This window comes from Lepisosteus platostomus, chromosome 3 (genome assembly GCF_059453375.1).
Source record: "Lepisosteus platostomus isolate fLepPlt1 chromosome 3, fLepPlt1.hap1, whole genome shotgun sequence".
NCBI lineage: Eukaryota > Metazoa > Chordata > Actinopteri > Semionotiformes > Lepisosteidae > Lepisosteus > Lepisosteus platostomus.
The window spans coordinates 79,656,651-79,945,008 of NC_142613.1; the positions used below are offsets into that span (position 1 = coordinate 79,656,651).

Sequence of the window (288,358 nt, forward strand, 5' to 3'; positions counted from 1 at the left end):
AGGAGGAATGGGCCAGAATTCCTCATAACTGCTGGGAGAGGCTGATGAATGATTAAAGGAAACATTTAGCTGCAGTCTCTTCTGCTCCTGGGGGAGCCGCCACTGAGTCTGCTGGCTTGCATGCTTTGACACTCATGGATAGTGAATGTTGCATCATTTGAGGATAAATACTGGGAGAGTATCATGTTTTGTGTCATTTGTTTCATCGGATTAATTGTATATATTATTAGGATTTAGATTTAAAACTAATGACATTTTTGGTTTCTATGTGAAATATATAAATCCTAAGGCATTCTCAAACTTTATTTAGCACTGTATAGTACAGTATATACACAACTTTCTCTAGAAATTCAAAACAAGAAATGAAAAGAAAGAAGTAGATAGGATAGAAAATGGAAAACCCGTGATTGCAAAAGTATCGTACTTTTGTTGTGACTAAATCAAATTAATTTATGTGCACTAAAGTAACTTAAAAAGCCACACAGTTAGTTTAGTGTCTGTGTTGAGTAACTATGGTTATACAATTTCACAATAAATACATCAGTCTCTTTAAGGATCTTCAGTCAAGTAGTGAATTTCAAGCAAAGATTGAACCACGAAGACCAAGGAGATTTCAATACAACTAAGGGATAAAGTTGTATTAAGACACAGATCAGGAAAGGGTATAAAACACTTCATGTTTTAATATCTGTTGGAGCATGAAGAAGCAGATTATTCAGATGTGAGAGGGCACCCTAGAGATGTTCTAGATCAGGCTGTTCTCTCGGCTAAGCTGCTTGGCAAGGAGGGAATTGGTCAGTGGCTGAGATGGGAGAACATTTCAAGGAGTCAAGAATATCTCAGGAAATCCACATAGGAGACTTGTGTAGACATAAAAAACAATCCTGCATGGAGTTTACAACTAAGCACCTACTATATATGATACTTCACACATGTGACGTACAGTTTTGTTGTCAGACAAAACAAAACTGCTTCTGCCCTAAAATCACCTTTCAATAGGACACTGATCCAAAGCATACATTGAGTCCTGTTGAGACAAAAACCTGAACACAACTGCTCTTAAGAGATCCTCATATACCTTGAGAGAGAGCTTCAGCAAACCTGAAGAGCAGGCAGAAATTGCACCAAGCCAGTAGCACAAATGGAAAAGAATTACAATAATAATTGCTATAATTATATAGCACTTTTCTGTACACTCCACTCAAAGCGCTTTACAGGTAATGGGGACTCCCCTCCACCACCACCAGTGTGCAGCCCCACCTGGATGATGCGACAGCAGCCATAGTGCGCCAGAACACTCACCACACATCAGCTCTCAGTGGGGAGGAGAGCAGAGTGATAAAGCCAGTTCAGAGATGGGGATTATTAGGAGGCCATGACTGGTAAAGGTCAGAGGAAAATTTGGTCAGGACACTGAAGTGACACCCCTACTTTTTTCGAGAAATGCCCTGGGATTTTTAAGGACCACAGAGAGTCAGGACCTCGGATTTATGTCTCATCCCAAAGACAGCACCTATTTTACAGTATAATGTCACCATCACTATACTGGGGCATTAGGACCCACATAGACCACAGGGTGAGTGCCCCCTACTGACCCCACTAACACCTCTTCCAGCAGGAACCTTAGTTTTTCCCAGGAGGTCTCCCATCCAGGTACTGACCAGGCCCACGCCTGCAGGGCTTCAGTATGACAGGTGTGAGCTGCAGGGTAACATGGTTACTGGCATTAATACCCCAAATTCATAAAAGACTTGAGGCAGTGAATTACCAAAGCTATTTCCCTAAAATCTTGGGTTAATGGGTTTGAATACTTATGCAATCATCATATTTCATTTTTTCTCTTTAGTTCTTGCTTGCAGTTACTGTAACCTAGTTCACCCTCAGAAACGTTAGCTGCCATGTGTTGAACAAAATATTAAGATAAAAAATGCATCATGTTATAATTTCACGAAATGGGACACCACAGCAAGGGCGTGAACACTGCAAGACAGTGTAACTAATAAAACCTAACTGAAGATATTACATAGAACAAAATTACAGGATGGATGGATTGAGCCTGCTGTAAAGCAGTTCACCACAAGATGGCAGTGCAGCACCAAATAAACCAAATGAGCTAAAGTAGAGGCAGCAATGAGCGGTGTTTCTATGATGCATTAAAGCTATCGTGGCTGTGTGCATTCATTATTATGTATAATTAAGCAGTAATTTAGTAAAGAAAAGACATACAAATGGCAGAAAACTATTGGTTATATCAAATTACTGTTAAGGGATTGTTTAAAGTTTGTATTAGTTTCGTAATTGAAAGTCCATAATAAAGTTATTGCCAAGACAGCAAATTAACTATATGCCATCTACATCCATTATCCTAATGGACTGTGCCTTCTGTCTGATGGAGCACATTCTTTTATCCACTAGTCATGTCACATGTGCCGGCCTGCTGTCAAATATCGTTAGAGAAAACAACACTACTAACACGGAACATACTGCATAATGTGTCACATGAAACTTGTTTACTCCAATACCAGCTCATATTTCAGTGACATACGGACATACTGTACATGACATACATCTTCCCCAACTCAAAACAAATGTTCTTCTGCAGCGAAGCATGAATAATATTGTAACGCATTAATTTTTAATGTATCCATAAATTCAGTTGTGTTATCATTTGACTTTTCGAGCAGATTCAGCATTTTTGTGAAGAGCCTTGAAACCCCACCGGCGGGTCACTCCGGAGACTGTTGCCTCAGTATGTAGCGAAGCATCAAGACCCTAGGAAGGACAGGCGGCACTATTGTGCGATTTCGTATGTTTCACATCACTGTCGTTTCCTTTAGTTTACACGGGGCGGGACCCTTTTATTTCTACTAATGCTGAGCTATAACAGGAACAAAGAAATGTCTGAGTCTGTTTTCTGTAGATTATGTTTATGCTGAAATGTAATTTTAACGCATTCCATCGTTTAGTTCTCAGATTCTTTCAGAGAATCCCTGCCAAGACGAGATGACCCTCTACTCACAGGAAAAATCACTCCCGTCTCCCAGATTTGAAGTTGTTTTTCACGATTAGTCCAGTAGATGGCGCACGAATGACCATTGTTTCTGAAACGCTGGAGGACCTACTTTAAATAATATCAATTCACATCTGTCGCATACCCAAGCATTATTTTGGTATTATGTTTGACTAACACACTGGTTTTAAAAAGCTCTTGGGTGACAGTCTAAATCCATAAAGGTCTATTTTAAGCAAAAATCTTAAAAAAAACTGAACAACTGCTAGTAATTATGGATCACACATCTGCGTAGGACTCGCGGCTCAGAAAGAGTGAGCTACTTCATTCATTTAAAAAACATTTCATTCTGTGCTTCACATCAGACTGTGTGGATTACATGCAGTGGATTTTTAGAACTGTTCTCTGCTCAGATGAGAGTCTCCGTCTCCAGGGGCAGACAAAGGGACTGACAGAGCTGAGTGGCGTGGAAACAGTCCAGTCCACCTGCTCCAGTTCCAGAGCTTCTCTTTGTCCGTGCAGTCGGGCTCTCTGTGCAGGGGGAAATAAGGATACCCATTTTCCAGTGTCAGCAGTAACACTGGTTTGGTGGCACAGAGGTCTTCATGTGACCATATGACAGAGTACAAGGTATCCCTATACAATTGTGCTTTATTGCTGTACATTTCCAACCTTGCAAACAGCTTTCGTGAGCAATCAGATTGGCACAGAATCCTAGCACCAGAAATAAAAACAGAAGCTTCATTGAGGATAGTAGTTTCAAAAGATATTTGCTGGAAAATGATGCATCAACATGTTTGTATTTCTGTACATTTGTGTTTTCACACACAGTGGTTGAAAGTATGTCAGGAAACTGTCATCCCACTGCGAGGTCGGTGCAGGAGAGGGGCGATTTGGGTCACATCATCAGCTGGGCTGAAGGGGCCACTCATGTCTTGCTTGGTGGCTCTGTAAAGCAGAAGAGACATCTGACATGGTCACACTTGCACCAGGTGGGCTAATAGGCCATTCTTAAATCTTAACTCGAATCTTTTATCATCTCTGTTGGCTTGTGGGTCATGAACAGCTGTTCAAAAGTGCATATTCCTTTATCACTGAGGGGCGCTGAGAAGAATGCTGCAATGCTGAGGAATGCTGTGACCCCTCCTCTGTTTTAAGGTCATGGAAATTGCCTGGTGTCTGGGTGGTGACAGGCCCTGCTGAGAAACAGACAGTCACAGCACCAGGGATTCCCCGCCAAGCATCTAACTGCTGTTGTTCTGAAGATCCTGATGGGCACAGAACTGGCCGTAGGGTGTTGGAATACACTGACCCACAGTGGGTCCCTGACCCACAGTTCAATTCCCTGGTCAATGTCAGGCGACCAGTAAAGAGTACAGCAGCCCGGTCTTGACTTGACAACACTCAGGTGACTCAGCCATGTTGATTCCCAGGCTGACAGCACACAAGGCACTACCGTACAGTTCCCCCCCTGTGGTCTGCAAGCGTGTATATAACCTGTTCTCAAGTGCTTCAAATAATCAGAAGACAATTAAACACACAAAGAATCATTCAGTCTGACTTCCATGTGAGAGTGACACAAACTGAGAGAAGACTCATGGGGAGAAATTAGCCCCTTCGGTGATTAATTATTAAGAAGAGTACTTAAAGAAGGCTCGCTGAGAAAGATATAGCTTACAGTAAGTGTAGGTTAGAGAAAGAGAAACAAATCAATATAATCTGTACAGAAGGACAAATCCATCAGAAAAAGGAATGTAGAATGGTGAAAGAGGGCTCCACTACACAAAAGCTTTGCCTTGGGGCTAAAACCTTAATGAGAAGGAAAACCTCACTGTTTAGGTATGAGATATGTGTTGTGAAAGAGGTGGCTCACTGGGAGCTGTGAGGTTTAATAGATGGAGAACATATAACAGAAAGAAAGAGAAGGTGTGGAGAAGAGACATCTAGCCAGCTCTCATTGCAGCCAGCACTCCAGAACCCACAGACCTGACAGAGAGACAAAACAATCTTTTAGGTGTCCAGCTCTGAAGCTGTATCACCGTACTGTATATGCCTTGCCAAGGGCTGTAGCAGGGGGAGGGTAGGCAGGACAGATATACCCCGCAGGCCAAGAGTGAACTGTACAACACCATTGAGATGTCCAAGATCTGGAGCATGAACCGAAGACAGCAGGACACTCTAAGCAACTTACCCAGATGGGTGGCCAACTAGAATAATTTTAACATCCCTTCATGTAAATCCTACAATTTTAATAACATATGCCAACATTTCTCCTTGCCACTTTGTATTGCTTCCACAGATTGGTCACAGACAGAGATCTAAAAATGTTGCAGAAATGCTATTGGGCAAGTCTGAGTCCAACAAGGAATGTAGTGCTGGCTGAAGGTTGAATTAAATACTGCATAGATGTTCATTATACTGCAATGCTGAATAATTCATTGAGAAATACAATCCTATTAATGTAAACACGCTGATATTATCACATTCATTTCTAGCTGAAAGAAAATGTGTGGGCAAAGAAGCTAATTGATCTATAATTTAAATCTGTTTTTTATTTAAACACCGAGTCTGCTCCTTGTTCTGTGCAGCTCTCAATAAAACATTATTCAAAAAACTCTTTGACCACAAATATTAAACACAACAATCAATAAAAAATTAGACTTGGACCTCTCAATAACAGCATGTTTGTTCAAAAATATATATTGTTTAATATCCCAAAGATAGCAAAATGCAATACGAAAAATAAAACTAAAAATAATAATGCCTACAACTCTTCCGTCTCCCACGGGCCAGTGGATCCAAGCGTAGAGGGCTCTTTAGAAATGGGACAGTCCAGGATCCTCTGGTGCCAGGAGAAGGAATGCAGAGACCAAATCGCCAACCGAGTCCGACCAGTCAGCGTGATCTGTCTCCGCCACTGTGAGGGTCTCAGATGAGACTGATTGCGCAGGAGAAGCAGGAGCAGGGGGGAAACAGAATTGAACAACCTCTAGACACTCCTAAAATACAGTCTCACCCATACAGAGTATGCACAGAGGAACAGAAGCTGTGATAATAAGAAACTATCAGGTGTCAAATGAACGCAAGGAAATTTAAGTGGATCATTTATGGAGACACAATTTGTATCATTCCAGCTATTGTCCCAAGAAATGGCCACATTCGGAATATTGAAGATTTGATTCTAAATAGTAGAGTAACTGCTGCTAAGGGTTTATGATGCCTGTAATAGACCTAAACAGAGGAAGGCAGTGCCTAATCTCTTTGTATTACCCTGGGTTCCAAACAGGCTCCAGTGTTCCAAAGATTAAATCAGGTCTTTTTAATATGCTGTCAGCTCCTCCAAACAATTAAATATCTGCCATTTGTTCACCATAAACTAGCAAATGATCTCTTTATATTTGACTTTTTATGGTTATGATGTGTTTTGTGCTCCAGTAAACAAGATGACAGGAATCATAGGATGGAACAGTTCTGCTCTGTACTGGCTATTGCTCTTCAGCCGCTGTGTTGCAGTGTGAAAGGGGGGATGTCACGGCGCTGTGCACTGAGAGGCTAGAGAGAGAGATGTGTAAACCGCTAATCTTGTACCTGTTTTAGCACGCGTTCCTGTGTGTTACACTGCTCTCTGATATACCCTTACTGACGCGGATGCTGGGTTTTTAATTTCTCCCACCACCTCCTGTTTCGTCCCTGGCTGGTGAGTCACCCGTTCCCCAGGGTCACTGATTGGATCCGTTAGAAAACCATGCTCTCGCTCTTGAGTGGAAGACACTAGTGACGCTGGCAAAGGGCTCCTATTTTCTCTAGGAATCGCAGGCCGGTGCCTCTCCCACACAGTCAGTCCGGCTGCACTATGGAAGGATGTCACAGCTGCTCTTCCGGCAGGCTTTGCTTCCGACAGTGTGGGCGGCTGTCGTATGAGACGTTTTCGCAGGACGCAGCAGCTCCACAGGAACGAGCACTCCCATGTGCGGGTGAACACCTTCAAAATGTTTGGGGATTTCAGATCTGCAAAATACTTTTTTCTTGAACCTGGCAATTAAACTCTAAATACAGTCAGAGGTGCTGCTAAATGGCGTTGCTACAGTTAGTGCAACACACGAGCTTGCTGTCATGGACACACTGAGGGCTGCCTCGCAGAACCACAGCCATGCTGTGGGAGTTGTGATTTATCAGGGCACGACCTGACTGTCCTAATCACAGTTAGAGATGCAGAATCTGTAATTGGATGAGCCATTTTGCTCCACAATGTCACCCTTCTCCTGCCTCTGCCCCAAAACAGTCTCAGCAGCCGTAGTCACTAAGTCACAGTTTTTAGAAGTGTGCAGGGCATCTTAATGATATGAGCTCCCCTGCTTCTGAATACTCGGGCCAAGGTGTCTGTGTTCATCCATTAAACACTAAAAAACATCCATTAAACCATTAAACACAAAAAAAACATTTTTTTCAGCCTTACCTCTGTTTGTTCCTCTGCTGACCTTACTGAGTATGACAGTGTTGAAATTGACGTCCTGGGCACACTGAAGCCCCAGGTCCCGCCCAGCATTTCTATTCCATATTACAGATGGGTCCAATCTGGATCACTGGGCGGGACTTCTCACTGCTGACCAACTCCACGATCTGTCAGACAGTGGACAAATGGAAACATTCCAGACCATAGTTATTGTACCCAGGATCATCCTGCCAGAGTCATCCTGCCAAGATCTTCCAAAGAGCAGCCTGGAAAGTCACAAAGAGCCGCAGCATAATATCTATGGAACCTCAGGCCTCTCTGTAGCTCATGTCAGTGCTCATGCCTCAGCCCTCAGAAAAGACCGTCATGGCAATAGTGGTAGTGGGAGGATAGCCAAGAAAAAAACATTGCTATATAAAAAGATTATTACCTCCTATCTCATGTTTGCCAGAAAGCAGCTGGAGGATGTGCAAGACTACTGGAAAAATGTTCTCGGGACAGATGGATCAAAACTTGAGCTCTTTGGATAAAATGAGAAACATTTTGTGTAGCAGAACAAACCTCTGCCTTCCAACAGAAGAACCACATCCCAGTCGTCAAATTTTCAGGTGGGAGTGTCATGGATTGGTGCTGCGTTGTGCCGCAGAACCCAGAAAACTTTCCCTCAATGATGAAACTGAATTCAGCAATTCAATGTACGAGCACATTTTGGAGGAGAACGTCAGGCCATCCATTTGTCAGCTGACAGTGAGCCAGAAGTGGATGAAGCAAGACAAGCAGATCTACAGAGTTCTGCATTTTAGATTGACAAAGCCAAAGTCTAAACCTAAAGTGAACTGCTAATGCAAGAAAACCTTACATTGTCACGGAATAAGTTCTATAAGGAAGAATGGACCAAAACTAAAGTTAATGCAAGAGACTGATAAAAAGTTACAGGAAGCATTAAGTTGAAGTCATTGACACTCAAGTGATCCAACCCAATACTGAAATTGAGTGTTCGCATACATTGTCATCTTTTGTTAAACCTTTCATGAAGCGTTAATTATGTATTAGGGCTAAAGGATAGAACCTAGGGGCTTTGCAAACCTTTTCTCTGTGCCATTATTTGCCAGGGATAGAATAGGGTTGAAAAGTGTGTTGTTTGTGCCTCTCAAGATGTGTAAGAAGACCTCATCAGCTCCATTATAGTAAACTGTCTGTCGGCTTGAGGGAGCCACTGGTGGCTGTTCAACCTCCGACGATCATGTTCCATTTTCAAACTTTGAAGACGAGTTGTTCTGTGGGACAAGACAGCCTGCTCCACCCCCACTTGCCTGGTTATCACAACTCGGGAAGGAACTTGACTTCTGCAGTGAAATCTATGGCTTTCCCACCATCAGCAATACTTTTTGGCCAAACACATTCCACACTCCACATTGCCTTGAGTCATTCCAGTGGGCTCTGTCTCTCCAAGGTTGTCATCGTTTTTGTGGATAGGCTCTTTATCCACTGGAAACTGCCTCAATGCATCACCACTAGCAATAGGCTTGAGTTAAAGTTCAGCATTTTCCTCAACCACAAGGGCATTAGGATGTTTGCAGTGTATATTTCCATCCACAGGCCAATAAGGGTGTTCTTCTGTGGTCTGAAAGTTACCTCATTCTGAGTTAGAATGTGCACTTGCACTTACTAACCAGCCAGATACAACTTCAATGTCAACAAAAGCTTGAATTTCATAGTTATTCTCCCCATGGCAGCCTTTATTTAAAAGCATCTCTAAAATATGTACACCCCCTTACTAGAGCTGAAATCTGCTTTATTTGCACCACTCAGGCTCAATGCCATTGTGACAGCCTGTCTGTATGACAAAACACTCGGTTTAGCAGCCCAATCCCAGATCATTCTCACTCTCTTTCGCTCCTTCGCATTAGCATCCTGCTTGTGAAGTCAGCTGTTACACAAATCATGCTATTCTCCATTAACTGCAGCTGGTCAGAATATATTTCAATTAGCTAATAAGGGAGAATGATAACCATTTGCACATAACCTTCATGATTTGTTTTACTCTATCACATCGTTTTTAAATATAACTCTACCCTATAGGGGTTTATTAAAAAGCGTTTTCCAGGACTAAAGTAGTCTTGATCACTGATCACCAGCTTGCACATGCCACAACACAGGGTTCTAAAATTGTCAACAGTGAGCCTTTGCTTGTTGGCAGCTGACGCAACCTCATTTCCTCCCTGTCAAACTTAGCGCAGCGTGAACTGGAAGGCTAGTACACCACTCGATGTATAATGTATGACACACACACAGCGATCCAGCTTTGCAAACCTTTGACTGAATTAATCTTTCATTAAAGCAATACAACAATGCTGTGTGTTTGGAATTAAATACCATACAAAGCTGGAAGATGATAGCTCATAAAATCATAATTATAATTTAAGATTCTGCACTTTGCAATTATATTAAAATATGAATATAACAGAACTTTCCTAAAATAAACTTTGACAAGACTGAAATTACTGTATGCTTCCAACATCAGCTTCACAAAGTGTGTGACTGATTTCAGTGCCATCAAACAATAATGACAAACTCCTAATAGAAGTTAGAAATTGTTTTGTTACTCTTGACTCTTATCATTTGAAACGTATGGAAAAAACAAACGGTTTAAGAACGTTGCTTTACTTCTCTGATGCTGAAATACTGACACATGTTCTCCCATCATCCAGATTAAACTACTATAATGGAGCCTACAGCCTTTCTGACACTGCAAAGACCAGATTCCAGACAGTGGGTCACTGAGCCTTCCCACGTGTGACAAGGTCCATTAGACTAAATCTGTTATTAGGAGTCAACAGAAACCTGTACTATATACAGTCTAATTAATACACCAGATAGGTAAACCTTACAAACACCCACTGCACGCTAAATATGTGTGTATCTAACATATAATTAGCACATACTGTACGCCATCTGCTAAGAAACTTTTACTTTACTAATTATTAATTATTTTATATTCAATGTAACGGCTGAATGAAAACAAACACATTTGCTGAAAAGAAAAAAGGAAAGAAATCCCAGATAATGTTTTTTATCTAAGGAGTCATGGCTACATACAATATGTGTGATTTCCTGTAACTATATGAACACATCATATACAGTAAATACAGTAAAGGAGAATGTCTGTCTCTGGCTTTTTCAGGGTCCTTTATGCACTGTACAATGTACCCCTTGGTCTATTTCACTGCTGTCAGCCTTGCCCTCCTTGATTAATTCAGCACTGCGCTATTCAGTGAATCAAATAATATGGTACTCTCCTTGAATCAGTAACTCCATACCTCAAAGGATAATGTACTCTAAATCCTAAATATGGGTTAGGACTTTCATTAAGAGTATGTATGCAATCTTTCAAAAAAGAACACACCTAGGTGCGTGACTCTTGACTGTCAGGCTGTACAAGTTGCTTGTCAATTTACAACTTAGAAACATCCTAGAGAACACTCTAGTTCTTTATGTGTATAATTTACAGTAAGTACCAAATGTCGGTTCAGAGTCAATTGTCTTTTTAAGATTTTTCAAAGTGATTTTAAAATCTCCTAGATTTTATGCAGCACACTGCTGGCAATATCCCTGGGTGTGGAGAAGTCCTTCTCTGTATGACAATCATGGTGTGTGCAACATTGATTCCTATATTAGGTAGAAAATCAGTTGATAAAATTCCTACTTATTTCAGCAGGTTTTCCTTGTGTCAGAAACACTGATAAAAATCAAAATTTTACTTTTTAGTATGAGTTTATATTTTAATGTAAATGTCTGATATTTACTTACTGTGAATGTCTATGTGTAAAGTTATTAATCTGTCCACCTTATAGAGCTTCTAATAAATCTCCACTTGAACTGCTGAACAGAACAGAGTTCTAATTCCACCTCACAAATTGCCCTGTTCATGTGCCCTAAATGGGTTAAAAAGCTGTCAATGACTGCTGTCTTTGTCAATATAGAGTATATCTGAGGCAGAATCATTGACATTGTTGTTATATTTTCTGTTCATCATATATCCGTATTCAGGGTAACTTAGACTGCTATATCTATTCATATATAGGACATTTACATTTGGCAAGTAAAAGGAGCAATTGTGCAAGGATATCAAGAATAATAAGCAGGCTAGCACAAACTGGAGGCGACGTGCACTTACTATTCTAGGCAAAGTGTAGTCGTATGAATCATAACTGGATCCAGATAGAGTGGAGTCAAAACTCACATTACAGCAGGCTGATGGTATATTTTCCGTGTTTAGCGTAAGGGCAATAAACAAATGACACAGAGATAAACACATGGTCACAATGCTGTGTAAGTTTGACTGAAGAAGGTAACTGAGGTAAGAGAGGCTACAGGTGCTGGTCTGAAAGAACCTTGGGCAGGTGCAGAGAAGGGTCCAGGGTCCGAGCATTTAGTCTCCAGAGCTGAGGGGGTACAGCAAGCCTGGCAGGAGGAGTGGAGAGGGCAAGAGTGGGAGCAGGGAGTTACAAGATTCAGGGTGGGAGAGTCTGGACTACAAGCTGTGTGCAATAGTTGGAACGGAAGGGGCTAAAACTGCAACTGCTGAATAGAAACAGCAGGAGCTTGTCAGCAAAAAGCCTAGGAGCGAGATGAGTCAAGAGCAGCACCAAGGTTTGTGTCAGAATCGACAGAACCAGAGGAAGGTGCGAAGAGGAGGAAGTAACAGAAGAGAAGAAAAGGAGATCAGAATCCTGGGTATGAGATGTTCGGAGTGCATCCAAGAGGAGACGGGGAAAACATCTGCATATTAGAGGAAATGAAAGAAAGCTTTGAGCATCTTCAGCATATATACGAGACGAGACCCGTCTGTCCTTTCGATACTGGCGCATGTGTAGAGAGAGGACCTTATGGGACCCAAGATGGACCCTATGGGAGGCATTAGTGGAGATAGAGTAAAGAGCAGAGATTGAACCTTCCCAATGTCTACTATCAGCTTGACCAAAGAAGAGCCAGAGAATGGCACAAAGCAGAGGTCTGCAAGTGCTGACAGTAACCCAGAGTGTAAAGGGTGGCAGATTCAGACAGGACAGGGAGGCGGTTTGAGAGAAGAGTCCGGTTTCAGCTAAGGGTGCTGAGCGTGAGAGAGACTGGAGCGCCAAGCAGCAGGTGCTCTCAGAGGAAAGTTGAAAGCTTCTTCTCAATGGTCTTGGAGAGAAAGGAAGGAAGAGAGAGTTCAAAAGAGATGAGGGATCGAGGGTGGGTTTTTTTCAAAGAAGGGTTTAGTGTAGGCCTCTTTAAAGACAGAAGGAAAACCAGCTGAGAGTAAGTAGGATTTGAAATGGAGAGGAAATGTAAAAAAGAAGTGAGGGGAAACGGACAGGAAGAGGTCAATGGGAAAGGGGCCTGTGGCGATGTCAGACTGCAAGGAATTTCCTTGCATTTCTTTGATCTTCATGAAGTAACATCAAATCATAATCATATAGAAACGATAAGTTATGAACAGATTTATTTAAAAACACCACCTATGTTCTCAGAGATCACAATGACTGAAAAACAACCTAAACATAACTGGAGTGCACTGTAAAGGTTGTGTCACAAAACACCTACAGTATTTGCAGCTGTTAATCCTTTTAATAATGTAAATTTAGATAAGAAGATTTTGCATTGTCTTTTGACAAGGATAAAAAAATTATATTTAAACTAATAGATCAAGCTTTTTGTCCCTGTCACATCTGTACAGTCTGTACATCATTTCTGTACAGAATATATCTGTACAGAAAGTACTCTTTGAGTTGCCATCATTTTTATAGCTGGTGAGAAGGGATTTATTTTTCTGTTTGCTCTGTGAATAATTCCACTGCATACAGAGAGATCCCTTGTATTTGTGAAAATCGATGAGTATTGCTTTTTTTCCAAAGAGATTATCCAAAATGAGACAATCTCCTGACGTGTCCTCTTGTACATAATAAATCTTCTAAAATGGATGAATCTATGTTGAACTGTAATGCTATGACGCACTTGGAGTTTAGTATACATTGGACGTAATCCTAATGCCTTTTCCTGGTAGAATACATTATGTGTGCATTTAGTAACATTTAGTCATTTCAAACTTTTTTTTTACTCTAAGCTGCTTATTTTGTATTTTCCTATAAGTCACTTACAATGCAAACTATACACGCTCAGGCATGATTCCAGCTGACATGTCTCCAATGTTAGAGCTGAGACCACATATTTATTTCCACATTGAGCAGCACTAAAATACAAAAGAGAAGAAATCAGGTGACCAGCGCAATGGGATTGTAGCACAGGGTTACTCAGGGTGGCTGCTTTCCTCCATACTCGTTTTAGGGCTTTAATGACCTACAGTATGTCAGGAACAGTCACAAAGTGTTAAGTGACGCAGCAAAAGGAAATTTTTAGCAGTTCATTTTGTGAAGAGCTGTAATTTTACTGTTTCAGATAACAGGTTTCTAAAATGAAATAGCAAATATCGCAGATTGGTATGTGTTATGTGGAAAATATAGCACGAGAGCATTTGCAATGCAAGAATGTCTATAAGGTAAGATCACTTTATTGGCCATATACAATTTCTTGCATTAAGAATTTGTCTTTTCACATACCCCAGCTTGCTCTCCTTGAGACACACAGACAGGGAGAGAAGTTGGGGGTCAGAGTGCAGGATCAGCCATTTATACAGCACCCCTGGAGCAGTTGGGGTTAAGGGCCTTGCTCAGGGGCCCAACAGAGTAAGATTCCTCTGCCAGCTGCAGGATATGAACCGGCAACCTTCCAGCCACAGGCGCAGATCCTTAGTCACAGAGCCACCTATGCAGCCTGGATCCCACTTATACCAACAAACATGACAGATATGCTATGTGCAATGTAGTAATGATGAAGGGGATGGTGCTTGTTGACAAAATACGGATTCGCTTTCATCCGATTTCCACAGTAGGTGCTAGTATTGCTCATTTTCCCTACCACCAAATAACATTCACTGTGAAGCCCTCAGTACTCAAAATAAATTCCCTACCTCAGTTCAAAACCATATTTTCTACCTTGTCAGACACCACCAAACAAGGGACAAGCAGAGGACAATTTCATGCTGAAATTCTAACTACAGTATATTGCAACCTAACAAGCCTTATGCCTCATCAGACATCAAAACAAGGAGCACTGTTTTACAAAATCAAGCATTGGAATATCTGTTGGAAGTGTTTTTTCCTGCACTGTGGGGTGCTTTCTCACTTGACCTAGGCACTGTGCAACTTTCATCTCTTCTATCCTTTATAAGAATCACTATGTGGTTGAGACTGTGAAACATTAAGGGGCCCCATGATTGCTGTAACCAACACAGGTTCAAACAAATCTGCATCTTTATACCAAAACAGGTTCCAGTCACCTTGTATTGTATTGGACAATATGCATGATGTACATTAGAAACCATTAAATTCAGGCATTATACCCCTCTGGACGATTTAAATTATTGGCCATGTATACTAAACTAAGGCTCTTTTCCAAAAGTTCCTCAAGTGTACTGTACCATATTCTCCTGTTCAACTCTGTTTTATCATGTTACTTTTAACCCTTCACCAGTCTCTCTGGGGAGGAGAAAGGAAGTATTTTCTTTTCACCCTCTTGGTACATTGTCAACGCGGTTTGGAAAAAAAATAAATGGATTGTGAAAGATGGAATTCTTCTGAAGACGCACATTGAGCATTCTGTCATCGTGGTTAGCATGCCCACAGGCACAACCCCCTTTGTTTATAGGGAACTCAGGAACTTCTGCAGGAATAACATCACGTCTAAAGACATGAGCTCAAGAACGGTTAACGTTTAGTAATATTTCACTTATAACTGTCAAATGTCTCTTCTCCAGCTGCTGTGCTTTCAGCAGCTTTATGGTCAAAAGGAAAATACAATCAGATAAAACCCACACTTAACATATGGCTCAGATACTCCAAGCTATGAGGAGAATTTAAAACATTTTCTAACTTGGGTATTAAGTACCAGAGGATGCATCTCCTCACAAGTGTCAAAGGACACTAAGAGCTCAGAACAGCACTGAACTAGAGAGAAAGTAACAAGAGTGTACTTGTACCCGAGTGCAGGTATGGACTGTGATGGACTGGCATCCTGTCCAGGATCTCCTACCTGGTTCCTTTTGCTTGCTGAGATAGGCTCTGGCTCCCTCAAGACCACGCACTGGATAAAGCAATTGGAAAATGGATGGTAAATTAAGGTACGTCTTTAGATTGTTAAGATATTAGTTAATCTTAGCAGATCTGTACTTTTGTTCAAAAATTTGCCTTTTAGCTTCATGAGGGCCCAAATGGTGATATTGACAATAAATATCTGAGAGCGAGTCAGGATTAGATTTAATTGTTAACCTTGATCATAAGAAAGGTTACAAAGGAGAGAAGCACATTTGATACATCTATCTCATCTGTTTGTCAATTTGAACAATGTTGTGCTCTTTTATGAACATACTGTAGATAGCACACTTACCTGTAGCAGGAACTAGCCAATTCTTCTGATAACTTGTTTCTGATTCTGTCTAGTCTAGGTTGAAACATTATTAAATGCTATTTAAACCAACTTCTTATTCTCTCTAAAAAATCTAGGATTTATACTCAAAAGTCTTAAAATAATCCTAGAGACTTGGAAAACCACCATCGTGGCTCAAATCCAAGCCATGGTGTGGCCTTGAGCCAAGATGGCTGTTGCATAATTGGAAACAAGTGTAAAACTACCATCCTGGCCTAAGCCTGGAACACGGTGTAGCTTTGAGCCAAGATGGCTTCGGAGCAGTTGAAAACAAGTGTACAACTAGGCACACCTAAGATGAATGGGTATGGGGCATTCAGTGTGATAGCAATTACACAGGAGGAAATGGAGCTACTGTATCAGGATAGGGTCCTCGTGAAGCAGTCATACTTCCAATAATAATTAAATAGCTCATAAGAAAGTTTCACTTTGCCTTTTCACTCAAGCAGGAGAGGTACAGTGTATCAAAGTAATGCTGCAGTGCTGCCAGTGTTTGGTATGGAAACTACTGCACATAAAATGGGATCAACAGGAAGACAGCCAGAGCCATGTGAACTCTGGAGAGTGCAGCTGGCTAGTTTGCTCTGTGAGTCAGCACTAGCTGCCTGGTAGCTTGAGGAGATGCAGCAAAGGATGTTATAATAATAATAAACTTTATTTTATATAGCACCTTTAAAGGTGGCTTCTCAAAGTGCTTTACAGAATGAGAACAACAATAAATAAAAAGAATACACAAGATAAAACATTTACAATACAGAGAGGAGACCGTGGTTGGTGGTACTAGGAAAAGCAGAGGGGTGAAGAATGGAACCAGTTAAGTAAAGGCTCTTCTTAAGAAGAAGGTTTTGAGTCTGGATATGAAGGAGTTTAGAGAAGGTGACTCTCTGATATCCTTGGGCAGAGAGTTCCAGAGATTGGGGGCATAACAGGAGAAGGCCCTATCACCTGTAGAGTGTAGATGGTCTTGGGGGACACTTAGGAGATCAGAATTAGAAGAGCGAAGGTTGCGAGGTGGGGAGTAGGGCGATAATAGTTCAGACAGGTACTGAGGTGCCAAGCCATGCAGAACCTTACAGGTGAGCATGAGGATTTTAAAGTCCACACAGAATTCGACAGGAAGCCAGTGCAAGGACTCCAGGATAGGAGTAATGTGAGCACTGGCACTAGACCTGGTCAGGATCCCGGCTGCTGAATTTTTGACATATTGCAGTTTGTTCAAAGTAGATTTAGATACCCCAGCGAGAAGAGCATTACAGTAGTCAATTCGAGAGAACACAAATGTGTTGATCAGCTTTTCAGCTACAGTTAGTGATAGAATACGGCATAGTCTAGTGATATTTTTTAGGTGAAAAAAAGACGTTTTGACAGTATGCTGCACACGTGGGTCAAATGTTACGCCAGAATCGAATATCACCCCCAGGTTTTTCAATTTAGACTGAAGCTCAAGTACAGAGCCATCTACAGATAGGGTTACAGGATTGGCTTTACGAAGTTGATGGGGGGTGCCAATAAGCATGACTTTAGTCTTGTCACAGTTAAGATGACGAAAATTTTTAGTCATCCAAGTTTTTATGTCAGAGATGCAATTAGATAGAATAGAGACAGCCACATCAGTGTCAGGTGTGGAATGGATTTGAGTGTCATCAGCGTAGAAATGATAGCTGAGGCCATGTGATCTTAAAAGCTGACCAAGCTGACCATGTTGTACAGAAAAGCACCAGAGGTGCTGGAGAGTTGGACTATGTGGCTGTTCATTCCCAGGCCTAGTGGCAAAGTGGAGTGTCTCTCTGAATCAGGGAACAGCTGATCTTTCTGCTTTGGGATCATTTATGAACATTACTGGGTTACATACTGAATATACCACAAGTGTATCACTATTAACAACTAGGAAGAGAAGAGGGTCTAAGTCAAGTCCCTGGGGTACTCAACTAATAAATTCATGCAAATTTGAACCATTAAATCATATACAGTATACTGTATGTATATACAGTACATACTTTGTTTTCTATCAATCAACTTCTCAATCCAAATGCATGTGTTTTTTGAGTGCATCATTCCTATGAATTAAGAACTAATCAAAGAGGAACTTTTTAGTAAAACGAGCAATAAAACCTAATAGGTTATGTTTATTATTTGTTCATTCTAATAACTCAAGTTAAATCTACAAGAATTACCAATTCATTAAACAAACGCTTCTCTTTTCTTTCATAAATGATGGAGCCTTCTGTTTTGAGTTTTTATTTGCAGGATTTCTGTTTGAGGCATACTGTGTATGTGAGTTTGTTTTAAGCTAATAAAAGGGATTGAACTTGTGAAAAATATCAGCCTTGTACAGTATAGAGTGAGAGTGAATCCAGGAAGCAGTAAAAAAAATCTAAGCAAGCTAGTAGATCAATAAAATGCATGAATTAGCACTACTGTAATTAATTACTTACAGTGTTACACAAGACTGGAAAAAGGTTCTTTTGACACCTTTAATGTTTAACACATTTTCTCCTTTGTTCAACACATTAGCTTTTCAGTATAATTACACAATAGTGTGTGTATATTCAGAATAACATAAAGGAATTAGCGAAGGCTGGCTAATTCCATGATGAAAAGTGTAAAGAAATACAAAACATGTAACGCTACAGCTGTGAAGCCTCCTTCAGGTGTGTTTGAAGAAGGTTCAACAGCCAAAATGTTTTTTGTTTTTATTTTTCAGCATGAAATTAAACTCTACTTCCACTTTTGCTGTTTCAACACTGACACAACTCTCATCTTTAAACACTGCATCATGGCTCTCAAACTCAGTTCCTGTAGGACTTAGTCGTTCAAGTAGGTAGGTTTGTCTGCATGCATAGGCTGCAGAGGAACAGGTAACGGGTTTATTCCATGCTGAAAAGAGAAGAAACTGAGCAGACAGTGAAGATTAAATAGCACAGGAGAACAAAAGCTGGAAAAGTGGAGGAGGAGGGAGAGGGGAGAGGCAGAGAGGCCACTCAGGAAGTGCAAAGTGGAGAGGGGTGGAGAAAGGTGTGAAATCCAAACCTGCATGAGAATAGAGGAGATTACACGAAAATAGATCTGTCATTGAGAGAAGGGGGAAGGTGTGAACCCAGTTTCAGGAGGAGTTTCGTTTCTGTTGTCTTTCTGCTGTGGGAGTTGAGAAACCCTTCTTTGAGAACAGAGACAGAGAGATCAGTGTGATTGTGGCCGTAATGTAATGTCTGCTGGTTTTTGTTCTAACCAGTTCAGTATCAGTGTTGTACTCAGCTGTTAGTTGACTGGCTGAAGCCTGTCTGTTACTCTGCAGTGGTGTCAGCCTCCGTCGGCCCCTTTCATCAACAGTGTTTCTGACCCCAGGACCGCTGCTGGCTGGGGTATCTGGGTAGTGGCCCATTCTCAAAGCACCTGTGACCCTGTTGTGTGTGAAATCCCCAGCAGGGCTGCTGCCTGATACACTTGTGCCGGCGTGTCTGGTGCCCACTACCATGTGCATTCAAAGTCACTTAAATCTTTTGTCTTTCCTATTCTCCCTCTGAATCACTCACATGAGCTGTAGGTACCCGTCTGCCTGCTTTAAACTGCACTGTCTGCACATATGATACGTCTCTCACTGAGCAGTCATTTACATGGGACGTGGGACATAGCGCATAAACTGGCCACTCGGCCACACTGGCCACACTGTTTTCTAATGAAATTATATATGTTAGATAGCTTTATCAACCCCATTTCCTTTGTCATCAAACCCCCTTACACTGACAACTTCTGCCTCAATAAGAATTATTTCAACACTGACATATATAGTTCTCAGCAACTCTTCAAAAGAGCTTTATACAGTATATTAACAAAAGGATTATATACAGGAAGAAAATACAGAAGAGATAGCCTCAGTCATAGCATGCTGTGGTGCATGGCAATTTAAATCTCTCAATCTCTTCACGGCAAACCCCTGCACTCATTGCTAAGAGTCACCTGACTCATGAAACAGATGTGTAATTTCCCCTAATCCTCTCCTGGGATCATTCACTTATCAACAACAACAGCAATATTGAAGGGTTTAACCACAGCAATAGTCAGAAAATAGCAGCTATTAAAAATAAAAACCTTATTTATGCATGCATTTATACATTCAGCAATGATGTGTGCCAAAATGTCAGAAGTATTTTTCCTTACCCATCGCTGACAACTCAGTGATTTAAAAAGCTCCTGTTCCAGAGATTCGTGTTTCCAGTCTGTCTTATTCTATTGCCTGAAGTATAAGGCAAACATTTTAATAACTAATTATATCTAAAACTGAAGGACAAAATCATCCGGCTGAGTTTCTCTTCAGGCATCAAGAGCCTCTCTGAGCCAGACACTGGCAAGCAGTGCAGACAGTTTCTCATGGGGGACAATCCCAAAGGCCATGTGTGAGACAGTCCTGCCCAAATAAGTCCTGACGTGAACTGTCAGAAATTAACGTACAGTATTGTCAATAACACAAATAATTGGTCCAACAGCTTTATTCACAAAACCTCACATCGCCAGATTCAGCTGTGGGTATCTGAATTCAATTCAATTCAACTTTACTGTCATATATTCTTATTCTTACACAGGTGCATAGTATAATGAAAAGTGTTTCTCATTAGTCACTCAGGTGCAGTATATAAATAGGACAGAAGATAAGACAATAGACAGTAACACAATAGCAATAACAGTAACGTGTAATAACATAACATAAATAACTTGTAATCAAGTAATCAAAACTGTGCAAAATTCCGCAAACAGAGAAAATATAACAGGACAAAAACAGTGCAAGGTAATTCTTGGAACAGTGCAAAAATAGTATGGTTAAAAATTGTATGGTTAATTAATAAATATTAAATATTACGACCGGTACAGTTTTACTGGGCTATCGAGGGGACAATACAATTTCTGCTTACATGTGTGTGGTGGTGTAGGAGTACAGTCATTGTGGGTACAGGAAGACGTTAGGAGAGATCATGGTGGGAGGGAGTGGGGGCGTCACCAACTTGACAGCTCTGGGGAAGAAGCTATTTTGGAGTCTAGTTGTGTGCGACTGGAGTGACCGGAACCTTCTGCCAGATGGTAGGGGAACAATCAAGTTATGACTGGGGTGAGTGGGGTCAGACATAATTTTGGTGGCTTTTTTCAGACTCCCGGTGTTGTATATTTCCTGGATGGATGGTTAGGCACTGCCGATGATGTGTTGGGCAGTTTTGACAACCCGCTGTAGTGCCTTGTGGTCGGATGCGGTGCAGTTGCCGTACCAGACTGTGATGCAGCTGGTCAGTATGCACTCCACCGTACATCTGTAGAAGCTGGTGAGGATCTGTGGATGCAGGTGTATTTTCTTCAGCCTTCTCAGCCGCTGTTGTGCCTTCTTGATGAGACTGGAGGTGTTCAGTGTCCATGTCAGGTCCTTAGAGATGAGAACACCTAGGAATTTGAAGTTATTCACCGTCTCCACCACAGACCCTTCAATGTAGATGGGGGAGGGGACTTTTCCTTGTCTCCTGAAGTCAACATTCAGCTCTTTCGTTTTGCTGATGTTGAGACATAGGTTGTTGGTTCGGCACCAGTCTGCAAGTTGTTTTATCTCCTCCCTGTAGGCAGTCTCATCATTGTCAGTGATCAGGCCCACGACTGTGGTATCGTCAGCATACTTGTTGATGGTTTTTGTGCTGAACTTGGCAGTACAGTCGTGGGTGAACAGGGAGTAAAGCAGTGGGCTGAGCACACAGCCTTGAGGGGCCCCGGTGTTAAGAGTGAGTGCGTTGGAGGTGAGGTTGCCAATCCTGACAGTCTGGGGTCTGCTGGTGAGGAAGTCTAGGATCCAGCTGCAGAGGGTTGTATCTAAACCTAGAGCCCTGAGTTTGGTAGAAAGTTTTATGGGTATGATGGTGTTAAATGCTGAGCTAAAGTCAATGAACCGCATTCTTGTATAGGTGTTCCTTTTATCCAGGTGGGTTAGTGTGGTGTGTAAAGCTATAGAGATTGCATCCTCTGTGGAGCGGTTTGTGCGATAGGCAAAATGGAGAGGATCAAGTGTTTTCGGAATGCTGGGTTTAATGTGTGGAATAAGTAGTATTTCAAAGCACTTCATTATGATGGAGGTGAGTGCAATAGGGTGGTATTCGTTCAGGCATGTGGGTGCTGATTTTTTTGGTAATGGCACGATGATGGTCATCTTGAAGCAGCTAGGTACAGTGGCCTTGGCCAAGGGCAGGTTGAAGATGTCAGTACAGACATCAGCTCTCTGCCAGGCACATGTTCTGAGTACCAGGCCAGGGATACCATTAGTTCCAGCAGCTTTTCGTGTGTTCACTCTTCTTAGTGATTTCCACACATCTAGCTTCGATAGTGTGGGGGGTGGGGTGGCAGGGGAGTCAGTGGTCCAGGTGGTTGGTTCAGGGTTTTGAGCTTTGAAGCGTGCGTAGAAGGTGTTAAGCTCGTTTGGAAGACAGACAGCTCTTTTGTTTAGCTTCTTTATACTTGTATAACTGGACAACTAAAGTGTGGATTTGCAAGTAATGTGAAAAGAAAATCACAGTGGTTTCAAACAGCTTGTTAATTCTAAAGCTTGTCTTGTGCTTTTTTATATTAAAAGGTCAAAGAGCCTTTCAAAAGTAATAAAAGGGAAATAAACATTCAGAATCATGTAAAATAAACCTAAGAAACGTCTGAGGCTGATAAATGAAACAACAAACACATATATATGTAACAGACAGAACGTTTTCCAAAACCAGTAAGAGAAGTAGCTTACTGACGGGTATGAAAGCAATGCCCCAGTCGCGACTTGAACCCGCGACCTTCCAATCCCACACCGCTGCCCACGGGGGCAGATCTTTCCGAAATGCCCTGTGTGATCCGCACGGCTCCCGGCAGCAGGGCCACCTGGCGGCAGAAGCGCAGCCCCGCCGGGGTCCAGCTGCGCCGCAGGTGCATCAGCTCAGCCTGCCGGGCGCCCGCCTCCACGGCAGGGGGGGGCCGACCGGAACTGACGTCACCGACAGCCCTGTAAACTGTTGGAGTGAACCATGGCAACAGAGTCTGGAGCAGCGCAGAGCCGGCCAGCCTGACACTCGGCAGCGGAGCAGCCTCGCAGGTCTGGGGGACTTTTCCTGTGCGGACCGGGGCTCAGGCAGCCACCTTGCAGGCAGAAAGCTCGCCCTAGTGCCCTGGAGGGGCGCCAGAAGGAAACCCCTGCTGCTGTGGAGCAGGCGCTGTCAGCCGGCGGGTGGTCCGCGGTTCACTCGGGCGCTTCGGCGCTGTCAGAGGCTGCGATGCTCACACTCAGGCTGTGAGTCAACGCTGAGAAAAACAAAAGGGGGACCACGATGATTGCAGAGCCGGGTGACGGTAAAAGCAATTTTGGGGTCTAGATTAAAGGGGTTAAGTGCTGTTCCCTAGCCATTGGAAAGCCATTCCTGTCTTTTAAAAAAAAAACCGAAGCAGAACGGTTACCCCTTCGTGCACATGGCACGGTTGCGTCGCCTCCTCGGCGAGCTCTAGCTGCGCGCCCGGCTTTAGACACTACAGCCCCGCTCCCCTGGCCGGAGCTGGGCGGCTGTGACAAGTGCTCGGCCAGCGCATCTGGAGCGGCGTGAAGATGGCGACGGGAGCGAGCTGGCAGCAGTACTACAGCAACGCTGGCAACCCGTCCGGCGCCGGGAAATACAGCCCTGCACCTGCGGCGAGCATGGCTTATCAGTCGGGATTAACCCTGGAATATACCCAAGACCTCCACCTGAAAATGAGCAAGAAAATAGCACAGCTGACAAAGGTAGGGCTCGTGTTTGCTGCAGGCGGACACCCAGGTGTGTTTTGTATGTAGGCTGCATGTTCGTAGAGAGACGTGCCGGGCGCCCGCCGCGCAGGCACTGACCGCTGCTGTCCGCAGGTGAGGCGCCCCGGCCGGGTTTATTCGTGTCCGCCGTGGGAAATCAGACCATCTCCGGCACTCTTGCGCTCCCCGTCTTTATCGCACTGGAAAGAAAAGCCGGAGCGTGGAAGGGTGACAGATCTGGAAGTTGATTTGAATACACTGCTCATCTCCGAGCGTGCCGTCCGGGATTTGTGGCTTTTCTTTCTCTTTTTCCAAAATGTGTCCGGTTTCATTCCTTCTGCAATATCGGGTTGCGCACTGCGACCTTGTGCACCTTGGCTCTCACCCGGTCACCTGGGGGGGCTCCACACGGACGAGTGACCGCCGTGTCCTGCGTGTCCGAGCGCCGAGGCTCGGCGGTCACTCGTGTCCGCAGCTGCCCGGTGCGCTCTGACCTCTGATCTCAGTTCACTGGACCTCCCGAGGCGGGGACCGCGGACACGCTGTGCGCCCTGGAACCCGCAATTTGTCGCGTTTCTCCTGTGAAAATGTACGGAATTCACAGAAACAGTATTTTTAAAAAATATATTATTTGCTGTTGTTGTAAGGTAGCAGTGCATCGTAAATTAAAAACCAGATGCTGGTCTAAATACTCTGACAAACTCTTCTTATCCGCCGGTTTAACTGAGAGAGTGCCGGCTGTAGGAGTGTTCTTGTGTAATGTGCTGTAACTTACCTAAATAGTTTCACCTTCAGACCCGTTAGTATTCCCTGTTGTGAGACGTTTGTCGAAAGCGAACATGCAGTAGTTAAATACGTCGCCGTCATCTAGGTTATGCAACTAATTAATGACATAAATGTTTTGTTCTGTTTGTAACGTTCTGCAGACGCTGAAGGCAATCGCTTGCGTCTTTACTCACAGAAACGGGAGCGCGGTGCTTGTGTTTCGCAGAGAGGGAATTGCACCAGGTACAAAGTGAAAGTTGTGGAGGAAGTGGTCAGCGTGTTGTAGATCATAGTTATTGTAGCAGGACAAGAATAAATCCATTGTAACATTCGGTCTACTGTGGTTAAGTGTTGTCAAATCATGGAAACGTTGAGTCAGGTTCATTTAACCAGCTCACTCCAGTCATGAGTGTCTTCAGACGAAGTGGGCTACTGTATAGCTCTACAATCTCAGCTACAAAGCTCATATGTGCCCAGGCTCTACTGAATTGTCAGGGCTGTGTGGAACAGGGAAACAGTATTTGATGGTGTAGCCCTCTCAGGCTGAATGTGAAGGTCTTACAGTGCTTCCCTCCTGTTGTTTTTCCTGTATACAGCAGTTTGTATCTCCCTCAGCGAGGGGGAAGAGTTGATACTGCAGCTGAGCTCGTGTAAATGATTCTAAGACCAGTAGCAGCCATGGCACCCAGGTTCAATCACCTCTCATGACTGTGAAATTTCTGGTGTTTTCTTGCTATTGGAAAAAGTGAAATGTAATAATTTGTATAATGAGGCACTTTAATTGCATCAGGTGTATCTCTCACAACCTGTCCTGTCTGGTTGTCTGACAATTAAGTGATTCTGGCAGACTAAGTGCTTTTTATTACCATTGTTACAGTATATACTGTACAGTGCATGAATAGGACCTCTGATTGTTTCTATGTCTCAAATACCATGTATATGCAATATTGTATTCGCCCACTCAGGGACGTTGATCATGTATCTGTAAAAGGTTTGATGTCCTGGTACATTGCATGGAGGACCAGATGAAGTTAAGGACTTGAGGGATCGATGTGGTGTGTCTGCTTATTCATAAGGTGTCCCTTTGTGTATTGCAGTATCAGTGAGATTTCATTAACAACTTCTTTAGTTTTAGTTTAAATGGAAAGAATATGGGTGTGAAGGTACTGCAACTGTGTGTAGAGCACCATTGTGGCAGGACAGCAGCCTGTACCAGCTGTAAAAATGAAACTAAATACTGCAGATACAGTATGTACATGTTTGTAGTGACATTTCATAGTAATAAATTGGTCATGACTGGTAACCTGTGATTTATTTTGCCTTTAATCTTTGTATCTTTGTAACACATCAAATATGGTATAGATAAATATACAGTATCGTATCTGACAAATTTAATAAATATGTCATAAATAGTACAATATATTATAATACATATAATATCATTTGTTTTATATGTTTTATACTCACATATTCAGTGCTGTGTTAATTTCCTTGGAAATGTAGCGTATTTTTTTATTTTGTGCTTCATTCAGTTTTAATATTGGAATATTTTCAAATGATTGACTAAACTGCAAACGGCAACAACAATGAAGGTTCACGACCGATGAGTTAGCTGAGTACTCAGGTTGATCCTACTAGATTCTGATGAACCTGCTGCTGAAAGCTGTGAACCCATTTTTGTACCTGAAATGAGGACAACGACACAAACATGACAACTCTGTTCTGTTGTGTCTGTGCTACGTAAGCTGTGCTAGACAAAGTGATCATCTGTAAATGGGCCACGGTTCACTGACTGTGCTGGTTCTGCAGGACATTTTTTTGTTTTCTGAGGTCTCCATTGGAAATCAGCATAGTTGACCCCCAGGTCTGTAAGAGCCAACTTTAGGAATACATGAATTAGTGATCAAGAGGTGATAGCATACAGTACATACTGTATGAGCTTTTCATCTGGATCCAAACCTTTTGAGTCTTTGCATCTTGTGAAAGAACTGGGCCAGTGTGGAGGCTGCTGTATCCAATTAGCAGGAAGTGACAGGCGTTCAGTGTATCGGCTAGCAGATATATGTGCTGAAGATAAGAATAGTACATTGAGTAAACCAATCAAGTGATAACATCCAAATGAAGGTTATCCAGAAGCAGGCCTGTTTGTTGTCTGAGCTGTACAGTTCTTGTGTGATCTATAACTAGAGCAGTAGTGTCCTTATTCAGACACAGGCTAAACTAAGCAAAAAATGAGAATGAACAGAACTAGAATTCTGCCGCTGTAGCTTATTTTAAGGTACATCCACAAGCTCTTTCTGCTGACATTTGAAACTCAAAACAAATATAACGGTGAACTGTCTGACAGCCTGAATTGGGTGTGTGTCATATCTTCTGAAAAGAAGCAATCTCATTTATTAATACTACAGTGTACATGAAATAAGTGGTGTCTCATCGCACTAAGTGATAACAGGTCCTTATTAAGAGCAACACAATCAGTCATTTATTCATCACCAGTGTTCTTTAGTATACCTGTATCTGACACACTCCTCCCACCATCCAAACTGCTGCATCGATACAGTTTCCCTGTAAAATGTCTGTTGCAGTGTGTCAGAATTGAATGTTGCAGCTCTGTATTGTGCTTCTGTTCCTGAGGTCTGTGCCCAGCTTATTTCAATGCCATGCTAACATCTGTGAAGTAATGAATATATACAGAAATATGAAAGAAACGTCACTCATTTACAGTGCCTTGCAAAGGTGGTCAGACCTTTCCTATATTGTGAAATTACAAAATGATGCATGCAGTTTTTTTCAACTTAATATTTTATTCAAAGCCTCGATGCTCAAACTGAAGACATCTAAAAGTAATAATAATAATAATAATTGCTTACACTTATATAGCGCTTTTCTGGACACTCCACTCAAAGCGCTTTACAGGTAATGGGGTCTCCCCTCCACCACCACCAATGTGCAGCATCCACCTGGATGATGCGACGGCAGCCATAGTGCGCCAGAACGCTCACCACACATCAGCTATTAGTGGGGAGGAGAGCAGAGTAATGAAGCCAATTCATAGATGGGGATTATTAGGAGGCCATGATTGGTTAGGGCCAATGGGAAATTTTACCAGGACGTCGGGGTTATACCCCTACTCTTTTCAAGAAACGCCCTGGGATTTTTAATGACCACAGAGAGTCAGGACCTCGGTTTTACGTCTCATCTGAAGGACGGCACCTGTTTACAGTATAGTGTCCCCATCACTATAGTGGGGCATTAGGACCCACGTGGACCACAGGGTGAGCGCCCCCTGCTGGCCCCACTAACACCTCTTCCAGCAGCAACCTTAGTTTTTCCCAGGAGGTCTCCCATCCAGGTACTGACCAGGCTCACACCTGCTTAGCTTCAGTGGGTTGCCAGTTGTGAGTTGCAGGGTGATATGGCTGCTGGCATAAAGGTAAGATAAGTAAATGTCGGCAAAAACTGAAGAGAAAAAACTGAAATCTGTTACCTGCAATAGGACTCAAGTCCGGACTCTGATGGGCCACTCAAGAACAGTCACTTTCTTATTCATGAGCCAGTCCAGTGTAGCTCTGGCTTTGTGCTTTGGATCAGTGTCCTGTTGAAAGGTGATTTTAAGGCTGAAGCAGGTTTTCCTCTAAGATGTGCCAGTGCTTTGTGATGTTTGTTCCCTTCAGTCTTGACAAGCTTCCCAGTCCCTGCTATTAAGAAGAACAAGAACATAATGCTGCCACCCCTTGTCATCAGGGACGGTGTTATCTAGGTGATGCACAGTGTTGGGGTTATGTCAGACATAATGCTTTGCATTGACACCAGAAAGTTCCAATTGTCATGTCTGATAAAAAAAAAAAACTGTTTACCATATGGTTTGTTGCAATCCTCTTGTGCGATTTTTTTATCTTTTTTTCAGTTTCTTACAAGCCCCTTTGTAGAGTTAGTTAATTAATTAATTGCTTATGCTTATATAGCACTTTTCTGGACACTCCAATCAAAGCGCTTTAATGTGCAGCCCCACCAGAACGCTCACCACACACCAGCTCTCAGTGGAGAAGAGAGCAGAGTGATGAAGCCAGTTCAGAGATGGGGATTATTAGGAGGCCATTACTGGTAAAGGTCAGAGGAAAATTTGGTCAGGACACTGGGGTAACACCCCTACTCTTTTCGAGAAACGCCCTGGGATTTTTAACGACCACAGAGAGCTAGGACCTAGGTTTTACGTCTCATCCGAAGGACAGTGCCTATTTTACAGTATAGTGTTCAAGTGACTATACTGGGGCATTAGGACCCACACAGACCACAGAGAGAGCGCCCCCTACTGACCCCACTAACACCTCTTCCAGCAGCAGCCTTAGCTTTCCCAGGAGTCTATCATCCAGGTGCTGGCCAGGCTCACACCTGCTGAGCTTCAGTGGGCTGCCTGTTGTGAGCTTCAGGGTGATATGGTTGCTGGAGTGACTGGAATAATTTTGAGCCCTGGACATTTTTTCCCATCTCAGCCACAGAAGTCTGTAACTCTTTTAAAAAGTCAACCTTGTCTTTACTGAGGCCTCACTTACCAGTTCCTGTCTTCCCTGGCTGCTCAGACTGGAGGGGCAGTCTGATCTAAGCAGTGTCTGAGTGTCTTCTGCTTCTAAATGATTGACATCGCCATGCTTAATGAGATATTAAGGGTTTTTAAAATGCAACCTTATGCCTGAGCTGTTTTGCAATCTCCTAGATTTCATGGTTGAATATTGAATATTTGCATTAAATTCACTACTTGACTGAAGGACCTTACAGAGATATGCGTTTCTGTTTTGAAATCATATGAACCATTGTTACTGAACACAAACAGAAGTCACTCACTTATTTGTGTGGCTTGTTAAGGTAATGTTGTGCACAAAAATCATTTTAGGTTTGCCACAGTAAAGAGTTTGCATGCTTATGCTATCATGACCTTGTTTTTTTCATTCATTCATATTTTTATTGAGATATCTCTTCACTTGTGTGTGTTGCTAGAAAGATCTACAGTCTACAGAGTGATAGAATTTTAGCAAAACAGAGGAATGTAGTCATTAGATGTTTTTTTGAGAAACACAAGATTTCTGTTTCTGAGGGAGGACTTGTATCCTATCCCTCTTCCAGCAGTGGTTCTCAGAGAGCTCTCCCAGCTCCGTGCCTGGAGGAGCAGAGGGCAGGAGGTGCTTTCATAGCAACGAGCTGCACAATAATCTGGCCGTTCCCAACATACTTTGTTGTGTTGCAGTTTTGTTACTTAGTAACTAATTATACACTCTTTTGACAATATTCACTAAAACCTCACTAAAGGTAGACACAAATTTATGTATAGAGCCCTTGCAATCCGTAATACATGAAGAGAACAATAACGCAGTGTAAATAACCTGGTTGCAAGTGACCGTTACTAATTTTTAATTGCATGGTTATATTAGTGGTGCTGGATATTTGTCATTTATGAATATTTGAGTAGCTGGAGCTTGCACTGGGGAAAGCAGACAGAAAAAGGAGGCCTGAAAACATCTTATTAATGTCTATTTCAGTGTTAACTACTGGGTATGCGATGGACTCATAGTGTGATTTGTCCCTTCTAAAGTAAAGTGTTATCCAATGTTCTTCTGAAACATGTGGTATATAAATATTTAATTTGGTGTTTTGGTGGATGCAGTTCCAGTTAATTATTTTTGTTTTATATAACTATGTTTTATGTTACAAACAAGCCCTTTAACTTTGGATTAAAATGTAACTTAATAGAACAGATACACAGAATAATTATTTTATGATTTTGTGCTTTAAACAGGGGTCTCAAAATCATTTTTGCTGCCATTAATACGTTCAAGTTGGTCTGGAAGTACAGGTGTACTGTTTCACTGTTCTAGATCAACATACAGTATTTGCATTAGCAGCACTCTGGGGGAAATTCAACAGGTTTGGTCCCTGTAGTTTCTTGAAATATGAATGCCATTAAGTAATAAGTCTTAAGATCATAATATTTTTGCCATGAAGGAGGAGTGTTAAAAATGAACTGAAAATATCTGTTTTAGTTTTCTTTGTGTCAGTGGAATATTTATATACAGTAGGAAAACACAATGAACTTGACACTATTGAGAACATTAAAATGATTTCTGTAGTATAAACCTGCCTACTTTCACAAGTCCCAGTGATCGAAGTGCATCTAAGATAAGATCACTTTATTGGCCATATACAATTTCTTGCATCAGGAATTTGTCTTTTGGCAGACCCCAGCTTGCTCTCCATGAGACACACAGACAAGGAGAAAAGCTGGGGGTCAGAGCGCAGGGTCAGCCATTTATACAGCCTTGCTCAGGGGCCCAACAGAGTAGACTCCTCCACTGGCCGAGGGATTTTAAACGGCAGCCTTCCAGCCACAGGCGCAGATCCTGAGCCACAGAGCCGTCGCTCCGCCCAAAACGAGCATCTTCCCAGCTGCCACCGCTGCCGAAGCGAACCTTTAGATCTTCAGTCTAATGCTCTCCCAACTGAGCTATGAGCTATCTGTGCCACACATACATCATAAAGGTGATTGGAGTTAATGACCCAGTTAAAGAACTAAAGGTCTGAAAGAATGAAGAATTTCTTTTTTCCTTCTCCCTTTTAGAGGTGGCTATTGGAGGAGGGTATTTTAAAAACCTCAACAGTAATCCTTATAGTTTAGGATACTGAACATAACCATATCTGCTTCACATACATACTTGGTATAAATTGCCCTTGAAATTGTAGATATACAGTATCTGCAAGATAAAAATTTAATGTAATTTTCATTTAATTATTTCTAAAAAATATTGGTCTTCAAGCTTCCAGAGATAAGTGTTTGATTTGATTGGGAGCTAGAATTGTTTTTACTCTTATGATTTAACTTTAAAGGGAATTATATTGTTTTATCAGTTTATATGCATGTATTTTGCTTTGCGGTTACACAAAATTACAACAGCAGCACCATGTAAAAGAAGTTCTAAATATAAAGGTTTTTTGTCACTGGATTCTTGCCTGCTGGCATCTTATATAAATCAGCTTGAACTGCCAAGCTTATATCTTTAAGTGATTAATTTAATAATGTTCCACATGTTAAATTGATATTAGTTATACAGGAAGATAGACTCCTTATTACCACCAAAGCCAAACATTGTCTAACCTCTGAGCAGATGGCACACAGCCTGAGGATACAGAGACATTTATAATCCTTATAATAACTGGGCTGGTAGTCAGAAGTCACTGCTTAAGAAACCACAGGGGCTTTTTGTCTAGTCTACACCTGATGGGCTGCAGTCAGAATGTACCTTCGTAATCACATGTGAGATAACTCTAGTGAAAATGTGAATGATAGCAGTTTTATTTAGAATCTTTTTCTTATTAAGTGCCCTAAAGGAGAGACAGTTTTGCATTTAAAAACAAAGTATTTTGGACATGTACAGTCTTTGGTAAATGTAGTACAAATCAGTATCAGAACATACAGTATGTTTGACCATTATATTGCGTCAAATAGCTTCTGAATCAATGAATTTGCACTTCCAAAGTTGTACAGTAGTAATTCACCTTGAAGCTAACAGTGTTATATCCATCCATCGATTTTCTAACTGCTTCATCCAATTCAGTGTCATGAGGGAGCAGGAGCCTACAGGGCACACACTCACACACTCGCTCCAGGGCCCAGTAACCTGCTGGAGTGTCCTTGGAGGAAACAGAGCACCCAGAGGAAACCCACACGAATATGGGGAGAACATACAAACTCTACGCAGATAACGCCCAAGAACTCAGCACTGCGAGGCAGCAATACTAACAAATTAAAGTAAAATGTCTCCTTATGAGTACATGCTACATCAAGTGTAAACTTCTAAAGCTAAAAACTAGAGCAGGATAAGAGATAAGGATTAGAGCAAATTAAAAAAAATGATTTTAATTCTTTTAGATGAATGCTAATTAACAAGAGAGCTGAATAACATCAGGGACAAAAACATATTGAAATGACTTTAATTTGAAATAAAAGTTTAGAAGTGATAAAAGTCTATAGCATGCAGTTACCAAATTGAAAATAATGACTAAAAATTGAACCTTTTATACTTCTAGCCCAGTGAAGAATCAGTTCAATAAAAGATTCTGATTCAAATTCAGAACATGTGAAGCAATCTTCTGTTTAGTCCACACTAACTGCACAATAAACTTCCAGCATGCATTGACTTTTTGTGTGCAAGTCTCTAATGTGCAAACAGAACAAAGTTTAAATAATGGATTGAAACTCTAAAAAGAAAGTATTTCTGTACCAGGGATCTCCATTCCTGATCCTGGAGAGCCCTGCCCAGTCTTGTAAGTCACCCTGAACCACCTGGTCTTTCAAACACTAGATATGGTACACCTGGACGTTATTGATCAATTCTGCAAGTAATTTGTTCACTTGAGGGAACTCTGGTTCTTCATTGCTTAAGGGAATACTGTTTTTTGTTTCAATTGGTCTCTAAATGACCTAATAAAGAAATCCCCTGTTTAATTGACCAAAGATAAAACCGTCCCAGGTTTTTGGAAATTTGTGATTTAATGGTTACCTATAAAACGTGTTGAATTGGGCCTCTCTAGGATCTACATTGCCTGACATACGCAGTACCATTACTTTGGTTTGCATCAGTATAATAAAGTCGTCTTCTTCTTCTTCTTCTTCTTCTTCTTTTTCACAGCCTTCATCCCAGACTGTCCTGGGGTCAGCTGCTTTGGTTGCTGTTCTCCACTTGTCTCTGTCGAGCACATCTTCCTCACTCACTTCACATACCTCCATATCTTTTCTCACACAATCTATCCATCTCTTTCTAGGCCTGCCTCTTCTTCTGTTACCTTCCACCTCAAAGTCCATTACCCTCTTTGTTACTTCCTCAACGTCCCTCCTCATGATATGTCCATACCACCGTAACCTCGACTCTCACATCTTCTCAACCACATCCACCACCCTACATCGTCTACGGATTTCTTCATTTGTGATCTTATTCTTCATTGAAATCTGTAGAATCCATCTCAACATCCTCATTTCAGTTCTTCTCATCAAGTTCTCTTCCCTCTTCCCAACTGCCAAGCATTCAGCTCCATATAGTAGTACAGGTCTAATCACAGTCTTGTACATTTTGCACTTTAACTTTCTAGGAATTTTCCTGTCACAGATTATTCCAGTTATTTCTCTCCACTTGTTCCATCCAGCTTTCACTCTTTGTTTTACTGCCTCCAGTGTTTCTCCTCCCTTTACCAGTTTTGATCCAAGGTATTTAAAGCCATCAACTTGTTTCAGTTTTCCTCCATTTGTCTCCTCAACATTGGTCATAGTATCTCCTCTTCTCTCCATTACCATTATTTTAGATTTTTCTGCATTCATTTTCAGTCCACCCTTTTCCAGACTCCTCTGCCATTTAAACATTTTCTCCTGTAGTTCTACTTCCGAATCTGCCATCAGTGCCACATCATCAGCAAAGATGAGTTCCCAAGGCACTTTTGTTCTTACCTCCTCTGTCAGTGTGTCAATAATGTTTATGAAAAGGAAAGGACTTAGTGCTGATCCTTGGTGTACTCCAACTGTGATTTCAAACTCTTTTGTCTCTCCCCGTTGTGTTATCATCTTCGTAGTTGCATCTCTATAGGTTGCTTGAACTAACTTCACCATGATCAGTATAATAAAGTGAAGTATTTAAATTTGACATTGTTTCAATATTTTGTGATCCACATTATTTTTCATTGCACATATTCCATACTTCAACCTAGTGTTATTAGTTTTACTGAACTTTATATGATGGAAAAGTAGCAGTTCTAAAAATCCCTTACACTGAACATTAAGCCTGTGCATTCTAGACTTGGAAGTGAAATATTCAGCACTTTTAAAAAAAAAAATGTAACATGACACAAAGGTTTGTACAGTGACTTCTATACGACTCACTAAACTTTGAAATTACCACTTGCTTGTTTTAAGTGTTTTTAAGCTGAAAAGATATACAGTAGGCCTAATTACTCATGTACTGCTACACCAACATTTTTGTGCCCATGTATAACACTGCTGAGATCATTTACGGATCCAGTATAAATATTTAAACTACAATTCCATTTCTATGTAATATTTAAATTTCTGAAGGACCTAGTGCCTTCTGGGTTCTGTTCTTACCTGGGTAGTCAATTAATAAATTGTGTCTAATTGTGTTAGACATTAATATAATTTTTCTTGATTTCCTCTACTTCCACAATCACCCATAAAACACCTTATGTCTAGGTTAGAAGGATGTCAATGAAGATGATTAATATGATCACCTGTCACCTGACAGTGAAGTCAAAATTGCTGTTTTTGCTGTAGAATTAAGCAATTCGGGTTTGAGATCAACAGGGAAAACTCTAGAGGATATGGAATATCATAGACCTGTCATTAGGTTCTCTAATCCGTTTGTTCCTAGCCCTCCCTGCATGCAGTTTGGTGAAAAAGTAAGAACACCCCCTTACACTTAAAGATTTTATAGTTTAACATATTTAGACATTTTTGACCTTGTCCTCACCAAGTTTTAATAGTAAATAAACCTAACCTCATTTGACAAATAACACCCAAAAAATCTACTTTGTCATTTTTTGGCATAATTTAAAAAGTCGTGCGGCGTTCATTATCTTTGTGTGAAAAAGTTGTACACTTTCAGCAGGAAGTCTTTTGTATGATCCGCCTTCTGCCTGTAAAGATTCCTGTGTCTTTTCTGCCTCTTCTAGCTTCACCACCAGCTCTAGAATTTCAAAGGTGATCTGGCTGAGTATAACCTGGGATTTTCATTTGCTTCCCTGCTGCCAATTACTTTGCTGTGTGTCTGTGAATATCTGAGGAAAAGACATCTGAAAAGTGTGCCACTGGGTGAGCTGCTGCTCTGCAACATCCTTTGTAGTTTGAGCAAAATTTATTTTCTGTTTGTCCATTTCTTTACCCAGTCCCAGTTGGAGAATCTCTTTCTAGTTGGAACAAGGTTTTCTTCTCTCTGGCTGGCCTCCAACATGGTCCCAACAGATCCACTCCTCCAGCTCTCTCTTCTCACCGGGGGTTTGTCCCAACCGATTCGCTCCTCCAGCTCTCTCTTCTCACCGGGGGTTTGTCCCAACCGATTCGCTCCTCCAGCTCTCTCTTCTCACTGGGAGTTTGTCTGAACGGGGACTCAATGTTCTGTGCCTGCGTCTTTCTGTCTTTCACTTCCTCCTCTGCCCTCTCTGTACTGGACACTCTGTACTGCAGGTCTGTGAAGGATGTCACCTCTTGTCTTGCCTTTTCAGACTCTTCCTGGAGATTATCACTGGTACTCTTGTCTTTTTTTTCCTCACTTCATCCACGAGCCTCTGCAGTTTGAATTTGGGCTCAAACTGGTTGGATTGTAGTTGGCTGATTTGTCTCTCAGTCAGATTTTATAGTGATGGGGACACTATACTGTAAACAGGCGCCGTCCTTCGGATGAGATGTAAAGCCGAGGTCCTGACTCTCTGTGGTCATTAGAAATCCCAGGGCGCTTCTTGAAAAGAGTAGGGGTGTAACCCCGGCGTCCTGGCCAAAATTCCCATTGGCCCTTACTAATCATGGCCTCCTAATAATCCCCATCTATGAACTGGCTTCCTTACTCTGTTCTCCTCCCCACTGATAGCTGGTGTGTGGGGACCGTTCTGGCGCACTATGGCTGCCGTAGCATCATCCAGGTGGATGCTGCACACTGGTGGTGGTGGAGGGGAGTCCCCATTACCTGTAAAGCGCTTTGAGTGGAGTGTCCAGAAAAGCGCTATATAAGTGTAAGCAGTTATTATTAATTTTTTCAGAATTGGTGTTGTAGATTTCCTGGATGGATGGTAAGGCATTTGTCACGTCCTCTGCAGCCAGAGGGCGCTCATTCTCTGTCCTGTCTCTAGTTTCCTGTGCTTTGCTCTCCTTCTGGTGTCTCTCTCTCTGGGGCTATATATTTCCGGGTCACTTATTCTGCTTTGCTCAGCATTGAAGTTCAGATGTCCTGAGACCCACCTTGTACCAGGTCGCCCCACGTCCGCTGCCTAAGGGCATTGGTTTCTATTCGACTCCTGAACTGCTGAGCCCGGTCTTTTTCCCCGTTCTGCTGCTACGCACATGAGTCTTTTTCCACTCTCCTGCCTCTCCACGGTTTGTCTCTTCCGACACTCGTGACACCATTGCCGAGGATGTGGTGGGCAGTTCTGACCACCCGCTGCAGGGCCTTACAGTAGGATGTGGTGCAGCTGCCATACCAGACTGTGACACAGCTGGTCAGTATGCTCTCCACCGTACATCAGTAGAAGTTGGTGAGGATCTGTGGATGCAGGTGTATTTTCTTCAGCCTTCTCAGGAAGTACAGCCGCTGTTGTGTCTTCTTGATGAGACTGGAAGTGTTGAGTGCCCAGTTCGGCACCAGTCTGCAAGTTGTTTTATCTCCTCCCTGTAGGCACTTTACTTGACAGGAGTGATGTTTTAGGTAAAAGAATGCACTGAAAATAACTAAATAAATGTGTACCCTCAACTCAGCTTTAACTCGCAGTCTTGTTTAAAGGGCAAACATCAAGTTATTTAAATCAAAGCTCATTTAAACATTTTTAATCCAAACTTTACTTCCTACAATGTCTTTACTGCTTTTTCATGAATAGTATGTCAATCAAAAATGAAAAAGTCACCTAAACTATTCAAGTTCTAATAGGCTCAATAAGGTTTTCCATGTCCAGCACGAAATGAATAGGGATTCCAAGAAACACAAATATCCAGGGGTTCTTATTTACTTTTTGCACATTACTAAACCAGAGAAAAGGTGAGCTGTATTCAAACTTTTGATTGATCCTTATGATTTTGTTTATTTTCCTTGAAGAACCTTAGGGACCACCCTTCCAAAAATGTGAAACATTTGATTTCAAATCTCACCACTGGCCAACTAAAAGTGCTATTTTTATCATGTTGTAGACAGTCACCTGCAGATTTTGATAGAATTTGATGACTTCTACAAGATTCAGGCATTTTTTAATGTGTATGTTTCAGAAACTTTGAAAGATGGGTTAAATGACTCGTGTACCATTTTCTGAACTCGGCATACACTACACAGTGGAGTTATCTGGCAGCATCTTAGAGGGCTGAGAAATGGTTCTGGATCATTCCACATTGACTAAACCAATTCCCTTGTCATTTTAATGATACTTAACACATTTGGAGTTAATCGACCAAACTTTAAAAGAGATGCAGTTGGCAGTGTGTAGTGTGTTTTGACGAGAAGATGATGACCCACTGTGGAATGTGCAAATTATTGCAGAAAGTTGTGAATGCAGATCTCAAGAAAATTTGAGTGTTGATGAAGCCTGGCAACTTTCAGTGTGACAGTTCACAAGAGTAGTTTAAATTGCCATATTAGTCAGGAAATTAGTTAATAAAATCCATTAGATAGATAAATAGATTAAGGATTTTCTAACCGATCACCCACAGTGGGTTCTCATACAGCAATACGTTTTCAGATGTATTGTTTTAAATACTGGTGTTCCCCAAGGCTGTGTTACGTCACCTTTACTGTTTTTCATATGAATGAAATGAAAATGCAGGGAACATCTGTTGATCTAATAAAGAATACAGATGATATGGTCCTTGTAGGATCGTTCACTGGGGTTAATAATAATAATAATAATAATAATAATAATAATAATAATAATTAATAATCCTCACGCTTAATTAGCGCTTTTCTGAACACTCCACTCAAAGTGCTTTACAGATAATAGGGACTCTTCTCCACCACCACCGGTGTTTACTTAACAACACATCAGCTAGGAGTGGGGAGGAGAACAGAGTAAAAAAGCCAGTTCAGATATGGGCATTAATAGGAGGCCATGACTGGTGAAGGCCAGGACACCAGGGTTACACCCCTACTCTTGTAGAGAAACGACCTGGAATTTTTAATGGGCATGGTGAGTCAGGACCTTGGTTTTACGTCTCATCCGAACGATGGCACCATTTTACAGTATAGTGCCCCCGTCACAATAATGGGGCATTAGGAGCCACACAGACCACAGGGTGAGCGCCCCCTACTGGCCCCACTAACACCTCTTCCAGCAGCAACTTATGCTTTCCCAGGAGATCTCCTATCTAGGTACTGGCCAGGCTCACTCCTGCTGAGCTTCAGTGGGCTGCCTGTTGTGAGTTGCAGGGTGATATAACTACTGTGTAATGATAGAGAAGAGGTGGAGAATTACTTTGAAAAGATACAGTTATGAAAATTGCAAAAGTGGGGACAATCAAGCATGCTTCATATTAATGTTGGTTACATCAAAGAACTGGCTACTTGTGATAGTGATAGGTTAGATTTACAGCCTTTAAACTTTACAGAGAATACCAAAAGCATTATTAAGAAGGCTGATCCTGCTCTCTGACCCCAAGTTTCTCTCCCTGTCTGTGTGTCTCATGGAGAGCAAGTTGGGGTATGCCAAAAAACAAATTCCTAATATAAGAAATTGTATATGGCCAATAAAGTGATCTCTCTCTCTGATCTCTGTTATATAAAGTTCATTTTCAAATAGGCTACATTTTTGTCAAAAGCCCATCTGTCATTGCTAATACGACATGTAGCTGAAAATACTGCACTTCTCCTGGCCCCTGTGCAATCACTCATAATAAACCTTTGATGTTTAGTGCTGTCTTTGATCTTTGTATGTGTTGTATGTTTTTTTTACTCCTGTAATTTAATTCTTCTGACATTTTAACTCCTTATTCAGAAAACATCATTTAGCTTCTTTGCATTCAACTTTTATTTTTAGTCCATTATAAAACAAATACTGTACTGGTTCAGCTCGTGCATGAAGAGCTGATTATGGTGCAGCTAGAGTCACTGAAACTTTGTTAGAGAGACACAATGTTGATGATACAGGGAAGATGGAAGAGGTGGAGCTGTAGCGCTGCGACAGAAAAGACACTCTGGCTAACAAAGCGAACTCAGATGAATTCTGGGTCTCAGCATATATATATATGGGTTGTACATGCAAAATAATAAGGACAACACTACGTAATACCAAATTCACATAATAATCAGCATAATTCGTAATGAAATCAGGGGTGTAAGTGTAAAGAAAGTGGATACCATGGATGGTAATTTTCCACATATAGATGGGAAATAAAGATCATGGAGATGGTAGTTTGAATACCTAGTAGAGGGAAAGTCTATATAAACTAGTGTTTTGACACACTATGCTACTGTGAGAAAAGCACAGGTCAGAGACCTGTTAGAGAACTGATTATAATATGGCAAACTTTGATGAATATTTTGAAACTGCATAGATATTTGTACAAAAGAAAAGTTTATAATTTTTGGGAAGGCAGACTGTGAAGGAAAGAGTCAGCGGTTAGAGGGGTAGAATAGGACAGGACAGATACCAAATCGGTAGAGAATGAACTCTGAACTCTGTCCAGTTCTGCTTCCAGTGTAAATCAGTCAAAAGTTAGAGAACAGTGAACCAAATGGTTTAATAAAACAAACAGCGAAAGAAAGCACATTATAAAATGATTTCAGAAGAACAGAATCTAGTTAAAGACGAGGAGTTCTCTGTAACCAGTGTCTTGGAGATACAAATGTTAAGAGAGTGAAAGAGAATGACAGATATATTAGATTAGTTTTTAAACAGGTGTTCACAAAGGAAAATAATAAAAAACATGCCTCAGGCTGAGCAAAAACACAGTTCTTATAGTTCCCAGATGACCTTCAACCAGATGTACTTAACAAAGCAAAATATGTTATTCATGGACCAATAGAGAAACCCCTCCGATAGACACTTATGACTCATTCACTTGTAAATTGCTGAAGTAGCACCCATCCATTAAAACACTAACAAAACCAAATCAAGTAATTATAGACCAATTAGTCTTAATTCTATTGCATGTAAGGTTATCAAAATGATAATTAGTACTTAACTACAGGATCATCTGTGCCACAATAGGATTCTAGAGCTGTGGTTCCCAACCCTATACTTGCTGGTTTCCATTCCAGCAGAGCTGTAGATCTCCAGTGCTAACTCACGGCTTTAATTGATCTACTTGCTTGACTTTAGGTTCACCTGTTTCTGCAGTCTGTCCTGGTTTGACAAACACTGTTTAGAAAAGATATGTCATGGAGCCTGTTTCCCAGACCTACCAATATCTTATACCTGCAACCACTGAATCTATGCAGCCCACAGGTTCCTGAGCCATCTACAGCCATTAACCATGCCAGCTACCTTTTGTTGCAACAGAAGCCATTGTACCACATGAAAATACATATCTAGCAGCACAAGGGTACATGGCCTCTCTGCCCTGATCCTTGGGGAACACCCAGGGGGCATCTTGTTTCTCTAACCTAAAGACTGTATCTCCAGCAGAAAGACATTGGCGGAACACGATGAAGACTGGTGAGCTGTTTTAAGGGCCATGTCAGAGCAGAGAAGATCAGAGATCGCTCCTCAGTGGAGTGATTTTACCCATTTTACCTCTCCCAGCCACAGTTTCACTGACCTTTCTACCTGCATCCTTTCTCCTACTCCAGAAAGACCACAGTTTTCTTTCAAGAAAGAAAATTATCCTTAAAGTAGGATCTCACCTTGCAGAGTTTAAATAGAACTCGGTACTAGGCTATTACCTGAGGTAGAGGAGTGCAGGGCCTTACATATAGGCAGCAAAAACATAAAGTAAAAATATACTCTACCTGTGGAATCACTTAGCTTGAATATGCTGTAAAGCAAAAAGAGTGAAGTGTATATGTTGACACATTGGTGTAATCTGGAGAAGCAATAAAAATAATGTAAAGATTTTAGGACATAAATAGTAGTTAAAAGCATATAATTTATATAATTTAGGATGCTGTAAATAGTTTTAATCAACATAATACAAGAATGGTACTGTTGTTTTGGAATCAATCTAGAAATGAAAACCCATAAGGAACATCTTATTTTTTTTAGGCTAAAAGAAAAAGTTTTTTTTTCTCGAAACCTGATTAAAGATCTTAAAATCCTCAAAGATATTGACAACGTTGTTCATTGCTAACTCCATGGGTGTCTTCAAAATTAATAATGAAGCATGAATCAGAGGATAAAACTAAATTAAAGGAAAATGCATTTAAAACCTTAACAACAGGAAGTAAAGGAGAACACACTTATTTAATAATCTTGAATTCATCCATCCATTTCCTAACCTCTTTTTCCAATACTGGGTCACAGGAGAGCCAGAGCCTATCCCAGCAACAGTCAAAAGGGCAGGATACTCTCAGGACAGGACGCCAACCCATCTCAGGGCACGTACAGACAGACGCACACTCACACCAGGCCGAGTTTTCCCAGAAGCCAATTAACCCACCAGCATGTCTCGGGACTGTGGGAGGAAACTGGAGCACCTGGGGGAAACCCACATGAACACAGAGAGAACATACAGACACAGAAAGCACTCAAGGAATAGGAGCCAGAGCTCCAGTGCTTCAAGGCAGCAACGCTATCACTGCGCTGCACTAATTGGTATTTATTATGAACTAATCTGATTTTCATTAAAAAATCACAATATATATTTTAATGAAAGCACAATGTTTCCCAAAAGTCAATGAACCTACCAGAATATCTTTGGACTGTAGGAGGAAACCCTCATGAACATGAAGAGAACATCCAGACTCCATACACACAGCATCCCAAGATTGGAATTGAACCCTGAGCCCCACTAACCACTCCTCCATCATGTTGCTCTTAGTCTTAAATTTAAAAAATATAAATTAAATTTTAGAAATATTCATACTTCATGTCATAAAAAACTAATGAGAAACTTTGATTGGACAGTGTTGTGATACAAATGGCTGAATGTTTACTCAGAGATAACAAGGAGAAGATCTAATAACATCAGAGCTAAAATACAGTGTATATAACGTTATGGTCTACTTAATAGGTTTATCAGTCTTTTATAATTAAATCACACTTACATTCTCAGACACATGTAAATATGCATTTACCATAGTGAACTTAACATCAAACATGTTTTTGGAATAATAGTTCAACTCTATAAAATTATAATGTGAATAAAGATATTTATAGATCTGTTGGCCAAAAGTCCTTAATGAGTTAAACTTCCTGCTGGTAAAATGGAGTTTGCCTGGATTATGGTCCGACTCGGCAAGCTACTTGCTCTATGCTGGGAGTGTCCCGAGAGAGAGGAGAGGGAGAGAAAGTTTTACCATGTGCTGTGGGGTAGCTCTGCCAAAAGTTAGCATCTTGCTGAACTCTGGTCTTTAATGCTCTTTATGAAAGTTGTTAATTGTATTCATCCTTTTGAGTTCGCTACAGCAAAGTGTATATTGCAGTCACACAGAGCGTCTTACTTTCAGATCATCAGACTCTGCTGCTCACAGGCTGTACATTGTTCATGAAGGATGTCGGAAGGACAGGCCTTGGAATGACACGGGGGTCAGCCCAGGCTCAGGGGGTCGGACGATGTTGGTATAGAAACCTATGCCCTCAGGCCACGGACGTGGGGCGACCTGGTGCTAGGCAGGTCTCACGACATCTGTACCCTCAGTGCTGAGCCAGGAGCAGAGCAGACACAGCAAGTAAATAGGCCACACAACAAGACACACCGGAAAGACATGAACAATCACAGGGAACTAGGAACAGGACAGAAGTAGAGCGCCCTCTAGGTGTACAGGGCGTGACAGGAGGAACAGGGCCTTGGGATATTTAACAGCCTTCAGGCGGCTATGGCAGAGACAGAAGTGCTGTGTAAAAAGCTGCCAAGCAAGGCAGCAGGGTCTTGTGCAAAGTGTTCACTTCAGATGCTGCGACGTAAAAGTGAGTAGTTGCAAATGGAAGGGTATAAGATAAGATATTTTTTGCCTGTAAATTTAAAAACATTTTTATTAGAGTCTTAGTAGTCATTTGTATAAGAAGTTCAGGTGGGTAGCTGCATCAGCTTGTGTAGGCTGCAAAGGACCAAGTAATAGGTTTATTCCATGCTGAAAAAAAGAAGAAAGAAAACACGTTTCGGCCGTGGAGCATTCTTCAGGTGGTATTTGTATAAGAAGACCTTTTTCCAATAACTTTTTCTCCTTTGTGTTACAAAATGAATCAGTCAAATCTGTCCAGAAGTGAACCAGAGTATTGCTTTGTAACTATGAACATTACACTCCTGTTATTATAAAGCTTTGTTATTTGTCAAAATATTTCAAAGATAAAATATTCTGTGCAAATTTCACATTTTTGTTTCCTAGAATCTGCTCTGAAAATTAATTGGTTTGGAAATTGTGAAACGTTGATAAAGGTGCATGTTTTAAGTTTCCTTGTTAAATGCATTGGAGCTCATATTTTGATATGAATAAAGGTGATTTCGTTAGAAAAAAAATCAAATTAAACATCCTTAAGGATGTTAAACTAATACCAAACAATAACTAAACTTAATAAACTGAAGAGTCCAAATATACCCATTCAATGAAGTCTAATGAATACTGCTTTAGAAAAGGACAAAGCCATTACAAGCTTTATACTCTCACAAGGAACAGTTAAAATACAGACCTTAAACTGCTTTTGTAAATTAAGGTGGAGGAAAATAATATGGTTTTAAACCATGAGAGACATTTTTACATGTATTCTTGTCATCAAAGTAAAACTTGCTGGAGTGATGGCAGCCCATCAGCTGCTCCTGTATTCTGTCTGCTGAGCTCCGGGAACATGATTCAGAGTGTGCGAGACTGAGCTACAATTATGCCAAATCTGTCAAGTGAGGGAGGAGCGGCAAGCATATCGCAGCCTCCTCCTTACAGCTTTTCTTTCTTTGTAAACCTCTTCGCCATCAGAACTCAGAGCTTACGAATAAATATTCGAAAGTTCTGAAGGGCTTTCTTTGACAGGATTAGGACCTGTCTTTACGATGCAGTTCTCTTATAAAACTTTATTGGTTAGGGCTTCTACAGTCTGTAGCAGAGCGTTCTGGCACAGAGGCAGGGACAGGGTTTTATCTCAAGTTAGTAATAATTTAGATAGTCAGCAACACCCCTAAATTATTTGCATCAGGTATGCCAAACATGTTTAAAATTTGTGGCACTGGAGTTAAGAGTAGTACTGAGTGTATGAAATGGCTTGCATTCAAACCAAATACATGCATTGTTTTTTAATTAAAGATGAGAGGGATATTGTCGTTTGATGGTACTTGAGGGTATTTCTTAAAAGATGCTTCTTTTTTCCATTATTGCACAGACATTTCTTTTGGGATCTTTCTTGAGGCTGCTTTATCTGTAATAATGAGCATTTTTATTTTTGTAATGCAGTTTTTCACACTGATACACAGGCTGTTACAGAATTGTTCGGTCCACTGTTTTGTTTTTGTATTACAATACATTTAGGAAAACATGTGAAATACAAATTAAAAGAAAGCTTTATTTGTGTTTTTTTACCCTAAAAAGCTTGTAAGGATTAGAGAGTGAGAAACCTTCTAAATTCCTTCTAAAGCAAAAGACATTTGAGTATATAATACTTCTCATTTTATGTTGGTAGACCTCAAAACCATGGGCCATAAAAATTAATGCCTTTACCTCCGGTCTTTCAAAATGCTTATTAATCCCACCCATTTAAGGGGGTGTTAATTCTAAAGCATTCACAAAGGAAGTTCCAAACACACCCGGATTATAGTATCACATGTGGAACAATTCATTTGGATGTGAATACTGTAGGTACCATAATGTGAAAGACTTAATGGGGTTGATCAGAATGTAAAAAAAGCATATTTGATGGTTGGCCATCAACTATTTCTTGTTCTCATAATTCTTTTTAATGTATACAATGCATATTTTGTCATATTAATCCATGGTGAATGTTTCATCATGAAGTTTCACTTTATTTAGAACCAGCAAAAAGGAATGATGTGCCCATAAGAACTTGTTTATGTGTTGCTATGTGCTCAAATCTAGTGGGCTCAGACTACTTTGCTTACAGCAAATTTAAACCACATACAAGCGTCCAGCATTAATAAGATACCATGTAATACTCACTGACTGCTTCTGCTGTAGTTACAGGATTATATATAAAAAAAAATCTTCTAATCAGAACACACCTGAAGAAGCTGAAATGTTGTGTTTTCTCTCTTCTCTTTTCAGCATGGAATAAACCTATTACTTGTTTCTTTGCAGACTACGCATGCTGACGCAGCTACCCACCTGAACTATTTCTTCTAATATCTTAATATCATATTAAGCATGGTGCTACTTTTTCTTATGCGTTTCTTTGCCTTTACAATGTATCACTTTATATAGTTATTTAGTTACAAACAAACCTGAGTAAAACTTACAAGAAGATGTGACAGATTACAAATAGCCATTTGCCCCATCTACAGTATCAAAAGTAAATAGCATATTATCTTTAAACGACATTCTGTATCTTTTTAAACTGCCATAAGAACTTTGTTTTTTAAACAAGTGCTTACTGAGATTCAAAGAAAACATATTAGTTGTATTGTACCACCTTCTCACAAGAGATCCATGAATATCCATTTTGCAGCCTTTTATAAGTGTCTTAGAAATAATCATGTTGGTTGCACAGTCGAAAGAACACTTACGAACTGCAGTGGGTTTCATCTTGTGCCCAGTTTCACAGGCCAATGGTCAAAGACTGGTGATGATGTGACTTATTCCTCCTCCTCCGATGACTCCGGTGCATCGGGTCTCGGGTGCTGAGCTGGGAGCTACAGCGGGTCTAATGCTGGCTGCCTCTGCTGGGCCGGGCCACAAGTCCTACAGGGTGAAAAATACTTTTGAGATAAGCACTGGTGTGATGGGTAGGGTATGCATTCTTGACATTGGTGGATCTTACATTTGATCTGAAATAAGCTTTAAATATTGAAACATATGTAAGACAATCTTTGTACAAAGTGTTGATTGCAGTCAATAGCATAATTGCTTATTTTGTAGACTTGATAAAAAATCTGTTCTACATACAGAGATTCAAATAAATGGAAGTACTTCATTTAATGTTACTGATACTAGATTTTAATTTTGTTTACTTGTAGGAATATTTTCTGGTCACATTTAAAGACTTCATAATAATCGCAAAATGAACTTGTCCTTGTTATTTGGGAAAATCTCAAGATCATTACCAATAAAATAAGTACACCCAATTGCTACCCTACTTGTTCTGGGGGAGTTAATGGACTAAAGACCTGGGGATTTCAAGGCAGGATCGTCCCCAGTTCAGTGGCACTGCTGCAGATGGAAAGCTAGAGCAGGGGGTGAAGTTTGCAAATGAGAGTAGAGCTGCCACCTCGCAACCTCTCTCTGAAACTGAAATGAATGTACAAATTCAGCATTTAGCATTAACCTTTATCAAAATGATATTATAGCTTAATTGCTGTGTGGAGATATTATAACAGCCATGAAAATTACAAAAATAAAAAGCATCTTCCCTTTATTTAAAACCATTCTAATTTTAAAGCTGCCATTTACATGGTCTTTATACTACTGCCTGATTAAATCGATAATCAGTTCTTTTTACAGATAACCCCGTTAGGTGTGCTAGTCAGTTTAAAAAGTAATTTTAAAGGATTATGGTTTAAGATGAGTCACTACTTAAACATATGTACTGTATGCCGGTAGCTGCAATGGATCAAATAATATTGAAAATAAAAAGTACTCCAAATACAGTATGTGGGTTTTTTCCACATTCAGTTGTATCATTAGGCCCAACTTGGTTGCATAAATTCATGATGCTAGTGAATTAAGCAGCAATATTAATTAAGTAATGGTTTTGCACTCAATTTAATTTAATTTAAGTTTGTTCACTTTCATGGCAGATTTAAAATCCAATTCTGTATCAAAATTCACAAAGATTATGTGGTCGGGTAACAGTTCCCATGATCTCATCCAGCTATTTCTTGAAAGAAGTGTTGGAATTTGCCAACATGGCTGGATAGCTTGTTGCAGTCTTCCACAACTCTTTGTGTAAAGAAGTGGCTTTAACTGCACTTCTCCTTTGTTTAAATGTTTGTCCTCTGGTTTGTTTGGCTCTTGATTTTAAAGTCCATTGTGTTAATTCTTGTGGAGATGGTGAACACTGGAGTAAGACTAGTAGTCTTCTCAGCTCAAGACTAAAATAATTCAGTTATTTCATCCTATAGGGGGTACAGACACTCTCATAGACACATAAAGCTTTCAACTTTATATCGTACTGTTTTATTTGCTTTTCTATTTCTTCCCCACAATGCCTTACTTTGCTTGGAAAAAGTGTCTTGAATTATGAGTCTTCACCGTCCTGTGCCAGCTCAGAATATTGTTCAAACTTAGAAAAATAGATACAATTTTCAATTTCTGCCTAATACAATAACTCAGCTCACCAGCCAGCAACAAGAGCCTGCTTTGAAAAATGATTCAACTGTAAGCAGCGATGATCACTATACTGTAACCAAATCAGTTGACCCAATTTCTAATATAGTCATTGCCATTTGCTGTAGGCCAGCTGTGCCAAAATACATTATCGACTCTCTAACTTGAGTCAGTGTGATGGAACTAGTCTAATTACTACTGCAAAATCTACTACGTGTTCACCAGATCCCACTCCTGCCAAACCCTTAAAAATGATATGACCTAGAATTGTTTCTGTTATTCTGTCTTTTAATTGTACAGTTGCTCTAATTCATCAGGTATTGTCCCCAAATTGTTAATTTCTGTAGTAGAACCCAGGCCTAAGAAACCTTCTTTAGGTCCTAATTTTCTTAATAAACTCAGAACCATTTCTTATCTTCCCTTTGAGGGAATTAACTAAAAGTTTGTGTTATATCTTGTTGGCTATGTATTTCTTTACTTAAATTTTACTAACTCCGTCTCAGGATGTCTGGTCTCAAAAGATAATATAGCCACACTGTATCCTTACGCATAGCTGGCATAGTTCTCAGGGAAATGACCGAGTGGTCTATTCAGTTACAAGCAGAAGGGTTTGTCACGCAAGCCAGCAGTAAAGAACATATAGATACTGATCAGCTTTCTAGAATGACCATATGTAGCCACAATGCAAGCAGAGATTCATGTGTTAGTGTATCTTGTATCGTTTGTTTCACTGTATAAAAGAGCACTTTAAGCGTTGTCTTTTGAGTCTTGCGTACAAGAGCAAGACTCTCGTACTGTATGCATATGAAATAAAGACAACTTTCAACACACAAACGTTCGGCTGGTGCCCTTTGTTTGGCACAACAATTTCTTATCAAAAGCATTAAAGTGGTAACAATTCAGTTGCCCTCAGTTCTTGCAGCACCCAGTTTGGGAAGAACTTCAGTCAGGATTCTGTGCTGACCACAATACAGAAACAAGCTTATCACATCAGTAAATGAAGTGTGATACTTGTGTGTAATTCTTGTGATACAGGCCTTATCTCCATTCTATAGACTTAAATAAAACAATTGAAAACAAATTATCAGAATTTAATTGAATCCTTTGAAAATGTTGCTAGAAATTAATGTTGGGTTTTGCCATCCATAGACATGGCATAAACTTTAATTGCTATGAAAATTACTGTTTTAAATTCAGATAAAACATAGTACAAACTTGGATACAGCAAAACAATGAGAGAGAAACAAAATGAACAATCAAAAACAATAGTGTCACCTTTGATCCTGATTAGAAATATGGGAGTGTTTTTCTTTCACTGTAGAAATATTGTTGAACCTTCTAATTGGACGTACCGATCAAGGCTGAACTCTGTGATCACGGGTTCAAGCTGTTGTTATGTCAAAGGTCTTCTGTGATTGGGATTCCCGATCGATCAAGCACCACCTGTCGGCTCCCGGCTGCACAGTGCCCCCTGTGGCCACCCTGGTGGTTGCCGGTCTCTATGGATTTCTGCACCTCTACTTTGGGGCTGTGGTGCCTGTAACGTGTGTCAGAGGAGTCCGCCTGCACCTCCTCGTTCTGCTCTCTGTTCGGGGGATATCATCGCTCTACGTGATAATTACTATACACCCGTTGTTCCCAGTGCTGGTCCTGGTGACCCACACACCCGTTGTTCCCAGTGCTGGTCCTGGTGACCCACACACCCGTTGTTCCCAGTGCTGGTCCTGGTGACCCACACACCTGTTGTTCCCAGTGCTGGTCCTGGTGACCCACACACCCGTTGTTCCCAGTGCTGGTCCTGGTGACCCACACACCTGTTGTTCCCAGTGCTGGTCCTTGTGACCCACACACCCGTTGTTCCCAGTGCTGGTCCTGGTGACCCACACACCCGTTGTTCCCAGTGCTGGTCCTTGTGACCCACACACCTGTTGTTCCCAGTGCTGGTCCTGGTGACCCACACACCCGTTGTTCCCAGTGCTGGTCCTGGTGACCCACACACCCGTTGTTCCCAGTGCTGGTCCTGGTGACCCACACACCTGTTGGCTTTCATTCCAGCCCACCATCATCAGATCTTTGAAGCCTTACTTCTTGATCTAAGAAGTTGCTTAAACTGAATATTTGCATTTTGTTTCTAGTGACAATTTGGAGATTTTATTTCACTTAAAAAATACAACAGTTAAAGCTGTTTAAGAGCTGGGAAGAAACAGTTCTAATTAATATTATTAAGCCAATGAGGGTTTTGATTTGTGTAACTCAGGAGAAACTGGGGGTCACCAGAACCAGGAAAAAATCCTGCTGTAATTCCAACATGTGGAAAATAATTGGCTATTCCAAACTGGGTGAATGTAAAAAAAAATAGTGATTCTAAATTTAAGCATATATGTGACACAATTTTGCTAAATTAAGACATTATGCAAACAAAGAATACTGAGAAAGTGATGTGTCCATTTTTTACTGCTACACAACATATTGCAATGCACTTTCATCTGGTCGTGGACTGTGTGTTGTCTAGATTACACCTTGTCCCGAATACCTTTGCAAGGTCCAAATGAATGGTGGACGCGTTGCACCATTATTGTCATCTCTACACTAGCTCTCAATACACAGAAGGACCGATGAATGTGTGCAACTTAAAAAGCCTTCTGAGGACGAGCCCAGTCTGGTTGAGGTGTTTATTGAATCTGTATACTCCAAGTCAGTCTCCGATCTCAGGATGCTGATTATCATACTTTTCAGAATGTTTTTATAGAAATACAGATGATAGATTATCCTGTTCAGGGCAGCTAAATTGTATAATAAACAAACAACCTATGGAAATCAGTAAACCATAAGTCCACCCTATACTGTATTATATGGTATAATGTACTACAGTATACTGTAGCATGTACAGTGTGGTTAAATTAATCAAGCAATCCTCCCTTACTTTACATGATTATTAAAGTACTAATGCTTGTCTTTAAGTTAATTAAAATACAACTGCTAAACTAAAAATAACAACAGTAATCACAATTTATAGTAATCAGTTAAATCAACATGAATTCCTCCTCTGTGTGCAAGGGATGCCTGCACTTTCTCTTTCTGCCTCAGTGATCAGCAACTCCACTGTAATGGGAAGCAAAACTGTCAGTGAGTCTGTAAAGTCATCCCTGTAGTGATATGTATAATGAATGTATATGTACGGATGTTAGTTGGTTCATGCGCATAGGGAAAGGAAGTGTACGTAAGCCATGAAAGTAGGTTACACAACATGGTGTGTAAGTCTATTTCCAGTAAAGTTATTATTCCCTTTCAAATCCTTGTTGATTAATCGAACCCAGAATAATAACAGAACAGTCCCCTGCTTAATTGTAGTATTCTTATTTCAAATAAAATAAAATAGAAGAAAAATAATTAATTAAAGCATAAAAGGATGACATGGTTGTCAAGAGATGTAAAATTCTGATCCAAGGAGTGTACAGTATGTGTAACCCAGCATTACAATCCTTGGAGCCTGTGTCACGTTTTCATTGTGCAAAAATAATCTGAATCCTTCATGCAGTGAAGGGGTTAATTTAAATGCATTTTGTATGCTGGAAATATAGGCCATGCTTTTCTGATTATGCCTGCTTAATAAAGCATGTAAGCTACTGCACCACTCTACAGTATTCCAGCTCATTTAAAACAGCAGCTTACTAAATTCTATTACCTTGTACAGTATTTAAGCATTTTTCTTAAAAATTCATTCTCTTGGTTAGAGTAAGTCAGTTAAATGTCTTTGATTTCTTCACACAAACAGTTGACAAAATATTTAATAACATTGGGAACAACAACAGCTATAATAATAAAACAACCCCTGGAGGCACTTGCTGAAACAAGCTGTATTTAAAATGATATCCAGTTAAAATAAGACCATTTTCAAGCTACATTTTTCCAGCAGGACATGACGCAGGTTTTTGCCACCTGATCTATACCTCCTGTTGGGCTTTTTTTCATCTCGTTGCCACTGCCTGTGAAATCTGGAGGCTGACTGGACGCGTCCTCTCGGTCTCCTGCGGTTGCCTTCGGGGTTGTACCATGGACAAGCTCTGAAACTGTCATGACTTACTGTACATCATCCTTGTTTCTCCGAGGACAGCGCAGTGAGGATAGTGTCAGGTCTGCTGCTTCTCTACGTTCCTCAGGAATCTTGGGATACACAGCATGCTGGACTGTAAGGGTCAGGCTTGTGGACAAGAACAGACCGTTCTCCAATGTTTAGGTAGTGCTGTGTATGGATGATCCAGGGCTGGAATATTCCCTACATTAAAGCTACACATTTAGATGTTTTATACTCAGAAATCATAGCTGACAGTGAAAAGAGATTGTGAATTATAAGAGTGAAAAAAGCCCGTCCATCCATTTTCTAACTGCTTCTTCCAATAGAGCCCAATAAAACTATCCCAGCAAGGAACAGAGCGCAAGACAGGTTAGACCCTGAATGGGACACCAGTCCATCGCAGTAAAAAAAGATCATTCAAATTATTAAATAAAATAAAATTAAGGAACACAATAGTTTAATCAACATTCTATAGTGAAACAATGAGAGTGTCGATATTATGAATTTAAGCTATTTGCATTTTTATTAGAATTTGCTGGTATTTTGCAGAAATACAATAAATCTGTGGAACCTGATGAATTACAGTGAATGATGTGAGCTTTCACAGTGCATGTATGGATAATGAAGCTTCACTGAAAGGTGTTAGATAAGGTGGTATCTAAAAAATGGGTTTCGAGTCATGATATCTACAGAAAATATAGTACAATAAAAACTAACCTATCTGAAGCTGCAGTATCCACTACTATACCGTAGCTGCTGTCTAGTTACCATGGTAACCTGTTTGCCTTTTAATTGTTAAGTTAGTTATGCCAATCAAAGACCAAAGTGCTTGAATTCCCTGATATCTCCACGGCGCTATGCAATTATAGTTCGCCTACATGTTGCTAAACTTAACTTTAAACGATTAATTTTAAAGACACAAACTTCTTATTCTTTCTGATGATTTATTAGCAGCAATGATGTTACAAAAAAAGCTTTAGCACTGATTATTAATAATACAAGCTAAAGTTTAGACCTAATCACTTTAAATAGGAGAGAATACAATACGTTTAGGCCTACTTTATTACAGTTTGATAGCAAACATAAATGGAGAAATACATCAATTCAGAAACATCAAGACACAAGGAGAAATACTAGCTGTCTCCTGAAACAAAAACATGGAGGATTGATTTGCAATCAATTGCTGCTCCTGACACTTTGTACCGCATCTTCCTCTCATCAGTGGGTACCAGACTCCTGATTGCAAAGTAAAGGTTTGGCTGTAACTATTCCGTACAAACTCAGTCATTAATATTTGTTCTTTCAGTGCAATTTCAAAATTTTAACTGTGACGTGGCTCTATTAATCTATTCATCTAAGATCGATAAGGGCTGTGAAAATCTATAAAGACTGATTTACCTAGCACAATAGCACACCTCATTAACAGGATATGTTTTTTTTTTGCATTTGATCATTCTTTCTGAGGTCTAAACTATTTTACCAGATATTTGGATATTGGGAATTTTATGTACAATTTGCAAAACCTTGTGCTTTTGTCTTTTCTAATGAGTATCTTTCAAACTGATTGGACTGAAATAGACTGGTTTCATACTGTATATCAGACTTCTGTTTTCTTTGTTTTACACTCAAGTAATAAAAATATGTTATTAAAAAAGTTAATCACAGTGTACCTATGCGTGTTTGGGGTTTGTGTTAAACTGTGAAAACAGTTGTGCTGTTACTGTACATCCTTAAAAGTGTAAAATCTAGTTTCATTATCTAGTTTATACCTGCATTATCTAATGAGGTAATTAAGACCCACCAGCCTTTTTAAAACTAACCCAAATTTTCCACATACCTGAAGACTGATTTTACCATTTGGTTCGTATAATTACAGTGCCTTGCGAAAGTATTCGGCCCCCTTGAACTTTTCAACCTTTTGCCACATTTCAGGCTTCAAACATAAAGATATAAATTTTTTATTTTATGTGAAGAATCACCAACAAGTGGGACACAATTGTGAAGTGGAACGAAATCTATTGGATTTTTGAAACTTTTTTAACTAATAAAAAAATGAAAAGTGGGGCGTGCAAAATTATTCGGCCCCCTTGCGTTAATACTTTGTAGAGCCACCTTTTGCTGCGATTACAGCTGCAAGTCGCTTGGGGTATGTCTCTATCAGTTTTGCACATCGAGAGACTGAAATTCTTGCCCATTCTTCCTTGCAAAACAGCTCGAGCTCAGTGAGGTTGGATGGAGAGCGTTTGTGAACAGCAGTTTTCAGCTCTTTCCACAGATTCTCGATTGGATTCAGGTCTGGACTTTGACTTGGCCATTCAAACACCTGGATACGTTTATTTGTGAACCATTCCTTTGTAGATTTTGCTGTATGTTTGGGATCATTGTCTTGTTGGAAGATAAATCTCCGTCCCAGTTTCAGGTCTTTTGCAGACTCCAACAGGTTTTCATCCAGAATGGTCCTGTATTTGGCTGCATCCATCTTCCCCTCAATTTTAACCATCTTCCCTGTCCCTGCTGAAGAAAAGCAGGCCCAAACCATGATGCTGCCACCACCATGTTTGACAGTGGGGATGGTGTGTTGAGGGTGATGAGCTGTGTTGCTTTTACGCCAAACATATCGTTTTGCATTGTGGCCAAAAAGTTCGATTTTGGTTTCATCTGACCAGAGCACCTTCTTCCACATGTTTGGGGTGTCTCCCAGGTGGCTTGTGGCAAACTTTAGACGAGACTTTTTATGGATATCTTTGAGAAATGGCTTTCTTCTTGCCACTCTTCCATAAAGGCCAGATTTGTGCAGTGTAAGACTGATTGTTGTCCTATGGACAGACTCTCCCACTTCAGCTGTAGTTCTCTGCAGTTCATCCAGAGTGATCATGGGCCTCTTGGCTGCATCTCTGATCAGTCTTCTCCTTGTCTGAGCTGAAAGTTTAGAGGGACGGCCAGGTCTTGGTAGATTTGCAGTGGTCTGATACTCCTTCCATTTCAAGATGATCGCTTGCACAGTGCTCCTTGGGATGTTTGAAGCTTGGGAAATGTTTTTGTATCCAAATCCGGCTTTAAACTTCTCCACAACAGTATTACGGACCTGCCTGGTGTGTTCCTTGGTCTTCATGATGCTCTCTGCGCTTTCAACAGAACCTTGAGACTATCACAGAGCAAGTGCATTTATACAGAGACTTGATTACACACAGGTGGATTCTATTTATCACCATCAGTCATTTAGGACAACATTGGATCATTCAGAGATCCTCGATGAACTTCTGGAGTGAGTTTGCTGCACTGAAAGTAAAGGGGCCGAATAATTTTGCACGCCCCACTTTTCATTTTTTTATTAGTTAAAAAAGTTTCAAAAATCCAATAGATTTCGTTCCACTTCACAATTGTGTCCCACTTGTTGGTGATTCTTCACATAAAATAAAAAATTTATATCTTTATGTTTGAAGCCTGAAATGTGGCAAAAGGTTGAAAAGTTCAAGGGGGCCGAATACTTTCGCAAGGCACTGTATATATATATTTTAGTTTTATATAGCACCTTTAAAGGTAATCATCTCATGGCACTATATAATACACTAAAAGCACATTTCACAACAAAATTAAATTTACAAAATTGAAAACTAGGGAGAAGTAGACTATAAGATTTTGTATTCCAATGAAATATTTTTTTAAAAATATTTTCTCTCTAAAACTTATAACATCTGGAGCCAATTTGTAGCTTGTGTCTTCACTTCCAATAATAATGTATGTACTCTCCAGCTCCGATCAGCTTGTCTTGCAGTTTCATGCAGTTTCTCCTCCGTAGTTATCTGAAATGGTCACTAACATGAAACCCACCGCCATGTCCCTAGATCAAACCTTCAGTGTCTTGCTGTGTTCAAAGTGTTGCACTTCTATGTACGATTGTCACACACATGTGTGAATCTTTAAATCTTTAAAATCTAGAATTGTTCCCTTTGCCCCTGACCTTGCAGTTATCTTCTTTTTTATAAAGCAGAACGTCGGCTCAATTCTCATTGGCCAATGTCTAATTTACCATGTTTTTCTAGAGCAGGCTGCTGTTCTACATTTACAGACTCACTTATCTGAAAATAAGCTGTATAAGGCATTTCACTCTCAGATCTGATCGATGTATAGTACAGATAGAACTCTTGTTAGGGCTTTTAATGATCTCCTAATGATTGCTGACTCTGATATTTATAAATTCTTTCCTGCTGAACTTCAGTGCTGCCTTTGATGCTGTTGATACCATCTTGCCAAATAGTTTAGAGGGGTTGTTGGTATTACCGGAGCTGCTTCTCTGTCATTCAAAATGTATCTAATGGATAGTTTTCTTTAAGTCAGGAATTGTTCCTCCTCTACAGAGCGAGTTGCATCAGGCATTGCACAAGGCTCAGTAACTGGCTCAGTTCTTTTTTTTACTAACTATTTATTAGTTTGGCTCAGATCCTTCATGTACTGTATAGTATCAATTTTCATTACTATGCTGATGAAAGCCAAATTTATATTTGTATGTAGCCATTAAGCAAGCACTGCCTTCATCATATGTATGTTAAAAAACAAATACAACATTTGTTTGCATCTGAATTCTGACTGAAATCATGCTGATTGTCTTTATAGATCAATTCTGCAGCCCTGGGCTTGACATTAAGAGCTTGAACAGTTTGGCCTATCACCTAATCCATGAACTGTGTGCTCCCTGTACACCTACTCCTTGGTTGTGTTCTCCAGACTCTGGCCTTCTTTCACTTTCTGATATGATGCTCCTAACACTGGGAGACCATGCTGTCTGTTCTGTTGCTCCTCTGGGAGCAGCTTCTAGCACATATTATGTGTCATACTGACGGGTGTATTCAGATTGATAAAACTTTCATTAGATCCCAACTAATTTCATTAAATAGCATTTCTGTTAGACTGAGGTCAGATGAGTGCTATGGCCAGTTAAGCACATGAATCCTGTTGCTCTCAAGAAATGCTGTTGCTGATTTTTTGTCATTTTTTGATAATTTGTTATGGATTATTAAAATCTGAAGTTACTGTACATCTGATTTGTTTTGTATGACCAAATATTGTTTCATCACAGTAGCATGCCTTGGTACAGTACTTTGCAGTTTCCTTCAAACACGCAGTCTCCTAATAATTACAGGAGATCTAGCAGTGCTGTGCACCTTTTTTTTGTCAGACCCGTAACAACATTGGTTGTTGCTTTGGAAACCTTGAATTTTTTAATTGTCAGAAATAGGAAATGTAGGCAAGAGATTGGAGTCTAGATGACATGGGGTGAATCTTGACAGTTCCCTAGTGTCTTAACATCACTGAAGCTAAGCAGGTGTGAGCCTGGTCAGTACCTGGATGGGAGACCTCCTGGAAAAAACTAACTTTTTGCTGGAAGAGGTGTTAGTGGGATCAGTAGGGGGCGCTCACCCTGCAGTCTGTGTAATTCCTAATGCCCCATTATAGTGATGAGGACACTACACAGTAAAAAAGCTGCTGCCCTTTGGATGAGACTTAACCGAGGTCCATGCAGGAAGGTCATGTCCTTATTTTTTATTGGACAGTCTACAGTGTTCAGAAAAAAATGTGAACCTCAAAAATAAATATGGAAATTTCATTGTTTTACCATGATAGCCTTCTTGAATGAAAACCATTCAGATAGTCTACAAATGGAGAAAGTTCAAGACCATAGTTACTCTACTTAGGACTGGTCATCCTACCAAAATCTCTCCAAGAATAAATAGGAAAATCTTCAAGACGTTGCGAAGAACTGCAAAGTAACATCCAAGGAACTGCATGCCACCCCTGCCTTCGTTAATGTGACTGTTAATGACTTAATTATCAGAAAATGACTGAACAGAAATTGTGTTCATGGAAGGAGTACAACCAGAAAACCACTGCCTTCCAGAATAAACATCAAAGCCAATCAGAAAGAGCACATAGATAATTCCCAAGGCTATTGGAACAAAGTTTTCTGCGCAGATGATGCCAAAACTTTGGCCTCAAACACAGCCAAATACAACAGAAGAATCTCATCCCAGTCGTCAAACACCGTGGTGAGAGTGTGGAGTTAGGGAAGTCAGTGTGGAGTTAGGAGATCAGGGGTTGCTTTGCTGCCTCAGGGCCTGGACAGGTTGTCATCATTGATACAATCGTGAATTCTGCAGTATATCAGAAGATTTTAGAGGAGAATGTCTGGGCATCCGTCTGCGACCTGAGTTTGAGCTGAAATTGGGTTTGGAACAAGACACTATCCTAAACATACAAGCATCACGATCACACCCGAAGAAGGCTCCACAGCAGAAACATTGTGTTTCTTTTTTTCTCTTTTTAGCATGGAATAAGCCTTTACTTGTTCCTATACAAGCAGATCATATAGATCTATATGCATGGGTGATTCTGAAGGCAGTTTACATAGATTATTCTATGTGCTTGTCAAAACCAAATGGAATGCATGGATATATAGAAAACTGTCTGCAGTTGTGCTTAAACTTTACAATGCAGTAGTAAGACCTCACTTAGAGTACTGAGTTCATTTTTGGTTGCTATATCATAAAAATAATGTTATAACCTTAGAGAAAGAGGTCAAAGAGGAGGAACAAAGATACTTTTTGGTGTCAGGGATTGTCAGACTATTTAAAGGAGCTAAATCTCTGGAAACTAAAGGGAACCTTTTTAGGAGGAAGGATAGGTGATGCTTTTAACACAAAGAATTACTAGAGGAGGGAAGAGGCTTCCCTGCCATGTTGTTGAGTCCAAAATCCACCAACCACAGCTTTCTACTCTCAGCTTTTTTGTCTCTTCTGGGTAAGAGCAGTTAGCATTGTATTGATTGGAGCTGAGCTGATACAAAAGGGAAATTGCACCGTGGCATTTTGAAGCTCTGAGCAGACATCCTGCTACTTAGCAATTCAGAGTGCTTGCTTTTTGAACTCCTTTGATATCTTGCTTCTTTCAAAATCCTTCAGGTTTTGAACATGAAAAATGTCATGTCAGTTTGGGCTCCCAGTGACGTACATATAGAGAAAATACATTGAACAGCGCAGGGAGCTTCCAGTAATATGTATTGCTTGACCTGTGTCTCAGTGGCAAGATGGATTTTGGTTTCTCATACTGTATTTTACAAATAGACTCTTTTGTGCAAAATGTAGTAACCTTAAGAACAAATACTGAAATGTGAATGAGTGACAGCTCTACATTGTATTCATATCGCACCTCACTGCTACATCTAGATAAGAAGCATGTGACTGAGCTCGCACCACTGATGAGGTCTCGGCTCTTTTTGATCCTTTCCCTTTCTCAGCTTTATCTACTCTAAATGTCTTTAGCAGAGAAATTTATCAACCAAAATTACGTTTTGATGCTTGTATTAATTTTGACTTGTTTCATTTTTTATCGAGTCTCATTAGACTTTAGCGCAGTACAGTGAGGCTTTCTTTGTGTACCGTTCTGTTTTGCACGTTCCACTGTAATTCAAGATTCAGATATATACAGTAGTGGGCTTTGGATCAGTTAGAAGAGAAAGAGCTGCAAGCCTGGGTCACAGTCCTGCTCATTATATTCTTACTCCATGAAATTCTAATCACCATCACAGCTGCTGAGAGTAATTACATTTACCATCTTATTTTTCCAATTCAGTCCAATTTTCCATTAAATGTTCTCAATTCTGAATTGACACTTACATCACCACTAAGCCTGAAATGTCTTCTGTACCGTGACTTTCACATTTTCAAAATTTAAGTAGCATTATTTATTTAATCCAACCTAAGTTAGTTGGGTCATACCTACAAAAAAGAACAGTTGAGGCAACTTAGTTGTCTTACACTTAGAGTTTACTTAGGTGATTGGCAATTACATTTGAAGAGCAGCTGCAGAAATGGATATTGATTAATCAGTGCCTTCGGGAATAAATGAAAGAAATTGATTCCCCTGGCAAGAAAGGAGAGCTCTTCATAAAACCATATATCCAGGATTTATAGGCTGTATTGGTCCCAGCCACAGGAAAAAAATGTTAATGTAGTACGTTTGGCTTGATTGTATGTTTCGAATAGTATGACAGCTAATACATAAAGAAAATTAAACTCCCAGGCATGCATTTTTATATTCTTTGTACAAAAATTTGATATAAATGTATTAATCATTCTACCCTGCTGTAGATAAAGGTAAAGCAATAGCTGTAGGGACCATTTTTTTTACTTAATATTGATATTTAATTACATCTATCCTATAAATTTCCTCAACACTGACAGTATGAAGGATCTTTTGACACCCACAGAATCAGGTAGATAATTTGTTCAATTAAGGAAACTGGTCTGACTTCTGAAAGGCTTGATTAAAACAAACACCTTGAATTAATCGCAGCTAAACTGTTCAACATGTTCAGAAATTGATAATGTAGTTGTTATCGATGAAACCTTTGGACTGGTTCTCTCTAGTAGCATGGTTCAACACGCCTGGTCTACAGCAGAGTTATCTAATCCTGGTTCTGCAGAAAATAAAACATCCCGCAAGAAGCTAACCTTTGGAACACAAGAAAAACCACCAGTGAGAGAAAGCTATTTAGCCCACCTAGACCATTTGGTCGTTAGTCACGAATCGATCCGAGGATCTCATCCAGAATTTTCTTGACCAAAGCTTCAGCCACCTGACTGCACAGGATGTTCTATACTTCCACAAACCTGTGCTTAAAAAGTGCCACTGGTGTCCACGGGCGTGTTTCTCACTGTTGATTTCGATCACGTCCACAGGGTTAACTTCGTGTCTTTGGGCTCTTACCTGGATCAGGTCCCCATGCAGTCTTCTCAAAGCCAGGTCAGGAAGTGTGTCTGGGCTCACTATTGTTTCCAGACTCCACTAGACTGATTCCAGAGCAGAAATATCTGTTTTGGAACATGGTGACCAAAACTATATACAGTATTCTACACATATTCGAGCGTATTGCACAATTTAACAGAACATCCCATGATTTAAATTCTATGCTTTTACTATATAGCCTTCAGGATGCCTTTTGTAATGCTTCCCCACATAGTCTAAGACAGGTGTTCTTAAGTTGGGGCACAGGCATGTCCTTCCTGGGGAGAGAGACAGGCCAGATTGTTTTAAAATTAATTCAGGTAATTTTTGTCAATTATTGCCAAATTAAAAAATATATTTTGGGTAATTTTTCACATATTCTTAATTTTACTGCAAAAATTAAAACACTGGAGCAGGAGATGTACATGATGTGTTGAGATACGAACCGGAGACTTTTCTCGTAAAGTCTGTACCATAGTCACAGCCACTCAGTCAGGCTCATCTGGTTTCTGTCATGTTCCAAGGACTAGAGACACTTCATGTCTTCACCCCCTTGAGCTTTTTTCATGTTTTATTGTGTCAGTGCCTCAGAAATTCATGCATTTAAATAAGACTTTTTCCTCTTATCTGTACACAGTCCACCACACTTGGGAAAACATTTTATATCAATATAGTATAATATATAGTACTGTTGTGATGGGTCTCTACCAGCTTTGCACACCTAGATTTGGCTATATTTGACCATTCTTCTTTACAAACTGTTCTGGCTGTCAAATTCCTTAGGGAGCTTTGATAGACAGCAGTCTTCAAGTCATGCCACAAGTTTTGGATTGGATCACCTTTTTGTTCCTTTGCCACTCCAGTGTATTTTTGCCCGTGTGCTTCGTGTATTTTTCTCCATTCGTTTTCCCTTCTATCCTGACAAGTGCCCAAGTCCCTGCCGATGAAAAGTATAACTTGATGCTGCCCACACCATGCTTCGCAGTAGGGATGGTGTTCTTTGGATGATGTGCTGTGCTGGGATTGAGCTAAATTTCATGCTTTGTGTTTAGGCCAGGAATTTACTTTTTAGTTTTGTCAGTTCACAAAACTTTGTCACATGTTTGTAGTGTCATTTAAATGTTTTAGTGCTGTTTCTTAGTAATGGCTTCCTTCTTGCCATCCTGCCATACAGCCCAGATTTTGTTGAGTGCATTAGACATTGTTGCCACTTGCACATTTTGACCAGTCTAGGCCATAAAAGCCAAGTCTTTCGATCTTGCTGTTGGTCTCTGATCAGTCTCTTTCCTGTTCTGTCATCCCACCTGATTTATGTCTTTCAACTGATTTATGTCCCCGAGGACTTTTGAAAGCTCCTTGGTGCTCATGCTTGAGTTTTTGCTTTGAAACACACTACCCAGCTGAGGGCACCTACAGTGTACAGGAACAGCTGAATTTCTCCTGAAATCATGTGAATCACTACCACTTGACAGAGGTGGAGACCAGTCAACTTGGTGTGTTATTTTGAAGGCAATTGTTTACACCTGAGATAATTTAGGATTGCTATTACAAAGTTATTTACGGTATTTAACCACTTTATTTCAGATTTTATTTTTAATTAATTTTGTCCCCAAAAATCCTGAAATATTTTTTTCACTTGGAAGTTGTGGGATAGGATGTGTAAATAAATGAAAAATCAATTTTAATGCATTAAGGTCCGGGCTATAAAGCACCAAAATGTGAAAAAAATTGAAAGAGATGTAGACTTTCTATGGCTTCTGTATGTAAGAAAACGTATTATTACTGTATATAATATTTGAATTAGTGTTGATTAATTTGCAATAGTGAATGCCATCTACAGTATTTGAGCATAAACAGCTCAATGGAATGTGTCTTTCACGTAATGTGTCTCAGGGAATAACAGCTTCTGAGTTTAGCATTTTGTGTTTCCAACAGTAAGATTGACTGTGAAATTAATTTCAGTGCACAGTGCTGATGAAGAAATTGTGATGAGAATATAGTTTGTATTATGGGTAAATTCAGTAGTTCTTTCAGCTACTTGACACATTCAGTACAGTGTTCTCCAGAGTTCTTATGGTGACAGTGATTTTAATATATCTCCATATCGCCAATGAAATAGGAACAAAAAACATCATATAATAAAATGAGTTAGGGATGGGATAATGTGTCTTGCTATCATAATAGCAATGCACAGGGGAAAGCCATATTTTCAGTCATCTTTAACTCCTCCCCTGGGGCAGCTTTCCCCCCTCACCTGGATACAGCAAGCCACTCTTTCTCGGGAGAGAACCAGGACCTCAGATTTGGAGGTGCTGACCCTCATCTTGACTGTGTGTCACACTCAGCTGCGAACCTGTCCCGAGGGTGCCAGAGATCGCAGTCAGATGAGGCAGAGGGCCAACATCATCCGCAAACAGCAGAGATGCAACCCTCGTGTTCCCAAACTGGATACACTCCAAGACTCGACAAGCCTTGACTTGATATCCTGTCCAGGAAGATGGAAAGAGAGAAACTACGTTGATAAAACACCCATGACCACTGTGAAATATGGCCAGGCTGTCAGTTAAATGTTGAGGTTATTTTTGTATCTATATTGGAATTCTCTCTCCCACTATCTTGGAAACTGTAGACACAAAAAGGTGTAACCAAGACATAAATCCAAATCATGAATGAAATGGTTAACTGCACTTTTTTAATAGCATTTTCACTCTCCAGACCGCAATCCAATCAAATAATTATGTTTTGAACTCAAACAGGCAAAGCCCAAATGGAAAGCAAAGTCTCTGAAAGGCACAGAGCAATTCTTCATAGATAAGAGGTCGAAAATCCCTCCTCAGAAGCACCAGCAACTCACAGGACACTACAGGATGTGTCTGATTTCCCAAAATACAGTAATAACCTCAGGAGGGTGAATAAATATGAGCAGTGTGTTTTTTGGATTTAGATTGCTCATGACAAATGCGACTTTGCTTTGTGAAAAAAAAATAGAATTCCAAATTCTAATAGGATGTGGTATTACATCATACAATATACTGTACAATTTAGAATGGTTTTAAACAATGAGCAATATCCAATCTGTAACTCATTCCTCCATGTGATGCTTTTGGTTTCTAATTTCAATGTAGATATGAATATATTTGGAGGTCACTGTACATTGATATATAAGTTAGAAGGACACCCAGATGATGTTTTTAATATAAACCTGCCCCTGAGGGATTCCAGCTCCACACAAAAGATGAATAGAAATTTTAAAAATGAGCACCTTAGTGTTTGAACTCAGGGAATGCAGTATAAAACAATGAAAGAAAATTTGACAAGAATTCCAAACACGGTGGTCCCTGCAGCAATGTGAGAGACTGATTGATGTGGAAGTGTGAGGCAGGCTGTATTTTCTGCCAAATAATAAAAATACAGTTTCTATTAAATTGATACTCTTTTAGAATTGAACAAAACAATAATAATAAATGTTCAACTGTCAAATTCAGATCAGTTTCATGGGTATTTTAGTATATTTACATTTACACTTTTGGTGACTTTTCTTTTTTATCTTTTTGTCTTAATAAAATAAAAGATCCTATTTTTACAGTATAAATAAATCTGTATGATCTCTTTCCATCTTCAGGTTGCTTTAATGTGTCTTAAGTTAACTCTCCAGATGATAATTTTCCAACACACTTAGTACTTTCTACTGCGTACGTAGGATGCATACATAAAATATTTACCACAGCCATTAGTACTAACATTTACACAGATATACATTATTCAAAAATAGGTAACTGAGCGGAACAACAAACTATTGTATCTGAGAAATTAGAACTGTTTACTATTATTATGACTGAAAGTCACTACAGTGCACTAAAGTCACCACAGCTCTAGTAAACCCTACATTTGCATAATACACATATATCCCATTCAGTCTCCAGCTGTGGTTGACATTAACATAAATACAAGTGCCCTTGTCAGTTGTGTTAAGGTCCTGTGCATGGAGCAAATTCCAGATTGATGAAGAATCTCAAGTGACCCTTGAAATCTGGGGATAAGCATTATAACAAGATAAGATTAAGGGATTTCTTTGCTTTTATTAAGCTCCCTTTTCTTTGGTTGAAGAGTCAAATAAATTAAACTCTACTTTCTCACTGGATGATTTATATAAAGCTCTGGTAGCACATGTAATGTGAGATCTCCCAGGATGGATGGTTTTCCACTAGATTTTGTAAACATTTTTGACATCTCTTATCACTATCCTTATTTAAAATATTATGTCATTTATACAAATACACTCCCTGAACATACTTGTTAAATATAAAAATCCATCCCTTTGCCATTAAGTATCCATTAAGTATGCTAAATCTTAATCTTAAATCTTAAATGGATTTGTAAAGTCTTGGCTAACAGATTTAGATTCGGTGATTCAGAAACAAATTAATTCTGATCAAACTGGCTTCCTCAAAGGAAGAAAGCTTCATACGCTTCAGATGATATTGCGTGCTTAATTCATTTGATCTATCATTCCAAGCAACAGGCCTCCCCTACTGTTGTCATGTTGCTGGATGTGAAGAAGATCTTTGACAGAGTCCGTCGTGCTTTTCTGTTTCAGACACGTGGCGCAATGGGGTTTGGGTCTGGCTTCAAACTCTGTAGAACTCTCCTAAACCCTCAGTTACTGAGGACAGGATATTCAGTCCTTTTACACTCTGCTGTGAAGCCAGACAGGACTGCCCTCTGATGCTATTTGATGTTTTTACTGAACCATTGGCTTTGGCAATCAGACAGTGTGGCTCCATTATCGGTATCACTGTAGGACCTACAGAACATACAGGAAGATTACTGCTGTATGCAGAAGATACTCTGTCTACAGAATACTGAAGTTTCTCTTGCTGCGTCTCTTAGTAACATTTAAGGATAGAAAATGAACTGGTCCAAATCAGAAATTATACTGGTTAGAGTGGAGTTCTCTGGTCAGCTCATTACCATCTCGGTGGTACACTTATGGTTTCAGATACCCAGGTTTAATAATTTCCTCTAATCTGTCTGACTCGGAACATCTCAACTCTGACCTTCTTCTTGATTCCGTAATATCGCTAGAATGAAACAGATTGCCCGTCTCCCTAATGAGTTGTGTTGCTGCAATTAAACGGAGCATACCGTTACATACAGGTATCATACTCATATGATACGATTTCTGTTTCCTATCTTGTCCAGCTCAAAATGGCTTTCCAAACTGGATAGTGATCTGAACAAATTTTACTGGAAAAAAAATGCCCCACGTTAAGTTTTTTTCACCACTACAAAAGAAAAAAACCCAAGGTGGCCTATTAGCCCCAGTTTCCAGTTTTTACTCAGATGGTTTAACCAGAATCAATTGGATCCACCCTCTTGGTCAGAATTAGAGCAGCAGCAGTTTAGGAGCCGGGTTCAACTACAACATCTTCCTTTTCTTGGCAATTCTGCTAAGAAATAATTCAAATTCTATGTATCTAATTTACAATAGACACATGGCTTCAGATCAAGCAAATTTACAATCAAAAGATTTCTTTCTCTTTACTTAATCATATTTGGCACAATCTTGATTTTAGGATTAATAAGAAACCTGTACTGTGTTTCCAAATTTGGAATTCAAAGAGCATTACAAATTTTGTTCAAGTCTTTGACAACAATCAGCTTATTTTGTGTAGGAAATAAGCTCAGTTGTGTTCCCTCACTCAAAAGCAGTTATATCATATACGCAGCTATGTCATATGGTTGCTAATGCAACAATTACTTAATCTTCAGTTTTACCTTATTGTTCAAAGTTGATATATTAATTTGTCAGGAAATGGACACGTCTGAAATATATAGAGCCTTGGCTGCATTAGACACTGCAGTTTACATACAGTACCTTGTGGGAAGTGGGCTTCTGATTTTTCTTCAGACACCTCCTTAGAGTTGTGGTTTTCCATCTGGAACACATTTAAATGCTCAAACATATTCAGTACAAAGTTTTACACTGTATACATTCCACTCAAAGGAAGCTTTTTGCTATGGGACTTGCCAACACTGCGGAGAATTAGTACCTGACAATCACCTTCTGTACATGCTTTCTGGAAGCGCAGTCCTGTTTTTAAATCAGCCCTGTCCTGCATCCTTGACCAGTGCATCCTGTTTGACCCTACATTATGCCTTACTGGGACCTTCGTAAGCTCAAAGTCTCTCAGCGCACTTCCAGATTCTTACTCCTTTCATGTATCATTGCTAATTATTATATGTGTCTGTTGTTAGAGGGAAACTGCTGGGCCCATACAATTTCATTTAATCTAACAGTTTCAAGTGGTGTCTGACTAGCTTGATTGCTGCTTGGACAGGGAGCATTTTAAAACATATCAGGTTCCAAGTCTGAGAACATGTGATGCTTTGGTCTAGATTACATGATAAAAACCCACTGTTTATGTGTTCCCAAACTCTTCAACTTCAACTCCACCTGTGTCCAAGTTAAATGTTTCTTAATACATCTGATGAGTATCTACCCCTGTTTTAATGTCCATCATCAAATGTCCAGTGAAGTTAAGGTAATGAGAGTAAGAAACCTAAGCTGTAGAAGGGAATTTTATTGTGTAACAGAGACCAGGGAAACATTTCAGACTCTTCTAATAAGGGTATTTCTTTCTATTCCCTGTGTATTGCAGCATACTGATGTGCTGTATTCACACGGATGCTCTGCTCTTTGAACAGCCTTTGTAGGCCAACATGATTTGAATCCTCTAAGCCTCTTCAGTGTGCAATCTGCACTTTGTTCATTCTGATTCATTTAGGGACCCAGGAAGTTTAAATGGGGTTAATCTCTTCTGCATTCTTAACTGTACTTTAGTTATGATTTTGACCATCACCCTTGATAACAGAATCTGTGACAGTTCGGTGGGTGCCAACGTTGCCAAGTGAACATTGCTTGGGTTCTTGAAGTTGCATCTTCTAGTGTAAGGCAGAAAACCACAATTTCCTCCTAATGACATCATTCTTTATTCCCAGCATGTGCCAGTTTTCAGGCTACTACCAGATCCAAAAATAAATAAAATCTACACTATAGCTCCACCTCTGGAGCCCCAGTCGCACATACTGTACCAACTCTCAGGCTGCTTAACAGGGTGGCTGGCTAAGCCTTTATTTTCTAACACTTTTATCAATGCCCAAAGTCCACCACAGGTTTTCCCCAGAAAATCTTACTCTCATTCTGGCTTTCTCAAACAGCAGAATAGATTAAAATCCCACCACAGATCCTTCCAACAAAAGACAGGGAGCTGTGCTTGCCATGGCCTGTTACAGTCTGACAAGTAAGCTAATCATGAACAAGAATTAAGCTCATCATCTTTCCCTTTGCCTACTTGGAAAGGTACTGTAGTTACTGCCCAGCAGCAGGGCAGAGAAACTACAAACTTTAACAGCCGGCGTTATAGTGGATAGAGGCTTCTTTAAACTCTCGTTCCAAAATAATCAATCAATAAATGTTCTTCTCAAGAGAATATACTCCATCTGAAAACCTTCCCCACTTTCTGTCGCAAATCAAAGGGTTCACATACTGATTACATGAAGGACTAGGTAATTAAAGCTTTTTGAGTATTTATTGTCTGCCAAAATAAATGAGCATGGTAAAGAAGCATTACGTTATAAAGCCACCAATATAAATAAAATTATATAGTATATTGGTTTTACATATATTTTACAAAACCCTTGTTATAATAATTTTGCATTCTGGATTGCATTTTTGGACAGATCTATGAATATTCATATAAGCCTGTCTGGAGCTCTGCTGTACTGATCTGTTGACTTTACAGTCCTTTCTCTGCCAGTGACTTGCAAGCAATTGCTGTTTGTATAACATTCATTAAACAGGACAAACCATGTCCATAAAGCAGCATGATGAACTAGACACACTATAATACATTTAGCACACTATGCAATAGTGCAGTTTGGAAGTGCATAGCAAACAACAAGGTATATTAAACAAATGGTGAACTGGGTTTATGGAAATTATTGCTTGTATTAAATGACTGATATCAAAATAGCTTATAGATCTTTAATGAGTTTCAATTCATTCCTGTTACATAGTATTGTTATCATCTCTAAATAACTGTTCATATCAAATTTCAGTTTGTGAGACGTTTGCTCAAGAGGTATAAAAATATTTTTCTGACAGTTAATTGTTTTTGAAAAGTCATCTGGATGCTGCAGAACAAGGAGGCTGAGTAACCTGCTCAGAGTAACACAATGACAGAGGCACAGCCAGGACCAGAAGCCTTGATTTCCTTACCTTAACCAGATGACCTGCCTGTACGTTTAGCTTGTAGGTTGTTTATAAAAATACCAAAGATGAGAAAATGTTTGTTTTTGAAGCTTTTGTCTCTTCCTATCTTTTACATTTTTAGTGTGCAGAAATCAATCCTCTCTATTAAATGCCATGAGAAGTCTTTCTCGTTCATAAAAACCCTGATAACGAGTTCACGTTCTCTAGTTGTGTTTGGGAGACTCTACAGTTTATGAGCTCTCCATATGGATGAATGGGAAATAGATTCTCGAAACCACTTTTAAATTCTGCCTTTTTTGTTGCTTTGCAGTTCTCTGCTGTTGCAGTAGGAGCTGTTGTGAATCCCTGGGACAGAATCACAGTCGTTCTTGATGAAAGAAGCAATTGTCTTCCTTATCAGGAGTCAATTTCACATGTAGCTATGAAATGTTTACAGATATCTCAGGCAGTACATCAATTACGTATCATATACAAACCTGTACCAAATACCATATGAGGCAGGTAAACTTGTATCTGTGAGCACAGTCTCCTTTTGAAAGCAGTCGGTATAAATGTTGTGCTGAAGGTTTTTATTTGAATAAATGTCACTGAAAAATAGTCTATCTTTGAATTTGGGCTATATTATTACTGAGCCTAAATAAAATCACATTCTCAGGCTTTATACTACAGACTTTATATGGTTCTGTAAAGTCACTTATAGAAATATTTGAGATCATTTTAAACAAGCTCAATTAAGTACCTCAGTGCTAGAGTTGCTAGGCAACAGAATCTAATTCCATAATGTATTATAGAACTACTTTTCATCCCTTTGAAACCAAGTTAGAAATTCAGAAGACCAAAGCTATTCTGGGATCACACAGGAACGCTGTGGCGTTTCATCCCCGGCAGTACTGTGCCTCTTGTGCACATGGAGCACTTGTTCGTTAATCAGTGTGATTTGTATTCCAGTTTATCCAGTCTTGTTTCCAAAACACAGCAAAACTAAGTCATTATACTTTTTTTCACAGTTCTTGCCCTCAGTATTCATTGTATAAAAATGAAGATTGAACAACCGCAGATTTAGTAATTTCCCTGGTTTCAGTCTACATCTTCTGGGTTGTTGTGTGTAAAATTTAATTGATTTCCAAAAACTATATTTTAGTCTACCGAGAAATACATCAAGTACAGTATATCTTAGTTTCTTTGATTAAGAAAAAGGTTTGTCTAAGGAATTTTCCTACTTTTTAAAAGTGAAACTTCACAAAGACATTTTCAGAATACAAATCAGCCAAGTTGGGATTTACCCAAATAAAGTTATCTTATTTACTGTATGGAGTAAAATAGATTAGGATTAACAAGATAGAATTCTGTCTTAAGCTTGTTAATGTTATTATGGCCATAGAAAAGTAGTAGCATCCTTGCTAACTAATATACAGTGCCTTGCGAAAGTATTCGGCCCCCTTGAACTTTTCAACCTTTTGCCACATTTCAGGCTTCAAACATAAAGATATAAATTTTTTATTTTATGTGAAGAATCACAAACAAGTGGGACACAATTGTGAAGTGGAACGAAATCTATTGGATTTTTGAAACTTTTTTGACTAATAAAAAAATGAAAAGTGGGGCGTGCAAAATTATTCGGCCCCCTTGCGTTAATACTTTGTAGAGCCACCTTTTGCTGCGATTACAGCTGCAAGTCGCTTGGGGTATGTCTCTATCAGTTTTGCACATCGAGAGACTGAAATTCTTGCCCATTCTTCCTTGCAAAACAGCTCGAGCTCAGTGAGGTTGGATGGAGAGCGTTTGTGAACAGCAGTTTTCAGCTCTTTCCACAGATTCTCGATTGGATTCAGGTCTGGACTTTGACTTGGCCATTCAAACACCTGGATACGTTTATTTGTGAACCATTCCTTTGTAGATTTTGCTGTATGTTTGGGATCATTGTCTTGTTGGAAGATAAATCTCCGTCCCAGTTTCAGGTCTTTTGCAGACTCCAACAGGTTTTCATCCAGAATGGTCCTGTATTTGGCTGCATCCATCTTCCCCTCAATTTTAACCATCTTCCCTGTCCCTGCTGAAGAAAAGCAGGCCCAAACCATGATGCTGCCACCACCATGTTTGACAGTGGGGATGGTGTGTTGAGGGTGATGAGCTGTGTTGCTTTTACGCCAAACATATCGTTTTGCATTGTGGCCAAAAAGTTCGATTTTGGTTTCATCTGACCAGAGCACCTTCTTCCACATGTTTGGGGTGTCTCCCAGGTGGCTTGTGGCAAACTTTAGACGAGACTTTTTATGGATATCTTTGAGAAATGGCTTTCTTCTTGCCACTCTTCCATAAAGGCCAGATTTGTGCAGTGTAAGACTGATTGTTGTCCTATGGACAGACTCTCCCACCTCAGCTGTAGTTCTCTGCAGTTCATCCAGAGTGATCATGGGCCTCTTGGCTGCATCTCTGATCAGTCTTCTCCTTGTCTGAGCTGAAAGTTTAGAGGGACGGCCAGGTCTTGGTAGATTTGCAGTGGTCTGATACTCCTTCCATTTCAAGATGATCGCTTGCACAGTGCTCCTTGGGATGTTTGAAGCTTGGGAAATCTTTTTGTATCCAAATCCGGCTTTAAACTTCTCCACAACAGTATTACGGACCTGCCTGGTGTGTTCCTTGGTCTTCATGATGCTCTCTGCGCTTTCAACAGAACCTTGAGACTATCACAGAGCAGGTGCATTTATACAGAGACTTGATTACACACAGGTGGATTCTATTTATCACCATCAGTCATTTAGGACAACATTGGATCATTCAGAGATCCTCGCTGAACTTCTGGAGTGAGTTTGCTGCACTGAAAGTAAAGGGGCCGAATAATTTTGCACGCCCCACTTTTCATTTTTTTATTAGTTAAAAAAGTTTCAAAAATCCAATAGATTTCGTTCCACTTCACAATTGTGTCCCACTTGTTGGTGATTCTTCACATAAAATAAAAAAATTATATCTTTATGTTTGAAGCCTGAAATGTGGCAAAAGGTTGAAAAGTTCAAGGGGGCCGAATACTTTCGCAAGGCACTGTAAGTTTCGAACCAGAGTGTGTGTTATGTGCGTTCGGAAGAGGAAGAGATAGATCATCCTACCATGTGACACTATAAAAACATATTTATGGATAATCAAGTATTAATTTCCCACCTTGGAAAAGTGAACTCTAGAGAACAACCAGATTATGAAAACCTGCCCTTTCCAGAAATAGATTTCTTTTTCTTTTTCCACTATTTAAAACAAAGATAATCCTTGCTTTCATGTAGACCCTTTGCGACATGGGATCTCCAATCCTTACCCCTCGTTTCACTGTAACTAAAAAGATGTTAACACTTTGCATGCCCTCCCTAACCGCTTTAAAAAAGAACAGGAGAAAAAGATTATTGATTTTTTTAAGTGTCAAGGAATCATATCAAGTAAATTGTATTATGTCACTGAGATGATCGATTTTTCTAGTGCACATTTTTAAAAAACACAAAAGCTGTGTTCTTGGGCAGTCTGTTGTTGCTGATTGATTGTACGTGTCCTGTCCTAGAGGCCAAGCTGCACTGCTTGGCTTCTAGGACAGGACAACCAGCAGCATCTGTCTGTCAGGATAGATTTAGAATTAAGCCGCAAGTACCGTGACAATGTTTTTGCACTACTGCAGCATTCTTGGAGCAGTCTAGCTGTCTCAGCAGCAATAAAAGGCATAGGTCAGCTTTATTAGAAGTAAAGTGGAAAATTGTCCAAAAAGAAAAAAAGAAGTTCTTTTAGTCCATGATGAACTGAACCTACTTCCTACTGTATATTCATGAAAATGATGGAAACATATAGAATCTAAGCGCAGTTTTGAGATGACAAAGGACATTCAGGCTAATCAGAATGATTTGGTAAGTAGTCTCAGGCTAATGCATGTATGAATATAGTGCCCTCCCACAGGCGCATGTGTTCAGACAGCCACTCGCCATTTACGCACTCTCGACTGACGCCGTCAGCTCCGGAAAATAATAAGTAACTGAAAAAATGCCGACGAGAGCTAGTTATTGAGTCTACACAGTCATCTTATTTATTTTTATTTGCCGTATTTATACTGTGCGAATTTGACTTTACTCGCTACTCAAAACCCCTAACCTCCCGCGTCAGTTACTACCCAATAATAATGCAGCCACCACCACTAACATCACTGGTAATTACCGATGTAATGGCCATTAACTCCACCATTACATTGGGACATTACCTCCACCGTGCTTCACAGATGGGGCAACAACATTACCTTTCTTTTGCCCCACTTCGACCTTTACCAAAACAATGGAAAAGTTCATCCTGCTTCAGAGCTAAATATAATCTTACTTTTTTGTTCTTGGTGCTGACATTTCACTGTGTAGCCTTTGTAATTCTGCTGTCAGTCTTCTGTGAACTGTGGATTTTGACACATTCACCCTGCACTCTAGAGGTTGTTGGTGATTTAACTGAAAGTTGATTGATGGCCTTCCTTGACAGGTCTGGTAATTTTTCTGTCATTAGCTGTAGTTGTTTTTTTCTTCATCCATTTTGGGTGACTGGTAATTACACCTGTGGTTTATATTCCGAGTTATTGATTCTGGTACATTCTGTTTCTGCACCGTGGGTTTTGACTGAGACTTTCTTTTCCTGCAGCTTCAAAAACAACCGCTTTTGTTTAACAAAAAGTTGCTTATTTTTCCTTTTGATTTTTGACTGTAGATGCCAAACACTGAAGTTAAAGCGAAACAGGTTGGTATTATGTCAACAGCTCTTTCTTGAGTGCCTAATTACCCAACGGCAAATACAGCACTACCTAGAGACACCTGTCAGCAAATTTTCCAATTGTTCCAGGACAGTTTCTCTGTTAAAAAGGTAAAACACTATCATTGTTTTAATTAAACCAAGAGGATAGAAATTAATGTTATGTAAAATAAAATACCTAGGAGATGTGCTTTCCAGTGTTTTCCATGAGGAAATATGAAGCACTGATGGTAAAAATCCCAGTTCAGACATCATTGTCCATTGCTGGGCAACGTAGTTTGACTGGGTGTTGGACATGGCTAACAGGTTTTCACTGGTAGGTAGGTAACAGGCAGCTCAAGCTGAGGGAGTTGACAGAAAACTGAGAGTTTAAATATAAAAAATATTTAGTAAAAATGCTTAGTAAACTCCCCAGTTTCATCTTGTGGGATAACGTTCTGCAGTGAACAGAAGGGTCTTCAGTTATACAGGCCTTATCGTTGTGACCCAAGCTTCATTCTAGAGGTTTAACAGCAAAATGACTGAAAATGTTATGCTGGAATATTTTTCAATGTGATATTGTTGCCATTATTATACTTGTAAGAGATACATCTTGTCCAGGGGATAATTTAATTATAATCTATTCTGTAAAAAATAGTGAAAAGACAAATTGAGATTTAAGCTTTTTTCATAGCCCTTGCCTTTTTTTCTGACAATTTCCTGGAACGGTTCTGTGTAGATAAAATAAATGATAAAAATTGGTTTAAAAAATAAAGATACCATAACAGTGCTGATTTCAATCAATTGCAGGTGCTGTTTTTATGTAATGAATTGCTCTGCATGTTATAAACATAAAGGTCTTGATGGGTTTGTGAAATTTAAGACTAGCCTTGTCAACAGGTTTGTATGAGTGAGGAGGATTGCTGCAGTCCCAAACGTTGTGTCAAGACAGCAACTTGAGGGAAGACAGGGCAATGCTTAGCCTTACCATATGTGGTCATTTGAGATACCTGCTCAGTGTTGGTACAATCATTCTTGGAAAGCAGAGAATGTGGGAAATGTGTTGGAACATCAGGGATGTGATTTTGTATCCCAGAACCTGCTGTGAATCACAGCTGGTGTTCCAATCAACAGCTTCCGCTTGGCATTGATTATCTAAGAAGCTGTAAAGCAGGAGGCTGCACTGAGATAAATCAGCAAACAAGGAAAAACATCTTTAAAAGTATTACGAAATATTTAATGTTTTGAAACAAATGCAGAATATTGGAATTTGTAAAAATAATGATCAGGATAAAATAATAAAATGTTTTTGCAGTGCCTGATTTATAAAGACACTTAATAGTTCATAAGCATTTAGCATCTTTACATGCCTCAATGTGACAAGACCACTACATACTGCTAACATTGACAGTTTCAAGATTCAGTCAATTATAGTACACCGCCCATGGGAGTCTCATGGCTTTTGAGCCTCATTTCACAGTACTGATTGACGAGAAGGGTTTGACTCTCATGACCATCAGTCCTTAACCTCTTATTGAAATTAATTGGACTGAATTTTAACCAAGTGATGCAGAGCCACTTACTGTAGCCTTCAGTTTTGTGATGACGTGAAGATGTTGTTAAAAATAAAAAATGCTAGTGGCCAGATGACAGTTGCTATTTTAACAAATAAACCTTGCAAAGGAAAGAAGGCAATTCAGTCCACATACAGTAGCTATTTTGATTGCTAGTAGCTAATTAGTCAGAGGATCTTATCCAGCCATTTCTTGGAAGACGCAATGGTGACGCCTTTGACTTTTTCCGACTCCCACTATCATTTTTGTAAAGAAATGCCTCCTGTTCTCTGTTAAAAAGCACTTCCCTTTAGCCTCCATCTGTGTCTCCTGGTTTGCATCTGACACTGTTTCCAAAGAAGTCCATAAGGTTAACAGCAGCAGTCAGTCAGGTCTATAATCTCCTGATGCAGACTAAGCGATTCAGATCTTTTGGCCTCTCAGAGTAGGAAGTTCCCTTGGGCTGCAACATGTAAACACATCAGGTTGCTCTTATTTGGATTGATTCAGACTGGCAATGTTTATTTTTTGCAAAGCGGTGACAAAATTGTATAATAATAATTCCTTACACTTTTATAGCGCTTTTCTGTACACACCACTCAAAGCAGTTTACAGGTAATGGGGACTCCCCTCCATCACCAATGTGTAGCACTTACCTGAATTATGCAACAATAGCCATAGTGTGCCAGTACGCTCACTACACACCAGCTCTTAGTGGCTATTGAAGCCAGTTCCAAAGTTGGGATTATTAGGGAGCCATGATTGCTAAAGGCCAGGACGCCGGGGTAACACCCTACTCTTTTCAAGAAACGCCCTGCAATTTTTAATGACCACAGCTAGTAGATCAATTAAAGCTGTGAGTTAGCACTGGAGATCTACAGCTCTGCTGGAATGGAAACCAGCAGGTCTAGGGTTGGGAACCGCAGCCCTAGAATCCTATTGCGGTACAGAAGATACTCTGGGTCTAATTATTGGGGTTTTTTTACCTTGCATGCAATGCAGGTAACATTTCTGATCTGCAATTACTGGATGTAACATTTTTCATGGATGGGTACTACATTGGTGGTTTTCCAGTTACTGGGTATTACCCCTGTCTGGAGTGACTGTTTTGCCCATACTCTATAAACACAATTTTTCATGTCCTCAGGAAGAATAGAATACAAGTAAAATCATAACTTGGAGATGTGTTTATCCTAAATCCTTATAATATTAGTAGATCTCACACATCTTCTGTGGTCATGTTATTTAAGACAAAACTTTCATCAGCTTCAGGCATATTGTCGATTTTATGCTTGGTGAACAGCTGAGTGAAATACTCATTTAATGCATCTGTCATTTCCCTTTCATCGTCTAAATGGTTTACATTAGTATCTTAAAGACACTTTACTGCTCTTGACTGTTATTCTGCTGATATAATGATGACGAAAATCCTTAAAATATAGTAAATAACTAGTTCAGGTGGGTAGCTGCATCAGCATGCGTAGTCTGCAAAGGAACAAGTAATAGGTTTTTCCATGCTGAGAAAAGAAGAAAGAAAACACAAGGTTTCGGCCGTGGAGCCTTCTTCAGGTGTAAGGATATAATGTAATTATATAATATATCATTATAATTCAAATGGATTAAAATAAAGTATACGGTACAATATAAAACAGAGGAAACAGAGGCAGAGAGGGGAGCTCTAGTCGCTCAAGTCGGCGCTGCAGCCAGGAGTACATGGGGGCCGGAAGGAAAGCGACCGTTTGGAGAATCGGGATCTCACAACGATGGGTTCCTGAAGCAGGGGGGGAGTTGCGCTACTCCAGGTAGCTCAATGTCAGAGCGCTGAATTAGCAGCGTCTCAGGCTTAAATGTGGTGATCAACTGGTGAGATGATGTCACTGAGATGATGTAAGTGAGATGTCACTGACTGAAAGGCAGAGGGGCGCACAGACAGGCGGCCTGGCCTGCTCCTCACGGGCCACTCCCAGCCTGCGTGCGACAAACACAGGTTAATGTTTTAGCCTCCTTTGCAATATTGTTTCTCTCTCTTGGCCCTTCTAATATCCTGTTTTATGTTTGCTCACAGTTCATTAAACAATGCCTCCTCAACTGGATACTATTTTTATTGATTTTTGAGAAATTTCTCTTGGAATAAAAGCGTCCTTTGTTTCAAGGAGAAAGTCTTTAAATCATTGCCATTCATTGTCTCCTTTCTGCATGTTTACCTTGTTCCATTCTACATCTCTCAAGTTCTTTCTCACTGCTTGATGCTCTGCTTTCCTGAACTTGTCAACCTTTGTTCTGAACTCTGCCAGTAAGAAAGTGGTCATTCGCCATGTGTGCCATTCCTTTTAGTGAAAGTCCTGAATAACTCCACTTGTTATCATAGTTGTCCAAAGCCAAGGAGACCCAGACCCCCGAGGTGTGGACAGCAAGGGTAACTATCATACCACTAAACCTCCCCCTCAAAGCACAATCTCTCCGTCTTTGTGACGGGGCTTGTCAGTCATGAAATGACACTTTAATCACTCTGTTAATCCTCAGTAAAAACCCAGTCTCCTGTTATCCTGTTGATTTTCTGTTGTTAAAAATTTCAAATAACTGAATGAGACAGCTAGTAGTCTGGAGTGCCACATCCGATGTGAAAGCTGCACATCCGATGTGAAAGCGTAACATGGCGGAGACACATTTTTATCGTTGCCGTCATAAAAGCATTTAATAAAACTGAGAGGCATGCTCACTGTAGATGTAGGCATTTAGTATTAAGAGGAAATGTGCAGCATCTTCCACAGATGACAGTTTTTTTTTTTTTAAATACAGTATGTTGTTCCTAGTTTTTCCCAAAAATATAAAAATGGCATTGGAGTCATTTTTAAAGAATGCAAGATCTGTCAATTTATTGATCTTTCAAATGTAAATTACTGTATGGTATTATTTCTGTTAAGGTGATTTTAACATTGCATTAATCTTTTGGATAATAAAAATAACTGCTGCTTTTTGTGTCAGTTTATTGAAGTACTGAGGATTGAATATTGAAAGCCAGCTGATGTTTATCGCTTCTTTGCTTCACCCTTTGTCCTTTGGTCTGTTTTTGTGCTAAGCCCCACAATCTCAGATTGTGTGCAGTAAATTATATCTAACATCATGTTTTCTTGTTTTCGGACTCTGCATTCCATCTCCAGTGATTGATTACCCTCCTAAATCAAATTTGTGTGTACAGCGGTCTCTGCTTTTGTACAGCCCTCACACAGAAATACAGAGATCAACAAAACAAATACACCTGTGCATGTTTCTGGTTATTTGAATTACGTGGCACCTAAGAATACTGTGAAGAAACACGTATATTATTATGCTGATAATCATCTATTCCTTGCTGAGGCTAATATTTGCATTTGACCTAATTTGTTCTGTCATGATATAACATTGATATCTGTCCTCTGTTTGTATGCTCAGTATGCACTTCATTCTGTGTGCAGCAAGGGAATTAAATTGGAAAGTCAAACATTGACACGTGTGAACAACTTTTTATATGCTTGATTTTAAAGAATTTTTTTAGATTTTAATATTTCTTTTATACTGTATAGGTATAAATATAAAATATAATGAAATACAAATATATATATTTACATATAATAGGGAATTGCTGACTGAGCATTGGTGCCTCACAGAGCTGGGGCCCTGGGCTCAGTCCCTTGGGTCCTCTCTGCATGGAGATTGTATGTTATCTCCATGTTCACATGGGTTTCCTCCCACAGTCCAGGCAGGTGTCAGTGAAGGTTAGCTGGCTCTTGGGGAAATGTGAGTGTGTGTGTTTGTGTCTGTGTGTGTGTGTGCCCTGCGGTGGATATACTCCACCCTGCGCCTGCTGCTTGCCAGGATAGGCTCCAGCTTCTCCATGACCCTGTACTGAGTGAAGAGCTTGGAAAGTGGATGGATGGATGGGATATGGTTGTCCTTCTGCATTCCTATTTTTGAGCAATCGTTTGTCTTTTCTTTTCTGGGTTTCTCTGTTAATGCTGTTACTTGTACAGCCTGGGTGGGATCACAGTTCCATCACGTCAGTCACAGCTTGTTCTGGATTAGCAAGCAGTGCTTTGCCTCTGATGCTTCCAAGTCAGGGCATTACCATTGTGTTCCACAGACGATTGTAAAACATGTAGAATCTGTTTCCAAAACATACAGGGTTCTTCTGAGCCATCATACTACCTTAGAGAGAAGAGAGATGACATTGAAGTTGTAACGGCAGGATACAAAAGCCTCTTGACATTGATTGAAAACTATGTTCTTTTCACAGATCACCTAATTGACTTACATTATACATTAGACAGTATACTGTACATAAGAACACAAGAAAGATTGCAAAAGAGGAGGCCATTTAGTCTCAACCACCTGGCTGGGAAGCCTGTTGTAAATACCCATAATATCTTCTGAAAAGCAGCATTCACTGCATCACTGCAGTACAGAAAATATTGAGGTTATAACCATGCAACTAATACATGTGCTGAAAACTCTGTATAACCCTAATCCTAAACATTTCCATTAATCTAGCAACCCTTCTGTTTTAAATTGGGATGGATTTCTCATTAAAATTTGATATATTGTTGAATGAAATTAGTTTCAAGGCATCTTTGTTGATCTAGGCTCTTAAAACACATTTTGAGTCAAAAGGACTTTGTCCCTATAGGTATATGTATTAACATTCAATAATAAACCATATTAAGTTGTGAGTTGGCAAAAATTGTATTTTTTCATCTTTGAAATAATGACCTTAATCTTCTGTCATATGAATAAAAAAATTAATACATTTAAGAAGGAATATGGTTTGTTGGTATTTAAAAAAAACATCACTGTTCAGCACATAGAAATTAAAATAGACACAATAAACAACAACAAAAAATATGTAGTGTAACCTTTCTAACCCCCACAATTTTGGTTTTAGTTGATCAATCGTAATTAGGTTTTGTACATCAAACAATCAATATACTGTATAAATGCAGTTTAGTTAATTCTAGGTGAAAAATTACTCTTTTCTGAACACTGCCTTTATTAAATGTCTTTTGTTGAGGTATACTGTATATAAAGTACCTACTGCAGAATTTGGTTAAATTTACTAAACTGAGGAAAAAGTAACAGAAGCCAAAATCAGGAAAATATAGTAATGTCAGGCTCACATTCTGGATCATTCATTCAGCTCACATTCTCTGGCCGTTTTTAAAAACAAAGCAACTTTATATTTTTATAGTTCAGGTTGGCTCAGGTGACCTGAAGAAGGCTCCACGGCTGAAATGTTGTGTTTTCTTTCTTCTCTTTTCAGCGTGGAATGAACCTATTACTTGCTCCTTTATATTTTTATTTTGTTTTATTCATAGCTGTCACAGTTGACATCCCCTCCTCCAGAGGGCGCTCTAATTCTCTCTAGATAGTCCTTTTAATTATTACTTCCTGGTGTGTCTAGTCAAGTCCCTTATTCAAGTTTTCTTCCCCACAGCCTTCGGGGCTCAGCTTTGGAGAATGGTTGTCTGATGGCCCACCTACCACCAGGCTTCACAGGGAAGTCTGAGGGCATAGGTCAGTCGTAGTCACCCTGACCTTCTGAGCCTGGGGCCTGGGGCAAAGCCCCGTATTCCTGGCTCTTGTTTCTTCGTGTGTCTGTTCCTGTTCTGTCTCCGGATGGATTTCCCGATAATGGACATATGGACTGTGGACCTCCCTGGATTTGTTGCAATGGTTACCCACCCTCCACGTCTGCACGGACTTCCCCATCATCACTGTGAGCACCAATAAACCGTGTGTGTATTCCTTCAACTCCGTTCCCTATTCCTTTCTGGATTTGCCACCTCGCATAGGGTCTTAAAATACTCTTTCCGTGGGAGCCTCACCCAGGAACTGTTACAATATCAGTTTTTAGCATATTACAAATATAGTAGGACTTTAAAACAATCAAAAAACCACGCATGTCCTCATGTTGGGAATGCACACCTGGTGTATGCACACACACTGAGACGACCGAGAGAGAGAAGCTGTGAATGAACACTATATTACCATACGAAGGAAAGACCTTCATTGCCACAACATTGCAGACGTCATCTGCACCACTTTTCTTCTGCCAGAAGCAACACCTCCAGACCTTGCAGGCCTCTGAAAAGGTCCTCATACATAAATATCTGGGACTGGTGAGTTTTACTGCTGTAGAAACAACATTGTTATGCAATTGCTCTTTAAGCCTTTCTCCAGCTCAGAGTGCAATTTCATTGTAATGTAGATTAATAATGTATAATAATAATAATATCTGCTTGCACTTGCAGTATACATCACTTTCAATCACAAAGGATGTCACAGTGCTTTACATATTGTATGGAAGGAGATGCACTCCACACACCACAGAAACGCAGCAACCGTTTGGGTTGGGCGATGCACCGCAGCCATTATCAGGTGGAGAAGTGCAAAATCACCTATTGGATTAATGGTTGACTGAGATGATTCAGTTTTCCTAAAGAATGAGGTGTTTTCCTCTGTTTTTGTTCCCTTCTGAAGCTCTTTTTCAAAACTTGTGTGGAGGGTTTTAATGGAATTGAAAACCCTGTTTCATGGATACATGTAACATCTTTTAACCACTAATAATTTATGCAGTAGTGCTATTGATTGAGCTGTGCGAACATGATATGATGACAGGCTGCAAAACATTGTTTCTTGCACTCCCTGTGACATGTGGAGAAAAATGACATAACAAGAAGTGTCACAATATCACAACACATGTATGAGAAGAGTCGTGTGCGGCCAGATAGATGGTACAGTAACTTGCAGCGTTTCGAATAAAAAATGGACCCATGTGTGTGATAAAGGCCACACACAGGTTTATTGAGAGAGAGTTTGTGCAAGAAGCTTAAGGAGTGAGGTAGCTGACAGGATAATCAGGAAACAGGACCGGACTGGCAAACAGGAACAGGAACAGGAAGCGGAGCTGCGGAGGGTCGTCAGAGAGCAGGACGCGACACAGATCCCAGAGACACGGAGCTCACAGATCAGGGCACAGCGAGATGGGGGGATGAGAGGGACATCACAGTTTGCATGCAAAATTGTTGTATGTACTGTAGGCTGCTGCATGGAAGACACAGAGAATTAAATATTTAACTAGCCCCCTATAGAGATCACAGCTCAGTAATACAGAAGAAGAACATGCTTGGGGAATAGTACTGCCAGGAACAGCATAACATTGAATGGTATTGAGTGACTTGGGCTTTCGTGGACCATCAGTCCATCTTCACTAGACTCCAGCGGTGCAGCGACTGCTGGGTCACCAAAGCAGGAGCACCGAGATCCTGCCTGCTGGCAAGCAAGGATGTGTAAGATGAATAAGTGCGTTACTGCCCTGCCTTTCTCACACCTGAAAAAGGCTCCACGGCCAAAACGTTGTGTTTTCTTTCTTCTCTGTTCAGCATGGAATAAACCTATTACTGGTTCCTTTGCAGCCTATGCATGCTGATGCAGCTCCCCACCTGAACTGTTTAAGATGAAAGCCTCTTCTGGGTCTTAAATGATAAAGGCAGAATGTGTTGGTCTCAGCAGAATTTAGTCTGTATTACAGTTGTTTTAATGGCAACTGAAATGCAGTGTTGTAATGACAAAGTTTTGAGACCTCTGTTGCACTTGTTGGTGCAGCAACATTGATGTCAAGGGAATCCCTCCTTTTTTCAGCCCAAGAATGACAAAGTTTACTTGAAGCTTTCTACTTCAATCTGGGATCAATATCATACAGCTAATGCATCACTAGATTGAATTGCAATCAAACAGATGTGGGATGATTTTTGTAGTTGTATAAAGCTTTGTGAAATGCTGCCATTTAGTGTTGCTGATCTAATAGCTGCTTTAGAGAAGGAATGGAGAAATATCCCGATGGGCTGTGTGTACCGCCTCTGACAGTCTGTGCCAAGCCGTTTGCGTGCTTGCTTTCGTGGTAATTGTATAAAGTAGCACATTGCTTTATTGCTGAAAATGTTTAATTGCATCACTTGCAATTGCAGTGTGTTTATACACATTGTATTTCTTATCTTCTATGATTAATCGAGGAGCAGCAATACTATTTCTTGTGTTTGACAGTACCTTTAATTTGAGGCAGTTTACATTTTGTTCCCTTCCTAGATCTGTGTTCATCTATTATGTTCAAACTGTATGTATGGGGTATGTTGCCTATCCTCAAGAGGCTCATAGAGTCATTGCTTAACAAGCACATGCATTCTTTCACACACACTGTAGAGACTGTTGAAAGTGGTTGAAAGTGGTGCGGTATTGATGTTTTGCTATGTAAGTACAAAATCCCACACCGGCCTTGAAAAATCTGCCCTCCCTAAAGTTCCGCCTTAATTCAGTTGATGGAGAAAATTCTCTTCCTTCACTTCTCTTTTGTGGAGTGAGGCTGCTGGCTACCCCATATTACACAGGTCAATGCTACACTTCCAATTAATACTGTTCACTTTCAATAGTGTGTCTCCTTCATCCAATGTGGCCAGCAGCCACATCACTCTGCAACTCACAACTGGCAGCCCACTGAAGCTAAGCAGGTGTGAGCCTGGTCAGTACCTGGATGGGAGACCTCCTGGGAAAAACTAAGGTTGCTGCTGGAAGAGGTGTTAGTGGGGCCAGCAGGGGGCGCTCACCCTGCGGTCCATGTGGGTCCTAATGTCCCAGTATAGTGACGGGGACACTATTCTGTAAACAGGCGCCGTCCTTCAGATGAGACGTAAAACCGAGGTCCTGACTGTCTGTAGTCATTAAATATCCCAGGGCGTTTCTCGAAAAGACTAGGGGTGTAACCCCGGCGTCCTGGCCAAATTTCCCATTGGCCCTTACCAATCATGGCCTCCTAATAATCCCCATCTATGAATTGGCTTCATTACTCTGTTCTCCTCCCCACTGATAGCTGATGTGTGGGGAGCGTTCTGGTGCACTATGGCTGCCGTCGCATCATCCAGGTGGGGCTGCACATTGGTGGTGGTGGAGGGGAGTCCCCATTACCTGTAAAGCGCTTTGAGTGGAGTGTCCAGAAAAAGCGCTATATAAGTGTAAGCAATTATTATTATTATTAATTATTGTAGGATTAGTAGAACATTGTGCTACTATGTATACATTACAGTTCATCTCATACATTAGGTTTGATAAGAACCTGGTTCTCTTGTGTCATTTACTGTTTAATTATATAAAATATAAGCTATCGGCAATATAGTGCAACTTTACAAAAAATGTTAAGTCAGGAAGTAATTTTATGTTTCATTTTTCTTTTTTCTTTTATATGTTATATAAATTGAAAATTAAGAACGTTGAACACTTAAGCTGTTTTTCTAACCTGCTTTATAATGTGGCTGTTAAACAGTAAAATCATGTTTATGACCTGTGTTTCTGATGAATTTAGTATGCATCGTTTATTAGCTGAAATTGTATTATATACCCAAGTGAATTTCTTCTCAGTACATTTGCTTTTTAAACCCATATTGGAGACTCAGTACAAGAAGTTAATTCAATATTCAGAGTTTTACATTTTCTACTTCTACTTCTCTCTCTGAAAATCTTGTTGTTACCTGGTCATTCAGCTTTTAAAGAAGCAGTAGCTGCTGTACTTAACTGCAGTTTAAAAATGAAAATACTAAAGTGAGAAAATCTTCAAATGTATATGTCATGTTCTGGAATTCCACTGGATGCAAGGAGAGTCGATTTTTATTTTTTGTTTCACATATAGTATTTAGTATGTCCATCCTTCCATTTTCTAACCACTTTATCCAATAGAGGGTTGCGAGGGAGCCAGAGTCTATCCCAGCAAGCAACAGGCTCAAGGCAGGGTACACCCTGGATGGGATGCCAGTCAATCACAGGGCACAAATAGACACAGACACAAACAGAGACACATGTACTCACACACTCACACCAGGCCCAGTTTTCCCAGAAGCCAGTTAACCCACCAGCATGTCTCGGGACTGTGGGAGGAAACTGGAGCACCTGGAGGAAACCCACATGAACACAGAGAGAACATACAGACACAGAAAGCACTCAAGGAATAGGAGCCAGAGCTCCAGTGCTTCAAGGCAGCAATGCTATCACTGCGCTGCACTAATTGGTATTTATTATGAACTAATCTGATTTTCATTAAAAATTCGCAGTATATATTTACTATATGTTACTGAAGGCATGTACCCTATTGCTCATGTAAACAAATCTGGTTCTTGTCACAATGCTGCATCTTCATTTTTATATTACCTGACTGCTTGGATAATAGAAAAGGAGCATATAGAACCTTTAGCTATCTAGAGAAATAAACGTGTGCTTCATTCTATGGTCTGCTGATCCATAGAAAAAAACAGAATCCTTATTGCGTGCCATAGCCATACTCTCAAATGCATCACCAAATCTCTCATGCTAAGAAAGTTATTCAAGCGCAAGGCAGGGTACACCCTGGACAGGGCGCCAGTCCATCGCAGGGCCAGTGCAAGCCAGTCATACATGGGGACAGTTTGGAGGCCACAGTAAAGGCAGAGGGGGGAAAGTTGGCCCGGACACCGAGATAATTCCCTATTCTTATTGAGAAATGCCCGGGGATCTTTAATGACAACTGAGATTCAGGGCCTCAGTTTAACATCTCATCCGAAAGACGGCGCCCACTGCAGTACTCTGCCCGCCACTATCCCGGGGCATTAAGACCCACACAGACCACAGGGTGAGCGCCCTCCACTGGTCCCACTAGCACCACTTCCAGCAGCAACCATAGCTTCCCAGGAGTCTCCCATCCAGGTACTGACCAGGCTCAACCCTGCTGAGCTTCAGTGGGCTTCCAGTTGAGAGCTGCAGGGTGATATGGCTGCTGGCTCCAGGGGTTGTTGTATTTGCTGAAAATATTGTGAATTAGAGATAAGTTGCCACAAAGAACCATACCTGATGAAAATGTTTTAAAATAATATTTAGACTGGATATCAGATTACACGTGTAGATTTATATCCAGGTGTTGAATTAGCAAAATGTTTTCAAAATTATGATTATATAACAATAGTAAAAAACTAGTGATAAAACAGAATACATACATGAAGAGGCATTCTCGTCTCTCTCCAAGTCTTGGCATTTTGACAAGTCCAGTGGGGAATCCCGCTTCTGCACCTGGAAATGCCAATAATGAATGGAGTTGGCTGGTATCAAATCCAGCAGACATTATAGCCAAAGGAAAATGGAAAGGTGGACAATCAGTAGATGCAGGAAAGGACAGAAGAGTCAATGAATGTGAAAAACCCTCACTTTGGAGACTGGAGCTGCAGTCTGGGGACAAACAATCTTTAGTTCACTTGGAGAGAGAGCATGCATGTTGTAGGCTAGTGCCCGAGCTGCGTGTTGGAATAGGCCAGGAGAATCTCCAGGGATTATTAAACCAGGCAGAAAGAACGCCCTCACATACAGCTACAGTACATTGCAAGTTACCTAGCCCTGCCCACTATTACACGCCAGTATTGTTCTATTGAGTATAATTTCAGATGGGCTCTGGCTGACTTTGAGATTTCAATAATTTCTACTGACATGCCAGGTCTAAGGAAGTTAAAGTAAAGAGATAATATTTTTGTAAAAAGTTATTGAGAAAACTTTGTTTTTTTAAAACATTTGAAATGCATTCCTATAACCATGTGGTTATTGCACTTAATTTCACTAATGTACTGTAGAGTCTGAACCAACTTTATCACCTTACAGATATCCATGTGTTTCTGATTGAAGTGTTTGTTTTCCTTTTTAGTATATATGATTTTACATATGCAAAATAAATCTCTCTAAAGTGTTATATAATAATGCATTTTGTAACATAATTATGCTTAAAATGGAGCTAAACACATGCTGTCTCACATGCTTTCTCTTGTTGTAATCATAATTATTTTTACGAAGTTGTCATGGCTCCTTTGTCCTAGGTGATCTATGCTCTGAACACCAAGAATGACGAGCACGAAGCTGCCATCCAGACACTCAAGGAAGCCCACGAGGAGGAGGTGCAGCAGATCTTGTCAGAGACTCGTGAGAAGATCCTGCAGTACAAGAGCAAAATCAGTGATGAAATGGACCTCAAGCGCCGCATCCAGTCCCTAGAGGAATCCATGGAGCTGCACGAGCGCATGAAGCGCCAGGCCCTGGCCGAGTTCGAGACCTACCGGCAGAGGGTGGAGGACATGCAGCTGTGCACGGAGGCCCAGCACACGCAGAGGGTGGTCACTATGTCCCGGGAAGTGGAGGAGATGCGGCGAAACTTTGAGGAGAAGCTGCGCTCCTTTGCGCAGGTGCAAGCCCAGTTTGAGCAGGAGAAGCGCCAGGCGCTGGAGGATCTGAGGGCGGCCCACCGCCAGGAGATCCAGGAGCTGCTCCGCAGCCACCAGAGCCAGAACGCCAACTACAGCAAAGACCAGGAGAAGCTGAGCCAGCTGCACAAGGCCGAGGTGGATTCCCTGTCTGAACGGGTGGAGGAGCTGAAGCAGGACAAGAAGAGGCTGGTGGAGGAGTACGAGGCCAAGCTGAACAAAGCCCAAGCCTTCTACGAGCGGGAGCTGGATGCCATGAAGAGGACTCAGCAGCTGACAGCTGAGAACCTGCTGGCCTGGAAGAAGACTGAGGCCGAGCTGCGGAAGGAGTTCCACGCGCAGGAAGCTGCTCTTCAGAAGACCTTGGGCAAGCTGCGCGCTGAGCTGCAGAGGGTACAGGAGGAGGCCCGTGAGACGAGAGAGAAATCTCAGAAGCTGCAGAGCTCTCTGAACACAGCTGAGAACAATATTAAGGTATGGCAATCTGTCACTGTGCCCGGCTGTTTTCAATTCTTTGATTTCAATGTCGTAACTGGCTTCACAGCAGGACATAGCCAAGACGTCTCGCAACGAGGAAAACAATACCAGTGTGTTGTGTGTTTTTGTATGTTACTGTATGTCTTAGTGTATTTTTTCTCACTCAAAACGTTTTAAGGAATTGCATACGGAAAATAATTATTTTGGCATAGTTTTATATTTATTAGTTCATTGTTTATATTAATCTGAGAGTAGTTTTCTTTTCACTTTAAAACCTTTAAAACCTTGATTATAATCCCAACCACCTTTTAATTGCTATACCTGTCTTTTTTAAAACTACACCGTGTCCTTACCCAGGATTTAAAGGTATTTTATGTGAATTTAATGTTAATCATTTTGAGATTTGGATGAATTAATTAATATGTTCATTTGGATGAAAATTAATATATAATCCTTCATTTAACTCTTCTTAGATGTTAATACAGGTTTGTGCACAAAACCCCAGAATTAGATTTGAAATTAGAATTTTACAAATGAGGTTCATGATAATTTAATATTTTTATCTCAAACATTGGTTACTATTGTATTCAGTAGTCCATTTTGAAAATGTTATACCATAATTAAAAAATGGTCCTGAAATATCTATGTTATTGTAAGTCAGAAATATAGAAGTCAGTGACATAGTGAAGGCTTTAATGGATATCACGTAACTAAATATGATTTACAAGAATTAAATGAAGCTTCAAAGAAAAACAAAACAATAAAGTTATTCTCAGATATGAACAAATGAACACATCTTGAGTGAGCTGGTGTCTGAACAGAGCTGATGTCTAACAGATTGTTATTAGGATGGAAGCTGGTTCTCATTTCCTCTTTTATAGTTGGGTCTGGTCGTGCACTCATTTGCTATCTCTCTGCTTTGGGTTTTGATGTTATAGACCCTAATGGGGTCTTCAACAGACAATCTTCTTAATCTCCCGTAACCTCTTACATAGTCCTCCAGCACTGAGCTCCACCTGGGCAATGCAGGGAGGATTCCAAAAGAGTAGTAGTAAAAATGTGAAATTATATATAATATAAGATGATTTATAGGCCTAGAAAACAGAATAAATCTTTATATATGTCTCTATTACTACTAAAACATATTTTTGCAATATAAATAAACTAAGTATATAGAGGACTATACTATAGATCTAGATCTTGACTAGTTTCTGTTGGTTTCTTCACTATGAAATCTCTCCTCTGCAATAACCTACAGATACTGTATATTTATTATGAAGAAGTAGCCTATCTACTTTTCCATTGCTCATAAATAACATTAATATATCTCTCTTTGTTGAAGAGGAACTGCATATCTGAACTGCAATGATACACATTTTTTAACAACAGTCAGAAATCTGTCTGGCAATAACATGCCTTCTGCGTTGCATGGATTGCACTTACTCATTAAAATGCTTGACAGCTTACCTTCTTTCCATATTTTGACCTGCTGTGTGCTGAAAGTTAGATCATCAATTAGTCATTTAAATTTTAAATGTAAAAATTTAAAATCTTCTGCATGGCAATAATTAAACATAATGGTTTGTAGTAGTGATGACTCAGGAACACTACTAATGCATCAGAATATGGCAGACAAAAGGTTCATATGCCTTTGATTATCCTTTGGAAGAAAAATGGGCAGAACTACCTCCTCTTATTTGACATCTTATTCTTCTTTCTGAAGACAGAAATATTATCAACATTCACTGAAGTTTTAATGTTCAGACTCCAACACGCTTGCATTAAAGCTTGAAGAACTGCTCTTTATTTTGGTGAAAGATGAACTTTCAGTACAGTACATGTGGATGCACTATTTCAGGATCTCCAGAAACAACTTGAAGAGGTCACACAGGATGCAGAGATTCTGATGATCAGACAGAAGGAGACCGAGTGTGAGCTGGAGGCCACTCGTGACCGCGTGCAGCAGCAGGCCACCGAGATTCTCCTGAAAGCCAGTAGGAACCTTATTCTTCTGTTGCTTCATCATCAGTACTATTAGTACTATTGCTATTATTGTAGTTGTTTTTGTTGTTCTTGTTTCTCTGATAATAATAAGCCCAAGAAGAACGCTTACTAGGATTCATAGTGTGAGTATAAGCAGCGGGAGGGTTTACATGCAGTCCGCATGTGGAGGCAAGATTTCCACTGCTGCAAGAGCACAAAAGATACAGTGCAAGTGTGTACAGTATGCTTATTATTCATTATTCACTGGGGAATAATGCAGACAAAGTCCATTGTTTCTTATGTTTTATTCCTATTTACTTTTTTGTTAAATAGAATAAGTGTTAGAATAGAACTATTTTAGTAGGGTCGCCATCTAAAATACCACAATAGTGCAGTACATATCTTTCATGGGAACTGAAAAAAGACATTGTGGCTTTCATTGTGCACATTTTCATTCTCTTCTCTCTGTGTCCTGCTGTGGCAGTCTGAGTGGTGCAGACGGCCCAGCCTCCAAGCCGCCATATTACCTGGCTGAACCACTGTATGGCACAGCTGGGTACAGCTGCCAGCTCTTTCATGCCTTGTCACCCCTGATGAAGAATAAACCCTCAGGCAGGGACTGGCGCTTGGCCTTGCTGCACACCTGCCTCGTGGAAGGACATGTGTCTTCAGTTGTGTGGAAGTGAAAATAAAATAATAGAAGTAAAGGTTATTCACAACATCCAGCAGTGGCAGTGTGAATGTTACACATACTGGAAATAGGCCAGAGTTTGCGAATTTTGTTTAAAATAGTTTTAAAGAAAATAATACTAGATAGATAAATAATAATAGAGTGGTCTGTTTTCACTTGACTTTCACGTTGATAGAAAATTAAAATTAATGATTGCTGAAAAACTCATCAATATAAAAATCCAAGGAAACTGAAGCACACCAGTACATACAGTATTAATGAAGCACAGTTTGCATGTCTAGTAACATGTTAAAAGGCAGGCCAAGTTTGCCAGATCTGATTTTCACTGATGCCTAACATCAATACTTATATAAGAGTTCAATGAAACTCTAAGAGCACATGAGCTTGTACACAGTAGTGTAGATGTTTATATTTATACAGCCAGCAGCCATATCACCCTGCAACTCACAACTGGCAGCCCATTGAAGCTAAGCAGGTGTGAGCCTGGTCAGTACCTGGATGGGAGACCTCCTGGGAAAAACTAAGGTTGCTGCTGGAAGAGGTGTTAGTGGGGCCAGCAGGGGGCGCTCACCCTGTGGTCCACGTGGGTCCTAATGCCCCAGTATAGTGATGGGGACACTATACTGTAAACAGGTGCCGTCCTTCGGATGAGACGTAAAACCGAGGTCCTGACTCTCTGTGGTCATTAAAAATCCCAGGGCGTTTCTCGAAAAGAGTAGGGGTGTAACCCCGGCCTCCTGGCCAAATTTCCCATTGGCCTCCTAATAATCCCCATCTATGAATTGGCTTCATTACTCTCTGCTCTCCTCCCCACTAATAGCTGATGTGTGGTGAGTGTTCTGGCGCACTATGGCTGCCGTCGCATCATCCAGGTGGATGCTGCACATTGGTGGTGGTGGAGGGGAGACCCCATTAACTGTAAAGCGCTTTGAGTGGAGTGTCCAGAAAAGCGCTATATAAGTGTAAGCTATTATTATTATATTTGAGGCTATCAGATTGGATATTTACGTGCTGCATGGTAGATACTGTATGGTGTATATAATTAGAGAATTTGTATATTGTTTCAGCAATGTAGTGCTTTGAATGGTTTAGCTATGGTCTAGGTTTTCAACAATGATTAGATCACATACAACAGATAGCATGTCATAGTGTGTGTCAGGTCCTCTGGTTCACACATTGTAAATACATTTTATAGGTGATTTCAGGGGAAATTTTTTCAGGGGATTTTTCCTTTCTTTTTACACATTGTCACAGGTGAATCTTTACATTGCCTCCTTTCAAATAGGTCCCTAAAGGTATGAAATACCCTGGGTTGATTGTAATAGTGGAACTAGAAGAAATTGCTCCATAAAGTATGTCCAATTTATATTAGAAAATTTCAGATGGTTTAGATAGCCTCATGGACCTGCCTTTGTTGCTGTGGTACAGAATAGTTCTAATTAAAACAAGTGCATTGTACAGCCGTATCAGTAGAAAACAGGAGATTACTCAGTATGTTTCTTTAGGGTACACCAATTCTGAATAATATTAATCTTGGAACCCTGCATCATATTTTTAAGCAAATGAGTCTGATACTATTACTAATCATAATCTGTGAAACATGCCTATAAATTCTTGAAGGGGAAAGGAATCTTGGCCTCTCAGATGCTAAATGTATAGATCAAGGAACTTTATTTTCTGCTTATTTGTTTAGTGTTTAATTTTCAGTTTATTCACTCTTTCTACTATGTTAATTGTTGAATTTCAGCAGTTTTAATGGTTAGGGTTTTTGGCTTTACATTACATTTACGAAAACAAACTTAAAGTAATTAATACTAGAATTTAAAATTAAGGAAATTTTAGCTTAAAATAATCCAGGCTGAATTATAGTATGTCTGGGCATATATATATATATTTCATATGTATATTTTAGCTTTTAGTGGATGTTTCCAATTTTCTGCAGGCCACATTGGAACTCTTCAGGCTACACAAATGACTCACGAAGCTGCGATAAGGGATCTGGAGTCTGAGAAGTCCAGACTGAAAGACAAGGTGGTCCGTCTGGACGAGGAGAGGACCGTGTTACAGAATAAAACACAGGCTCTGGATGAGCGACAGAAGCAACAGATTCTCTCCCTGGAGAAGGTAGCTGCTGAAAATGGAATACAATTATTTTAAGTGCATTGTTATGCTCTGCTGTGAGGTGAATATTGCATTATGGAAGTGCTCAACATGACTACTACACACTGTACTATAAATCCTTTAGGGACTTTCAACATTTCATGCTTAACTGGAGGAAATATTAAAGTCAGACCTGTAATGTACTACAGTTTTTGTAACTTAGTGTAATTTCTTAGTTTTATCCAGTGCGTTAAATACTGTATATTTTTATTGCATCAGACTTTGTATGGAACACAATTGATTATCTTTTAAAGGAACAAATGCAGCTCCTGAGTATATATTGAGAAGAATAACAAAAGGTATTAAATTGAACTGTTTATATTTTATTTTTTATAAGCATTTTATAATCATTGTAGATGTTCTGTATACTGGTTTATTAATGCATTTTCTATGTTTACATTTTTGATTTCCCATGAAATATTTTCCCTCTATAAATTAATAATCAAGTAATAACCAAGGAGTGAAATGGTTTCAGTAAAATATTGGAAATATATTTTAGATATAACTTACTAGTTTTGCCATCTCTCTTACTAAATATTTTTTTTAATTCTGTCCTTGTATTTCAGTAATAACATTTCAGTAAATACATATTTATTTTAAAAAATAATCATTAAAAAACACACAAGTTTTTAATAGTAAAATTATAGGAACATTCTGTTGTCTTGTTTTTCTTTTCTGTTGCTGCCAGTAGTGAAGCTATTCAAGAATAAGCCTTGAAAAGTGTTCTAGTCTAGTCTTCACCCTGCTGGTGCGTTGCTGCAGCTCCAGAGCAGCCAGACGCTTGGGCAGCTCGACACAGCTCCTCCTGCCTCACTCTAGGTCCCCTTGCAGTTTGTGAAATCTAGGGATCTGTTTAATCAGTACACCTGCAAAGGTTTTATAATGAGGAAGAGTTCTAAACAGATTCTTTTTTGTCTTAGAGTTGGATTGTTGAGCTGGTAAAATTAGAGTTGATTAAAGTAAGTCGAGTTTCATAAGTACGTCTAATTGTTGGCTTGTGTGTAGGGATGAGCTAGGGAAAAGAATAGGGTTCGGTTTGGGGTTTGGGTTAAGGTACATTAAAGTGACAAGGAAAAGATAAGCAAAAGATTGCCATTGTTAGGATGTGTAATTGGTTGAATCCTATAAAACGTTTTCTATGAAATTCAACACACAAACAGCTTGCCAAAGGGTCAGGAGGAAAGGTTTCATTTGACATTAACGTAACATTGAAACCAAAAGCTGCAGTGACACATTACTGTATGTAGCACACAGTAATGTTTTCTGCAGACAGTGATGTTATAGAACAATTCCCTTACAGCCCATGAAGCTAATACAGCTGAAAATTGCTGCAAGCACAGGAGATTTGGAGATGACTTGATCATTCATGGTCACTGCAGTTTTCATAATATTGCTATTGAGCATAGCTTCTAGCTTTAAATGAAAAGAAACGTTTTGGAAAGCATAATTCTGAGGAAACCAGCTTTCACTGGTATAAACTTGACTTTTGTTCATTTGCCGTTGCCATCTCTATGTCAGTATAACAAGCGGCATAGTAAATTGCAAATGCAACATAAAAAATCCATTTGTTCTAACTTTAATTGTATCTGCTGTTACTTATGCTGTTCCTGTTGGGCTGGGATCAGTACACCGCACATTTCTTTAAGTTGTGTAAAATGTGTTTGTGAAATTAAAAACAAATCTTGTGAGATGGAAGTAAAGTGTATACTTCCATATTTGTCAATATCAGATAGGTCTGAAAAATATTTTAATCAAAATAAAAAACCATAAAATATGTATTAAATATAATCTATATCAGGTTATAAAAGCCTTATAGTCAAATTCAAGATATGCTGTTGTTTATGATGAGTGATCATTTCCTGTAGTTGGTGAAATTATTGGACAAGATTAATGTCTGCTCTTATGTGGCCATTATTTTGAAAATGTTGTTTACTGTTAAAAAATTGAAAAGGTAAAATTTTATTCCATGCTGAAAGATTCTGGTTTTCTTCAGGTGTGAGGTGGAGAGGGAAAGTCAAAAGTGTTTCTTTTCCTTTCAGCATTGAATTAACTTTGACCTGTTCCTTTGCACACAGCTATATATTCGAACCTGTATAAAAAATATGAATTGGATTCAGCAAATGGCTGGTAAGGTAACAGAAACCCATCCTTTGCTTCTGTTACTCGGTGAATGTTAAGTTAAGTGTTCCTTCTCTTCACAATACAGGCATTAAAGGAGGAAAAGCAAAGCTATGAAAAGGAGATGATGAACATCCGTGCCAAGTATGAGGAGGACACTGCTCACTTCAAAGAGGCTCAAGCCAGGGCACTGGAGGAGTTATCGAAAAAGCACCGAGCAATTCTAGAGACCACACAAAATACAGCTGACCGGGAAAAGAAAAGAATGCAAGCAGTAAGTATTTCTGACCTGTTACCTGCTGAAACTGAACATGAAGGAAACTGGTATGGGTACAGAATATACTTTTTAGCAGCTTGATTAACAGTGTGAATTCAATCTGAGGCCTAAATCAATTAGAACATTGAAAACAAGAAAAGGCTGCAAACAGGAGGAGACAGATGTGCCCATTTCCCTCATATGGTAGTTACCTGAGTGAATGTGAATTTTCTTCTGTCCTCCTCCTCAATGAGCCTACAGTCTGAGTCTTAACTAGCTGGCAGGGAAGCCTGTTCCAGACACCCAAAGAAGCTCTTTTTAAGATGTTCCTAATATTGTCTGTCTTAAATAACTTTTCTTTTAGTTTCCATCTTTAGTTGACAATCACCTCACACTAGGAATCATTCCGACTGTTTCTCTTTGAACTCTTTCTAAGGCTGTAATATCCTTTTTGTGATATAATGAACAAACTGAACATATTTCAGTTTTATTCTGTAATCTGGTCTTTCTAACGTGTTGTAAAGCTTATGCAGCAGTTAATTTGGTTTAAATTCCACATGTATACCTACACATTTTGTTTTCTTTTTAAAGGGTTAAATTTCAGACTGGAGTAATATAATAAGTTTATTATATTGCTTTTCCTAATATGTATCAATGATATAGATTCTGATGTAGTCTGTAAACCTTTCAGGTTTGTAGATGATAATAATATAGGATAATTAAAAATACTGTAGAAGCTGCATTGGAAATTCAGAAAGATAAAAAGTTAAGGCTGGGCAACCAATCAATTGAAATGATAGCTGAAATGTAATATTGACAATGTTGATCAAATAGAGAGCAATACAGGCAGTTAGCAACTATAAATACAGTGTCCTGCATTAATAACTTAAAACTCTTAACATTCTTCTAATTACTGTATATTTCTAATGTATAGTCCCTCCAGAAATATTCGAACGTTATAGTCAAAAGCAATTTGTATTTGTGATCATGAGATTAATATGATATTTATATAACATATAAATAGTTTGTTTGGGGTTAATTTCATGCATGCATATAATCATTACAATTACCCAGTGGTTTCAAATGAACAAAAGTATTGGGACTCATTCACTTTGAGTACATTTCAGATCATGAAAGTAAGTATTTTGTTGCATATCCCTTTGAGGTAATAATTGCATGTGGGCACAGTTCCATTTGTTAGTTCCAGGTTTTGAATAATACCCCTCATTTCTCTATGACACGGAAAGTACTATTATGGCCCTGTGATTTATGGGTTTGAAGCTGTCCTAGTCTCTTTAATGACTCAATGGCCTAGGCTCAATGACTCAATTCTAATGGTTTTTGAAACCTCGTACACATTATTGTCAACCTTTCCTAAAACACTGCGTGTAATAATCATATTTATTGTTTGTTTTTGATTGTATTATTCGTAAACTGTCCGTCAACGTTTACTTCGGTGTTCACGGTTTCTTTGGTGTTACAGCATTTGAAAACATGTTTTTTGGATTTCTAACCTCTGCTGCAATATTTTTTGGGACTGTCTTTGCTAATTCTAATATCTTCTCTCAGTTGTACCTGTAACGTGGTATACTGACTCTTTTTTAATCTTGCAATCTCAATGCACTTTGTAGAGCACTCTCTTCCTTTAAATTTCTTTCTTAATTTCTCCATTGAACCTTTAAAGCCGTGTTTTCCTAGACTTCAACTCAATCTAGTTTGAGCCTTAAATATTGTGATTTTGAAGTATATCCATTCTTCTTTTATTGCCTCTGTACACATCTGTGCCTGTTTCTCTAATTGTGAGCTCTTATTTCCAGGAATTCATTTTTTCCCATCATTTCAAAATGTAGCTTCTGCATGTTAGTTTCTGTTTTGTCTTTGTTATTGATTGAAGTATTTATTTTTCTTAAAGGGAGAAATTTGGGAATAAAAGTATATAGTTCTTGTAACAGGCTTAGGTGTTGCTGGATAAAGCAATTATTTCTTCATTGGTTAACATTCTGGGAGTGAATATTAAATATGCAGTTTCAGCCAAATTTTGTGAGCTGCCACTTTGATATTTTGGTTACCACTGGATCATTTGGATGGAAATAAATAAACCTTTTTTGTCTGGTGTATGTATCCTGATGAACATGTAGTAATTCTAAGATTTACGACTGACTTAATCCCTGCTAAAACCCTTCAGGGCATAAAATCCACATGTTCCTTAAAGTCTTGTTCCATTTCTCTGCCATTCTTGTGCAGAATTCGTTGAGTAACACCTTAGCTTGTAAAAATGTTTACTATTTAGGTACAATATGTGTTGGAGTAAAAATCTGAGAATTGTAAAATTGAAGTGGAGTGAGGAAACAGATGATTAATAATAATAATTGTAATAATAATTGCTTACACTTATATAGTGCTCTTCTGGACACTCCACTCAAAGCACTTTACAGGTAATGGGGACCCCCCTCCACCACCACCAATGTGCAGCATCCACCTGGATGATTCGACGGCAGCCATAGTACGCCAGAACGCTCACCACACATCAGCGCTCAGTAAGGAGGGTTCAGAGAGAATGAACCCAATTCATAGATGGGGATTATTAGGAGGCTGTGATTGGTAAGGGCCAATTCTCTTTTCGAGAAACGCCCTGGGATTTTTAATGACCACAGAGAGTCAGGACCTTGGTTTTACGTCTCATCCAGAAGACGGCACCTGTTTACAGTTTAGTGTCCCTGTCACTATACTGGAGTATTAGGACCCACATGGAGTGCAGGGTGAGCGCCCCCTGCTGGCCCCACTAACACCACTTCCAGCAGCACCTTAGTTTTTCCCAGGAGGTCTCCCATCCAGGTACTGACCAGGGTCACACCTGCTTAGCTTCAGTGGGTTGCCAGTTGTGAGTTGCAGGGTGATATGGCTGCTGGTTGTCCATCCACAAAAATAAGTCAAAAGAGTTTAGAATTCAAATAATTAAAAGGCCTGTTTTCACAGTCCAAAAGTTTATTCTAGGAGGAGGAAGATGCCTGAATCAATGGCCAATACATTCCAGTCTGCCTGAATAGACATAAGAAGTATTGAGGTAAAGGTAGATAGTTTCACTTTGGGTTCATAGTAATCTAATATTCCCACTTTGCAAGGACAATTCCATTTATGGAATTTCCATGCTATTATTCCTTACTGTCTGAGGCAATACCGACCTTATAATTGCTTTCACCTCACCAGAGTACCTCTGGCAGTCCCTAAGTCATCGAGTTTAATGCACTATCTCCACAATGCATTTTTTGTGGTTTGTTTCTAGGCATTTATCTTCGTTTAGTTGAACTGTGCAATCTGTGAACGTGGCTCCATTTCAGCTGCTTCCTGCAGCTGAAGATCTTTTAAGTGCCCATGAAGTGCGTCATGGTTTATTGTGATATCAGTCACAGCAATGTTTGAAAAGGATTTTGTTTCTAATCTTTTTAGACTGGACTGTGCAAGTATAGATTTTCATGTATTGCAATTGTAAAATTTTATCCGTCTCCCCCTTCTGTTATTTTCTTTTAATTTGCATATCCTTTCAACCTATTCAACATACTTTTTAGTAAAAATATAAATCAATAGTCAACATTGTTGTAAAAAAACTAAAACATTATGCACCAAATTATAAATGTATGTATTGTTTGCTGCAAAACATATTTATCTGTGGTTAAATATATCCCTAAGTACATTATATTGATTTCTTACATGTTACCCAGTATATAAAGTTTCAGCTTTGCTAGGGTAGCTTAGGCTGTAGACTTACCTGCTTGTGTAGCCAATTATCTAACTTCATTTATCTACATGGAAAGGCTCAGACTGGTGTCCATAATCTGAGGTATTCATCATTTTCCTGTCCTACCACTAAGGCAATATATTACAGTATCTAGTAATATGCATAGGACATATGGATATTTCATTTTATTTCTAAGGCTCTAAGATAAACAATGTTTAATTTCTTTACTGAGTAACTTAGGGTGTTCAGCAGCAGTAGTACCAACAGTTACCACTACATGAACTACTACTTTTGAAGTACTGTACAAAATAGTTGTTTTTTCACCTATCAGTCTTCACCTTTCAGGCTGCTTTGAGATACAGTGGTATACAAAAGTTTGGTTACCCCTGGCTAAAAAGTGCTGTGGACTGGTGAAATGAAAATTAAACTTTGTAATGTAATGTCCCAGAGTCAGTCAGAAGAAATTGAAGCGGAATAGAGGTTGGATATTTCAGAAAGACAATGATCCAAAACATACCTCAAATTCAACCATGAGTACTTACAGGAACTAAAGATTAGGGTTTTGGACTTACCTTCACGGGTCCCAGCCTTGAATATTATTAAGAATCTGTGGGGAGAGCTCCAACATGCAGTGCATGCAAGAAGACCTAAGTATGTTTCTGAGCTAGAAGAGTTCTGCAAGGACGAGTGGGGAAAAAATCCACAAGCAAGAATAGAAAGACTTTAAGATGGCTACAGGAAACATTTGGAAGCTGTGAGTTCTGCCATTGGATGTGTTACTAAGTACTGACTGACAGAGTCCCCCAACTTTTCCACGGTCCATATTCACTGTTTTATTATTTTGAGTATATACAAAATTGTAAATAAATATTAATCGTGCATCAGAATTGTAGGAAGATGTCATGTTTAAGTTTGTGCCACGCAGAGCTTGTGTCAGCTTCTTTTCACTTAGAGATTCACTTTAACACAATTTGAACAGGGTGCCTACACTGTTGCACAAAACTCTTTTTGAAGTCTTTTATGGCTGCTTAGAAAATGCATTTAAGAATAATGGACTATGCAAAAAATATTCAAACTCCTTTTTTAACATATTCAAACTCCATTTTTAAATGCAAAAAATGCGATCATACTCAGTGTTCCTACAGATAAGAGTTAATACTGATAATTTAAATATTATTTGAAAACGGGTTTATATTATATATAAACGGAAGATGAGTGGATCTACTGCTGCTACTGTATTAAATACCAATGTCAAATTATAAATATTTTTTAAAACTTTTTACATTATTTTCACATCATAAGGCTTTCTTAATTATAATTCCACTGAGTACATCTTATAGGTTATCATTATAAAAATAAAGGAATTTGTTATTTAATTTTAGCTGAAAGCTAAATCCAGTTCATGTGCAGTTCTTATGATGCAGGTGCTTTGCAGAAAACATCATATTCACTACAATTTAGAAAAGAGGCTGTTTGACTTACAAAATAGATTAAAATAGTTCCTTAATTGGAATGAAAAAAGTTTTAGATAATGATAGTGTTCATATCAACAATTATTGTATCCTTCATGCTGAGAGCAAGGTCAACATCTTAAACAGACTGCACTAATGCACAGTCATGAAATTAGTTTTATTGAGGGCAAACAAAACAGTATAGTAACACAGATGAGCTTTAAGTAATTTAGTTTTTTGTATAACTTGACTTATTGACTACACCTTTTCATCTGTGTCAGGTAATACAGCTCTGCTGTGCCCCACAAAAAGATATAAATGACAACTTTTTACTACTATTACTACATTACAGTGACTAAATATGTTGCATGTGGGTAAACTATTTAAATGCAAGTGTTGTAACCTAACCAAAGAAAATTATGTGACATGTATTAGAAGCACATAATATTTCCAGAATAGTTGTTTGTATTCCCTATAGCTTAATGCTGCTTTTCTCATTCCCACCACTACTCTAGGACAGAGAATACTGGATCAGCCCTGGGACAAGGAATCACAGCATTCAGCGTACTAAGTAGAGCAGAATAAAGCAACATTTATTATATATATTCATAAGTAGGGCAGAAAAAACATGTATCATACACCTCCCAAAAGTATTGGGATAGTGAAGTCTAAACTGGGATTTCCACTGAATGTCAGTAAAAATAATTTCTCATTAAAACATAACTAATAAGTAAAACACCCTAGTATTTTATTTTTAATAAGGTCAAACCTCTTGGGTCAATTCAACAAATTAATAATAATAATAATAATAATAATAATAATAATAATAATAATAATAATTACTTACACTTATATAGTGCCTTTTCTGAACACTCCACTCAAAGTGCTTTACAGGTAATGGGGACTCCCCTCCACCACCACCAATGTTCAGCATCCACCTGGATGATTAATAGTGTTGAATGTCTTTACTTTGAAGGGGCAAAAGTATTGTTACAACTGGCTGACAGGTGTCTCTTATTGCTACATACATGGGGACTAATTTAAGAGTCTAAAGCCACAAATCAAAACAGAGACCAAACAAATTTCTGTAAAAGCGTAGGCTCTTTTGAAGCTAAAAGGAAAAGAAAAAGCCATTGTACAAAAACAGGGTATACCAAAATCAACAACCTGGAATACACTAAAGAAACAAAAAGATAAGAGTATAGTTACCAGTCAGACAGGTTCAACCAAAAAAAAACATGCATTTTCTTTAATTGATGACAGAAAAAAGATATCAAAGAAAACCATATAATAACTATCAGTGAAATTATCAAGAACCTCCAAATGTCAGGGGTAAAAATGTTAAAATCCACAGTTATCAGAATTACAAAAATTACACTGCAAGGTGAAAACCTCTCATCAGCACCAAGATCACAATGTCAGATGAGAACTTGCTTGGAAGTACAGAAATTTGCCAGTAGAAATTTGAAAGAATCCTTTTTATTTAAGATACATCGTTATGGAAAGGTTAAAGTGCGGAGAAAGAAATGAATTGCAAAGAAAACAATTTCAGTGGGCAGCATGGTGGAGATACTGTACAAACTGGGCAATCCTGGCCACCTCTGGACACTCGACTTACTTCACTGATGATGAAGATAGTGATGGCAGCAACAGAAACAATTCTCAAGTTCACATTAAACATTTGTCTATTTATATACTGTAGATGAAAATGCGTCCATACTAATCTGGAGTCATGTCATTATGACAAAACATACAGTCATGGTCTTTACCAGGAGAATAAAGAAACAAATTGAAAATAGCCAAGTCAATCTCTAGGTTTAAATTGAACTGAGCATGCATTTTACATGCTGAAGAAATAAATTAGTCAGAACACCCGCAGTGGCTGCACCAAATTATCTCATATGATTACACAAAGAGCTTGGTCAGCTCAGTCTTAGACTCTGAAATTGACTCACAGGGTATGTGTCTCATACCATACTTGTGGTCACATGAAATAAATATATTTGAAATACATATAGTGAATGAAAATATCTTTAAGTTATTGAATAAATTGCATATTTTAATTTTATTTAATCTATGTATGAAACCATACCAGTTTTTTGCTGTGCCAGTAAAAGTAAAAATATTGTGCTCCATATATTATAGAGTGTAACATTCGTAATAAAAATGTTGTCTTCGAAAAGTCAATGAGTTTTGCTCCACTAATTCTTGCCATTGAGGAGCACGTTTGATTCATTCTTTGAGAGCCCATTTCACACATAGTGCGACGTTGTTTTCATCTCAGGAGATGGAGCAGCAGTTTGAGAAGGAAAAACTGTCTCTGGAAGACCAGAAGCATCGGCTGCGACAGGAGTTGGAAAACCTTAGGGAAGAGCTGACAGCCAAGCTCAGCACAGCCAATCACGAGGCAAGGCTCTCCGCGATAACATTAATTCCCTGCCATGTGCGCTGAACCAGAGCTGATCGATCATGACATGTTATTCAATGAACTTTTTAATAAGGTTGTTAGTTCAGGATGAGGCTCACCTGGATCCTAGTGAGTTGTCCTCTGCTTAAAAGCAGCCCATCTGTCCAGCTTTCTTAATGGGGAGAAATTATAACTGGAACTGATAACTTAGATATTTTTGTCCCTATCTTATGAACATACTTTGCTTTCCAGCTATGTGTCATTTATGAAGGTTAATGATTTAGACAGTACAGATGAGCTTTTCCATCTTAAGAAGATTCACATATTCTCACAAATTTATTGTAAGTCTCTTTTTTGGAGGAAATGCTTGTTAATCATGCTGTAGAATTACGAGACTTTTAAGGATTGAATACATGTAACATTAAAGGCATTAAATATATTTTTCTGCTGTGAAACATTAAAAATGACCTGAATGATTAGCTTTTAAACACCTAAGACATCTGGATCTTACAAACATGAATAGACTTGTCACATAGTCTTGATTGTGTGGTGCTTACGGTAGCTTGTTATTATATTTATTATAGAGCTATACAATATGAAGTCTGAACATTTCCCATATACAGTATATTCCAATAAAGACTGTTTTTGCATTTCTGATATACACTGAGAACATTAAATGTGTTTGAATTGTTCATTCATGTCTATTCATGGTGTTGTTTCAGGAGACATTCTTTAAATGCTTCATGAATTTCTGCTTGATTATTTGAGCTGTCACCTGTAGAGGAAATGCAATGAAAGGTAGAAATGATCCTTTGATTTTCACAGAATCTTTTCATTTATTTTCTTAGGTTTCTCGTCTTCAAGAGCTTGTGAAAAAGAGTGAGCATGGCCTGGGATCTGCTGAAGGCCACATATCGAGCCTTAAAGAAGCTCAGGAAAAACTGCTTCAAGAACTTGACTCAACCAGAACTAAGCTGAGAGAAAGCAGTAACTTGTTATCTGCTTTGCAGGTGAATAAATCACAGTGTCTTAGATTGATTCACTGTTCCCCTTGGATTGAAGGTCAGAGAGTATAAACAGTAGTTGCGTAATTGCTTTATGGATTTATTGATTAGTTGATTAATAGTTTATATTTTCTCAAGACACAAGAATAGAATAAAAAGGCGAGGCAGAATGGAACTCCAGTGGTTAGGATTGCTGCCTCACAGCACTGGGGTCCCGGGTTCAATTCCAGACCCGTTCTCTGGTTTCCTCCCACAGTCCAAAGACATACTGGTAGAGTAACTGGCTTCTGAGAAGGCTGGCCCTGGTGTGAGCATGTGTGCTTCTGTCTGTGTGTTTGCCCTGAGATGGACAGGGTTCCCATTCATGGTTTACCCTACCTTGCGCCTGTTGCTTGCTGGGATAGGCTTCACCTCCTGCCACTCTGTATTGGATTAAGTAGTCAGAAAATGAATAGGCAGAACAGATGTATTAGAGAGACAATTAAAATCAAATCTGCCCTTTATGATCTGATAGAATAAAAAGAAAATACATGCATTATACTTATATAATATCAGTATCAATATCAGAATTTCATTCAAGTCTTAGAATTTTATGGAAACTTTGTTTTTTTTAATTTGTTAATCCCGCAGAATTTATGTTCCTCAGTTGTTTGAAAAATATTATTCTAATTATGTAATGACTGACAAACCTTAATGACTCATCACCACAGAAGAGGTGATAGGGCACTCCCATCCCCCAGCGTCCAGGGACTGTTCTGATCCTAAGGCATTGTTCTGTAAAAGAGAAGGGGATGAGGAATCAGGGCAGCACAGACTGGAGCCATACAAAGGTGATTCTAAATAATCTGGAAGGTGGTCTGGCTCAATTCTGTCCACTGGACTGTATCTGCGGCTCAGTTCTGTCCACTGGACTGTATCTGGGGCTCAATTCTGTCCACTGGACTGTATCTGGGGCTACACTCTGTCCACTGGACTGTATCTGGGGCTCAATTCTGTCCACTGGACTGTATCTGCAGCTCAATTCTGTCCACTGGACTGTATCTGGGGCTCAACTCTGTCCACTGGACTGTATCTGCAGCTCAATTCTGTCTACTGGACTGTATCTGGGGCACGAGTCTGTCCACTGGACTGTATCTGGGTCACAAGTCTGTCCACTGGACTGCATCTGGGGCACGAGTCTGTCCACTGGACTGTATCTGGGGCTCAACTCTGTCCCCTGGTCTGTATTTGGGGCTCAACTCTGTCCCCTGGACTGTATTTGGAGCATGACTAGTTAAAACTTCCCTCTAGATTGGCTCACATTCCCTGTTCTTCTAGGCTGTTTCCGAAATACAGAGTGAAATCCATATCTTCCCGTCATATAAGCCTCTTAGCCCAGAGCAGTGGCTAATTCCACACAGAGCCTATTCAGACAAATCCTTTTCCTCACATAGAATCTCCCACCCTCAGAGTGCCCACTACTCATTCATACCAGCTGTGTCCCATCCTGCAGCTTTTCTTAACAGGAAGCCAAGAGCTCACTACATCACACCAAAGTCCTGCAATATAATATAATATCAGTTCATCCAGTGTCTAACCGCTTAATCAAATTCAGGGTGATGAGGGAGCCAGAGCCTATCCCTAACCCTATCCCAGCAAGCAACGGGCGCAGGGCAGGGTACGCCCTGGACAGGACACCAGTCCAACACAGGCACACACACACAAGCCCGTACCTGCCTTACTGAAAAAATAATTTTTAATATTAATAATATGAAAATATTTTAATTTACAGGTACAGGTACAGGTGTATTTCACTGCTTAGCTCCCAAATACTGCATCTAGCTGAGTTTATTTTTATATTTTGTCTTATTACACCAGGGTACATTGGTGATTAATCTAGTTTGCTTTGATGTCATTGTAATGGCAGCCCTTTTAAACAAGAACATAGCTGTGATTAAATACCTTATATTTATTGTAAATGAATAGCTGTGATTAAATACTGATATTTAATTAATATTTGCAAATTAAAATATTGTATTCGGCTGTATAAATTTATTATAGCATAAATCTCACATATGAATTTAAAGTACAGTTTTCTTTCAGTATGTACACATGTATAACAATTAATATATACGGTAAGTGCTATCTAAAACATTTTTACCTGAGGTTTTTGTGATTTAATCCTGTGCAGACTTCAATGTTACTCCTGCCTTTCCACAGGGAGAGATGGAAAAACAGAAACAGCAGCATGACGCAAAGCTGATTTCAATTAAAGAGGAAGAAAAGCTTAAAATGGACAAAGTTGCTCTGGAGCTGGAGCTGAAGTGGACAGAAACCCTAAGGTATCTCTTCTTGTCACGACAGATTACTTCCAAAGCTCTCGTAGAGCAGTCCGCTGATGCGTTGCAACGTTCGAAATTACTTACAGTACATACATTACTCCCCATGGGTGTTTCTCAAAGTCACTCTCCGCTTGAATCCATCTCTCCTCGCTGTGCTGGGAGCCCGTCTTTTCCTACTTCAGTATGTGTAAGTGTGTGATCGTCGGGTGCAGGTGGTTTTTATCCCAGTTGGTTGGTGATACAAATATCACTGTTATTAGACTGAGCAAAATAATATATTGGGCTGATTAGCAATTATATAGCCTGTTGATATTTATTTATTCCAAGTTTAGGACCAATTTGTAATTCCTAAACCTTTTAACATCTTAACTCCTTAAGCAAAAGCTGGACTAAAATAAACACTGTTATAACACAGAAACATAAATCGTTTATGTACATTATTAGTATATTTAAGAACCAGGCTAGTATGGTATTTGGTGTGGGTTATATATGGAATAAATTTAAATAGTTTATAAATTGTTTTTGTCTTTACTATTAAAATAGTTCTAGAAACTAAATATTACTTTAAGAATTTAGCTGACAGGAACAATAGAGAATGTAAGAAAACTGTTCTGTTCTCCTGTACTGCATAGTAATAAATCACTGAGGCATTTTTATATTAAAGTGATATATTAAAATGGGCCTTTTGAACAGTATTATAATTAGATTCTGTTATTTTTAGCAATTTTAAAATGATTCAAAACTTAATTGAGAAAAAATATGTTGAAATATATATTCTTTTGAAGCATGCATTCTTGTCCATATTTGAATTGGAGAAATAATTTAACCTGTCACTTCTTAGTGGATTACAAACAAATAAGCTCATGTCAAAAGACTGGAAAATGTTTTTGCAAGTCTTTTTTCTAAAGTATGAATCATTCTCAAATGAAAACAGTTGGTTTGAGCTTTCATTTATCTCTTCTGGATAATGGTTAATGTGTGGTGAATGCTTCTTATTGCAGATAATTAGCTACACCAATGATATTTTGTTTAACCTGAAGTGCTGGAAGATATGTGTTAGTGATCCTATTAGAGTCAACGCGTATTTTGTCATTTACAGTTGGAGACAAACACGTTATAATCATTTAGACAAACAGCACTTGAGTCAACCAATAGCAGAATTTCAGAAGGCAAGACCTGACAGCTGGAATGGCAATATTCTTAAAGGCTTATAGACAGTATGTAGTTCATACTTCCCCTAAAAATGACTTTGATGTTTTTACTTGTGGGTATGTTTTAAAGTTTTAGAGGCGAAGGCACATTATTAAGTTGTCAGTAAAGATAAAACTGTTTTTATTTCTCAGCAATGTTGACAAAGAACCTCCAGCAGCACTGACAAAAGAGCTAGAAACTTTAATCAGCTATCACAAAATAATGCTGCTGCATGCTCGATCTAGAGAAATCCTTTTGAAATCATAATAAGAAATCTTAAAGAATACAATAAAAGGAGATAGACGAATTGAAGTAAAGTGCTATAATCCCACAAATGGATGGTTATGAAGCTCTGACAGCTTTCTTGTCTCAATTTGTTTGTGCTTCTAATGAGCAGTTTCAGATGCAGAAGTGGAGTACTAGTAGATGTGTGTTTATTAGATATGCACAGCAAGAAAATTATTTACTTTCACATAACTGGAGTGAAGATGTGCATTATTCCACTGAGCATTAAGATTTGTAAAATGCTTTTAATGCCGTGCTGCATATGAATATTAATTGCTACAAGATCTTAGAATGCATGTAAAGCTTTAGCTTTAAAGTAGTCAAATGAAATATAAAATTAGTTTATGTGCTCCTTTAAAATAGGATGGAAGTAAGTGTGAATAAAAGAAAGAATAAACACATTTCAGGCCTGGATTACAAGCCAAAACTTTCCTCCAGCTGCTAGTGATTAGGTTGGCATTTCATGGCCACTTTGGTGTTACTCTCTAAGTGTTGGACATTCTTATGGCACCTTGAGAAACTAATTTACAGTAAAATGCTTTTCTGGAATATTTTCTTCTATCGAATTGACTGTCTAATGAGAAATAGTATCATTATAAGTGATTGTTTCAAATATTTGCAAAATGATTGGCTCTTGTAAACTTGTATAAGTGTCCAAAGTTGTAAGACATTGTTAGTATTTTTACTTGTTTGAAGTTTCAAAATGAATGTACTTCAAAATGAAATAAATTAAGTAAAAATAAAAACTTAAGAATGAAGTAAAAATAGCTGATTTATAATCATATATTGAATATGCCTTTCTCCACTAACAGAACATGTCATTCAGTTTTAAGGATCTGCTGAAATCCATAACATCATAAAAGAACCACATCTGGATCAGAATTATTTACAGATTCATGCTTAACCATCACCCAGCTCACTGAAAATGAAGTGTATATCAAACAGCTGTGGTGTGTAAAATCACAAGACCACAGTGTAGTGCTCTACTACGTAGATTATGTACATATTATATATTATATATATTTTTGTAAAACAGCTTGTACTTCTTTCAGTTACATTTGCTGTAATGATCAAACAATGCTAAATGAAAGATTAATGTTATGAGCCTCCCTGATGATGCAAAAATGGGTCTTAGTAATGGCATAACTGTCAGTGTCAGGACTGGTCATGTTTGTCAAGCCCCTGTCACAGCGGCCTAGGATCAAGTAAGCTTAACCAGTCAGTACATCATAGCCTACACTAGTTGCAATGTTAATGGTTCCGCTTTAAGCACTCTGTATCTGAAATAAAGTTATTTGAGAATGTATTATATATAATATCAATATTCTTTGATAAACTATGCCGATTTGCCATTGATACTTCTCACTGTATATGTTAAGAACTTATAACAAGTGGTAGCTACAACTGGGACATGTTTATGCATTCATGTTCTGATCTTGACAAACTGACGGATACAGTTAATATTTACATTACATTACAAATATTTAATATAAATATAAACATTTTTTTAAATAAAAAAGGTCAACACAATCTTCTTAAGAAAGCTTAAACATTTAAAGGTTGACAATTTATTGTTGATCATGTTTTATTAGTCTTTTATTGAATTTGCTTTAACATTTCCCTTAATTTGCTGGTTTGGGAGTAACGATGAACTAGTTAGTTGTATGTCAGAAAGTCATTAATCTGGGCTTCTGGTTCAAGTGTCTCTGTGTCTAGCAGTTACATGTTTTGCGAAAAGCATATTCCATTTTAGAGGACTCTTACCACCCTCTGTTTAATGACTTCCAATTACTCCCTTCAGAATGCCGATACAGATTTCCTCATTTAAAAACAAATAGGGTCAAGTTCCTTTTTATACTTGTGGCTACAACGCTGACAAACCAACCGATTCTTTTGTGTATTTGTGTTTTGTTTGTGGGTTTTCTATACACTGTAAAACAAAGAGCCCCTTGGGGATAATGAAGTAAAATTCTAGTTTAAGGGTTTAAAGGCAGTATTAAAATATCTCAGTTATGTCACCATCTCTGTTTGCAATTGCTTGTTCTTAAAAAGCATTGTTTTCATGACACGGGTGTGTCATGGACACTGGAGATTAATGCGACTGGAACATTTTGAACATTGTGAGTCCTGTTTCAGGCAGGAGTGTAAGAAGCTGCGAGAGGAGCTGAGAGAGGAGCATGAGGAGGGTAAAAAGTCGGCTCTGGCTCAGCTGACCTTGCACAAAGATCAAGAGATGAACACTGCCAAGGAGAGCTGGCAGAAGAAGGTGGAAGACCTGCTTGATCAGGTAGCCCAAGTCAAACCTTTGCACAAGATTGCAGGCCCTCAGTCAGGAGCAAAAACACAGTCATGAAGCAAGCACATTAGTGGAGGGGGTCTCCATTGTTCGACATAAAGACATCTAGATTTTAAAATACTTTTAGCCATCTGGTTTGAATAATTATTGTTTGTTTTTAAAACTAGAGGTTCTGTATAAAAAACTGAAATAAATCACTAATAACTTTCAGTGACCGAACTGTGGTCAAGACAGATTCATCAGTTGGGCAATATCTTTCTATTTTTAAACACATCTGCACTCATATTCCAGCATCTGTGTGTGCTGTGCGGTTAAATAGTCTTTGTTCAGGAAGGGAAGAGGTGACTTGCTGCAGGGGATCCAGAAAATAGTCTCACCTTGGGCACTATTCCTTTCTGATAGGGTCCAGGGTTGCCACAGTCTTTACCTTAATAGTTTAATCTTCCAAGAATGCAGGAAGTGCTCCCAATAGCCCACTTTATTGGGATCCCAGAGTCTCCGTGCAGAGTCTCGGTCTGGGCTAGGCTAGGCTCTCTGACAATCACAGCCAGATCGCAATCCTATGGAGAAAAGATATAAACCAGATCAAAAAATGAATGGTGATTTATAGGAAGCAACAAAGTCCTTAAAACAGCAACGAATGTCAAACTTGTCAGTCATGTCTCAGCTGCCCACGAGGAGCTGTAGTTACACCCAGTCCTGTCATCACAGTACGTGACTGGAGGCCTCCGGGCTCCACGCAGTGAACCAGGGTTTAGAGGCTTCAGCTGGAGGGGATACGTTGTGGGAGCTTGATTTTCATCCACTGTGTTTTATGTAGGGTGAGGCAATATCTTCAACCCAGCCTACCTAAATATATCTATTAAGTAACCTTTAGAAAATAAAAGATTCTGTGGCTTTAGTTTATTTTGTTTTGCTTTGTAGAGTAATCCATTAAACCTCCCATTTTTTTGTTCTCTGTTTTGAGTACAGTTTAGCTGTAGACTAAGAAAATGTCTGCCCTTACATTGTCATTTTTACTGCACTCCTTTTGAAACTACCAATTTGTCACATCAGATGTTTGTATTGTATCGTCCCTTCCTTTTTATTTTGCTCAGTTGGTTTCTGAACATGTCCCTTTCTTCCTGTGATTTTTTTTCCTCATAGCGGCAATCTCTTGGTGAAGCTTTACATAAATCAATCAGTAATGTAAGTGAGGTTCACTCACACACTTGCTGCTTTGCTATATTGTTCAATATTTCTGTGTGATCTGCATGTTGGCATTGCAAGATCCTTTTCATTTCTACCTGCTCTGGCTTGCACAATATGATGCTGGTTTCAGTGAAGAGAGCAGGGTGGTTTTTTATTTTCAAAGGTGGTTCATTCAAGCTTTTGGAGTGCCTGCTCTTCTTGGGTTAGACGAATCTACTTCAGTTGTTCTGATCCTTCTTGACTGAATGTGCTCGTTTGCGTATGGCTTTTAGCTACTAATATGCAAAGGGAAGACTTTCTTCATCTTTAAAATAACCGCTGACATGAAACTAACATCATCAAGTTATCAGGCAATGTGCATGAACACTAACTATTTAAGAAAGGCCATTATGTTTATTTCCGTTTATATGCACTGAATTAACTCTTACTGCACGTTGGATTAAAATGTGAATATATGTGTTTATATTTCCATTCTAATGAGTCAGTAATTTCTTCATGAAGCTATAGAATTTATCTTCTATTGTAGAATGTTATCATTTTAATGATATATTTAAAGATAATCAATTTTATTGTTAAAAGGTAATAATATGCTTTAAATGTGTGCCTTTTTTACGTAGAATGTCAATTAAGTGTTAACTTTTAAGTGGGATATCAGTCACAGTTGCAGGCTATTTTGATAATCAACCTAAATTGAAAAGAGAAGAAAGGAAACAACATTTCAACTGTATGAGCTCACACCCGAAGAAGGCTCCCCACCTGAAATGTTGTGTTTCCTTTCTTCTCTTTTCAGCATGGAATAAACCTTTACTTGTTCCTTTGCAGCTTACCCATGCTGACACAGCTACCTACTTACATAAACTACATAAACCAAAATTAACTTCTTTACATAGAGCAGTAATGTTTATAGAGAAATGAACTGGTTATAAATTGTACAGCACAAGAAAAGTTTTTTCATCTGTTTTATGGCACACACATAATGTGAATGCTGCAATGGTGGGTGTGTATTGTTCCCCCTTTAATGTAACATAAAACGTTTTTTAATAAATTACAAAAAAAAGGCAGAAATTATGCAGGTAACTACTGCACAATGCACTGTGGGTATGGCATTGTAATAATTGCTGGTGACAGACAAGTTTTTGACACAATTTTATGTTTATATGCATTCTATTTTCACGTTTATTTTTAAAGATCTGATATTAAAGGGTAGAAAAGGTTAAAATATAATAAATATAATAAACTGATTTGTTTTGAGGGTGGTTGACCCACACACATTTTTCTAATCTGGTTTGATTTAAGCAGATATCCTGGAACTTAAAATGCACAAATAAAAGTTATTTTAAAATGTGCACAGAGATAGTTCCCATGTTGATACACTTCAGATGCTTTTTTCTAAAAGCAGTTGCAGGTCTTTTAGGAGTGTTGTGATGTGTGTTTCTCATCCACGCTCCCCAGATCTCCTTGCTGAAGCAAAGCCTGGAAATGCAGCTCTCTCAGTCGCAGAGCTCCCTTCAGCAGCTGCAGGCGCAGTTCAACCAGGAGCGCGAGCACCTCCACCAGCAGCTGCAGGAGATGGCGGCAGTGCACCAGCACAGGGAGCAGTCCCTGCAGGAGGCCCACTGCATCGCCATGCACAGCCTGGAGGAGGCCAGGCAGCAGGGCTTGAAGGTGCTGATCTCAATCGCCGGGGCACTGCTTCACTCTCACTGATAACCACAACTAAGCACTGAAGTCTTTTCTCATGGGGGTCCGTCTCGGATACGTCATTGCAGATCCTAGATTTTGAGGCCTTGCCTTTTTAAGTGAGTGGGTGGCCTTGCAGATGGATTTACAACAACTTATGTGCGATGACGCAAATCCAGACCTAGACTGATTTGAAACTGAGTGCTCAAACATTACACAGGCAGCATCACATTTTTAATTTAGTGTCCACGGGCGTTTTCTCAGGGTATCCTGGTTCCCTCCCTCCTTTTAAAAACATGCTGCCTAAGTTAACTCTCTAAAATTTCTCCTGTGTATGACTGCATGCATGTGTGTCTGTGCTGGATGACCATCCAGGTTTGTCCTGTCAAATGCTTCCTGAAAGAGCTCCGGGTTGCCACAGCCCTTAGAGTGGCAAGTGGCTTTCTAATAATGGCTGGATAAAATGAGTTGCTTCTGCACAGTAAGATATATTTGCTCTATGGCCGGGCTAATTCTTATTTACATAACACTGAATGGATTCTCACACGATACTGGCTCTGGATATATCATTTTGTGGATTTATATTTCCTGTTCTATCATTGCAGCATCTTAGCATGTCAATTAAGAAGACATAAAAACACAGAGAAATTTGAGGTTTTGCCTTAATAATATAATGCTTCATAATGTTCAGGAATGTGCAATAACTTCTCTCTGCCCAGTTTAAATATTTTATTCTTTAAAGCAAGAGTACTCAATATGGATGGGTGGATTGCAGGCCCATAATTAGACCAAAACTTACTGCGCAGCTAATGAATGAATTAAAAATGAATTATACTGAGTGCATTTCTTCTGAAATATATTAAGTAAATGACTGGGCTGTAGTACCTAGATACAGAGCGGGGGATGGTGAAAAAACAGTTATAGAATATAGGGTTGACAGCAGCAGTTGGCAATGTAACTGATGAAGAAGGCAAAGAATAAGCAGAGATAAGCTGGAGGACTTGTTGATTCTTTTGTACTTTGACTAGAGGGGTTTTTGGAAAAGAAAATTAAAGTTTCTTATGTACGTTGACTGGAAGGTTTAAGGAAAAGAAAATATTTATTCTCATGTACTCTGATACAAAAATGAAACAAAATGCTTGGCCTACTGATGTTATACTTATTGAAGAATATCATTAATACCAGGTAAAACAGAGCAATATTAAAATTCCTGATTTCCAGCAGTCGTTTTACCCAGGTTATTAATATTAATATGCTGCAAGCCTTATCAAAGCTTAATTTAGTATTACTTATTTCATGATGAAAAGTTTTTCCTAGAAGAATATACCTTTGCTTTATTATTTATCCCCGCTCTCTTAATTTCTGCAGTTCTGCAGTTCTGTTATTTCAATGGTATTACGATGCGTAGTACTGGACCTTATGCAGACGGTATAATCCGGAAGGGAGTGGAAAAGGGCTACGGGGAAAACACAGTCAGGAGTGCATTATTAATGCACAGACCATTAGACTTAAGAACCAGAATCCAGAAGGGAGTGAAACAGACATGGGGAGGAAACGATGAGGATCAGGGCAGGTGGATGAACAGGGAGGCGTGATGACAGTCAACTGGTGCGTGGGGGGCATGCCCAAGGCAAAAATGTCCAAGGGAGTCCAGGGGGAAGTCCGGGGCGAAGTCCAAGGTCCAAATCCATTAGCTCCATCCATGACACAAACAAGACACAGTTAAAAACCGGAACGGGATCCGGTACAGGGACGGGGAATAAAAATGGGATGACGTGGCCAGGCGGTCTGAGCCCCAGACTCAGCTGGGTCAGGAGACCGATTGGAGGCCTATGCCCTCAAGCCGCGGACGTAGGGAGACTTGGTGGTAGGCGGGCCTCCGGGTGTCCGTCTTCCACTGCAGAGCTGGGAGAAGCGAGAGCGTCCGGCTGAGATAAGGAGGGGCAGGATTGGAAGCAGGTGCACATAATCAACTAAACTGTGAAAGAGCCGGAGACCCTTAAGAGGAGGGATTACAATCCTGATAAACGGGCTGTGTGGTGGCATGGAGAACAAAGCTGCTCTCTTGTAGCTCCAGGGTCCTGGGTTCAATTCCACTCTCAATCTTGGAGCCTCCCCATGTTGTGGGTCGTTTCCATCTCTTCCAGCTTCTTTGCAAACTTTGAAGTGATTTTGATGCCACACCTACTGCTGGTTTGCCTGACCAGAGAGCCCTATTTTCGTCACATGTGACCATAGCAGCCTGTTCCAGTCCAAGTGCCAGTGCTGTTTTGCAAAGCCTAGGCAGTTCTATTAGTTGGTTGGTAAAAGTTTTTGTTTTCTGGCAGCCCTTCCGAATCGCCCATTAGCTTGGAGGTGATGTCTGATTGTAGATCTGGAGACTTGTTGACCCCAAGAATCCACCAAGTTCTGTAATTCTCCAGCTGTGGCCCTTGCATTATCTTTGCCTCCTGAGCCATCTTCCTCACTGTGCTTGGATGCTTGGGAGCAAGATACGTTTCAAATCTCCACCAGACAGGTGTACCACTGTTCCAGGGGTTTTACATTTCTTAAGTAATAGCAGTAAGTGGTGTGCTTAGTTTATTTTTGTTCGCAATGCCTGATTTCTGAAGGTCAACAGCAATGTGTCTCTTCTGATTTTTAAAGGTGAGTCCTTTACCTTCCCCCATGGTGATGGATGGTAGAGGGATTTTACATGCTTGTTATCTCATTTATACTGTTTATACCCCAGTGAAACAGGAAGCCAAGGAAGAACAAAATACATTTCCTTAAGACTAAGATGAACATAAAAAGTAGAATGTTAATGCAGATTTAATTTTGTTGGATTTTATTTATGAGAATCTGTAAGGTGTTGTAACAATCTGATAGGCATGTCGTAATGGAAAGTTTAAAAATAGGTGCATCCAGGCCGACAGACATATCTACACAGCTATAAGGTTAAAAAAAACACCAGTGCTCTTTATGTGTGTAGCGGAGCTAGTTCGGATACAGTGACGTCATCGCCCTCCCTGCACCTAGCAGGGACCTCAGCTGCTTGGGCTGGGGGAGGTCTCCTTTAGCTCATGGTTTCCTGTTGCGTTACACAGGAGACCCATGTTCGCGCCCCAGGTGTTGTGTTGTCACATGTGCAGTGTGGGAAAATCAAAAACATCACAAACCAAAACAAAAGCCTAAGTTCCTTTTGTTACCATCATACTGGCTTCAAAACAACAACTCACTTAGTCTCCTAAGATTCTTCTCAAAACGCCAGCAGTCATATCACCCTGCAATTCACAACCAGCAGCCCACTGAAGCTCAGCAGGTGTGAGCCTGGCCAGTGCCTGGATGGGAGACCTCCTGGAAAAAACTAATGTTCCTGCTGGAAGAGGTGTTAGTGGGGCCAGCAGGTGGTGCTCACCCTGCGGTCCATGTGGGTCCTAATGCCCCAGTATAGTGATTGGGGACACTATACTGTAAAATAGGTGCTGTCCTTCGGATGAGATGTAAAATCCGAGGTCCTGACTCTCTGTGGTCATTAAAAATTCCAGGGCGTTTCTCAAAAAGAGTAGAGTAGTAGTTACCCTGGTGTCCTGGCCAAATTTCCATTGGTCTTTACTAATCATGGCCTCCTAATGACCCCCATCTCTGAACTGGCTTCATCACTCTCTCCTCCCCACCGAGAGCTGGTGTGTGGGGAGCATTCTGGTGCACTCTGGCGGCCGCCGCATCAGCCAGGTGGGGCTGCACACTGGTGGAGGGGATCCCCATGACTGTAAAGTGATTTGAGTGGAGCAGCCAAAAGAGCGCTATATAAGTGTCAAAACTTCCACATGTTCAAAACTCACAGTTGTTTCAGAAAAATGTACAGATTCCTGCGGTTATCAGTCAGTTGTTCTCTCTCTGGTGAGTGGCTCACAGAGGCTCTGCCTTCTGTTCTCCAGATGGCACTGACTGACACAGGCAGCCTGTGCCTCCTGCTTGCTAAACAGTCACCTGACCAGCTGTCTTCCTGCAGCTCATGTCCCCAGAGTTTCTGTGGAAAGTGGTCCCAACGGAGCTGCTCCTTCACACAGTGCCAATAATTTTGACACCCTTCTTTGTGAGAAATAAAATTAATACAGTTCTTGTTAACAAAACATGATTTTTGAGCAATTACATTGGAATGCAAAAATATATTTTTTTCTATTTTTTTTCCGTAAAATATTGCTCATTATCTATGTTGTTTATTTTATAAAGCCTTTTGCTCATCCTTATCAAGGGTGCCAATTATTGTGGATGTGACTGTGTACCAAATCCCGATCACTGATATAAATCAGGAAGAGAAGTAATCCTACAGATCACTGTGATACTTTAATTAGTACAAACACATACTGTATAGTGTTGTGGTGCAGACAGTGATGGTTCTAACGATGGCAATGTTATAATCTGTCCGTGACTTCATGCTCCCAAAGGGTGGGCGATAGCTGACAGGAGGGTTTGGTTTGCGGGGTTTGAAAGCAGTCAGTGTTACCTGGGGGTCGAGGGAACTGTCCTTGTTGTTTCTGTGCAGTTTTAATGGCTTTGTGCATGTTGCTAAATTTCTACATGCCAAAATCCCAAAAAATTATAAGTTAATTTTTTTTATTAGAAGACAGTTGGCTAAGCTCAAGTGCTCAATGTATTTACAACACAGTGTCTACACTGGGAAAGAAAAGAGTAAAGTTGAAAACTTCATTACAATTTACATTAAAATGTGCAATCTGTGGCTCATCCAGTATAGGCTCCTGTGCAGTGCGGGGTTAAATCGTGGCTTTGCCTTTTCTAATCTGGACTGTGTCACTAGAGAGGAGACAGCAAAGTTGAAACAGCCAGCAGCAGTGGTACAGTACCTGGGGCTTTTCCACCTTTGAACTTGAAGTCTTCTCTTTTATATCTCCCTTTGGTACTCAGGTTCCTTCATAATACGTATTAATTTCAAGAATTAATGAGATGTGATTGGACTAAGAAGTGTGTTGTTGGAGTATGTGTTGCATGATTGCAATAGAAGACATTTATGAGAATAGAAACAATAAAGTAGTATTGTATCATATCTTATTATTTTCAGATAACATTTTATGCCATACATTTTGTCTTGAAGAAGGAAAGAAATGTTGCTTTAAAACATGCTCTGAAAGAAAAAATCAAAGAGCATTTTGCTCGTTTCTCAGGACAATGAAGAAATCACTGTGGGTTCCTCCGTTGCTAGGAACCCAGTCTAAAATTTCAGAATAACAGAGAGATTTGCTAGGCTTTAATGTTTTGCCCACTCAAAGTCACTTCTGTTTAAATGTTGTATATCTCTTCATCGCAATTGTGTTTTCTTAACTACACGTGTTAAGCACCTTGTGATAATGTCACATAGAATCGTATTGATTTTTCACTCATCAATTTAATTATGTACTGACCCATTAGTGTTTTTAATTTGTGTATAGTGATCACTATCAATCACATCAACTTGTAATGAAATTTCTTCTCATGGTTACATTTGCTTCACAGCCAATTAGTGAACAAATATTGACTGTGAGCAGTGTAACTTCAATTTACAAACTGTCCTGTCAAACAAGGGGACATTCAAACCCCAGAACTGTAGCTCCAAGGGAAAAAAAATAGATATTTTCAAATGAAAAACCATATGTCTGTGGTGGATTAATTGTTATAATACTGTTTTAAGACAGGGGGTTATGATTATAAGATAAATATAAAATTAAATCAAAATCTAATCAGGTCCTGAAGCCACCTTGCTAAGCAAGCAGAATTTCTAAAAGATAACAACTGTATACTCTCCATTGTCTGGAAATGCATGAGCCAGTGTGTAAGCAAAGTGAAAACCAAGCTTCAAACTTTAAAAGGGCAAATTTTTATTTACAAAAACATCACACAAAGTCTGCTACAGATATCTATAGATCTGTGAGAAACAGAATGCATCCCTTTCCAGACACTGAAAAAGAGAATTTACCCTCTGTCTTAGCACAAATACCGTAAAGGCAAAAAGGGACTTATCTCTCTTATCCAATGAAAGATATATCTCATGGTTAAATGAATCCCCAAAAAGATGCCAAACATTATTAAACAATTTGTATATATCACTAAACAAATGTGAGATTTGTTTTAGCCAGGTGAATACCACAAATCAGTATTTCCCCTATTTAACACAACAGTCAACAACCCTTACTTACAGCCTAAAGCAGGTATGTTAAGTGCTCAAAAAGAATTATTCTAATCTCTGAGGTCGTTGAAAGAGAGACCTCTTACTCTTTCTCTAGCTTCTGTTTCTTCTCTCCGGATTTCGGTATCATCTTCTTATCCTGTTTTGGGACCCATTTTTCCAACATAGCATAAATGCTGACAATTAGTTTAGCTAAAGTTAGTTAAAAATACGCACAATTGCCATGTTTTCTGAATCAGGGACATGATCAAATAAGACCAGCTGTGCATCCATTCCCAGGGTTACACAGGGTTTTACTTTTAAAGAATGGTGGTGCTTTGACTTTCAAGCACTGTGATGCACTCCAGACAGACGTGACAATATAAAAGCTGTTTTGTATGTATCTGTTTTGTCTGTATTAAAATACAAATTTTCCAATGAATACTTTACCTATTATATTAATAGGTAGTATAAAATATTGTGAAAAAGACTTAGACATTTTGCATTGTTGTACTCTTTTCCCTCATTGTTTTTCCAGTTTTATGCAGAAATAAAATTCTTATAGCAATCAAAATGCCCCTTGGGGGTAATAAAAACTGTCTCTCTCAATCTAATGCATTTTTTAGATTGGACCTAACTCAACAGTTTAGAATTTGGAGGTTTTATCAATGTGAATATGTCTATTCTTTCAGCCTGTCAGCATTGGTAAAAGCATTGCAACAGTTATTGGCTTTTCTGATTTCTATTCTGCAGTGCAGTGCTTCAGGCAGCACGTGACCTTAATCATGTCACGAGTGAAGTTATGACCTTTTAATTTCTGGATAGAGACAATGAATGGTCCACTGAAGGGAGAAACGAGAAGTAAATTTATTCCAATTGAAATCCAGCCACTGACATTCTCATTTTAATGGTACAGTACGTCCTGGCAGCATAGTATTTTATTAGTAGTAAAGTGTGATCATGAAATTGTATTGTTAAATGAAGGTTCTGTTGTGTGAGTAATGGGAATAAGTGTTTTTTTACAGTTTTACAGCTCACTACTATCTGTCATAATACCCACAAAATACTGCTTGACATTTTGAGATGGTTTACTATTTAATATTTTTAATCAATATGAACATTAGGATAGCAGTTTTTCATGTTCATCACTGCAGGTGGGGTTTCGAACACCTGTGCTGGGGGTTTTCTTCCCCTTTCTGGTATCCATGGGTATTCATTTTGGAAGTGTCAAAGAGAATCAATGCACCACATGCTCAAAATAATTTGAAATGTTTCCATTTATATGTAGTTAAGTAACTTGTCAGCTTTATTAGATTGGTTCCATCCATTTTCAGTATCTCTTTTATACTCAGACATGGACGATGAGCTGTAGCAGGTACAGAGCATAACGGGCTGGCCAGTCCATTGCAGGGCAAACACACACATGCTCTCTCCAGCACACAAACTGTATGGGAAGCAATTTAGAGACACTAATTAATCTGAATGCCACTTTGTGGACTGTTGGAAAAAACAAGAGCAGTATTACCACCTTGTAGCCCAATCTCATCAGAACACAGAGTCGGTGCTGTGATGGGAGACGTCTAAGGAAAACTGTTTTGCTGCTCTGAGGGGTGTAGTGGACCAGCAGATGACACTTTTCCTTGTGGACCGTAAGAACCAAACCAGTGCTGCTACAGTGTGCATTAGGAGGTGCTGTCTGTCAGATGAGATACTTATGTTAATACTTGTTTGGTCATTAAAGATCTTATGGCACTCTTTCAAAGAGCTTTTCAAAGAGCTTCCATATAAATACACCCCATGCCAAAATCAAACCAAGGACCCACTGCTAACCACAACATCACTGTGCCATTTCATCACTTATAGATGCCTATATACTGTAAATGAATTATATTTTTACATTTGGTTTACTAGGTTTGACTTTTACATACAGTTTGCAGAACATAATTTGATCTATAGAAAACTTTGCTATATTGATTTGTAAATGGTATTGATACATTGTTCATGGTTATGCAGTCTGTCAGCTCAGCTCAAAATAGGCTACTGATATGTTAAACTACTTATTGATCGCGATTTATTTTAATTTAAAGTTTCAGCGTTTAAGTATTTTTATAGCTCCTAAATGTGCTGCTGTGGCAATTTGCTTGTTTCTTACTGAAGCTGATAGTCTGTCAGCACTGAAGCATCCTGCCATCTGTCTTGAAGGAGCTCGAGGATCGACTGAGGCAACAGCACTATGAAGAGCTGCAGTGCCTGAAAGAGGCCCACAGACAGAGCATTGAGACCCTCAAACAGCAGTCGGAGCAGGAGCTGCAAACACTTCGCTTCGAGCTGGAAGATGAAGGAAAAGCGATGCTTGGTAAAGAGAGCTTGCAGCCTTACTGTTTTTCAGCATTTAACCTTTTGCATTACGTTTAAGGGCATTTTTATGCAGAGTATTTTCAACAAAAGTCATTTCTTTTCCCTTGGTCTAAGAATTCAAAGAAAAAATAACTTGGTGCTCTACTTATTAAGAAAGTTTCCTAAGGCCATGCTAAACATTTTTAAGTTTGAAACTTTAGATTTAACTGTGTTGAGCCTGATGTCTAATATTAGGAAATGTTATGTGTAATATAATGTCTAATATTAGGAAAAGATTTTAAACTGGGGATTTTAGCAGTATCACAGATGTTTCTATAAAACATGAAATACAGCAGAAATGTTCAGATTTTTACTGTGTTGTTGGGGTCACTGGTAGTATGTTTAAGACTTTACCAGTACACTATTTCTACTTCAAGAAATTAAACCAATTATTTAAAGCATCACATGTAATTATAGGAGTAAACCCATGGACGACAGTGAATTCAGAAATTATCTCTCGTTTATTTACAAGATTCTAAATTGGTTGCTTTCTATGCCTAATAAGAAGTACACTTTTGATAACACATCAGTGCATGACTATACATTACCTGCTTTTTATTTTTGCAAGATTAAATATTTTTATTAACCTCTATATTCTACATTTTTTTCCAGCTTCCTTGCGCTCAGAGCTGAACCACATTCATGCGTCTGCAATCGAGCACCTTCGACAGAGCCACCAGCAGGAGACGGCAGCTGTAAAGCTGGAACTGGAGAATGCGTTGGAGCAGAGCAGACAGCAGGTGAGCTGCTATCTTTAATTGTTTGCACTGGCTCAACAAGAATCAAATCCTGGTAACTTTGTGTCAATGTACTGTAACAATGGTTAGGTACTGTAGTTTGTTCTATCCAAAGCTCAGATTTCCTGGACTCAAAGCACTTTGATTTTATATTGTTTGAGTTGTTTTGGCGTGACAAATTTGTTTGTGTTGATTTTGTGAATTCCTTGTGTAGGTTTAAGAACATTGTGAACACTGTTGTACATTTAATTAGACACTTTAAGCTTTATTAATTGGAAGCTGCTATTTCAGTGACGAATTATGCTTTTGTTAAAGGTATGGTCTTTGGTTTGGCCGGTGAAATAGCATATGTAGAATTACCACTTCTAGAATGTGTATCAATGCCTTAGATTCAAAAAGTCAGATTAAAAAAATATATCAGCTAGTCTAAAACAATCATCTTTTCGGTTGAATGCAAGTCCCTGGAATATGAGCAAGTGACCGATTTCAGGATAACTTCAAACAGTACAGCCCAAAGAATCCTGAAAGAATCTGCATTCTCCCAGGATTTACAGTATCTCACGATAGATTGCCGGATTATACTTTCATTTCATACACTAGATAGAAAAAAAAATATCGGTACATAATTTCTAAAGTAACCATAAAACATTTATAAATGAAAAGAAAATGTATAAATTTACTGTAAAAGTGTCCTCTTGCAACTCAATGAGCACTGACTAACAAGTATAGAAACATTTGCTGTGCTTGAGTTTAAGCCAAAAATAAAAGTTTTGACTGCTTTCCTAATGCATTTAGGATGCAGTACAGTATATCAGTATGAAAACCTGATATTCTATACAGTATATTCAACTGACAGCAGTATGCTTACCCTTGTTATTTCCACAGTTAAGTATTCAAGTCACACTTGTCACACTTTTTCGTATGTTAGAATTTGCAATTAATAGTTCTATCCACAGACAAAGCAACACTGCCACGTTTTTCTACCTTGTATATAGTTCATTTTGTAACCTTTCAGCTCAACATCATTATTCCTGCCTCTGTCTAGTTGTGTCTCTGAAAAAGCTGTCTCTAGAAATTGATTTGTAAAATTGGTTCACATCCCTTTTGATTTTCTTGAGACTGAAGAGACCCCTCATACACACATTTTTATTAAATTTATTCTTAGTTTAATAGTTAGATGTAAAGATTATTTATGAAAACCTTCAGGGGAATTACACTGAAAACCACCTGAATTATACTCTGCATGATTAGTTTTGGACTTTTAATTTGTCAGACTTTTCATGAATATTATCTAATATCTATATGTGTAAATTCATCATCATGAATGAAAATTAAATCCCTGATAATTACTAAAGTATCTGTAGACTTTATCAGTAGATACTTTTGCTTTAATTTCTTAGTTCTATTGTTGGTTAGAACATAGTCTGTCAATCCACAATTTATACCATGAACAATTAATACAATAGCTTTCATTTTTTCTACTGTATATATCACACTGAGTATAGTGCTAAAATAGGGATATTTGCCCATTATTTATACAGCAATATGTCTCATTAGTTCAGTATTTATGTTTTAATTCAACACAGGAACTTTTTTAACTCTACATAAGCTTTAGTAGCATATGTGTTTGCCTCTTTAAGATTCACATTCATCTTAACATGTTTCCGAAGGCTTAACAAGCCTCAAAAAAGCTTTTGAGAAAGGTACTGTATATTCGGTAACGTGAGCATTTATCTTACTTATGCTTGCTGATATACACCTCAGTGATTTGAGGTTCCTTTGTTTTCTTGTATGAATCTTCATCTTGCAACTTGCCACTGTTATTATTCATGGCTGGCTTTGCCTTCTTGACCTTTTAGGGCAGATCGTACATGTCAAAATTTAGTTCCTCTTAATGTTTAGCCCTTTTTTGAAACAGACGTCGGCCACTCTTCTGGAGTGTATTTAGTTTGCTTTCCTGTGCTTTAGATCCATCCTACTCCTTAGACAGTGTTCAGGTGTAATTGTCTGGTTAGGGTTAAGTTTTCAATAGTTTCAATCCATTGATGGTGTAATGTATTTCGCAATCTTCTCCATTCAGTTCTTAGCAGCCAACATTACTCCGTCCTTCTTTTCATTGTATTTTTTCAGTAGTTGCACTTCAAGCTGTTTCCTCATTTTTGTTTCCTGCTCAGCAATTTTACAAACGTCTTCTGACATACAGTACACATGAAATTCTTATTAATTTCTACCAACTCATCCTTAGAAACACCCATAGTTACCTTTTACAGTGACATTCTCATTTCATGCACTATGAGCACGTAACACCAGGATCTTCACAATGTTATATCCATGTTTTACTTTGGTATTATTTTGGCAACAGTAAGAGTTGCAATATTTAAGATGTATGGATATGTTGTCATATAATCTTTGCAGTTAATTTACTTCTGCAATACTGTAAGAAATGTTATTGTTCTTTCCAAACAAAACTCAAACCCACACACAAATATCATCAATGAACCACAGATGAAAGAGTCTCTCTGAGACAGTATTTCATTGCTCAACTATGGTATCTTAATGAATGAAAAGTTAACAAAATCTCAATTTTATTTTCATTCTATTAGTATTAATGTAATTGATATGATTAGTGGGAGCAACTATTGAAATAACTTGAGAATCTACTGACAATAATTAACACCTGGCTTGTGTCAACATTTATGGTTCTCTGGGAGTTTAAAAAAAGACACTAAGGTGTTTATTTAGTTGTGCTGGGTGTGAGACACATCATTCAAAGGAATCCCATAGTTCACCTTGGCAAATTCATTTCTGGGTAATGATTAAGTTTCATCAACAGTCCAGGAACACGGCATAAAAAGTAGGACGCAGAAAAGACAGAGGGAAAAAGAGACAGAGGGAGGAGAAAGAAATGACAAAGACAGAGAAGAGAAACGAAGGGGCAGAGAGAGAAAGGAGCGAAGAGGAGAGAAGATCCTCGTCCAGATTGTCTGTAAAACACAGATTCTAGTCAAGTTTTTGAACCTTGTTAACCCCTGTCTGGGGTTTTGAAGTTGGTCAGGGCATAGGCCTTTAGGATACCATGTCTGTAAGTTTGTAAATAGTGTAGATAACTTGTATGTTTTATGTTTATGTTGAGTGTTGTTTAGTATGTGAAATGTCATTATTAATAAATAATTGTTTAAACCTGTATGCCTGAAGTATTGCTCTCAGGTGCCTCTGATTATATCAACCACTCGGGTATATTCTTAGTAACATCTTTACAGTTTAGAGGGTAACACTGTTTAATTTAATTATTGGTGAAACCGCTAGGCCTGATTTTGATATCTATTATTTTCATAACCCCTATTTGTAACAATACGTATTACTGGGTGTAACAAATGTGTATTTTTTTTACAGAAAAGGTCTGTGTGTCTATATCTGGGAAAAGAGTGAGAAAATAAATGCAAAGTTATTTGAACTAGATAATGAATTAAAAAGTCTATCAAATACAGTACATGATCCTTCTCAATTAGCACAGCCAGACAGCTATGCTATTTACCGGCTCCAAAAACAGAGCCCCTCTCTGATACCCTCCTCAAAACTGACATGTTCAAAACTCACACAGAAACCATACAGTTTCTTGGCTGGCTGGATGATTCCTTCCTTACAGTCACATAACAGAGGTTCTGCTGTCTTCTGGGACAGCAGATGTGAACTGACTCCAGACAATTCTGCTTCATGATTTAGAAACTGTCTTCTCCTAACTGGTTAGATGATTGAGGACAGCAGGTCATTCCCCACAGTTTTCTATGGAGTGTTTGATCGACAAGAAGTGCCTACTGCACTCTTACAGTTTCATAATCAAGGGTCTGCAAAGATGGATTCTATAGCCCCTTGGAGAGAACCCATCTCCCTGGAGAAGACACCTCAGCCAGAAACCGAGTGAGGAACTCAGGAACTGAACAAGGGAATTGAACTGACAACTCAGGAGTTTTGAGGAAGCAGTCACCAAAGGTATTCACATCCAACAAACTATAAGAAAGTCATAATTTACATTAAATTTATTGATTTATGTACAAATATCAAGTTTAAAGTGGCTGAGCTTTCTAAAGGAATAGTCTTCTTGAAGACTCACTGTTGCTGATGAAAGGATGAGAGGAATGGCTGATCTGGAACTACTGTCTGGGGTCCACAAGCTAAAAGCAGTGGCTCTGTGTCTAAGGACCTGCACCTGTGGCTGGAAGGTTGCCAGTTCCTATCCTGTAGCAGGCAGAGGAATCCTACTCCGTTGGGCCCCTGAGCAAGGCCCTGAACCCCAACTGCTCCAGAGGCGCCGTATAAATGGCTGACCCCCAACTTCTCTCCCTGTCTGTGTGTGTGTCTTATGGAGAGCAAGCTGGTGTATGCCAAAAGACAAATTCAAGAAATTGTACATGGCCAATAAAGTGATCTTATGTTCCCGCCAGGAGGAGTGTCTTCCAGGATAAAAATGCCCCTATCCACTGTATAAGTGTGGTCACACAAGGGTTTGATGATCAGGGCACTGATGATATCTGATGATAAAATTATCATAAACACCTAAATGTGTTTAGCCATAGCCTTTTTAGTCACCATACCAGTCAAGTATACTAGTCAAGTTTGCAGATGGTACCAAAATAGAAGATTAAATATTGCTACTCCACTAAGTCCAGAGAAGAGCAACCAGATACTGAACTTTTTTATTCCTGAACAGAGACAATTATGAATGGACCTGATACAAGTATTCAAAATCCTCAAAGGCCCTGACAACTTCAACACAAACCACAAGACACAAGTGGAAACTCTAAGGAAATTTCATTCACAACTGAGAACTGGAGCACTTCTTTACTCAAACAGGACTGTGGAACAAGATACCAGCTATTGTGTTGGAGCTGATAGCCTGGTTTCTTTTCAGAAACAGCTGGATGAGACTCATGCGTCATTTAGTTACTAACTACCAAGTGGGCTAGATGGGCCCAATGGCCTCTCGTTTGCAACCTATGTAAGGAAGACATGGATCTTAGAGGGGAACCGTATTAAATATTACACAGGAGGATCCATAGGTTACTATGGGAAACTGTGCAGCAAATTAAATTAGAAATATTTTAGTTACTGCTGTAGGTTTATTACATGAATTGTGATAAGGCTATATACCTGTATATATTATATTTCCATTAAATATAATAGTCTTCCATGTAAGAATGTAAAACTCTGTGTTAGAAACTAGACCACTGCCATTTAAGAAACAATACTACTCTTGCCTAGAGACAGACGCCTAAGAACTAATAAACATCTTGTTCCATCTTGAGATACATGCAGACTGTAACTATGAGTTTGGATTATTCTGATTTATCTTGGAAACTAAAAAAATAAACTGCTCACTACCAAAAAGCAAGGAACATCTAGTTTTCAATAAATATTAATAAAATGGTAAATCATATGGTCTAGTTAAAAAAATTACAAGAATGAGAATGGGGTTATATTTTCTTTGTTATATGATGAAATAAAAACTCTCACAATGAGGGTCTGAATAAAAAAAACATGAAAAGAAAAGACAATTCTACATTCTCCACTGGATCAAACGTTTTTCAGATGCTCTGGAAGAAGCGAGCGTGACAAGGGGTGCCGGCAGTGCGGTCTCCCAGCTCGGTCACTGCTCTGCTCTGGCGTTTTCTGTGAAGCCTGAGCCTTCTGCTGGTATGGCATGAATAGTCTGAGCAGTGAATGAAAACTGAAGTTGCTTTCAAGGCTCTCGCATTGTCTGTAACTGTCTCAGTAGAAGAAAAGAAGTGGTACTCAAGAAAATGCCTGTATACAGTAAGAGTTTGAAAATGAGCTTAGGTGTTATTTGGTTCCTTCCCTCCTTTCGAAGGCTGTCTAGGTTAACAGGTGTCTCTAAACACTCCTCTGATGGACTGGTTTTCTGTCCAAGATGCCGAAATGTAGCTCTGCTTTGTACCCTAGGTTCCAAATTACCATGCTTTTTATCCAAAATAAACAGGTTTCTGGAATACTTTTATATTTTCTTTGGCTTTGGTATGTTCTTTCAAATTTTGTTTATTTTGTTTTAATCTTTTCAGAATTTTGTATGTGAAATACAAAGAAAATGCACTTGTGAAGTAGGATACAAAGAGTGTTGCAACAGCTTTGTGAGAGCTCCTCCAAAGTTTTAAAGAGCCTGAGTGCTTATAGTTTCTAACAGAGAATTTGTTTTGATCAGTATTTTCCCCTGAGAGATGTATGCCTCTCTATTGTTTAATGAGCTATGAGATTAGCTTGTTCTGCCTGGTGTTTGAAGAATTGTATCTAGTTAAGGCCACCATCAGCAGATACGGATATTATAATGCCCTCATTCTGACAAACATCAGTTCAACATTTGCAGTGTGATTAACTTTTTAGATATTTGTTTGTAAGTTTTACCTACTTGTCTCATAATTGTGTTGTTTTTACCTTTGTTACTGAAACACAGTGAGTACACGGTTTTATCTCTTTTTGTGGCTCCATCTCAAATGTCCTTTTTGAAATTTAATTCATTGAGTTTTGATTGTTTTTTCCAAGAGCTGATTGTACTTTGAATGATGCACGCACAATGGAATATTACAGCAAATTCAAACGTTTTTCACTTCGGGCAATTAAAACCTGTTCAAAAACTGTTATACTGTAAATCACTTGCTTATCTTTAATTCTAATAGACAACTTTAAGAACTTCTGAACGTCTGCATCCTATGGGGATGAAGTCATTTTCCCTAAAAGTCACTTTCCTATGTTATTTCCTATGGTAAATCGGTAGTTTTTGTAGGGATCAGTTAAATCTTTCATTGCCGTGTTATGCAGAAATATGGTTAATTCTGGCATCAGAACTTCTTTATTCTTGTAATTGAGCTTTGCATTTACACACTTTGCGTGTAGCAATGGCTTAAATATTATTTTGTTTATCATACTATAATATCTTGATCCGCTTAATTGCAGTTGAATATGTTTTCCCAAACACTTGCACACATTTCCATTGGTCCTCATTATCACTATTGAAGTCAACAGACATAGCTGATATCTTTTATATCATTTTCTGAAAGAAAGGAAAATATCCTAAGTGTGTACAGTATTCATCAGGTCACTACAGAAGAATAGGAAATATCAGGCAAATATAATAATACAGGCAAATATACATTTAGAATGAATTAAAAGAAAAGTGAAGGCTTTCCTTTTATAAAAGGGCACTAAATTAAATGTCAAATACTTCAATGCATTGAAATATAAATTTAAATCTACCAATAGGAAAGGAAAGAACTATCTTGGTTTGATGAATCAACCCATAAGCACGTTACCTCTTTAAATCAAAGTATGAAATAAGGTCTGATTACAAGGGAAGGGACTTTGATAGTTTAATGCTGAGACCACATGGTTATGAGGTCTGAGCAAACCATTCAGTCTTTTTAAATGCTTCTTCAAAGGGTATGACTAAGGTCTGTTAGTCAAAAGTAGTTCAAATATTCCTTTCCAGCAGCCTGTACCATAATAACATCAGTGCACACACAGACAATTTCCATTTTTATTGCAGTATATAAAAACCATTGCCAATGTAAACAGGTAAGAAAATAAAAAAAAATTGCTAGGGAGTTGAATTTCATTTGAATGTATTTGGCTGTTAAAGGATTATTCATACAAGAACATTCATTTTCATAAAATCTTCAGAATTGAGTTTTGCCTTTCACACATAAGTGTAAATTGCTGATGAAGAGGACAGGTAGATGGAAGGCACAGCAGATGGTACAGTATATTAACAGAGCGATAATTTACAGACTGTGTCTGTAAGTGCAAGATGTGCCAAGCTACAAAGACCAGAACACCTTATACATGATGTTTCCAGAACTCCATCTCTGTCAGGAATTGTTTTACACAGCTTATGATGAAACTAAAACTCATGGCTGGGAAATTTTCAAATCAGGTTTTGGTCCTCATCTCAAAGCAAAGAGTATTTTTCCTGAGGGTAGTAACACAGATTCAGTGTGAAACTTAATTAGAAATCAGGGACTGAAGCCTTGGAGCTGCGATGCTTTCCTGCATTACAGATTGAAAACACTAGTAAAATTACCCTCAGTATGCTGGTTAGGTTTGATTCTGAAAACAAGATTACAGAAAAAATCAGGAAGAAAAGCTGTAGATGATAAATACAGCAAAAGTGTGTTCTGTGTAGCTAATAGTGTGTATCTATTAGAGACACACTTTGTTTAATAAGACCCTGCACTGAGATCTGAAATATTTCTCCTAAAGCAGTGATTGTGGTAAATCTAGCACCTCAAACTCTTAAACAAAACCTTATCTTTTATTCAAGTGGTAAGGAAACTGAATATACAGTACGTGCTACAGTGAAATTATATACCCGAAGAGTTATGCTTTTCTTTTATTATTGTGATGTCCTTGTGATGTTTCATGGGACAGGTGTATGCACTTACCGTATGTTTATTTTTGTTTTTCTGCTTATTTATTATAAATAATAATCACCCTTCTTCAAATTCAGAATACATTTCTGCCGTTTTTTGGAGATGACAGATTGTGGACTGACTCATAGTCTCTCTCTTTCTCGTTTCATGAACCAGCATGGGGACATGTGGAGAGAGGAAAGGTGCAGTGAGGGTGCAGTGAGAGAGCAGTAAAGGAGCAGTGAGGGAACAGTGAGGGTGCAGTGAAGGTGCAGCAAGGGTGCAGTAAGGGAACAGTGAGGGTGCAGTGGGGGAGCAGTGAGGGAACAGTGAGAGAGCAGTAAAGGAGCAGTGAGGGAACAGTGAGGGTGCAGTGAAGGTGCTGTGAGGGTGCAGCAAGGGTGCAGCGAGGGTGCAGTGGGGGAGCAGTAAGGGAACAGTGAGGGTGCAGTGGGGGAGCAGTGAGGGAACAGTGAGGTAGCAGTGAGGGTGCAGCGAGGGTGCAGTGGGGGAGCAGTAAGGGAACAGTGAGGGTGCAGTGGGGGAGCAGTGAGGGAACAGTGAGGTAGCAGTGAGGGTGCAGAGAGGGGGCAGTGAAGGTGCAGTGAGGGAACAGTGAGGGTGCAGTGGGGGAGCAGTGAGGGAACAGTGAGGTAGCAGTGAGGGTGCAGTGAAGGTGCAGTGAGGGAACAGTGAGGGTGCAGTGAGGGAACAGTGGGGGAGCAGTGAAGGCGCAGTGAGGGTGTTGTGAGGGAACAGTGGGGGAGCAGTGAAGGTGCTGTGAGGGTGCAGCGAGGGTGCAGCGAAGGTGCAGTGAGGGTGCAGTGAGGGAACAGTGGGGGAGCAGTGAAGGCGCAGTGAAGGCGCAGTGAGGGTGTTGTGAGGGAACAGTGGGGGAGCAGTGAAGGTGCTGTGAGGGTGCAGTGAGGGAACAGTGAGGGTGCAGTGAGGGAACAGTGAGGGAACAGTGGGGGAGCAGTGAAGGTGCTGTGAGGGTGCAGTGAGGGTGCAGCGAAGGTGCAGTGAGGGAACAGTGAGGGAACAGTGGGGGAGCAGCGAGGGTGCAGTGAAGGCGCAGTGAGGGTGTTGTGAGGGAACAGTGGGGGAGCAGTGAAGGTGCTGTGAGGGTGCAGCGAGGGTGCAGCGAGGGTGCAGTGAAGGTGCAGTGAGGGAACAGTGAGGGAACAGTGGGGGAGCAGTGAAGGCGCAGTGAAGGCGCAGTGAGGGTGTTGTGAGGGAACAGTGGGGGAGCAGTGAAGGTGCTGTGAGGGAACAGTGGGGGAGCAGTGAAGACGCAGTGAAGGCGCAGTGAGGGTGTTGTGAGGGAACAGTGGGGGAGCAGTGAAGGTGCAGTGAGGGAACAGTGAGGGTGCAGTGAAAGTGCTGTGAGGGTGCAGCGAGGGTGCAGCGAGGGTGCAGTGGGGGAGCAGTGAAGGTGCAGTGAGGGAACAGTGAGGGTGCAGTGAAAGTGCAGTGGGGGAGCAGTGAAGGTGCAGTGAGGGAACAGTGAGGGTGCAGTGAAAGTGCTGTGAGGGTGCAGCGAGGGTGCAGCGAAGGTGCAGTGAGGGAACAGTGAGGGAACAGTGGGGGAGCAGTGAAGGCGCAGTGAAGGCGCAGTGAGGGTGTTGTGAGGGAACAGTGGGGGAGCAGTGAAGGTGCTGTGGGGGAGAAGTGAAGGTGCAGTGAGGGAACAGTGAGGGTGCAGTGAAAGTGCAGTGGGGGAGCAGTGAAGGTGCAGTGAGGGAACAGTGAGGGTGCAGTGAAAGTGCTGTGAGGGTGCAGCGAGGGTGCAGTGAAGGTGCAGTGAGGGAACAGTGAGGGAACAGTGGGGGAGCAGTGAAGGCGCAGTGAAGGCGCAGTGAGGGTGTTGTGAGGGAACAGTGGGGGAGCAGTGAAGGTGCTGTGAGGGTGCAGCGAAGGTGCAGCGAAGGTGCAGTGGGGGAGCAGTGAAGGTGCAGTGAGGGAACAGTGAGGGTGCAGTGAAAGTGCAGTGGGGGAGCAGTGAAGGTGCAGTGAGGGAACAGTGAGGGTGCAGTGAAAGTGCAGTGGGGGAGAAGTGAAGGTGCAGTGAGGGAGCAGTGAGATGGCTAAGAAAGGTTAATGTTACAGAGACCCAAAATATTATATCCAGGCAGAAAGTCTGTTCAGCACCTCAGGCACATGTGTCCTGGAATCATAGATCATTTTAGTTGCTTAAGAAATACAAGACCTGGGAATAATTCTTCAGCGCAGGAGAAAAATGCTGCATACAGTTTCTTTTAAAAATCTCAGAAGGTGAGAATGGCTTGGTTTTTTTTCCCAAAAAGCAATTTTATAGAGAAATGAAAAGAGAGCAAAACCTGACGTGTACATATTGAAGTCTGTAGCTTTGCCTCTGGCTTGCTTGAAGGAAGGTTGAGGGGTGTTTCAGACGAGCAACAAAGCTTTCCCTTTCTTGTAACTTATGGTTATCCAGCAGGAAACACTTATGAAACTTGACTTTTGTGTCACAGTTCACCTGTGATCATAAATGAATGAACTTCAAGCATGTGAACTGGACTGGTGGCACTAGTTTCAGTCTCACTCTCATCTGCAATTTGCCCCAGTCCCAAATCAATGTCTTGCTCATAACTTTTCATGGATTCAAAGAATTATGAAACAGTTGACTTGACAGTCTGAACACAAGACTTGCAGGAAACTAATAAATGTGACTAATATCACATTTTAAGAGAATTAATGACAACGTGTTCAAAATAAATGAATTGTACTTCAGGGAAGAACAGCCACATTATAAATGTATTTAGAGACTTATTGTGACTAATTGCGAAAAATCATACTAATTCACATTTTCAAAATACTGTAGCTAATATATGTATATCTTGTTCTAACTTTTCTTTGAAGAAAACATATATTATGTTATTTATACTGTATGTAAGAAGTAGTACTTTAGAATACAGATCTTAAAAGGGCAGATTTAATTTGATTTTTATCCAGGTTATAATTATAGGGCCAGAATTTCAATTTGAAGCATTTTAAGAATACATAGCCAGCACTGCTGTCAGCTGCAGTAACCTACAATATGTTAATGTTAACGAATTCAAATATGAGTGTTGGAATTTAAGGTTATTTAATAATGAATGCAAAAGCTCACTTCTTAAAAGACAAAAAATATTTAAAAATCTAAAATTTACCATCCAGGTGGTTTTGCTAGCTAAGATAAAGTCAGTAATCTAAAGGTTAAGGAACAATTTCAATAATGTGCCTTTGATATTTAAAAGAGTTGTTCCACACAAGAAACGCTAATGTAACCATGCCATGTACAGTTTCCGCAGGCACAGCAGTGTTGTTAAAATGGGACTTCCAGAAAGAAGATTTTTTAAACCTCCTGTTTCTGCTTGAGTGATGAATGCTTTCAGAAATAGGTTATGCATGATTTACTTACAACTGTACTGTAAGCTACAGAATGCATTTACATGCTATATGTCTGCTGAAGCCAAGATAAAAAAAAATACATCACTCTATGGATGGAGATGCAATACAGAACACCTTTCTTTGTCAAACAGAGTAGTCTCTGTATTTTCTTATCTAAAATTTGTGACAATGGGTTTTCATAGGTGAAACTGATAGGACCTTGTTGCTCATCCCGGGAAGGCTGCTTCCAGGGGCACAGCCTGGAGTGCTCTTGGGTGCATGTGAAAACAGGAGAGGGGTAGGACACTTGCTGGCTGGATGTCATGATGTTACTGCTGTGTTTCTGGAGTCCCAAAGACTGTAGGCATGCTGATTTGGTTCCAGACAGTGAATCCTGTCAGACTAGAAGTGCAGCTGCTATTTTTTATTTTAGCTATGATATCATTTCAATTTCAATATAAGTACCATCAGCTTAGAATAGGATTTACTGAAGCCTGGAGGAAATACAGATTTGCCTCCTGCATGTCATTTTCTGACGTGGGAGGATCTAACTGTGGAGCTGGTGTCAGCCTTCAGAGGTCCTTTCTGGGGGAAGCAATTAGGTAAAGTAATAAGAAGCAAGCACCCTCTGCACTTACGTGCCATGTGAAAATACTGTAGAGTTTATTTCAGGGTCTTTCGATGTGCCAGGAACATTCATCACAAATGACAGTGCCGTGTGCAGAAAACCATGGAAAGAGAATCTTACATTCAACCATGTATTGCAGAAGATAATTCTCATGAAAAGAGGTGGCATGAACCAGCCTTTACAGATCAGAGGCAATCAGCCATGTTTAGAAAGGTGATCTTTTTGTATCCATTCTAGTCTAAGAAAAAGCAGATTATCATTTACCAATTTTAGTTGTTCTTTTATTTACTTTTCCCCTTCAATATCACTGATTTGCTGATGTAAATGAGTCACTATTGAGATAGATTAAACAATAAAAATATATCAGGATGTTTTAGACAAGAAGTTAGTCAGTATTTGAAGTGACTGGAATAAAATTGTAAGCTACAATACATGTGGATTGTTAATCAAGGTGGTGTGGTGGTGCCGCGGTCAGCTTTGCTGCCTCTCAGGGCTCCAGCTCTGGGTTCAGCTCCCAGGATGCTGTCTGTGTGAGTGTGTGTGTCTGTGTGTGTCCATGTTTGTGTCTGTGTGAGTGTGTGTGTCTGTGTGTGTCCATGTTTGTGTCTGTGTGAGTGTGTGTGTCTGTGTGTGTCCATGTTTGTGTCTGTGTGAGTGTGTGTGTCTGTGTGTGTCCATGTTTGTGTCTGTGTGAGTGTGTGTGTCTGTGTGTGTCCATGTTTGTGTCTGTGTGAGTGTGTGTGTCTGTGTGTGTCCATGTTTGTGTCTGTGTGAGTGTGTGTGTCTGTGTGTGTCCATGTTTGTGTCTTTGTGATTGTGTCTGTCCATGTTTGTGTCTGTGTGAGTGTGTGTGTTTGTGTGTGTCCATGTTTGTGTCTGTGTGAGTGTGTGTGTCTGTCTGTGTGTGTCCATCTTTGTGTCTGTGTGAGTGTCTGTGTTGGTGTCTGTGTGAGTGTGTGTGTCTGTGTTGGTGTCCGTGTGAGTGTGTGTGTGGAGTTTGTGTGGAGTTTGTGTCTGTGTGAGTGTGTGTGTCTGTGTGTGTCCATCTTTGTGTCTGTGTGAGTGTCTGTGTTGGTGTCTGTGTGAGTGTGTGTGTCTGTGTTGGTGTCCGTGTGAGTGTGTGTGTGGAGTTTGTGTGGAGTTTGTGTCTGTGTCTGTGTGGAGTTAGTGTGCTCTCCCCATATCTGCATGGGTTTCCTCCAGGTGCTCCAATTTCCTCCCACAGTCCAGCAAGACATGCTTCTGGGTTAACTGGGTTCTAGGAAAACTGGCTCTGGTGTGAGTGTGTCCGTGTTTGTCTCTGTATTGGTGTCTGTGTGAGTGTTTGTGTCTGTGTGAGTGTTTATGTCCACGTGAGTGTGTATGTCTGTGTGTGTCCGTGTTTGTGTGAGTGTTTATGTCCATGTGACTGTGTATGTCTGTGTGTGTCCGTGTTTGTGTATTAGTGTTCATGTTGGTGTCTGTGTGAGTGTGTGTGTCCGTGTTTGTGTCAGTGTTTGTGTCCATGTTGGTGTCTGTGTGTTTGTATTTGTGTTGGTTGCTTTATGTCTGTGTGTGTGTGTCCGTGTTTGTGTGTGTGTGTGTGTGTGTGTGTGTGTGTGTGTGTGTGTGTGTGTGTGTGTGTGTGTGTGTGTGTGTGTGTGTCTGTATGTGTGCCCTGTGATGGACAGGCTCTGACTCCCTTGGCATCATGAATTGGAAGAAGCTCTTGGAACATGAATGGCTGCGTTAGGGTTAGAAATACTATGCCACTGTGCCACCTAGTTTAGTAAAACACCTTATATGAACGGTTTGTTGCAAGTGTTTGTCTTTGCTAAAATAAATCTAAACAGTCAATAAACCAACAGTCACTTATTTCTTAATATTGTTGCTGTATAAACAATATTCAAAAACAGCATTTAAGCAGGAGATGAGCACCATCTGGCTCCCATTACTCCCTTGTTAGAGTGCAGCGAGTGTTGAGGCACGAAGTGCTCTGACCTGTCGTTGCTGTGTGCCTGTCTGCTTGGCAGGAGAAGGAGCTGCTGGGGCGAATTGCGGAGCTGCAGGAGGAAGTGCGCCGCAGGGAGCACCACATCGCCGAGCTGGACAAGGAGATCCACGCTCTGCACGAGAACATCAGCACGCTCACCAAGGAGCTGGAGCTCAAGGGCAGGGAGGTGCTCAAGATCCGCAGCGAAGCCAACCAGCAGATCAGGTGATCAGCAGATCAGCAGATCAGCTCCGTGGCTAACTGGATTACATCTGTAGTGCTCTCCTTGTCTGAGGGAAAACAAACAGCACCACCCTTGAAGTTTCAAAGTAAAATGTTAACAGAAAATATTATGTACTGTAATTCAGAGAGAACTTTTTCTGCAGTTTGATTTTCATCTTTCAAGGGTTTGTTTCATTCATTTTGGGTGGTCATTTTATGCTTATATTAAATATTTTTTTTTATCAAAGCATATCATCTTAATCCTGAGACTTTATTTTACGATTTTAAAATGAAAAATTAAAAAAAAAAAGAAAAACATACACAGGGGGAACAGAACTCCTAAACGGCTTGTGAGGTAAACAAGGTCAAATGAGTCCTGTAGATTGGAAGGCACTTGTTCAAATGCCAGTTTTGTCTCTTGCTGACTCTGGTAAGAGCTGCTAGAAGCAGGGCAGGACTGTCCCAGTGTTTGTGCAATGAAGACAGTAGGAGAACCATTGACCTGCCTTTCAGAGTGACCTGACACTTCCCGAGCACTTGCAGGACTTGATGATGTCAGCTGTGTGTTTCTGTCCTGCAGATGATACACACTGCACTGTACTTTTCACACTCAGCATGTCCAAGGTATACTGCATATACTTATGCATGATAGGAAAGGATTCAGGCAGCTTGGCAACTGGGAACTAGCCAGCCTATGAAAATATGAGTAATCCATGACATATTTATATTATGTCTTCAGAGAAAGAGAGTGAATTCAGAAAAACAGAAGACAGGATTCTGTTATATAACCAGACATACAGTTGATATCTTATATTTTCCCCGTGAATCTTGCATCGATGCATTGATGTTTCAATCATTTTGCTTTAATTAATAATATATGTAGAGATTTGAATATCAGAAGGTGAACTTTGTGAGAGATAGTTGAACAAATATTTGAGTATTTATGCAAATAAGATTGCATATTATATTCTGTTACCATTAAACATGAATTTCTCTTTGTATGCAACAATTATGCAATATTTTATTCTACAATGATATACAAGAAACACTTTCGTTAAAAAATCATTTTAAAGGTCAAATTAAAGTACTATCACCAAATCTTATACAATTAAGGTAGGGTATCTGCTGTTGGCCATGTTTGCTCCAAATATTTGGAAGTAGTGAGAGGTTTGTGAGTGGTTTACATGAGATAAAAGGTGACAGACCCATAGTGCACAAAGAAGAGCAAATTCACTGTAAAAAAACCAAATCAATAAATAAATAGATTGAAGTGTTTTTACTTATAAAATGGATTGATATCCTTCCTCAGCAACTGACATATGAATTATGAATGTACTTCATGGGAATACAGTAACAAAAAAGGGAAGAATAAAAATGTACTGAATATTTCATGAAAGACATCACATTTCAGCTGAGGTACCCATGGCTGTTATACAGTATATGCTGTATTTATTGTAACTAACTGTAGTTCAGATACTCCAGGGTTGTACAGTGTATCTGTGTAGCAATTTAACTGAGTGTTCTTTTAACAGGGCTCATGAACAGGAACTGACCAAGAAACACGAGAAGGACCTGAGCGAGATGTCGATGGCTCACATGCGTGAGACACAGAACATGCTGTCAGATTTCAACAAGGCTCAAGAGCTCTTGAAGGACAAGATCTCCGCCTTACAGATCCTGTATGTTGTTTCCCAGTGTCTCATGCTAGTGCACGTGTGTGGGGCAGTGTGAATGTGTAATTATGTAACCAAAAGGCAGCAGGCTGCAGGGCACACAACATGGAAAAAATGTGGAGACACACAGAGAGCAGCTCTGAAGGAAAAGAGAACTGTGGAGAAGCTCTAGATTCCCACGGCAGGAGACTGTGCCTCAGGTGTTGTCATCCTGGACCCCCTTTACACCCAGGCTTGTCTCTCCTTCTTTCAGAGCAGTTTGCACTTCCTCTGTTCCTGCAGATTGCTCCTCCTCTGTTCCTGCAGATTGCACCTCCTCTGTTCCTGCAGTTTGCTCTGCCTCTGTTCCTGCAGATTGCACTGCCTCTGCTGATCAAAAGCCAGCGGATTGTTTTATTGATACTGTTTGAAAGGCCTGGTGTTGATACCGTCATTCATCAGAGCTTGGTGGGAGATGAGGAATTTTAAGTCTTGTTACTGTGAGAAACTGAAACATATTGATATATATTGTTTTTACCCTACAGCTGAAAACTGTAGGGTCTCTATGTCTGTAGGAAAACAAGTCACTCTTTTATTCTCTTGTGCTATTACATGCGTAAGACAGAAAGCAAATCTAGAATTGTTTATAGGCACATATATTAAATATGAGACTAATTATTTATAGATAACAGGGGTGAACTTGTTTTAATCCCACATATAATTACATCGAAAACTCATTGACCAAATGAAAATATGCATTTATATTAGTTTCACGAAAACAAAGCAAATTGAACAGATGATGAGGCTACAACTGGAGCACTGGGAATGAATTTCTGAAGGAGTGACCTATTTTCCCTTCACTTGAATGAGAGCACCATCTAGGCACTGTACACGCTACTGCACAGCTTGTGATAAAAATAGCGGTGCTCTGACGCACAGATTTAATGAAATCCACTCAATTCTCAATTACACCTTTGTAAATGCCAAAAGGATCTTGGTTTTATATTTTTGTAACATCCTGTTCATAACCCATAGCTTTCACTCAAGATAGTGGTGGATCAGGGAAGGATAAATTCCACACAAATATAGTGCAGCCTTGAGAGGGTTTAGGTTACTATTAAATGGAAAGGAAAATTGTTGTGTCTAGGTTGCTGTTAACTGGAAAGTAAAAATTGTTTTCAATTACTGTAAGTAAGACGTTTTGCTTGCCAGTGTAATAGAAGAGGGAATACAGCACAAGGCAATTAAAATCTGAAGTGAAACATAGTTCTAAATAGAACACTCTGTGATTATTTTTATCCTTCATTAACTTACCTTTGAAATTTGTTTTTTCATTAAATATGCTGAGGGTTATATTTCCCCAAATGCTGACATTATACCTAATTGACGTCTTTCCACTAGTTTGATGTGTTTGAAAAAAATGTTTTTTGTTTCACAAGGCCGTAGTTTTAAGGTTAGTTTGTTTTCCAGCACTGATGACGACTTTCTGTATTTTAGCAATATAGTTTTGAAATACATAAAGCTCATTATGTTTACTGTGCATGATTTAATGCCCAGCAGCATTGATGACATTTAAGACATTTGCTTCTTAGATACAATGCAAGTCTTACAGCTTTCAGTTGCTTAGTAATTGAACATATTTGTACTATTTATTTTTATTATACACCACCTGATTTGGAGTTAATTTCAGTCTTGTCTCATAGCAAAGAATGAGTAGATGTACAGTACACAGACTCATCTGACCCACCCCTCCATTCAGCCATTCATCCTTTTAGGCAGTAATTTTTATTATTTGTCCTGAATGAAAATTGGTTATTGTCTGCCATTATATGGCATGCTATTTTTAAATAATTTGCATTTTTGCCTTAATTGTCTTAATTGTTTTCCTGTGTTACTTTACAGAGTATAGCCCCTGTGAGAACCTAATGGCAATATAAAATTCAAATAGTCACAAATCAAACTGGCACCAAAGTACACCTATTTTTACTATTACTGAATTATAGTGACAACTGGCATTTGTAGTCCTACCAATTTGGACTAAACACTGCTTTCAGATTGACATAAATGAGTAGTTATACTGAATCTAGACAGCCCACTGTTCATCATTGAGCTTGTGAATTGCCCAGTGCCTAGTTACTGTGTCTTTCTCCACAAGAGAAAAGAGCTGCACTAAGCCTAGCCTCTAACAGAGTTATTGGAAACGGCTTTATCTTTCACAAATGGTCCTTCAGGACCAAAGATGCTCATTGAAATATACTATTAAGTCTGTTTATACTGTACAGTGTGGTCATTTTTTTTTTTTATTAACTTCTGAGTCTTTAAAACAGCCACTTGAATATGTGCAGTACACAGGCTCCCAGTAGTGTGTACAGTACTTGTTTGTAGAATCTAAATGATTAATCTTTAGGTCATTATATTTTCAGTGCAGGTAAACGGAGGAAAATTGTTCACTAAACAACACAACACCTTGACAACACCTTGCAGCAATCGATTAATGTGCCAGGATATTGGATTGAGACATATTGTTGCATTGCACAGATATTACTGAATGCTTGACAACATTTTTTTTGTTCTACCTTTTCAGGTTAGAAGGCACAGAGGAGAAATTTAGGAACCGAGAGAGCAGGCCAGAGGATTTGCAGTTAATTGCAGAGTTGAAGGAAATGGTGTCTGAGAGGGAGTCGCTTGTGAAGAAGCTTGTTGTAAGTCTTGCTTTCTGTCGAATTCTGAAAGGAGCAGGACTTGACTGCTTCACCTGAGGTATCCAGAAGCCCCGATCCATAATTCCTCTTATTGATACAGCGCAGTGCCTGCTTGGGAGATCACATTTCACTATCTGTAAACACTCCTAACTCCCCTTGTGCTCATTCAGGGAATATAATGTCTCATGTTCTCACATTTCTCCTTAAAATAGTTGAATATGAATATGTATTCTTGCCTCACTGATATGATCCAAACTAAAAAGCATGTAACATTCTGTTATGTGTCATTACTAGTTTGGGCTATTTTCCTGAGAAAAAATATGACAATGGATTAATGGCTCACTCAACCAGACTGAAATAGCAATTTGAGCAATTTAGTAATTTAGTGGAAGAGGAAAGGATTATTCCACATTTCAAGTCGCATATTTAAGTAGTATTGCATTCCCAGATTATTTTCAGATCACGCCAATGTCTACTGACATAAATTAAGTAAAGGTTTATTCCATGCTGAACATTCAGAAATGGTATAAATGACATTCATAAATGAATTTTGCCAGTAAGTAAGGTATCTGAGTCTCCGTGACTGGGATTACCCATGGGGCACTACGCAGGCGGCACCAGAGAACCTCGGTCAGGTGGGCTTCAGTGATTGTTGTCGACAGGCGTGGCCCCTGATCTTGCAGGGAGGACAGTGAAAGGCAACCAGACACAGCTCATGTGTACTTTACTGAGAAGCCACAGAATCTCAAGTAGCCAACAACTCAGCAGCAGGAGTGACAGAAGAGCGAGTCTCTTTCACCCTGTGCTACTGCAAGGACTGCAGACATTAGCACAGCCAAGTAGTAGAACGGGAACTACTTGTAATGAAAAAAAAAATCTTCTGGGGCATGGATTTAAGAAAGTGCATAGGATTTTAAAAAGTTATACAGTTTACTTGAAAAACATATTCAGTATAGTATGAATTACAGTTTGAGGGACATGATTGGTACACGCACAGCTTCAGGATTTCATATATTTAAATAAAAAACATATTGTAACATTCTTTTTGGTTTTGTGAGGTAATGTGCTGTGCACTGTAAATGTTACCTGATTTAGATTCAAACAAGCCTGTTCATTCCTTGTCAGTATTCGAGTCTCCTGTGGCACAGGGTGATTTCCATCTTCTTTATTGTCTGTCATGATAGTCTCTGGGGTGAACTTATCCTGAAGCTAGACGATGAAGCAACAAAGGATCTATTACACAGTCCTGACAAAATAGTTTTAAACACTGTCTGTTTTAATAACCACATGCATTTCTTTGTTGCACTAATTTCCAGTCCTTTAGAAATCTTTAGTTTTGCTAATACAAATTGTCTAATGGAAATAGAGAACCCCATTTTTAGTCCCCTTAGAAGGCTTGCTTAAATGCACAATTTCAGAGAATAGAAATTCACTAATAATCTTTCATACTGGTATTTGCAACTATACGGCAAAGATACAGCAGCTCCTGTTACTGCACAACGTAAAAGCCCTCAATGCTTTGGACAGTATTTCTAAAGCACTTATAGCCTTGTGAGAGAAGGGTTGGAAAGGCTGTGCCAACTTCTGTCTGAGCTATTTCGTCAGTGGACTGGCCCAAAACTGCATTAAAGAAGACCCTGTTACACTTTACTGCTGATCTTAATTACATGTTGTGTGTACATGTCTGCTTTTTCATTTATGGAATTATAATCACTGCTTGAAGTTCATGAATTGAACTGTGTTTTATCTTTTGTTGTGGACAGGATGACAAGAAGTTTTATCAGCTGGAACTGGTGAACAGAGAGACTAATTTTAACAAAGTATTTAATACAAGCCCCAATGTTGGTGTTATCAACCCCCTCATAAAGGTAAGTAATGATTAATCACACTTAAGGATATTGCAGTCCTTCTTAACTAATTGAAACTTGTCAAATCTGAATTGTTTGAATCAGATTTGAAATAAACTATATACTAATGTCTTCAAAAACAATGATATTCCTGTCTTAAAATTCCATTTAGAAATGGGTGTGTTACACACAAAGATCTCAGGAGTATTGATTTTCTTTCAAAGACAATCTGCCTCTAGAAGCTGAGACTGGTTTGACTCAACTACAAGCAAGGGGCTTTCTGAATGCAGGGGTCAGACCTGATCCGGCTGCCAGTTTAAGCAAGTTAAGATGACAGATCATTGAGCTTGAGAGAAGCACTCAAAGGGAATTCCTTTCTAAGGAAGCCATTAACTAGAGTTCTGGAGCACATCCTGCACATCTGGGGATTTCCAGGAACCTCAATGCACCATGGGGGGATTGTTTTGTGTACTGTTATAATGTAAATGACACAACCTTGAGAAAGTGGAATGAGTCCCTTTGCATGACCAAAGTGTTATGTTTATCCCTTTTTTAAGTTTTGTAACCTGAGCTTCCAGACATTTTGTCCAGTGTAACCTCTGTTGTCTTTTTTTTGTTGATCTATCCAGACATTAAAATCTACTTTGCTTTCCAAGCCACCAAGCATCCTATTTAGCTATTTTCTGCTAAATCAAAATGAAAGATTGCCGTTAATGTAAGTTTTACACTTTGAGGAGCAATACCACTTCAATTGTAAAAAAAAGACCCATTTTCAGATATGGTTTGAAATGACAAGTTAATTTTCTTAGTTTTCCCAATCCATCTTTTTTTTCTTTTATGTAGCAAAAGAAAAAGAATGACAAATCAGCAAACAGATTCATCAGTGCTCCCAATCTAAGTGCGCTGGAACCAGCAGGGACGGGAAACGGGTGTGCCCAGCCTGCCCGCCTAGAGCCAATCCCCAACTCCCCTATTCACGACCTTGAGTTCAACAGTAGCAAACCTCTGCCCCAACCAACACCTCCGAAAGAGCCCAAGAAATTTCTGAGGTGAGCCACACCTCGTCATAAAGACTAGCACCAGAGTAAACGTGAATAAAGACATGAGAATATCCTTACCCTATTTTAAATTCTTTCTGGAGTGGACGTGTCTACGCTGTGACATAAAACAGTGTAAGCTTTATAAGTACTGTTCTGCTGAAGTGAAAATCACAGTATCCCTTTTTTAGCCCTTTGTAAAGTAAGGTTGTTTTTTACATTTCCAGTTCCCCTTGTTATACAGCTGTCTCTAAGTAATTTCCAGCTTCGGTAATAAATTAATTTCCCTGCCTCCTGAGCCTGGTAGTTAAAAAAAGCAATTAACTTTAATAGAGATGTGCGCTTCAATGCTCTTGTTTGGAAGGCAAGATGTTTTTGTCTTGCCTGTCAGTTCCTTGTGGGATAATAGTATTATGCACATCCCAGGATAGATATAAAATTGGAAAAGGGGATATTGCTGTTTTGTTGTATCATTCTCAATTAAACATGTATGAAGTTTCAGTTTGTCTGAACTCCTATATAAAGATATTAGGTTGACCAAATGGCATTGGAATGCAAAAAGACACATGTTGTTCCATTAGTGGGAAAGTCACAAGCTAAATGTCTGCATGGTGTTTTTGTTGTTTGTTTTTGGTTTTGTTTTCTGCTTTTGTTCTACTTAGCCCATGGTAGCATAGTCTTCTGTGATCTACTATATCAAAACACCTGCGGCATAAGCTAAATGTATTTGGGATACTGTGCACAGAAATAACATGAAACATTTTTGGTAATCAGAAAATATGGCGTTAGGAAAAATATAAATGGTGAGTAACCATCTAAAAAATGTAGGTATTTGTCCACATGGGTTGTAGTCTCCTTAAAGATTTTAGGACAGTGTGGGCTATGAGTGCCTTTTTCAGTTCTCATCTGGGAGGCAATGGGAGCATCAGAACTCTTTTCCCTTCATGTGTATAGCTCAGCAGTCTCTTGTATCAGACACACATACACATATAGTACAGTAGCTCATTGCAATACTCAGCATTGCTGAAACTGGGAGATACATCTGCTCCTGCCACAGCTCATGGCCATAACCTCACAGAAGATCAGGGCAACTAGGAAAGGAAAGGTTCTGTAAAAATATCTACATAGATTACTTTACTAAAATAGTCCTAAAAACATTTCTAGTTACTTCTGTCCGCATTGTTCCCTGGTACATAATAAATAATTGTGGCTAAAGGAGTGTATATATATATAAAATGAGTGTATTTATGTACAACATTGTTTACCATCCCAGCCCACTGAGTGACACGAACTATCACCATGATGCCATTCGAGCTCAGTGACTTCTCGTGGAGAATGCTGTCAGAAAATTATTAAAAACTATACTGCATGTCTGGCTTTTTATAGTGTTTTTCTCTTAAACATTATCTCCTCTCCCATGTTATTGTTACATTTCTTTTTAATACATTTAGTTTTTACATTTAATACATTTCTGACCTTTATTACGCCTGTTGTGTTTGTATTGTGTATCTGGTTCTGTGCATGTTTCCTAACATACAAAGTCAGAGTATTTTTTTTTTACTAATAAATTCCAAAAATTCAATTTTTAACTAACATAATGGAGTTTGTTACCCTGTGTTTTTCTTTTTTGTGTGCTTTATGTTTATTTCTTATATTTTGTCTTGCTGTATGTGGACAGTTTTATAATTGCATGTTCTTTTGAATTTTTTCATCCTGCCATCACTGTAGTTAAATTACAATGCCTTCAGTTTCATTATAGGATTTTTCTGCACAGCACATTACTGGGCATCTGTTTCTATCAGTTAAATTGATTACTCCAGCAGTGCCTCTTGGTCGTCATGGGACCCTCTCATGAAGTTTCACAATGGCTCAGCTCTAAAAGACACTTCAAGGTGACCCTGCCTTTAAAGTGGAACAAATGCAATTAGAACAAGATACAGACTGGGAGAACCAGACACTGCTAATGCATGTCGTGCTTTGGTTTGTGGCTGTAAGTGTTCAGTCTTACATTAATATAAACATGTCTCCAGCAAAGCCCAGTGTCATGAGCTATGACCTGCTATTTTCCTTTGCTTCCAGTGGGATATGCTGTGTTTATCAAGCAGGCTTGAAACATTAAAAACTGTTTCCAAAGATTGTCTTGGCTGTGTAGTAACAGACAAATAAGTACTAGAACCCGAGATGAAGTTTAAACAATTGAGTTTATTGCATGCAAGGAACAATAAGATCAACATATTGTTCGGAATACAGGTACAAAACTTCCAGTTTATATAGCAAATTTCAGCCGCTTCTGACGCAACTTGTTACCATGGTAATGGGGGGCCACCTGTGTTTGGACATTCCCAAGACCTTGAACACTTTTAATCAGTTTTATCTTTCCTTAGTTAGGGGGGTCTTTATCTTGCACTTGGAATTTCACATCAATTAACTCCCATCAATGCCATAACTCAAAGGTGCCTAAACATGGAATGTCTTGTGTTACAAGAAGTCTTTGTGCAGAAAGAAATCAGTTAACCCCTTTTTCATATCTTATATCTTTCTTCAGCTGGGAGAAGTCTTCTAAATGCACCTGAAACCTGATCAAGCTTACTAAAATTGATAGGACTTCCAACTTCAATCTTAGTTTCAGTTCCATCTTGCCAACTTCAATCTTAGTTTCACACAGAGACAAGCAAGATCATTCACATATTTTTTAAAGAAAAGACCTTGTGATAAGCTTAATTATATTTGCATTTCAATATTAGTATAATTTGTATTTCCCTACTTGTTAAAAACCTTGATTCAGTAACATTTTTACAATACATTATGTACTGATATTTCTCGACTTACAGGAAACTTAAAGTAATTGCTAATACTTTGGCCTTATTATTATAGCAGGGGATCTGGTTTTGATTAATGCTGTTGCTCCTGTTGGTTTGTACACAAATGCAGAAACTATTCAATCAGAAGCAAGTGTTGTTTCATATCTCTTACATCTAGGAACAATATTTTTGTTTTTACAGAAAGATTTTATTTTACATTTACTGTGTATAGAATACAGTACATTCGAGTGCTACAGTGTCAGAGTCTGAAGCAGTGACAGGTGGCTTTGTGAGAAAGCCACCATCATGGCTCAAAACACAGGCCCAGTGATGTGGCCCTGAGCCACAATGGTTGAAAAAACCTGCAAAATAAGGTACATCTAAATTAATAATTAGCACTCAGAGGGAGTCAATTTCCTCAAGAGCTGTTGGGATAGTTTCTGTGAGGAACTGGTCACTCCTCTGGGCTAATTGAGAGGTTTTTAAGCCCAGCCAGGTGGAAAGGGGATTCAGTGTGTGTCTAGACTCCAGTCTGAAAGAAAGGAGTGAGTGAGCGACCCAGGGGAGAGTTCTCACTTATATCTGGCTTACATAAGAGGAGGAGGCTTACAGCTCCATAGACTAAGCAAGCTAGAGAAACTTGAGTAAATACAGCTTAAACTGTACTATCATCTAAATGGCATCTCCAGTGCTGGGCAGGCAGGCTCTGAGGTAGGTCCTTTGCTAGGCTAAAAAGGCTTGTCTGTTGTTTTCACAAGAAAGCTTGCAATCTGTGCCACTGATTTTTCACACTTTCACACTTAAGTTCTGGCATGGATTGTGCACGGAAAATGGGTTGTATTTTTTTCAGATTTCAGGATTTCTGATGTTTTGGCTCTATATTTTCTTTTCTGATTAAACCAGACAGCTTTGATACCAGAGACATGGGGTTTTTTCAGTTCTTCAGTGGATGGTTGTTGAAATGAACCACAGTAAAGTTAAATATTTGCTCAGTTTTTATTTTTTGGAACATCAGTGGCATCTTAAAGCTATCTAGAGATGTTGAACTTCTTTTATTTTGTTGAGGGTGATTTGTGATTTTTTTCACAAATTTCAATATATCACTTAAATGCCTATTTGTGAGGCACAGTATGTCAGACATCAATAACTTTGCGTGGACAATACAGACATTTCAAACCACTGATTGGGCTCAACATACCTCTGTGAACAGGTGTTTTCACACATGAAGTTCTTTGTCCCTCCTGTAGTCAGTGAACTGAACACTAAGAAGCTTGTGTACTGCTTAAAATGCTAGCAAAGGCATGAATCACACAAAATTGTAGGATAATAAAAATAATAAACTTTGTTTTATATAGCGCCTTAAAAGGTGGCTTCTAAAAGCGCTTTACAGAATGACAACAACGATAAATAAAAAGAATGCACAAGATAAAAGCACAATTACAATATACAGAGGAGACTGTGGATGGTGGTACTAAGAAAAGTAGAGGGGTGAAGAATGGAACCAGTTAAGTAAAGGCTCTCTTAAAGAAGAAGGTTTTGAATCTGGATTTGAATGAGTTTAGAGAAGGTGACTCTCTGATATCCTTGGGCAGAGAGTTCCAGAGCTTGGGGGCATAATAGGAGAAGGCCCTGTCACCCATACAATGTAGACGGGCTTGGGGGACAGTTAGGAGATCAGAATTGGAAGAGCGAAGGTTGCGAGGTGGGGAGTAGGGCGATAATAGTCTAGACAGGTACTGAGGTGCCAAGCCATGCAGAGCCTTATAAGTGAGCATGAGGATTTTAAAAGGCCATATCCAGGCCTTTCCAGATACCCACATATCCGGGCCAACTTCTACAGGTGCACTATTGAGAGCATCTTGACTGGTTGTATCACTGCCTGGGATGGGAGCTGCTCCGCCCGGGATCGCAAAGTACTGCAGAGGGTGGTGAAGTCAGCGCAGCTCATTACCGGCTGTGAGCTACCAAACATCCAGGATATCTACTCCACTAGATGTCTGAAGAAGGCCAGGTCCATTCTCAAGGACCCAAGTCATCCGAGTCACAAACTGTTTTCCCTCCTACTGTCCGGTAAATGGTACGAAAGCATTCGGTCCCAGTCCAACAGACTACAGAACAGCTTCTACCTCCAGGCAATAAGACTGCTAAATAGCCAACCTGCAACTCCTTTAGCAAATCACCCGTAATGCTTACATGGACATACAGTTTTCATTGTATTCGTCATACAACATTACTTGGACGTAATATATTGCATACACCATGGACACATAGTGTCATGGATGTCGGAAGGGACGAACCGTTGAATGGCAGGAGAGCGAAAAGACCCTATGCGTAGCGGCGATACGGGGGTTAGCCCGGGCTCAGCTGTTCAGGGAATGCCGTATAGAAACCTATGACCTCAGGACATCCAAAGGTCAATGCTGAGCCAAGGCAGACTGAAAGACCCGGAAATATATAGTCCCAGAGAGAGAGAAAGACCGCGAGGACAGCAAAGAACCGGAAATGAGAGACAGGACAGAGAAGGTGCGCCCTCTGGCTGCAGAGGGCGTGATACATAGCAGCTCTATTAATTGAGTATTGTCTGAGTTTATTTTATTCAATTTCTATTTTACACCCCCCCACCCCCACCCCACTGAGCTCGTAGAAAATACATTTCATTGCCAGCAACTACTGCTGCAGGTTGTATTGTTCTGCATTTGATAAATAAACTTTTATTTGATTTAAAGTCCACACAGAATTTGACAGGAAGCTAGTGCAAGGACTCCAGGATAGGAGTAATGTGATCACTTGCACTAGACCTGTTCAGGATCCTGGCTGCTGAATTTTGGACGTACTGCAGTTTGTTCAAAGTAGATTTAGATAGCCCAGTAGAGTAGAGCATTAATTAATAATAATAATAATTGCTTACACTTATATAGAGCTTTTCTGGACACTCCACTCAAAGCGCTTTACAGGTAATGGGGACTCCCCTTCACCACCACCAATGTGCAGCCCCACCTGGATGATGCGACGGCAGCCATAGTGCGCCAGAACGCTCACCACACACCAGCTATTAGTGGGGAGGAGAGCAGAGTAATGAAGCCAGTTCACAGAGGGGGATTATTAGGAGGCCATGATTAGTAAGGGCCAATGGGAAATTTGGCCAGGACGCCGGGGTTACATCCCTACTCTTTTTGAGAAACAGCCTGGGATTTTAAATGACCACAGAGAGTCAGGACCTCAATTTTACGTCTCATCCGAAGGACGGCGCCTGTTTACAGTATAGTGTCCAAGTCACTATATTGGGGCATTAGGACCCACATAGACCGCAGGGTGAGCACCCCCTGCTGGCCCCACTAACACCTCTTCCAGCAGCAACCTTAGTTTTTCCCAGGAGGTCTCCCATCCAGGTACTGACCAGGCCCACACCTGCTTAGCTTCAGTGGGTTACTAGTTGTGAGTTGCAGGGTGATGTGGCTGCTGGTATTACAGTAGTCAATTCGAGAGAACACAAATGTGTTGATGAGCTTTTCAACCAAAGTTAGTGATAGCATAGGGCGTAGTCTATCAATATTTCTGAGGTGAAAAAAAGATGTTTTGACAATATGCTACACATGTGGGTCAAATGTTAAGACAGAACTGAATATCACCCCAAGGTTTTTCAATTTAGATTGAAGCTCAAGAACAGAACCATCTACAGATAGGGTTACACGACTGGCTTTACGAAGTTGATGGGGGTGCCGATAAGCATGACTTCAGTCTTGTCAGAGTTAAGATGAAGGAAATTTTGAGTCATCCAAGTTTTTATGTCAGTGATACAATTAGATAGAATAGAGACAGCCACATCAGTGTCAGGTTTGGTATGGATGTATATCAGAGTATCGTCAGCATAGAAATGATAGCAGAGGCCATGTGATCTTAAAAGCTGACCAAGTGGAAACATGGAAATACTGAAGAATAAGAGGCCCAGTATTGAGCCCTGAGGAACACCAGACTTAACAAGTCCAATTTCAGACCTATACCCATTAAGAGAGACTAAGTGACAGTGATCAGTGAGGTAAGACTTGAATCATTTGAGAGCAGTGTCAGAAACTCTTAACACAGTCTCAAGATGAGAAAGTAAGATGTTATGGTCAACAGTGTCAAAAGCAGCGAGATCAAGAAGGATGAGTATAGAAAGAGAACCAGAATCAGAAGCTATTAGAAGATCGTTAGTGACTATGACCAGGGCAGTTTCTGTGCTGTGAAGTTGACGGAAGCCAGATTGGAGGGGTTCGAGAGGGTTGTTTGTCATGAGGTGATTATGTAACTGAAGTGTGACAGCACGTTCTAGAATTTTTGCAAGAATGGGTAAGTTGGAGATTGGGCGAAAATTGTTAAGATTGTCAAGAGCCATGTTAGGCTTTTTTGGCACAGGGGTAATGGCAGCAGTTTTGAGGACCGTTAGTACAATGCCAGTGCTCAAGGATTCTTCTATAATATTGAAGACAATGGGACAGAGAGAAGAGAAACAGGACTGAAATAAAGTGGTGGGAATGGGATCTAAAATAAATGTAGTGGGTTTCATGCGTGTAACTAGTTTATTGAGGGATGCTCAGTTAAGAAGAGGGAAGCTGGAGAGAAGGGAACCAGAAAAGTTGGATGAGGAGGGAGGAGGTATGGAAATGATATGCGTAGTGGAGAGAATGTGATGCCGGATGTTGTCAATCTTGGAGCTAAAGAAATCTAAGAATGTGTTGCAAAGTGTCGTAGAAATTTCTTCAGTCAGGTTAGGTGTGGTCAAGCCGAGTACTTTATTCATGCACATGAGGAGGATAAGACCATGCAGACCTGAGAGCAGTCTCTCATACAGATCTGTAAAAATCTATCCACCCTGCGATGGTAAATGCAATAAGTTTTATACAGCAAATTCACAAGGGAAAGCTCACTCTAAGTTTCCATATTAGGAGATGTTTTTTCTCTCTACAAACATTTCTTTGTAATTGACCACGTTCTTCTTAAGAAGCAGTTTTACCTTGCATATAGACAAAAAAAGGAGTAAGCAAACAGAAGGTGTGAAAATGAGCTAGACACTTTGCGGTTGTAATATTAATGTCAAAAGGTCAAATAATATGCTTGAATTATCGTTTTATATTGTTGCTAAGCAAAAGGCATATGAGCAAAGGCAAATAGTCACTATATTATATACTTAATAAAAAGGCAAATGCTAAAATTCTTCCTCAAAAGTTGTGATGATGCAGGTAATGTGGTGGGGCAGTTTGGCTTTAGCAAGCTGTTGATGGTGGAGAAAAGATGTCTGGGGTTGTTATGGTGATTTTCAATGATGTGAGAGAAGTAGATGGATCTAACAGACTCTATTGTAACCTTATATTCAGACAAGTTATCTCTCCAAGCCTGATAAATCGGGACGGGTTTTCATATTTTCTATTTTAATACGTGTTGAATACGCTGCCCAAGTACTACAATACATCGCGCACTAATACCTGAGTGGACACAGAGCTACAATGTAGTTCTATACCACTCTATAGGAATGCGTGATACGAACGAAAGCGCCCAATTGTATTTAAAAAAAGTGATCTCCAGCAAATAGGGAGGTAGGAGAATATGTGTGATTTTGGAACAACGCCAATGTTGTAAGCACAGGAAAGCATAGAAATGCATACTACGAACGCTGGCAATCTTGTGAGCACAGGAACGTGTGATAGATATCAGAAAAATATTTCTGAAGAACTGTTCTAGGTTATTTTAAGAAAAATACACAGAGCGTCTTTGTGTTTCACTCCCATGCACAAGAAAAAAAAACTTCTTTTAACTTCTGAGACGGACTCCTGAAACGGAAACGGGGAAAAATGCAAGCTTGCGGATTGCTAAAGCAGGTGAGCCCCACACTATTTTTGAAGAACCTTATTTACCGTTGGCAAAAGAGCTGACATGAATTATGTGTGGAGAAAAGGTTGCTTAGCAGCTCTTCCTGCTGCCCCCTCCGAAAGACACAGTCACTCATAGAATTATTGACATGGATGATGGCATGGATGACATGGATGATATCAGAAGTACACTGATAAAGCGCGTTAAGATGAGCAGATGCTTTTCACTCCAATTAGATGAGTCTGTACATGTCGTCGATTTGGCCAATTTGCTCATTTACGTTCGATACGAGTTTGAGGGTACGTCCCATGAGGACTTTCTGTTCTGTAAGCCGCTACCAACAGGAACTACAGGGAAGCAAATATTTCAGCTTCTGAATGAATTTATTGAAGAGAATGGCATCAGCTGGATAAAATGCGTCGGAGTTTGTACAGACTGCTAGAGCGATGACAAGCCGACACAGCGGTGTAGTTGCACAAATTAGAGAGGTTGCAGCATCCACTGCGAGGCCTTGGCCATCAAGAAAATGCCTGACGATTTAAAATCTGTTAGATTCTGTTGTGAATTGTATCAAGGCTCGAAAAATGATTTCACATCTGCTTTGCTCGACTAAACAGGCTCACCCCTCTCACTGAAATGGTGCTTTTTTATTGTTTATTTTTAATTGTTGTTGTTCCTGTTGTCATTCTGTAAAGGGCTTTGAGAAGCCACGTTTAAAGGTGCAATATCAAATACAGTTTTTATTATTATTATATTTATTATATATGTGTGAGAGTGTATGTGCACATGTGCTCATGTTGGTCATTGAGAATTTCTGGGGTTCCTATGAGAAGATGACTTGTAGGTGGTACTTGGATTCTTTGGTTTGATCAGGGGTGGTACTTGGTCCAAAAAGTTTGAGAACCACTACTCTAGAGGGTCAGAGGTAGAGAAACAAGATAAGGAGGTCAGAACAGAATTTGCAAAGCTTGGGTGTTGGAATTAGAGTGGTGTGTGTGTCAGCTGCTGTCACAGTGCTAAATCCAAGCTGATTACTTTATAATAATAATAATTATAATTGTTTACACTTATATAGCGCTTTTCTGGACACTCCACTCAAAGCGCTTTACAGGTAATGGGGTCTCCCCTCCACCACCACCAGTGTGCAGCCCCACCTGGATGATGCAACGGCAGCCAAAGTGCGCCAGAACGCTCACCAGCTCACAGTGGGGAGGAGAGCAGAGTAATGAAGCCAATTCATAGAGGAGGATTATTAGGAGGCCATGATTGGTAAGAGCCAATGGGAAATTTGGCCAGGACAAACCTACTCTTTTCGAGAAACGCCCTGGGATTTTTAATGACCACACAGAGTCAGGACCTCGGTTTTACGTCTCATCCGAAGGACGGCGCCTGTTTACAGTATAGTGTCCCCGTCACTATACTGGGGCATTAGGACCCACATGGACCGCAGGGTGAGCACAGCCAGGACGCAGCAGCTGGGCAGTGAGAGACACAGGCAAATAGGATGGTCAGGCAGACAAGGGGACCAAGCGCTCCAGGAAGACGTTAACTAAGCCAGAGGGAGAACTAGGAATCAAGATTGAGGGAACAAGCAGTGAGCCAAGCCAGAGAGGAATTCAAAACACGAGCAGAAAATAAAGTGAGCACAGGAGAACAAGTGCCGGGTCATAGAGCAAAGGCTGAGACCGAGCACTGTAATATCGGTGGAGTGGGAATAAACACCCTCCTGGGAACAAGGTACTGTAAGTGCTGTTTAGGTACAGGCTGGTGGTGTTGACTACCTGCCTGACTGTGTTGCCTGACCACGGGAAACTGGGACATTAGATTAGATTAGACAATCGGTCCGGTAATTGACCACCAGCCATGATGTGACAGGAGCTGGAAACAACATTTACCACAGCATTACAAGAAATCTCACCTGACCTGGGGCTGAGTTTAAACAAATGGCAATCATTGGTTTTTCCAGTGGTATCTAATCTGATACTGCTGCTTTTAGAAGGTTGAATAGATGTTAATATTATTTAAAATATGTTTAGTGTTATTATGAAATTCAGAAAAATATACTTCTTTACAGGATATGACTCATATTCAAAGTAGCTGTAGTCATATAATCATATAATTCTATTTAAAACTGATTAGAACAAAATCTGTCATAAAACCAGGAATTTATATACTGTAATGCACACAACATTTAGACAAAACAAGGATTAAGGACAGACACTTACTAGTTTCCATTCAGGGTTATTTATACTTTCTGGGATAAAGCATCTGAAGGCAGACATTAAGAGAAAATTCCTTTCCGGCTACTTCATAGCAAATAATTTTAAACCGAGAAGCGGAATGTGCATGGTAAGTGTACCACTACTGTAAGACATGTAAGACATTTAAGCTTCTGCACATGCCACATTTACGGTTTTATTTTTTTCAATCTGTTAAATTCAGAAAATAAATAGTAACGGTGCATTTAAATATGCAGAAATATGTCAGGTTTAAGTTTTTCACTGCAGAGGTTGTGTTAACTTCTTTTCACTTGGAAAATCAACAAAACATGTAATTTGGCCAGAGGTGCCCAAACTTTTTCATACAGCTGTATGTCACATGTCAATGTCATAATCTCACAAGAACAGGAACTAATCTAATGTGATAAGAGATTAGAATGATTTTCTATTCAAGGTAAGAGAAAAAAAAATAATTCAAAGCCTTGCTGCTTAAGTATGTAAGGCGACCTTGAAGTACGTTTAAATCAAATCAGCCCGGCTGTAACGAATTACTCTGACACCCCTGTTCTACCACATCTGAAGATGTGCTTCCTACTGAAATAACAGAGGTGCTGAGCAAGTCAGAGAAACAGTACAGAGTAAGACCTCGGTGTTCATGAGGGTTGGGTATCTTGAAGTTTCCACGAACAGCAAATTCACACATGCGGGACTTTACATCTCATGGAAAAACAGGGTACAGTGCTGTGGCTTGTGAAACTAATATTTTTGTAACAGTGATATTTTTTGTATAACTGTTAACTATTTCAGAAACTGTGTTAGTATTTTTAATGAAAACCAAGCTCTTTACTATAGAGACTGCTGCAGGCTGTGTGAAGTGGATGCTCCTACTGCACAGCCCATGAAGAAGCCAATTTGGTGCACAAATACAGATAAAGTGGTTGTGCGAAAGAGTGTCTCCGCCATCTTAAAGGGCTCAGCGTAACATATTTTTGTCCACTGGTCCTGAAGACCATGCTAAATGTATGCCTTAAATGTGACTCTGTCTATAATAAATCTGGTTGTAAATATACTGTACATACAAATCCGTGGTGAAGATGCAAGGTAAAAGGTAGTTATTAATGTGGCTAATGAAGGCTGCAATGCAATCATGTTTTCCAGCAAGGCAAGCTTTTTAAGATCTGTCTCCTAAAGGTATTTTAAAACACCATTCAATACACACTTAAAGCAAATGGTATTCATAAACTAGAATTTCTGTCTTTCCTTTTATTGTGTATTTATCAGGAATATTATACTTTAAACATATTAGGCAGCACAATTGTTTCTTTTTCTTAAAAAACTCCCATTAGTATTGGATTTTAAGGGGATTGAAAAGAACAAGGAGAAATACTGCATATCAGTTTATTTAACCTACTTTTGGATTTTTAAGCCATTTGTCAGTTATTGGCCTCAGATTAATAGTGCAAAAAAGAAAGAAATGTTTTTTTTTTTTACTGTGCTACAGCTATGTTCTTACTTTTTTGCTGATACTGTTCTTCAGACGGACTCATGGTAAAAACAGCCAAGTGCTCGAGGGTTATACACACTTCAGTCATCCTCTTTCCGATACTGCTGACTCCACACAGTGAGACAGCTGAATTAGGAGACTCCGGAGGCTCGTTCAGCTGTCCGTGTCCCTGGAAACAGACTGAGGGAGCTGGGAATAATCTCCATCAAGCTGAAACGAGTTAAACAGTGCTCTTCCAGAATAGCACTTACACAACACATACAGTACATGCCTAATCTTCTGTCAAATTAAAACTGCTGGAACTTATGAAATTTATACTTTTAATTTTTAATTATATATTTGTCTTTCCTTTGTACTGATTAAGTTCAAATTCAGAATTAATTACTATTTACAGCATACTCCAATCTAGTACATTCATGATAAATCACTCATTTATAAAGATGTGGAACACTTTTAGGTTTATAATTAACCTGTCGTTGATTACAAGTATTATTTATAAGCCACAGAAAATAATGATTTTAGGGTTTCATTTAGCACCTTCTAGAGTAGGGTTCTGCAGGATAAGGGTTAGAGATGTCTGATTTACAGTGATATACAAAATTTATATATATTAAAAAACTGGCTAGCTTCAATTATTGTTTTTGTGTCACAGCTTCATACACATCCCATTTTAAAGAGGTTTTGTTTATATTAGGCTTTATATTGGAAAACCTACCTTTGCATTTTCTTGAAAGTATGAACTTCATGTTTTTCAGTATTCTGTGAATTAAGTACTTACAGTATCAACAAAGTCTGAGATACTAATGCGGGTAGCACAACTGATGCCAGTTTTGAAAAAATATGGTATTTTCTTTCTTCACTACACAGTCCCAAGTCAACGAACTTGCTGACAGATTTTCCATCTTGTTCAAATGAGAAAGTGCTGGAACTGTGAAAAAAACATTTCTCTGGTTTATATTGTCTACCTAAAAGAATTCTCTAATTCAGAATTCAGACAGAAAATCTATTCTTCTTCTCAGAATTATTTAGTGCTAGAAAACCCATATTTTTTTCCTTTTACTCACAATTCTCAGCTCTTTTCAGGTTTCTTGCTTTCCTTAGTATTGACTTTCCAGCCATTCTGTAGGAGTGCTCTGAAACAAATGTAGTCAATTACTGTACCTGAGGACTATCCACAGGAAAGAGTATACTTCATCTACTCACAGTACAACATAGATACAACAATACAGAACAAGATACAAACAGAAATACAGTAAAAGAAAAAGTATATTTCCCCATTTTCCAAAACCAGAGATACATGTGTATAACCCTTTCTCCATCATGATGATTGTGTAATTATTACACATTATAAAACAGATGAAAAACATAAATAAGCCAATTGGAGATAATTTTTTTAATAATAAATAATGTTAAGTACAAGCACAAATGTCAATGTATTTTACAGTAATACTGAAAAAAGACACTTTTTGTGACAATCACAGAACAGAACTCACTGCAGACACAACCAGCTTCTTAATTAATAGGGATCCTGCTAATTATCCATTCAACAATTAAAGTGCTGGTTTTAGAGAAACTGTCTAATGGAATTGACTGAGCAGCACAGCACAATCATTAAAAGTTTTTATTATTGAAGATATTATGTTACATTCATGACTGATTTCTGCTTAAGTGAGGAAATGATCAGGAGGCATATCAACAGCCACACAAGAACAAAAAATGCACAGGGTCTGTTGTTTGTTGTTTAATTCACACTTTCTGCTTTAAACAAAACACATAAGGTGTCATTCCAGGACAGAAGTACAATAAACCCTTGTAGAAAAAAAGGCTAAGATTTTCTTGAAATTGCAGTCAATCCAGTCACTTGCCAAAGTGAGAAATAAAAGTTCAAAGTTTGGGACCTATAACAAGCCACAGTCTGGTTAACTGACCGTCTCCAAATAATCATTTCACTTAAAGCTGTAATATGCAGGATAAGAAATGCTATTGATTTCACCTGAGTCTCCTTTTATATGTAACCAGTCTCTTGGGTTCTTTGGTTCAGGATATTAACCTACACTCTTCTTTATGACATCGAGCGTCAACTGAAACGAACTAAAAGCGACCTACTCGCAGCTCTGTGCTAAACTAGTTCGCTACCTGGCAGTTGCTACCCTCCGCGGGTTACTGAAGTAGGGGACTAATTTAAACCGCATCTTCACATGGCTTAAGCAATTTAGTATCGGACTAAAGTGAACACTAAACCACATTAAACCAATCCCGAATATAGTGGGAATAATATCGGCAGTAAGTAATGAATTTTCGCATCCGTCACTTGAAAATTATTGTAATATTTAACTAAATTTGCTTTTGAATTACACACGCCACAGTTATTCATAATAACGTGTATTAATACACGCTTACTAATAAAGTGTAATGTCTATATCAGTACTGTAGCTAACGCATGTAGAGCCTTTAGTACACGATAGTGAATTTTCAGATATCCTGGGGAGCGAAGGGAACTGAAATCCATTGAAATATGTAGGACACTGTAAGTCTTAAATGTGTTCTGTCACATCTTGGTGTTAATTAAATAGATTTGTTATTTTTTACTGTGATGGGATTCTATACTTGTAATTTTTTTAGGGGAAAGCGGGGTTTGGGGGGTACAGAAAATAAGTTGTGTAGGAAGATGTAAGGATACGCCAAAGAAAAGAAACTTCTGTCGTCATGTTTTTAAAAGTGATGATGTAAGACAGTTCTTCGGAAGCGTGTCCCTTCTCCGGCGGTGGTCCGGTAATCACGGTGGTGAAACAGCCGAGTGACCTGGAGACGAACAGGAGGCTCATCCAGTCGACAGGCGGTTTGTGTAGGACGGACCGCACACGGTGTTGGGTCTCTAATGGACTGGTACTGTACTCAGACCAAGTGAGGGCCGAGAAAAATGCTGTTTTAAATTTCAAAGGCTCACAAGGCAGAAGAACAGTGATAAACTGGAATGACCTACTGTACAGTATAAACCTGAAATGAGCCGTTATAGAAGTCTCCTGAGTTTACCCTTTTAGAGCTGCAAGTGCATTTTGTTTTTTACTTGTACTGTAGACGAAATCCACTCCAATGTACCAGCATCTTAATTTTGTTCAAAAGACATAAAATTGTTAATGCTCTTGGACATTAGCTGGCACTTCTAGTAGCGATTTGCTACTGTAGCCCCGCCAAAAGGAATATGCAGTACATGGCTTAGTCATTGCTCAACATACCTACAGTATAACAGATCTTACTACCTCAACCGCAGAAGATCCACAAACGTAAATTCAAAAAAACTCTTAGATGAACTGCAACAAATGAAGCCCTGAAACTGCATGACACTTACAGTACATCCAGACATCTATTGCAGACACAAATGTGCCTTAGACATTAAACCAAAATAGCGGTGTGTTCGCTTATTCCACTGAAGCATCTCCGTATAAATCTATATAATTTATCAGTGGAATTAAACAGCTATAATATGATGCATGTTCAAATTCAAAACCGCAGCTGCTGTTCTCGTTTGTTTCATGACTCATTGAAATCGAGTATGGATTTCGAGTTCCTGTACGCACTGTGCCCTTCTGGTATATTTAAACATAAATTCCAATATTAAATAAAAAAAAAACCTTTGACATTCAGTTCTATATTAACAGAAAAAGTACTAATTATCGCCTACATATTAACTCGCTGATCAGATTAATTGAAATGTTCTAATTCAGCGCTTCCGCAGTTCCTGCTTATTGGAACAACAGCAATGCAGACACTCAGCACCGCACTGAGCACTAGTTCAGCTGTTCTGGGATTGAGCTCAGAGATGGACATGATCTCCAAGCACTACCGTATTAACTCGTCCGAAACTTAGTACGCAGCTGCACGCTAAATCGGGAAGTTTGTTTCAATTGACTCTCAAGGATTTTCATGGCGTTCCTCATTGAAAAAAAACGGAGTTAAGCCGATCTGCAGTATTTAGTTCTATCAATTCTGCTTGCTCGTTAGAGCTCAGCAGCAGCTGCCGAGGCTGCTTCCCTGTAAGAGCTTGAGGCTGTTGAAGGTGGCGGATGAATGCTTGTAAGGTACGTTAGGAGTAGAGTGTACCTCCTGGGGTACATACAGTATTACCAGCTTCATTTTGTATCACCTTCCCCCGGACCATCTTATTAATGGCAATAATATTTTGTATGGTAATAATAATTAATTATTTTTAGATCAGTATTGGAGTTAAATTTAGAGTCGGCAAACTAAAAAAGTGAAATATCATGACCTAATTTAAATGGCTGAAGGTTTGGCCTTTTTTACTTGCTGTAAGTGGGTTTCTTATTTGAGTATACATGTACTTTAAAATACTGGGCTCATGTTCATTTTAAGACTAGTTGACAAGTTTATTAAGAATATCTGTAAAATATGTACAGTACAATCATGCCATTCCTAGTTTGATCATACTCTATATGAATGTAGAAAATCATTGCAGTTAATGGGTGATTTGAGAAACAACTAGATAATCACAAAGGTCACCATGATTACTGTGGGGTTCTGATGGAGCCTGTGCACAGCACCATTCATCATCATGGCAAAGCCAGAGAACCGGTCAAAGATGTCAGGAAAAATAATATCAATCTTCTCAACTCTGCTGATGGCAGTCAACAGATCCATGAGACAATGAACATGCCAGTTTCCATTATATCTGCGTTTCACCAGCGTTCGTCATCGAAGAGCACGAGACTAATGAGATTTCTTCCATTTCACCAGAAAAGGACACTTAGGAAGTATAATCCAAATTTGGAGTCTGATAAAGGTTAGTCAGTCCCAAGGAAAGAATCTCTGACGTCTTCAGGATTCAGCGTCTCAAAACCTACTGTGTAATGTCAGGCTCATTAATCTGATATCTATGGCAGACTATGGCAGAATGTTAAAAGAAAAGGCATATATTTTCAATGTAACAGCTAACTGAATTACCAAAAGCTGAATAGGACCGTATGATGCGGTTTGATGAACTACTGAATATTTTCAGTGTCTTTAGCACAGAAAGACGAATCTCATGATGAGAAGAATGTCACAAGCTCAAGTGGTAAAGGCAGTCACTCCAAGCACGGGCACAGACTTAAGACTGTAAATCAGGGTCATGATCGCAAGCTGATGGTGACCAGGATTCCCAGAGTCGGAGCACACAAAGGACTGAGTGCTGTCAGGGGTGGGGTTTGTTGACCAATGGATTCCTGATTCTGGATCTTGATTCTTGCTGTCTGTGGGTTTGTGGTGATGCTAGTACGAGACTAACATGTCTCCTCCAATCAGTGCTGATCCTCCTATCAAATGATGAAGGACTCAATAGTCTATCTGCACTTTGTGCACAGGGGTTGTTGCTGGGACCTGAGATGTAATTTGCAAATTTAAAATCTGGAGAGTATGTACTGTACAAGCTTTTAATTGGTGATTCTGCATTTATAAAGAAAATAATGTACAGTAATCCCTTCTAAGATACTTGGAGGCATAACTATTCTGTTTTAAGGTTATTTTGGTTCCTCTTTTTAAACAGATTCCTCTTCCTTTTTTAAACAGAATCACAGCTGTGCTCACAATAAGAGCACCATTGCATGTTTATGACAATTCAAGTTAATTAAGTCCACTTAACTTAGTACAGTAGTTAACAAGACTAAATGGGTAGAAACTGCTGAACATCTGCACAGCACAGGTTAGTTCAATGCAAATGTCTTCTGACCAATCACTCACTTCAGCCCTTCCAGTCACTTCAAGCTTCCTGGTGTAATACCTGGATGGCATGATGATAAAAAAGGAGGGGTTTTGGAAAAAAATCATAAAGTAATCAAGATAAAAAAAACACTAAAAAGAGCCCTTCATGTAGCAAACATTCCTAAATCGAGCATTCTCACAGTGAGAGGGGGGTGTATATAGTGCTCACAGTGAGAAGGGGGTGTATATAATTAGAGCTATGATTATTTTAATAATTACACTTAATAATGTAAAAAAAAAACATTCTAAGAGAGCAGTGAGCACATTTAGCTGAATTGGCATCTAATGAAGACAGACAAATTACTAATCACTTTTAAAGGGTGGTACATCATTGTAATATAAACACCAAAAAACAATATCCTACAAATATAAACGATTAACTATTGCACCTGGTATTTCAATAATTCATGGTGTGCGTAACATGCTGGAAGTTTATTAAAATCAAATCTGGCCCACCACTGCAAATGAGTTTGACAACCCTGATCTAGTGAAATTAATTGTATGTACTGTTTATGAAATGAGCAACAAGAATGATACAAAGATAATTGTCCGGTGGATTAGACAAAAGAGAGAACTGACTTATCTGATTTAATAAGCGTTAGCTTTTAGGTCTACATTTAATTTTAATTCTAAAGTATAATATAATTTGGAAGATCTAATACAGAGCCCAAAAAGTTTAAATACCATGTAGCTGTAAGAGGCAGTGGCCAGTTCAGTAATGTCATCAGGACCAAGCTGAGCAGCGACATTAGACATTTTCTTCTGAAATCCATGGGGAATAAGTGCATGAAAGCTTTAAATAGGAAATATACAGTCTGTGGTTTTGTTTTTGGTGAAATCCAGTCAGCTGAGTTCTGAACATGTTGCAACTTGTTTAGAGCATGTTTGGATGTGCCAACAAGCACTACATTGCAATATTTAAGGCAGAAACTGACAGAATCCAGCAATACCTTTTCTCTGTCGGTTTGGAGAGATGTGAATGGATACTAGCAATATAATGAATGAAAACGGACACGTTCTCCACATTGCAAACCTGAGCTTGAAATGCAAAGCTTGGATCATAGGTGATACCAAGACTCCTGAGGACTTGGACTGCTTCCAAGACCATCTAGTAAAAGTAAACGTCAATGTCGGCTTATCTCCTGATGTACTTCGTACTGAATTCCTTGTTGCTGTTGTTCTTCTGTTTTTGTTGTATTGTAGTGTTGCACTCTGCCATAAAACAAGTTTCCTCCAGGAGCTAATAAAGCTTGAATTGAAACTAAAGTTAGCACATTTGTGGAGTTTATCTGGAGAGACAATCAGTGTAACTTCACTCTTCTTATGATGCAAAAAGTTAAGTTGTGTAACAGGTATCAGCCACTGTAATAACTGGCAAGAAACAGAGTATGTTATTTATCTTCCTCTGTCTTTTCTCCCTTATGGCCAGATAGGCCGAAGGCTGCAACTGTATGCTTTCTGTACAGCTGCTCATTACAGGAAGGAGCTCCAGCCTTCTTATTTCATTAGTCCAATGGTACTGTACCTGTTGTTAAAAGTGCTCATCTCTTCCCCCACAGTTAGGGAGGATTCGTTGTTTTGGACTCACAGATTAAATTAGGACAACGCCAGCAATCTTCACCCTGTTTTTTTCTAGGCACCCATCAATTAGCACAGTTGGGTTGTGATGAGTCTGGGTGTGGACCTCGCCTAGAAATGGAGACCGAGGAAGAGAAAACCAACAGAACTCATTCGATTGTCATAGAATTCTAGTCCTCAGAGTCCTCTGCAATCTGCACACAGTCGAAGCGGCAGGACTATCTGGAAGTGAGGGATAAAAGACTAAGAATATTGGCCCTCAGCTGATACCTATTACTGTTGCATCCTTTTTTTTCCATCTAAGTCGTGTCAAAGGCGGGTCGTGTTTCATTGATATACAGTAAGGCTTCATGCAGACATAAATTTGAGTGTCATCAGCACAGAAATGAAATCTGTTGCCACACCAACATGGAATCTTATCCAACTACGACATTTAAACAAGACCAAGAGCAGAGCCCTGCAAGCTGCCAAAGATAACTTACTTCCTTGAGGAGGAACACTCACTGAAAACCTAACTCACACACATGAGGCAAACGGAGATGGCACTTCTACTCATAAGATCATTTCAAATCAGCGTTTATTCACTGTAACTTACTGTATGTACGATCTGTATTTTTAAGAACACATGGATGCACATAGGATTTTCCTGCTTTAATAAGAGGGTATATTTTAATAATTAACTTTCAAGCCCCAGGTGACAGAAGGTTGTCACATCTCCACTCACACAAATTTACACCTGCAGCACTTGACATTACATGGCTCAGATTATCTATTACAGCTGTTCATTGCAATAACACTGTTTAGTAAAAGTGTTTTTAATTGGCCTGTTGTTGCTAAATGTCAAGTGCAAGAATACAGGCAGAGAATGGTTCAATTAAGCAAGCTTTTTACGGAACCTGTAAACAAATTAAAGAAGAAAAGCACAGCTTCAGTAGGATTAAAAAGAGGACGTATTAAATCATAGGTAATGGCACTGGCTCATGCAAGAATAAAACCCAGCGGCGTGGTGACCTTCATTGCTGTGTGCTTGTCCCCTGCAGCCCTCCTGAGACAGACGCCCTTCCTGAGGCCACCGCAGACCCCCAGCGGCAGGAGTGGTTTGCAAGCTACTTCACCTTCTGATTCGTGCCCCCAGGACTCTGGTGTGGAGGACAACTAAAGAGCATGTTGACACAATCATCTGTATTTAATTCTACACCATTTCTCCATGTTTATTACTTCATTGTGAATGGATTCCTTGTTTGTAAAGTGACAATGTTTGACATTACCTTTTATGCAATTTCTGAAGAGTGATGCATATGCTGCTGAATATTTTTTGTTTAATACAGTATATTGTCTTTTATCTGTACCTTATTTTAGAATGGCACAGTCCTGAAAGTTTGTTACAGCTCCATAACAAATTTTGGTAGAAATAAATCGTTTGTATGGTTGTCTCAATACAGATATAATGATGTCTCACCAATTTTAAAATAAATGGCATATTTTATATTTATATTATACTTGTGTATGCTAATAAATAAATGTGAGATTTATGCATTGGTTGTTAATTATTATTAATGTATTTGACACTTTTATCTTACAATTACCTATGTTTTTTACCAATGTTTGACACTGATAAATAAAGTTGGTTTGCTGGATGAATGACGCTGAAGTGCCTTGGCTAAAGCAACAGTATCTCCACCTAAGATTTATTTCTGTGGCCCTCCTGTCAGGAGGCCAGAGCCCCGTCCACTACACCACACTGCAATAATGCGAGGTGACTCAATACTGTATATTCTCTCATTTATTCGACAGTGTCTGTTAATCTGTGTTTAAGTCATTAAGAAAGTCAGATGACTTGCAGTGGTAATGCTTCTCATTTTTTACCCCATTACACACCTGTGTCTCACAACTGAGTTGTGTCTTTTCTTAAAGTACTCATTCCTCCAACCAAAGAGATAGCCTTACTAGAATGATGCAAGTGTACACTGTTTTCAGAAAGGATATTTCTACACTTTCTATGCTAAAACATGCTAGACTTTCTTTTCTTTAAGAAAAGCAATTTGAAGAAGGAGACTGGCTTCTAACATGATAAGGTCCTGTCAGTCTGGGTACACCCGACAGAGAGATGATTTGGGGTTACTCCTCAATGAATTAAAAGTTCATAATGCTATTGCTTTCTTCTTGACTTTTTGATGTTTTTAGCAGAAATAGGATGAAGTATTGCAAGATGTTCTTCAACCCTTCAGTCACTTTATTGTTTCAGTCACCATGTTCCAATGTACCTGTCACAAATCATACATCTTTGTTACAATTCTTACTTAACAAATGGGATTCTGGAAAAAACAAGCCCTCAAAAGCGGAACAAGTGGAGGTTGTACCACCTGGACTATAATAGCTAACCTAATGGACAATGGCTGCTGCACAAATTAGACTACCAACTGTCTAGCTGTCCATGGATCAAGGTGATGGTCATAATCTGTCAAGATACAGTATGTATGGAAACTGATGTTTAACTGCTTCTCTTCAATAAATAGATTCCATGCACATATTTTCTAAGTCCTTTGGAAACTAGCTAATAGGCGACAGGAGCAGGATAATGATCTGAAACAAAGGTAGTTTTCCACCACACACATCTTTCCTATTTAACTCTTCAAGGTTTGGAAATGCACAGGAGACACTTTAAAGGACTGGAGTCATATAGTCAATTCTGTCTGTAGAAGCATTTCTGTATCAAGGACAGAAGCAACAAGGTCAGTGTTTTCTCTCAGGCAGTTTTACAGTAATTGTCCCATTTTTCCGCAGTAATTCAATACTTTTGGGATAAATTCCATCTTGCTGCATGATGATGTGTATCAGGTTTCATGGATACATGGTATCAAGTTTTGTTTCTTTGTGATCTGTTTCATACATTTTCATCAGCTGTATAACACAATTCCTCTCCATAATGGCTTGAAATCATTCAACACATTCCACAGGTCAGTAAATTAAATCAAAGGTTGTACTGTAGTTAGAACATTATTAAACCCTCCCCCAAATGGAACCCAAGGTCATTGTCTTCCTGGAATGGATGTACTCTTTAATTCAAGGGAACCCATTGGACATCAAGTCTGAACCTTAGTACACACATTAAAAATAATTATTTAGAACAAAAACAGGAAAAAAAATCTTCAATGTCATTTTCTCAGGTTGTAGCACACCTACAGTAGGATGCAAATTTCTCTTTCCAGGTCTTCCGTAGTATGCCAGCTACCTGACAGATCTGAGATCTGAGAGTGATCGACCTGGAATGGTCCAAAAAATGTACACAATAAGGATAAGAATAAAAAATACATAGCTATTCTATTGCAATTACTTATTGAAAGTACTAGATATACTTTTTCTCCCCTAAGTCTCTGAATGGTCGGAATTCACTGAATGACAGCTATTTCTATGTTTGAGATCCAAGTATTCCATAGGCAGTCAGTTTAAAAATACACAAAGGACCCTGTGGCATGACGCGGGGTAGTGTCCAGTGTGAAGGCGGAACCCTGGTAATAGGGCGACGCCTCGCCTTGGTAGTCCAGCTGTTTGGGCTTCCGGCTAACGAGCCCCAGCTGGGCGGGACCTATAAAGGCACACAGGACAGCTCCGGCAGGGGAGTTTTCACCGACAGTCTCGGAGGGGATTGCACCCGCGTAAGGTTTGCCTTTGCCTTTGCCTTTGCCTTTGCCTTTGCCTTTGCCTTTGCCTTTGCCTTTGCCTTTGCCTTCACTTCTTTTTTTCTTCAGGCTGCACCCCGTTACACAGGGAAAACCCAGCCTGGAGGTCACGCAGCACATCGGTACTGTTTTATTTTGCCCTCTTTTTGTGTTATTTTCGTCCCTGCTCACCTCACACCGGTGCTTCCGATCCCCCGCCCGGGGCGTTGACTATTTACCGGTACCACTACACACCGTCACACCTCTGAGAAATTATCACCCAGTTTAGGTTCCCAGTACATGTGTTTCAATGTCTCTGTTTTTATGGTTGTATTTTCATCTTGTGAGCATGGAATTTTTCGCAATTGTATAGCAAGGGTGTTAGGTTTTAACATTAGCGAGTTGTTGCTTTTGAGATCTTGCTTGGGGAATTAATAATAAATTAGCAATGAACTTTAGAGCATCTCTGAATTGCTTTGGCAGATACTACAGTCTGTGTTTTGTTCTGTATTCTGCTGTGCTGCTGTTTCTTTTTCCTTTCATATAAAGGTCATGGTGCTGTTTCAATTTTGCTGGTAAAAATTGATGGAATTCACATATTGTGCTGTACATGTTTGAAGGTTTTTGGGGTGAGCACTATTTCATGAATTGAGTGCTTTTTTTAGGAAATGGTTTCTGTGGTGAAAAAACAAATGAAATGGTTGTATTTTCCAGGATTTCTGAGGTCACCTATTTTGTGCTGCTTTAAGAAACAAAAACCATACAGTATGTTTTGAGGAAAAGTATACAGTTAAATGGATTGGGTCAGATATGATTGTACTATTAAATGGCTGATATTAAACTATCCAGTGAAAGTTATTAAAAGCTTAGGGTTTATTAAACAACACAAAAAGGCCAAACTGTTTTTCTTTTGATCAATACCTCTCAGGTATTTTGTGTCTTTTTTGTTTTTAAAATTTGATGCACCTTTGTGACTTTAAAAACGTTTTTTATATTGTTACTTTACTCTCAAATGCTTTGTGTACAGTATAATGCTAATGTTAACTGGTTCACAATAAGGGGGTAATGTCTGGCCTGGACTATGATAATTTATTAGTAGGTAGCACTGCAAATCTAGGATTTGAAGCAAAAATGTACAGCTTAAATCCAGAGACATTATGCTAGAATTATACAATGCACGTGTCAAGATATCATTGAGAATATTGTGTACAATCCTGGTCACCTCATTACAAAAAGGATATATCAGCCATGAACAGAAATCAGAGATGCACTACTAGATTCATTCATAAATGTAATCTCTGAGGATCAACAAAACGGAGATTCAAAAACCCTAATCACCATTTATTAAACCCTGTGTGAAAATGTGAACTTTCCTATCACCAGTAATGACCAAATTATTACATTTATAGAAATTGAAGGGGCTGTTTGATGGCCTCTAGTGGCAATTCTCTGTAATTGCAGTTCCTTATCGGCTGGCCTGTTACTCCGCCTTCAACTCGAACCCAGAGAGACCGTGCAGTAGCCATTCTCCTGGCTTGAACACTCTCCTCCACTCAGACAACAGCTGGGGGCCGCACATCCCCAGAGGGTGGAGACTGTGGATGGTATGAGCAGGGTGCCCTCACCCTGGTGACACCCTGTCCCTTGGGAACAGACTGGAGGAAGAGCAGTGTGAAAAGTCACCAGCCAGCGTGGACCATCTCCCTCCTCATGTGGAAGCTCAGGCCCGGGTGGCAAAGGCACTGTGTTCTGTCCCTCCTCTTTCGGAGGCTTGAACTAAGTGGCTTCACTCGTTGCCTCTGGTCTTGGAGACGAGCTGTATCTCCCTCACCTTCGGGGACTTTTGGGTCACAAGCAGCTCTTTGTTCAACGTCTGTATTCCCAGCTGGCTCTTGGATTAGGATAGCCGGGTTCAAAACGCAAGCTTCACTTCCAGCCTGGAACAGCAGGTACAGTTTCCCTGGTGGATGGGCCAAACCCGATTTTTCTGCCCTGTGGCGATGGAAATCTCCTTCTGCCTCAGCTGCCGTTACGCAATAAACTTTGCAGTCTGTGAAGAATTTACTTGCTCTTTGCCCTCTTTTTCAGCAGACCAGTGCTCCAGTGATTTCCAAAAACTGCAGTACAAGATCCTTTGACTCTTTGTTGTTATATTCCTTTTAAGTGGTAGATTTTCTGTTTTTCCCTTTCTACAATCTGGCTAGTTTTCCGCAGGGTGTATATGAAAAGAGTCTTGTGCTCCAACTGTGTCCTCTCAACAAGGCTCTGGCTGAGCTGGGCCTGCACACCACACTCCCTGGTTAGGTAAAAGTTTGGTTCCACAAGTCTGTATCTTACCAGAATCTTGCGTGTGTCAGAAGTGGCCCTTTCTTGGCATTTACAGGAACATGATGTTCATGATATGATCCAGTGATCCTCCCCTTCCTGCAGCAGCTGTGTCTGTGAGTCAGGAAGGAGGGATAAGAGAGCAGAATTACAGCCTCACCTGGGTTTATTGTCCTTTAAGGGTGTGTGTGTGTGTGTGTGTGTGTGTGTGTGTGTGTGTGTGTGTGTGTGTGTGTGTGTGTGTGTGTGTGTGTGTGTGTGTGTGTGTGTGTGTGTGTGTGTGTGTGTGTGTGTGTGTGTGTGTGTGTGTGTGTGTGTGTGTGTGTGTGTGTGTGTGTGTGTGTGTGTGTGTGTGTGTGTGTGTGTGTGTGTGTGTGTGTGTGTGTGTGTGTGTGTGTGTGTGTGTGTGTGTGTGTGTGTGTGTGTGTGTGTGTGTGTGTGTGTGTGTGTGTGTGTGTGTGTGTGTGTGTGTGTGTGTGTGTGTGTGTGTGTGTGTGTGTGTGTGTGTGTGTGTGTGTGTGTCACAGTGGGGAGCAGATGGCAAGAGAGAATGTAACAGCAGCCTGCAGTCCATGAGAATTTTGCCCTGTTGATATTTCACAATCGCAACCAGCAGCCCACTGGAGCTCAGCAGTGTGAGCCTGGCCAGTCCCTGCATGGGAGACCTCCTGGGAAAGCTGAGGCTGCTGCTGGAAGATGTCTGCAAATGGCACCTAGTGGGCATTACAAATCCCAATATGTTTTTCAAATAGAGTAGTAGTGTTACTCCACTGTCCTGGCCATGTTTCTCCCTGGCCATTACCAATCATGGACTCCTAATAATCCACATCTATGATCTGGCTTCATTATTAGAATTACCTTTTAATTAACTTATACTATACATTTACATGATTGATTTTAGAAAGAAATATTCAATTCCTGTTACCCCTGATATTGAATTGGTGATAAATAAATAAAGATACCTTGGCACTGTTACCAATTATAAATGAACTAGTTCAGGTGGGGAGCTGTGTCAGAATGCGTAGTCTGCAAAGGAACAAGTAATAGGTTTATTCCATGCTGAGAAGAGAAGCCTTCTTCAGGTGTCAGTAAATTAACTAGGACTGCCAATATGGAAGCAAGGTGCAACAATGGTTGTATTTTTTAAGGACGTAAGTAGTTTAAATGTAGAAAGCATAGTTCTGACAGATTTTATTAGTTTTATTCAGAGCATTCTAACCTTTTCTATTCATCGGCACATTCTTGGACTCAATAACGTGTCGATGGAGTGACATATCATGTGCATAAAACCTTACATGACCCCTTTTATCCAGTCTTTTTAAAATATACTCTCCTACACTCTGGGGACAGGTACGAAATTCCCTGTATAAAGATGAAGTAAACCGCATTTACTTCCTTTATACCTAAAAGCATTCAATTATTGAAGAATGAAAAAAAATTCTGCAGGTTGGGGTCTTATTATTGTTGGTTTTAGGCTCTTGACAAACTAATTGTCTGTTTTTTAATTTTATGCTGCTGAAAAGTTTCTGAGTGTACCCTCACCGCTCCACCCAGTTTGTCCCGCAACACCTGGGGCTCGAACCCGGGTCTCTGGCGTAACGCAACAGGGAGTCAGATGCATGACCTAAGGGAGACCCCCCTCAACCCAGGTGGCTGAGGTCCCTGCTATGCGCAGGGAGGGCGATGAAGTCAACGTGCCCAAACTAGGTCTGCTACATGAGTAATGTTGATAAATGTTGTTTTGTATCGTGGTATTGTACTGTTGTTGTGTTTTATTGTATAATTGTCATATTTGTTATATGCTAATGAGCTCTTAATGTGCAAGATAAATTCCCTTAGAGGCAATAAAGGTTAATTCAGTTCAATTTCATTACCCAACACTGTACTCTTCAGTAATAAAACACAAAATGGAAAAGAGTGAATAATAAAACCACTTAGGTGTGCCCCTGTAATGACTGCAATACAGATTACAGTTCAGTGGAAAGCGCAGAGCTTGCCGCCTGTTTGTGAAAGCAGAGCGAGACTGGAGTGTGAAACGACCCTGGTGGAGACAGAAGGAACTTGATTCACTACTTGCTTCTTCTGCTTGTTACACAAACTCTCCTTCCCTAGAAAACTGGAGACGCATGGAGGGTTTTCATGTCAAGCTGAATTTGTGTAATGTGCAGGTTTTCCACCCTTTTCCTTCACTTCCCTCCCTGCGTGACTCTGACTCACCCCAGTCTGGGATCAGAGAGGGAGCAGCTCCAGGTCCTAACTCAGCCTGACGCAACGGTGTCTTGGCCGTTCGCTTGCCTGCAGGGCCTCGGTGTTCTCTCTGGGGCCAGGGGTGAGATCAGGGCTAGAAGATCTGAATGTGAGTGTGAAGGAGAGAAAACTTGAGGGGACCTGCTTCAAGTATTCATACTTTTCAATGGCACTGGGAATGTCCAGCCTCAGAATTAACCACGGCAGGCACAAGCGGATGTATTTGGAACTGGGAGAGGAGGCACTTTTAACACTAAGGTTTATATGAAAACTTTTTAATGCCATATACCAGTGATCTTATTCAAAAAAAGATTTAAAACATAATAAAACAGAAATAACAAATGACAATAACTTGGTTGAAAACGGGGTTCAAGATGCAGCGACGCAGGCAAGTGAAAACGGCCCAAACACGTCACGTGATTGCAGTTGCCTAAAAACTGAAACCACACCGGCGCCCCTGTGATATTATACTGTAAATTGTGCACAAGTATTTTTTTTAAGTATATTTTTTTGTTTCCTTCAATATTTTTTAAAGTTTTTAAGGCTTCTGAACAAATGCACACTGTGAACGCTGTTGTGCAGAGGAGCAGGTGGCGGTACAGGGCGTTTCGCACAGAGCAGCGTGTAGGTGAACGTGTAGGGCGCACGCCTGGAGCAGGGTGCAGTACTGAACCCGTCAGGTTCCTGTGCATGCTCTGCCTAACCAGACTAACTGCAGACATTTGTCTATTCGAATGGACACTGCTTTTCGTAATTTAATTTTATAATAAAAATGCTTTTCGAACATTTCATCATACCCCCCCTTGATATTGACTACACAAAGTGCGCTATGTGTCGACTTCTTTTAATTTTCTAGCTGTTATTTTAAAAAAAGTGTTTTCCCTTAGCACAATGCATACTATCAGACCTCTGTGCGCGCCAGACGAACGACACGGGCATGAAGAGAAACATTGGAGGAGCGGCGGAGAGTTTCCAGCTCTAACGTGGTGGGACACAGGTCATGTGACGGCAGGGACCTACCATCAACCTCACGCAGGGTGCACCGGTAACAATAATTATAATAACACATACGTGTGACGCTACTGTTCGCTATTCTCATGACGCCATTGTTCAGTATTTTCACACGAAAAGCTTGACGTTCTCGCCTTTTATAATCAGCGGTGTAAAATTCACAGAACGCGTGTTTGTCGGGAGGTATTTTCAGCCGGGACCCCCCCGCTCCGCAGCGGCTCTGATGTGCGCGGCGTGCCGGTCCGGCTGCTCTGGCTCGGGGTGCGAGGGGGATACAGGTAGGGCGCCTGCCGCTGTTGCACTGGTGCACCGCCTGCGCCTGGGCGGACACCACTGAAGGAGACATTGCCGCAGCTGCTGCTGCTGGTTACAGCCTGAAGAGAGGGGCCAGTCGTGAATGCGTGTGCCCGCGGTGCAACAGTGTTTCTGGCGGAACCGAGTACATCACTTGGCAGTGTCGGTTTCTTCCAGCTCTTTTGTAGCGCGTTGTGAAGTTTGCAAGCTGCGGGCTGCGGTCAGGGACCGGTCTGTATCGGTGCGGGTGCGGTACCTGTGCTTGGACAGCCCTTGTGGTGCCCGCACTAGGTGTGTGCTTGCTGTCGCGCCATCCCTGGATCCTCGGCGGCAAGACGGCGTTTTACATCGCCCGCCGGACCGCGCGTTTCCGGAAGTGCAGACCTAATGAGATGAATGCAAACTAGCAGAAAAAACGTCACGCAGAAGAAACCCGCCCGAGAGAAACGTTTACACAGCTCTTATGGTAGATAGCTGAAGTGGCACATTGTGAAAACTTTTAATAGAAGAGCGTAAAACAAAGGCACACCTGTGTAAAATTGGTTGTACACTGTGCAAGAAGGGGAGTAAACTAGTTCCTGCAAATTGAAACTGAACATCAAAACAGATTCCAATCTGTTTATGCATTTGTATATTTAGAAAGAGAAAATATTCTGACTTGGGATGTTGTTGAAATGCTATACAGTAGGTGTCATTTTAAATAATCGTTGACGACAGACCATGATGCACTTGAAAGACTAAATCAAAATCCGTGTGAGTTGACTGGGCACGGGTGATGAGGTTATTTAACAAATTTAGTGTTGTAAAAATCGAGAAATAAATCACAGAAAGTAACCAATTGCTGTTAAAAGTTTTTTTGCAACAATTTTTGCAGGCTTTCTTTCTTGATCTTTTGTGTTTTTGCCTTTGCTTTCAGTTCATTCTACTGAAGTGTTCTTTTGATTGCAAAGTATAAACTTTGGTTTTCCAATAAATTATTTTAAATTTTAAAAGTATTTAAAACTGTTTATTACAATGTTATATTATTTCAGGGTATATTTGTTTTAATAGATCGATGCTTGAGTCAGTAACTATAATATGTTTATTAATTATGCATTAATTAGAAACGTTTTTTTGCTATTTGCTTTAGTTGATTTTGTCCTTTTATGCCTAACAAAAAGGATAATGTTCCCTTTTTTGTTTCCTTCTGCAGGTTAAGGATGTTGTTAAGTGCAGAGCAAGTCGCCCTTGTAGGGAATGTATTTGAGCTGTACGTTAAGGAGCACCACAAGAACCATATTGTCCGCATCCTGGAGGAGTGTGAGGAAGATGGCCATCGCTCAGTCGTTGTGAACGCCATGACCCTTTTCGAAGCCAATATGGAGGTCGGAGAGTACTTCAACGCTTTCCCCAGGGAGGTGCTGCAGGTCTTTGACAATGCTTTACAGAGAGCTGCTGTGTCGATCTCACAGTCTGCCTCCCAGCAGAGGAACTGCGAAATGAAGCTGAACCTTCACACAAGGATATCAGGTGAGTGGCTCGGCTTCTCGCGTGGGCTTGGTTGGAACAGTTCTCTGTGTCACAGGATCTCTCGGGGAGGCTTTGAGAAGTCAGGATTCGTTTAACCTCATACGAGGTGTTATGAGGGAAGTGTATTTTGCACGTTTTTCCTTGAGCATTTAATGTTGACATCTAAAACAGTCTTATCCATTTGCTGAGCAAATAATTTATTTTAATAGAGCAAAAAATGTTCAAAGCAAAAATATTATAGTTCAGGAAAAGCATTTTCAGATTCCCTGCAGTGAACCTGGGAGGACTGCAAGAAACAGGAGAAGGGCGCGGTAGTGCTGTGAATTAAGTGCGTGCCTATCACCTCAAGTTCCGTGCTCAATTTCCTGTCAGGACACAAGTTTTTCCAGCAGCCATATCAACCTGTGGCTCCCAGTTGGCAGCCCACTGAAGCTCAGCAGGTGTTCTGGCCTGGTCAGTGCTTGGATGGGAGACCTCCTGGGAAAAACTAAGGTTGCTGCTGGAAGAATTGTTAGTGGGGCCAGCAGGGGCGCTCACCCTGTGGTCTGTGTGGGTCCTAATGCCCCAGTATAGTGATGAGGACACTATACTGTAAAAAGGCGTCATCCTTCATAATTTTCATAATGGTAAGGTAAGCATTTTAAATTGATAAAGTTCAAGTTGTCAACTTATGAAGTAAATCAACTTCATAATCATCATAAAACCAAGGTCCTGACTATCTGTGGTCATTAAAAATCCGAGGGTCAGAAAAAGAGTAGGGGTATTACCCCGATGTCTAGGAGAAATTTCCCCCTGGCCTTTACCAGTGCAGTGTCACTCATGGGGACTCTTGGCTCCTGTCAGAGCCTGAAGGATCGTGTGCAGGAGCAGGGTCCTGCTCGTTAGCATGTAGGAGTTCTGATGCACCAATCTTGATCAGGAGTCTTTAAGAAAGTTTCAGAACCCTATTTTTAATGTAGGACTCTGAACAAGAGAAAAGAACACAAGAAGTTGTTTTGGAAAACACAATTTCTTACATCTGTTAAAAATTAAGTGCTTATCTGATGCCATTACCCAGATGAATGATAGTGGTGTGCAAGTAACATATCAGTGTAAAAGCAGATTTTTAACCAGAAAAGATGCATTTATCTCTCTGGCTCCTTTCACACTGTCAACATGCCTAACTGTGACAGACGTGTCTCCTCATGAGCCCAACACTGGGATAATAATCCTGGAAAGGAGCTCTTCCTTCACAGTAAAGTAATCTAAAGTAATCTTTTTCCTGCCGGCTTAGTGCCATCTTTTGGACCCACGGTGCTTTTAGCGCTGTGTGGTCAGCCGGCGCTGCCCGTTGCCCGCTGGCCTGTGGCGTGGGCTCGGCACGGCCGCCGTCTTGCCGAGAGCTGGGCTGTGGCGTGGGCTCCTTGCTGGGAGCTGGGCTGTGGCGTGGGCTCCTTGCGGGGAGCTGGGCTGTGGCGTGGGCTCCTTGCGGGGAGCTGGGCTGTGGCGTGGGCTCCTTGCGGGGAGCTGGGCTGTGGCGTGGGCTCCTTAGCCGGGAGCTGGGCTGTGCCGTGGGCTCCTTGCGGGGAGCTGGGCTGACAGCAGCATGCAGCAAGGCCAGGCTGCTAGAGATGTTCTATTTTTAGACACGGCATTCTAATCCTGTAATATTACTGGTGATAAGTGTTGAAAATTGAAAGAAAAGTGGTCACCTGTAGGCAACTAAAATGACATATAACTCAGACAGAAATTATTGCCATGGCAACTAAAAGAGTAACTGCTGCTCCAGCCTTTTAAGTTATTTTTATTAAAAAAACATGATGCCTGTGGGCGGTGTTGAAAGTCTACACTGTATCTATATGTTTTCAAATATTTATAAGCCAATTCAATTATATGAGAATCATATATTTCAGTCATATATCATGTTTTCATAAAATTCAGGCCTAAAAGATTTTCATCAGAATTTGTTTTTGCAATACATGGGTTCAAAATATTCTACATTGTCGAATCTTTAATGAGAGGTTGCATCACCAACACAGGATCTTCAGATTCTGCTTAGGAATCTTGCACTGAATACAACAGAGGGATCGCTACATCCTACAGGATCTTGAATATATAGTTGAATAAGGTCTTGACCAGCTACTATGTCTCATTCCTCAATGGCTTCCTCCTGGTGCTCCAGACTCCATCCACATTCTAACGACATGCTGGTGGGTTAATGGGCTCCTGGGAGACCTGGCCCTGCATGAGTGTGTGTCTGTGTGCTCTGCAAAGGACTGGTGTCCTGTCCGGGGTGCACCCTGCTTTGTGCCCGTTGCTTGCTGGGATAGGCTCTGCTCCCCTGTGACCCTGTACTGGATAAAGGAGAGAGATGGATAGATGGTATAAAATGCAGCTCCCAGTCATGTTGGACCTCCCTCTCTGCCACAAGACATCATCACTGATAAGCTCAGAAGAGTGATTTTGAAATCCTTTATAAGCTTATAAATGGGGTTGTCAAACTATTTGTACATCCTGTGAAAACAGTTCTTAGACCTCAGTTCTCAAAACACGTGAACTCAAGACTTTATATTTTTGCATTATGTGTCTTGATGTTTCTGTATTATGTACCTCAGACATCCGAATACAAGGCAATCTTCCATGTGAAATCTGCAGTGCCGGAATAATGCATCTACTGTTCTGTTTATTTTCTCCAGAAGAGAAAACTCAAATGTCCAGTTTTAGGAGATCTCCTTTTGAATGTTCTCCAATTGCTCTGCTCTGTTGAGTGACAATGTTACTTATGCAAACAGTTTCCGTGTCAAGCACTTCTTTAGTGCTACAGACTGCAGGTTTGCTGTGACCCAGCAAGGGATGCTGGACAGAGCCATGCCAGAGGCTGCATGTTAACAAGGAAGCAGGCTGAGGAGCCCTGGGCAGTAGGTTTTGTGTGTGGGCAGAATTACTGTGTTGGTGGTGTCTCTTGGACTGAGGCAGTATGAGGCAGAAGTGAACGTCCTGCACCCAAAGGCACCATCAAAATCCTGATCAGATCAGTGTAGTTTTGGCAGATGTACTAAGAGCAGTGGAGCCAACCAAGCTGTGGGCAGAACGTACACCCAGTCCAGCAGAAGCCCTGGAAAGGGGCAAGTCAGAAAGTGAGCCTCGGTCACATGCCCTCACTTGACCTGAAGACACACCTGGCCTGATCTACCCTGCAGGTCTGCTGTGAGACACAATACGAAAACTCCTGATCTTCTTTTTCTATAAACAGTATGTGCATCTCTTGGTGCAGACAAACTGTTGGAAGTGTTATCATCAAATCAGGTAGTTTTGTTACCACTTAGTCCATCTTGGCTTTTGTAAAATCACTAGGAAAGTATAAACACAAGCCAGGAACAACTGGCAGCCCTTCAGATTAGACGTAAAACTGAGGTCCTGACTCTCTGTGGTCATTAAAAATCCCAGGACGAAAGGAGTAGGGGTGTAACCCCGGCATCCTGGCCAAATTTCCCCCTGGCCCTTACCAGTCATGGCTTCCTAATAATCCCCATCTCTGAACTGGCTTCATTACTCTGCTCTCCTCCCCACTGATAGCGGATGTGTGGTGAGCGTTCTGGCGCACTATGGCTGCCGTCACATCATCCAGGTAGGGCTGCACACTGGTGGTGGTGGAGGGGAGTCCCCATTACCTGTAAAGCGCTTTGAGTGGAGTGTCCAGAAAAGCGCTATATAAATGTAAGGAATTAATAATAATAATATGAAACTTTGTGTTTAATACATAATATTGCCTTTAAAAACTATTCCCTGCAGGAGCAATAAAAATGAATGTTTGACGTTTGTATGTGACCTGTGGCCACATACATACAAATGTTCTTCTCTTGCAGCAGAAGAACTTAAAAACATCACTCCTATTAAAACATTTCTGCTTACTTGAACATTAGCTCTCAACACCCCCTTTTCTCTCATGGTTTAAAATTGATGGATATTACTTAGTTTCAGTAAGCTCCACCTGGTGGTTATAGATCATCACTGGTGAAGATCTTTTCTAGGCTCGTCGTCAGTAAAAAAAACAACTTAAGTTTGTTTTCATATTCACCTTGGGAGTAGTGCAGAGGTGCGTAGGGAAATGCATTTTTCAAATGTTCAGTGCAGATAATTACAAGACCTAAGATAAGGTACTTCATACATGTGTGAAAATGTGGTACTCATCTGAAGTTTTCTGTCTGCCACTTGGGTCTTGTAGGAATGCGTATTTTACAGCTAAGACAGTGAATAGCAAGACTGGGCTGCCATAACAAATTAGAAAAGCAAATCTTATGCTGGAAGACTAACATCTAAGGTGACAGACCTAATAAAAATTGACCTAAATACCCAAATGTATGGTAAACAAAATACTTATCCATGTATAATACTTTGAATAATTTGTATATGTACATAATGGCAATACATTGTTATAAAATATAGCCAATTTGTGAAGACATGTCATTTGTGTGACATGTAGTTCAGGTGGGTAGCTGCGTCAGCATGCGTAGGCTGCAAAGGAACAAGTAATAGGTTTATTCCATGCTGAAAAAAAGAAGAAAGAGAACACAACGTTTCGGCCGTGGAGCCTTCTTCAGGTGTGAGCTTGTGTGACATGTTGCCTTTTCTTGCCTTTTGCTTACCGAGTCCCTTAGTTCTCTTCCTTTTTCGTCATGATTTTAATCTCTCCTTTGAAGCCACAAACAGTATTCAGTACCAAATTCAGGGATGTCAATGGGGAAACAATGGTGTTGATCCAGGTTTTCACATTGCAGGGTTCAGATGCTGTTTTTTTGTCTATTATAGAAAAACTGTACTCCTCTTCAGTGTGATGTAGGAATTAGAAATACCAGTGTTTTTGTATGTTTGGGGCATTTTTAACAAAAGGGAAAGTTGTCTTGTTAATAAGTGTTTTATTTTTCACCATATTAAATTATAATCAAAGAGATCATATTAAATTAAGTATTACACCCTGTAGTACCAGCAATTATTCTTCTGACAGCTGAGAAGTGTAACTGGAAGTATGAAATACTTCTTCAGTTCTATAAGATGTTGCACATTGCCAGGTTTTCATCTTTAATCGAGCCTTTGTTATTTATAAAAAAAATGGACTCCTAAAGTTCACACTGTTAACAGGCATCTTATACAACCAGAGATGGAAGATGATGTAGTATATAATCTCAACATTTTAGTGTTCAGGCACTTTAATTGGGGAAAAAAAGACATCGTTATAACTAATTCATCTTTGGTCTGTTAACAGACTCACAAGGGAAGACGTAAAGACTGCAGGTTGAATATTTGTGCATTAGAAGCCTTTGTTTCATCTCCCCAGTGTACTATTGAAGTCGCTCACAGACTAGCAGACAGTACTGAGGTACACTATATTAAGTGGTGCAGAATTTGACAGTAAAAATGAGGTTCTCACTTGTATCTCATTATTTTCCTAGGATTACCTGTTTGCCCTGAGCTGACGAGGGATCGCATCCCAAAATCGCGGGATGTGGGGCACTTCCTTTCCGTCACGGGAACGGTCATCCGTACCAGCGTCACCAAGGTGCTGGAGTTTGAGAGGGACTACATGTGCAACAAGTGCAAGCACGTCTTTGTGGTCAAGGCTGACTTTGAGCAGTTTTATACTTTCAGTCCCCCGACTTGTTGTCCAAATGAAGAAGGCTGCAACTCCTTCAAGTTCACCTGCCTGTCTGCTCATTCCTCAGTCCCAGCCAGGTGCAGGGACTACCAGGAAATCAAGATTCAGGAGCAGGTGAGCTCCAGACTAGTGTCACAACACTGCATGCTTCAGTTTTCAGTTATGTAAGACGTGCACAGTTAAAAGGTATTTATGTATGCATACTAAAATTGTAGTAAGTCATAGTTACTACATAGTTCATAAAACCTTACAGTTTTTCATGGCTATAATATTTGAGTCCACTAGGTGGAGACCAGGAGCTGCATGATTCCTGTACAGTACAACTTCATGCATTCCTGGGTCTGATTGTGGATTTGTTGTCCTTTTACAGCACACAGTGTTGTGCATTTTCTAACTTCTGTATTCATAGCCTGGCTAGGAGTTAATAAAGACATGATTAATAAACAATGTGTTCTTTATTGATATTATTTTTTCCATCCTCAGGCCCAGAGGTTATCTGTGGGAAGTATTCCTCGCTCGATGGCGGTTGTGCTGGAGGATGATTTGGTTGATGCTTGTAAATCCGGTAGGATACAGTTTCAGACAGTGTCTCTTTTGTGCTTTCCTTCAGGTCCTGGGGCAGAAAATTGATGAAGTTGCTGAGGCTCAATGTAACCCTAGTCTCCTCTATATCGGAATTGCATCTTTAGACCTCAAATCTTAGCGGTCTGATTTCAAATATAATTTATAAGAGTGAAAGAGCCTTTAATCTTTAATTTTCAGTGAAGAAATATTTAATATTGACCCATCTGGCAGGACAATCTGCAAAAAATAGTGCTTCTTCAGTTCCGTTCATTGTGTGATGCGGAACCTCCCTAAGCTTCGAATGTTATTCAGTCTTCATTCATGACACTCCAGCAGGAGTTAATGTTAGAAGGACTAGATCATCCCTCAGCAGTGCTGGTCCCACTTCCACAACTGGGTGGACTGGAGCACCTGGATAAGGTACTGATCTTCTTTAAGGGTGCAACATCAGAGTCAGTAGCAGGTATTTAAACCCACAACCTGTCCGTCATGAGTTCAAAGGCTCACCCACTGCACTGTGACACCCCCGATAAACTAGGGGTTAAGAATAGTTGAGGAATAGGAGGTTAAAATTATAAATAAGAAGATCAGGTCCTGGCAACAGCGTGCTATTGAAGCAAACTGCTAAAAGTTAATTTCCTACCACGTGGTACCAAGGAAAGACCTGAGTGGTAATGTGGTGTATATTTTTATTATTCTCTGGTATGGCATGGTAAAGAATTATTAATTAGGAAGCAAAGCTTAAAAAGACAAATATCCCAAAAAAACTCAAGACAAAACATTCAATACTATCGTGTGCAAATGGTTCTGTGTTTCACAGGCAGAGGAAACCAGAACTCTATAGTCTATAACTGAGGCACCAATACCATGTAGGGAAAAGATGGCTGAATTGTATCTTGTAAAGATCCTGCTCAGGACTAAGTAACTGCCTAAAGCATACAGAATGATAGCGAGCTGCAGTATTTCATGTTGTAGAAGTGTAGTACTAAACAAACAAGATTTATTTTAGCTTTTTGTGTACAAAAATAAAACAAATCATTATTACTACAAATATAAGCCACAAGTCCCTTATATAAATCCAATTTTCAGTCTCTTCAGTGCTCAAATTACCTGGATGTTTTGAAGTTAGTCTATACATGGCATGCTCGCTGACAATGTCTCCTCTTTCTACTCTATATGGTTTTTAAGATTCAGGTTTCTGTGATCTTTTAATCATATCTTCTGTGTTTAACTTCAAGAAAGCTGACTGAATGATTTAACCACAATTGGTTCAGTCTCAGTTTAAATTAGTACAACTGCTCAGCCTCAGGTGATAAAGTAAAGGGGCAGTGGAGCAGATGCTACAAAGAATGCTGATTTTCTGTCTCGGGGGAAGGGGTCTTGTGATGTGAAATTGGCACATTGCGAGCCCCTGACACTCGGGTGATTTGTTCCACAGGCGATGATGTCACAGTGTATGGCATTGTGATGCAGCGGTGGAAGCCACTTTATCAGAATTCACGATGTGAACTGGAAATAGTGTTAAAGGGCAACTTCATTGAAGTCAACAATGAACAGTCTACAGCAGCAGTTGTTACTGAGGATGTCCAAAAGGAATTTAAAGAGTTCTGGGAGAAATACAAAAACAACCCTTTAGCAGGTAATTTTTTTTTTTAATCATTGCTTTCATTTGATTTTTTCATTTGATTCAAATTTAGAAAGTTTGGATTTTTTCTTCATTTTGTGGACCCTTTTTCATGAACACCAGTTCTGACTTTAACATAAGCGTTCCTTTGATCTTTACTTTAGAACAATTGCATTTCTTCTTTTCTAATTGACTCCTCTTTTTGTCCCATACAAAGGCGATGCCCCTTTTTTGACTATACTGTAAGCATGCAGGTTGTTTGTTTTTCTGTTTCTCTATTGCCTATTTTTCTTCTGTACAAAGGTAGGAATCAGATTCTGATGAGCCTCTGTCCCCAAGTGTTTGGAATGTATGTTGTCAAGCTCGCGGTTGCCATGGTGTTGTCAGGCGGGGTGCAAAGAGTTGATGCATCAGGGACCAAAGTCAGAGGTTAGTGTCTTCAACAATGGCCTTTAAGCGTTCCTAGGGAAGTGACTTTCCCAGGGAAACTTTCAAGGAAGCTCAAAATAAAAAGTTTATGTCAGTAAGGCTCAGTGTCTAGGAATCAATAAAGCCTTTTCTCATTTGGTAAAGACTGTAGCCTTGTAGGAAGTAACATCAAGGCCTGGTCCAACCTTCATCGGGTCCATCAGTTGCCAGTTGTCAGGCCGGTATTTGTGGGCGACGTTTTATTGGCTAGAAGCCATCTTCCCTTCTACCTAATGTGAAAAGACAAATTCCTAATGCAAGAAATTGTATATGGCCAATAAAGTAATCATCTTCTGCTTCTTCTTCTTAAGAAAATCTAGTTGGAGATTAGCAAGCGGATTACATCCAGATAAACAGAGGAGCTGTGATGTACTAACCGCTCTCTACATTTTGGAGATACAGTAGGAAGATCTTCCAGAGTCCACTTCTGCTGAATGCTGGAAATAGTTTTGTAGGTTTTAGCTTTAGATGAGAACTCAGCCTCATTTTAACTTAATGCTGCACAGTCCTGAAAAGATCTCCAGAAGATGCAGATAACCTTCCCTAACATAGCACACCTGTGGCAGTGAAAATACATTTTTCTTCTTTAATGAAAGAAACATAGGTCAAGCTGATGAAATCTCTGATTATGTGCAGGACAAATTGAACAGGTTATCTCTGTGACAGCCAGCAGTGGTGATCCCTTGGTAATTGCTAGGTTTCATTCCGGCACTCTGCCACTCTGAAGTCTCATTATTTCGCATTGATCGTGTTTTTCATTAGGTGAATCCCATCTCCTGTTAGTTGGAGACCCAGGGACTGGGAAGTCACAGTTTCTGAAGTATGCTGCTAAGATCACACCTCGGTCTATCCTTACAGCAGGGATAGGCTCAACAAACGCAGGTAAGGGTAAAACACCCTTTCAGCTGGTGCACCTGTTGCAGGAAAGTCAAATCCCTTCAAGGCAGCTTGAAATAACTGAGGGTAAACCTTCTGGTCTTGAAGCCAAAACCCCCAACATCTGTCAGCAGGCTGGGATCCTTCAGAGCTGGAGGCTTGAGCTCATCCTCATCCTCATCAGCCTTGCTGCTCTTCCCAAGGCTGGGCTTCATCCTGCCAAACTCTGTAAAAACGCAAAATAACTCCCTTCCAAACTGAAAGACAGGGCCGAAATCAGTTAGAACTGCCCTGGAATAAAGTATTTCCAGTATTTAAATATGATTAGGAACAGGTAAATGTTTATTCCATGCTGAAAAGAGAAGAAAAACACAGTGTTTCAGCTGTGGAGCCTTCTTCAGGTGGCCTTCTTCTTGACCCGAAGAAGGCTCTACAGCCAAAACGTTGTTTCTTTTCTTTTCCTTTCAGCACAGAATAAACCTTTACCTGTTCCTTTGCGGCCTATTCCTGCTGACACAGCTACGTACGTTAAATATGATTAGCGTTGCAGGAGGTTTAGGCATTTACCAAACAACTAATAACCTGCCAATATAATTTAATTTATCTGCATTTTTTTACCTTAATTTTGAGTGCATATTTATGCTGAAAATCTATGGTTGTGTCCTCATTCTACAACTCAATTACCAATTATTTTAATATCTTATTTCATATGAAAATACATAGGATATTGTAATATACCCACACTAATAATAAAGGCATATGAAGTTCCCGTTTTCCTGGGTGTGTTGCCAAGTGGTGAATGAAACTGGATGGTTTCCCTTCTCTTTCCTCAACAGTTCTTCCACATTCAAGGCACTCTGCTGCTCTCTTTGCACCAGATGTTTCTCCATGCTCATGTCCAAGTGGCACACCTGTAGGCGTTTGTTCCCAAACCATCTTAACCATTTGACGAAAGGCTAGGTCTTGCATGCCAGTTCAGTCATGTAATAACATCTGTCATGCGTGCACAGAATTTATAACTTGTATTATTGCACTGTATCCAGTAACCCTATTATTAAATTTTATTTCTGTAGTTGAAATTTTTAAAATTCAAAAGTACTTGTTAATCTCTAAATCATATTAGATGTGATTATAAACTAAATGCATCGTTCCAGTTGCTTTAGTTTTAATCCTACAGTTTATTCCCGGTCATACTTGAATTAACATGAGGAAGACATTATGGTAGTAATTCAGGTAGGTAACTGACAGCTTGAATACGATTTGCATTAATCCTATTAGAAAATTATTCACAAATTTAAATGTTTTTGATGTTTGGAATCGCATTTATATGCCTTAGGTTGCTATTGCACCCTCACTTTATTACTGTAGAAGCTGTGATACTACCATTATTCTCACTTAAATACATTTAACATACAAAAAACTATTTTCAACAAATTATTAAATTTCAGTTTGATTAATTAGGTGTGTGTTGCCAATTCCTCAAGAGAAGTGGCTTACAGTGTTTAGTGATTGCTCTCTTTATTAGACTACTGTTTACTGGCTACTTTATTAGGCTACGGTATATTTTGGACTGTTCACTTGAGTATAATGTCACAAGTTCAAATCTCCAAGTCTCAAGTCAATTCCGAGTCGTTTAGCTTGAGTCAAAGTCGAGTCGCGAGTCTGTGAAAATAGAGGCTCGAATCCGAGTCAAGTCCATGTTTCCCCCTTTAGCCTCGAGTCCACAACTCGGCTTCCTTCGGGTGAAGTGTTAGACCAAGGTCCTGACTCGTGTCTCCCGTTCATAAGCGTGGGGGTGTTAACCCCAGTTTCCTGGCTAACCTTTGCTCTCGGGGCTCTGCAGTGAGTGAGCGTGAAGTTTCTGCCGCGTGGCCGGGGTGGGTGCTGAACGTCACTTGCGGGTGAAGTGGGTAGAAAGTCCAGCACTTTCGGATCCCTGTGGATGCCGTGAGTCGCTGTTATTCTTGTATCCTTGCTGCCCCGATGGCTCCTAACGAGGCTGTTGGGCTGTGGCAGGGCTGACAGTGGCTGCAGTGAAGGACTCGGGCGAGTGGCACCTGGAGGCTGGTGCCTTGGTGCTGTCCGATGGAGGGCTGTGCTGCATCGATGAGTTCAACAGCATCAAAGAACATGACAGGACCAGCATACACGAGGCCATGGAGCAGCAGAGCATCAGTGTCGCCAAAGCGGGGTAAGGACCTCATCTGGAGGCACGACGCATGCATTTTCGTTAATTACCGCCACCTGATACCGGCAGAAGAATGTTCTGGAGCAGAAATGAGTGAACCTTGAAGGGTTTTTATTAGTAACGGACAACTTTTATGATTATTTTCTTAATTTTCTCATTGCAAGTGACTTATATGAACTTTTCCTTGCTCCCTAGTTTAGTGTGCAAGCTGAACACCAGAACGACCATCCTCGCAGCTACTAACCCTAAAGGGCAGTACGACCCCAATGTGTCCTTGTCTGTGAACATCGCTTTAGCTAGTCCACTGCTCAGCCGCTTTGACCTGGTCCTGGTCCTGCAGGACACCAAAGTCGAAGAGTGGGATCGCACCATCTCTTCCTTCATTCTGGAAAACAAAGGTTCAAGTGTTTATTTTTTTCTTTAAGAAAACCATCCAAAAGTTTTTTTGCTGAGCACTAAATATAATGCAGTATTTTTCCATCTGCCTTGTAGTTCTGGTGAAAGGATACTTGTGGTGAGGGATTAAATCTGCAATCTGAGACTTTGTTCCATTCTGCAATAGAATTTTAAGGGGACAGACTGCATACTAACTGAAGAGTGGAGTCTTGATAAGGCAGTCTTTGGAAATTATTATTTTTAATTTGTTGTTTTTTGTACTTGATCACTATAGTTTGAATAAAATGTATGTTTGGAGAACAGACCTCAAAAATCTTTGGAAATATTTTGGGAATATTTTGAGTGTGCCCTATTAGAGAAGGTGCAGAATCCCATTTCCCTGAATCTCAAAGCATTTTTTTTTCATTTCAATTTGAATTGTTTACAGATAATATTTGCAGCACCCATTTTTACCACAAATAGAATAATACTTATTTATCTTTTTTGTAAAAATAACATGTACTGGCGGAGTTCTTTTGCTCTGAAAACAGAGCCTTTTAACCTTTCTTTGTCTGTCAGGTGCGCCCACTGGATCCGACACATTGTGGACCCTCGAGAAGATGAAGAGCTACTTCTGTTTCATCAAGATCTTGCAGCCCAGAATGTCGGACGAAGCCAACGCTGTTCTCGTGCGATACTACCAGCTGCAGCGTCAGAGCAACAGCAGGAACGCAGCCAGGACCACCATTAGGATGTTAGAAAGCCTGAGCCGCTTAGCAGAAGGTGGGGTTTCGTTGAAGGATTCAGCAGTTTGTACTGTGTCGTCCCTTCGCCAACCCGTGAATCGGACTGGCAGAAATATCAGTAGATACATTTGTCATAGAATTTGTAAGTGAAATCAGGATATTAAAACGTGGATCCAATTTTGAGAATTGTTATTTTTTCATCCCGTGGCAGGTGTTATTAACAAATATACTTGACTGTTTCTCTTCCAGCTCATGCCCGGTTGATGTTTAGGGACACCGTCACAGTGGAGGATGCGGTTACCGTCATTTCCGTCATGGAATGTTCCATGCAGGTGCTTTTCAATTTTATGTATCATTCCCTTTCTCATTACACTGAAGTTGAAGTAGAAGATATAAAGAAAGCTCTGGTGTTCTGGTTTTTTATTTCAGGGAGGGTCTCTTCTGAGCAATATAAATGCCTTGCACACATCTTTTCCTGATGACCCCTGTGAGCAGTATCGCACGCAGTGTGAAATTATGCTTGAAATGCTGGGGTTAAAGCACCTTCTCAACAAGGAACTGGAAAGGCTCCATCGGTAAGACAGTTGTAACCAAAAGGTGTTATTGTGGTAGTTAGGACCATTCAAAGACTGCACTGAACAGTAGTTCAAGATAAAAAGAAACACTTAGGCTGAAATGGAAGTATTTCCTTTACAGGTAGTGTGGTACAGGCATACTCAATGCAAGACATTTTCCAATTGTGCTATAAGTAGTGCTGTCTTCATCCGTGAAGTGGCTTCTTTACTGCGTGATCACACATCTACAGTGATTTAGACTGGGCATAAACATTAAAATTCCCTGGCTCTTCTGGGAGTCAGTTAATCATTTGTTCATGTATTTTGCGTATTTTTCTCCCTAGGCTGAAAAGTAGCTGTAAACTTTCTTCTAAAGAAGCAGAAACGTCTCCCAGGCCAGAAGCACAATGCACTGCCGATTCCAGAACGGAACGATTGGACCAGGATGTAGAATTGTTGCCATCGGCTCAGAGTGGGCTGCTGACAAACGCTGACTCTGAAAATGCACCTGAGTGGTTCCATGCCCTTTCTGGTGAACACAGCAAGGAAGCAGGTTTGCACCTCTCCCTGCCTGAGAAATCACCTGAGCTCTGTGACAAGCCCTACCGAAGCAGCAGACCAAGTGACAGTGCCACTGTGCCAGACAGCACAGGCAGCTGCGGTGCTCCAGTCTCATTTAGTTCTGTTATGGATGAGCCAGATTCTGTGGTTGTTGAAAAAGTGTCCAGAAATTTTCACAGCGAGCGGATCAAAAAAAGGAAAGGTGATGTTGTGGGTGTGGAAAACCCAAAAGAGAAGAGAGGAAATTTGACATCATGTAATCTTGACTGGAGTGAGCAAACTGCCTCTGGATTAGAGCTCGAGTTCTGTGTAGATAACCTCCTCTCACACAGCACACCTGTGGCAGTGAAAAGGCGTCCTTCCTCTGTAAGGAAGAGAAACGTGGCTCAGAGAGACCTTTCCGAAGACCAGCCCAAACCTCATGCTGACAAGGTCTCCGGTTCTGTGCGGGAAAAACTGAGCTGTTTTGCATTCCAGTCCAGAAGGAGACCAGTTCATTCAGTCTGTGACAGGGGTGCGATTGGCCTGTCTGCTGCACAGGACGATTTCCCAGTGACAGGAGAGTTAAGAGAGTCTGAAACAAGTAAGGACAATGAGAAAGAGAATCATACAAGAGAAAAAAGATAATCCGTCAATTTGTAATACGAGAACAAAATCAACAAGTGTGGTATCTATCACTGGGGGAAGGTTTGAAAGTGCAAACAATAATTACTTCAGAAATAACGATGGATTTTGTAATTCATTCCAGAGCCACTGATGTAAAGATTTACAATGTAATCTTTTTCCTGTACAAACATTTCTATCATTATGAAGTTTCATTCCATCAGTGTATAACTTAAATACAATCCTTGAAAACCATCGCTTTAGAATTGAATGATTGTGATTCTGTACGGATGCTTTAGTTTAATTTGTGTTATTTTGTCAACCTATTGCAGGTGTAAATAACGAATATGCTTTATAGTTCCTCTTCCTGCTCATGCTTGGTTGATGTCTAGGGTTGATGTCTGCAGTAGAGGATGTTTTTACTGTCATTTCTGTCTTGGAATGTTCCATGCAGGTGCTTTTCAAATTTATTTATCATTCCTTATCTCATTTCACTGAAATTGAAGATATAAAGAAAGCTCTTTCAGTACTTGTATGTGTTCTGGTTTATTTTGATTTCAGGGAGGGTCTCTTCTGAGCAATATAAATGCCTTGCACACATCTTTTCCTGATGACCCCTGTGAGCAGTTTCGCACAGTGTGAAATTATGCTTGAAATGCTGGGGTTAAAGCACCTTCTCAACAAGGAACTGGAAAGAGTCGCTGATGTTAATATTTCCTATTTAATCTTTTTCTTGTGTAACATTTCTGACACTATGAAAATGAATTCCCTCTGTATATAACTGATGTACAACCCCTGAAGACCAGAGCTTTAGAATGATTGTGATTCTGTATGAATGGTTTCGAGTCTCCTTCTGTTTAGAAAATCAAGTATTTAAACTTAGCAAAGGCAAACTTTGTTGGAGTTTTAGGTAAATTTATAAGAGTTCCAATTTATAAAAGGAAAAAGGCTTTTTTTTTTTTTGCTTGGTACCATCTTTAAAAAAATAACTGAAGAATTTAAATGAAAAGCACTGGCAGGAATAGCACAGCATGCTCTGGCAGTTTCAGGAAGTTTATTATTAATAAAGGCATCTTTCATTAGCAAAAATAGATATTCCTGTCCAGTTTTACCTTGTGTCTGCTGACATGGTTCTGGATATAAAGGCGCAGGGCTGTCTGAAGGGTCATTTTTTTCCCTGGGAAGTTGTGCTGTGGTTCTGCAGAGTGAAGTGCTGTCAAGGCTGTGGAAGAATCACAGGTGCTCTGTGTGTCAGGATCTAATGAGAGCAGAAGAACATGAAATTGTATTATGTGGGTCATTGGCAGCATGTAGAGCGCTTTAACCAGGTAATAACCCTTTTTTCTTTTGATTTATTTTAATTTTATTAAAGCTTTAGATGGGTATATCTTAATTGTCTCTTAATTTCCATATTGTTTGTAACATACAATTATTACCACTCCAAAGTTTTGTCTTTACGGACACCTGTTTTTAGTTTGCAGGAGGTGGAATCAGCTCTTTGGATTTGTGTTACAGTAAAGGTCAATGTCAGGAGGGAGCTGAAGATCACTGGTAAAAGGATGGGGTAAGATGAGACGTTAATGGCTGCTTCCTGCGGATGAAGCCACATCAATAATGGATATTGATGAATGAGTCAAGTTCCAAGCACAGAGAGAAAACGGGGGATTTGAAAAAAAGGAAAATGGGATTCTAGTAAAGTTAAAAGATGAGCTACGGTAACAGCTGGTTCATTCTAGAAAAGTTCATTTGCCTTCAGTTGTTCAGTTCAGTTCAGTTTGCAAAGGTTTTTGCTAAACAATGTGGCAATTCATTTCAGGAAGAACCCTCAGACTGGATTTGTTTTCTTTAAACTTACCTCAAATTGTGCTGTACACAATTTCTTACATCTAAAAAACGTTGCAAAAAAGACTTTTTGTCTTGTATTTCACTACAATAAAATGGTAGGAGCAGTAGGCAATGCTATAGCCACTCAAGTCTTTATTGTAATGAGGACAGCATCTACACTAGAGCAGTATTCTGTCTGTATTAATACAGGTTTTTAATCTTAAATTTTACATTACCATTCCTTTTTTACACCTTAAACACCTCTGTTTGGAAGTGCCAGCTGATTCAGGTCACTGCTACACGTACCAGGAGGGTTTCTTGGGAGGAGTGTAAACAGCCGAAGTCTTTGTTCGTTCTGTGTAATCTCCATGCTTGGAGGCTACAAGCCACAGGTATTTTAATTTTGCTGAGGGTAGTCCCACACCTACCTTATCAGTCGTGACTGTTGTTGCAGGGATCCTGGGACCACAGGCAGTGAGTCACACAAACCAAACTGGAACAAACACAGGATCGCCGGCATCATGGCTCCTGCTTGGCTCCAGCTGAACACCATGGCCTGTTGGCTGAGTAAACGTTTAGGTGCTGTGCATTTTAATAAAGGAAGACTTCGGGCCTGTTTTCATTATGTCCGGTCTTTAATGTTGCTATTTGCTTCAGGAGAGAGGAATAGATTCCCACAGCCTGAAATTTCTGTAATTAGCCAATATTGCATTTTGTTAAACTTGACTAGGGGAGGATGTTACTTTGTACTCTTACAAGTAATGCTCAGTTGGTTGAAATCTCTAAATGACAGGTTAATGGGTTTTGCTTGTACTGTAACTTCAGTCAGTAATAGACTGTCCATGGAACTATGCAACTCTGATTCATATCAGAATGCAGGATATTGAGTGAATAAGAAACATTTCACTTGTTTTGTATATTTGAGATGATATGAAATTTCAATATTTCTATAATATTTCTGATTTTAAACCTTTTAAAGCTGACTCTGAAATTGCAGGATCAAAAGGTAAACCACAGAGGCTATCACAGTTGCATCATCCTCCGGAAATACAGTATATTGTGGTCAGTTTATATTTCTATCTTGATAAGTTGCTCAGAAAAGTTTAAAGGGATTCTAGATTTTGTGCAATGTTATGAAATATTCTCTTACTTTATATGCATTCATCAGAAAAACAAAATGCTTGGTATAACAGGTTTTTTACTTTTCAGTTGCAAGCCGTCTGCAATAAATGTCCAAAAACTGATGCTTTAAAGAAACCAGAAAGGAATAATTGCATAATGGTTTCCCATTGCTTTGCTTGTGCATCACGTTCCTTAGGTGGATGTGCACAGTAAGTGTGAAACAAAGAACAATGAATTCAGAGCTGCGGTGTTTCCCCGAGGACCTTCTGTTCTCCCAGCAGCGTCTTTGAGCTGTAAATTGCCTTAGCGCAATCAGTAGGAGATTCCCTTACTTTAGTTAAAGTCACTAATGGCAAAATAATGTATTCAGTATCAGTATGTGACCTGAGTAAACAGTTGTTGTTTTGCTGCAGTGTCTCTCCATTGAAGTGAAATGGAAAACAGTTCAGCTGGCTTAATGCTCCACTCCACATTGAAGGCTGTGTACTAATGGATGACAAATTAAATTAGTCGTTCATTCCTGTTCTAATTGTCAGGCAACTGATTTTAGATGTGCAGATCTGAGATGGGCATTTGACTCAGGTGGCCCTTCTGTGCAAAAAATATATGCTCTTAACAAGGTTTATTAAGCTTTCTCAATGTATAGTGTAGTATATGTACAAGTCTATGTATTAAAGAGTGTGTACACATTTTTATTAGCGCACAGTCTACTGAGCACATAAATGTCAGTTTAACAACTGATGGCATTATAGCATCAGACTTCTCTCCCAGTGCTCGTTTTCTTGGCTGCAACCGATGCAGGGAATGGAGACCATGCTATAGGATCCAATCTAGTTAGCAAGCACAGGACTTCTGGAAACAAAGCTTCATGTAGAATGTTTGGTAAGAGCCTACAGGAATCTGTCCAGGATTTTATTTGGGAGAAGATTACATATTAGTCTATTCTAGACCTACTCTGAAAGTTCTAGTGTCATAACCCTCTTTATCCTTTTTATAGTTTGATTTCATTCCTGTCTCGGGTCCGAACAGGTAGTGTAGATCAGTGGGACTAGGCCTAAATTAGATCTCAATTAAACTTGAGTATTAAGTGTAAGTACTACATAATTGAACTTCCACACTATACAGCACTGTTCTCAAAACATTTTCATTTTTTAAAAGAACATATTCATATAACAATTCATCAATACAAGTAGCAATACGCCTGTGTAAAGCAAAACACACAAGTGTAACTTTGGATGTGTTTATGACATTGAATTACACACTGTCATATAATACAAATACTGTGCATTCAGGTGCATTAGAGTTAGTCTGACATTATTCGCTGCTCTAATTCTTCAGTGAACCATGTTTGTACTTTAATGCATCGAAGTACATACTGTAATAGTGGTTCCTGTGTCGATGCTGAACTTGAATAAAGATGTTTTTTTTTGCAATGAGGTCAGTAATTAAGGTCTGGCATTGTGTGGTGTAGATCCTTTCACTACAGGAAAGGCCAAACCATTTGATGAAGTGGCCTTAATGTCAAAGACACATGCATCAGTGTTTGTGTCTTGAATAAGCAGATCTATCACTTGGGTATTTTTTAAAGGCTAGAGGTTTTAAATGTATGTTACGCTCTATGTTTTGGAGACAAATTGGTGATTTTTTTCTTTTTACAACTGTTTTCTTTGGAACAATTGGAAATATTGTTTTGAGGTAAGTGCCACATATGTTTTAGATAGTAAATGATAATGTCATGTTTTGCCATCTTTACCATCTGTGAGGGCAGCGCATTTGATTTTCTAGTTTTTTTTTTTACGCAGTAGTATAATTCACAATGCTAAGTGCTATACTGTATGCCCATGTTTAAGACCCCAGTAATACCAATGTATTGTAAGCCTGGTGGAATAGAGCTTGTCAAGAAATGTATATGATCTCTCATAAAGATGATTCACATTTGGTGAGGAGATGTACAGTAATTGCCGCTTAGCTTGAGTAATACTGGAAAGGCAAGATTCCTGCGTGCACGTGTCCTTCTTGACATGTTCAGACACATATTCACTGTCCAGGAATATCCAGCGACTGGTAGGATTTCGAGTGCATGTACAGTGTTTGTATAGAACAGGCATCAAGAAATGTTAAAGCTGACTATAACTGGACCACACATGGCTGCAGAAGTAAGCATAGCTGTCAAAATACAGTTAGAACCAAGTAAATACAAAAATGCTTGAAATGATTCGGACAGTGCTATGTTATGATGTTCTTTATTCAAGTGAAGCTTAAAATAAAATGCTGTGTTATGATGTTATTAAACCTATAATTTACTGCTCCTGGATGTTTTTCTGAATCTGTGTTCAATTATGATGCCAGTAAGTCCTGGCTGACTGGCAGTGTGGTGCAATGTGGAGGACTGGGTTAGTCTAAGCCTCAGGACATTGTCGGAGAGGAAGTGTTGTATGTGCAGAGGTAATGAAGTGCTACACTCCAGGCAGGGAGTATTGAACTTGCATGTGAAGATGTGTCCGTTCAATCAGGGCTTTAACAAAACAACCTGCTGTGGGTTCTCTAATAAAGAACCTGAAAGGCAGAAACATTTGCCGTCTGGTCAACCAGATGGTAAACTCTTCTCAAGCTTGAATTCAAGATGAAAGTAGCCATTTCAGTGAAACCGTCTAGGGTTTTGAGTTGCTAAGTCTGTTCCCAATGTGGAGAAATGTTCTTCATTTTAAGCAATTGGCACTTGCTAGGAATGCTTTTTTTGGTGGAAAGACTACTTTTCCAAAATCTAAATATTATTAACTAAATAAAAGGCTTCATTTTTGTATGTTTTTTTTAGAATGTAAATAATTTATCTAAAAACGTTTTAAATACTCTTTCACTCTATTATAAAAGTGGTGTTTCATGGCCCAGAGATAATGTTTTGGAGTTCTGCGCAGTATTTGCTTAGTAGTTTATTTATAGAAAATAAACAATGCTAATAATTCACAACTAAACACAAATCAATATTCTTAAAATGATGAAAGATTTTTGAAATTGTTCTTTTAACTTTTGAGCTCAGAAGAATTGCAAACCCTTGTAGTGAAAACGAAGATGAAAGCAGAATTTGAATTCAAATCTAGCACCTTTTTTATCTGTTACGTTAAAAGTGGTTGGCTGAAATTGAGTTCCTGTACTCAATTTCAGTTAACTTGCGCAGAACCACCACCACTTCCTGGCAGAGCTTCTGCATTGCTAGCTAAGGATCTAATGAAGAAAACCCGTAAGTTACTAACTCTGCTATTAAGAGCTTTTAAAATGTCTTTTTTTCTTGAAAATATGTGATTTTCTTAATTGTCTTGGTAGATGTTACTTAATATCAAGACAGAGAAGAAAAAATATTTTTTAAACAATATAGAGTATTCTATATTCAAGGGGTACTATTTAGTGATCTTTATAAACTATGTTTTCAAATTTTAATTAATAAATAAGTTTGTTTTTCCTGACGTGAAATTCTCATTTCTTGCAATACTCTATATTTACATTGAAATGTATGAAATAATAAATATATATAGCATGAAGACAAGTTGAGTAAAGTAATCACATTCAGAATTTCGATCTGAATTTGGAGTTTTGTATATGATATGCGTAGGGACGTATTTGGTCCACTGGGCAGTGCTGTGAGTGTGTTCTGGTCAGCCAGAGTAATTGATTTCCTGGCACTGGAAAAGGAAATGGGGGGGAGGGGGGCAGAGCAGCTCGCTGGCTGTACAGCGCTGATAAGATGCACAAAAACAGTGATTGTAAAATTTTACAGGCAAAACAATGAGCTGTACTTTGTTTTGTACAATGGTCTGGAACCAGTTCGTACCACAAATACCTTAGCAGGGGCTCAAATGGAAAATAAAAAACGACAGGTTGTGACGGCCGACTGGGAGATTTCGTTCTGCTGAGAGGAAATGTTCTGGGTGTACGCGAGCTACCGTGCAAGTCGTGTCACTGTAATGAGGACAAAAAGGCAAAACAGGGCTTTGTGAGCAAAATATCAGCTGACTGGTCAAAAAATGATGAAACAATCTGTGCCCAAATATTTGGTGATATATTATTTACTATCAGCATTTATATTTATAAAACATATATATATAGCATTTATACTTTGAACTGTAGAGGAGACTTGTGGGATATTGCGACAAGTATTCTTATGAAAGTTGAAGGATATGACATCACAAAGTGTCTGAAATTAGACAACCCCCCTTATAACCAGCTTGGCTTCCTTCAAATTGCCAATATTTAAAACCACTAATAAGCACTGCTGTGGGCCTGCACATTGCAGCAATTTGTTTTTATATGTACCTCTAACACTAACTCAGAGTAACATACTAATCAGTAATAAACAGAAAGCACATTTAATTTATATACCAAAACAGAAATGAAAGGCTTGTATAAACAAATGCAAGTGATTTCAACATCAGAACGTTTTATCTGAAATGTTTCTTCTGGCAGATTCCTAAACTTAATTTTACCTTTTTTTTCCACAAAAAATGTTGTGATGTTATAAAGCTTTATGAATCTGAAAGAGACAATATGAAATGCCATATTAACTGGTAGTTCAATGAATAGATAATCTGTTGAAAGAGGCCATGTTGTAAAACATCCAACTAATGTATCATTCAGAGCCAGCGTTCTGTAAAACACAGACCCCTGTTAGATACAAGTCTGTTTAATGTTTAAAAATGCTTGCCAAAGTCAGAGACTTGCAAATTAAAACTAGTAAACAGAGGTGGTTTGTCTAATTTTAAAATGCCTCCTACAACCCAGAACAACAGCCTGGACGAGCTGAGATTCTTTGTTTGGAGAGTAGTACACTGGTGTTTTTGATATTTTGGTTCTCTTCTTTGGATCCTCCTGTCTAGAGATATCAGACTCAGTAGTTATTCTTAAATGTAAATTAAATGACTCATTGCCTGTTCAAGCCTCCGACATGATTGCTCATTATCCAGTTAGTATCCATTGCTATAATGTGTCTCGGCATGAAAATGTTCAGAATGACACAATACTGTTATTATTGAGGTATGCTTTATTCTCAAGGATAGGATATTTTACCCAAATGAAATCAAATAGCTCTTTCAGTGTCTACCAGGGAAATAATTGCAGTGTTTATTTGCTCTGAAACAGATTTCATTTAATTGGATTTATTTCTTGTTAAAATAATTATATAAGCATAATCGTACTGTAGATGTGAACATTTTTAATCACGTTCACTGAGTACCCGTTATTTAGTCACAGCATTTTTGATACATATACAGAACATCATTCTTGTTCTGTATTTTAAACTTAAATATTAAGATCTGAGTTACTTTAAAAAAAGTTTGGATTAAATTGAAGTTTCATAAAAGCAACTACAGTACATTCGAGTTATAGCCTCCTTTTAAACTTACTAAACTCAACCAGTTTTTCCACAGTTTGAATCTGATCTGAGAAAGGGTATTATGATAGGAAATATCTGGCAGATTGTACTGTATTTAAAAATGTAGCAGTTCTGACATCCCACTCCCTGCTGTTTCATGGCGTGAGGTCATCTCTATCAAGAGCCAGAATCCCGAACCACTAGAGAAGAATTTAAATAAACAACAGATTTTTCTAGGTCTTATGTGAAAAGACTGACATAATGCATTACATCATTTATATTTTAACAATAACACCTATATTTCACAATAATTAACAATAGACATATATTTTAGAATCAACAGCATGATTTTGCTGCTTCTTTCCTCTGTGAAAGAGAAATCATGCCTTACTTCCAAAGTAAACAGATAAACAGAATATACTGTACAGCAATGTCACATTTGTGTCATTGAATATACAGCAATGTCACAATGTCTACTTTTTAACAGTTTTAACTTAGAAATGAGTGCTGTCTTATTTATTTTGAGTCCGATGCCACTAGTGCTCTAACTCAACAGTCTGTTTTGCAGGCAAGAACAGTGTTTCCAGACAGGAAGTTTAATTATGTGATGGCTGATGTTGATCAGCACATCCTGTTATCTTGCCAGCTGACTTTGTTTTGTTGTGTAACATTGGTGATACAGCAGCTGAGGCCAATACTCACACTGTGTTTCTGCAAAGGAACAAGTAATAGGTTTATTCCATGCTGAAAAGAGTAGAAAGATAACACAACGTTTTGGCCGTGGAGTCTTCTTCATGTGAGACCTTCTTCGGTTGACACCTGAAGAAGGCTCCACGGCCGAAACGTGTTTTCTTTCTTCTCTTTTCAGCATGGAATAAACCTATTACTTGTTCCTTTGAAGACTACGCATGGTGACGCAGCTCCCCACCTGAACTGTGTATTTCTGTATATGTTATACACTTGTAAAAACTACGTGTGATAATAGATACAAAATATAAGAAGAAGACCAGAGATTAAATGAATGGAATTAGAAGAACTAAATTTTAGAAATATTATGTTATAACTTGGATTTTTTTCTGATATGTTATGAAAACAAGTCTGAGTTTGATTACATACCGGTTTTTACAGCTAAAGAGAGGTGTTTCAAGTGCTCCTTTAAAAAAATCTTAGGATGCAAATCTAAATATTAGTGTCATACCCAGCTTCGCCTTCTGGCAGTTATTTGGCCATAATTAGTCTGTCTTGTGTTTTCCGACAAGTCCAGAGTAATTAAAGATCTACATGATATGAGTGCTCACCGTACACCACTGCATACCAATGAGCATGAAATCAGTTTTGCACCATATGCTTTCTAGTCATTTTAACACCTGTGTAGTTAATAGGTAAGATAATTACTTATAGGTGAGATACTTATCAGCTCTTGCTTTCTAGAATTTGTGTAGCAGGTACACAGGCAACTCTGTGTCAGATGTTGTCAGCTTTCTTATAAGTAAAGTAATTTAACATCCTGCCATTTTTCTGATGCCCCTCTGTACATAATTATTTAGAAAGCTTGAATACCATCCCTGGATGACACAAACCCACATAGGAAGGGAACTGATTAGCTAGCAGTCTTGTATGTTACAGTACAAATATGTTGTAAAATGATCAGAGAAAAAATAGTTAGAAACATCTACTGAGTGAGGATGTCTTGATTGAAGAGACATTTTGTTAACTAATAACATTTTTCTCTGTTAATACAACATCCAAATGAGTGACAATCACACAAACACCATTAACTATAGATAATTAAATTTTAAGATATGATTTTAATTTTATGTTATTTATACTTTCAGAATTTTTCAGTAAATATGTAGAAAAATAAAGTGTTTCAAATAGCTATCAATGTCTATGCGACAATAACCAATATATAGGGAAGATACAGGTTCGACTATCATAATTGGAGAATATTTTATGTACTGGTAGTTCAAAGCTTTTGTGCATGGTCTACTTTGTTATTATTAACATTTTTGTTTCTATTTCTGAGTTAATTTTGAAGTCACAGTCCAGCTGCTGTGCTCTGCAACAAATATTAAAAGTTAGTGTCTCAAAAGTGAGACAAAAATATCACTTTAGAGATGCCATGTAGTCTACTTCAGTTATAGTGTTAGTGTTGCACAATTGGCCACCAAGAAGAAAACCACAACACAGATGTGTGAGGACCTCAGTATCAGACATCCAGTTCTGCAGCTGTAACTCCTGAATATCCTTCTCACTAGTTGTTGCATTTGTGAAGTCCTTAGAGTTTTCTTTGCAGAAAGACGTAGTCAGAATGTGCTTCCTTGTTTGCATCTGAGTAATGTTGTGTTTTTTGTTCCCATGTGATTACTGTGATTAGACCAGGGAAACTTGCATCTGGCTGTCTTTTGTGATGTTTGCTGTGCTTGTACACATGGAGCCAATAAATGTGGGTGATTTCAGTTGCTAAACTATGTTCTAAGCCATCAGAAAAGCACTCATTCCTGTTGTTTTTCTGTGATGTTAAACCAAGCTCATTAAAGATAAGATCACTTTATTGGCCATATACAATTTCTTGTTTTAGGAATTTGTCTTTTCTAGTACCCCAACTTGCTCTCCATGAGACACACAGGACAGGGAGAGAAACTAGGGCTCAGCCACTTATGCAGCACCCCTGGAGCAGTTAGGGTGAAGGGCCTTGCTCAGGGGCCCAATGGAGTAGGATTCCTCTGCTGAGTGCAGGATGTGAACCAGCAACCTTCCAGCCACAGACACAGATCCTTAGTCACAGAGCCACCACACCCCCCTAAGGCACTCTTTACAAGGAGCAGTAGTGATGTTCTGGGCTTACACACACTCGGTACGGCACCATGTAGTGGGCAGGGTGCTGCACTTCAGTGTGGATGAAGAGGATCCCTAGAATATGAATTCCTATGCTATAAAAGGCACCATATACTGTACATACAAATAATTATAAATTACATAAAAAACCTCAGCATAACTAGGGGATGATTCTGAGGCAAGAAACAAGTACAAAATATAAAAAGGCCTTCAGAGAATTAAAACAAGGAACCAAGGAGTGAAAATGTATGCAATAACTACTCCAGGGTGGCTTAACATAGATACTTCTCCATCTCTTTTTTGTTTCTTGTACTCATTGGATTGCACAGTATGTTCGTCACTGGCCTTGTAAAGGAGCTGTTGATTTTCATGTACAGTAGTTACTGTACCTATTGTATACTGTATACTTTCATTCCTTGTGTTATTTATTATATATTTCTCATATTTGTGGGTGGTGTGGTGGCTCTGTAGCTAAGGATCTGTGCCTGTGGCTGGAAGGTTGCTGGTTTAAATCCTGTGGCTGGCAGAGGAATCCTACTCTTAACTCCAACTGCTCCAGGGGTGCTATACAATGGCTGACCCTCCGCTCTGACCCCAAGCTTCTCTCTCCCTGTCTGTGTGTCTCATGGAGAACAAGCTGGAGTCTGTGAAAAGACAAATTCCTAATGCAAGAAATTGTATATGGCTTATAAAGTTATCTTATCATATCCAGCAGTGCCTCTTTGCTTTATTTGAGAGTCCCTTTCTGTGACTTTAAAACATTAATTACTGGTCAAGAGCATTTAATTATAATTGATGAATTTTGACAAAAATTCTACTGTACCGAAATCTGCTGATTTGCCACCTCATTCTATCACATGCAAGTTTGACCTCATACTGTATATTCGGCTTCCCCTCTTGTAAATTGGTTCCTTTATTTTTTCTATTATAAAGGGTGCTACGGGAAACACTTGCCTCTGAAACAATCAGTGTCATATAAACCTACAGAACCTCTGTGTAGGTCATTGTTTTGTGATGAAAAGATTAAAACAGAAGAAAAAAAACAGAAAAAAATAGCTTTTACTTCCACTGATGATCACAAATATAAAATAAAAAAGGCCTTCATAGAATTAAAACAAGGATTTAAGAAGTCATGTTTTACGCTATAACTACTCAAATATAGTTTAAGACAGATCATTCTTTCATCTATTTTATGTTATTGTATCATTAGCTCAGGGGACAGTATTGAGGGAAACTGCTCTTCGCTAGATCACACTGATGAGCCTGGTAATGAGGGAGATTACCAGACAGGTTAGAAGGTCTGAATGAGCTCCTGTCAAATGCAAATGTTCCTATTTATGTTATTGGTAAAATGTCCAGTAGGCAATGAACGAATAACATCTTGTTAATCTGCTTCTCTGCATTTCCAGTACCCACCCGCTAATTTCCACAGAGAAGAAAGGCTGAACCAGCTTGAGCTTGAAATCGCTCTATCACAGTGTCCTTGTTAAAGCAGGCAAGGTAGTGCCTGGAGAGCTGTGACTGCATTCTGATAAAAGAAACTGGTGCTGAGGCTGCAAATGAGCTGAGGTGTCATAAGCGCCACTGTGCTGCCTCTGTTCTCTGTCTTCACCAGCACTGTGGGCAGGAGCATGACGTGAGTGACTCCAATCTCCGGATACAATAGGAATGAGAACATTGTCCTAGTGCCCACTTTCTCAGCTGGCAATTTTTCTTAAAGCTCTTCCCAGACTATTAACTGCAGATGGGCCAGTGGCACAGCCTAATCTAAAATGCTTTACTCTTTTTTGTCAAGGAACGAAACCGCTAATCAGTCACTTTTACTTGTAGTATTTAACTTATGTACAGTATGGTTTTAGTATCGCCTCCTAAAACAGTACAGAATATCCTCCCAAACAACCCCCAAAAAACTGGTAAGGTGCTCCTAAAATGTCAATTACACCTGCAATGTGCTGGAAATTTCTGGACATTCACAGAGGTCAGCTTAGTGGAAATATGAAATTTTTCAGTGGTTGTCTCACAAGACAGGAAGAGTCTATCCCTTTGACTCAAGTTTGTCTTCAAGTCCCAGTTCCACTTTCTGTTGGTGGTTTGTGTTTCATGTCAGTTCCTGTCAATAAACCCTCAAGTCAGAACTGACACATTAGTCAGATGTGGTGCTGCCTTCAGTGACTCACCACAGGCTTGTACACCAGTAAACACATCAGGCTCCATTCCCAAAGAACACCAATGAACGGCCTGATTGGCAATTACTTTACAGTCCTCAGGAGTCACGGGAAACTGTGCCATTTCAGCTCCTTTAGGGAGAATGGGTCTCTAATGGGTGGCAAGGTGATGCAGTGGTTAGCATTGCTGTGGCCCTGGGCTCAATTCCAGACCTGTGGTGCTGTCTGTGTTGAGTTTGTACGTTCTCTGTGTTTGTGTGGGTTTCCTCTGGGTGCTCTGGTTTCCTCCCACAATCCAGGGAGAACCTGTTAGGTTCACTGGCTTCTGGGAAAACTGGCCCTGGTGCGTGTCTGAGTGTGCCCTGCATGCACTAACGAGGAACATACTGTTCTCTAATATTTTAGTAGGGCATGTTATTTGTTATTTTAATAAATGTGTTGAAAGTACTACAGTATTAAGTTATGTTTATGTTGTTCTGGAAAGAAAATTGTAGAAACTGGACTATAGAGCATAAATATAATAAGATTTAAAGAATTGATTATAGCTAAATCATGATTGTGGTTGATTGACATTGGTAGTTGTTCTCCTAGACAAGAAATTCATTTTAACTAAAAGAAAGAACCGCAAGTTCCCAATCTTGCTTCTCAACGGTCAAACAGTTTTTGAACAAGTAAAAAAAAAGTGCATTTCAAATGGTTGAAGTGAAAATACGTACTGTATTGGTTGCACGTCGCATATTAAGCTGATTTATGTTTTGGAATGTTTAGTTTATAAAACACGTTGTAACGGTAAATAAATGCAGCTATCGCGTGTAATTACCTTTCAAAGCAGTTTCGAATATAGTGTTTGACATGTGGATAGGCGCTGTTTAACGATGAAACAGGACCAAGTGCGAAGCGGTCACAGAGCACGACCCCGGGGACGGTGCAGTTCACTGGAAAGCCTACAGCAGGTACTGTACTCCAGTGTCTGATCAAGGGGTTATTCAAGACGAGCTGCAAGCTCATCAGGTCACAGCAGAGAAATCCTGTCTTGTCTTTAAATAAACCTGGGTCAATTTCAGCTCTTTTTTTACACCGGGAATTGGAGAATTTCGAAATAATGCAAAACAAAACACTTGCAAAAGTGTATCAAAAAGGAACGGTCATCAAACTTGTATTAATCCAGTCACTTTTGTATTCACTCCTTTTGAACCTACGTTGATAAATCTGTTTAAATAAAACGAGAAGACGCTATTTGGTTCAGTATTTAGGTAGGAAATTAATCAAAGGACTGCAGCCGGCTATTATGTGAAAGAAGCGGGATATCGGGTTCAACAGCAGGGCTAGGGTAGCTTGTTCCACACTCCCACAGCCCTTTTTATTCAGCAAATGTTTTTAATTTATTTTTTATGCTTTCGATTTCATGGATTTTACAGGTGAACGGGGAAATCAACATTTCTTCGCCATATCTATCATTTTCCAGCAAATTAGGAAAGGACAATGCGTTACACCTAATTCAGTCTTAGATTTCTTTTCACGAGCGTTTCTACACATTTTCAAAGATAGGAAATCACAAACACATTCAATGTTTAATAACTACTTAAAACAATGTTATGATGTTAGAATATACATTGTGTAATTTGTAAATTGCCTTGAAATAATAATGTAGTTAGTATGCTCCTTAACATTATAGACGGAATAGTGTAGCTGCAGAATAACCCAACATAGTCTGGATCACGTTTGTTAAATGACAATTTTATTTCCATGTAGTTAACCACTTGGCTGGTCGGTGGTCGGGCAGTGCGATATTTTGCGATACGAGCTGCTATTTTGAGCGCGCCTCACGCCTTACAGTAATCGAGAGCTGGGGAACGCGAGCGTGACGCCCTGAAACGCAACCGTAGCGTCACAGACATCACCTGGTTGCGGTTCGGGCAGGCTCTCCTCCCGCCGAGGAGCCGAGAGGAGACGGGCGCTCTGCGTGCGCGAATGTGCTCTCCATGAACCGACAGCTTGTTTCCTGTTGGTCGTGGTGCTGCTCTTTCTCCGTCAGTTTTGAGCGGTGTGGGAGGAGACAGTGCTCTGATTGAGCCTTCCCCGGAGACGCCGGAGCGGCTGTGGCCGTGAGATCACATCCTCGGATTACAGCAGCCAGCGAGTGCGCCGTGCGTGGTACCCAGATTACAGCCCTGAAAGAGACGGTTTCCGATTTTCTGGGATTGTCTGAAACGCTTATCTCACGAAAACCGGGTTCCTCAAACGGTGGACCGTCCGCTCGCCACATCGAAACATGGGCTGCAGTTAGCGGTTTGCTTCCAGATTCCTGGGTTGCGCTTGCCTGCTGTCGGCTGGAATTGCCCCTCGGTTGTACCACCGCAATCGAGCCATCGCGCAAACTACAATGTGGGGGAGAGTCGCCTCTGATTACGAAGATGGCTTTGATAACTACAAAGCAGGTAAAGTTTTTATTTCTAAAAATAATTCTTAAGAAGGTCATTGTGGCAGGATTGGGTTTCTGAAATTAATGCATTTTAATCGACATTTAAATGTACCGCATACTGTACTCGGACCTTAAATATGGAGTTTTATCAGAGTATACTGAAGTTGTTGCAGTGATAATACTTTGAATGCTAATCTGTGATTTTAGGAACAAAACGCGGATAAATCATCGTGGTGTAAACCCTTTCAGAATTCCCTAAGTATCGGCAGATAATTTTAAGCATGCCTGCTGTCCGTGCAGCTCAGCCTGTAACAGGGAACGCGTACTCGGTGTAATAATGTAGCTGGCCTGCGTCAGAGTGGAGCCGATGGGGAGACGTGGTGTGGGTCGCGGTGCTGTGTGAAGCCAGAGGCTGTGTGAGTCCTCACGGGCTCACATCTGCTGCCACGTGAATGTTAGCCACTGTTTCTTTGAGAGAAGTGATGATGCATTTTGTTGCGGCTCGGGCAGCAGTGTTTCTTTGAGAGAAGTAATGATGCATTTTGTTGCGGCTCGGGCAGCAGTGTTTCTTTGAGAGAAGTGATGATGCATTTTGTTGCGGCTCGGACAGCCCGTCACAGTCCGTCCGGCGACGCGTGTTCTTTGTCTGCAGGCTGTGACAGGGAGCGCGCCTGTCGCTATCGACAGCAAAAGACATGGGGCGTTTTACGTGTTAAATACGTGCAGAACGCATGCTTTAAATGTATGGGACTGAGGATACGCTTACAGAGCAATATAAAATGCTCGCTATGGTAAATTTATTATTGGGGCACTAATTATTTATTTTATGTAATAAATAAATGGTTTAAATGAAGATCTCTTAGCGGGGCTTCGATTTTATTTTACTTCAGAACACGAGAAAACTTGACGCTGAATTTCCATCTTCAACTGGCACACAAGCAGGCCTCTGTTACTTTCAGTTTGAGTTGTGTGTGGAAATCACCGTTGACTATTTCAGTCTCTTTATTTAGATGGCACCTTGAAATTAATGAGACCAGCAGAAAGAGTCCACAGACACCCTCGTGTTATTTACTCTGTTTATTTGAACTGCAGTGGGTTGTGCTTGTTGATCAGTATTTAAGTCTTTACAATGTATGCTTTTTAAATTAACTAATGTTTTTTCTTTACAAATATATAGGGGACTCCAAATCACAGATACTTAAGTGAAATAAGCTAGGTTTCAGTGTTAATATTCAATGTTAGGTTTTGATCATCTAAAACCTAGCTCTTAAGATAGTACCTTCAGGCCCTTTTAAACTTGATCTTCAAATGATTTTTTTGGGGATTACCAATAAAACCAAGACTAGACTAGTTTTCACACAGCACTAAGGACTGATGTTTTTTTAAATAAGTGCTATTATAATAAATAGTATAGTAGTAAAAGTGACAGTGTTGTTTTTACAGTCAGTTGCACCATATGTGTAGTTAATCATTTATCAACTATTCTTGCACAGCTAGATTTAATTTGAGCGCTTTGCAGTTTTCAGGTGGTAAAATGTGTTGCTTGACATGAGGTGAAACATAAGCTGGAGGAATATTTTATGAAGGTTTCTGTGTTTTAGTTGGTTCATTTTATATCACCGCAGAATGAAGTGTTGGACACAAGTATTGGCTGCAGCCATGTCGTTCTTGCTTTTGACTAGCTGTGCTGATCAGGGAATGAAGTCCAGCCCCCCGGGTCGAAAGGGCGAAGGGGAGAGGGTCATTTCTGAGTAGAGGAAACCAACGTTATTTTTGTGATGACTTAAAATTAGTATTCCTGTTAAAAGTCGAAATAGGGCTGCACTGCGTTCACAAAAAATGTTTGTAATACTTGTATTGACTTGAGAAAAATGATCTTTTTTTACAGCAAGTTTTCTGATGACTGTTTCTGTACGTCTTCTACAGCGCATGCTAAGAGCCCCTGTTAGAGATGCTGCAGGTGACAGACTTTGTTGGGATGGGCTGTACAGTATGTGTGTGTCCTGGGGGAGGTGATTAGGGTGAGATGGCTTAATCCTCCTGCCCTTATTTTCATCAGCCCTGAGCTACAGCCAGCAAAGTATCAGTCACTAATAATCAAGGCCACACTGTCTCCACACCAAGAGACTTTGTGAAATGCTCAGAAAGCCTTTCCTCTGATTAAGCATGCTCAGACTATAGTATCTCTGGCACATTGCTTGGAGGACAGTTTACATATTCAGATCTGAGCTCTGTCTCCCAGACGTCTCATCATGTCACTGTGAAGAATTCAGAATGTAAGGACACGAGAAAGATTGCAGACAAGAGGAAGTAATGCTGCTCTTCCAATTTGTACAGTTGCTTGTAATTAAGTGATCGGTGGAAGACATCTAGCTTTTTCTTGAAATAAGCCTCTTGTTCTCACTTTCAAATTCTCGTCCCACCTGTAGCTTGCGTTTGTGTTCTCTGGCTTTTGTTTCACTTCCGATTCTTAAGTGGATTTTGCTGATGTTGTTGGGGATTTTGAATACTGGAATTAGGTCTCCATGCAGTCTTCTCTGTTCAGAGCTAAACAGGTTCAGGTGAGGTGACAGCAGGGAACTGGGTCATTGTGTGAGCTGTAAAGGAACATGAAGAAGTTGGACCTATGGAGAAGAATCCTGTACACCACACCCACACCCTAACCCTTTCTGGACTCGTGCTTGAGTACAGTAGGCTGTAGTTCTGTTGTCCTCCATCATGTACAGTATAGTAACACTTTCTGACTATTAAATAAAGCATTTTGGAATAAGTGAAACTACTTTGTGTTTGACTGTGTCTGGCATTTTGGAATTTCAGTCTCTGCTTTTAAAAAAATATCACTAAAGATCAGTTAAATGTAGGAGTGTGCCATGCATGTTTTCTTTTTCAGTTAGGAGATTTTCAGAAGAAAAAGTTCAGTAAATGTATTTGCCTGATGTAGATCTGGAAATCCAGTGGCTGCAACAAACAGCACAGCTGGATGACATTAGAAAAGTTAGCAAGTCCCAGTGTCTGCTTGGCACAAGCAAAGCTAATTTGAGCAACCAATTTCAAATGGATTTCCAGCTCAAACCAGATTAGAAGATGAAAGGGGGCTGAGAGTCTGGAGCACCTCCACAGGAAGTGTGATGGGGGGTTACTCTTAACTAACCCAGTTTAGTGTAGACTGCAGTGGGGAGAACATGTGCACATGTGAGACATGGGTCTTGAAGCAGTTCCTTAGGCCCTTGAAGGAAAGTGATTCTGTTTAAAATCTGTGCTTCTGTTGTTTTCATGATTGGTATGTACTGATATGCATGTTCACTAGATCAATAATATTGAGTAGTATACACGAAACATAATCCTGCTGATGATTGTTTTAATTAAGATGTTCTCTATGGCTTGCTCCTACCTAGAACAGGATCATATATGTACATCAGAGCACTGTTTTAATTTACACAAAACACATTGTACAATAGAACTTGTCATTTTGAATTGACATTCTGTTGTCTCTTCTTTTTTTAGAAATCATTTGATCATTTTTCTTTTCTTTTTTTATTGTCAAATAGTGATTTAGGCAAATAGATTTAAATGTATTTTTGCTTCAAGGGAAGTTTTTGTTATTGTGCTTCCATTACTCTCAACAGAAATTTCCTGTTTATTATTACTCGTACAGACAGTGAAAAGAGGATTTTTATTTTGAAGTTTGAATTGTAAAAAAAGAAATGTGGGAAGATATTGCTCTTGAAAGGGGATGTTCATGTGCTTCCTCAATTTTTGCAGAGTGACCATCCCATGAAAGAAACTGATCCGCTTACTCATTTGTGTTGTGTTAGTGTGTTGAACATTTTTGTATGCTGCTCTGTGTGTACTAATGGGGGAGGGAGAACAAAGCAGGACATGTCTCTTTGGAGTGACTTTTTGCCACTCAGTTGCTATTTTGTAAGCTTTTGTTCTTGGCCGTGCAGACAGAAGCCTTGAAGTTTTACTGCGGCTGGTTAGAGTTGATCCTTTGTAATTACCCAGTAAGCTGGCCAGTCAGATGGTAGACGCTACCGTCTGTCAAGTAAGAGATCCTTAATTTCCATTAAGATTATTGTTGAGTACTGCCTGTTCGAGCCGAGTAAAGAAACTGTTCATAAGGAAACTGCTGCTGTTTTAAAATATCACTCTGGACTCCATATACAGTATAGCTGCTGTGCCTCCTACCAAAGGAGAAAATCGTGTCTTCAGGAATCTAACTGATTTAACTGTCAGTTAGTTTCTCAAATTGTTTGAGGGTTCTCACAGACTGTCTGCTCCAGAGGGGTAACGCGGTATGTTTTTGAGTGATTTGATTCCACTGATGTTTCGGAAGTCGGGCCTTGCCTTCGTGATGTTGCGACTAACCTGCTCTGTACCCCTGTTTTGCCGCAGGTCTCGCCGCGCCCTCTCCAGGATGGCCCCCTGTGTGCGTGTCGGCGTGGCAGGCCGCAGCCTCGACTGGGGGCAGCGGCGGTAACCGAGGGAGACGCCTGAGCGCCGCCTCCGACAGCGGGGACACGGGCATAGGCACGTCCTGCTCCGACAGCATTGAAGGTCAGAGCTGTAGTCCTTCAGCAGACCCCGTCATCTGATTGATCCTTTATCTGAAGCAAAACTGTTGTTGAAATGTTGAGATATGAAAGAAGACTTGATTTTAAACAATTGCAGGATTGAGTTCCAAAGTCACTGTGAAAACGTTACAGATGTCTGTGAAACACACTCAGACTCTTGGAAGGTGTCTGTGGGCCTTTCCCCTCATTTAATGTTTTTCATTCTAAAGGTCAGTGGAAACTCAGATTCCGTTCATGGTCATTTTCTCTCTGGCTTACGGGAGCCACCTTTGATTTGTGTTTTGGTAGTTTGAAAGCAAGATCCATTGTAATAAAATGCTAAAGCAATGGGTCGATGGGATTATGGGAGGGATATGAGTTGCAGAGGAACTGTGTAGGAATTGTCTCGCTCATATGAAAACTGTTGCACAAAAACAAATGCCGCTGTTAAGAAATAATCTAATAAAGCAGTGGCAGTTATATTTCCATAAATGAAATATTTTTTACAAATGTAAAGTCTGTTTTTCCAGGGATGAATCCTGCTAAGTTAGGGGGTAATGGCTAGGCTGTTATTAAATGAAAGGAGTTTGAAATTGTATAACAAAATTGTGATTCATTGATCTTGTGCCACCATCTGACCATATTTTAAGATAAGATCACTTTATTGGCCACATACAATTTCTTGCATTAGGAATTTGTCCTTTCCCATACCCCAGCTTGCTCTCCATGAGAGAGACAGACGGGGGAGAGAGAAGCTGGATGTCAGAGCGCAGGATCAGTCTTTTACAATATACAGCGCCCCTGGAGCAGTTGGGGTTAAGGGCCTTGCTCAGGGGCCCAACGGAGTAGGATTCCTCTGCCAGCCACAGGGTTTGAACCAGCAACCTTCCAGCCACAGGCGCAGGTCCTTAGCCACAGTGCCACTGCTCCGCCCAACTTAACTGTATTATGTACAGTATTATCTAATTATATATAATAAATGTAATATATGTATACAGTATATATACATTATGTATTAGTTCAGTTGGGTTGCTGCGTCAGCATGCGTTGGGTGCAAAGGAACAAATAATAGGTTTATTCCCTGCTGAAAAGAGAAGACAGAAAACACAATGTTTTGGCCGTGGAGCCTTCTTCAGGTGTGAGAAAGACAGAGCAGTAAGCAAAGGTAATGTAGCGGGAGAACAAAGGCTGGGAGAGAGGAGGAGCGAGGGGTGGGAGTAGGGGACAGAAAGAGAGGCCAATCAGGAAGTGTGAAGTCAGGAGAGGTGAAGAGAAGTGTGAAATGTATTATATTATGTATTAGTTATGTATTAAATATGTATTACATGTATTAAATGTAATACATTATGTATTAGTTCAGGAGTGTAGCTGCAAAGGAACACCTGAAGAAGCCTCCACAGCCGAAACGTTGTTTCCTTTTTTCTCTTTCCAGCATGGAATAAACCTTTACTTGTTCCTTTACATTTTATATTTATAATATTATATATGTATTGTATATTTGTTGCCAGGATGATGTGTACCAAGCTGAAGTATGGCCTATATATTAAAAAAGTATCACGTATAAAGCAAACGTATCAGTCATCAAGCAAACTGACTTATAAAGGGTCAGTTTGCTTGATGATGAAATCTCTCAACTTTCAGTTTACTTGGTGCGTCAGATTCCAGGAAGTCGATTTTGAAAGTCTTTTCTAACACACTATTCATGTGGCCCTCTTGGTTGAAAGTTTCTATCAGAAATCAAGGGCTATTTCTCTACCACTATAAGTGTTGGGTTTGGAGTTGTTAAGCCTATACAGTGTCTGAACAGGGCCGGTCTGAACGTTGGAAAGAAAAAAGTAGAAAATCCCATGCAATCACCAGAGGCCTGCATATATAATACTTGCCATTTGCTGCTGTTGATTCCACAGATACATTTGTGTCCAGAATCCATTAAAAGCTTCTGACATATTTGGGTAGTGTAGGAGCAACATTAGACTGAACTACTAGAGCTGTCTCTGTGGAGAGTACGAGGGGTTGGTGGCCTGAACACTTCCTAAAATACCTGGGGTCAGTTAAAAAGAGGCCTGTCAGGACAGCAGTAAAGGTTACGTTACTCTTTGGTGTCTGTTAAGTACCGTTAAAATTAAAGAGGAAAAACTCGCCAGTAACTTCAAAGAGGTTAAAATCTACCTAGATATTGTAGATATTGCGTCTGGATTATGGTGAAGGAGGTTTCACTAGTTAACTGAACTCCATGTTTTATTAAAGTTCTAGCCTACTTGTGTAATTAAAAAAATACATATACCATAAACACATCAGAACTTTGAATTAAATGCTCCAGAAGTGTGAGCATCTGTTGTAGCTGATTCAGTCACTTTCATTGATTGAAAATCAGTCATTCAAAACCATGCTTGCAGTAAAACAGCTATGTTAATAACATTATGTTATTAACAATAGCAGATAAATACTTTACCTTAAATAAAATATTTGCTTTTCTGAAAAAAAAAAAAATCTTTGTTAAGGAAGATATTTGACTTTATTATGAAATTAATTCTACAGTTCAAAACGAGATTTAGAAATCGTAATATACTTTATTCAATTCTTGCCTTTTGTTTCTTCCTACTTTACAATAGACCTTTTTTTTAAAAAAAAGCATTTTAAATTGTTGCGAATTGGTCAAAAGGAGTTGAAACATTGTCTGCAGTATTCATTACCCAATCGGTTTTGTAAAGCAGATTTTTCTGTTTAATTTGTTGATACATAGGGATCCATAGTTTTATCTAACTGATCTTGGAGAACACTATGACCCTCTGCAGGACAAAGTGGTGGCTGAAGTGGGTGAATGATAATTTTATCATAATGTACTGTCACTAGTTTTCTGAGGGATATGATTGTGAAATATATACAGTGATTTTACATAGAGGTTCAATACAAATTGACCAAGACATATTTGACATCTATGTAGAATATATCTAGCTTTTTTATTTTTTCCTGTTAGTCGTAAAATCTAATTTAGAGGGAAGTAAAAAATGGATTACCAAAGGTGAAAACCTTTGTTGTTGTTTATTCAGGTTTGTTTCTCCTACTGTATACACTATATATAAGAACACCTCAAGAAGATTCCCTGTCCAAACATTTTTTTTTCTTTTTCATTTTCTACTTTTTTTCTTTTACTTTTTTTGACAAAGAGTGTCCAGAATTGTGGAGTCAAGGTAGCAGGCACGTAATTTGCAGGAGGATGGCTTTAGTTAAGTGAATTGTAGCACTGGTAACTTTAGCAAAGATTATTGGGCAGATCTGCTTTTTCAAAACAGGTGGACATTTTGTTAATTTGTATTATAGAATAATCCCATTTTGGTAACTTGAGATCTTGTGTTGGATAACCCAGCTGTTTTTTTATGCTAAATCTGTGGTTTCAGTACACACTTTTAGAATTTTGAATCCTCTGTAAAACTGTAGTTTTTCTGTAATGGTGTAGGATCTGCATTGCAAGAGACTGCATGTTTGTAACATTGGTATGTGCTTTTCATATTGTTAATAAGAAGTATTTTAAACGAAATTACAGTGTGATGCTGTTATAAGAAACGTGCAATTATTAAATGTTTTTGCATGAACTACATTCATAGAGCAATATGAAATATTAGGTGAGCCTGCAACAGCTGGCTCTCTGCAGCATGGCCTTGCCAGTTACAAAGGGCCTTTGGAATTTGTAAAGGTGAATAATTCATGCATTTCTGAAATGGAAGACAAAGCAGTTTTTCCATCACTGCCAGGTATTGCATGGCATTTACTCTGAAATCTTTTTTTATCAAAAAGGACATGTGTCTAATTTAAGTTTTAATAGGAAATGGAATGGTTTTCTTCAACTTGGGTAGTAATCGTTTTTGAAAACCTCTCATATCACTAACCAAAGCCTCTAATCTGACATGACAATTATTCTCAAATATTTTTTTAGATAGAATTAAAGATAGAATAAAGTCACAATGTGGGAATATGTCAACACAAGAAAAAGGCAGGCTTACCCGATATAGCCTATCATTCAGACATAGTGAGGAATTAAACGTTAATGTTGTGAATTGAACCATCTGAGCTGATTAATTAGTATATTACGATATAACTTGGAAGTTATGTGTACACATTATGTTAATTTAAAGTAAATTACTGCAAAAAGAGTCATTTTTTAAAAATGATTATTAATTACTTTAATTTAAAAATTAATTCTGCTCTTATGGTTTATTAAGTCCTGCCATGGAGATCGAAGGCATTACAGTTATAACCTTGTGCTATGATAATTATGACAAGATTGGTCATCAACTCTCATTGTTGGTTTTGACAATTGTGAATCGGGATTTGCTACTGGGGAGTTGTATAGAGCAGGTTGTAATCACAGCTGTGCTGTTGCAGGTCTCACTCAATATTTATTGGTCAGTCACCTCTCGGTAGAGCACACAGTGTGCACTTGGTAGTGTAATATCAATTCATAGAATATATTTCAATTGAATGTTTTGGTTCGTATTATTTTTAATTTCTTTGTCTTTTATCCAAAGACACTTTGTGCCCAGTGTCCCACGAGGGATTAGAACTTGAATCCTTCCAGCTGATTTCTTAAATGTAACCATACCCTTGCAGTTTTTCACAATCAGTCTAGTGCAAAGTAAGTCTGGTCAAATGAGAGTACTTGAAACACATGATCAGTCTTTTGATTACAGTTAATTTGTGTTTTCTTCTGTAATGTTGACAGATAGCTATTGATATGCTTTGCACGGAGAAACAGCACTGCTAAATTATTCACAGCCTAGTGTTCTGTCACATGTCTTGGGGGTATGTGCATGACACATTTTAAAATAATTTCCTGAATTATTTTATTGATGGGAAAATTGTATTTCCTTTTATTCATATTTATTTTCCTTTAATTATTATTATTATGTAATCTTTTATTATTGTGTAACAGCTCATATTTACATGAGAAAACTGAAAATTTCTCCACTGTCAATACACAGAGCAGTAATTAAAAATAGCTGTCTCTACAGTTTTTCTATAATATAAAGGTTTAATTGTTCCTGAGGCCTCTTTAGGTACAAGTTACTCTTTTTGTAGAGATGCATGCTTCTATAAAGATTTCACACTTGTTTACAGTAGCTGTTCTTTTTTCTTCATGAGTTTTTAAGTATTTGAATTTTAATTACAGTAAGAATATGTAAACTGAGCAGTTAACATTCGACCTTCTTTAAGTGGCTGCTGTGCATTACCCTTCTTCTATGGTGATGGTTACTACAGTTTCAGATTTGTTTTAATGCAGTCCCTGATTTATACAGTCCTCTGTCAATTCACAGGACATCCTGAAGTTGACTTCACTGGCTTTAATCCTCCACACGCGCAGAGTACTGCTGTTCCTGGAGCTGCTGTGTTATTGCTCTGTCCAATACGCGGTTTACGGATGGCTTGTCTTTGATGCCACCACGATCTTGCCACATATTAATACAATCTGTGCAAAATAATTACATTAAAATATACTTTGGGATAGTCTTATTTTTGTTTTGTTTTTATTGTTCGGCAGAGTATTGCACATTTGTTCTTAAAAATGTATCCATACCTCAATCTGCACTACCAGTAACTTTCAGTCACACAGAAAACACATTTATCTTTCTTTCTGTTGAAACTATTAGTTTTGATTTCTTCTCATGTATACGTTGTAATTATGTTATGACCTAATTTTGGTCCATTGGAACGTAATGAGCCTCAGGACATTTATCTATTGAGGTCATCTTTTTTTCATCCTCTCTTTGCTTTGCATCCTGGATACCCACTGCTGCAGTATGTGGCTTGGTGTGAAGGGGTTGGACAGTGCTGAGCACACGTTATCTTTGTCCATCTTTAACTAGTTTAAAAAAAGCAACTGTAAACTATTTTCCTCCTTCATACTGGGAGAGAGAGTGAGCTAAAATTGTCTTTGGATCATCAAAGTCTTCTGTAAACAGTTGTCAGAATTAAATCCTCCTGTAATGTCTTTTGATAGATGGGGTCTGTTCTTCAAGAGTAACACTTGTATTTTTTGGTTGCGGTTCAAGCTGTCATGTTTTCCAATATCGATCATCAGAGCAATAAAGTAATTCAGAAACCCTGGGTACGGACGGTGGTGAAATGCGTCTCCGTTCAGTCTCAGCATGCCTGTCTGTGCTCCTCTCCTCTAGTGGGACTTGTGGGGTTCAAGAAGGTCTCAGATAGCTGCCCATCATGTACCCCAGGGAGCCTGGTTCTCAAAAAAATGATCCCTTCCTGAAAAATAGATGATATCTCTCTCAAGGGCCACTTCCCTTCTGCTTAACCTTGAAAATACTCCTGCTTCAGGATCTCTGATTTATCTGTTAGTGTGAGACTACTGTTACATCTGCTCGATAACCTTTTCCCCCTCTCAGCCTCAATCCCCACCTCAGCCTCCACAGAACAGAAACTGAAGGAATTTGAACCCGTTTTTATTTACATGCTTCATGAAGTGGGAAGAAGTAAAAATTCCCTTAGACTGGTAATCAGGCCTCCGCTAGTATTCAGTTACTGAATCTAATTAAAGGGGAATTTTGAAAGACAGTTTTCCTAATATAGTCATTACTTACTTTTTGTATAAGTAACTGTCCAACCTGGCTTTCTTTTGTTTTGTAAGGTTAGAAGTTTTTCCCATGGAACTTAATTATTCCAAAAGTCACCAGCTTTAGGTTTTTGGGAATTCACATTTCTAATGACCTGACCTGGACTATGAACTAGGACTCTATCTTGAAGAAGGCTCAGCAGCGCCTCTATTTCCTGAGGTGCCTCAAATGATGGGGGATGCCAGTACCTTCGTTGGTGAAGTTCTACTGCTGCACCATTGAGAGTGTCCTCACCAACGGGATCACTGTGTGGTACGGCAACACCTCTTCTCGAGAGAGAAAAGCACAGCAGAGAATCGTGAACCTGGCCCAGGAGATCATTGGCTGTGGTCTCACCGAGATTAAACAGCTCTATGAGGACCACTGCTGTGGTAGAATTCTGGCCATCACAGAGGACAGTCACCACCCTGGGCCCCACTGCCCTCAGGCAAGAGATACAAGAGCATACGGACACTTACCACCAGATTCCTCAATATTTTCTACCCACAAGCAGTGCGGTTGGTGAACACACTTGGCCATGCCCCTCGGACCACACCTACACCATCTACCTCACTGTAATTTTATTTATTGCCGTCATTGTTTACGTCTGCATTGTTTACTTTCGAACTGTTTACTTGTACATTGTCTACTGTGTGTTTGTATATTGTCTTGATGGACTGTCTGCACTGTTTTACACTTTTTTTTAACAATCGAGAGACTTTCTGTAAGTAAGAATTCCATTGTGCCAGTACATGTACCGGTTACATATGGCAATAAAGTTCAAGTTCACGTATAACTCATGTTAAATCCCTCAGGTTATGCAGAGCACATTTCTGGGCCTGTTTCAGTGACGTAACCCTTCTGACATCCAATATTGATGTATTCCCTTGCGACAGCAGGCCAGACTGCAGGTGTAATGGACTTCGTGTCTGTCTGGAGATGGCTTTGTGTGGCTCGGGGCTGGGAGTTTGCTGACAGACAATTGAATCCCAGTTGTCTACTCTGGGGATGATGTCTACGCTTCATGCATGCTTTACATAAGCTTTTGCAGTACTGATAATATATGCCTAATAATATGTGCTTCTTATCAGTGGGCTTCAACATTTCAGAGGCTGTCTTGGTTTTAACAGTAACAGGCAGTAGGTATGAGAGATGGCGTCAGTGATGGCAAAGCCAAACATACAACAATACAAACACAAGTAGAAAATGTGAAGTAAAATTTGAAAAATTGACTGTGGAATATTTCCCACTCTTGTTTAACATCTCACTGCTAAAGTCATTACAAGATTTTCTGGAACTTGCTAGACTTATTTTTATAAATGGTGCCAACCACTTCTGGAAAACATTTATGCAAGTGAGGTCAAACCAAGGATAGTGCTTGAGTGTCAAATTGCTCTGCAGAGGGACGAAACTGTTAGACGGTAACATGAGCTGAATGACTTACAGGACAAGAATAAGCACAGGGATGGCTAAAGAAAGACAGTAGGGAGGCTGTCAAGTCTTGTAATCATCTAGCAGTTTGTTAGGATTAAAGAACGTGATCATCAAGTCACATGAAGCTGTTTACAAGACCCTGCTGAACATGAGGACACTTAGGCAATATACCAGCCAGCACAGAACATGCACAGAAGTAAAAGTGCCATTTTTCATGTAAAAAAACAAGCTGATCAATCAGGGAACTGCTTCATGACAGCATAACAGACACTAGCTGCCCTGTAAATTATGAACTTCATGTTCACTCTATCAGCAGATTAGGGTTTCATTCTGTGCTTAATTGCTTAGTTGTGCTGATAGTCCCATTCACAAAAGTATCACTTGTCACTTGTAATTGTGAAATTGGCAGTGTCACTATTAGAATATTATCTCCTTCCAGAGTGGGAAAGGAAGGACCAACTTTCTCAAGCGTGGCATTACCAGAGATAACCCAAACTGAAGAAGCATGTCAAAACCACATATTAATATGTAAGATAAGAGGGAAACGTTTAGCTTTGGCCCTTAGTCAAAACATTAGAGAGGAAGATGCTGCAGCACAATGGGAGCACTGGGGCCCTCAGACAGGTTATCAGCATTCAGTTATGACTCTTGGGGTTTATCAGCTTGTACAGGATTTGACCAAATCGGATAGTGAATCAGCAGGAATTCCAAACCCTCAAGAGAGCAAAATTGTTTCAGTTTATGATTTCGTTTAGATGTATACAATCTTTAGGGTGTCACACCAGAGGAACTCTGCTCATTAGCATTTTGCTTTGATTGAATTACTCTGTTAGGTTTGGATTGACTGGTGTGTTTACCCCATTTTGCTTTTGTCTGCTCAGTACTCCAAGGGAGTAATTTCCCCGAGTCCAGCTGCTATGTGGCAATTACATTAATCATGCATGTGCTTTCTCTGCCAGCCTTACAGCTAGGGCTATAGTGGTGATGTGTGCAAACACCAGGGACCAGCAGCACAGCTGGAATTGTATTGCCTATTAGCCAATACATTTCAATATCTGTTGAAATGCAAATGTGTATTTGCCCAATATTCATCTCGGTGCCTGAATTATAAACTATTTCTTAAAATATTGGCCTGTTTTGCAAATTCCATTTTTGCGAAAGGATTTCCCCAGCAATGTGTAAGGCCATTTAAATATTCTGCTAAAACAAACGGCACTGAGCATTATGTTGCTGCCTCTGCTTTCTTAATTTCTTATCTCTATTTAATTTCAGTTTTCTTTCCTTTCTTTGATTTTTGTCCTGGTTACTGCTTCATCTTTGTTTTCGGTTTTCCTTATTTTGAGTTGATTACATGGGGACTTATAATCTGTTCAGTTGTTTACCTTGATGTATTGTTCCCCTTGTAAATCCTCAATGTTTTGAACCAAAATAATCCACAAATATTGCTTTTGTAATTATTGTGTTAATAAAAAGCAGGATCCAAGTAAAATATAGCATGAAGCCTTAGTCGGTGTGCATCTGGTGTCTGAAGTGATTTACAGTGTGGACCTAGTTTCTGAAATGATAGAAATTTTTTTTTACAATCATGCCTTTGTTTTCGAAATGCCTTATCTTCAGCCTTGGTTCATTGTCAGATGAGTGACTGTGCTTGAATCAATCACTCCAGTGCTTACTGTAGGCATATACAGATGCTACTTTTAACATCTCTGTTGTTGTCCATGGGTTGGTGACATTTATTAAAAAGTCTGCACAGTGTGTTTTTGAAAAGGAGGTATCTTTGATATTTTAAAAAAATTACATTTGTGTTTTTTGGCACTAAAGAAGAGCTTATAATGCAAATTGCTTGTAGGTTTTTGAAGGAAATTCATATAAAGTGGTGTAGGTTTCTTGTCATGATTACAGTTTTAATTTTTCATATCATATTTACAGTATAAAATACTTCTGGTGTTTTGGGCTCTTGTATATAGCATATTGCAAATAATGCAGTTTAGCAAACATTCAAGCAGTTCCAAATAGATTTATGTATAACAAAGTTGGCCTTTATCTGTGACTTTTGGAAAGTTTTGGAAGGATTATTGTGATTAAACCTGAGGTCTTATTTAGGCTTTCAAAGCATAAATAATGCTGATGTTTCTGTTTCAAAAGATGTAGTTAAAACAGTGGGGTGAGTTCATTTGTGTTAAGGAGAGAACTTTTGTTTGTCTTTCTAATGATTTCACTTTATTTTGTTTTTATATGATGTAAAATATTCCAATTTTTTTTTAAAGAATTTCAGCAGAAGACTGTAGTATATACTTTGTAAGCCTTCATTCTGTGGCTTTCTTGGGTAGGTATGATTCCATGGTGCTGTTGGACGACTGATCTGGAATGTGTCATGCTGTTGTCTAGTGCGATCGTGCTCTAGCACGACATAGGAGTTAATGGAGGCAGTTATGTAACTTTCAACTTAGCTTATGTGTAAAACATTTAGATCTTGCACTCCAACCTGGAGCTCACAACTGGCAGTCCACTGAAGCTCAGCAGGTGTGACCCTGGTCTGTATGTGGATGGGAGACCTCCTGGGAAAAACTAAGGTTGCTGCTAGAAGAGGTGTTAGTGTGGCCAGTAGGGGGCGCTCACCCTGTGGTCTATGTGGGTCCTAATGCCCCAGTATAGTGATGAGGACACTATACTGTAAACAGGCGCCGTCCTTCGGATGAGGCGTAAAACTGAGGTCCTGACTCTCTGTGGTCATTAAAAATCCCAGGGCGTTTTTCAGAAAGAGTAGGGGTGTAACCCTGGCGTCCTGGCCAAATTTCCCATTGGCCCTTATCAGTCATGGCCTCCTAATAATCCCCCTCTATGAATATGCTTCATTACTCTCTGCTCTCCTCCCCACTAATAGCTGATGTGTGGTGAGCGTTCTGGCGCACTATGGCTGCCGTTGCATCATCCAGGTGGATGCTGCACATTGGTGGTGGTGGAGGGGAGTCCCCATTACCTGTAAAGCGCTTTGAGTGGAGTGTCCAGAAAAGCGCTATATAAGTGTAAGCAATTATTATTATTAATTATCATTGATGCAGTACACTTTAATAGTGTTTTTCTTTCTTATAGGTTGTTGCATAGTGGTTTCCAGACAGTGGAAACATTAGACAGGGCTGAGGACAGAGTGGATGAGTCCTTGTGATCACACTTGGAATATGATAGTTAAGCTTTTGGCTTTTAATTTGTATATGCCTCGGTGTTCTCTGTGTTTCTCCTTTCCAGATCAATAAGAGAGCACAGACCTAAGTCTTAAGACCGCAAGAATGAAAAGTCAAAGATTCTGGCACATAATCATCTTATAGAGGTCCTTTTCTGGGAGGAATAACGTTTCACCCAGTTGGAGGGATCAGGGGATCGGTGGGGACTGGTGTAGCATTTCCAAGCTTCTGGCCTGAAGGTACCAGATGAGAGATTTTCCTGTGCAACTCCTCTTACTGTCTTGAGAAGAAAGGATTAATTTATCTCCACCGTGGGCTCTGTGAGTTCTTGGTGTCCCTCTTGGGGTTCCCATGGCTACAGTAGTTTTGTCTCTCCTTCCTTTTGGCCTCAACTATGTTTGCATGAGAATTTCCAGTTGTACAGTTTGCATAGCCTGGCAGGCGACACTTGTAACTCTGGTGATGCTTATTCACCAGCAAGTGGGTTACACAAACAGAGCCTGGCCTGATGATCAAAAAGCCTTTAAATGTTAGTGAATATAAATAGTTGAAAGTAACATATCTCATTGTTTTTAAAGCATCATGTTATTAATAGTAAGAAACCTAAATATTTTATTTGAGTGAAAATCATTGTTCCAGTTCCAGCTTTCTTTAGTAAATCACTTTGAGAGATGATGAGCTTTTGTCATCTTTACACTGCACACTAAAAGTAGTTTTCGTTCTGTGACCTTTTTTCCTTTCTTTATATCTGTTATTCAAGGTTTTTATTCTAAACAAGGAAACCAAAGCAGGTACAGTGCTATAGCATTGTAATGTGTGTGCATCTAGTGCAGTCTCAGTTATAACATGGAAAGGTTATTTCTTGCATTTATTACATGAGTACGACTCAAACATTTTGATATAGCAAAGCACAACAGACAGCAGAATATGAAACTTTTCCTGTTCTAATGAAACTCAGTGTGGTGGACATTTTGCAAAAACCAAAGAAGAAAATCAAGAGATGCACATTGCAGTCTGCATTGTGTGGATGGATGGATGAAAGACTAAATTATATTTATGGTACAATTGACTCCAACGTGGGCTGAACAGGGAAAAAAACAGTGCACTGAAGACTGTGCTCTTTGTTTGATTTCTATAGGAACATCAACAGTGAGTCCCAGTCCAGAATAATACTGTGAGCACATTTAAAAACCACTTTGGAGATCAGCTTGATTTTAAAGCAAGCATGGTATTGGCTCTGACACTTGAAGAGACATTAACCAGGTTTCTATACGTGGGTGTGGAACAAATGGAGATTGTAAAACATCAGAATAATTTAGATTTTTTAAAGTAGTACAGTGATTACAAATGAGAAATAGTTCGTAGTTAAAAGTTCTTGGATGCATCTATACTGTAAAATCTTTGGATTAAGCAGAGTTATACTACAGGAATTTGTATGCTGGAAAAAATATAAATGTGCCAGAGAAGCAAGTCTGTTTATAACATAATTCACAAAAACATCTCAAAGATAATTTGTTTTAACCGGTTTATCTAACAGTAAGCATCCGATTCAGTAATGCCTCTGGGTAGCTGCTTGTTCCAGAATAGGGTTGGCTTTGGTCTGGATTTTCTGGCTCTGGCTCTGGAGCTTCAGCAGGTGAGATCCAGCTCTGCCTGGCTCTGCCTCTGGTTCCGGATCTGAGCAGGAACCCCAGCTCTGGAGGTTACCTGACTCTGGAGGTGATCAGGAACCCCAGCTCTGGAGGTTACCTGACTCTGGAGCTGATCAGGAACCCCAACTCCAGCCTGGCTCTGGCTCTGGAGCTCCAGTTTGCGATCCAACTCCAGTTTGAGCCTCTTGGTGTCTGTTCCACATGCCAAGAGCCCCATTGTGTAAAGAAATACCTTCTGTTTTTGGCCAGCTACAATTTATACTTTTGAAGAAAAGACTTTTCAAGACTGAAAAACTCCAGTGCGTGCAAGATATTTAAAAAGAACATTTGTAAATCAACAATGTTCTTATTTTTACAATTAAAAAAAAATATTTTGTAAATCTTAAGTATTAAGTATGTAAAGTGCATTTTCATTTAATAGTATAAATAATAGCCTACATGGCGAAGCAAGATCTTTTCCTTTGTCTCATTGTCGTTGTGACGTGTACAGTCTTGTTTTGTCTTCTGAAAGTGAAGCTCACCTTCTGCTCAGGATCGCAGGGCATGTCTTAGCTTGTCCAATGTCGTTTGAGGACTTCTTCCCCTTTGAGTCGGTAAGGATGAGCTGGCAGTGCTGTTCATACAGAAGACTCCTGTGAATATAGTTGCTGGAACACATTTACTGTATGTTCACGTTAAAGTGCACTCATCCTTTATTGTTGGCAGATGACTACATTTGTTCTGGATCGGCACATTACCGTATACTTTGAGAGTAAATGAGATGTTTTTCATTATAAAAGGTAACTGCAGCAAGTGAGTCTTTTACTGTGGTGCTTAGGATTGCACAGGGTTGTAACTGTTAATTTCAGGATTTGAAACTGTGAAAATGAAATTAATAGGATTTCCTACAAGTTGTGAGAAGGCTCTTCATTTCACTGTGTAAAGTCAATCTGGTTCTTTGGATAAACAATTGACTTCTGACTTGAATATTAATGTGTGGTGAACACCACCTAGGACCATTTCTTTGAAGCATTAGAACAATACTCATTAGAAGACTACATGAAAATGTGAATACCACTCGAAGATTAAAGATCGAGTCATACATCAGCGAGAGTGACCATCTGTCTTCACCCTGGGTTCAGTTTTGCAATCAGTGTTGCTGGATTATTGCTGCAGTGACTGTAGTCCTGTGCCAGTGGGCTCACTGTGTTCTGTGTTATAAGTTGCAGGGATGCAGGATCTGTTAACCAATGACATACAGTATGTGTATTAGTGATGAACAGATTTTTTCATATTAACATTTTTAATTTCTCTGTTGTGCCAAGCAATAAAGTTGTATTTAACAACTTCAAGAGAGAATTTATCTCAGTACAGTCATTAGATGTCATGTGGTAAGCATCATAAAAAAGGCGTTCATAGCTCAATCTAGGAAGCAATGAAAACTGGACTTTATAAAATTAGTTTATAAAACAGTTTTTACCAATTAAAGTGTATAAAACGTCATATAATGCAGTTATTTATGTTCATATACTGTGCTGCTAGTACATTGAATATTGGAGATTTCTTCATATCCTGTTTTTCTGATGTACGTAACTGGTAGGTTATTAAAAGGGAATTGCATAAAATTATGCTACACTGTAATCTTAAGAAAAACAGTACACGCACCCTCTTAACATTTTTTTTCACATAAATATGTTTGGAAGACTATTGATCGTGGATAAAAGGCTTTGCTGTCAATGTAGATAAAATATGAATTATTGCATATTTTACTCCAAAATTAGCTTAAGGTTTGAAATAGCATTTCTGACTGTTAAGCATCCTGCCTAATGCTCCTAAATGTCTTGAAAATCCATATCCTGTCTCCATCTCGAATTTCAGCATGGTCTTGGATAGGTGCCCATCAGCCCAACATGTTACTGTAGCCCTAGAAAGATTTAGCATTACAACTTTGCCAGGAACTGAATACACCTACTGACATAATGCAGTTAGTGCCTTTTTTTGACTCGTGTTGAGTGACTGGCATGAAATTGATTAAACATGCGTTATTTTATGTGTCATAATTAAATTCTGCATCTGATGAATACATAAGACCTATTCTTGAAATAAAAGGGTCACATTAATGGAATACAACAATGAAATCCATGGACTGGAAGGAGAAATGAAAGGGTTGAAGAAATCTTCAAAAGAGAATTTCTTTGTGCTTGTAATCTTTTGAACAGTTGTACACTATATACCCAGTATGCAACAGAAAAAGAATTCACCCTGGTGCACCAAATATTCAAAGTAAATATTACAATCACATTTTAAAGGGAACATTACGTCCCCATACGTCCATTACGATGTCTGCACGCAACTTATTGGGTACTTAGTCATTCTGCCACTGTCTCTGCTCCTCGGCGAGATCTTTAGTTCTCTGACGCAGAAAACATGGATATGTTGTCTGTCAGTTGATAATGTTACGCTAGAATGTTCTCCAAGCAAGCAGATCATTTTCATGCCACCCGAGCTGCAGTTGTGCTCCTGACGTGTGGGTTAGCTCTTCCTGGAGTTCAGTGCTGTAGCCCCGGCAGTCTGGATCGGACAGATGTGGTGGTTTGGTAAGGTCACCAAATCGCAGCTCAGTTCTCATTGCGGTCAGTCTCCGACTTCCAGGTTGTGGCCTGTTCGTTTCTTACAGAGAGGTGGCCTTCAGGGTGTTGTGTATATATAGAGCAACATTAGATTTTTCTTGCAGGAATTATAATCATTTTTTGAATGGCTGTCCTAATCAACTATTTTTGGTGATTTTAACTCATGTTGCATATAAATCTACATGCTGAGCACTTGGTGTTCTTATGACTTGAGCTCAGGGAACAATGCTTTCAAATAGACAAGCGAAACATGATGATGATCTTCTCCTGACTGTTTCTTCTGGGTTTTAAGGGGGCAGTGCAAGTTGGCGGCTAGTTCACATCAGTCTGAACTGCACAGTTTCTGGTAACAACATTTTAAACAATGAAGCTGCTCTTAATGAATGTGATCACGTTTACACTTGTCACACTAGGTCATTACTAGTCCATTGCATAGACATAAATTGGCAAGAGATGTTTGCACTTCTGTACAAATAAATACAGTGGTTCTGTTTGGGAACCACATTTTTGAGGAATCAGCAGTACTTATACGAGGAAGGAAATGCACCAGATTCTTTTATCATTTTAAGTTAGGAAAATAATATAAAAATAGAGATGAGAGAGAATCTTTTATTTAAGAACAGGCAAATATAGCAGGTATTTTTAGTCTGGAGTTATAAACGGTATTAAAACAAATAGGTAGTCAAAGGATATCCTGAAAACATTCCCAAGTAAAAACACAAGACATTTTTAAGAATACAAACAGACAGCAGTGATACGGATCACGGATTTGTGTACCATGATACATTTGAACTTTGTGAAACACTGGTGTTGTCATTGTATTTATAGATTTTATTCATAAAGCATTTATACAGTGGTTTTCAGATCTCAGATCAGATTTAGGATCTCAGAGTGCTTTATATTTAGGAGAGGGTCTGCTTCACGTGCGGCAGTCGTTGTGAGCCAGCAGCCTCACTGCACAGCAAATCAGATCCAGAAATGAGAAATGGCTTCAGTTGAATTAAGGGGAATCTTAGGAAGGTTAAATTGTGGCACCAACACCCTGTTGTTAACTCCCATCTGAACAGTATGCAGGACCTGTACCTGCCAGTCAGTTTCAGTTGTTTTTCTGATACTATGGTCAAAGCAGTAGAATAAAATGTTTTTTTTACTCTCACCTTTAAGTGCCGTCACATCATGGTAAACAACCTCTACAACAAAAAATGTAAAATGAAAATGAATGAGCTTCTTTTCAAGATTTTAAGTTCTGTGATTTGCCTATTCCCCCTTATGTTATTAGCTTGACATGTTAGGTAGGAGGCTGGTTTGAATAAGTGATTAATTTTATTTGCATAACTTTATTTTTAATTTATTTTCTGCCCCATCTCATAGAAGACTTCCATGTTGATTCTTCTCTTCTTTATAATCACAAACTTCATACAAGTAATTCTTTCTTTGCTCTACATTGGAATCACAAAGGAATCCTTATTTTTACAAAAATTAAAAATGATGATGGTTTTTGCTCAATTAATGATGGCTTACAATTGCAATACAAACTTCCTGATTCCTCTTTTTTGTGCATTTCTGCAGTGTGTAATTATAGTGTCCTCTGGGAGGTGTGGTTGCTAGTAAGCCTCGTGCAGTCTGTTTGTCCTAAGGGGCAGAACAAAGAGGTCTGTTTCCTGTATTCATGTCTTTGTTCCAGGCTTCATGTAAACCCTCAGCATTGGTTACTCTCTGAATAGAGACACTATAAATTCTGCTTTCAAAAATGCTAATCACATTATCCACTATCCACAGCTTTTCTTCACATAATAAGTGTACCTGAGCACTTGTGCACTCCTGTGTCATGCGAAGCTAGCCCGTAGCCCCCCGTACTCTGTCTAGTCGTTAAGTTATGGAAGGAGGACGGATTCACCCTCTTTGTCCATCATTCCTGTTCTCACCTGGTGCTTTTGCTAGATGATAAACTGTGATGTTGATTCTCACACTGACAGTAGCTGATGTGGTTGGCTGGTTGGTTTGACAGCGGCTAAAAAAATACTGGCGCTGCCTTTCTGTCTCCACATGCCTCCCCTGCCCTGGCGTGGGGCTCTCTTCCGCTCGGCTCTGTTCTCCCAGCGGGGCCATGGAGGCTGGCACTGCCATCACCAGCACGGGGCTTTTCTTGTAACTGCCCTGGCCTGGGGCACTGGATGGACTGGAGATGGATGAGGAAAGTTGTGGGCTGGGGGAAAAATTCTTGTTACCTTTTTCTTATGTTTGAGGAAACAAAATCTAAAAATTGGTTCACAAAGAAGAAGATTGAGACTTGTTCTTTCATTCAGTTAAACTTTATTTGTCATTATACTTACACGGGTGCATAGTATAGTGAAAAGTGTTTCTCATTAGTCTCTCAGGTGCAGATCTCTCACATTTGCATGTTGTGATTATTGGATAAGAAGTAAATTGGAGGTACTGTATTACAACACGTTTTGATGGAGATTTGCCCTGGTTGGTGAATTGCGTTTGTGTTTGGGGAACCTGTTCTTTAGCACCTGAGTCATGTGATGATGTAGATAGATAAGACTTTATTGATCCCGAAGGGAAGTTGAGGTGTTACAGCAGGCCAGCCCAAGACAAGCAAAAACAGACATCAGTATAGACCAAAAATTAAAATACGTACAGTAATACAAAATAAATATAAAATAAATACATAGTTAGGTGTGTGCAAAATATGCTCATAGTCACTGTAAAAAAATAAAATATGTGCAAAATGTGCATAGGTATATTCAGATTGAGTGTCCAGAAAGTACAATGGAGCAACATGCTGTCCATAGACGAGTAGATGAAGGGCTAGCAGTCCTAGCATAGGGCAGTGTTATACACCCTGACAGCCACCGGGAGGACAGACCTGCGGAAACGTTCACTTGAACACCATAGCTGGAGCATCCTGTGCTAAAAGTGCTCCGCTGCCTAATAGCAGTCCCATGTAGCAGATGAGAGGTGTTGTTCATGATGACTGTGAGCTTGGTCAGCATTCTCCTCTCAGCCACCACCTCCAGGGGTCAAGTTTATTGATGAGTTTTTTTAGCCTATTTGCATATCTTGTCATGGTGCTGCTGCCCCAGCACACAACAGTGTAGAAGATGGCTGCTGCCACCACTGATTCATAAAAAAATGTGTAGCGGTGTTCCACACACACCAAAGGACCTGAGCCTCCTAAGAAAATAGTCGGCTCTGACCTTTCTTGAACAGGGCATGAGTGTTAACAGACCACTCCAGCTGATCATCCAGGTGTACCCCTAAGTACTTGTAGGACTGCACCCCCTCTATGTCCTCACCCTGGATGGAAACAGGATTCAGCGGAGACTTATTCCTTCGAAAGTCCATGACCATTTCTTTAGACTTGCTGGTGTTTCGCTGGAGATGGTTAAGATGACACCACTCCACAAACCCAGTAATCAAGCTCCTATATTCCTCCTCCCCCCCCACTAATGCATGGGTTTGATGATGTGGTCCTCTTATTCTATTCCTCATTCTGACATTGTCCTGCTCTGCTCACTCTCCTTCTTTATGGATTACAGTGAAAAATGTGAAACAAGGTGTCATTCAATGCCATGAAACACAATTCATTTTCTAAAACTCGTCCTGCTTCACAGCTGAATCTACTGTAAAAAGCATGCGCTCTCTGACATAGAAGCATCACACTCAGGCCCAGTGCATCGTGTTGTCTTCTGGCAACAGCCTTCTTGGCGCCTCCTCCTTGGTCTGCATGTCAGTCTGAAACCCGAGTGTTGCTCGTTAAGTGCTAATGAGGCGAGTGCTTGGGGACAGTCTCAGTTTTACACCCTGCCAGTGCGGTGCCTGGTCGTCATGAGCTGCTTCACAGGAGCCATGGAATGTCTTCCCTTCAGTCACAGAGTCCCAGAGCCGAGTGCTTCACGGGGGAGGAGCAAGAAGAAAAGACAGGCAACACTGTGTTTAAGGACCAGCAATCACTGACTAAACTTTCCTTTTCCACTCTTCTGTCCTCTTTGCTGTTTATTTGAGGGTGTCTTGTGACAGTGCATGTAAGCTATGCCAAATCTCTTCATTTAACTATTGACGCTTCACATGGTTTGGCATGTTGAATAAAGTATTTATCACGTCCCAGTACTATACTCTTATAAAACACATACTGTACCAGGACTGCTAGGATAGTGTTCATAATTCTTGGAGGCAAAACAAATTTGGCCATGCATCTTAATTTGTGTAGGAAAAAGAAGAAGAAATAACACAGTATAAGTATATGTATACAGTATCCACTGTGGTTAATGGATATTGGGTGGCACAGCAGCACATTAGTCAGCAGAGCTGCCTTGCAGTGCTGGGGCTCTGAGGTCAGTTCTGGACCTGGGGTCCTGTCTGCTGTCTGTGTGGTGTTTGCATGAGTTTCCTCTGGGTGCTCTGGTTTCCTCCCAACATCAACAGACACAGTAGTATGTTAATTAGCTTGTGGAAACTCTGGCCCTGGTGTGAGTGTATGTCTCTCTGTGTCTGCTTTTCACCTGTTACTTGCCGGGAGAGACTTTGGCTCCCCAGCGACCCTGAATTGGATGATGCAGTTCTAAAATATGGTTTAAAATGTAGACGATATATTTACTGACATAAGAGATCTTTGAGGAATAAGACTCTCACCTAGAAACAAAGAAGAAAAGAAATAGAAATAACTTGGTGTGTGCAGCAGTGTAGCACTAGTAGAAGTACCTATATTAATGACTTTTGTAGTTAATGTCCAGTAACTCATGAAAACATTAAAAAGATGCTTAATGAGATGAAATAACATCTTAAGTTTGTTCATTAAATTTGAACTTTCTCAAATACAACAAAGTAAAATTTTCCATTGCCTCCATACCTTTTGGGAAACTATTGGATGTGCTGATATGTTCACATTATTTCAGATTGTGCAAGATGATTTTGTTTGCTTATTATTTACATAAATTGTCCAAATCTTGGGACACAAATTGGGGAAAAAAGTGAGAGATGGATTCTGGCAGCACAGTAACATTATTGTTTTTGATTTAAGTTAATCTTTAATGACTCATACCTCTCTTTTTTTTCCTCTGATAATATAAAAAATATATTTTTTTAATTTGAGTCAACCTAAAAAATGCAAAGTTTATGGTACCAATAAACCAGCTGCTGGATAAAGCACCGAGGGAGAGTGTAATGGCTGTGGTTCGGGGGTGAGGGGAGTCACTGTGCACTGAGAGGAGACGGGGAGATTGATCAAGAACAGCAGAGAGACTAAGAATGGAACTGCACCATCTCCTCTGCGTGACACACTGACACCACATTGAATGCTCGCGCAACATTCCTGCACACATTTGTGAGGGAGTTCAACGCTAAATCACTGCCATTGAAGAAATACATTATTAAAACATCACAAACTCATTACATTTACACACATTACGCATATGCCTTTTTTGGCTTTAAAAAGAAGACATCATTAAAGATTCATGTACTTTAAAATGGGGAATAATCCTGAATTCTATTGTTACGTATATAATAAAAAGGAATGTGGTTTATGAGGGGGGCTTAACTGCAGTATGTTGGGAGGATTAAGTAATACAAGGTAATATTTTAAACCAAACATGGCCAGCAACAGCCCAGTTCCTTCAGATACAAAGTGTTTTTCTGTTACAGTGCAAATCAAACCCAGATGGTGCTATTTTAGGCCATTTAAGCCATTCACTAAGAATAGCGATTCAGCAGTCTTAAAACCTCTGCTTTAAAAATGAAATGTTAAAATAGAGCCCTTGACTATATAAGGAAAGTATGATACTGTTTTCCTTCCCAACCTCATTTTTGTAGTTGTATCATTATCAATTAGTGTAATAAAGTCCATGAATTCCTGCTGTAGCCTGCCTTCAGCCTCATGTACAGAAAGAAATCTATGAAGTGGTTCTCTGTGTTTTACAGTGTTTTTAACACTATAAAAGCAACTCATTTTACACAATAATAAACACACAAAGCAAAACATCAAAAAAACAAATTTCCAAAGTGATTTCTGCAGTTTTCTGTAGTCCAAATTCCTTGTATTTGTTTCCCTGCTACTGTAAGATTATATTTGTATTTGAATTGACATACGAGGAGTTTTTCCCATATGCCTTAAATATCTTTCCCTGGGTGAAGTTTTGTCAAGCTGGAATGTTTTACAGCACAAAGCATCTCTATGTTGTAGATACCAGCTGCTCTACAGTTGCCTGACATTCGAAAGTATCAACAAATTGAATATTTGTTGACAGGCTTTCAGAGCTCTTAGTGGGAGTTCTGAGATTTGGTTTCTCACCTTAATTTACCAGCATTTTTTTATATTTGTTGTAAAAAGTTAAGTTCAGTTATTATAATTTTCAAAAAATGAAAACAAAATAGAAAATTCGTTTCCATGCTGGAAAAATACCCTTGAATACTTAATTTCAGGTATTCATCTTTGAAGGAGAATACTCATTGGTTGCTGTACAATAGTGTGGAATAAATGTCACGGGTGTGTATTATGATCCTGAAGTCTAAACATTGCCCATTTTGTTTTTAAATGCGTTTTTGAGAGAACAAACTAATCAATAGCAGTCAAATGTATGTGAACAGCAGCTTGAGAAAAGTTGCCTTAATTTTGCAATTAGGGCTTTCATGATGTAGCTTATAATAAATTTATTTTGCTATGTCTGAGCTTTTAATGCTTATTTGACCTGGGGCTTGTTCTTATTTTTTATTGTTTGCTAATCAGCAGTTTCTGTAGATAACACAAGTGGCAGTTGTAATCTGAAATATTTGTTTTATTAACGGTTGTATGGGCAAAAGACACCGAACATCACAGACATGATAAAGGAAGGGTTGAGGCTCCTTATTATCAAGGATGTTGTGTAAAGGACAAGAGGGTGGGATTTTAGTCTGTGTCACGAACTGTTGACCCAGCAGGATAAAAGTATTGAGAAATGAAACCAAAAGGTGAAAATGTTAAACAACTGCAAGTGTCTTTTATTGTGTAAGTTAAGCTTCATACAGTATATTACGAAGACCTTAATTTGTGGTATGAAATGCTGCACTTGTTAAAATATATGCATTTAAAGTATTAGTTGGGGGAAAAAAACGTTCATCAATCATTAACTTTAGGCTGTGATGAATGCCAACTTAAGGTTTGAAAGAAAGTGGAATCAGAGTTGTTTCTGCCATGGTCTTCTAATGTCTTCTGAAAGATACTGACCCTCCCAGTTTAATGCAGCCCATTCCCAGCTGCTGTCAGCTCACTTGTGTCCCTGGAATTTGTCGAGTGCAGGGTGTTGCTCTCGGTGCCTGCTGTCTCCGATGCAGATCATACTTCCTCCACAGTCTCAGGAGCTTCCCTTTGTTTCTTCTGGAAGATTCTCTTTTTGGAGAGAGATGTTGGGAAATATTCTGATATTTTTGTCAGCTGGTTCCTTTCTACTGCTTTACTTGTTGCGTCACTCTACTCTGTTCTGAGGTTTACAACATAGGAAGTAAAGAAAGGTCTGTTTACAGGAAGGGAATACACTGTCATGTTACTGCAATCCCCTATTGTAGGCTAACAGTTCTTTAACAGAACACAGCGCTCGAGATAAAGGTTACATCGGAAAACAATTCTTCAGAAACTTTGACTATTAATTAACCATTCGAAGTTTTTGTGAGCTTTTTATTGTATTTACAATCCTCATGAATATATTTAAAGATTAATATTTTCATGTTGCGTCCAGTAAATATACCTGGCAGCGTAGCTGTGCAACCCTGTGGAAAGGATTACTGTGTGTGAGAAGCAGGCAGATACTTGTGGGTGAAACCACACGCATCTGACTCATGTTGCCTCTATATTCTGCATATTCTGATCTTGAGCAGGCAGAAGCTCCTGCTTTCCGCCCCCAGGTTTCTGCATGTTCCCTCAGCAGTTTTCACCTTCACTCCTTTTCTAAGTCAGGTTCCTGCAGCTCTTGCCTATGAATTTCAAGATGTGCTGCATTACAGATTTGTGTTTTTAACATCACATACTGTATGAAAACTTGAAAGAAAGTTTTGATCTTTTCCTCTGCTTAAGTCCGTACTTCCTTTGTGAGAATATTCTTGATCATGGGTGCGTCTGAAGTCTGAAACTAGATTGCATCGCTTAATTTTTTCATGGAATTTTGATTTCTGTCGGACATAAAGTGAACCTGAATGTGTGCTTGAACTTCTCGCATATTTCAAGAATTACAATACGACAGTCTAGTTCTGAAGAAAAAAAATGCATGTCATAAATGAAAGAAATTAACTTTGACTATGTCTGTATTACTTTAAAAGTTCCTCCCGAGAGCCACTGTGATAGTCAATCCACTGACTTATTTGCTGATGTGATTTCATATATCAGGTCTTAGACTAGTTGCATAGTCAGCTAAACAACCACATAAAATCACTTTCGCTTTGTGTTTAGTGAGATGGTCCCGATTTCACACAAGGTAAGACAGAGTAAGGAAGTCAGAAGCGAGAGTCACTATCGTAACATGATATGAAGTACTGTACCTTTTAAATCTCTACAGGTAGAGTTCAAAAATGGTTTACAGTTTTAAGAATATGAAAGAGTTTAAATGAAGTAGATAGAACGAGGTAAGATGGTTGTGGAATCATTGGATTGGATGGTAATAGTTTAAAGATATTATACTTGAGGTGCAGAACAGACTTTCTCCGGGTATAAGCAAATCTGAAATTGGAAACCTGTGGCTCCTGTGGTTTAATATAGGGAGAAAGAAATACCTTATAAAGCCATTAATAAGGAACAGGATCTCTTTAAAGGAAAGGAATTTCATAAGCTTCTAGTGCAGATCAAAATGGATAGTAAAAATGCTTAGAGATGGAAAATATTGTGATAAAGGTTAAAAAGATATTTTGGTATTACAATGTCAAAAGAATTGTAAAAGATGAAGTATTGCAGAGATAAAAGGGGAATTAATATATTGCTCAGGTGCTCACTAAGGAAGAGAGATTTTGATCTATAATAGTATTAGAACAGAAGAGGCAGATGCTTAACAGTGGCTTAAGGAAAAATAGGTCTTAATTAACAAACTTGTTAGAAGTCTTTGGACAAACAACAGCTGTACTACAAACAGAGCATATGATACGGCATATTATGGTTGTGGGAATGACACAAAGGATTATAGGATGTGATTTACCATCAATTGGTGAGATTCATACCATCCGCTGTCACGATAAAGCCCAATCCATCATTCAGGATCCCAGCCATCCCGGCCACAGACTGTTCTCCCCCCTGCGCTCCGGCAAGCGGTACCGCACTGTTAAAGCACAGACCACTAGGCTTAAGAACAGGTTCTACCCTACTGCAGTGCACATCCTCAACAGCTGACTGCAGGGCCTCTTTTTGCATGGTTTGCCATGTTTTTTTTCACTGCTACATATTTATTGCCCCACAACACTATAACATGTTATTATTTATTATGTTTGTAATGTACGCTCTACATTGTGTGGTGTTGTCTGTGTACTGTGTATGTCCCGAGAGATCCATGCAATTCTGAATTCTAATGTACGTGTACATATGACAATAAACTCTGCATCTACATCTATTAAGGTTTTCAAATAGTTCCTTATAAAATATTGATTCTTAAATTGTAGATGTCAGCTATTCAGAGAAGTGCATGTATTTGGATTAAGACCTGTTTAATGCCTAGAAAACAAGTGTACATGTTATAAACAGAGTGCCATTGGTCCGAAACGCGATACTTTGTTTTTAGCAGCCCTTGTGTCCACTCCAGTGTTAGCGCGACCTGTATGACGTAGCTACTGTAAGTACGTAGGCTGCGTATTTGACGCATAAACTAATTTTATTAAAATAGAAAATATGAAAACATGCCTCAAGCTTCCTGAAACCGATTAAGTAAATTACAGATGAAAATGATTTTTAATTATTCAATTTTTAATTCCCAAATTTTCAGTGTACACAATACATTTCCAGGGTCGTCAGGCATACCACCTGGGGGCTCTCTGTGTACCTGTACCACAGTTTGAGAACCACGGTTTTAGACAGACAAGACTTTTGGACACATGGCAGATGACATTTATATATAGACAAGTAGAGAGTTATGTGCAAGTAGAAAAAACTACAAGTACAAATGACCAACACTTTGAAGAAGTTACCGATGAAAAAGATTGTAGTGTTTATGTTAACACAACATTTTAGGTAATGTTGGAACGTAAGAAAAAAGGCAAACAGAACGTTAAGATATCTAGCAAAAGTTTTAGAATTTAAAATCAGAAATATTGTATTTAAAGTGTATAATTTTTAAAATATTCTGTTCAGGTTTTGTTGCCACAATACAAAAAGTAAAGTCTAGTAAGTATAGTATAGTTTTTTTGTTATGAACAGAGAACACTATGAATGGATTTAAACTAATCGTAATTCAAAAAGGCATTGACTAAGTTACCCAGTGAGTTTATTCAGTATCAGCAATGAAACGCACCAGAGGACTCAAATTGGATCTAAGGAAAAGTGCCTTTTCAAAAAAGAACAGGGCACACTACTGTACAAAAGATGTTGTGCATTGTGACCGTATCAAGTTATGTTGACACCACCACCTTTTTTAGGAGAGTACTAAACCCAAAATAACTGCTAAAAACATAAGCTAGATGGGACTTGGTATATGTTCGTATAATATTTTTCACTCTGCATTTCTAGAAATAGTCTAAAGACATGTGCATATTTCTGTGGACAGTGATCACGTGTAATTTGGGCCTTTGAAGAAACTGGTGTGGGATGCCACACAAGGTATTTCTCTCTTTCCCAAACTAAAGGTGACACATCAATGAGAAGTACTGTGCCTAGGGCTCAGGTTGATTCATTAACTGTTGTTATTGTATCAAATTCAATACCGCTTTTCCAGTTTGTATGGCGCCTTAAAGAAAGCATAGTAGTTGGACATCTGCTGCTTGCTTGCTTGTTTGTTTGTTTGTTTCCTAGGATGCATATCATCTAGTAGCATCATAAAGCTCTTACATAAGTCTTTTGTGATGTGGCAAGCATCTTATAACTAATGCATGAGGTACGCTGTTCATATGAGTCAAGATTTCCTAGGAGCAAGACTCTATACCTGCAGGGCAGTTTATGTATGTAATATGTTAATATTTACTTCATATGATGTAGGAGCTGGAAAACATATTTCTGCATATTTCATCAATATGAAATATGGTTTTAAACAGAACAGAGTCTGATCATTGGGTTGTGTTTGCAGTAAAATCTTTATTTCTGAACCCCTTTAATAGTCGGGTTTCAGAAAACCCTGCTAGGTGTTTTAAAACAAGCCAAGCTGCCGTCGTGTGGTAGGAAGATCTCTCTGGGGAAATAGATGTATGAGAGAGAGAGGTTTGTTCTAAAGATGTCTGTGAAGAAGATGACAAATGAAACATTAAAGTATTTAAATCCAGTTTTAACCTTCAACTACTGTGATATCTGAAATGCTTTCTTTTCCAGAGGGCAGGATTACTTCTTTTCTTCAGTGGTGCCTGAATTCAGGGCTTTTATAAAGTTTGGCTCATGATCAAACAGATGCAAAGCCAAATAGTCATCACTATGTATTATGGTCTGCAAGCCGTCTCTGTGCAGATCACATACTGTGCTTAATCTTTAGAAATATGGAACATCTAGCAGGGAGAGAGAGAGTAGATCAGCTTTTGTGCATCTGTTGTTTTTTAACAACAGGAACACGTTTTTAATTCTATGAAGAACAGCGGCAAAATGCCACAAGGTTGCTTTGCACAGTATTTGTCGTAAAACCTTTCCCAAGTTCCCAGTTGTCTAGTAATATGCGTCTGTGGATTTTAAACTGTCTCAAGTGTAGGAGAACGATCCCTTGACCTCTGCTGTCGCTTGCTGTGTCTGCAGATCACCTTAGCTCCAGTGGCACGTTGTCCTTCAGACCCATCAGGACCCAGACGGCCATCCCCACGGCCCACGTCATGCCCTCCACCTCCGGCTCCCAGCTCGGCACCCCTCCGTCCGGGAGTGCCTGGAGCACCTGCCTCACCTTGCCCACGAGGAGGGCGGACCCCCTGGACAGCCCGCTGGACATGAAGGACCCCCGGCCGCCGCGGAGGTGGTCCTCCCTCACGCGGCTGAGCGCCGCGGACCGACACAGTCCCAGCTCCAAGGGGGAGACGCAGAATCTCGCGGGCGGATCTGTGACAGATCAAGCCCAGCTGTACAGCTGCCAGCTAGACCACTCGCACCGGGGCATGGAGCCCTTCACGCTGGAGGACCCCCAGAGTCACCCCAAACTCTTGCCCATCTCTGGCCCCAGGTGTAATAAGTACGCTTACAGCAACAAAGCCGACATCCCCCTTCCTTCTCCCCTGAAGCCCAGTTACTTAGACCTGACCTACAGTGCCTTACCTGAAAGCAAAGCAGTAGCTGGCCAGCAGGCCTCTGGGCAGAGGTGTCTGCCTCTGGGGCACCAGGCGATGGGGGGTTCGCCGATCCAGCCAGCTGTGAGAACTCAGATGTGGCTCAGTGAGCAGATGCACTCCAACCCCGTGGATTACAGCAGGCCAGCTCCGCAGGGCCTGTGCGCGGTGGCTGCCTGGCACCAGGAGCAGCAGCTGCAGCGCCTCCGGAAAGAGGCTGAACTGATGGAGGTGAGTGGGCTGAACGAGACACGGTTTCATGACCACTTGTCTCCCCCTAGTGGACAAAAGCCGATATTGCAGTAAGATCTTCCTGCCTTGCTTGTCACTTGCTGCATAGGAATATCTGGTGTTTTTAGGTGTGACTTGACTAGTCTGCATCACAACCAATCAGAAAGCCCAGAAAATAATGAAATACATTCACTTATTTAATTGTTTTTTAATAGTTTTCATTGCGGTGTGGTGGTTAGCAATGTTGCCTCACATGTCTTGGGTTACCTTCTGAGGGAAGTTGGTGCTTGTAGATTTTTTCCAGGTGTTGTGGTGCTCAACAGCAGTTCACCCCAACCCTCTGTTAGACTAAACAGTTCATAATCCATGGCAGAGGAATACATTCATAGACAAAATGTTTTTTAAACTACTGTGTTACCATCTGAAAAGCAAAAAATAGTACTTTTAAAGAATGAGTTGGTAAATAATACAAAAATATATATTTTCCAGCTCTGTGCATTTTTCTTCTTAACTATCTTTTTGTGATTTTTATTTTGCAACACGTCAGCAGCGCTACAATAAAGAACATTTAAACATGTTACAGTAGAGCAAATCACAGAACATTAATGAATATTTCTGTGCCATTAGCACCTGTGGATTCAAGTGTTAAAAAATAGATTCTTAGGTCCCGGTGTATCACAGTGTCCTTTGGAAGATATGGCACACCTCTTTGGGTGTTCATGTTCAATGAAACTGAATTGAGAAATTGACACAGTTGTTTTTATGTGGTGATATTTATATCTTGAAAAATACATCCTTTTACCTTCTCTTCTCTCCAGTAAGAAGGCAAGGTTTAAGGTGTGTACTGTATAAAAAACTAACATGGCTGCCTGACAGTTAAACCATTTTGTTTGTTGCGTATCATGCTCACTAAGTTGTTTCACTAAGCTGTAGTTTCATACTGGAATGCTGCATAAGAGCAAGCAGCTCTGTGAGTACAAATCTCTTTCTGAAAACTTCAGAATACAATTGTCTTCTTACCCTATTTCACATTGTAAATTAAGAATTTTCAAAGGCACTCACCACAGAGGGCAAGCTTCAAACTGAGACTCATTTACCCTTTTTACTAAATAATACTGGACATAGAAATCCAAGCTTTATTTTTTTATATACATTTATTTAAATCTATGGAAATCCAAGCTTATTTATGGGGGATATGCAATATATTTTATGAATTCAATTACGTTTTTTACATTTTGAATGGTTTGGAAAAACAGATTTCACATCCTAGCTGTCCAAGAGGATGGGCTTTGTTTTTGGAGCGGGAGGGTGTTAAAGATTGCCCACCCAAGCCAGAGTGAAGCTTCCTCTTTATTTAAAAGCAGGAATGGAATTGCCAGATATGAAAGCAGATGTATTGTAATTTGGAGCTGAATTTGCTGTTCTGTGGTGTCTGTGTGTAATAGGTGTTGGAGCACAGATGTTGATGAACTGTTCTGTGAGAATGGATATGCACCTAATATACTAATCATGCCAGTGTGGCCAAAAACTCTCTGAGATCAGTAATTGTGCTTCACCAGACTTCTTAGTCTTCAGTGTTTTACAGACAGCTGCCATCAACTTGGCAGCCTTAACATATTTACAGTGCTAACCATAACAAAGGCAAATCCTTTTGCTAAAAATAAATAATTAAGTAACTTAATTGGTAACATAATTGTGCCAAAAACCTGAGCAGTGCCATGTATTTTATTTTTTATTGCATCGAACAAACATCTACATGCTTAAAATAGTCAAATGGATGATTATGTAAAATACAGCAAAGATAACCACATGAATCTGTGAATTTACATGTACTGTAGACATGCTGAACATTTGGCAGGTTATGCCTTTTTATTAGAATCACACTGTTCCAATCCAATACCGATGAAAACCAAATATCATGCTGGCGACGTGAGCACTATGGAGGCTGACACTCTGGAAGACGTCTTTAGCTTCTTTGTTCCGTCAGTCATCAGGCTCATTGCTTACCAGTAAATTGGTGGACTTCTTCTACTTGTTACTGAATTTCAGTGTATTGCCAAATGAATGTATATATAACATTACAGCTGTGATAGTAGGTAAGGGATATGATGGAAACTTTTGAAATCCAATTCAAGAAATAAGTTGTGTATAAATACATTGCGTTACCGTTTAGTGAGGTCTACATGCCAGGTCTTCGGGAGGTTTGTTTGTACCTGGAGTACAAACTAGTGTACTCACTTCGTGGAGGAGTGCACCTTGCTCAGATGTCACCTTTCATGAGAATGATTGCAGACAGGAGGAGGTTATTCGGCTTGTCTAGTAAATGTCTGTGATAAAACCTCACACTGTGCAAAAGAGCTTAAAATGCCTTCCAGAAGCGATACATTAAAAAAAATATTTTTACTTGCATTTAATGACATACTTATAAAAGCAACGAATATGTGAGTAGGCTGAGCAGCGTGGCAGTGGGTGGAGATCAGTGCACAGTGTATAACACACCCAACCAGCAAGGCTAGAGGAAAATAGCAGTGCTGCAGTCGATTTCATCAAGTGCCTCAGATAAGAAACATTTCTCTTATGTAACAAGAAAAATATGAGTGATTAAAGTTTCAAGGTCCTACACATAGATTTCCTGTGCATAGGGAAAATGTGCAGTTCCTTAAAATGTCAGTGGTCTCTGAAGCCTAAGGGTTAGTTTACTTTAGTGTAATCCACTGTTACTCTAGCATTCTCTCTTATACAAGGGTTGTATTTTACAGCCATAACATCTGAATAATACAATATGTTACTACACAGGAACAGGAACCCGTCCATGTTTAATTGAGAAATGTCACTATATTTCAGATCTCATCCCATATAAAATAAAGAAAAGGTATAATGTGTGATCCCTATTATACATTCATACATTGACTGTTGTAAAGCAATTTAGGACATGGTATTTAAAAACACACATAGCCTTTCAGGATAAGATGAAAACTTCTAAAGTGACCCCAGGTAAGTTAACGTGATTGTACACACCGTTAGGAACTGAAAAATTGAGCTGTGTTTATTGTACTAAGCCTCTTCAGGTGATTTCAAATACCATCCGCTTCTCAAGCACTCCTGCAGTTCTGGCTCAGCAAATGGTTCTGCACCTTGTTCTGAACATTAAGTGACTTGGATAAGGACTATGGACTACTGGGATCTCATAATTCTTGGCTTGCCCTGCCTATGTGAATTTGTTGAAGATCTTATCTGGAATGACCAGATTAATTTTACTTCTTCATGTAGTTATCATCTTTTACCACCAGAGGGAGCCCAGCACACCGTTTGTCATTTGGTCACTTCCTCAGTTCTAGTTGGGAACATAAGAGATAAGAGATAAGATGAGATCCCTGTATTGATGATATACAATTTCTTGCATTAGGAATTTGACTTTTCCCAAATCCCAGCTTGCTCTCCATGAGACACACAGACAGGGAGAGAGAAGCTTGGGGTCAGAGCGCAGGGTCAGCCATTAATACGGCACCCCTGGAGCAGTTGGGATTAAGGGCCTTGCTCAGGGGCCCGATGGAGTAAGATTCCTCTGCCAGCCACGGGATGCGAACCGGCAACCTTCCAGCCACAGGAGCAGATCCTAAGCCACTGCTCCACCCATTAAAGCCACTTAGAGATTTTTGTTTGACTTTTATTGATGTTGCTCTTGTGAGCAGTCTACACAGATAGACACTTTTTTGTGTGTGGTTTTCAGTTTGTGGTCCATTGCCAGAGTATTTGTGTTAACAGGCCTTCTTGTTGTACTTGTTAATTGTAAGATTAGACTTAATTTGGGGAAGTCTTTTATGACAGTGTTGTTTAATATAAAATCATATTTCCTGCTTTATTGCTCTTCTGCACTAAAATCCCTTGAAGTTGTTTTAGAGGCTCTTTATTTTATTCAGGTGCATAAATAAACTACCTTTGTCGCGGATCACGTTGCCCCCGAGCGCCTTCAGAGCGGCCCACACAGGGTCTCGCATGGCTCAGGGGCACTGCGGGCGGCCGCCTCACATGAGCTTGACCAGGATGAGCATCAGGATGAGCACTAAGACGATGAGGAGGAAGTTGAGCAGGAGGTTCAGGCCTCTGTTGACTGCCAGGTCCATGCTGGGAAGAGGCTGTGCTGGGGACTTGCTTCCAGGGGGCTGGAGCTGCAGGACTCGTGCAGGGAGACAGCTGAGAGATGACTACTCCATCCTGCTGCGTTTCAAGCGTCCTGTTAGCATTAGCAGATTCAGCTACTGGGGGGAGAAAAACAGACAGAAACCAAGCTGCGGCTCAGTGTGCTCTCCAGGCTGTTGTGGGCAAAGAAGCTGAATGGATTGAACTTCATTTATGCCAGCAGACAAACTGCGAGCTTCACCTCTGCTTCCTCTTGAGCTTTTGGGCCTTTTTGTTGTTAGAACCAAGCAAATGAAATTTCTTCTGTCATTTCTATTCCCTTTGTGAACAACCTTACTAGGGAGACAGCAGAAATGAAACTGTCCTCTCAGCTGTTTCTGTGTTGTGAACCATTTGTTGAATTGACTTGTTTTAAAAATCTTGGACTAGATCAACTGAACTGCCAGCATGTGCTTCAGAACGTGTGTGGACTGAACAGAAGACACAAAAGAAAATATTAACAACATACACCTTTTGTATTTAGCATAAATAACATTTTGTTCAATTTTGTGGCCAGTGCATGATTGCAAATTGAAGGGGGCTAGAACAAGCTACCTATCCATCTGAGCTTTCTGCTTTCAAGGAAGAGATGGGTGAGATACAGTAGTCAGAAAAAACATATTATAGATGTTAGATGCAAGAGGAGACCATTCTGCCTTTATGTTGTAAAAACACTAACATCTGTGTTAAATGACTCCTCTGACTAAAGTAGTGTAATTGTAATATTGATCTCTGCATCTGAATGCAAAAACACACAGATCATTTTTAAAGATAAAAAAGATGTAACATTATTCATTTTGAGTATTCAAATTTGATATATTCTACAGATATAAATGCCATCATTCTGGCGGAAAAAGTATCCCTTTGAATTTGAATTTTGGGTGCTATAAGTGAAAATTGTTTTATTCCAGCTTTTGAGTAGTTGCTGTAGAACAATATACAGTATATAGAACTTGGGTTTCATAAAGTACCTCAGATTCTACAGTATATACATTGGTTATTAGCCTGAGAAGAAGACTCCGTTTCTATGATAATTTGTATGGTCCTGAATCAAGTATTTACAGTGATTGCAATTTCATCATATTTGAGCTAATATGTAATACTTAACCTTTCCATAGTTTATAATGTGTGAATACAAATACAGAATTTAATTGACCTTGGATTTTTAAGTAATTACTGTACAAAGCAAACCTAAACCAATCAGTCTGGGAGATTTGTAAATTGTCTTGTTTTTTCTTTCTGGTTTCTTGTATTTTTTTGGATTTATTTTAACAATTTCTTAGCTGTAAATATATTTCAGTTAAGTTTAGATACAAAGGAAGTGCTGTCAAGTTATTTTAGAATTATGTACAGTGATAATATTTCCACGTGTGGCATAACATTCATAGATACGCAAGGGAAATGAAATAGGACATGCAAAGCATTCATTAGCAAATCTTTTTAAGAGGTAAAATAGAAACATGAAAATATTGGGAGAGACAAACTGGTGTCATAGAAGGAAAGTTGTATATTTCAGCCAGTGTTTGGTTGCATAGTTTCTCACTTAGATGCTCGGTGTTTCACACATATTTCCTTGCACACCCTGCTAGTGCTAGCAGAGGCCTAGAAGAGCCGGACTGTGAAACTGGTACAGCGTCCACGCGTGTGTGAGCAAGCTGTGGCACAGAGCTGCAGGCTGCAGGACGTGGAGTGAAGGGGGAGCAGGTGTGCTTGAAGCTTTCAGGCCCAGGCCTCTGGTGGAATATCTCCAGGGAGTGACTGTGCTTCTCTCTCAGCAGTAGGCTACAGTGAGGCACGCAAAGCGAAGTTTCACAAGCAAAGTGATACGGACCTTCACAGTACAAATCTTATGTGATTTCATGTAAAATTTATTAAATTTTTAGTCTCATTGGAAAAGAGCAAAAACAAAAAACCCTTCATGCATGGTGGACTAACCAAAACAATTTTCTTTTTATTCTAAAAGATAAATCATTTTTTATTATTGTTTTGATTAATTCTATAATGTCCTTTGCAACATTTTTTACAGAACAAATCCCACGCGTGTTGCTCAACTACGACGGTTCTTCCCCCCCCCCTCCGCCCGCAGCCTCCCAGATGTGCTCAGGTGGTCCTCCCATTGGGTGGCGGCTGGACTCTGTCCAGTGAAGATCGGGGGGTTCAGAGTAGCAACACAATGATGTAGATTAGCAGAAGGCAGATCAAGATGAGACAGAAATTGACAAATAGCTCCTGCAGGTTCTGTTTTGTCTGTGGGTTCACTTCGATGGTGGAGGCCCTCCTGATAGCCGAGCGAGTCATGTGCTGAACTTTCTCCATGCTGGACGTGAGATTAGAGGACTAGAGTGCAGGGGGGCTGGAGGTTAGTGAAGAGAGTGCAGGCAAGAGAGAAGGAGTGCAGTGTCTTCTGGTGAGCCAGGGGCTTCGTGGGGCTAAGAAAGGGAGCAGCAGAAAAGGCAGATAAGTGAGCATGAAAAAATAAGACAAAATAAGTGTCTGATGGATCAGGAATGTATGCAATCATTCATTTAGTTGACTTAGTTTAATCTACTTTTGTTTCTACTTTTGCCCATGGGACCCTCCACATGTTTTAATCCTTTTTTTCTTATGCAGGGTCTCTGCTAGAAAAACAGAAGATTTCTGCAGTTTCTTTTAAACCGTCTTTTGTGCTGCATAATATGTTTTCCATATTTTTCTGAGCCAGTCTTAGTCTTGGTATTTCCCTCTTAGTGCACAGTTTCTTCAGTATGTTTGAAGAACTGTGGTCAGTATGTATGGCAGATACTACAGTGATTAATAAAATCGTTCCTCAAGCCCAGTCTCACATTTTTATTAGATGCAGTTTACCAAAGTTAAATTGACTTAGCTAAACATGGATGCCTTGTCTCCTCAATTTCGAAGTGTGCTAGAAAGGGGATTCACAGAAAAGTCATGTAAAACTTTCATGATTCTTTCTAATTTACATACTTGCTAGAAATGTAACTTAAGAATGTTGTTTTCCTCTGAATGAACATTCATGCAAATATTAGGAAGCTGTGACCTGTCAAAAACGAATTGAAATAGTTTCACCGCTGAAAGAATATGGTCAAAGGTGGTGATTGTGACATCACTGTAGAGGTGGCAGGGTGACACAGCCTGTTGTTTGATACACAGCTATTATCTCTTGATTGAGTGCCAGTTAGGGAGCTATTATTACCCTGTCAGACTGGAGCCTTGAAATCTCACAGTTGCCACAGTTTTCATGTCTCTTTGAAGGTTAGAAAGCTTTTTTAATTTGTCTTTAATGATACAGAAATTAAGGGATCAAGGTTCAGAACTGAACAATGTTATTTTAAAGTATTTGTTAGTGACATTTAATTTTCTGAAAACTTTGAACATAAAGGGAAACTGAGTTGTTATTGTTATTGTTTAATTTTAAGCTCTTCCTTGACGTAAGTAGAGAGACGATTGAGTCTTTTATTTTTTAAGTTATCTAAATTATACTAAAAAGCTAAGTTTACAGTGCAGTTAGATACATACTGTAGGTCAGGAAAATGTTCAGAATGCAAGGTCAAAATAGAATGTGAAAAAATTCAGTGCAAAAACTTTTAATATAATATAATGAAAGGTCTTTATAAGAGTCAAATTAAAAAGCATTTTACTTGTAACTTACTGCAGCTGAAAATGCTAAACATCGTTTTTGTGAAACTAAAGCTAAATGTGTTGTGTTTTTTTGACTGATTCTTACTCATATCCCATTCTTTTTTGATTTTATACATTGTGCCAAATTAGTTTATTGACTCTTAACAAAATAACTCATAATAACATTTCAAATGCATTTCAAAATAGCAGTGCCTGTCCTGGTTTTGTGCCAAGTGAACTACAGGAATAATGGTATGAGATGAGACACTAATAAAGTTGTCAGCTGTGTGATATAAGGGGAGACGACAGAACAGAGCATCAGGGTTTCATGACGTGAGGGTGGATGTCCCGCTGACACTCTCGCAATAAGAAAGTTTGAATCTGCGTCTCTACATTTTGTTCCTCACTCTCTGTGGCACTGTTCTGGCATCATTGGCTATAGAAATTAGATTATGTACACAAAGCTGAACAAGCTGTGCACTTACTGCCTTTGAATGACTTTGAAGCTGTCTGCGTGACTGACACGACACTGTCCAGAGCAGTGATGAGTTGTGGACGCAAGATATCTTGCTTGGTCCTGCTATGCAGTTGATGTTATTCTTAGTTATGACCTTTGCATATCACAGTCTGACATCCCATTTTACTGCAGCCAACCTGGTTCCATCATGCTAAATGCCGATAGTCCTTAGGGGATGGGGATACAGCTGGGCAGGTCATGTCAGAGAAGAATCAATTCACCAAAGAGGTGCTGACTGTAATCAACCTGCAGAAATTTTGTCTAGAACATGTTTATGAGTACAGCTAATTACTAAACAGACAGGAAGGGCATATACGTTGAAACACACACCCATTGTCAGAGACAAACTCTGTGAGTCCAGAAAGCAGCTATGTAACAGCCAGAGCAGATACAGAGTTTATTGTTGTCATTCTCCACATTGCAGTCCTCACAGTAAACCTTGCCGATAGACAGGGTGCTGGGATTCCACCATGGCTGTGTTAATCCCTAGTTTCTAGTAACAAGATCAGCGTGTTCTCATTGTTGACTGGAATACAAAATGTGCCTTGCTTAGCTTCACTTCAAACGTTACTTTATAAAATATTGAAGTTTCCCAACAACTTGCTTGGGTGATATCTCTGTGGTCTGTAAAACGTAATCAAGCTATGCATGTTTGTACATCTGGACACACAGCATTTCTCTGCCTTAAGATTTCACAGATTTATTCAAGCCGCTCTTGAAACACTGGTGACTGATGCAGTGTGCTTCTGTTGCAATAGTTATTGAAGAGTGCTTTGGCCTATTTTCTGTGGTTATTAAATTTGGAAACAATTGCTGAAATAGGGCAACTGTATTAACATTTAATGTTTTATCATTTTATTAATTATTATTTTAAGGGGAACTGCAGTCCAAATTTCTCAGACCGGTAATTAAATCTTGGTAACAAAATAAATTAATTGACAGCATCGCAAAATTGAACAAATTCCCAATTAAGCAGAAAACAGTGATCTTTGTGACAGTACTGTATATTGTCTCAAACCCCTGGGCGACTTTGCGCAAATTGCGAAGTGAAGTGGCCCTTTCTGCTCACTAGTCACTGTAAGGACTAATGTACTGTGATGTAAAAGCGAATAAGTACAGGTTGTGCAGCACACAAGGAATGAAGAAATGTTCCAATGTGATCTACATGCACAGTTAACAAGTGAGTAGTATTTGTTGACAAAACCATCTCTATGTCAAGAGCAATATTTCTTTTGTATTAAAAAAGATGTATTCACAGGCCTGCTTGTTTACAATATAATAGGGCTGGTTCACCTCAGTGGAAATTTGGTTGCCTCATTCTGAATCGCGGTGTACGGTGCTGTTTTGTGATGTAAATTGGAGGGTCTACTTGTTACTGTGTACATCTTATTGTGGTTTGAAATGCACTCACAAATGCCAATTCTTTCTAACCCCAAAAGTGACACGGTACTTTAATAAAAATACTCAGCGTAATGAGGGTGTAACAGGTAGGTTTGTAGTTAAAAGTCTCAAAGAATAGCTTTTAGAAAAGGCCTGTGAATGCTGTGATTAATCTTTTTAGTAGATTTCTAATTCTACTGAAAGTAATTTATTACAAAAAGGACCCGTAGAAAATGTTTGTAAAGTACAGACAAAAGTACAAAAAAGGTTTTGCAGTGTAAAAATAGTATGTTGTGACCATTTCAGTTTGAAACAGACTGATTTCATGAAGTGACACATTACTTTCAGGGATCATTTCTATAGTTTGCAGTAAAAATATTTATTGAAGGATAAGTCTGTTTTCCAAATGCATATATAATTTCAGAATCACAGAAGGGATATTTTTCCATATTAATCTGCCTTTCTGAAAAAGATCATTGTAGGCTTATGTGAGATCTTGGTGTACATTTGTTTTTGGGCTGCAACTTGGTAATATTTACTTTATAAATGGGCAAATACAGAGACTTTAATTTTCCCTTACAGAAATATTTTTGCTTGAGATCTGCAGTCCAAACAAATCAGCATAATCATATATTGAAACAAAGATAAAGAATATAGTCTCATGCACTGCTGATCTAACGAACTACTGGATAGATGATACAACAGTACTGTATACCGGAGTCTAAAGGGAAAATAGTCCTCTACCATTGTTTATTATGTGAAATATGTGCAGTTATCAGTCTCATTTTCTATATATTATGACAACCAACTGCCCCACATGCATAGTAAATAACTGTTAGTTTCTATTTGAACCAATCACTTGACAAACCTGATAAACATTTGTAGTGATGGATTCAGACTGAACAACCATAACCTGAATGCTGTAAGTTAGATAACTCATGAGGCGGCTTGTTTGTAAGGTTGTGCCGACAGTATCAAAACAGTGTTGTTGTGGACATTATATCCTTGACGTTGTTAAGAGCTTTGAGCAACTTGGGCTTCAGAACTCGGTCTGACTTTGAAAAGCAGGGAAGGCATCGACAAGCAAGACAGAGAATTTCCAATCAGTCAGCAGGAAGGCTTCTCATACAGTTGTAATTTAAGCGGTTTGTGACCACCACTCTCAGTAAGTTAAATAAATCTAATTCTTTTTGATAATGTGCCTTACTACAGAACCATATTTGTCTCTTAATAACTAGTTTAAAATGACAGAATGCCTCATATACATGTGCATTTTAAATTAAGAACGTGTACAATCCTTAAAAGCCAATTTATAACTGCTAATATAACAGTATAAAAGGCATGTTAAACTTGTCAACTCAAAGCACTAAGTGCAGTAGAAGTGCAGATTAAACAAAAATTCACTGACAGAATGCTGTTTAGGCTTACATAATGTTCTCAGTGCCAGGTGTTACTGGCTATAATATTTTCTACAATTTTAAAAAGTTCAAAGTTAGAAATTCTGAATTTTCTCATGTAAAATATTTTTACAGGATTAGCAACAAGTACCTGTGATGATCAGGTGTTTGTAATAATCCTTAAATAATGCTGAATATGTTTTCAAGGATTGGTTCCCTAGAAATAGTAGCACTTTACTTTTAGGTTCATCATTGAAGAAAGACTAGACACGGAACCAACAACCAACATTTCCAGCATAACCTAAGAAGGAAATCTTCTAAAACCGAATGTAAATTCATAAACAAAATGAAGAAAGACCTTTTTTGGCTGATATCCCATAAAAATATGTCATCTTAAGGCAGACAGTAACGTACGGCTGGCCGCAGTTGTGAGCTGTTGTTTCCATGATTGCATTAGTAAGTAATCTCTAGGGTCACTCTACTTCATGCACTGAAACTGACTGTCCTTTATCTTTAGAGTGTGACCTGCTAGGGAATTATCTCGCCCTCTCAAAGGAGATCACGCTGCAGGACTCCTGATGACGGTGAAGCCAAAAGAAATAAAAAGAACTGGCAATGCCAGCAATAGTGACATGGCTTTTTTATTGGCATTCGCTTTGAAACCTTTGTTAATCAAGTTTTTGTTCAAAATAGAGTTTCTTTAGATATTATCTGTTCCCTATTGCATGTCACATCATTCCAGTCATTAGTTTCATACATAAAAGGGCCAGCGCAGTTTTCTGGGTAACATAATTTTCCAAATGTACTGCTGTGTATTAAGGACAATTGCAGAGGAACATACTGTAGCTTTCACAGCAGTGCATCTTTAACCTTTGCTTGCTTGAAGGGATCTTTTGTCTGAAATACAGACATCTGCATAAATGCAAATTCAAGAGAGACCACTGTGTCTTTGATGCAAATACAGATACTTTCATATTGAACAGTAACAGGACTAGTACACTGGTGTGGGTTTTCAGATTTGCTTTCTGCAAAATAGTTTTCTCTGTGGATCTTTATTTAATGCATGAGGCTGCAGTTACATATGGCAGGCAACAGCCTCAGATATTTTTCACAACTTCTTATTTGCAACATATTATCGGCACTATTTTTTATCGCTATTCTCTTTAGGAGTTCTGTTTTGTTACAGACTTTATTGAAATTAGCTGTCATTACAATATTGTCTGAATGAATGTCTATTTTAAATGGGTCAGTAAGTCTGTTCTTTTATATTATGAAAGTAATAAAAAATAAATATATTTTGTAAATAAAATGTAAAACACGTATGGTTTGTTATATAAACTATAATGCATTAATGTTGTAAAGTTAAAGCATGCAAGAATAAACATTCTGTTCGTATAGTTTTCGGATAGAAAATTAAAACCCAGTTCACTAAAGGTTGTACCTTTTGTATATTTTAAATATTCTCATGGTTAGCCTTAAAACATTTCATGTTCCCCTTTACAGTTTCATAGCCTTCAGTTTAAATGCCATGCTTACTCTTAATATAAATATTTGTAGCTGCAGTTCATATTCAGACTGGTTTGACTCCACGTTTTTCAGTGATAATTAAGGAGCATCGGTTTTTGTTAATAATTCCTTGAAGAGACAAAGATTTGGAAAGCCTCTCTTGGATGAACTGTGATTCACAAAGCTCTAGTTTGAATAATAAAAAAGGTTTTCCAGCTCATTAAATACAAAGTCCATATAATGTATTAAAATATATCTCGTTGACAGGTGAATTGCTATTTTTGGACAAATCCATTTAAAAGCATTTGCTTTGTTGCATCATTATGAAAGGTATGTGATGGTAAATGGAAATCTGATTAGTGTAATTGCAGCCATTTGTCTACCTGTAGATCTCCTAACAATACGTTTAAAATTTTTAGCAAAATCCATGATCTTTTACAGAAATGTTTTGTTCTGAACAACTAGGTAATTTTATCGAAGAAGATCTCTCACAATCTAGAGAGTCTTGATGAATATAAAATGTAACAGTGAGCTTCACCAGCATCGGTTATCCATCACCACTGACCTCTAATTGTTCCAGTAAGTGGTTGCTGGCCCAACGTCCAGTGTGTGTTGTTCTACAAATGAATAAGGAGAGGTTATATGACTTCAGTTATTAAGACCTTGATTTTTCAGTGTAAGCCTCTTGTGTCTCCAGAGGTATTCCCTGCTCTGTCCTGCATTTCCGTCTCTCAGCCGGAGGGACTGTGGGGCCACAAGCCCTGGCAGGCAGTACGTGTGGTGTGAGGAGGATGGCTTGTCTTACCTCCTGCTCTGGCCGACCGATCGCGGACACACAGCTCAGCGGACTGTGGGAAAGCGCCCTGGTCCAACAGACCCAGAGGTTCTCTGGCTGCTTGTCTGACTATGTCACAGAGTTTATGGGAACAGAACCAGGAGGCGGGGGAGAGCAGCGCCCCGAGTAAAGGAGGGGTTTTGCTGTTTATCCAGCCCCCTGGCAACACGGATTGGACACAGTCTGTCAGAGCTGGCAGCCAGCTCTGGCTCCAGGTGATCACAGAGGGACTCTGTTTCTCTCACGACCTGTTTGCTGTTGCCATACATACCTCATTTTAAGAGTCTGGTGCTATTTTCCTTTGGAACAGGATCAGTGCGTACTCGACCATTTGCATTTCATTTGGTATGATTGCTACTACTGCTAGGGTTAGCTCTGACAAAGAAGTTCAGATGTTGCCATGAGATCAAATAAGTTGTTCTACTGCTTTCTGTGAGAAGAGCACCTCAGGGCTTCTGTCCACCTGTTTTGAAAAAGTATAACTTAAGTACATTCAATGCAGTATCTTGATTTCACTTGTTATTATTTACAATAAAGTCAATCATTTAAATGGCTGAGTTCCAAAATAAAATGATCTTCTCCAGAAAGGTTTTTTCAGAAGCTAACAACCTGATCTGTTTTTTCTAACATTTATAATATTAATCTGTGCTTGAGTTCGTGAGTTTTTGGAAACGTAAGCAAAAGGGGTTCAACAGCCTGTCCTGGAGATGTATAATCTCCCTTTCATGGAATTTAGGTTTTTGCCTTAAATCAATTTCTTGGGGATGTAACCAAGAGCTAAATTAGTTTAGCATATCTGTCTGTGTTTAAAGCAATACGTTTCAGTTATATGCTGCTGATAAAGCATTTTTAAAATATTTTTAGGATTATAAAAACTTTTAAAGGGTTAGCGCTAAGACAACTATAACTTGTCACTAATGTTTGTGTTCGGCAGCAGTTCTTTCTGATACACAGTGATGTTAATGATATGAACTGTCTAACGTCAGGGAGTCCTGCCTGCCAAAAATCCAGTTACATAGAATGTAAAAATATCATCCTAAAAAAGTATTTTGCATAAATCATAGAATATCTCATATCTTTGTATTTGACTATGGATGTACAGTATTATAGCCATTCTTCACTTTTGAAAACATGTTTTAATATTTCTGAAGCCTCTGTATTAGTTGTCAATCTTTGTAAACAGCTAGCTCTGACGTGTCACTATCGGCCCTGAGTCTTTGTTATTCTAAATGTTAGACTAGAACACATAGGAGATTGGTGTTGACCTGCTTGTGTCGACTTCAGTATTTCAGTGGGTTGGTAAAGTAAACGGCCTCCCTCTCTGCGTTTCCCCTTTCTTGTAAATCAGTGTACATATGCAAACATGGTGCCAACAAACCTCTAGAGATTTTCAGTCTACAAAGCTCTTAAGCAAAAGGAGTTTGCTATTCCAGCTTACACTTCCTTAGATGGAGTTTAGCTGGCCTCTCTTAAGTCAAAACAAGTTCCAAAATCACATTTTTAGAATGACTTGCTCGACGCACTTGGAGTAGAAGGGCAGAACTCAAACATGGGTACATAACAGAAGGATAAACTACTCTGTTTTCTCTGGCTAGAGCACTGCTGTTGTTGGCAGGCAGTGGTCTTTCGCATCGTCCCAGCTATGCTAACACACATGAGAGGAATTCTTTTTGCCGTCTTTATAATGGAAGACCAGTTGCATAATGTTCGAACTACAATGAATGAGAAGGTGACAATTTAATGCAATGCGTAATCCGAGTTGCACACATTAAGTCCTAGAGCGTTGTCTTACAGTCCCCCCTTCGACTGAGAGCTGGTACATTACGAGTCCTGACAAGTGAGCTGCTCTAACTCCTGAAGCACCTCCACTGAACAATACTCATTCATTCTACAAAACCCTTATTGCCCCTTATTTTTATGTTTTCTAAGCATGATGTTTGTATTTGTTTTCAATTAAAGTGTGAAAAGGACCTTTTGCTTTGCAAAAAAAAAGACTTACAGTTAATGCTAAACAAGTACTTATACTAGAAGGAGGTTTGACTTGTTTTTACTGTACCTTACTTACCGTTAAAAAAAAAGCCTTAAGAGTGTTTCTTATTGTGCCATTCAGACATGTTAATGATGTTCTGACTTTGCCCTGGTGATATTTTAGACGTTTAAGTGACAAATGGTGAATAATGAGTTGTTTTACCACTGCTATTACTGTAAGAGTAATGAAGGTGCATGGCTAAGGCGATCTTGTATTGTATAGCTTTTAAATCATCACTGGATGCTCTTTAGAGTCCTCAGTCTCCCTCGCTCAGCTGACTCAGCTCAGGACGAGAGAGAGAACCCGCCAGCTGGATGAAATGATATTTTGCAACATGGTGTTAGGTGTTCGTTAAGCCATACATTCTGTTTATTCCCAGGGAAACAATAATAAAACTAATACCAAATAAACACGCATATGCAGTATACACCTGTCACAGCTAATTAATAAAGTGGGTTAAAAACAGCTGTTCCAAAGGTTTTTAAGATGGGCAGTAGGCTTAAGCAAGGGAGATGCAAGCAGTTTGTTTGAATAGTGGTAAAACATTAAAGATACTGTATGTAATTAAAATTGTATTTAATATATTGTAACATCTCTGGACTTTAGTGGATTGTAATTACAATAGGTCTGGAGCTTGGTTTACATAGCTTTGTTTATTGTAATGCTCTGTGATTCACACTGCTCTGCTGTAACTGCAAGCCGTTATTAAAACTGGTTAGACCTAATTTCAGGCTAACTGATGGGTAATTTCAGTATTAAATAAAAGAAAAAATTGTTTTCACAGCTGAACGAGGGGTGCTACCCATGTCTTTACCTTTAGGATGTAATCACTCAGAATTCATTTCTTTCCATACAACTGCTTTTACCAACTTCAGTTTTCAGCCAGGATCTGAGGCATGTGGTGACATTGCAAGGAGGCTTGTTAAAATTGTAATAATCTTGTCTCATCTTTTGTCAACATCAAAATCAGTAAATCTAGCTCTGCAGTGTTTTCCATTGGAATTAATTTCCTCTTTGCAATAACAGCATTCGACAGCTCAAAGCATGGTATGTGAGGAAAGAAACAGGAAGAAATAGTTGGTTGCTCTGGTGTGTGTATGAAGGCAAAGGAGATGCATCTTCAGCCCCTGGGTATAATGCGCCTGTGTTTGACTAAATTATTGAGATTAGTGCTGTGCACCAGTCATCCTAACACCTGCTGTGTCTTCTGTACCCAGGTCCCTGGTTATTTGTGGCTCTCCTGCTGTTTTCAGGGACAAGGTAGAGCTGTGCACGAAGTCTGTTTTATGTTCCAATCTGATAATGAGAGAGTGGCAGCTGAGCTCAGTCTGTGCTTGCTCTTGTTCTCGTTGGTATTTATGTAGTTAAGATAGGGCCTACTGTGGGAATTGCTTTCATCCTGATGGCTGAAAAAGCCCGTACTGCACCAGGCTCTTCAGGATTCCCTTCTTCCTGGTTCCATTCCAAGAAAAGTTGTTCTGATAGGAAATGTGACCTGGACTTCTAACATTTGTGATATCTGATTATATTGATCCTTTGAAGGTGTAACTTTGGATACAGAATAAATCTGAGGTTTTAGCTTTAAGAGGAAACAGTGGGGAAAATGTAAATACCTATAAATATTTCAGGAGTTCTGGTAAAGAAATCTTAGCAATTTAACACTCTTCTGATTATAACACCGAGACATTATACAGCAACAAAAAAAAACAGAAAATCCACAGATATAAAAAAAGTGTGTATCATAGCATTTACAATTCCACATGGCCATTTTGGTGAATCATGGCTGATTCCTTCATGCTTTAGCTAAATTTTCTGTTGATCTTGATCTTGTATAATTGAAATATATAATACAAGACACACAGTATATATATATATTATATAATACATATACAAGACGAGTATATAAACATATCCTTACATTTATACACATTTATATACATTGTATATAATTGTATTGTATATAAATTTGTATACATTTATACATATCCTTACATTATATTATGAGCAGCTAATGTTACATCTTATGTTTGAGTACTTCTTTGATTCTTCTACCAAACTGTTCTGAGTATGATGTGTGAGAAATCGACTTATTGGCAGCTTGTCTGCCTGAAACAGGAACTGTGTGCTGAAAAGCAGGTGTCTGGAGGATTGTAGTAGAAGAGTAGACAGAGATAACATTCTAGGAAATGCAAGCAGATTAGCTGTGTTATGTGACATGGTAAGAGCCATGTCTCAGTCTTGCCAGAAATTTTGTGAAATGAATTATTGAGCCTTATTGCAGCTTATAACCACATACCTTAAAATACAGGATTTGTGGGCATTCTCTGGACGTGTAATCTTTTCTTTATTTTTTTTCTAAATTATTTTATAATTTTATCTATGATTAGGTAGTTAGATAAAATGTTGGTATCTAACACATATTTCTAAAAAGCAAACCCTTGAGTGCTAAAAAAATGTTTAAAAGCAAAAGCACTAAATGTTCAGAAGAGTTACAAGACAAACCTGGTGGCTATATCTATACATATTGCTGTATATTTTTCCTTGTAAGTCCCATGACAATGATTATTAGCAGCTCATCTTTTAAGTCAGCGATCAGGAAATGGAAATTGCACTTCATGACTTTGGTAATGGATGAGTTTTGTGCTGTCAAAAGAGAAATTAAGTGAACTGAAATTAAGATTTATATAGCTCCTTTCATCTCAAGTTGCTGTACAGAACAATACTAGTCAACATCTCTTGATGCTAAACACTGAAGTGACCTGGTGTCAGAAGGTGTTTAGAGTGTTTTAGCACAGTGGCACAGTGGAGTCTGAACACATCACAGTTTGTGCCCAAGAGGCATTGAGCTGACTCCCACAGATCACTCCTTCTGATCCAGAGCCACCTTACAACTTTCCTGGTTTGCTCCAGTGGCCTCTGATGATGGCTCCTCTGCTGTTTGCCCCTGTTGTGCCCAGTGTGTCACAGCCCAATTCTGGTCACATGGGCCAATGTCCAGCAGGTTTTACAGATCTCGCTGAATCTGCAGAACTGAAGGGGGAAGGGTTCACTAATTAATGAGTTAAGTAAGGGCTGAAGTGGAAAGAAAACAGGAAACATCGAGGCCCTCCAGGGCTGGACCTGTGAGCCCCTTGAGCCCTACAGCCTACAGAATGTCAATGGGCTGACACCTGGTCTCTTGGCTTTGCCTGAGGCAGTCCCTGACAGTCACTCATGCTGTTGTCTTAGTCTTGCTCTCATTCTGCTCCTTCCTAAGGGTTTGTCTTAGTCTTGCTCTCATTCTGCTCCTTCCTAAGGGTTTCTCCACTGTCTCCGAGACCTGTAGAATGTCTCATTAGCTCTGAAACTGGATAAAAATATCTGAATTCAAGACCTTCCTATGATTTTAGAGGGAATGCCCCAGGGAAAAAGAGTGCTCCTCTGAACAGTATGCACTTCTTCTGCTCACCTTTGTGCTGTATTAATTATTAATGTTTTACATTAGTCTGATGCAGCATTAGTGCTTGAATTACCTTATTCAACTCTCTGCAGTTTCATCTTGTGCACCATCTTGTGTTACAGTATGTTGGTTGTTATACTGTTAAAATTTATATGAGCTTTGCTTTTATACTGGCCAGCCAGCATTCCAGAACTACCACTGACTGTCTTCTGAGTAAACATCTTCTCTGTTCCAGGTTTTTCCTTGAACTTTAAATGTAACACTCACTCAGTGATCGTAACATCTTTTCCTACCGAAGTCTCTCTTTACACAAGGGCGTACTCTCTGCATTGTTACTGCACTAGAACGCAGTTCGTATATTCAGAGTCTTGTGATTGTGTTTCATAATAAAATCACATTCATATTTCAGGAGTGCTGCTAACTCTGCAGAGTATTCTGTTGTGTTTGTTGCATTTTGAACAGTACTGCAGGAGAAATTTGGTAAATGCAGTGTCAGAGTAGTGGCACTGGAGAGCTGGCGGAATGAAAACAGACTCCATTTGAGCTGTGACACAGTTTCCTTGATGTGACCATGACTCCAGCTTGGAGGTTCCTAATAGAGAGCGTGTTATCAGTGGGTGGAGAATGAAAGCTATGCCCCAGATATTTCACCTAAGGTTAAACTAAATCTGCATGAGCCTTAGTCGACCCGACAGCATGGCGACATGAGCAGAGGCTCTGTTCTGTCTCTTATTCTTCAGGGAGACTAAGATGAACCATTTAGATGAACATGGATCCATTTGGGCTAGATGGTTGATGTTTGACGTTTAATGTGTCCTTAATGTATTATCTTTTACTTTTTCTGCAGGATTACTGATGATAGTGAAATGCCTATGTATGTACTTTTTTAGTGATCACAATCCACTGGTTTTCCTCTCTTGCCTACCCTTCCCCCTTTTCTTTTTTTACAGTCCATAGGCAGACTGGTTACATTAGAGAAATGCTGTTTAACTGACAAACCTAACAAAATCTCCTTTCATATGATCAAAACAGTGACTTAGAATAGGATCATTTACATTAAGAATACCAAGAGCACAAAAGAGTGATGACACGTAACTTCCAGGAGTGTTTATGTTACAAAAGCATACTTTAATATTGCTATGAAAAGGTCTTCTAAGATACATAAAATGCAAAGTAGAGATTGCTTGAAAATTAGTTTAAATGCATATTGTAGTTACTAAACAAATAAATATGGCTTAACACTGCAATTTCCATTCAATAAATTGTTTTAAACTGAACAAAGCCCTCTCATTCCAAGAATATCTATATATAATATACCTGTCTTGCAATCTTAGAGCTGTGTAGACTATTTCTGTGAAAAGGTTCTCCAGTGCACAAAGATGGAAAATCTTACATCTTAGATTATCTATATAATGTGTTGTGAACAGCGGAATGCACAAAGATGCTTTTTTGTACTCAAATTCTAATGGGTTGCCTGTCTAAAAGAATATCTTAATTATCATTCTGTAAAGCAGAACTCTATTCACACTAACAAAGAGACACTGTAGATAAAGTAACTTCACAGAGGACTGGAGCCAAGCATTCCAAGTCTTAAATTAAATACTATGCATGTGACGATCGCTGCACTGACATTTCCTGTCACTTGGGTTTTCCATGAACTAAAACAGCAATTGTTTTTTTACTGTGTCCGTAGAGAGTTACTGTATATATTTTCTTGTGAACCTTACAATAGCACATTTCCTTGACCTGTGTAATTTTGTAATGTTGTGTATGCTGTTTATAGAGTGGTTTGAAAATCCCAGAATCACTGATTTTATTTCTTTCGGCCTCTCTTTTACAGAGATATATACACAGAGACATAAGTGCAAAGCAAATGTAAAATAAATCTGCTTTCTAAAAATCTTTTTGTGGGGTGTCCAAACATTTGCTGTTCTGTTGCTGGGTGACAATCAAATACAGTAGCAGCCTGCTAAATACAAATATGACAAGACCGCAGATAGGAAGAGGAAGGGGATCATCTGTGTATTTACTTATCTCCATTAAAAACATTTGATAACTGAAGGGATTCTTTTCAGTGGGAACATGGTTTTTAGATTTAATAGTTAAAACAATTAACCTGCTTTATACTGCTAAAAAAGTGGCTGTTTAAAGTCCTTGTACTATGTGCTTGACATTGCTGTGCTTATTGGAATTTCATTATAACCTTTAACTGGATTTCAGATGGATCTCAGCAACAAATTCTAAATGTTCTGTTACTCTGCTACGTGCCCTTTAAAAAGAATTGCTTCTTCGAAAGCTAGCAGCACTGAAGAAGCTTCTTCCAGTTCCAAGTGCTGAAGCAGGACACTGAAAGGATTGCTAGGTTCTATTGGATAGTTTCTCAGATGCACACTGAAATAATAATTGGACACTTTCCCAATTATTGCAGTGGAGCATCTAATTTTAAATGTATTTTAAATTATTAATGACTTCCAATTTTTTTCTAGGAGTGGATAGGTTGGAGGATTGATAGCCATCTTTAACACTGAGCTACAGGATGAGGTTTATAAATATCCCTGGCCATGTGAAGCAGTATTGTAACCATTGATGTGGTTACACCACCTGGTTCTTGTCATCAGAAGATGCTAGCGACACAAAGCCAGTTAGAGGCATTCAACACCATGTTTTCAAGAGAGCTAAGTGTGCAACTGATATATGGGCATTATTAGGAAAGTATTTTTAGCTTGGCTGTAGGTCAACTTGGACAGAGGGAGTGGAAAAATAATGTAGCTATTTTGGAAAGCCCATAAAAGTTACTTTATATTTGATTAACAAAAATACATAGTACTTTGGCAACTTGAATCATAATTGCCTTCATACAAATAGGTTATTTTTGTTGAATCCCAAATTAGGCTTTGGCATTTAAAAGTATAGGAAGTTTTTATACTTCAAACCGGAAACTATGTGGCTGGAAAAAAAACTGAGAAGTCGCTTCACAGAAGAGAAAAATCCCATCCTTACTGGCTGACTTTTTGTTGTCAGTTTCAAAACATCTCCTGGAGAAAAACCTTTGCATTGCATAGATGAAAGAGTTCAGTTTGTTTCTTAATGCTTCCTGTAGATGTGACATCACATGGGATACAAAGCTTTCTTATGGCATCCTGTAAATCAGCACTGTGTTAGCAGTCTGGCATCTCTGCAGTGGTCTGTAGAAATGATGGCATTTGTCACTTTGCAATAGTAATGCAACTGGATGCATTATTGGAAGATAGCTATCCTTGAAATTTAAAACAGTGTGTGTATACATTCACAGACACGCACACATACAGTATAGAAATAAAAATAAGTTGTATGTACAGTATACACTCAAGGGATTCAATTTATGTTGCATCATGTACAAATATATAGCTCTTGCTGATTTTCATCACATTTTGTTTTTGGTTAATTAGGGCAAAAATACAGATTTGCATATAATTACGACTATATAAATAGATATGATTAAAAATTACAATACATTATTAAAAACCTCCAAATATGTTTTGTTTGCAATCCACGAGCTGTGTATGAAGCTCCTACTTTTTGTTTGAGATTTGTTTATACAGTTGCCATCAATCTATCAATTTGGTTAAATCTTGAATATTTTCCATATTTATTTTCAAGTATCCTTTGTTTAAGGCTAGAAACTGTAGTTATCTTCCTCAACAAATGTGATAGCTAAGATAGTTAAGAGATTAGTTAATAGAAAAATATAATTGTATTTTTTTGTACTAGTTTCAAGCTTTTGGTAACTAAATTTGCTTTTGTTATTAAGGACTGACGTATGCTTTTCTTTCTATAGCTTTGTGGAGGAGCTCCTCTTCAAGTGGACACCATCATGAAAATCAAAGAGGGCCTTCTGCGACAGAAGGAGCTGGTGATTGATCGGTGAGCATCCCAGACATGATCCAGTGAATACCTACTGTCTAGAGAGGAACAGGTGTGCCAGAGTAGCAGACGGCTCCTGGGTTTTCATGAAAATGCCCTCATTCTGTACAGAGTCATAAGCATTACGGCTGGCAGAGGACTGCAAGGGGGTTTGACAAAATAAAGATTATTTGCTATGTACAAGAAACTGTATAGGAAATTAAGCACCTTCTGTGCTTATGGATGAAATGGACATAAAACATGAGATGTACTTGCCACATTGGTGACAGAATAAGTACAGTTAGATTATGTGGAGAAAAAGCAATACAATTAAAATATACCTGGCCAGATGCATGCCCCTTGTTATTCTCAAATTTAGTATTTGTGGTTTTTAGTATTTGCAAGTGGCATCCGAAACTGTATAAGTTGTGATGTTATTATGAAACTCCACAATACACAATGTTTTAATTTTTCATGCAGCCACGTCCACACAACGTGCATCTCGAACCTCACTCTATTCCCTCCAGCGATGCGCTGTTATTCTCACAGTCACACCTCCCAGAACAAGTCATGATGAAAACACTTAAGTGCTGAAGAGGGAGAAGAAAGTGGTGACTCTTGTGCAGAAGACAGAAATGTTGGGTCAGCCTGCCACCAGCAGGAGAACTTCAGTGGCTGACATGCGGACCCAAACAAATCGACAGCGTTTTCTTAATAAAAAATCGACAGCACTCCAGTTCCATATAGGAACATCTATAATCTTATGAAAAGAAATATGAGACAATTGCCGATTACGATGTATGTAGTTCCTGTGCCAATACTTGTTCCCCTCTCTACCCACCACTGCTACCCCCAGTGTGCCATCTCCTCTCTCCTAATTCTGTGGTGATTGCCACATCTCCAGGTGATCTCAATAACCCCCAGTGTGCCATCTCCTCTCTCCTAACTCTGTGGTGACTGCCACATCTCCAGGTGATCTCAATAACCCCAGTGCCATCTCCTCTCTCCTAACTCTATGGTGACTGCCACATCTCTAGGTGATCTCAATAACCCCAGTGCCATCTCCTCTTTTCTGACTCTGTGGTGATTGCCACATCTCCAGGTGATGTGGATAACACCCCAGTTGATCTGGATATCTCCTTGAAGGAGTTGTAATATCACAAAAAAAAGAAGTATCTTCATCTTTACCACATGTTCTGTTCCTGTAAACAACATGCAGTATTTGATTCTTTTCTGTTATTATGATCATCATGTTGTAATACAGTGTTCACAATTTCTGCTGTTCACACCGGCTTCTGTAAACTGTTCCTCACAAACTATTGTAGAAGACAGTATGTTTCACTGTACAATGAATGTGACTTTGAATAGTGAAGTAATTACTGGAGTATCCAGTTAGAAGGCACATAAGAATAGCAGAGGTGCAGTGCCCCATCGTAGGGTCCAGGGACACTGAGCTCCAAGAGCTACTGTCCTTTAGTTGAGGCGTTAAACTTCACTCTTGGCTCCTGCAATCTGGTCTTCCTAAAGTTTCTCTTAAAAACGTCTGGTGAATCAGTTTCACACTGCCTCACCTGCCTTGCCAATAGATAGTGATGTAGTTCCCTTCCTTTGGCACGTAAAGTGCAGGGAATGATAGTTTATCATATTTAAAAAAGCTGTAGTGGAAGGTTTTTCAGTGGTACTCAGACATAATAGACAAGTTCTTTGCCACTTTGAACATTTCACCGCATTTTTTATTTTGGTCTACAAAGAAGTAATTTCTACATGAAAGGTCTTTACTTCAGTGAAAAGAACAAACAACCACAAGATGGAGCTGCAATCCATCCATTTCTGGAAGATTTGTTCTATTCCAAATCTTTTTTTCTTATTAATATTGACCAGAAATGTCAGCACACATTTGAAACTACAACACATTATTTTATGAATGCAAATATATTACTGTCATGGAATTATTATTAGCATTATCAGCAGTGGTTTATAAGTTCACTGCTGTTTTACAATTACCTAGCCTGAAAGACACCTAAAGTATGAAAAAGAAAAGGAATAAGTTCTACAGGGAGACAACACTGACAGGCGCTCTGTCCTCTTGCTTCACAATGTTCTCTAGCCTCTAGGAAACCGAAGAACCAAATGTCAGCGCTGTAGTACTGCTGCTGTTTGAAGAGGCACAGAACACCCGGTTTCAATAAACAGCCATGCTTTTCAAACCCTGAGCAGACAGGTTCTTGTCATTAACTGCACATACAATCACACTCTGTTGCTTTCACCCAATAACCCTTCACAGCAGGCTGCATGATTCCAAATACAGTTTTGAGAGGGAAGACAAATTGCCTAAGTGAAATTCTGTTTACAAAACCGTTGACTCAGAGCCTTAACATTCTTTGAATTTCAGCCCTATATGGATACATGATACAATAACTGCAAGGCTTATTAAAGCACTGCACAGAAGCAGTACTACACCACCAGGAAACTATGTTAAACTATTTGGGCATTAAAGAGAGACAATTAAAATGGTAGTCACTGAACTTTGTTGGGCTGAGAGAGAAACTAGAATAAGGAATGATATACTGAGAGATTAAGAGAAACCTATCACTCTTGACTGCAACAAATACAAGAAGATATTCTTAAGAATACTGACAAAATTTTTCATTTCATTGAACAGACAGACATAACCAACATAAATGTCTTTTTCCAAGTAACATTAGTCATTAATGGGGTTAATCAATCAAGGATCTGCTGCTAGTAGTATGAATCGCCACTGTTGGAAGAACTACAAGCTGTACATCTGAATCTCAAACTTTGCACCAGTTTGCAGACACTGTCTTGTGGGATTCTGTCCCAGTCTTCTGCAGTGGGATTCAGTGCCTGGTGACTGGTTGCTGAACCCCGGTTGCTGAGGTGCCACATACAGTATCATCCCACAGATATTCAACAGGGCGCAAGTCTGACACATAGAGCCCCCACAGCCCGGTCACATTCTCATATTGCTAGAGCAGCATGAGAGCAGGTGCTGGCCTGACGCGCCTGTGTCGAAGTGAGCTGGCACTCAGGGCAAGATCTGAGGTCTCAGGACCTGAGCAATGTCACTGAGCAGTCAGGTTGCCAAAGGTGGACTTTTGTAGTGAGTCAACACTCCTGCCCAGGCCATGACCTAGACCTATATCATTCCTTATTCATTGATATGTCTCCGTTTCTGCAATTATTGTATCATTCTGCACTGAGAAGACTTTGCTTCCCTTCTAATGACCCCATTCAACATGTTAGATCAGCCCATCACCTGTGCCCAGTCAACTCTCTCACTAATGAGGTGTATCACGGTCAGTCTTGACTGATTAATTAATTACAATTATGCCAAAACCATTTAATCAATTTTCAAAATCAATATTCATTTTTAAAAATAAAATCATGGATGCATAGTGCTATAAATGTCTTTCAGTGAAATAATATGAATACCAATAACTATCCACAGAAGCATTGCAGGATGACACTGAATTAGCCCTTGAATATAAACATAATCAGTAAAGGCTTTTAAATTGACTATCTGTTGAAAACAGTCTGCCTCTAATGTGTTTTTCATAACAATTGTTATGAACAATTCAAAGTGACTTTTGACAAGTTTGTGGGGTTAAGTAGATACTTCTGTTTCAAAACTATCTGCTTTCAAAAGTATACTTAACTGGAATGTAATACAAGAAGAAGCCTTTAACAAAACTCTCCAGATGTGAAATAATGTGGAAGCTTTTCTACTTTAGGCTTCATAGTTTGAGATCATTATTTAATCATTGAGTGATTGTTCTTATGTCAAATAAACAGTAAATGACCATAATAAACCTATGAACTACTGTATTTGATTTTCTGATTGGCTTTCTCAAAGCTTTACTGCTATTAGCGACAAATAACAGTTCAGAGAAGCTAATTATTTTATACTAGCATTCCCTTTAGGTGGTGCTGCAAATCAGCTTTTTTATCCTTCCCATTTTGCAGTCACTTTTTTAGTGCCATAAATGGATCTGAAGTTTCCTTGGACACTAAAATGTGATTTATTGTTCTTAGCAAATTGAACTTTAATATCTTTGTGTTTCAGAAGAAGACAAGAGTTCACAGGGCTGCTTAAAAACATTAATGTACACACATTTTAAAACAGTTTATTTTTAACATCACTTAACATCACTTTATTAACCCTTTACAATTTCCTGCATTAGGAATTATCTTTTCACATATCCCAGCTTGCTCTCCATGAGACACACACAGTTTGCCTTATATTTGTATTTTTCTGATATCGCCTTTATTAGCAAAACACTTTTCATGTTTTGAATGAATATGACTTTGATATATATATAATATACAGTATATAACCCTATTGAGGTTTTGTAACATTTCCAAACTGTCATCTCAAAGTACACAATTCTAACAACAGGCAAAACAGCATCCAAAATAAGTGCACTGTGCTAATTAAAGATAAATTCACTGCTAAGTAAAAAGCATGAAGCTGATTGAAGTAGCAATATTAAAGTAGAAGGGTTTTAATACATTTCAGATTTCTCATTTTACAAAAGAAAAAGTCGAGCTTTAAATGTTTACTGAAAGTGTGAATAGTAATACAGTATATTGTGAACAAAACACTTTGCATCATTTCATAACTGTTGAGTTCTTCCTCCGTGTTGCAGGCAGAAGCAGCAGATCGTTCAACTGCATGAGAAGATCAGAGAAAATGAGCTAAGAGCCCAGCAGGTGATCCAGGGTCAGTGCAGGAGCTGTGAGGACCCCTACCTCCTTAAAATGAAGGTATAGCACCATTCGCTGTGGAAGTGATTCAGAATAGGACATTGTCAGTCAGCACAAACACGTGGTAAATCCTGCTGTTTGTTTGCACCTGATTGATTTTAGTTTGTGAATGTTAAGATATTTCTATAAATATAGTAATTTAGCATTTTGGATCCTACTCCTTTGAACTTCAGTATTGCAGATCATTAACTTTAAGGTTTCACCTTCATCGAGCATTTAACTCAGATGAACAAGTAATAGGTTTATTCCATGCTGAAAAAAAGAAGAAAAAGAACACAATGTTTCGGCCGTGGAGCCTTCTTCAGGTTATTTAACTCAGATATTGCCTTCGTGCAGACTGTGTTCAGCAACAGATCATCTTTAAGAGAGTGGACTGTAAAGGTTCATCTGAAAGTTAGTTCTTGATTAACACTTCACTGCTGCTTTCATGGATTAAATTTGTGTAACATTTGAAGTACGTCATGCATGCTTCCAATAGGTTAGGCGTAATTCAAGCAATCTAAACTTGATAAACCACCTTCTCCTGGACCTGTTCTTTTCACAGGAGTCGCAGTTTGGGAACCTGCCCTTGCAAGCTCAGTGTTCAGAGAGATCAAACTCTCTCCACTGTGAAAACGGAGAGGTAGAACGCCAGCTTGCCACTGCGGAGCGGGAGGTCACACAGTTCAGTGAATTCCTGAAGCAAAACACACAGAAGTACACAGAGGAGATTAAAAAACTGGAAGAGAAGGTGACCATGATTTTCTTGCTTTAAAGTGGAGCTGACTTAACCATTTTCTTATAGTCCGTTACATTGGGGTTTTAAATGAGCTCTCGAACACTATAACTAGTATAGCTATGACTGGGTGTTTTTTATTTGTCTAGTCTTCACTATTAAGTAATCATGCTGTTAGCAATGTCATCATCATATTTCAAGTGTGTCTGTGTGCTTGTGATGGATGTGATACAAGGAAGTTTCATGATACATGATATTTTATGGTATGTTGCATGATATGATTATTATATTGTTACATGTTATTGTTACAATATATTGTTTCATGACTATTATATTGTTACAAAACAGAGGGTGCAGGAAATGATAAAACCTGAGTGGTATATAAAATGTGAGGCACGTGAGACACAGCGCTGGTGGAAGAGTAGTAAAATCCAAGTTAAACCTTGAACAGAAAAATGCATTTACAACTAACAATAGCACAGAACTACACAACATTAAACATTACACTATATTCAAAACTATACTTTTCAGAGACCTAAGTTCTATAGGCCCACAAACACAAAGTTCTGCCTCTGTAATCTGAAAACCTCCCTTCCTTCAATAAATGGAAATGTAGCTCCCTATTCTAAAAAAGCATCACCAGAATAGGAGAGAACGTTCTTAGCCTGAGGATTCCACAATAAAGATGATCAGAATTCCCTAAAATAAACAGGATACAAAAAGCTGTCTGGTTACATCATTTTTACAAAGTTCAAATGATGTAGCCATAATCTTGTCCCCAAGACTGGTCTGAACAAGGTTCTTTTGAATGCAACAAGCTTAGAGTAAGAGGGTGGTGGTCTTCCTTCTTCTCTCTGTCTTCCCTGCCTTCTAGCTCTGTCTCATCTTTATGCATTTATAGGACTAATGAGGACTGTAATGATTTACCAAGTTAATTAACCTGAGCAAACCAGAAAATTCCCCTTGATCATCTGTGTTTACCTATCCTAAACCATGTGATATGTCAGAAGCTCTATGTTCTATATTTGTAGCGGTTTGTCACAATTTAAATTAAACTGAACTGCTTTGAAACTCACCTGTAGCTGTGCAAATGCCTCAGATTCTACCTGTTGTTTTCAGACTCTCCTTTTTGGTCATGAGATGTTGAATAATAAGACCTGCAAATGTTAGACTGTAATAATCCTAGATTGTAACGATATTCTCTTCATGTTTTTTCTGTTAACTTCTTATTCTTTTCTTTCTTAATTGGTACCTCAATAAAGATGATAAAATGAGTTGGAATTATGCAGTTTAAAATATAGGCCGTTATTTTATTCAATACAGACATTTAAGGTACTGCAAACCAAGTGACATGTCAGAAGCTTTATGTTCTATATTTGTAGCAGTTTGTCACAGCTTAAATTAAACGTACTGTAACTGCTTTAAAACTACAGTATGAGGAACGTTGTAAATTCTGAATATATTCCTAACACGTCTCAAATTGCGCCCACATCTATTGTGCTTCTGTGCAATTGTTATGTCTCTCAATTACAAAGGTGGAACAACTGAATTTAAATGTTTTTCAAGCTTTGTGAAGTGTTACAGTTTTGTAGAGAGGTTTTCTCTGAAGTTTCTGAATACCTTTGCCCATTTTCATGTTTTGTAGTTGAAGACAAGAGACAAATATATCAGCAGTCTGAAGAAGAAATGTCAAAGGGAAAGTGAGCAAAGCCAGGAAAAACAGCAGCGGATAGAGACACTGGAGAAATACCTGGCTGACCTTCCCTCCCTGGAAGATGTTGAGAACCAGGCGCAGCAGGTAAAGTCATGAACACACTGGAGCCCACAAGCCTGGAGGGCATGTCAGGATAAAGCAGACAGCTGCATTGGTTCTGAATGGCAGTAGTCATAACTGTGCAAGTGGCTCTTCACAAGGGGTGTGTCTGCCTGGCATGCAAGCAGCTTCAGTTTTGCAGTCTGTCAAAGTGTCATCAGTGATGCCTAAGATACAGTAACAAGGAACTGTTGTTATTTATGGTGTCATACACAGCTGGGTACTTTCACCTTTTGCTCTGCAGCATACAGTAAATAGTGCACTTAATTGCTTAGTACTTTATTATAAAATTCTATTGAAAATGTTCACAACATGAAAATCCCTTTTTTATGTTTCCTGATTCATTAAGGATGTGTAGATGTATTTCTGCCTTCCTTAATATATTGAGGGGCTTTACGTTGGACCCTGATACCCACGATGAGGGGTGGTTATATATTCAGTCTGTCCCTCTCATTGACGTTACACTTCAGCTTTGTCACAGATTTGTTCTTGATCTCAGAGCCCACTTTGCTGGTGTTCACACTCTTGTAATGCAGCTTTGCACCACCAGAGGTCAGCAAAACTCATGACATTTTTGTTGCTTTGAGATGCAGAATGTTTTAACCTCATAGGGGAGAGGACATCACTAGGCAGCCCCGTTCTGCCTGTGTCCTTCTCGTAAACCGCGGACGGTTATGAGATTTGTGCGAGTCCCTCTCGATGGAGCCGCAGCTGTGCGGTGAAAGTGGACTTGTGTTTTCTGCGCCACAGCTGGCGATGCTGCAGGGGAAGGCCGACGAGCTGCAGGGCAGGGCCAGCGAGCTGGAGCAGAGGTCGCGGGAGAGCCAGCGCCTGCTGCAGGAGAAGGAAGACCTCCTGGAGAGCCAGAGGAGGAAGGAGAAGGAGCTTATTGCTGCTGTGCAGAGGTACGGACTTCCTGGCTTTGCAGAGTCACTTTTCCACCCAAGCAGTGTCACCTCAGTATAACAGCCTGTCACAGTGCAGAATTGATGACATCGGCTATCAAACACCATGCATTTCTCAAACCAAACAGTGGGGGGCAGGGTAGACAGCCAAATGCTACAATGACATGGTGGACAGATTTAGAAAAGGTGAAATTCAATCAACGCTTCAAAGTCATAGATGTTGCTGAGTCTAACTTGTGCGGATGGTTTAAGGAGAAACTCCAAAGGCCGATTGTTTCGGGTACAAAATGCGTTGGATTTGAACATACAGGTAGAAAAAAATTAAAAAGGACTGTAGAGGTTGAAATGATTTTAACCGACACTTGAGGAGGTATGTGTTGGGTTTCTATATGTAGTGAAAGTAAATCTAGAGATCATGTAGAATATTTTTAAAGATAGGACTTTTTTAATTACGTTTGACGATATGAATTATGCTATACAGTGCCTTTCTGAAGTATTCACTCCCTTCCAGCATATTACATTCCATTTTATTGACTTACAAATGATGCCTACACTTTTTTACAGTGAGTATTTTTAATCAAAACATGAATGCTCAAACTAACCACTATTATGGGTGACAGGTCTTAAATGTCAGCAAAAAAGTGGCAAAGGAAAATCAAAAGCTAAAATATGATGATTGCATAAATATTCAACCTCTTTGCCATGGCAACCCTAAATGAGTTCAGGCACACAAAATTACTTTGACAGGTTGCACAATTAGTTGAATGGCCACTGTCTGTGTGTAATAATAGTGTTCACATGATTGCAGAACCAATACACTTGTCTCTTTGAGTTCCATGTTTATTAGCTTGCTGTAGTTAGAGCATTTACAGTGTGCAAACTCCAGCTCTTAAACGCATATGCATTTTTATCTAAAATATTGAATTTATACAAATATTTTAACCTGTTCAATCTATTAGATGTATTATTAAATGATTTTTTATCTATTTAAAATTTTCATCAACTTTTAAAATGGAAAAGCTGTGATAAATGCACAAAATGCCTGTACTTGTATTAACATGAATCACAGCTTGCTGTAGCTCAGTATATTGAATCCGGTCCACACTACAAGGTGAGAAACATGGGCTGAACTGTCTGAACTGGGCTGTGGTCTCGTGAGTGTCGAGCCCTGTCACACCCTCGGCTCTTTCCCTCAGCCTGCAGCAGAAGGTGGAGAGGTGCCTTGAGGACGGGGTGCGGCTGCCCATGCTGGACACGAAGCAGCTGGAATCGGACAATTTCCGCCTCCAGGAGCGACACAGCCGGAACATCGAGGTACAGTGTTTACGCTCGGGGCGAGGACTCGCAGGGTGGCTCGACCCTTGGGGCATTAAAAGCGTGTGAAGAAGCACCAATCACAGGTTGAAAATGGTGCACTCACAAGGTTTAGAAATTCAGTATTGTCTTGTGATATGGCCTCATGATCATTAAGGCTGAGGATTTCGAATGGTAACCTTGCTTCTGAAATGCAGCTAAGCGTCAGTACCACACCCAAAGAAGGCTCCACAGCCGAAGTGTTGTGTTTCTTTTCTTCTCTGCTCAGCAGGAATAAACCTTTACTTCAGTCAGTATGCTTATTTGTGACTTTGTTGTATGCTTATTTTTTACTTTGTTGTAATCTTTGTGTTCTTGTTTTTCCCCCCAGATTATAGACAATCAAAAGAAGCAAATAGAAAGGCTCACTTCAGAACTGACTGTAAGTAGTTGCCAGATGAACCTGCTTTGCTGCACCTAAACATTCAGCCTTACGAGAGAGTATTGTCAGCAGTGTTATCTGTGAAAGCTGCATCAATTCCTGTGCTGTTGGGACTGTGGGCTTGCAGAGTCAAAACAAGCAGATAGTCTGATAACACCCATTTCAGAGAATACATATTCTACATGTCATAATCATCTCTTTTCTCAAAAGTGTTTTCACTGTCACAGTAATTGAAACAATTGTTTTACAAGACAAACGCAATGTCATGTACAGAAGGAACCTACAGTAAAAGCGGAACCCTGTGCCATGTGAACTTTAATTATGTGTAGTTAGAGATGTACTACTGTAGATACAGATTAGAGTGGAACTACTACTTATAACTACTTATCATTTTATTACGTATACAGGATCTCCAGACCTCCTGACTGAAACTGAGTTAAATTTTGTATTTTTGGACTATATAATAATAAAAACAACATTAAAATAACAGGCATTGCAGAGGACATTGAAGTTATTTATAATTTAGAATGTATAAATTAAATAAGAAAAAAAAGCATTCAGTGTTTCACATCACTATCTCTAAAAAAACTTCCTTCTACTGTATATCTGGATGTCATTTGTGGTTGACATGCTGACCATTTATACATATCTGTGTTTGCACAGCATGTCAAATTTTTAAAATAATTCCACTTTCATCGCAGTGGATAAGGTGTTAGCATAGAAATACTATGTATAATACGAGTACATAAAAATCTGGATTGCGGTTTTCTTTATTCATATTAGATATTCACAAATATGTCCAAATTGTGGACAGTTTTGAAGTTCAGATCGCTGGATGTGTGTATTGTGTTAAAACATTTAAAACTTTGACCCAAGTTTTGGAAGACTTTGAGGAAACCCAGTTTTATGAGGTTTAACCCAAAATCTACAGCATGTCTCCATGATACATTGGAAAAAAAATCCCTTCGCAAATAAGCATTTGAACTGTTCTCTAGACATCTACTGAGGACTTTCCCACAGCGATTCTCTTACGTTGACATAATGTTGCCCATTGTGTACAATGCACACAGTGCTTAATGAGGTTTTTTTTAATGTGAGCTGTTAAAGGTAGAGGAAGATGCAAATGTTTTTATGTTACAGTAAACCTTTGGCTTAATGGACTTCTGATTTAGTAGACAAAATATGCTAAAAGGGAATTTGGCTATAAAATCAGAAATTCCTCAATAACGGACAGTAAAATTAAAAAATAACAAATCAATAAATAAGATATTTGTACAACACACCTTTTTGTGATTAAAGGCATGAATATCGGTGGTGCCCTATAGGGTAAGGTTGTTGGTACAGGGTGTAACAATATAGGCAGGACCTATATTGAGTGTTTTGTTTCATCATGGGACTTATTTGTGTTGTGAGGGAATAAAGTTGTATGAGTGTGTGTGTTTGTCAGCACTTCAGCAGCTGTACCACAGACAGTTCAAGTCAGGAAAGTTAATGTTGCACAGTTAAAGTTGCAAGGGTGGTCCTTATTGTGGAAGTAACCCTCTATGAAAAAAATAAAACCATCAGGTGAATTGCTTACAGTGGATGTTGTTTCTGCTTTGTAATGAAAAAAAAATATTTTAGGAAACACATTAAAATGTCAATATAAAATAAAATCAATACTAGATTAAGTTTTATATTCAGAGATATCAGTAGTGTTTGTGTTTTGTATACTATAATGTTTTATACAGTATATATACGGTTGTTAAAGACTGAGTTTATTCCAGTTGTTAAGAAAATAAGACAAAGATCCAGAAGGCACATATTTATTATTTCTGTATATATATTTTATCACGTAATTCTATTCTGTTCCTACTTAGGCTTCAGAGAAGAAGCTATTACAAGAACGGGCTGCTTCCCAGGAGCTAAGGAAGCAGCTGGCCGAGAAGGAAGACACCCTGAAGCAACTGTCTGAAGTGCTTGAAGAGGTGAGCGGACTGTGTGTGTGCAGTGCTCAAGATACCGCTTTGTTTAGAGGCATGTGTGGGAACTATACCTGCTTCTTGTATTACTGTGTCAAGACTCTGATGCAAAGCACTATCACAGTGTACCATGTACTATTCCATCATGACATCATCTTGCGTTACACACCCTTTCTCCTTCTGTTTGCAGTTGTGACTGTGCTCGGTTAACTGTGACAAAACTGCGGATTCTGTTTAAGAACTGTTTCACCTTCACATGGTACCTTCCAGACAGGGTGATCTGGGTCTTTCCATGCTAGTATACCTAGTAATGAAAAGTGCTTTAGAAGGATCACAGACAAGCGGAAGTCATTTAGTTTATCTAGAAATTCAAGTGGTTTATAAATTAATACAGTAAATTAATTCTGTAACAGATTTAACAGATTTTTTATTTAATGGACAGTCTCCAATATTCCTGATTTTTGTCTAGAGCCAAGAAATACTGGACATTTGGTAAGTCAATCGACAGTGTTCATTAAACCCAAATATGTCAGATATTTAATTTAATTCAATATTTTTTTATATAGCGCCTTTCACAACAAGGTTTGTCCCAAGGCACTTAACAGAACTGTGTGACAGTACATGACATTACAATACAGAAAGAGAAAAAGCCAGAAGACAACGGAGGAGAGGAACAAAAAATCCTCTGTAAGGAGAAAGAAAACCTCTAGGGGTCCAAGGTCAACTGGCTGCCCAACCCCTCTGGACATGCTAGCATTCTACAATTCTAGAAAAGTACTAAATGTGGAGTATTAAGTCTTCCATCATGTCCTTCTGTGTGCCAGTACTCCATGCAGTTCTCTGTAGACCAGCAAATCCTCCTAAACGATATGTATTCACAATGTCCCTCATGGATCCAATGCGGTGATGCAGAATCCAACTAAAGATGGTTTCCAACTCGGGTGCCATCTGGACATGTGGGGAGGAGAATAGGATAGGTTGGTCAGAACAGATGTATCTACCTGGAAGGAACATTGAGACACACAATGGCAAGTACAGCAGCACCAGCAGCCATGGTTGCAGCAGGCTATAATGTAAGGTGTAAGTAGGCTAGGCTGAAGTAATAGGTCTTCAGTCTGGATTTGAATACTGAGATTGCCTCAGCATCCCGAATATGGGGTGGGAGACTGTTCCATACGCTAGGGGCCCTGTAGCTAAAGGCTTTACCACCAGCTGTTACATGTGGAATAAAAAGAAGACCTGCATTCTGTGATCTAAGTGGATGACTTGGATTGTATACATTAATCAGCTTTATTAAATAGACATGCCTGACTTCTGAGAGCCTTATAAGTAAGTAAAATAATTTTGAAATCCTCTAGATTTTTTGTGTTCCAATGTCTTAAACATGTAACGCTCAGTAAAATGAGCAACCTTAGCCCAATATGACACAGGTGCTGTGGGGTTGATGCCTCATAAATATTTAAAACCAATCAATACATACATGAATAAATCTCTTTCAGAAGTATGCTCTGATCGCTCAAGCTGCAGTGGCGTTGCCATTTCACTCCGGGCATCAACACGCACTAATAATGGCTCATGGTTTATTAATAGGGAACAGAAACAAAGACCCATTGACTCTTTCTTTAAGCAAACATTTGCTGTTACCACAGGCCTGAATATCACCACCACATCTTAGGAAATAATGAACCTGTACTTATGCTTTGCACAGGTCTGCGCACTGGTCAGACCAGTTGTATGTTTGTATCCACGCGAGGCTGTCTATAGCGTCACACATGCCATTCTACACAAATCGCTCTACGTAATTGAAGCAGTAGTGATATGACTGATACGACTGATGAGTATTGCTTCTGATATACTAAGAACAGAAACGGAAGAGACGATACAACGATGACTCCGGGTATGATGTTTCAAATGGATTTCTAGATCCCAGGAGTAATTCCTTGTTTTTATGTAGCATGTTTCATACCGCATGATCCCAGAGGGCTTTCCTTCTAGGAGGGAGCCCATTTCATCCACCGCCTGGGTGACACACAGCAGCAGCTGGAGAAGTGAGAAATACACCAGCTGAATTGTCAAACACTGGAGTGGAATTTACTCTGAAGGTTACCAACACTGCTCTAATGACCAGGCAATCAGGACCATGGATTCACATCTCAAACAATAAACAACTAATGTATTCCTCAGCCAAGTTCTTAAATTCTTACGGTACTAATGATCCACCATAGGAAACCAAACATTTAAGGAAACACTTTTTTTTTCTTGCAGTGCCTCATAATGGCATTTCTGACACTTCCAGTTTGCAGTTCTCTGACCTGTTGACCTGTTCTCCTCGGTAGCGTTATTCCACTGAATCTGTACCATATATGGCTTTTCTCCAGCTCCCAGTAGATCGGCAGGTTTACGATCCCCTCATTTTGCTTCTTGCACACTGTCTGCCATCACTGTAAGGATCTAAAAAAGGCATTAATAGGGCAAGTGCAGCTATGGCCTATCACCAGCTTTTCTGAGGAAAACCTTGAGCAATCTGTTTAAGATCCTGTAAAGATGGAAATATATCAAATATAGGTTAAAATGGAATTCAGTAAAGTATTCGTATTGCTGGTAGAGGGTTTCCTTTTAAACCAGTTGTATCTAAATTAAAGTGCTGCCACAAATGCTCAAAATATTTTTTTTAGAATTTGTAGCAGGCTGGAAACACATTTCTAAAGATAACAGACTGAACTGAAAAAAAGTTTGGTACAGTAGAGGTGAAAAACACTGCAATCCATTCATCATTTATTCTGGGAGCTACATAAAGAGTACATTTGAGCATAATCAGCATTAAATACTAAAACTACAATTTAGCAGCACAACCCACTGTGGGAAAGCACATAAATATTGAAAAGAATTGAACTAAGAATAGAACTTTGAACAACCTTTCATGTCAAACAAGTTGGAGGAGAATGGGCTACAGACAATTCAGTCTAGAGGATAAAATCTGAGCATGGCACCTGTGTTATCTATTAATATGATTCTAGTCTCATGTAGTACTTCATTCACACATTATGTCGCTGTTTCAGATTAAACCATGGAAAGTGTCCACCATGCTTTACATTTTTGACTATATTGCCACTGGAATAGCATAGGAGGCTCATCATTCATTCTACTTACAGCTTCTATTTCTTTGTGCTGGCTTTTTCTGGTGTTGAATGTTGTATTTCAGTACATTTGGATATGTTTGTACATGAATAGTAATGATTTAAAGGCATGATATCTGTAAACCAATTCACTGTCTTGTCTCTAGAAGATTGTTGGAATAGCCAAGACAGCGAGGGGACTTTCAAGAATAAATCAACCATGTTGATAATTTCAGAACAAACAGCTTGAGGATTTACACAGGGATATGACTTTGGCAGCTGCCATTCCCTCAGCACAGATAATTCTTTGAAGTTTCATCTAAAAATACTTCATGAAACCCACTTGTAATGCTGTTGAAATAATGCCTTGGTAGATATGCTAATTAAAGTAGTTACTTTTTTAAAAATGTAGAACGAACATCAGAATACATTTGTAAAATATTTACTCTTTTTTTCAGTTCTCATTGTTGCAACTTGATCCCCATACAGTACCTTTGAAGTGACACACTTATCTTAACTTAAATAAAAATAATAAAAAAAACTTAAATATAATAACTTTTGAATCAAAGTTTATGGAATTATTAATTGTAGTGATTTTGATTTTTGTTTCAGTCTCCCTTGAGCAGCACGTTCCTGGGCAGGTCTTACTGAAAAGATGGATGATACCATTGTCCCACTGAAATAAATGTATCAAAGTAGTTTTTAGTCATTGCTGGGTCCATTTGATGTCTGCCTTCTGCACTGACCGTGGCACTTTATTTGCGATGACATTGCGGTGGCTGCTGAAGGTCTGACCACTGGCTCTCTCTGCCTTCCACACCAGAACCAGAACCGAAGACAGGCGGTGCAGGGGTCACGCAGCCTGGCGGGTGGCCAGTGGCACGCGGAGCAGGTCCGCAGCGAGATGCCTGCCGCTGTGGGCCAGCTGCTGAAAGAGATGTCCCTGTGTCTGCTGGACCTCAGGGCCCTGTGCAGCATCCTCACCCAGAGAGCTCAAGGCCAGGAGCCCAACCTCGCTCTGCTCCTGGGAATCAAGTGTAAGTTCTGACCCCTCTGCACGTTTCGTTCCATGTCAGACAGCAGCCTAAAAAAAGATTCAGTGTATGTTCTTATACTGGATGTCCACAGAAGGAAATATAGAGGGATAATGCAGTTGTTCTGTGCTTTTGTGTTCTAAGGCTGTTCCTGTGTCAATTTATAGGAATTATTGAAAATGAATAATATACTGTACAACAAGCACGCTGGCCTTTGACATTCTTCAGTTATTTATGACAGAAAAAAACCAAGAGCAGTTATGAAGATGAACTTTGGGTACCTGGAGTCAAAAAATAAAAGATTGTTGTGATGTTGCAAGAGAAATTTTGGGTTATTAATCAGAAGCTAAAAATAACCAGTTTCAAGTTCATTTGTCATAAATGCAGTTATACACTGAAATGTTTTCACAGTAGTTTCGACAGCTCAGATTTCTTCACATCCTGCATAGACTTTAAACAGCCAGAGTTTGACTGCAGTTCCAAACAACAGCTGCATTTTCAGAGAACTAATTCCCACCAGACAGATGTAGAAACTGCAGTAACGAAATGTTAAAGGAAAGAAGAGGATGCACAGTTATAAAAGGACTGTTACCTATTGCTTTTTTGATGTATTTCAAATTGTATTTACGTGATGGATGTATGATGCTTCATGGATATACTGTACATCTTTGAAAATTACTTTTCAAAAAAGCATCCTGCTGTTGAAATTAATATAAGTCTAGTTCCACCACACTAGAAAAAACCTCACATATGCTCATTTGTAGTGCTTACTAGGTCTGTTTTAAACTGTCTTTGTTGTCTTTTAACAGCAATGAGTTGCTCAGGTGAAGAAAATGAAAATGTCGGCACAGAAGAGAGTCTCAACACAAAGCTTACTGAAGTGTGTCAGTTACGGAAGGACATTGATGAATTGCGGACTATAATATCAGACCGCTATGCTCAGGACATGGGAGACAACTGCATTACTCAATGACACTTTGGTGCCTCTCTGCAATAATGAACTGTGTAATTTAACGCTGCTTTGTCACACTTCCCTGCAGTTCTATTACAGAGCCATTGTGGAAGATGGCAACTTATAAATGAACCGAAGGGGAAATAGCTTTGGGTTTCTTGTCGTGATGCTTTATTTAAAGTTACACGCTATACAGAAAAAGATAACTTACTGTGAAGTTAGACTCAAATGTATCTGCTCGCCAGGGATTTCTTCAACTACTGAATGTAGGACCAAGCTGTGAATTCATTACATAGGAGCCCTTCTGCTCTGAATTTCAGTATTAATGTTATTTTTAATCTGGAGATCTAAATTTCTTTGTTCTTTAATTTAGAGTTCTTTGACTTTTTAAAGATTTAACAATTCCCATCTTTTATGCATGATCCTGGGGTGTCTCATAGGACATGTGGCTGAGGTTCTGAGTTTTAAATGGCTCTTTGGTTTACTTGACACCTTGTAAGGGTTGGCCAGAGGAATTTGACCTACAAGCTGCTTTTTGAAGTGCCTGGACTTTTGAGATACAGAAGCATGTAGTCTTTAATCGGCCTAATTACTTTCAAAATCCTTCATGTTCTTGCACTTTAATTTTGTTCAATAGCAGGACTTTCAAGGGATAGGACTGTCTAGCCAAAGACCCGAGCAGACTGTCCACAATAAAAGGTTAGTGTGCTGCTGGTCAACAGGGTGCTGAGTGATCCACTTCTCTTAACTTCTGCAGAGCTACAGCTCTTCTTACCTGCCTAATGCATTTGTTCCCCGTCATGGTTTCAGGAAAGGATTAGCACAGCATTTAGGTTTTTGTTCGCTCCTCGAATTGCAGTAAAAAGTGGTATTCGATCACCATTGTAATTTACTCCAAGAATGCCAGTCAGCACTCAATCTAGAATCTGAAATAAGCATTTTATTATTTTAAAAAAGATTATAGTGACAGGAATGGAGGTTGTTGAAAACAAATATGAAGTTACAGAGTGGACATTAAAGAAGACTGATCTCACTTGCTATTCAGCAGACATTTAGATAAAGGATAATAAGGGGTTAATCAGTGTATACATCACAGTTAAGCCATAGACCACATTGCAAGAATTTTAGAATCTTAAGAAGTGAAAGTCAAGCGCAGTTCTAGAAAAGTTTCAGCCACTTATTTTTATAAGCACATTACTAAGAATGTCTATCACTTATCTAATTGCATTATTAAGATGAAGTACATTACCAACACTTGAATCCATCTGCATGCATTATACAGAAACCAGTTTTACCTTGTGTTGGAATGGACAATTAACAAGTTATGTTAGATAATGTTTTTTTTTAACTTGAGTCCATGAGGTAGGCGTTCACACAACACCCTTAGGTAAGACGCCTTTTAACAATATTGTTTTTATAGATTATGGAAAGACCTGAACAATGACTTGGTGAACTCTTTCACATGGAACCATACCTACATTTTGGCACAGCTGTGATGATTTAACTAGAATACTTAATTCACTGAACAGTATGTTATTCTTATTTGTTTTACTGTCTTTTGCTTAGAAAAACATATTCCCATTTTAATAATTGACAGTGCACACATTGCTATAGAGCAACCTTTATCCTGGCTCTAATGTTATGCAGGCATTATGTCCTCTAGACATGAAAAATGTGATTTACAAACCTTGAGCAGGCTTTTAAAGAAAGGTACTTATTCTCCTACTTGAAGGTTAATGCATTATGAATGAATTCCACAGACTTTAACAAGACAGTTCACAGAATGTGGTCTAAAACCCTCTCAGAACTGTTTGAAAAGGCAAAGGCCAGTCTTCAGTTTGCTAAAATTCTTGCTTTAAATTAGTATTGCCATATTATGAGATTAAAAGTTTGAAATGTCCTGTTACAGTCACACAGCACAAGTGAAAGAAACCAAGTCTACTGATCTTTTATTGGCTTGTTCACATTCTATTGTCTGCTCTGTGTTGGGATAAAATGCATTTTATACTCTGATAATTCTAAAAACATATTTTTTTAGACTTTCTAATTTAGGGTTATTTTATAACCTACATTTACATTTATCTGTCAGAAGTAATGTAAGGTGGTCCTTTCTATAAATATAAAGACAGAAAGATGATTTAATTCAGCCCCCTTACAGTATTGTTCAATTTACCACTGAGTCAGAACAACCTGTCTTTTCAATCCAGATTCCTAAGCCACTCCATGTACTGTAAATGACTCAGCACATCATTAAGAACATAAGGTTACAAATGAGAGGAGGCCATTTTTCTTATTTAGTAAATATCTTTAAAAATGTTTGTATCTTTTCACTGTAGTAGATTAACTTCTAAATATGTTAGAGGACTATAAATACCCCACAGTACTATGGACAGTTAAAAAAATAGGACATATTTATATATTGATTACTTAAATGTAATCCCTGTCATGGTAGTGGCTTGATCTAGTGTCAGTTGTACTGAAAAGCTAGTTCAAACATGTTGTTCTGATTCACTTAATTACACAGTGGCCTCGGTCACAAATATTGTGAACCAACATTACAAGCTTAGAAAAGCACAACAAGTCTGGGTTTGAAATGTGGGACTATTGTTTCATGTGCTTGGCTGTGTGCTGGCGGGAAAGTCTTGTACTATAGGAAAGCATTTGACATGTTTGTAAAAAAAAACATAAGATTTTAAACTTTTAATATTCGGTAATGACAACCCACATGCTATGTGTTATAGCATGTATAATTCCAACAGGAAAGACAAAACAACATTATTTGACACCTGTATCAAAACTTATATTTTGATTTTTTTTCTATTTCTAAAATATTTCAGTGAATATTGTCTTTTAGATGGATGACCCCTTCTAAGACAATTTTGATATACTGTATAGTGGGATGGGTTTTTAAAGTGGTTCCAGAGCTGGAAAATGTGTGCATAAAAGAAGTGTTAAGAATTGTTAAACATTTGCTGATTATTTATTGCTTTATACTGTAAGGCAGCATTAGAAAACAGTAAAGTGAGGGTCGGGCTACAGGCTTCATACTTCCAGAATATTCTAAAGGTTTTAAACTTGCATCATCACTGGTATTACTGAGAACAGTGGAACAGTGAAGTGTGCTCATTTTAGCCAGAGACTGTCTAAAATGTTTAGTGTAAAATAAATGTAAATTAGGGGGTTTTGGAAAGCAGTTTACAGAAAATACATTTTTTTTGTTTGTTATCCTGAAGATGTCTACATCTCTATGACAAATATAAAGATCTATGCAGGCATGATGAAGGATGGAACAGTTACATTGCTTAGTAATAGGTAAGCAACAATATTGATTTAACAAAGACCTGATGCTCAGTTTGAGTTCGTTTTTTCTAGGTTTGGGGTAACTTGAAAGCTTGTTTTGTCTTAAAATCAGAAATCCAAGAACCCTTCCGTTCTTAGTGAGCAGCCATCTATGGCAGATTTCATATGTAGAAAATCAATGGACATCGAATGTTGATCAGCCAAAACAAAGTACCTGGTATCTATAGTATATCTATAAACTACACTGGATCAATCAAGTGGCTGTACCCAATTTCATTTGCTTTTATCTTTGGAGAATGTGGAATTCTTCTAATGTGGGGAAAAAGACTTAAGTCTTTTTCTAAAGTCTTTTTTTAAGTCTTGTTTTGTGAAATTCTGAATAGAACAGTTTCTGCCGAATTGATAGTTGAGTTTCTCAAGCAAAAACATGTTACAGAATAGTGTGATTGAATTTTTCAGTAAGGAATAAAATCTATGCAATTCTATCCATCTAATTAATCTTACAATAGCTGAAGAACAGCTGAAATCTGTAATTAATTGTCCTTCGTGCCTTGTCAGAAATCCAAACTTGCTTATCCAGCATCTAGAGTGCAAGAAAAATTCATATTTCCAAAAGCCATATTTTTTTCAAGCTGAACTTGCAAAAGATGTAATGTAAAATGTCAAAACACTGCATTCATACCTCAGTGATGTATACAATCATAGGAAGGCTGCAAACCAACATGTATGTTTGTCCAGAAAATGCTGCGAGGGTAATCTGTAATAGCATGCATTGCATACTTTGACTCAGGTTTATATTAAATGTTTAGTGCCCAGTAAGAAAGTATTTAAGCTGTACAAAAATAATGCATTTTGATAGTTTATTTTTTTAAGTGTCACACTGTACATTCTGTAGAAAAAGCAAAGGGAAATGTGTGGTTGTCATGACCGACTCCAACAGTGCACAGCTGGACAGGTGTGGAGGCCACTGGCTGGCTTCTAATGTGATTTTGTATTGTTTTAACTAAGTATTTGGGTTTGCAGCTAGGTTTTATGAATGCCAAAGTTATATTTATATAAACAACCTTCTAAAAATATTAACTACTTGTATTTTTTCATGGAACCTTGCTTTTGCTCTTATTTGTATAGATGTTAATAAAATATTTTTTTACAACTTGAAGTTGACTTTTGGATTTGTTTTTCTCTCAATTTTATTAATTTTTGTTGTATTTTTTTTAGACTAAAAAAAACGACTGTGTGATTCATGATAATGAATCTTGACTGTAAGTGAGATATGGCCAAACTGTACAATTAGAGCTGACTGCAGGTAGTAGGATCAATCCGCGACTCAAACCAGACTACAGATGCAGCCATTCAAAGTGCGCGGTACAGACACCGCAGTACAGATACCGCAGGTATGATGACACGCGATACCGCGGTGCGTGATTGGTTGACCGACAGGGGCACTCGTGGTCCGTTGGTCTGTCTAGAAAGACTTACTGTACTGTAAACGTCTTTACTGTGCCCGTTGTAGATATTGAATTTTACCACTGAAGGGAAATCTTAGTAGCTGAGCATAAAAAGAATAGGAGCATACTGTAACGCGTGTGAAGGCCATAAACGATATTAATTTTGGAACGTAAACATACAGTATATAGCTGGTCTTGGTACTTTAAAGAAAAAAATACACACCGGTATTCCATTTCTCCCTAAACATTGTAAGCTTCGAAGTCTTTAACTAACGTGATACCGGAGTCAACAAGCATACTTTTAGAATTTGATTAAAAGGGAATATAATATGGAATCGCGTATCTCAAGAAATTAATAACGATATAATTATATTCATGTTGCAAAAGAACTGCAACGGACATAAAAACTCCCTTGCATGGTTTCATTACGACCAGAATCGGTCTTGAGATATTTTTAACTTGATTTACAGTATTTGAGAGGTATGTCTTAACACCGATACTACAGTGCTTAAGTACTGCTCACGTATATGTTTCTAGGTTTATATTATGCATTTCATACGGTCAAATTACTTTTGAGCAATAAGAAGCGAGAAACGGTATGCGTTTTACTTTCGTTTTGTGCTGGGACCCGTGGATTGATTAGAGATATCAAGTACATACAAGTCATTTTTTAAATGTTGTAGTTCGTCTTGAAAAAATGTTACGAGTACATCATCTATCAACAATTACACAGGTTCTGTTTCCATATTGCGGATTTTGGTTACGTAATATTATTTTCTAGATTTCACGTTGTGAATATGATGGGATGTCTGATGGGATGTTTCTAAAAATCCACCCTCTGTAAAACGTCTTCTCTAGTTGTCCTGCATATGTATTCGCTAATGAAGCTGTGTGTTCTGAGCCTAGATCTCTACATTTCTGTATGAACCAGCTTAGAGGGCTAAAGACAGCTTGTGTTTAAATTGAGTGTAAGGCAATTTATGCTTCTAAAGTCATGGTCAGCATTTATCTTTGTACTGTGTTGTAAACTTGTTCTGTGCCAAGTCACATTATTTTATAGCGTTTTTAAAGCGTTATCAAATACGGTGTTACTGTAGTTTACTGAGTCCCATGTCACATGGTCTGTGATTGAAACCTGTAAAACCGGTTTAATTCGTCACAGCCAGCACTCTTCAGGTGTGAGGGTCTTCTGCTCAGAATGAAACGCTAAAATGTTTGTGTATATTCTAATGGTAGTGGGGGCGGGGTGTGTGGGAACAAGTTTGGTTGAAACATTTTCTCTGAAAGCATTTTCTTCTTGTAACCGATCTTGTTACAGCATGTTACAGTTTACTATTATTAACCATATTAATTTTAAGTGCTTAATGTAAAATCTTGTAAAAATATATTTTCATTGTTCAAATATACATTAAGTCTGACTATCATATAATAAGTTAAATACAAAACTAAAGAAAAAATAGGGTTAAATATAATTCAAAATATTTTGCTAACAATGTTAACTGTTTATGAATAATAAAATGTATTAACTAAGGAGTAGGATGGCACAGTTGTTAGTATGTTTTTTGTTTTTTTTTAACCCAATCTCCGGGAAACCATTAGTACGATGGTGAATCGGAGATTCTCAACCCTTGCTGCGTACGACTGGAAAAGAATTCGTGATCGGATCAACGAAATGCTTCGTAGGAGGAGGCAGTCTTTTCCTCTTGTCTAACAGTCTGTCCACAAACAAAACATTCCTGTTAGACAAGAGGAATTGAAAAAAAAACAATGTTGTCAATGAAAACCGGTGTGTGTGTCTCTCCCTGCTGGATGTCCCTCTCACAAACTGCTGAATGAATAAAATAATTTTATTGAAAACGAGTTTGCGATTGTCTGGTCTTTAAATTCTGTAGATACGCGATTCCATATTATATTCCCTTTTAATCAAATTCTAAAAGTATGCTTGTTGACTCCGGTATCGCGTTAGTTAAAGACTTCGATGTTTAAAATGTTTAGGGAGAAATGGAATACTGGTGTGTATGTTTTCTTTAAAGTACCGAGACCAGCCATATACTGTATGTTTAAGTTCCAAAATTAATATCGTTTATGGGCTTCACACGCGTTGCAGTATGCTCAGGCACTAAGTAAAAGGAGATGCTTCGTATTGCTTGACTAATTTTAAAAACTAAGTTATAAATATAAAAATTGCAGGCGCTGCTCTGGTGCGTCGGCTCCTACACAGTGCCTGTCTGCCGTAAGCGTTACAATATACATACAGTACCCAACACTGCTTGTACCCATCTGTCATGTAAATAAAACACCTTGAATTGAATTGAATTGAGGGGAGAAGGGGGGGATACTAAAGCCAATACTGGCTCAATGGGCTTTGACGTGCTAATGCGTTAACGGTCCGGGTGTGGCAGGCTTCCAATGTCAACTCGACTCGATTAGAAGACAATGAACGTATTTTAGCCCTAAATGAATTAATAGCAAACATGGTTTACATAAAATACATTTTTCCAAGAAAGTTTATAATAATACGATCTATAGTTGAAATCTGAGCCTACTTTAAAAATAAAGGAAAAGCATTTTCAGAGAGCAATCACGCTGTGTTTATGTAGAAAAAGTGATTAGGTTTATGAGCAATCTAATTACCTATTTGCTTAAAATGCTATATAAAATAAAGTTTATTTAGAGATGAATGATCAGTGTCGCAGTTTAAATAATGTGAGTCAGGAAACTAACACAGCGCCACCGGATTTAATAACGCAATAAAAACGCTATAAAATAATGTGACACAGTACAGCACAGTACAACAATACTGACCATGACTTTAAAAGCATAAATTACCTTACACTCAATTTAAACACAAGCTGTCTTTCTGTATGAACCTCTAAGCTGGTTCATACAGAAAATGTAGAAATGCATTAGCCTGATCATGATTAAAAAACACATAATTAAACACGCGTTTGCGATTTAAATCAGAACACGATTTAAATCAATATAAATGTTTATATTGTAACGCATACTGTCCCGCCTCCATTTCTCTATAAAAATTTACTGTTGCACACACACACACAATAGAAGCAGGAACCACTGTCAGAAGGGAAGATATATTCAAAATATCGCAAATATCGATCATGTTGCGATATTTTGAAATATAAAAGTCAATTGATTGTCCATAATATCACTTACCTATTTTTTCGAAGAAATGTTTGTTAAAATAAAAGTCCAGCACCAGCTGGATTCGAACACACAACCTGCCAGTTGGAAGTCACGCACCTAGACCAGTAGGCTACAAGACAGCTCGCATGTTCAGGTAGGCGAAACAGCCTTACACAGTCCTGCCGCAGTACACGGATATAATCATACCGTTATTAAATTCTTTAGATACGCGATTCCATATTATATTCCCTTTTAATCAAATTCTAAAAGTATGCTTGTTGACTCCGGTATCACGTTAGTTAAAGACTTCGAAGCTTACAATGTTTAGGGAGAAATGGAATACCGGTGTGTATTTTTCCTTGTGATATTTTAAGCTCTAGTTGAATGATAGGTGTCGCATTTTAAATCATTTTCGTAGCTAGAAATTATGAAACGCCCTGTTAAAAGCAAGGAAGTTTTTATGCCCCGTTGAAGTAAAACAAAATGCCTGACAAAGTATGGCTTGGACAGATTCCAAGTGCTTGTACAAATGTGCTAAAGAAATTATACTTTGAGTATACAGCTTGTCCAAAGTCATCCATTATTAATACTATTAGTAATATCTTCAGTAAAGGCTTTGATGCATAAATATTTCTGATAAAGGTAGGTTGTGTACTTCTGTCCAACTGAGCAATCTTGCTTTCATAATATATACCAACATTTTAATGACTGATGATTAACATGCTGTAATACACAGTTCAAAATTAAAGGCTCAAATGCTGTACATGAGAGGTTAAGCTCCCCCTGGCGGTTTTACAAGGCGACGCCGGATAGTTAGTCACGTGACACACGTGAAATGCGTGATACCGCGTGATACTGTGACACGCCCACCGGGGTATGCCGCGAAATACCTCACCCATTTTGAATGGCTGCATCTGTATGACACACCAAAAGGTACACCATCAAAAGCCGTGGCTTCAGTCCTTTACTTTGAAGACCTGTCCAGATGGAAAGAAAACGTCACTGCATGAACACTACTGTATGTAGCGCAGCAATCCTATTATGGTTCAGGGTATCACATTTTCTTCATGCCAAGAATCCTCTACCATTCCGGAATTGCATTGAGGCTTCACAGAATGCTTTAATTTTGTGCCATTTTCTGTTTTGGAAGAAGAAAAGGCAAGGGTGCACTCAGCTTGTCAAGCAAGAGTGTAGTCCTGTAGTCTGGCTAGCGCTTGTGAGTTTGAAGTGATGCCAATCAGATGCAATCAGTGCAGTCTATAGAATGGCAAGTAGCTCAAAAGTAGCTGTGCAAAGGATCGTATTTAAGGGCTTTGTGCCACAGGTGGGTATAAAAGAATAGACTAATGCTATGATTGATTACACTATTGAAACATAAATGAATATCAATTAGCTCCTGCAATGCTTCAGTATCTAAAATTATCGTCAAAGTTTGGACAGATAATATTCAACTTTTGCCTAAATCCCACCATAACCTTGGAGGGTGTGCATCCTGAGAGAAGTGTATTATCTACTGTATGTATTTACATGCAGTACATCCTATCAGTGATGGCCAACTACTGTCCAGCTGCAGCTGTTATGGGCCACATGACTTAAGAGTCATCACCTTCGTAACACAAATGTTTTGACTTAGCAGTTTCACGATTTGTCACTCCTCTGAGTTGTATGGTTATGCCCCAACGTATACCCACACCGTGTGTTGTGAAGAAACACCATCCTCCTTTTATTGATCGTCTTTCAGAGTGTATCCATTACATTGCTTATCCAGAATAAAGAAAACTTTTTGTGTAGTAAGGTTTCCTCTAGTGTAGATATTCCGCCCCCTTTTCTAACAGAACTGGAACCTGTTTTATTTTACTTGCTCTTTGTTGGTAAGTGTCAGCTGGCCTCTGACTGCTTGCTCTTAATAATAATAATAATTTCCAAACATATTGAAAATTATTTTCATTTACCTAAATTAACATACAGTAGTTATTGGTATGATTTTGAATCTGTAGAAATAAGAACTGTTTTAGCTCATACCAGATGAAGGCTCAACAGCTGAAACATTTGTTCTTCCTTTTTTTGCAGAGTAGGATTGACCTTATTAATAGCCATAGTCTGGCACAGTTTCCCACTTGACCCTCCTGGAAGTGTAACGGTGCTGAGCAGACTGGTGGTGTTCAAGCCCCATTTTTTAAATTAGACTATGTGACAAAGATATTCTTTAACAGCCTTAAACAGAGGGTACATGTATTGGAAGGATGATCTAAATAACATAACTACTTCTGCACAGGTAATGACAGACTGAGAAATTACTCTACTAAGTGTTGATAAATGTATGCAGCAGAGAAGAGACAATAAACCCATGAAATACCTGCTATACAGGATAACATTCCTGCATAACATGAATCCAAAGGCAAGTCCACATTATGGTGGCTTAAACAAATAACTGAAAAAAACTTTTTTTTAAAGATTCTTGAAATGTTTTTGTCAGTACTGAAGTATTAATCTATCATCTGAATCTGTGCTTTTATTGTAGCCATTCTACAAAAATGTTGTATTTGATAGGCAGTGTAGAGTTGTTTTGAAGCCTCTAAATTCATAGCTTCTGGCTCATGCATTCAAAAACCCTGTTGTCGACACTGCTGCTGTACTCTTAAGAAAGGCACTTTATTCCATTTTTTTCAATCCTGCCAGCTGTATAAATGGACGCTATTAATGGACTGATAGACTGGCATTCCATCAAGGGGAAACTCACATACTCTCATCCCAATGAATACTATAGAAAGCTCAGGCCAGTTGAATCTCACTAGGCTTGAATATGAATGTTACAGCTTTCATATGAAGATAACATATTTCATATTTCCAATTTCAGAAGCTTCCACAAAAAAAAAGAGATTGCATCTCCTCTCCTGGCCACAACAAGTTTCCAGTAACTTACAAAGTCCTACTTCTGTTGTTCTGTCTTACACAGTTTTTACTCACACTGTTCTATTCTCCTTTAATTCATTGATTCAATTGTTAAGTCTGAAGCATGAATTTACAAGAGGGATATGCTTTCAAATACATTGCTTAGTTTAACGGTAAGCTTAGCTAAAACACTGGTTTAGCTGGAAAACTGTCCCACTAACCTTACAATTCACCAAGCTTTACCATTTTTAGAGCATGAAAACATTGCAGGATTTTGCAGAGATAAAAATTAAATTATATCCTCTTACCTATCTTTAAATGATATGAAATATTTCTTCCTGAGTTAATAAAATAATAATGAAAATGTCATTTTCATATTTTCAAGAAACTAGAGCTGCTCAAGAGCAAGCCATTACATGGTCAGTTCTACCAAGATGGTTGTCCTTGCCATGGTTACGCATTGCCGGTCTAAAAGAGAGACAGAAAGCCTGATTATTGCAGCTCAGGACCAGGCAC

At 39.3% G+C, this 288,358-nt stretch overlaps 4 protein-coding genes and 3 long non-coding RNA genes across 21 annotated transcripts in view; 4 read left to right on the forward strand and 3 right to left on the reverse strand.

The window, feature by feature from the left end:
* The first annotated feature begins 22,995 nt into the window (after positions 1-22,995).
* fam184ab (family with sequence similarity 184 member Ab) lies at positions 22,996-165,272 on the forward strand. Of its 4 annotated transcripts, XM_088627018.1 has the most exons (19): positions 22,997-23,760; positions 87,165-88,019; positions 89,881-90,016; positions 92,639-92,820; positions 95,063-95,248; positions 102,702-102,824; positions 103,673-103,834; positions 106,028-106,149; positions 109,762-109,912; positions 111,068-111,109; positions 112,565-112,777; positions 121,137-121,290; positions 121,944-122,071; positions 136,513-136,697; positions 138,227-138,373; positions 140,931-141,048; positions 142,812-142,916; positions 143,739-143,944; positions 164,676-165,272. In XM_088627018.1, the coding sequence occupies exons 1-19, from the start codon at positions 23,587-23,589 to the stop codon at positions 164,755-164,757; spliced, it is 3,471 nt and encodes a 1,156-aa protein (XP_088483144.1). In that variant the 5' UTR covers positions 22,997-23,586; the 3' UTR covers positions 164,758-165,272. The 4 variants fall into 4 exon arrangements, with proteins under 4 accessions (XP_088483146.1, XP_088483144.1, XP_088483147.1 ...); XM_088627020.1 differs by lacking the exons at positions 143,739-143,944; positions 164,676-165,272 and adding an exon at positions 143,525-143,629 and having other exon boundaries at positions 22,996-23,760; XM_088627021.1 differs by lacking the exon at positions 143,739-143,944.
* Positions 165,273-169,598: 4,326 nt separating this feature from the next.
* On the reverse strand, positions 169,599-173,543 carry LOC148675621 (uncharacterized). Its single transcript, XR_015935558.1, has 3 exons — positions 173,428-173,543; positions 171,837-171,969; positions 169,599-169,733 (listed from the first exon to the last, which is right to left on the reverse strand). It is a non-coding gene; the product is annotated as an uncharacterized LOC148675621 (long non-coding RNA).
* Positions 172,982-189,397, forward strand: mcm9 (minichromosome maintenance 9 homologous recombination repair factor). 4 transcript variants are annotated; one of them, XM_088627024.1, is made up of 13 exons: positions 172,982-173,155; positions 174,364-174,680; positions 180,110-180,426; positions 180,796-180,877; positions 182,315-182,515; positions 182,804-182,929; positions 183,731-183,850; positions 185,861-186,035; positions 186,228-186,430; positions 186,987-187,190; positions 187,403-187,485; positions 187,583-187,728; positions 188,052-189,397. In XM_088627024.1, the coding sequence occupies exons 2-13, from the start codon at positions 174,371-174,373 to the stop codon at positions 188,893-188,895; spliced, it is 2,811 nt and encodes a 936-aa protein (XP_088483150.1). In that variant the 5' UTR covers positions 172,982-173,155; positions 174,364-174,370; the 3' UTR covers positions 188,896-189,397. The 4 variants fall into 4 exon arrangements, with proteins under 4 accessions (XP_088483150.1, XP_088483148.1, XP_088483149.1 ...); XM_088627022.1 differs by lacking the exon at positions 172,982-173,155 and adding an exon at positions 173,162-173,637; XM_088627023.1 differs by lacking the exon at positions 172,982-173,155 and adding an exon at positions 173,901-173,924.
* A 5,582-nt stretch (positions 189,398-194,979) lies between these two features.
* cep85l (centrosomal protein 85L) lies at positions 194,980-281,517 on the forward strand. 3 transcript variants are annotated; one of them, XM_088627026.1, is made up of 13 exons: positions 194,980-195,055; positions 209,000-209,161; positions 236,512-237,260; positions 259,978-260,063; positions 264,710-264,827; positions 265,372-265,557; positions 267,188-267,340; positions 268,106-268,260; positions 269,457-269,574; positions 269,945-269,995; positions 271,855-271,962; positions 275,896-276,109; positions 276,916-281,517. In XM_088627026.1, the coding sequence occupies exons 1-13, from the start codon at positions 195,043-195,045 to the stop codon at positions 277,077-277,079; spliced, it is 2,277 nt and encodes a 758-aa protein (XP_088483152.1). In that variant the 5' UTR covers positions 194,980-195,042; the 3' UTR covers positions 277,080-281,517. The 3 variants fall into 3 exon arrangements, with proteins under 3 accessions (XP_088483152.1, XP_088483153.1, XP_088483154.1); XM_088627027.1 differs by lacking the exon at positions 194,980-195,055 and adding an exon at positions 204,108-204,620; XM_088627028.1 differs by lacking the exons at positions 194,980-195,055; positions 209,000-209,161 and adding an exon at positions 235,649-235,736.
* On the forward strand, positions 209,170-214,659 carry LOC148675624 (uncharacterized). Its single transcript, XR_015935560.1, has 2 exons — positions 209,170-211,970; positions 214,470-214,659. It is a non-coding gene; the product is annotated as an uncharacterized LOC148675624 (long non-coding RNA).
* Positions 238,975-251,146, reverse strand: pln1 (phospholamban 1). Of its 7 annotated transcripts, none has more exons than XR_015935555.1 (3): positions 250,663-250,815; positions 250,423-250,474; positions 238,975-241,516 (listed from the first exon to the last, which is right to left on the reverse strand). XR_015935555.1 is itself a non-coding variant. In XM_088627029.1 (3 exons), the coding sequence occupies exon 3, from the start codon at positions 243,753-243,755 to the stop codon at positions 243,597-243,599; it is 159 nt and encodes a 52-aa protein (XP_088483155.1). In that variant the 5' UTR covers positions 243,756-243,868; positions 250,423-250,474; positions 250,663-250,815; the 3' UTR covers positions 242,863-243,596. The 7 variants fall into 7 exon arrangements, 2 of the variants coding, with proteins under 2 accessions (XP_088483155.1, XP_088483157.1); XR_015935557.1 differs by having other exon boundaries at positions 250,350-250,474; XR_015935556.1 differs by having other exon boundaries at positions 238,975-241,519; positions 250,350-250,474.
* Positions 276,036-288,358, reverse strand: part of LOC148675626 (uncharacterized) — an 18,585-nt gene continuing 6,262 nt past the window's right edge. Inside the window, exon 3 of the long non-coding RNA XR_015935559.1 lies at positions 276,036-276,156. This is a non-coding gene — a long non-coding RNA (uncharacterized LOC148675626). The remainder of the gene's footprint in view (positions 276,157-288,358) is intronic.

What these genes read in the sequence shown, in the direction of transcription:
- pln1 (XM_088627031.1), bottom strand. Translation starts at nt 243,755, where the DNA reads ATGGAGAAAGTTCAGCACATGACTCGCTCGGCTATCAGGAGGGCCTCC.
- cep85l (XM_088627027.1), top strand. Translation starts at nt 204,566, where the DNA reads ATGTGGGGGAGAGTCGCCTCTGATTACGAAGATGGCTTTGATAACTAC. An exon ending in CTGCTCCGACAGCATTGAAG is followed by an intron (nt 209,162 to 236,511) that starts GTCAGAGCTGTA and finishes CTGTGTCTGCAG; the next exon opens with ATCACCTTAGCTCCAGTGGC. An exon ending in CTTATTGCTGCTGTGCAGAG is followed by an intron (nt 268,261 to 269,456) that starts GTACGGACTTCC and finishes TCTTTCCCTCAG; the next exon opens with CCTGCAGCAGAAGGTGGAGA.
- fam184ab (XM_088627018.1), top strand. Translation starts at nt 23,587, where the DNA reads ATGGCGACGGGAGCGAGCTGGCAGCAGTACTACAGCAACGCTGGCAAC. An exon ending in TCAGCACAGCCAATCACGAG is followed by an intron (nt 102,825 to 103,672) that starts GCAAGGCTCTCC and finishes TTATTTTCTTAG; the next exon opens with GTTTCTCGTCTTCAAGAGCT. An exon ending in AAGTGGACAGAAACCCTAAG is followed by an intron (nt 106,150 to 109,761) that starts GTATCTCTTCTT and finishes GTCCTGTTTCAG; the next exon opens with GCAGGAGTGTAAGAAGCTGC.
- mcm9 (XM_088627024.1), top strand. Translation starts at nt 174,371, where the DNA reads ATGTTGTTAAGTGCAGAGCAAGTCGCCCTTGTAGGGAATGTATTTGAG. An exon ending in ATCAGTGTCGCCAAAGCGGG is followed by an intron (nt 186,036 to 186,227) that starts GTAAGGACCTCA and finishes CTTGCTCCCTAG; the next exon opens with TTTAGTGTGCAAGCTGAACA. An exon ending in CTTCATTCTGGAAAACAAAG is followed by an intron (nt 186,431 to 186,986) that starts GTTCAAGTGTTT and finishes TTTGTCTGTCAG; the next exon opens with GTGCGCCCACTGGATCCGAC.